The sequence below is a fragment of the Pinus tabuliformis genome, chromosome 1_2, assembly GCF_031772625.1.
Source record: "Pinus tabuliformis cultivar Carrire ecotype Pingquan chromosome 1_2, CPIR1, whole genome shotgun sequence".
NCBI lineage: Eukaryota > Viridiplantae > Streptophyta > Pinopsida > Pinales > Pinaceae > Pinus > Pinus tabuliformis.
In genome coordinates, this window is record NC_142298.1 from 593,368,114 (window position 1) to 593,656,471 (window position 288,358).

Here is a 288,358-nt window from a genome sequence, read left to right on the forward strand (position 1 = left end):
AGGGAGAGGCAGCTGTGGAGCAAGACGGTCCAAGAATTCTTGGTGAGGTGGAAGAATTTGCCGGATGAGGATGCCACTTGGGAGAATGAGAAGATCTTACAGCATCCATCACTTCAGTTGCTTGAGGACAAGCAACATTTTTCTGGGGGAGACTATAATATTCCTAATTAGCCCCAGCTAATTGGAATATTCGATTTTGCCAAATTTTGCCTTCTATAGTTATTTTGTAAATAAATAAAAAAAGTGAGAAAGGGGGACATAACTCACTTTTATAATAAAAGTCACTTCCTAGTAGCACAATGTTGTGACTTAAAGGGAGAGCCCAGGGGGCCAAAAAGGGGGACGCAGAAATGGAGCCCACGCAGACACATGGAGGGACTGCACAGGAGGGGAGGAACACGTGGCAAAAGGGGAATCACATAGGAGAAGGTGAGCATTGGGATTGAGAGAGGCAGAAGCTATAAAAGAGAAAGGAGCCCCCTCATTTTGATCATTGGTTATGTGCATTTGTGATAGTCATTTTGGCTTAGAGCACGTTGGCTGTTTAGTTGGTCTGCAGTACTGTTTAGTGCATTGAGTGTCTCTGTTCGGAGATCTCACCCTCAGCCCCGGGGGACTTCAAGTGCCTGCTCGGGCAAGGTATTTTCGTTGGCATTTCAGCAGCGTATCTTTAGCATTACAGCAGTGGTTTTATCAGTGTTCGGGAGGACTGAGCAACACTGGGAGAGGGACGCGGTTCTTTTTGGGAGCAGTCTGGATTGAGGGTTTGCGGAGGCTTTGAGCCGAGGTATTGAGCAAGAGATCAGCTCTTGCATATTGGAGGAGTTTGGCAGAGTTCTTGGCTGAGTTTTGAAGGGTTCTATTCAGTGGCAGCGCAGAGCAGTGAGGAACTGCACAGAACCCCAAGGGGGTGATTTTCGGGGGTCGGCCATTCCAGGAAAGCTTTCTGGGTTTTTCTGGGTTTCTTGAGTACAGTCCGATTCCAGAGTTTCAGCTTTTTTTGAGGAGGGGAGCAGTCCCAAATCCTCATTTTATTTCTAGCAGCAGCAGTAGCGCAGTAGTTTTCCCAGCAGTTTGGACGCAGATCAGAGAGGGGACATTCCTTTGCTATTCTAAGTGTATTTATTCACTTACCTTTTGAAAGTAGAGGTGCCATCTTCCTAATCACCTCCTATACTCATTTTATTACTCAATATAATAAAATGGCTTGGCATTCTCTTTGCATTTCTTGTGTATCTGTTTATGGTTTATTTGATATATATAGTATCATTGTTGCTTGTATCTCTATGAGCATTCTCGGCTATTATACCACTTGTGTGTTTCTATTATACTCTTAGACAGAGTCTGGAAAGGGCCAGGTAGCCTCCGGATCTCGTCCTCTTTTTAGAGGCGACATATCTGGTAAATGCCCTCCCAGTCCATCTCTGGTTGGAGTTTGCTTGTGTTTGGGGTATATTCCTGATATGGGATATTACATTTAGAGATTTCGACCTAGCTAAAATAGACATGTGTCTTGTCGAAATGTGATCTTTTGTGGAGTATTTGTGTGTGGAGGAATTATCTTGCATTAGAGAAATCAATTTGGAATAATAAAGGATTGGTTCATGCATTTTCTCGTAAGTATTCTATGTTGAAGAATATTGTGTGGCTATTGCATGGAATGGTTATTGTTCGGGTTTCTATGTGCTATCTTTTATTGGATAATTTTCTATGAAATCTTGGCAAAGTATCGTATGCATTACCCTTTAAGATTTGTGTGACAATCCCTTGAGTGATCCATCATGTTAAGCTCTCCTCAATGATTTTATTAGCTCATCAAATGATATCTAGGGTATGAAAACTATGGTTTTTCATTATCGCTTACTCCATTCTAGGGCTTGATTTTCCATAAGTAGATTTTCCTCTAGACTTTATCACCCAAGAACAAGCACTGGCATTTACACATAGGTTATAACGCCATAAAAATCTCCTTAACCCTAATTCTTCTCTCTCTCCTCAAATTTTCAGCCCCTTAAGGTAAGTCGCTAGGCTAGGGTTAGGATCAAATTCAACTAGGGTAAGTGTGTTTTTCCTTTGGAAGGGTTCTACATGTGGTTTGTAACTCATTGCCTCAAAATCACCCCATTTCCATTGTAAAATATTCCATTTTAGGGTTGATGTCATAAGCCCTAAGAAATTTTGCCATAGGTTAACCCTAATCTAGCTTTAGGCTTCAACATAGGGTTTTTTTCCCCAAACTTTGATCATTTTCATCTTGCCAAGCCTTTTCTTGGCCTTGTGCACCTTGGTAAGCCTATTTTCATTTCTTATTAACAAAACCCTAGGTCACTTGTGCCCTAGATAGGCCTTTGGAGGGCACACTTTTCCTTGTATGTGTTAATTTGAGCCTTGTTTCTAATTTGAGTGTCTCCACTTGGCTATCATTGTCACCTCCTAGCCTTAAACTTATAATATCCATTAGGTGACCTACATAGGGAACCCTCCTTTGTGGTGAAATTCCACTAAAGAGCACGAGGTGGTGGTTGTGGTGACATTGGGCCCCACCTCATAGTGTTGTCACTTGGCCCAGTCCTTGTCTTGTGAGGCCTCCCACAATTCCTACTAGATTTTGAGGCAACAAGGCCAATATAATGATAAATAATTTTTTTCCATTAGAAAAAAGTCGTAATTTTATTCATATTGTTAAAATTACATTTTGTAGATGCATGAAGCATATGCAGATGGTTGTTCCTGTAATGACAGGCAGCAACAGAAAAAAACAAAATAGCAGATGGTTGTTCCTGTAATGACAGGAAGCAACAGAAAAAACAAAATAGAAAAAATAAGTTCCAGCAAGCCTAAACTTTTCTGCCCTTCTTCTTCTCCACCCGTCGCCAACCTCCAGTGTCGGGAGTGGGTGTAATAATAGCTAGCTGATTTTCCATTGGGATCAATGGAAGTTCTTTGTCAGATTCCGAGCCCTCTGATCCATGAGTTCGTTTGATGCCGCTTACTTCCATTTGTGGCTCTTGTTGCAGATCTGAAATGTGTGGCCCCAAATGAGTAATTGGGGCATTCTCTTCCTGAGTGTATTTCTGTCTCATTTGAGTATCAGGTTCTGTCTGGTTCTCTGTAGGATCCGCGTTTATGTCTTCTTCTTCCAACGGGTCGGTATGCTGCCACCCTTTGGGCTTTTTTTGTTGTTTCTTGGTTCTCCTGGGGTCCTTTCGAGCAAATGGGCAGTCATATTGAAGGTGCCCTGTTTGCATGCAGCCCCTGCACCGGAACGCTGTGTTCTCGTAGTCGAGCGGTTGTATCCATTGAGAATTATTGAAGTTCAGAGTGATGTGATCAGGTAGCCCCTGACTTAGGTCCACTTCTACACATATTCTGGCAAATGTAAATATTCCCCTGATAGCTCTGTCTTCATCCATTTTTAGGAATTTCCCCAGGGAGTTCCCAATGGCAATTAATACTTTGTGATGCCAAAAATGTAGAGGGAGACCATGTAGCCTTACCCATACAGGCATCGTTGAGACTTTCATTGTATTGGCGTCGAAATCAGAAAACCAGGGGGTGATGAAGAGGCCAGCATTGCCCCAGAACCAAGGCCCCTGATTGATAATGTTGTCTCATTCTTGTTCTGTGTTAAATGTAACTATGAAAAACCCTTTTGGGCATAGGTAAATTTCACAGTTAGATGTCCATGTTGAAAAGATCCATTGGTGCAGAGCATCTGATTTTGGCCAGAAACTGTTAAATCTACAAATAACTGCATTTTTGGATAGGTCCGTGTGTAGACTAGTTACCTCTGGAAAAGATACTTGTAGTGTTGGTGATTCTGGCTTTTGTTCAACAATGTAGGGGCCTGGTAGCTCTCGTGGTGGTGCTACTTTATTTTTCATTTTTTCCTTCCCTTTCACTGCATCCCGAAAGGAACCTGTATTTTTAGAGCTGGTTCCAGTGCTTCCGCCGCGCAGTCGGAGATTTAGAATAATGGTTGAATCTTTGGCGATGTCGTAGTACTGTAGAGTTTGGTTGTCCTGCAGACTGTATCCTGAATATATAAGGTTTTGATGTTGTGTTGGGGTTCCAAGGTGACCCTGGATCTCTTTTTTTAACGCATGGATGCTCATCCCCTTACTGAGCCGCATGCAAAAGTGTTTGCCCCCAATCGATTTGATGAAAATCTGAATCAGATCTGCATCCATGCGGAGTAGATCGGTCTTGTGGAGACCTCGCTTTGTTGGATCTGGCAGTTCCTCTTTGAATCCAGATGCCTCATTTAGCTTTGGATCCTGTCCACTCCTTGGTTTCTCCAGATCTGGCTTATAGAGGTCATTTGTCAGAGATCCACCCGCTCTGTCATGGGCATTTGTATCCAGCAGGAAGATCCAGGCCTCCGGGCTCGTGGCCGCTATGGTTAGGGTCGCTATACCCGACTTCCATTCGATGGCGTATACCCTCGCCTGTTCAGCCGGGTACTGGGGCGTCGCAGCCTGCACAGTCCATAAACTCCTTCGTGTTGTCCAGATCGGCCTTCCTGCCTCGCTTTTGTCCTCTACTACTGGCTGATCTGAACAATTACCCTGGTGCGTGAGTAGAGGGCGCCCAAACGTCGATTTTATGAGTGGGGTTCCTACGTGACCACTGCCTCTGGTGTGCAATACAACGATGGCTTGGCTAGCTGGTACAATAACCCTAGCCCTCCTGTCGTCATAAGCGAAACTGCCTTTGTCATTAAACATGAAAGGGAGCGATCTGTGAGGAATGAGCTCCTCGACTGGAGGATTCAGTTTGGTGAACAGAACTGCCTGTTCCCGTTTGACGCCATTGATACTGCCTTTCAGATCCGCCCAGGAGAGATCAGGGGATCGATTCCCGTAACTCGCCCCTTCTGCGTGCGCCTTGTTCTCCGAAGCCATCCCGGTCTCTTTCTCCTTTATCTACTGCTTATTATTACTTTGTCTATTTCAGCAATAAAATGATAAATAATTATATATTCATAATTTCAATTTAATAAAAATAAATTGATATTTATTCCATCTCAACCTTACACAATTTATTGTCTACAAAGGTTAAATAAAATGGTGAAAAACAAGTTTTTCATCACTAGGAAAGTTTCAACTCCTGTGAAGGCCAGTTACCCTAGAAGCCATGGGGACACCTTGAGGTACTGGTCAAACATGTGGTTGCACCTAGAGAGATTATATTACTAATATTGCGACCCTTACATTCTATAAGGTGGTTTAGGTGCTAAACTCGTGTTAATAGGCAAGAGACACAAAAAAATTCAATCATGTTAAGGGTTGGTATGACCCAATATGGGTGTAATCCACGAGTGATTTTGATGACTTAGATGCCCCTAAGCCATGGTTTCTTAGACCACGGGCTAGTCCCATAAATTAGAAATAGAGTAGAAAACCAAAAAAACATTACACAACTTATTGAAAAAAAATTGTACAGTGAAATGAATTAAAAAATGGTTACTATGTATTTTCTCACATGAACTAACAGGGAATAACTTCATGCTAGTGGGCATTAAGATAATACACAACAATTTAGTTGGTTTTATTGAGGCATTGACTAGCAACAACTCACTAAGGCCAAGATGAAGACTATCTTACATATTTGATGGCCATTATATATATCAGTCAACTAAAATTTTATAGAGTTTTTTAAATTTTTTCATTTTCTCTACTTTGTCAATGTTATGAACATAACTATGTAATAATAATAATAATAATAAGTATAATTCATTATGAAAGGGCATGTCTCAAAAGGACATGACTCTTTATGAATGGGCACTCTAGCTTAGGCATATATATGGGACCCTACCCTCATCATCATATTTTCTAATATCAACTACTTAAATATTATTTATATATTGTTTATATAGATTTATTTATATTTCAAACATTTTGAATATTTTTGTGTGACAATGAACTATATTCATATCATTTGGTATCAGAGCTTTGTTGTCTAATCCAGCCATTGGTCACATAAAAATTTTTGAGTATCCATCTTCTCCAGGTCCTTTACCACATTTAGGCTTTTAGCCTCTCTTATTCATGTAATTAGGAAAAAAAAAAGGTAAAAAGTAAAAGTTCTAAAAAAATCTAAGGTTGTGGAAAAAAAATGCATATGTATATAAAGGTTCAGAATTATTGTTAAAAAAATGCATGTGAAAGTAAAAAGGGAATTTTTCCAAATATCTTTAAAACTACATGTAAAAAAATAAGAGTAGATAAGATAATCTTAATCTTCATTAATTACCATTGGTGGTTTACAAACTTGTCGTTTTGACAACCCATGGTATTTTCAAGGTAAGGAATAACAAAATAAGTACAAATATCTTTTTACGTGAATAAGTTGTATCTTTTTGTGTTGAGGAAATTATCCATAGAGCTAAAGGTGTGTAAGTGGATATATATTTAAAAGGTGAAGGAAACTATATATAAGGGTTGTTTTGAAGTTAAAAAATGTGTTTGAAGTTATTTATATAAAAGTCATAAATCAAATTTTATTAAGAATTGTTTTAAAGTTGTTTAAGTTTCTAAATTACTAAACTATTAAGGAAAAGTACTATGTGTGTTTGTGTTTAAGATGTTTTTTTATCAAAGATCATAATCGACATCATCATCATAACAAATTCGACCATCACTTCATTGAATCGGTACCATATTTTGTTGAACATCGAATGTCAATTAAATCCTTATCGTGAAATTATCAAAAAACTATATTCTGAAATTGGAACTACAAAGCGAGCCAAGCGGGGAAGCGAGCCGAAGTAGTCCAGTAGCCAACCAGCACACCTCAGCTCTTTTTCCATAGCTTCTACCAATCACAGACAGGAGGTTTGCAAATGGACCAATGCATGTTTTCACGATCCCTTTCGCCAGGCTGCTAGCTGCTACTTTCCCATGCATTACTCCCTATCGACGTGCAGGCACCTGTCGGCATCTGTATACAACTTTTTCTGTCAAGGGAGACATGCAACACCCTTCTTTTCGCCATTTAACCAGCTTCATGGCTCTGTTCTAAGTTTCTTGGCTGGCCAGATGCAGAGCTGAAGCTCTCGTTTTTCACTCTTCCCTGGTGTTCCCGTTTTGGCTCCCATCCCACTTGTTTTCTCGCTTATGTTGGCGTTCTTCTTCACGCTTTCCCCTCGGCATGTGTCCGGAAAGAGGTCAGTATTTCTTTCATCCTTGAAAGCTGTTGTTAATTTGCAAATTACAGTTAATAGGAATATAGTTATTATTGCTGCGGATTCATAGAATGGCATGGTCATGGAATGTTGTGATTGCTTCTTAAATTGTTTTCGCAATGCAGTGTTAGTATATAGTGTCTGGTGTAGAACTTGTGTGACAATTTTGGTTTTTGTCTAAGATTATTCATGTATAGAATTGGAAGCTCCTTTCCTGGACAAATGTGAAAGGGACTGTCAATATCAAGCATGTTTTTCTAGCCTTTTTACTCCCTCTGGGTTTCCTCAAAATGTTCTCGGCAATCTTTCAAAAACTGAGGAAGTTTATAGTAATTTACAAGCCCTGCTCAGACATAAGGTTTAGAATTGGAGCTTGGTGGTGCATTGTCGAGGTGTATTGTTGTTGTCTAGTTTGTCATGAATCCCCCTCCTGTTAGCTAATCCTCAGAAGTTTCGGCTTCGAAGTCACTGAAGATCACCCTGTCCAGATCCAGCAGTTCCCACCATTACCGGAAACAAGGTGTTTTTTCGGGACCGGAAATTTTTCACGAGACCTCTGCCATTTTCTGAACGAAATTTCAAAATTTCATTGGGATCGGGGTAGTGTCCTTTAGATGACCTGTCTTGTACGTGAGGGTTATAAATATTTAGGATCATCCCTCTTTAGTCAAATTGCCGGAGCGGTGTCGTCATCCATAGTTATGATATCTGGCCATTTGTAGTTTTTCTAGGTTCGAGCCTGCCTTGAATTCTGGAGTTTTCTTCCCAGTGTCATCTTGGCGCTTTCTCGACTCTTCTAACCACCTGTCCTTGTGTCAGATCGATTCCATCCTTGCTTTTTCCCCTCATCTGGCATTTATATAATCCAGGTATCTCATTCAGAGTTTGGTCAGAGGGTGTTTAAATTCTTGTACTAAACTGGATTTGGAAATCTAATCTTGATAAGAGTCCTGGCTGTTAATCCAAGGAGAAAGATTTTTTGGAGGCGCATGGACAGTGGGTCCGATGCGTCGGCTGTAGAGCCTCTAACTTGTACTTGATTATCCATCATTACCTACAGCTTTTCTTCACTTATCCCTCTCTTTTGCTCTATTTTCCGCCCAGATCATTACATTTGATGTCTCTAAGCATAATTAGTTAACTTTGCTTATGTTTTACTGTTGGTTTAGATTTTTGACATATAAACAGAGTTTCGGCAGCTGTTCAACAATTCCGCAGTCGTTCAGCAATTCCGCAGCTGATCAGAGATTCCGCAGCCTTTTTGTTGTTTGATATGCTCCACGTGTCCTCTCAAGGAACAAGCCACATGGGCATGTTGGGTTGGATGTACACATGGATCGTATGCTGTTGGTTGAGCCAAACCAGTCACGTATGCCCTTGGTCAACGCAGGTATTCCCTCGGTCAAACGGTCAAGTTCTAAACGATGGCACGGGAGCCGTGAGCAGTTGGGACACGGAACTATAGCTGGCACCTCCTCCACGCCACGAAGACAGCTAAAGATAGGATCCAAACATAGATTTGTCTCCCATGATGACCGTTTCCCTCAAAAGTGCACGGAGTTGCCTACGTGTTTGTTGCACAAGTTAATTAGCTTAGACTGCGTGTTGCTGCGTAGTTAATAAGTTAGGCTGTAGTTGCTTAGTTCACGCAGAGAGTAGTTGCCTTTGTGCTTATAAATAAAGCGTGTGCCAACGCTTATAGATTAGCTTTTTGAATATTGTAATTGCTGCGCTGATTCTGTTATAAAAACTCTGTTTTAGAAGGCTGTTCCTACAGCACTTTTCACTGTATTTTGACATGCTGGTTTTATAAAAAGAAGACTGTTCTGTTCACCTTTTCGTAGCTGATCTTTTAAGTTGGTTGCGTGGATGGAGGGCCCCCATCTATGACAGCCCGTGTACATAGTGTTTGATTTCATTTTCATGCTTTCAGCAATTTCTATTTCTTTCATCATGTATAATAGTGTACCATTTGATCTTATGTCATTTCATTTCCAGCCTTTATTTTAAACTGATCAGTATTGTTCTTTTGCAGGTTTTTAACCCGGGATTGTTTTGTCTTTGTGTATTTGCTTTATATCTGATGGTATTTTCAGTTGACAAATTCAAAGTTGCTGCCTTTACTCTATTTTCATAGCTGATTTCTAGTTTAGTTTCTCAAAGTTGTATGTTAACATATTGATGGTCTCTTTATCATAAATTGTTCATCTTTAAGAGATCAGATTACTAATAAATTACAGTTGGCTTTGAGTACTTTTTAGACTAATCTTTAACTACTTTCTAATCGTGCTTCACATAATTCCATATGCTGAAAGCAGAGAGTTAGGAAGAGCTGAACATTATAACTAGTCTTTAAAGTAGATTTTTCTCATTTTTGATCACTTTTTAAACTCATCTCTAACTACTTCCTAATCGTGTTTTACATAGTACCATATGTTGGAAGCAGAGAGTTAGGAAGAGATAAACATTATCATTGGCTTTTAAAGTGGTTTTCTTACCTTTTTATTTGCAGCAGCATGAATAGTGTCTAGTGCCATTAGAAAGTGGTTCTTTGCTTTCAGTTTCATTTCAAGTTATTTCTTTCAAGCTTTTTCTTTGCAAGTTTAGAAGGTAGTTAGAAATCACCTTACACACACACTCACTCATCTGTTTATAAAATCTCCATTCCATCTTAGGAAGATAAATTGACCACAAACAACACCCCCAAACGACAAAAAGATCTAAGAGGTTGCTTAAGTACATATAGTGCACCTTCACTTCATCAGCTTACGAGCCCCGGGTTGACAATTAATGACATCAATTTAGAAACACTAAATTTACTAAACATTTTGGCGTCGTTGCCGGGGAAGTGAAATTAAGTAGCCATATTCTTAGAAAAAAAAACACATAAAGATTTCAAGGAAAGAAGTTGATAACCTATCAAAGTATGCTCTCCTCTTGCACTTCAAGGTGATCTGGAGGATCAGAAAAGAGAAAGTTATTGTATTGGTAGTTTCTTGAGTATGCTCTCTTCTTGCACCTAGAGTGACCTGGAAGATCAGAAAAAGAACTATTAACTTGACTTGAAGAAAAATAATAAAAAAAAAAAATGACATGCATAGAGCTAGAGATTCTAGGGGAAGGTTTTTAGCTAGAGCTCGAAGTTCAATTTTTACAAGTCCATCTGCTTCAAGGGATAGACAAGAGACACCTCCCTTATCTCCAACCGACACTCCTAGTCCTAGAATTCCTGGAATTCAAGAGCAAAGAGTTGATTCTCCTACACCTTCTATTGAATTTGAACCAGGAAGAGACTCTTCTCTTTCTCCTACAGAAAGACCAATTGTAATTGAGGAAGTGGAATCATCTGAAGAAGAAGGAGAAATCTCTTCTCATTCACCTTTTGTAGAGGAACCAGAAGATTTTGAAATCCCTAGGAGAACCATCATGGCAGAGGAAGAAGGAGGTGGTAGAGGTAGAGGTAGAGGTAGAGGAGGAGGAGGAAACAACAACAACAATAATGGAGGTAGAGGTCCCCTTGGAGGAGGAAATAGAGATGGGGATAATTCATTTGGGTTTCCCATTGTTAATGAGGATTCCCGAGCCACTATGAAAAACATATCACCATCTGTCCTCCCAAATTTCCATGGGTTAAGGACTGAGGACCCTGAAACATTTTTATTTGAGTTTGAAGTGGTGTGTCGAACTTATGACTACCTGGATGATTCTCAGAAACTCAAATTGTTCCCTTCAACACTGAAGGATCAAGCCTTGAAATGGTTCATGGGGTTACTCACTCAATCCATTAGGTCTTGGGATGAAATGAAACAGACATTTTTGGATAGGTATTTGGACTATTGTATGCCTACTAATCACAAGGACGAGGTTTTTAAAATGATACAAAGAGAAGATGAGAGCTTAGAAGATTTACTTGAAAGATTTCAATATAACTTGAAAAGAGAAAAAATGAGTAGCTTGGATGAAGAGACCTTAAAAGTCCTCTTATTAAAAGCCATTAGGGATGAATGGATAGATATTTTAAACATGATGGGGAAAGGGGATATTTCTCAACTTTCACTCAATGATATAGCAGAACTTTGTATCCATCTCTCAAGAGGCAAATCAAAAACTCAAAAAGGGCCTAGAGATCCTTCTCTCCTTAGAGCAAATAAATCTGCAACAGGATCAGTAAGTAGGGCTGAAATCGGCAATATGCTTGATGAATTCAAAACTGACATCTTAGGGAGTCTTAGTGAACAACTAGATACCCTTAAGATTCACAATAAACAAAAAGCAGAAGCTGAGGCTTTGGCCATTTTTTGCCCGAAATGTAGAAAGAAACATGCTTTAAGGGAATGTCCCTTGGACACACACGTTGTAGAAACATGTGTAATTTGCTCAGAAACTCATGAGACTAAGGATTGTCCTTCAATACCTGGCCTCAAAGCAGTTTTTCAAGAGGATCCAGATACACTTGAATCTCTCTGTTTTATTGCAAGGAGACCTTGGCAAGGGCAACAGAATCAAGGGTTTAACAACTCTATGAATTCTCAATCCCAACCAAATTGGAATCCTTGGCAACAACCTTGGCCTCAACCTCAAAATGCTTTTCAAGCATGGATGCAAAGCATGCAAAATCCTTATGGGAGATTTGCTCAATTCTATCAATATCCTCCATCATTTCAGAATCAGCAGGCTCCACAACTTCCAAATCAAGGTCAACAACTATCATTGCCATACCCTCAACAACAACAACCTCCTCCACAAAATCAAAATTCTCAACTATCGCTTCAATCCCAGCAGAAATCAAATCAACTTCCCTCTCAGCCATTACCAAATCCAAATAATAGGAACCCTCAAAATGCTTACATGATGGAAGGTCAACCATTCCCTACCTATATGGTTGTTCCTCTCAATGAAGTACAACTCAGATCAGGTAGAATCTTAGATCAACCTTCTACAAGTGTTCAACAACCAGCATTTCTGAGGAAGAATCTCTCAAAGTCAATAAGGGTTCTGAAGTATCACTTCAAAACCAAAATATCCAAAAAGAAAAAGAAAAAGAATCAACCTCTACAACTCCCATAGTTGAGCAACCTACACCTTTAGCTACACCTCCTTTTCCTGAAAGATTACAAATTGACAAAGGAGTGGAAAAGCAAATATGGGTGCCTGACTATAGTTTTCTAGATGAATTGAAGAATGTCTGTATCAAGATCCCCTTGTTACAAGCCATTAAGGAAATTCCCATTCTAGCGAAGACAATAAAGGAGTGGAGTTTGAAGAAAACAGGAAAGAGAACCAGAGATACCAAAAGGATACATCTAGTTGGAAAAATTGCAGACATTATGATGGGTAAGATTACCATGCAAAAGTATGTGGATCCCGGTAGCCCTATTGTCAAAACTCATATTAATGGGGTTGAAATCCCAAATACTTTGATTGACTTAGGAGCCGCTATCAACATCATGAGTAGACAGACCATGGATCAGTTAAAGCTTCCTAACCTTCTCTTTACACCTACTTTACTGCAGCTTGCAGATAGATCAATCATTAAACCTGATGGTGTATTGGAAGACATTCCAGTCTCCCTAGACTCTTGGGAATATCCAGTTGATTTTATGATTTTAACTCCCAAGAACAATCTAGGAGGACATCCTCTTATCTTAGGAAGACCTTGGTTAGCAACAGCTGATGCTTTTATCAGTTGTAGGTCTGGGGACATGTATATATCAGATGGTAATTCCACCAAGAAATTCAACTTGTATCCTCCAGCAAAGGCAATAACAGAAATAGGAGAAGATGAGTGGGTTGATGATGAGGATACTATTCAACCTGTTCTAACCATCTCTGAGATCAGTGAGGATAGTCAAATTCTAAATACATTAGAAAATTTTGAAATACCTTTAGAATATGACTCTACACAGTTTCAGTTAGATGCAGACATTGAATATCTCTCCTCTAGACAGATGTCTCTCTTCTCAATGGAAGAGTTTGGTAGTTCTACAGTTGAAATCCTTCCAGGAAAAACATTGAACATTAACAAAAACTTGGAAAGACCACAACAAGTAGAATTAACCAAACTTTTGCAAACACATTCCACTGCATTTGCATGGGAATACACTGACATGAAAGGAATCGATCCTAAGACTTGTATTCATCACATCTATATTGAAGAAAACAGCAGACCTATTAGGCAACCACAAAGAAGGATGAATCCAAACCTTAGGGAAATCGTGAAAGAAGAACTTCAGAAATTACTCAAGGTAAACTTCATTTACCCCATTTCAGATAGCCAATGGGTTTCTCCCTTGGTTATAGTGCCCAAAAAGAATGGTAAATGGATAGTTTGCATTGATTATCGAGAATTGAACAAGGCAACCTTAAAGGATCATTTCCCTCTACCTTTTATTGATCAGGTACTAGACACTTTAGCAGGTAAAAAGTATTTCTCATTCTTGGATGGTTTTAGTGGGTATAATCAAATTCAGGTAGCACCTGAAGATCAAGACAAAATCACATTTACTTGTCCTTGGGGAACTTTTGCTTACCGAGTACTCCCTTTTGGATCGTGCAATGCACCCGCTACATTTCAAAGGGCTGTACTAGGAATCTTTTCAGATCTGATTCATGATTGTGTAGAGGTATACATGGACGATTTCACCGTTTATGGTAATACATTTGAAGAAGCTTTGGAAAATTTGGAAAAAGTACTGATAAGATGTAAGGAAACAAATCTTTCTTTAAGTCATGAAAAGTGTTTTATGATGTTTACTGAAGGGATTGTTTTAGGACATCATATTTCAGGAGATGGAATTAAGGTTGATAGATCCAAAGTTGAAGTCATCTCTAAGTTACCTGTTCCAAATTGCCAGAAAGATGTTAGAAGTTTTCTTGGGTTTACTGGATATTACAGAAGATTTATTGAAAACTTCACTAAGATAGCATCTCCTCTTTTCAAATTGCTTACCAAAGACTGTGAGTTCAAATGGGATCCTGAGTGTCAATCTGCCTTTGAAGCTTTAAAGACTAGAATATCTGAAGCACCCATCTTAAGGGGGCCAAATTGGAAACTCCCTTTCCACATTTCTACTGATGCTTCAGATACAGCTCTAGGAGCTGTTTTGGGACAAAAGGATTTGATCCCTTATGCCATTTATTACACAAGTAAAAATTTGACTCCCACTGAGTTAAATTATACTGTTACAGAAAAAGAGTTCTTAGCTGTGGTACATGCGATCAATAAGTTTAGACACTACATAACCGGCTATGAAACCTTTGTCCATACTGATCACTCTGCCATAAGATATTTAATGAACAAACCTGTTACTAATGGTAGAGTTACAAGATGGCTTTTACTCTTACAAGAATTCAACATTACTGTGTTAGATAGACCTGGAAAACAAAACACAGTAGCTGATTTCTTGTCTAGAATCCAAAACACTAATGAAGATTCTCCAGTAGAAGATAAGTTTCCAGATGAATACTTGTTTGCAGTAACTACCAAGACTCCTTGGTATGCAAATATGGCTAATTATCTAGTTACAGGGAAGCTACCTCTACACTTATTTCCTAATGAGAAAAGGAAAATCATTCAGGAGAGTTCACATTATTCTTGGATTTCTAATGAATTGTTCAAAACAGGGCCAGATTGTATAATTAGAAGGTGTGTTCGGGAAGATGAAATGCCTGACATCCTTAAGGCATGTCATGATGAACCATGCGGCGGGCACTTTGCTGACAAGAGGACAGCCTATAAAATCCTTTCTTTAGGATATTATTGGCCTTCTCTCTCTAAAGATGCAAAGCAGTATGTTAGAAGGTGTGACAGCTGCCAAAGAGTTGGGAGACCAACTCCTTCAAATGAAATGCCACTACAGCCTCAGGTATGCATCGAACCCTTTGAGAAATGGGCTCTAGATTTCGTTGGACCAATTAATCCACCATCAAAGCAAAAGAAGTATATACTGGTTTGTACTGATTATGTTACTAAGTGGGTAGAAGCCAAAGCATTGCCTTCTGCCACTGAAAATTCAGTTGTTCAATTTCTTTTTGAGGATATTTTCACTCGTTTTGGTGTCCCAAGGGAAATTGTAACAGATCAGGGAAGCCAATTTACATCTAAATTGATGGAGAAGCTGATGGAGGAATATAAGATCAAGCACAGAACATCTACTCCATACCATCCACAATCCAATGGCCAAGTGGAATCTACCAATAAAGTTCTTGAAGGCATTATCACTAAGACTGTTCATCTTCATAGAAGAGATTGGGCGGAAAGGCTTCCTGAAGCCTTATGGGCCTATAGAACTACATGGAGGAACACAACAGGACATTCTCCCTATGAACTTGTTTATGGGAAGGAAGTCCTGTTTCCCATTGAGTTCCAAATCAAGACCTTCAAGATGGCAGTCCAATTGGGGATGAGCCTCACAGAAGCCCAAAGACACAGAATGGACCAGCTAAATGAGCTAGATGAAATAAGACAAGATGCAATTCTAAGGACCGATCTAGTTCAGCACCAAAGATCTAAATGGCATGATCGTCATATCAAAGAAAGAAAGTTTCAGAAAGGAGATTGGGCTCTATTGTTTGATTCAAAGTTTAAGGACTTCAAAGGAAAATTTCAAACTCATTGGCTTGGGCCATATGAGGTTGATGAAGTCTTTAGTAATGGAGCAGTTCGAGTGAAAACTATTGATGAATTTCATACTCCTCTTATTGTGAATGGCCATAGATTGAAAGTCTACCAGAGGCCACTCTCAAAAGAGGAATTTGTCAAGTTTTTTAAAGAAGATTCTGCAATCAGGTTGGTGGAGAAAGATTCTTCTCCTCCATCAGCCTAATCTTTGGTTTTTGAAAAAAAAAAAAAAAAAGAATAAGTGTATAAGCCTGAAAACCAATCTCTGATGGCAGTCTTATGCAGAAAACCTGAGGTGAAAATCAGGGTCACCTGACACCTCATGTTTTCCAAAAAAAAAAAATCTCTCTCTCTTCCATCTCATTTCACCATTTCATCCACTTCATTCACCATCTCATTCATTCAATCACTCTCACTCCACCTCATTTCTTTTCATTCATCCATCCATTCCATCAATAAAGTCATTGTCAGATTTATTTTTACACAGCTAAAGTTGTTTTGTGCAGTCAGAAGGGTATTTCTGCAGTTTCTGCAGCTGAGGAGCAATTCCGCAGCCAATATCCCAATTCCGCAGCCAATACACTTTCTGCACCTGCATAAAAAACACAGTCTGTTTAAAGAAGGAATCTGCAGTCCAAAGGTCATCAGCAAAAATTGAAAGGTCATGTAGCAACAACAAACAATGAAAGGTTAATGTCAGATCAGCAAAAGGAATCAAAACGCGGACACCTAAGGTATGATCTAATTTCTAAACCTATGGTTATAACATTTTGCATAGTTTACGGGTTGTGTTTTTTGCCATTCAATGTAATGATTGCCAATTCTCTCCATTACTCGACCAAAATCCCCGTATCTCTCAGCCTTAACAGCCACCATTCATCACGATTTAAAAGCCCACACACGGCTGCGTTTCCATTTAAATTTTTGTACCTAAGTGACGTAGACAATTGTACTACGACTCTCTGCGTTATGATTCCGCAGCCAAATGTACACTCATGACCGAAGTCTAAGGACTTAACTGTTTCTTCCCATCATTCATAACCCTCCTACGCATGTATTATCTCATTCACGCAGTTGTTTCACTTCCGCATTTTCCTTGCTTTCCACTGCTCTGCCTTATTCACCACTCTGTCATCGTAACCATACTCTGTTTCGTTTATCTCCTCTGCTAAACTTTGACCACTGTTGTGAATGTATTACGGCTGTTGTGTTGAAGCCGTAAGTCTACTGTGTGGAAACCACTGTTGAAGCCGTAAAGCTGTTGAGTTAAAGCCACTGTTGAAACCGTATAACCCTTCCTCAAGAGTATTAAAACAGAGCCGTAAAACAGAGCCAGAGAATCGATGGGTAAACTTCTGAGGGCAGAGCCAGAGGGCTCCAAATTTCTGGAAGGATATCCCCAAGTCAAAGACCCTTTGCAAAAGGCAAATTGGCTCCAGTGCATTCAAAAATTCAAGGGTTATCATAAAGAGGTCACAAAGACTTTTGCACGTTCTTTCAAAGAGAAAGACAACCAAGTGGAGATAGGAGATCTGAAATTCACAGTCACCGAGAGCAGTTTGGCACAGGCCACTTCACTACCACAAACTGGAGAGAGATGGTTCAAAAACCGATCAGTACAAGACCAGCAATGGAAGCAAATTCTGAAGAATCCAGGTATGGACACTAGCATCTTTACAAAAGGAATCCCTGTTAATCTTGTCAAAGAAGAATGGACAGCTCTGCTTCTACTAGTACAAAAATTCTTTACATGTGAGGGAAGGTTTGGAGTTCTATATGTTTATCATGCCAAAATTATGATGCATTTCTTAGGAGAGCATGACATTAACCTTCCATACTTTTTACTCTCAAGCCTTAGAAAAATGTGCTCAATAGTCCAAAGAAACCCAAGAAACATTGAGCCACATTTATACCATCATGGGCTTGTCAAAATACTAGTTGAAGAACAGTTAAAGGCCAAAAGGGATACCTGGGAAAGATTTCTTGTGAGAAACCACTCTGAAGAGGCAGGAGAAGCCTCTGTGCCTAGAAAGAGTAGAAGAAAAAGAGAAGAGGTTACCCCAGAAACTGTTGTCCAAGAAGAAACTGTCCAGGACCTTGATGAAGAAGAAAATGTTGCCCATCATTCTGAACATGAAATTGACCCTGAACCTGCTGTAGACATTGATCAAACAGCCCAAGGAATCATTACAGAAACCCTGCAAGAAATTGTACAAGAAGCTGCTCAAAAGAAAAAGGAGAGTAGGAAGAAACAAAAGAAAGATAAAGGAAAAGCCATAGCCCAAGAATCCTACCTTACTCCTGAGAATTCCAGTGAAGAGGACACTCAGCCATTGGCACATAGGTTGGCCCAACTTCATGAGGCTGCCCTTTCCAAGAAGATGCAAAAACAAAAACAGAAGCAACAAAAAGAAAAACAGAGCATCACCACCGTGAGAAGGAGCAGCAGGTTACAAAGCAAAATGGGGGCCACAAAGAACAAAGAGTCATTCTTTATTGACTTGAGCACACCTAAAAAGGTTGCTACAAGACTTGAGCAGGTTGAGACTAGCCCTCCACGTGAAGAAAGTCCTTTTGAGCATGAGCCTGAATTTGAACATGAACCTGAATTTGAGCATGAGCCTAGTCCAAAGAGGTCACCAGAGATTGACCCAGACCAGCAGAGAGTATATAACTACTTGGAAACATTAGAACAAGCTGTTGCTGGTCCAAGCACTGTTCTACCTCTTGAACAGCAAGTTCAATCACTGAAGCAAGAAGTATTTGAGCTAGAGGTACTAAATCGCCACATCAAACAAGAAAATGAAAAACTGAAGGAACATAGCAAAGTAGACAAGATGGTCCAAGATAATACCATGCTTCATATGGGCCTTTGGCAAAAGGAAAACAAAAAGCTCAAGAAGAAATGCAGGAAGTTAAGCAGAGCTTTGATCAATTTAAAATTCAAATGTTTGATGAAAAGACCAAGAGTCAATGTGGCCACACAGAGGAAGAAGAGAAGATTAGATGTCTTAGCAGAGGCATCTCAGCAGGTGGATTAAACAATGTTTTCGTTGCATGAGGACATGCAACACCCTCGTAGTGGGGGTATGTAGAGCCTCTAACTTGCACTTGATTATCCATCATTACCTACAGCTTTTCTTCACTTATCCCTCTCTTTTGCTCTATTTTCCGCCCAGATCATTACATTTGATGTCTCTAAGCATAATTAGTTAACTTTGCTTATGTTTTACTGTTGGTTTAGATTTTTGACATATAAACAGAGTTTCCGCAGCTGTTCAGCAATTCCACAGTCGTTCAGCAATTCCGCAGCTGATCAGAGATTCCGCAGCCTTTTTGTTGTTTGATATGCTCCACGTGTCCTCTCAAGGAACGAGCCACATGGGCATGTTGGGTTGGATGTACACATGGATCGTATGCTGTTGGTTGAGCCAAACTAGTCACGTATGCCCTTGGTCAACGCAGGTATTCCCTCGGTCAAACGGTCAAGTTCTAAACGGTGGCACGGGAGCCGTGAGCAGTTGGGACACGGAACTATAGCTGGCACCTCCTCCACGCCACGAAGACAGCTAAAGACAGGATCCAAACATAGATTTGTCTCCCATGATGACCGTTTCCCTCAAAAGTGCACGGAGTTGCCTACGTGTTTGTTGCACAAGTTAATTAGCTTAGACTGCGTGTTGCTGCGTAGTTAATAAGTTAGGCTGTAGTTGCTTAGTTCACGCAGAGAGTAGTTGCCTTTGTGCTTATAAATAAAGCGTGTGCCAACGCTTATAGATTAGCTTTTTGAATATTGTAATTGCTGCGCTGATTCTGTTATAAAAACTCTGTTTTAGAAGGCTGTTCCTACAGCACTTTTCACTGTATTTTGACATGCTGGTTTTATAAAAAGAAGACTGTTCTGTTCACCTTTTCGTAGCTGATCTTTTAAGTTGGTTGCGTGGATGGAGGGCCCCCATCTATGACAGCCCGTGTACATAGTGTTTGATTTCATTTTCATGCTTTCAGCAATTTCTATTTCTTTCATCATGTATAATAGTGTACCATTTGATCTTATGTCATTTCATTTCCAGCCTTTATTTTAAACTGATCAGTATTGTTCTTTTGCAGGTTTTTAACCCGGGATTGTTTTGTCTTTGTGTATTTGCTTTATATCTGATGGTATTTTCAGTTGACAGATTCAAAGTTGCTGCCTTTACTCTATTTTCATAGCTGATTTCTAGTTTAGTTTCTCAAAGTTGTATGTTAACATATTGATGGTCTCTTTATCATAAATTGTTCATCTTTAAGAGATCAGATTACTAATAAATTACAGCTGGCTTTGAGTACTTTTTAGACTAATCTTTAACTACTTTCTAATCGTGCTTCACATAATTCCATATGCTGAAAGCAGAGAGTTAGGAAGAGCTGAACATTATAACTAGTCTTTAAAGTAGATTTTTCTCATTTTTGATCACTTTTTAAACTCATCTCTAACTACTTCCTAATCGTGTTTTACATAGTACCATATGTTGGAAGCAGAGAGTTAGGAAGAGATAAACATTATCATTGGTTTTTAAAGTGGTTTTCTTACCTTTTTATTTGCAGCAGCATGAATAGTGTCTAGTGCCATTAGAAAGTGGTTCTTTGCTTTCAGTTTCATTTCAAGTTATTTCTTTCAAGCTTTTTCTTTGCAAGTTTAGAAGGTAGTTAGAAATCACCTTACACACACACTCACTCATCTGTTTATAAAATCTCCATTCCATCTTAGGAAGATAAATTGACCACAAACAACACCCCCAAACGACAAAAAGATCTAAGAGGTTGCTTAAGTACATATAGTACACCTTCACTTCATCAGCTTACGAGCCCCGGGTTGACAATTAATGACATCAATTTAGAAACACTAAATTGACTAAACATCGGCCACGGAGGCTATGATTCGGGCCACTCTGATGGCCGAGAAGGCTTGGGAGAACGCCACACTATCCGGGGGGTGGCAATCAACCCTGGATGACGTGGTCGTCAAACCGTCATTGCATGGTGCTGACAGGGAGAGGGAAGGGCGGTCATCCCGGAGGAGAGACAACTCTCAACAGGAGGATAAGGTTACACACGAGCATATGAACCACTATAATAAATCCCGGAACCCTGTCAAAACCACATCTCCGCCTTCTGCTATCAAGCTGGACAACATTCATCTGACTGAAAGAATTGAAAGTTTACAGGATCTCACCTTGGTCGGTAGGTGGCATTTTCCGGAAATGGACGATGCCGCGATGAGAAAATGGTTAGCAGTCCATTGGAAACCAGTGATCGGATATACTCCCATTATCTCTAACCTCATGAAGGAGTGGTATTGCTTTCACTTCTTGAATGCCAGTGATGTCGAAGCTATCCTCAAGGGTCCTTGGGTTTTTAGAAGGAGTTTCCTCGCTCTTTATAGGTGGTATATTGGGTATGACCCGTTGAAAAACACACCCTCAAATAACCTGATCTGGGTAAAACTCCCAAATCTTCCCCTGGAGATGTGGTCCAAGGAGATCCTCGAGGAGATAGGCAACTCAATTGGTAGATTTGTCTACGTAGATCCATGGTGTCTTGGAGAGAAAGACAAGAGAATAGCGTGGATTCTCATTGAGAAGGCCTATAGGGGGGGTTATCCAGATCACATTGAGATAGCATGGAGAGACTTGAAAATCAAACAAAGACTGGATTTTTGGGGCATCCCATTCAGATGCTCCGCATGCCACAAAACAGGCCACCTCATAAAAAATTGCCCTCGGCATCTGGCTCCAAAAAGCAGGGTTTTTCATCGAAAGTCTAGGATAAATTCTCCTATGCTCTCAGAAAAGGGGCACCCTTCTTCTTCTGCCAACTTATCTGCGACAGAACTGTTGGATGAACAACATCCTATAAATCTGGATCCTAAAGCTTCCCTATCTCCGCAGGTATTGTCTCAGGACATTTCTCATAAACCCGAATCCAGACTTGGTAGCCCGGTTAAGTTTGATTGCCCTATGATGAGCAGGCCTATAGCTATTCAATGCGCGCCCATTCCAGAACCGAGAGATGACAAAGTTGTTCCTTCCCCTGTGCCTTTTCAGCTTAAGGATTTCTCTGTGGGGTCCCTCCCCATTCCTATTTCTTCTTCATCGCCGACGCCTGATAAAAATCTTTTATCATCAAAGAAAGGAAAAGAGCCAATTGCGGCTGTCACTCCTGTTAACTCCCCAGCTTCGTCTCCAACAAATCTGTGTGACAGCGATTTAGACTTTTTACTTAGCAGAAAATCTCTCGAGCTGGAGCCATTAACTATCCATAAACCAAGAAATCTTGCTTCTCCTTTCATTAGCCCGGTCTCTGCAAAGAATATAACTGTGAGAAAGAAGCACAGGGGAGGTAGCAGACATTTTAGGGGGAGGACTACTGTTACAGACAGTGGGGTAAGGAACCTATCCCTGGTCGATGTTCCCATATATGATATGTCAGAGTCTCAGCCTCTTAGAGCAAGCGTGGCTGGAGAATCTTCCAAATGACATTCATTATATCTATGAATATTAGAGGTCTGGGCGCAGACCTAAAATTTTTGGCGCTAAAGGATATTTTCTACTCAGCTCGGCCGAAAATAATTTTAATCCAAGAAACTATGCACAACAACCATGTTTCCATATCTTATTTTAGGAAAATGTTCCCTTCATGGTATCTGGTAGCCTCAGAGGCAAGAGGTTTGTCAGGGGGGCTGGCAGTATTATGGGATCCTGAATGGATCAGAGCCAAAGCTTACAAGTGTTTCGCTGGCATTATTATCTCAGCTTCTATCAGGGGAAAAGGCTTCCCTATAAATATTTTAAACACCTATGCGCCTTATAAGAACAGGACTCCTTTCTGGGAGAAGTTATTTGCCTCAGAAATTTTTGATATTGAATCTCTGGTGATTGCAGGCGACTTAAACGTAACATTAAGCTCTGATGAATGTTGGGGATGTTGCAGAAAAAGGGATCCGCTTGCAGACCGCATAAAGTTTGAACTTCTGAACAAGAACCTTGTGGATATCGCCCCATCGGAAATGATGCCAACGTGGGATAATGGTAGAGCAGAAAAGGCGTATATTGCCAAAAGGATTGATCGGTTTATAGTGCATGTAAGCATTATAGATAAAATGGGCATGCCATTCTCATCAGTTGGGAATGCATTTGTATCTGACCATAGGCCAATTCTTCTCAGCTGGCGGGAAAAAGGATTCAGAAAGGGGTACCCATTTAAATTCAATAGAACATGTTTAGAAGACCCAGCATTCAATGATATCATCACCAAAGCATGGAAGGATTTATCTGCTAGAGCTATGTTCCCCTCGTTTTTTACTTTTAGAGACAAGATGGCTGTTGTGAGAAAGGTGGTAAAAGAATGGCAACTTGAAAAAAGGAAAAGGGACAGGCAGGCGATTCAGGAAACACAACGGGAGCTGGACAGCATTTTAAAGTCTATGGATGCAAACTCTTGTCCTTTTAGCATGAAGTGCCGCATAAGAGAGCTCGAAAGAAAAAAACAAATTTTGCTGAAGCAGGAAGAATCTTCATGGAGGCTCAAAAGCAGGGCAATATGGCTCAAAGAAGGGGACAGAAACACAAAGTTCTTTCATAAATATGCAAACGCCAGACGCGAGAAAAACACCATATGGAAGATAAGTGATGGAAAGGGGGGTTTCTTCGTCTCTCAACAAGACATCTCAAAGGAAGTTGTAAGACATTTTAAGAGTCAATATAGAAGAAGGGATGGCAGTGCTTTTCAGGACATTCTATGGGGTATCGACCTGGTTCCTCAAATGTTTGATGATGAAAAAAATGAGTCCCTGTTTCAGCCAGTAACAGAGAATGAACTTCTTGGAGTGATGAAGGCCTTTAAAAAGGACAAATGCCCAGGCCCGGACGGCTGGACAATAGAATTTTTTACTCATTTTTTTGATATCATTAAGCAAGATTTACTGAGGATGGTTGAAGCATCTAGAATTTCTGGCAGTATTCACCACATCACAACATCCACTCAGATTGCTCTAATTCCTAAAAAGGTGGATGCGGAATCCTTTCATGATTTCAGACCGATCTCATTATGCAATATTACTTTTAAAATCATCACAAAAATTATTGCTGAAAGAATAAAAGCAACTCTGGCCACCTTCCTCACTAAGGATCAACATGCTTTTCTAAAAGGGCGGAATATTTTGGATGTCGTGGCTAATACTCAGGAGTGTCTGTTTTCTATGATATCAAAAAATTTAGATGCGGCCATCTTGAAAATTGACTTGCAAAAGGCCTATGATTATTTAGACTGGGGGTTTATTAGATGTTTATTGGCTAAGATTGGAATGAGATCTAATTCCATCAGGTGGATCATGGCATGCGTAGAAAATGTGAACTACGCGGTCATCATCAATGGAATGCCTTCCTCTTTTTTTCCAGCTGAAAGAGGGCTTCGTCAAGGATGCCCCCTTTCGCCTCTTTTGTTTATCCTGGCAATGAACTCTCTCAGCATCCACATAAACAAAGCGGTTTCCGAAAATAGATGCAGGCCTGTCAAGATATGCAAAAATAACTTCATATCGCACAACCTCTTTGTTGATGATGTGCTCATATTTGCAATGCTTTGCAGGGTTTCGTGGATATGTTTAAATGACATTCTTGATAGATTCCAAAGAGCCACTGGGCTTCAAATTAACAAGGCGAAATCCACCCTCTTTCACAATGATATCAACATGGAATTGGTGAAATGGATCTCTGAGTTGTTTGGTATAGAGACGAGATCGCTCAAGGATGGCCTTAAATATCTAGGTTTTCAGCTCAAAGCTAAGGGATACTCCAAGACTAATTGGCAATGGTTAATAGAAAGGTATTATAAAAAGATTTCGGCATGGGAATATAGGAGTCTATCTTTGGCAGGCAGAATTATTTTATCTCAAGCAGTATTATCGCAGTTGGCTGTTTATTGGGCTCATTTATTCTACCTTCCTGCAAGCATCATACACAAGATGAACAAGGTTTCGGCTAATTTTATCTGGGGCGGTAAGTCAGATCAGAGGAAATTCCATCTCGCCAAAATGGAAAGAATCTCTTTACCCAAGCGCCTTGGAGGCTGGGGATTAATGGATTTAAGGGCTTTTGGTAAAGCGCTCCTATGTAAATCGTTGTGGAGAGGTATTTTCGGGGAAGGGCCATGGAGTATCACTGTTAAAATGAAATACATGAAAGGTAAAAATCTGGAATACTGGTTCAGAACAGGATCGATTGGAACCAAGCATGGATCTGCTATTTGGCTTAGTCTTCGGAAGATTGAGCAATACTTTTTAAAGAATCTGAAGTGGAGGATCCATTCTGGTAGCAGAATATTAATTGGTATCGATCCCATTTTGTGTGGTCACGAAAACATATCCATTCCCGAGAGACTTTTATCCTTCTTTCACAGGAATGGTATCTTTACATGGGACAAGCTCATATCCGCCTGGCACGGCCCTGCCCCTTTATGGAAGGATGCCAACGATCTTCGTTTGCCAGAGACTCTGGTTTTGTCATGGAATTCTGTCAAAGATGCTCTCGGTGGTTGTGGGTTTCAACGCTTTGGGTCGGCTGATCACTTAATCTGGACTGTGCCAAATGCTCAACTGTCGGTCCGGGTAAAAGATATTTACTCTGATATGATCAATTCAAAGGTCTCTCACTCAAGCTCTAAATTTCCTGTGGCCCTCTGGAAGTCGGGATGCCCCCTTAAATTAATCTGCTTCGCGTGGTTGGTGTTCAACAACAAGAATTTGACGTGGGATAATTTAAGGAAAAGGAGCTGGCACGGTCCAAGCAGGTGTTCGATGTGCGAATCAGCTGAGGAGTCCAATTACCACATGTTCTTCCAATGCAAATCCTCTCTGCAAATCTGGTATGATCTGGCAATTCTTTATGGTTTTCCTCACGTTGTTTTTGTTTCTACCCATGCAGCTTTTGAATGGTGGAGTGGGCAAAGAGAGCCATGGAGATTTCTCATTATTATTGTGCTATGGTGCGCATGGAAGTGGAGGAATTGTAAAATCTTCAAAGACTCAAAGGAACCCCTTAATTCTATTCTGCAACACATCATTGCCATCTATGATTCAGTTCCAAAAAGGCAGCCCAAAATGAAGAAAACCATCACGAAAGAAAAAGAATGTTTCCTCAACAGGTTCCCTAGAGCATTCTTTGCCGGAGCTGAACAACAAAATATATGCGGCTGCGGAGTTCTCATTTGTATGGACGAGAAGCTTCAATTTCTAATTTCTTGGAACGGAGGAACAGGCTCTAATAGGATGGCTGAGGCTAGAGCTCTAGCGGGTTTTCTTGCCTTCTGTGTTTTCTTTGATGTACAGGCTATTTCAATCTATGGTGATTCCAAGTCGGTGATCGATCATGTAAATGGTGTTTGCCACATAAGGAGCCCTCACATGGCAGGCTGGATGGACAGGATAATGTTCTTATGGGGGCTCACGAGAGATTGTTCCATTCAACACATTTGTCGTGCTCAGAATCTCCAAGTTGATTGCCTATCTAAGGAAGGTCTGCTCTTAGGCACAGGGTCATGGTCTATGGAAGTAAAAGAGGGAGAGAATTCCTGTTTTGTCCAGGATTTCTTTATCCCTGGTTATTAAATCTTGATGCTCCTTAGTTTTTCTTCTGAAATGTTTTTTGGTTTTATCCTTTTGCTGATGCATTTGACATGCTTTTTGGCTGACCTGTAAAAGATCCTCAGTTCAAATATGTCATGATCTGGCTTGTGATGTTCAGAGGTCTGTCTATTGGTTTCTTTATGGACCTATGATGCTATATATGTCCTCGGTGCTTTTATCGTGGCTGCTCTATGAGCCACCCTTTTATATTTGTCCTCGGTGCTTCTATTGTGGCTGCTCTATGAGCCTCCCTTTTGTATCTTCTGAAGTTTTTTATATTGTCTCAATATACTACAATGATGCTTTTTCTCTCTGAAAAAAAATAGCTTGCTAGTAGACCTCATTGAGAAAATCAAAGTTAACCTATGACGTGTTATTATCTGGAGAAGTTTGAGTACAATAGGCATATGTTCCCGAAATTCCACAAAGAGATTGGTTAATCGGCAGTAAATTATTACCATCGTGGCATTCGCTCACATGGTTACTAATGATTGTTCAGTTTTTTTGTTCATCTCGTAGCTCATTCTCATCGGGATTCTTGTTGGTGGATACGACACCACCATTGCTACCTATTGGTGTGACGTTTTAGGGAGATAATTCGCGATAATTTTATTGTTCCACAAAGGGGTTGAGGATATTTGTTAATTGAAAATATCAAACTTGTGTGTAAACATTAATCCCAAAGAACATCGACCTGAATGTTGCAACCAATAGTTGCGCAGTTAATATGGATTAATTAACTATCATTATATGATGTCATTAACAAACACTTTATTGTAATAACCCATGAAGGATTTAAAAGGGAGATGTTAAGTTTAAATTAAAAGGTGTATTGAAGAAGTAGGTCTTTCACACCATGTACATCCACTCATTACAAAAAGAATACATAAGCTTCATAACCAAAATATCATTTGACGTAAATTATTGACAGGAAACAAAATGGAGTTTACAACTGAGAAGAAAGGAATGTTTTCAAAAACATCATATTGTTATACTTCAGTGCTATTTAAAATTAAGGATATTCTTGCAGCAAAAAAAAAAAAATTACTATTTCTATCACTCTCGCCGAAAATAATAATTATATAAGTCTTGAATTCACTAACTAATTGGTGATTCTTGAGTCAAATATAATTGAAAAATTAGACCACTGGGACACAAAACAATATGACACAATTGATTTACAATTAAACATTGGGGATTCTAGGTGACATTATTATGGGTTCACCCCAGATGGGATCGCTAGGATCTTTCATCTTAAATACGAAAAAAGAAGTTTTCGACATTTCCCTACAAGAAGGAAAAAACAACACTACAAGGTGTTCCATTATAGCCAAATTCAATAACACCAGAACGCGGAGATACCTCAAAAATAATTCTTCAAGAAAGCCAAAAATCAATGAAAATATGCAAAAATAAGTTGAATAAATTATCATAAACAAAAATGAAGAAATTTCTTGCCTCAAGCACCATAGTGAAAAATTATTTACACAAATTAAGAAGCTTAAGAAGGACAAGAAGTCATTGGAAAACAAAGTACAATAATTTATCGAGAAGAAAGTATCAAAATCTTCATATGTGGAAATTCAAGTTGAAGAAAATGGAACAAATATAGATTTTGTTATCCTCCGAGCTTAGACAAATCCAAATTCATTGAAATAAAGACATACTCGGATGTTGCAGTTCAAACGATAGAAATTCCAAGAGAAGAACCAATAATCAAACTAGCAACATTAGTACACAAAGAAGATCATATGCCAAAAATAAATAAATAAATGCTACAACATTAAAGGAATTTCAGGACACAAGAACTCCTTGTCAACACCCAAATCATAAGAGCAAACACCTCAACCTGTCAGCCTATCTAGATCACTCAAGACGAAAACAACTGACATATGTTCCGAAGAGTACTGATGTCAGCGCAATTAAATGTTATGATAACAATTCATTTCCAATATGGAGTAAGTACAAGGTTCCACAAAAGATCAAATTGGGATGGTTAGATCATTCTTTAGTTCAACAATTTTGCTTTACACTCAAAATGTTCATATTGTCTTATATCTTCAAAGATGACAGCTCCAAGAATTAAGAAAGATGTGAATAGATTACAAAACAAAGAAAAAAATACCAAGCCTTTTCATTGATATGTTTTGAGGACAAATAACTATGTAATAATAATAATAACAATAATAATAACTAATGGCTAATAAGTTGAGGACAAATAACTATGTACAAATAATAATAATAACTAATAAGTATAATTAATTATGAGAGGCTATTTCTCAAAAGAACATGATTAGTTATAAATAAGCATTCTCACTTAAATATATATACGGGACCCCAATTGTACTTTTATCGTCATATTTTCTACTATTAGTATCAATTATTATGTCACTGCGCAATGATCAACCACTACTTATTTTATTATTTTAAACAGTACCCAAAAATTTTGAGGCATTTATAATGTTGACATTGGTTTTTCTTGCGTTGATTTTGAGTCCTGGGGACTGCTCATAGTATGGCCGAACATATGGCTAAGTTCATAAATCACGTGCTTACATCAGCTGCACGGCATGGACTGACCATTCTAATGCCTGCTCGGACCTCTACTAATGAGGGAAGTGCAAATGAAGGATGACCGTTAAACTATTTCCACCATATCGAATTGGATTTGGCGTATTAATTGTAAGTCTAACGGAACTACCAAATTTTTGAATTCTTTAGCCCGATTCCACCGGATATGGTAACGATGTAACCAACCTATATTCCATGTCGACGTAAAACCATAAGACTATAAAAATGTATTTCAGTTAACAACCGCATATTTTAGACGACCTGAAAGAGAGTGGGAACCATACATTTGGTTGTACAGTAAGGAGTAAGGATTTATTAAGAGTATTGTGTTTTCTGTGTTATGATTTATCTACAAAGTGAAGTTTATGGAGTGGCTCACACACTCTTTGGACTAGTTTGGTGTATTACATGGTAAACTAATTTTTTAGTTTACCATGTAATTGACGTGCATGATGTAATGGCTGGGGCGGATGGCTTTCGCATCCCCCAGCCATGTTCGATTCCTGCGGAGGCACATATTTGATACCCCTCGCTATGAGATGTTTGAACGATATTTGTAACGGCTATGCCGTAAAAAAATTTGCTGGCTTCGGCCATATAGATTGTAAAAATCTGCGGGCTTCGACTATATGATAATTTCTCTCTGGAAAAAAAAAAAACTAATTTTTTTATTTTTGATTTTCTAGAAAACCAGTTATTAGTATCAATGTAACCATGGACGATAACAAGTATATATAGACTGAACTTTGAGTGTGACGAATGTAAGTGATTTCACCTCGAGCCCGTAGAGATTGAAGATCATTCAAGTTTTGGTTACGTGTTCTAATAGTACATCATTGGTTTCTCCGGCAGCCAAACTCAAAGGAGTGGAGACCATTGATGGCCTCATTACGTGTGTTTTAATAGTAGGTCTCTTATATCACGTGACGCCAAACTCCACTGAGTAGATAGCATTGAAGGCTTCATTACGTGTTTTAAGAGTAGGTTATTTTTAAAAACTATAAAAGATTGTTTTTAAAAAGTGTAATTAAAAAAAAATATTTTATACAGTAATATTTTATTGGTCGTAGTCTAACAATTATGTATTTTTGCTTTGAGTAATGGAATTTCCAGCTATATTTTGAAAAAAATCTGGCAGGGACTTTTGTAAATCCAAGCAAAAGTCGTCAAAATTCATAATTTTAGGTGCTTTACAAGCTTTTGATGGTGCTGAATCCATTTCCACCATCAAAAACATGATTCAAACACTTCTAAAAAAAATGAAATCTTTTTCTGGATTCCAGCCACTTTAAACTGTCGAGGCAATTCTTCCACCTTCCACAAACAATTCGTTTTTTAAATAAATAATAATTTATTAATAAAAAACAACCTTTTATATCAAAATTTTATATTTCAAATATTTATTATATAATTTAAAAATACAATTTTTTATTATAAATAAAGGAAAAATTATTAAATATATGTTCATTGGAGATACCATTAAAAAAAATCAACTCTGAAAAGTTCATTTGCAATCACATTGTAAATATAATTGTTTATAATTGTTTCTACGAAGTAATTATAATATTTAATAAAGATAATTTTTTTAAAAAAAATTAAACAAAGTAAAAATAAGTAAAATAATATATAATGTAAAAATATAAAATAATTATTATATATATAAATTATTTATAATATAAACAAAATTATAATAGTAATATATTTTTAAAACATTGTTTAGTTTTGATATATTGAATATTCAATTATTTAATATGAAAATTAAAAATGGTTAAAATGCGATAATTTTAAAATTATATATATATATATATATGATATCTTTGTTAATTTTTAGTTTATTGTTTATATATATATATATATATATGATATTTTTGTTAATTTTTAGTTTACTGTGAAAAAACAAATTATTAGAAAGAAATAGCAAAAATAGTAACGTTTTCAAAGAATTTATTTTTATGTTAAATAAAAAATATTTTATTTAATATATTTATTTTCTTTATAAATTTGAAAAAATGCAATTTAAATTTTAAATATTTCAATATTTCAATACATTTATTTTATTTTTAAATAAAAATATAATTTAAATTTTAAATGTAAATCTTTAGTTAAAGATATATTTGATTTTATATTTGAGTAGCCAAATTATATTAGTTTAATTAGTGAACTATTTAAATTCATTTTCAAATAACAACATTTCTAACTCAATTATTCTTTAAAAACGTCTTTAAATTTATCAATTCATTTTAATATAAAAATAGAATTGAAATTATAAATATGTAAATTTTTAGTGAGATTTTTTATTTCAAATAATTCCATCACCCAAATAAACTAAAACTAAAAACTATATGTACATGAACAAAACAGTGGCATACTACCAAGTAGTTCTTGTTATATATTATTGATATATTGTCTACATTAATTTCTTTATATTCCAAACCTTTTGAATATTTTGTGTGGAAAAAACTTTATTAGTATCAGTCAAAAATAAAATGATTAATTCAATCTCTCTTGCCAATAGAAAATTCATAAAATTTAACAAATAGTATTGAAAAATAATATTTTCCTTCGCAAACTTTTGGAAATCCTATGTTTGAATTACATTAATCTACATCTAATAGACAAAATGGAAACAACTCTCTTTTGTTGGGGTAGGGACTAACAGACATGCAAATTTAAAATGAAGAGAGATATAAAATGGATTCATGATTACATGTGTGAGACAATGGCTATTACAGAGTCATCGACAAATTTATATGATCAACAAGATTCAAAATAATAATTATAAGTTATTTAATTTTTATTGCATCATTTTGTTGCCAAACAGCGCCTAAAACTTTTATCTCAACGAAAATTTAAATTAGCTTTAAAATTGTGTATCACAATTTTCCAAAGGAATAATCTCACTCCACCCTCACAGACTTAGTGAAGAATGGAACTTTGCCCCTTCTTTGGACCTTTCAGATGGAAAGATAATTGACCACCAATGGCACAAGCAGATAGTAATCACAATGGACCCAATGAGTTTTCATCCTGAGACCTTTATGCACTTAGCACAAAAACATCTATCAATTGAGCTGGCCTTTGAGACTAATTTCATATTGTACTTATCCTATACAAGTATTAACACAAATACTCCAAACCTCCCACTAATAAAACTAGGAATACAATTTTTCCAGATAATTTAATTCCTTAGATGGTGTTCTAATTCTCCAAAATGACACATCAGATGAACAAAAAGTAAGATCCTAGAGTGAGAGACATATACCTATGGGGACATTAAATAGCCTTATTGTGACAATTTAAGGCAATAAAAAAGATAGGGGATTACTGCATAACATCCTCTATAAATAACATACATTTTGGGTTGATTGACAAACACAAAAGAATCCTAGAAGAAACCCTAGTTCTACAAAGTTAATTTCATTTGGGTCTATTATTCTAAGGATGAGTTTTTCAAGTAACTATATTTCTTTGACAAGAAAAACAATCAAGCTCAAGACTCCTTACACATAGACATGAATACTTAACCGAAGGAGAAAACTGGGGCCACAAGGTACTCACTATCACCAATTTTGTCATCATTCCAATAGTTTGCACAAGACTTGCTACAGCAGGGGAACAGAACTTTGAACCTATGACAAGGAAAAAAGAATGGCAAAGCAATCCTATGTACCTCTTGAAAACTACGAATAAAGTGTTGGTGAAAAACTTACCCAAAAACCAAAACCATGATCTATGTTTCGAACTATGGTGGGCACAAAAGAGGGCCTTCCTTTCCCTCCTATCCCTCAATCACTCAAAGCAGAATAATTTCGATATAGGAGTATTAAGGTGGAATGAAATCCCAATATAGGGAAATGCCGAAGTAGTAAGATATCTTGTGACATCACATGATAATATCAAATAGATATAGCAATTGCTTCTAACCATTTATTTGGCCTGAAATTCAGGGCTAACCATACAACGAACTCTCAAAAGCAAGCACTCAAAAGATTATATTCCAACCTAGCATTTCCCCTCTTTCTATTTCTAGTAGCCCACATTGAATAGATGACCATGAGACCACACTTCTGTCGTGATTGTAGAAGGTAGAGATCCCTTAAAGCCTTCCTTTGTGACTATAATCTGATACTGAGAAAACATTTGGAGCCTGTACATCACATAACATCAGTGGAAGAGAAGAATGGCATGAAAGGTGTTCTCTGCATTAAAAAGAGAGAGATACATACACGGTTCCCTTTTTTACTTGTACTAACATTCTGCATAAATTACAATCTCCCAAATTATAGTCATACCAAAAAGAGAAGATTCTAATGAGTTGCAATGCAACTAGTTACAATGTGTATTTGAATACATTAGCTTGTAAGTTGAACCTCAAACTCTGACCTCTCTTCAGTGAACTACAGAATAGATTAAAATATTGTACAAAAATTGCATAAACAAATCCTGTTTTACGGAAGGATTGTACAATAAAAACGGAAACCAAAATCTGCATAGCTGCTGCAAGGTTGGCTGAGAGTGATTTAAATCAAAAATCAAGAACTTAAGATGTCGTCCCCGCCCTGAAAAAATAATTGTTGTCAACTGCAATTCTAGAAGTTCAAGTTTCCACAGCTATCATAGCTTGCAAATAGAACAACTAAATTTTGATCTCGACTTCAAACCAAAAACTGCACTCATCATGCTTTACCTCCTCCAAAGAAAAAGTCAATTTGCTCATATGACATTTTGACTCACTTCTAAATAAAACTATTTCTTTTACTTTGGGAATTAGAGAAAAATAAATACACAATATTTCTGTAGTGACAAAACTATCATCTTTATCCAAACAAGAAAATTGCATTAGGAAGAGAATACGTTAAAGAATGAATATAAAAAACTCAACTTACTCAGATTTATTTTATTTTTCTGGAGTTTTTGCATCTTCCTCTGCTCCCGTGTCTAATTTGGATATGCTACCAAAAGATTCTTTCACACCCGTCATAGCATTTCCAAAGAAATCTTTCACTTTTTCGACCACTGGTTTTAGTTCTTCCTGAGGTGGAATCTGATATTTACAGACAAGCATTCTGTTATATTCACAACCATTTTAATAAAACCCAGTTGGAACAGCATGGACATTTTATTATTGTTTGAAAGACCAAGCAAGCTATTTGTGCAATATCTGGCTCAGATCTCATACACGAGTGAGGAAACTGAGAAATTTTCTATCTGATGAAATGTTAGCCACAATTTTGGGCCAAGTGCAACTGAAATAATAGCACAGAACATCAACTGTTTGACCAAGCACAATAAAAGATTGATATATCCATGAGAATCATAAAATGATGGAACAAAACAAACAATGAACTTGAATTATAAAATGAGATCACTATAAGTGGGGTTAGGCCAAAGTTATACAAAGTTTGAGCTAGAGTTTGAACCAGCCAGTATCAGTCGAATCAAGCTCTACAAAGATCCACCGAGAAAAGACAGTTGTAACAAATATAAAAAGAGGTTGTATGAGGCATCCAACATGATCATTGGAGGAAACAAACCAATCAGTAATAAAGTAACGTACATTTTACAATAAAATGACATGTTGTCAATCATATACTGAGTTGACTTTTAGAAAGAAAGTGAATCGACTTATGTATTAGAAATATACTTTCATAATTAGTTGGATGTTGTGAACAGTTGTAACCACTTGTAGACAAAAAATACGGGTAAATTGTATAAGAAATTCTTCATAATTCATTTTCTTGGGAGTTGAGAATTATTTTTTCAAAGAGTTGCGAGAGGCTTCAGTGTATTGTTTATCATATAATAAACAAAGAGATTGTAAGGCCAACAATGAATCGTATAATGTACATGTGGAATATGCACAGAATGGATGGGCACGGTATAATCTTTGTTGAACAACCTACAAACTTAAATATAAGAACTTTTGATGATAATATATGCAGATAAGTTGCAGGAAACTCCCACACCCCGAATTCTCTCCCCCAACCCCCTTGAAATGAACAAAGTTCAATTGGTGTACAGTAGAAATATCCAACATAAAGGGGATAACAAACAGAATCCCTAAACAAAATGTATAAAATAAGGAATAGGATATGATGAATGATATGACATAGAGTGGCCTTCTAGACCGTATCTATACACATTGACGGGTTACAAAGTGAAAGAATATGTTGAAGGCTTGTGACCCTAAGAACATATTATATTATTAATATTAGTAATAGTAATTTGTATTTGTATTTGCTATTTTATTTTATATACTTTAAGTTTATTACATTGACCATCTTTTCAAAGATGCTTTGTCTTCAAAGAATTTTACAGAAAATCTTTGCCTTTGTTCTGGTTTGTGATGCCTTCATGAATCTTTGTCCTTGAAGTTATGGTGGTTGACAATACAAGACAATTTAAGCAGAATCCTTGAAGTGTAAGAGGATCTAACAATCCTAATTCAATCCTTTGTAGAACATTGCACTTACAGGATTCTCAAGATGAACTTTTATTATTAGACTCAACAATGTTGTTGTCGATATTCTTCAGGATGTAGGTAAATTGTCTTTGTTCAAAGCTAAGTCACATGACACGAGGACACGAGACACGGAGGACACGTAAATACGAGTATTCAATACGAAATGCAGCGACCTGGAAACAGGACACGGGGGACACGTTTTATATATATTTAATAATATATATATATATATATATATATATATATATATATACCAAAATATAGTGTTTTATCCATATTAAATTGCAGGTTGCATCTTATCTAATCAAATTAAAATATAATTACTTCTCAAAGTTCATAGTTCACTTTAAAAAAATAAATAGAATCAAAATTTACTATTTAGAAATTAGAATGTGATATGCTTGGTCTTGATTGTTGAATATTCAATGTTCATTGTTCATGTACAACTTACAAGCACATAAGAAAATAACTAAAGTCTAATCCTATTGATTTCCTCTGCCTCTCTTGCGAGAAAATGCCACAGCTTTCCCTTTCCCTCAAGATGTATATGCTGGTGCTGGTGGTGTTGGCAGTGGAGTTTGCTATGCTCTAGAAGCTGAAGAACTAGAAGTAGGAGCTATAGGAGGTAGACCACGTCCTCTACTGGTGGCAGGGGTAGCCCGGGCAGGTGGTGTCACCTGAAAACATTACAATCTCCTAATCCTGAAATCCTGAAGAACTGATAAGTGCGCTGCATTTGAATGAAATCTAAAATTCTATTTTCTCCATATGAAATCCAATGAGGCCGGAACCACTCTCAAACATCCTGAGTCATTTCATGGTAATGTTAAAAATTTAAGTAAAAGGATGAAAATGAAGATTAAGGAGAATGTCACTTTTACTTTAAGAATTTAACATTACAATGAATAGCATATCAATACTAGGGCCTAGACTTGATCATTCCGCTGCCCCACTCAAAAATTATTTGTTTCTTTCAAAAAAAATTGCAGCTTATGCAGGCAACATTTTCTATCAACAGAATACGCGTTTTCCAGATGCATGACATGACGAAAACCAGCGAATACGTTTTACATTTTACAGGACACGATGAAAAACGTTTTCGACACGTTTTAGGGCTGTTTTCGTGTCCGACACGTAAAATACGGGACACGGGACCTTGGTCGACGTGTCCTGTGACTTAGGTTCAAAGCAATGTTGGTGTACTAATTGGTTAAGGTATTGGCTCTTGTGATTAGGATGTCAATAAGGTATCCTTGTAATATGAACTTTACTTACCATATTTGTACTGTTTCTTGTTTCACTTTTGGTAATATGCCTTCTTGGCACACTTGTGTCACTCTATTGATCCCTAAAAGTTTATTGGTAGAGATTCTCGGATTTTCCATTGTCTGTACCACAACATTTGAAGATATCTTCACTTAAACTGGATTTGCATCTTTCTGAGTTATGATGTTGATTGAATTTGCATTGGTTCATTTCTCCATGACTTGGATTTTCATCTAAGAACTTCTCTAGTTCACTAGGATCGGTCATTGTTTCTCTACTAATCAATTTCTCCTTGTTGGTAAATGTGCTCACTCATCTTGTGGCGAACATTTATCATTTTTAAGCTTCTTGATTTGTGTAACCCAACTTTGATTCAGACCTTTTCAATGACAATTTTCGTCATCCTTTCCAAAGACAACCTTGTCATATTTTTTCTTTAGATCTTGATTTTCTTGTAATTTTTTACTGAATTGTTTCTAATTTTTAGTTCCCTAATTTGTGAACAACCCTTGAATATGATTTTTAGGAGATCATTTTCTCTGTCTTTCATCTCTTCTCGAGTTTTATCCTGAGGTTTTGATTCTCCACTTGTAAGTTTTGATTACATTGGGTTGTGATGCATCATAGGAGTGATGCTTGATGCTTGATGCTTGAATTGCAAGTCAGATTTTGTCTGCTTCAACTCCAAGGCTGAATGTTCCTCCTTGTTTTCTCCTAAATTCTTCTATTGAGTGATTGAATCCATTATTGAGTTTTGTTTGAAGTCAACCAAATTCTTCCCATATTTCCCTACCATGATCAGTGTAAAATTACTTCATTAGTATCTTTAATATTAAGTGGGTACGCGATTTACTAAGATCCTACAATTAATATGCTTCAATGAATCCTCTTTATATATTGTTGCAAGAAAATATAAAAGGGTATAATAAAGAGGATTCGTTGAAGCATATTAACTGTAGGATCTTAGTAAGTTGCATACCCACTTATATTTTCTTGTAACTATAGTTTTATATATATATATAGTCTCTTTGTGGGATGATGAGGTGGTTGTTTCACTGGGATGTTATCCCTCCACCTGGTTTCAAATTGTTGGCATTATGATACAAGTGTTGTCATTGATGGCAACTCACACAGATGACAGATCATAGTGTAGCAGGTCAGTAGCAAAGAATTGATGATCAGAGTACAAAGAATGAAGAAAGAAAAATATATACGCAGGTTCACTATATACCAAGTCGTGTACACACACAGGTTCACTATATACCAAGTCGCGTATATACGCAGGTTTGCTATATACCAAGTAGTGTATACACGCAAGTTATACACGCAGGTTCACTATATACAAAGGCGCATATACACGCGGGATTGCTAATCAAAAGTCGCGTATGCGTATGCACGCACTTTCATGCACGGAAAAGCACGTACATGTGACAAAACTTATTTTTGGGTCCATGGTATTTAGACCTATGGTTTTGGATCTTGGTATTGCGTCCGAAGTGTTGAACCTAGGTATTGGATCCCTAATATTAGTTCTAAATGGTTTTGGACCATGGTATTGAGTAAGGCCTAAGACTATAAAAGGAAAAGAAGGTCATTAGGCAAAAGCAACGAAGAAAGTCTTGAATATCTGATGAAGTATGAGATCTAGTATGCAGGTTATGGGTTCATGATGCTTTGCTTGATCTAAGCTAAGGAGGAATCTCAGCGGTTGATGGAGAACAAGATCTAAGGATAGATCGGGATCTAATGGCGTGGAATGAATCATCTCTATACGGTTTGATCATGTTTATTCTAGATCTGTATACTGACGCATGTAATGTTCTGATCTGGGTATAACTTAAGTTTGAAATAGCTGCAACTCATGAATGAATATTTACAGATGTATACGCTGGTTGACTTTGACAAAAGCGCGTACATACGCAGGTTATATACATCTAAGTAGCGTATACCATATACACTATGATATTTGAAGTTACAGGTGGTTCTGGTAGTTGATGCAAAGTCTGAGTTCTGGTGACTGTTTACTGGTGTCAGTATTCTGCATATTCAGATTGGTTGATTATGTTTAGCTTCAGTGTGGATGGATGACATCTATAATGGATCAGGATCATAATGACTTATCTTTATGTGATCTGATGGACTAGATCTGGTTGCTAACATACATATTATCCTTGTATATGTAATGATCTGGTTATGTCTGAAGTCAGGAAGTGCAGCGAAGACATAAGTAAGTAATTAATGACATATACGCTGGTTCACTTTGGTGAAGTTGCGTATACATGCTAGTTCGGCTCTTCCAAGTAGCGTATGCACTCTGATGCATGATTTTTTATGATACAGTTAGATCTGAACGTTGTTGTAGAGTTCTGTGTTCTGCTCTGTGTTTTGGTGATTGCAGTTTGTTGACTGGGTTTCAGTGATTCAGTATTGGGTGATTCAGAGATTGATGATGTTAGTGTTGATTGATTGTGTGCTTCAATGATATTGATGGGTCCAGTATGAAAATTGGATGAAACGTGGCCTTCAGATTACGATGATGTGTTCCATGAGTATCCAATCTGAAAATTTATGAAACGTGGTACCTGGAGGAAGAAAGAGAAGGTTGTAGCCTTCTGTAGGTCGGCACCTACGTACTAGTAAAAGGATCGGCTAGTACAAGAGCAAAGGGGGTTGCAGCTCCCTTCCAGGAGAAGCTGGAGAATGAGAGAAGGTTGTAGCCTTCTGCAAGTAGAAACCTGTGTACTGGTATAAGACTGCACCAATACAGAAATATTGTAAAAAGAAGTTTCTTATTAAAAGAAGATAGAGACAAATTGCAGCAGGTGGTTTCCACCTTACATCTCAGTGTTCATGTGTGTTGATTATGTGTGATGATCTGTTATGTTTTACTGCTCCTGATTACTACTCATATCGTTAATAATGTTCTGATGCATTCATTAAGGATCAACTAACTGAATCATAAGTTTACTAGATATACGCTTGTTGCATTACACATAGTTGCGTATACACGCAGTTTGACTTAACTGAAGTGGCGTATATGAATCTTAATATGGAAATGAAAAAGTTATATTGATTTGATAATACTGATTCACCCCCCCCCCCTCTCAGTATTATTTCCAACACAAATTCCATGGGGAAACACTATGACCTGTCATAGCAAGGCTAGAAAAAATTAAAACAGGCGTCCCATTTGAATCTGGGATCATGGCTCTAGTTTTTGGTGGTTTTCGAACATCTCGATCCTCGGCTGAACTATGAGTTTTTGGTATATCTGGCTTGCGGGCTATTGGATACTCTTGGTGTTATAGTGGCAGCTACGAGATTTCCTTGGGCCTTGCCCACATTACTCCAACAAGTTACCAATTCACCATGGTATATATATATATATATCACCTTATAAAAAAATCTCAAAGGAAAGTAATAATAATTTTTCTTTAACACTTCAACTTCTTTTACTTTTTTTTACTAAAATCACCATTAGCAATATATAAGAATAATAATTATAATGTTCCCTGGAAGGTTAAGTACTATGAAGGTAATGAAACTTTTATTATTATTATTAGTAATCTTTCCTTTAACCTTCGAATCAACACGACTTTATAACCCTCACTTTTACTCTTTGGTTAGGCATTAACTTTATAACCCTCACTTTACTTCTTAAACTCTTTTTGGGCTTTTAGTGATTCTCTACGGTTGTGAATTGTGGGCCAGCAGTACATCCAACATACAGTGGAAACAAATTGAGAAAATTCAGAAGCGCTTGATTACAAACAAATTCAAAATTAAAAGTGCAGTTCCTTATGCTATCTTGTTAAGTGAAATGGGGGTTTCTCCCATTAAAGCAATTGCTATGATGCGAGACATAAGATATTTAAAAAAAATTGAGCAAATGGAAGAGGGCAGATGGCCTAAGGTTGTCTTTAATGACATATTGTGCAAAAGAAAGAAGACTTGGATGCGACAAAATAACAAATGGTTTAGTAAATGGGGTATTTGCTTGAACATGTGTCCCACAAACAATAAAGAGATAAAAGCTTTTGTTATGGATAAGTTCCACAAGCATACTTGGGATAAGGAGCTAGGGAGAAAGAAAAAGTACTATATTGAAGAGTTTAATCCCACTCATAATCATCAACAAAAAGCGTACATAGGGGCCAATATTTCTTAGAGAGACAAAATTCTTATTGCTCAGTTAAGGACTAATTCTCATCAACTTCGTTGTGAAACAGGGCACTGGAAAAGGCCAAAAGAAGTGTGGGAAGAAAGAGTGTGTATTTTTTGCTCTTCTGGAAAAGTGGAAATGGAAAAGCATTTCATTTTAGTATGCAAGGCCTTCAAGACAACATGGAAAGTTATGCAGATATTCTGGCAGTTAGATCTTGGGATAATTTATTCAGTGAGAGGTTTGTCGAGAATTTGGAAGCGTTTATTGTGAGGCTTCACAAGAAAAGGGTCGAATACAGGCATCAGATGGTGAAGCAATTTGTCCCATAGGCTATCTTTAGCCTTGTGGACGTTAAAATAATTTCTTTCTTCTTTCTTTCTTTCTTTCTTTCTTGAGCATTACTTTTTTTTCCATGCCATAAATATTTCATCTGCCTTACCTACAACAGTAAATACAATGCATTGTTATGAATTTGACCACAATTCAGCTACGCGATCAACTTCTAATTAATCAATCCCAGATTTGATTAGTCGTTGACACACTAGATCACGACTTTTGATAATTGGTGCATCCCTACATGGGTAAATATGGTGGTGGCTAATAACTCGAATTTCTCACGAATTCCAAAGAGGGATGTAGGGTTGAATGTCTCTCATAAACAGTATGACGATTAACAACAAAGGAATTATATTTTCATATTTTGGCCATCTATTACAACAACTCTCAATAACCCATGATATTGTATAGCGGTGGTAGCAAGTGGTCCTAAACCTAGCTTCCTTGAGTTTATTTTCAGACGGTAACCATATTTTTTTTCCTTTCCATTAGGGAAATTTGAGGTCTAAAATGACACGCCTAAGGAAAATTTTAAAATAAGAGTTGTGAATTCTTAAAGGAGAATATTACTAAAAAAAATAAAAAAAATCACATTTTCTACTTGAAAAGAAACACATTTTTCATGTATTTCTAGTCCATCTCACTGTGGATCTATTAAAAGTATGCAGAATCAATGCTCATTGGAGGCGGAATTCGATTTTGCATCCAATGAGTACTTACACTTGAAATTGAGTAAACATGTAAAGAGATAAGTCAATAATAGATTAAAAATAGTAGTTTTCTTCCTTTCCCTCCCAATATATGTACCCTTACGGTTGACACCATCATCATGAATCATATCGGTTCTTTTAAAGTTGATTTTTCTAGTCTATTTGTTGTTTTGAAGCCCATTTGTTACCTCAAAATTCCTTTAATACTTAGCCAGTTGTCAAGTTATAGTCCAAGACCAAGATTAGAGAAAGTTTGAAAAAGGTGGGGTAGACAAACGCTAAATCAAATGAAATCTAAAAAGAACATGACCAAAGATCGATATCAAAATGTGCTCTAATACCAATGAAATGAGCAATGTTTATTCACTCTAGAAATATCCAACGTAAAAAGAATAATAGATAGAAATCTATATAGTACAAAATATATTAAATATTGAATAAGGTATGGTGAATGAAGTTATATACCTTCGTGACAGTATATATACACAATGATGAGTCACAAGGAGAAAGAATATGTTGAAAGGTTATGACCCCTAGAAAATATATTATTATTAGTAGTAGTATTTGCATTTGATATTTTATTTATTTTATGTTAAATACTCACCCCACCCTCAAAGAACACTTTGGAAATTGAAATGCCTCAAAAACTTCAAGAATGCTTCCTAGTCATTTCCTTTTCACGTCCTACTTTAGAAATATCTTTAAGTCATTTCTTGGCTATCTATGGCCTAGAGGGGGCATTTTTAGCCTCTTAACACTTGACTGGGACCTGTGAGACCTGTATGGCCCCTACAAATTTAAAACACACACAAACACATTGCCTGTAGAAAGAAAGAAAACAATTTTTTTATCGAAGAAGAAATAAAAAAGCTCGACAAATTATGTATTTCCTACATTTTTTGCATCTTTCTTTCATTTTGTACATTGCAAATACTACAACCTACATAACTAACACCATGGTCAACATATAAGGGCAACCAACTACATATTTTGGCAGAAATTAATCCCAAGGGTAGCAACGTCAATTAAGGTGGATGGTTTGGACTAGAAAGATTTTATGGGCATGTCTAGTAGATTTAAACCATAAGTTAAAGGAAACTCCTAATGATTATAACTTGAAGTTTATTATCTTCAATTTTTGAGAGCTAAGTGAATTTTGTATAGCTCATTTTAAATGTTGGCATAAATAGCCTAATCTATAATGCTAATTGGACATTGCATAATGTAATACTATACAGTATTTAGTATGTAGATGGCATTTTTATTAATTTGTTGACTTCATTTATTGTTTCAGGTTTCTCTTATAATTTGCTATTAAAAAATATTATTTTTTACTTTTTTATATTTTTCAAATGTGGTATTTTCTCATTTCTGAATATTTTAGGTGGTCATGTTTCTATGACATCTCTATTTCAAAAACCATATTGTCAAGCCAGGAGTAACTTCAAATCAAATTGTGTTTTTCATTAAGAGAGAATATGAATATATACAAGGAGATGGAGGCAATTGGATTTTATCTCCCAATGTCTCTTCATCTTCCAGCTTCTTTTATTTTTCTATTTACAATATTTACATAGCTTTTCCTAATCACAAAGTTTAGGTGTCAACATTCCCCCCCTTAATCTAAAGGATGTTGGTGAATCCAAGCATCATCCTGAATCTTTCAAACTTTTCCCTCCCAAGCGCTTTGGTGAAGATGTCTGCAATCTGTGCATTTGTGGAACAATGTCATAGGTGGATTGCCTTGGCCTCAACATGATGTCGAATCAGATGGTATTTTGTATTGATGTGCTTCGTTCGATCATGGAATTTTGAGTTCTTGGCCAACTTTATTGCAAAAGTGTTATCAATCAAAAGAGGAGTTGAATGCACTTGTTTCTCCCGCAAATGTTCTAGAATTTTCCTGAGCCACAAAATTTCCTTTGTTGCTTCAGCTACTGCCACATATTTTGCCTCAATTGTGGAATACGTTGGCACTGATTGTTTGTGTGACCTTCAGGAGACAGCTTCTGATCCAAGACTCATAACATAACCTAAAGTAGATACTCCAGTTTCTTTATCTCCATCGAAATCTGAATTAGGTATCCAATCAAGCTGAAGTCACCCACCTGTGTATACTTGAGTCCAAAGTCTAGAGTGCCCTTCAAGTACTTTAGAACTCTTTTTGTAGCAGACCAATGACCCTCACAAGGCTTTTGCATAAACCTGGAGAGGATTCCAACAGCAAATGAAATGTCTAGTCTAGTAGTAGTCAGGTATTTGAGACTTCCTACGAGTTGTATGTACTTTGTTGCATCCTCAAACTCTTTTCCTTCAGTGGATGTGAGCTTTAAATTATGTTCCATTGGAGTAGTCAACGGATTGCACTCAGTTGTGCAAAACTTGTTCAACAGATCTCCAATGTACTTTTGAGAGAGAAATATAAACTTTGGATGTTGGGTTACTTCAATACCAAGATAGTAGTGAACATAGCCCAAATTTGTCATTTCAAAACCTTTCCTCAGTTCTTTCTTTATGGATGCAATGTAGTTCTCATTATTCCCTGTCATCAAAAGATCATCTACATACACCACAAGATATATTATTGTTTTGACAACTTTCTTGACAAACAAAGTTGCATCATAAAGATCATAATGTTTGAAATTGAGTTCAGAAGATGCTCAGTTAATTTCTCATACTAGGCTCATGGTGTTTGCTTGAAGCCATACAAGGATTTTACAAGCTTGCATACTTTGTGTTCTTGAACCTTCACAACAAATCCTTCTGGTTGGGACATAAAACATTCTCTTTCAAATCTCCATTCAAGAAATCGGTTTTTACATCCATTTGATGGACTTTCCAACCATTCTGATTTGCCAAGGCAAAGAGTGTCCGGACGGTAGCCCATTTTGCTATGGGGGAAAAAGTCTCCTCATAATCAACTCCTTCCTTCTTTGCAAAACCTTTTGCCACAAGCTTGGCTTTGTGCTTGTCAAGTGAGCCATCTGATTTATACTTGTTCTGGAAGACCCACTTGCATCCTATTGGCTTGGTTCACAATGGAGGATTAACCAGCTTCCTGGTGCCATTCTTTATCAAAGTATCATAGTCTTTATGCATTGCTTCTTTCCATTCATCGGGAGAAGCGGCTTCTTTGAAAGAAGTTGGTTCGAAATTTGTAGACAAATCCAATTCACAATCATATGAAACATCCATATCAACAAGTGAATCAGGATCGTCTACATCACCTCCATTTTGTCTAAAAGAGCTTCTTATTCTTGTCTTTACAACCTCATAAGGACGAACACTTTCAAGTGTCTTTGTCATCCAATTTGGAGGACATTTCTGAGATGGCCCAGGCTGCTCATTTCACTGAGATGGGGCTGAATCAAGATTTAGCCTCCCAATTTTGTCAATCACATCACTCAAAGTGTCATCAGTGGATGGAGCTTCATGCAGGGGAGAAAGTGCTTCAAAAGGAGATTCCATAGATTGATCCAGTAAAGGGATCCCCCCTTCAAGATGTGGAATCTCATTATCAAACCCTTGAAAATACTTTGCATGTTTGAATCTATCCAAGCGATCAAATTGTCGCTCAACAACATTGTCAGTCTCAGAATACTCAAGAAAGATCACATCTCTAGATATTATAAACTTCTTATTAACTTCATCATAGAGACGGTATGCTTTAGAGGTATCTAAGTACCCCAAGAAGATACATTTTTGACTCCTTGCACCGAGTTTGTTTCTTTGTTCCTTAGGTATCAAGGCATAACAGGTGGAACCAAAAACCCTAAGATGTTTTACCGAAGGAATGTGGCCATACCACATTTCATAGGGAGTCTTGTTTTTTATAGCATGAGATGGACACCTATTCTTTATATACATAGCACATAGAATTGCATCAGCCCAAAACATCAGCTTAACATTCTTGAAAAACATCATCGAACATACCATATTTAAGATTGTCATGTTCATTCTTTCAGCTACTCTGTTCTGTTGGGGATTATAAGGCACAGTTGTTTGATGTTTGATCCCATGCTGGCGAAGATAGTTTTCAAATTCATTTGAAGTATATTATTTTCCATTATCAGTACAAATAGAGCCAATATGAGATTGTGCATCATTTTCAATCCATGCATGAAAGTTCTTGAATGTTTCAAAAGCTTCAGATTTGTTCTTCAATAAATAAACCCAACACATTCTGGTGTAGTCATCAATAAATGTCATCATATATTTATTACCATTTGCAGAAGGAACAGGCATTGGGCCACATAAATCAGAATGAATGAGTTCAAGTTTTCTATGTGCTCTGGAACAATGTTGTGAACATCGGCATCGGGATAAAATCGGCAAGGGTCTGGAAAACCAAAAAATACTAAAAACCGGGAAAATGTCTGTAAAAATTGGCAAACATTGGCTAGGACAAAACATCGTGATTTCGAGATAAAATCGGGATGTTATCGAGATGTTTGCAACACTGCTCTAGAATGAGAATCATGAAAATACTATTTGTTGTGCTTTCCTATGATATAAGCATCAAATTGCTTAAGTTTCCTAGGAATAGTTGGCAAACCAGTGACACCATTTTTCTTCAACAAACGAAGGTTGTCATAGTTCAACTGTCCAAACATAGCATGCCATAAAAGACTTGATGGAAGCAGTGTTCCACGGGGACGCATCCCCCAGGGTGGGGGACACGCTTCCTCGCTCCCCCACACTCCCAGGACGGGGAAACTCTTGGGGGAATGTTTCCCCACGTCCCCTTTTTTGGGAAACTCTGAGGGGACTTTTTTCTGGTGATGAAAAGCGTCCCCCCAAATTTTTTTGCTAATAACAATTAAAAACATAAAAAATTACAAATTTTAATATAATTAAAAAAATGAAATAAAAACTAAAGGATAAATTAAAACTTTAAAACATAATCATTCACATTTCTCATTCGTTTCTCATTAACCCTACGATTTTACCTTGTTGCCTGACATTTTCCTTCTACTGTTGCTCGACATTTTACCTTGCCACCCGAGATTTTCTTGTTGTCGCGCTTGACATTTTCCATCTACAATTTGTTGTGATTCAGATTTACCATTGACCAGGGGCCTGAGACATTTGGAGCTGCAATTTTCATTTTGTGACTTGGAGCTGTCGAATTGGAGCTATGATTTTCATTTGTGACTTGGAGCCACCAAATTGGAGCTACGATTTATTATTTGATACTTCTTGAGAAATTTACTAGTATTTCACTTCTTTCTATGTTTACTTTTAGTTTAGTATTCTATGGCTATTTTAGACTTCAACATAATGTCATTGTCATATGATGAATTTACTTTCGATGTGCATTGTGTAATTTCAATTGTCAAATGATTAATTTAATTTAGATGTACCTTGCATAATATTAATGCCCATTGCCAAATGATGAATTTAGATGGAACATTGCATATGTCAAATGATGGATTCAATTTAGTAATTTACTTTTAGATTTACAATTTTACATTGATGATTGCAGAAATGTCAAATGATAATTATGATTCATAATAGTCTAATACGAAATGATGATCATATTTAGATGTACATTTCATAATTATTAAGATTTACTATTTACTAACTTAGTTATTGACATATTGTTGGGATTTTATTTTTTATTTTTATATATTAAATTTTTAATAATGTTATAAATTTTACGACTCTGATGTCCCCCCATTTCCCCAAATTTCCTTAAATTTTGAGGTTGCTTATATTCGTCCCCCTTGTGTGTATCCCCACTCTCGCGTTTCCACGAGCAGAGGTTCCTTGCAGTGTCTGTAGTCTTTCTTCTTCTATCCCAGTCATAACAAGTGAGTGATCTGATGCTTTTTTGACCTCAAACTTGCCATCAAATATATGAATGGAGTGCCCTTGGTAGCAGATATGGACCAAATATAGCAAGTTTCTCCTCAATTTCGGGAGGTATAGAACATCATGTAGAAGAAAGTATGGAAGACCAGGCAGTTTGAGCCTGATGCTGCCAAGCCCTAATGGCTAGAATTTTGACTTGTCTGCAAAGTATATTGCTCCATCAACATTATCAATGAATTCTTCAGAGAAATCTCTTCTGAAATTCATGTGGCAAGTTGCTCGTGAATCAAACAACCACGCATTTTTCCATGAAGCAAGTGAAGCATTGAATAAGTCTTCAGTTACTCCAATGTTGCAAAGTGCCACAACATAATGAGCAGACTCGGGTGCTTTTCCCTTCCCTTACCAGGTGTTTTACCCTTTTCTTCATTTCTTTCCTGCTCGATTTTGTCCCAAGGCAGCTTACATGTGGAAGCATCACGTCCATTTTTGTTACACGGTATTGTTATTTTTTGTACCATCAGAGGTATTCTAGTCTCCAAACCTTGTGCAGAGGCTTAAACACATGAGATCTCCAAAATCCAGAAATTGTTTCTGGAAATTCCACCTAGAGATGGTTCAATTAGATTATTAGCCAATTTTTAGATATTTCCTAAGTCTAAACTTAGGGAATATGGTTAATTAATCAGTATTAATTGAAATAAGGTGAGCATTCTCTAGAAACAAACACGAATCGATAGGGAATTAATCTAGGCCCTTGATTAAGTTCTAATCTTGGTCGTTGGTGCTCCAACAGAGGATTATAAGAAGAAGTCGATGGATAGATGGAGAATACACTTGAGACACTGGAGAGAGCCACAGAGAGTTCGATTTCCTTGGAGGGTTCAATTTTTAGAGAGCCAACAGTGCTGGAAGAATTCGAGCTTCAGTAGGGAAGCAGACATTGAGGGGCAAAGACAGTGAAGCCAAAGGAAGATTTTCCGATCCGGCAAGTGCATTTGCAGAGAGGCCAAAATTTCTTCAGTATGTTGCGCAGTCCCAACGCAAAAGCTTCAGTGGGCAATTCGATTTGTTGAGGAAGGAAGACATTTTCAGTTCCAGAGGCTGGGCAAAGGTTCCAGAGTGTCAAAGAAGTGTTTTCCTAGTCAACAGCAGGCGGGACAGCTTGATTAGCAAACGATCTGGGTAGCACGTGTTGCAGTTAGCCTCAGGTTAATGCAGAGCCTATGCAAGCCCAATTGGATGGCTTGCTTTTCAGTAGCAATCGAGTGTCGCGAATCGAGATTGCTCAGAGTGAGGGTAATTTCCCTCAAAATATTTTTGCTAGTATTTTTCTCTGCAGGATTGCTAGTTTTAACATCCAGATTGTACTCAAGTAATTTCACTATTGAATAATAATAAAAACTCTCAGTTGTTGCATCGGTTTTCCCAGGTCGGATTTTTCAAGGGACATTTGTCCAAAAATAATTGTGTTAATTATTGTGTGTGTGTGCGCTAGTATTCTCTCAGTTTCTAGCGTTATTTTCTTCCGCGGTTTATTGGTAAAAATAACAGTGTGAATTATTTGATATTTGTCATAGCAGATAAATTGTTAAATAAATTAATATAATTTCCAGTTGTTGTGTTAGATGAAATTTTCATATGGTATCAGAGCGTGAGTGATCAGTTGGGAAGCTTAGAAGTAGAAGAAGGAAAATTTTGTTGTTCAGAGGGAGCAGTAGGCCGAAATTTCCTGGTGTTGCACAATACTCAGACAGGCAGAACAAATTGTTAGGGCAAGGGTTCAAATTTCAGTTGCGGGTTAGCAAAAAAATCGATTTGCCCAGAATAGTGAATCTAGCAATTAGAGGGAGCAACCACAGCTCATATTTTTCGCTGAGCAGATTTTTGGTTGGACACAGAGGGTTTTGCAGCAACAAAATCAACGTCAAGTGGAAGAGAAAAACACACAACAGAGGGAAAATTTCTCTAGGGGACATTGAATTTCAGAAGTTCGATTTTTCTAGGCAGATTGGTAGTAACTGAGTGCAAATTTCCTCACTTCAGAAGGGAGTGCGTATTGCAGATCCAACAGCCAAGAAGAGGGAAAGAGGGAGTTTTCAACAATTTTAGAGATGGCCACAGCAGGGCTCAAAGATCAGGACAGATTGGAGGGAGACTCCAACTATGTCATCTAGAAAGCTAGGATGTCCTTTCTTCTAGATGAATACGACCTAAAGACCTATGCAGAAAATGTGGTAGCAGTTCCCCAGGACCCCGATCAGCTGAAGGAGTATAAGAAGGAAATGGCAAAGGCAAAGAGGATGATTTTGGATGGAGGATGGAGTTCGAGATCATCTAGTCTCACATGTGGCAGAAAAGGGAACGACCAAGGAGATGTGGGATGCTCTGTCTGAGCTATTTCAGAGTTCTTCCGAGCAGCGGAAGATGTTTCTCCAGGAAAAGCTGAGGAGTACCAGAATGCAGAAGGGCGAGAGCATAGATGCCTTTCTCACTCAAATTCAGGAGGTCTGAGATCAGTTGTCAGCCATTGGGGAGGCACCCCAACCCACAGAGCTTGTACAATTGGCATTGAATAATGTCTCAGAGGACTTGCAAGTATTTGTCTAGAGTATCTTGGCCAGAGATACCTTGCCGAAGCGGGATAGGATGTGGTCTGATCTAGGACAGGCGTAGTTGAGGAGGGCTCTATTGAAGAGTACCATCAACAGCGACAGCAACAAGGGACCGAAGAGTGAGGAGGAGAATGTGGCCCTAACATCTAAGGGTCCCAGTCAGGGGCAGGGGGAGCAGAAGACGAAGAAGGAGGACTTGTCAAAGGTCAAGTGCTTCAGATGTGGTGAGTTCGGTCACTACAACACGCAGTGTCCTCTCAGAAATAAGGACAAAACAAAGAAGCAGGACTAGGCACCAGTGTCCGCAGAGGTTGACAAGCTGTCCTCCAGGCTTAGGAAGAGTTTGCCATGTTTGCAGCCATCACTCCAGAAGAGAGGTGGGGTAACTTGGAGTTGTAGTCCCAGAGTTTGCATAAATTGCGCAGGGTCCATTAAGGAGTCCACCTCGTGGATCATTACCTGGCTATGGGGGGCCCACAGTATTTAGTAGCAGGATGGATCAGTGTCAAAGATGCAGTCAGATTCCAAAGTGACAGTTGCAGACTAGTAGCAGTCAGGGGCTACGGAGCACAGTGCAGAGTTGGCAGCAGTGCAGAGTGGCACAGTGCAGACTCAGCAGCAGTGCAGATTCCTTAGTGGACAGTGCAGTGGCTAGTAGTAGTTAGATGCTCAGGAGACAAATGCATCATATTGAACACAAATGATTCAATATTTTGGATGTTTCTCAGTTGCAATTGTTGTAGTTGTTGCAGTTGCAGCAGCAACAAATGAGAGGGAGTTGCAGTGCAGATGCAGAGTTGGCATCAATATGGCAGCGTCAACAGTAGCACAAATGCAGCATCAGAGTTGCATAGTGGTTGGTGGGCAGTGGCCAGACATCAGCAACGTAACAGAGGGGTGATACAGAGAGAGGGTGTTATAGCAGCAGTGGTGCAGCACTAGAACACCTTCCTCGCTAAGAGGGAGTGTTAGTTTTTGTAGCATCGGAGGTGTTCTAGTCTCGAAACCTTGTGGAGAGGCTAAACACATGAAATATCCAAAACCCAGAATCGTTTCTGGAAATTCCACCTAGAAATGGCTCAATTAGATTATTAGCCGATTTTTAAATTTTTCCTAACTCTAAACTTAGGGAATATGGTTAATTAATTAGTATTAATTGAGATAAGGTGAGAATTCTCTACAAACTCACACAGATCGACAAAGATTTAATCTAGGCCCTTGATTAAGTTCTAATCTTGGTCGTTGGTGATCCAACAAAGGATTATAAGAAGATTTTGATGGGTAGAAGGAGAATACACTTGAGACACTTGTGAGAACCACAGAGAATTCGATTTCCTTAGAGGGTTCAATTTTCAGAGAGCCAGCAGTGCTGGAATAATTTGAGCTTCAATAAGGAAGCAGAGACAATGAGGGGCAGAGATAGTAAAGCCGGAGGAATATTTCTAGATTCAGCAAGTGCATTTGCAGAGAGACTGAGATTTCTCCAAGAGGTTGCGCAGTCCCAGCACAGAAGCTTCAGTGGGCAATTCGATTGTTGATGAAGGAAGACGTTTTCAATTCCAGAGGTCGGGCAAAGGTTCCAGAGTTTCAGAGAAGCATTTTCCCAGTCAACAGCAAGCAAGACGACTTGATTAGCAAATGATCCAGGCAGCACATGTGGCAGGCAGCCTCAGGTTGACGCAGAGCCTACATGGGCCCAATTGGATGGCTTGCTTTTCAATAGCAGTTCAATGTCGGGATTACTCAGAGTGAGGGTAATTTCCCTCAAGATATTTTCGCTAGTATTTTTCTCTGTAGGATTACCAGTTTCGGCATCCAGATTATACTCAGATAATTTCATTGTTGCATAATAATAAAAACCCTCAGTTGTTGCACCGGTTTTCCCAAGTTGGTTTTTTCCGAGGACATTTATCTAAAAATAAATGTGTTAATTATTGTGTGTGTGTGCTAGTATTTTCTCAATTTCCAGTGCTATTTTCTTTCGCAGTTTATTGATGAAAATTACAGTGTGAATTATTTGATATTTGTCATAGCAGATAAATTGTTAAATAAATTAACAATTAGGAAAATAATTTTCAGTGGTTGTGTTAGATGAAATTTTCACACAAATGCAATGAAGATCAGATATTTCTCCTTGGAAATGTCTGCCCCCCTGCCTCTAAAATTATTCCTTCCTCTTCCTCTTCGACCACCTCTTCCTCTAGAAGAATCTTGTGCATGATTCTTCTCTTTTTGTGCAAGGCACACAGCTTCTTCAGAAGACTGAGGAGTTGCCTTCTTCTCAAACGCCTTCTCTCTTTCAGCAAACTTCTTCTCAAGGGAGTCAAAAGAAATCTCCTTAAGTTTTCCACTTGCTTGCAATGACTCAAGGTAATGTGAATAAGTGGGATATAGTGCCTTGACATAAGCTGTGAGAGGAACATCTATTTCTACACCAGTGGCTTTTATGTCATGCATAATGGATCTTATTTCTGATGCTAAGGCAAGAGAGTCATCATTTTTTAACTCAAGATTGAACAACTTGATCATCAATTGAACAACTTCAAGTTCAGGGTGTCAGTCATATAATTCCTTCAACTTCTTTAAGCCTTCAAAGGCATTTGAAAATGGCAAAATATGATGACACACCTCTTCATTTATTGATGTTGCAATCAAGGCATAGGCCTTACTGTTCTTCTTTTCCAAATGACAAGCTCCTTGTCTGATGTGGGCTTTTCGGGACGTGTTTTATCTTCCTGGACCACTCATGGTAGTTCTCTTTGCCAGTGGGCACTACTCCCACTATGAGATGAGTAGATGCATCATACAATCTAATCTGGCCTCAAAATAACTGCAATGGTTGCAACAAAAGGTTGATGTATTTGTAATCAAACTGAGTGGCTATGTCTTCAAAAATTCATTAATATACCTCCATCATATATATAATTCATATGGCATACCATACATACCATCATACTTTCATACCATCACATACCATATGGCTTTCAAAAAGGAACTCAACGTATTTCAACCCACTTTCATATGACATACCAACCATTCATGCCCACGGCCTTAAAAAATATATATGCTCCTCATATATTATATACCACGGCCTCAACATATAAAAAAGGATTTAGAATGCATAAACTTCAAATTATGCATGAACCACCATATGATCTTCAAATTAATGTTATATACCAAGCTTAATTTAATATATGGCCTTCAAAAAGGAGCATAACCAATGCATTTTATATGTCATACATAGTTTTCAAAGTATATTTGACACAATCACACGCCTTCAACAAAAAAGCGCATACCATTTTCAACACACAGCTAACATGGTTAACGCAAACTTCAATTAGTCAAATGCACAGGCAACGCTCCTCCAAATGCATGACGGGCTCGACAGGGGCCGAGGGCACAGTCTCACAGTCAGCACAGCGCTATTCAACCAATGTTTCAATGCAGCAGTTAAGTCACGGTTTCGACCAGCGAGAGTGAGGAATACGACCCCTTCATAAGTTGTCAGTTCAAAAATCAAACAACATTCATTTTTATCAACGATGCATACCATCCAATTTAATGCAAGGTCCAACCTTCAACACAACATTTCGACCTCTCCACACATCACACAATAAGAGATTTGAGATTCAAAAGGAATATGAAACTAAATTTCTGCAGATAGAGGACAAAGCATTCAGTGCACAGAGCAGGGAATCTAGCAGTGTATAGGAGTTATAGGAGCAAAGAAACTAATTTTGGGAGTTGGCTATGATACCGTGTCAAGCCAAGAGTAACTCTGAATCAAATTGTGTTTTTCATTAAGAGAGAATATGAATATATACAAGGAGAGGGAGACTATTGGGTTTCATCTCCCAATGTCTCTTCATCTTCCCACTTCCTTTATTTTGCTATTTACAATATTTACATAGGTTTTCCTAATCCCAAAGATTAGTTGCCAACACATAACCATTTTCATGTTTTGAGCAGTTTAGTATCACAAGGGACTATCATGAACCAATCTCTCCCAAAGATTAGGTGTCAACATGTACCCATTATCATGTTTTGAGCAGCTTAGTATCACAAGGGAATATCACGAACCAATCTGGTTCACAAATTGAATATTCAAAATATTTGGAATAGTTAAATAAATCCATTTGGATTAAAATAATATATTGAATAAAATGTATGAGAGATTGATAAAGTAAATTTACAATAAAGACCCGATTAAATACCTAAGTGGGTGCCTTTTTCCTAAGAATCATGACATTTAATTTAGGCATGTCTTTTCATAATGAAATGTGCTTTCGTTATTAATTATTATTTTAAAAAATTTATAGTTATATTTATACGTATATGTTTATTACATTTTCTTCCCCTTTCAGAAATGTTTTGTCCTTGAAGCATATTTATAGAAATGTTTTACATGTTTACTCTAGCTTGTAATGTCTTCATATGATTCTCTGCTTTAGATGTTATCATGGTTGATGATACAAAACAATATGAACTTCTAAGTGCCGAGTAGAATTGTCGAAATGTAAAAGGATCTAACCATCCTAATTCAATTCTTTGTGGAACAATGCATTTATGGATTATCAAGATGAGTTGTTATTATGGGACTCCATGCTACTAGTATTAATATTCTTCGGAAGAAAGGTCAATTGTTTCCGTTCTGAGCAATGTTGATACACTAATTGGTGATACACTAAGATACTTGCTCAATGCTCTTGTGATTAGGATTTTGATAAGGTGTCATTGTAGCATGACTTCTCCTTACTGTATTTGTAGTTTTTCTCGATTTACATTTTGTTGAACTGTGTAACTAAGTTCGGTCTTCATAATATCTTATGTACTCTTGATTTTATATATTTGATGTAAAAAAGAGAGAAAATTGTTGCCTTAGACATAAAACATAAAATTTCTCAATGACCAGAAAATGTAAATTAACTCATTTAGCCCACTTAGTGATGATGTATTTAGTGATATTTCAGATCTGATTGTTAGTTTACAGCAGTAAACAACCACAGATCAGCGAGCTAAAAATGTCAAAAATAGATGGTCAGTATGCCCAAAAATAGTAAAAATGCACTCGAACTCAAAATTTTCAATGCTTAGGGCTTTTAGGATGTGTGATTCAGAGATTTCAGAACTGATAAATTTATTACAGCAGTAAATTAGTGACAGATCAGCAAGCTAAAAACACTGAAGATGATGCCCAAAATGTATAAAAATAGTAAGTTTTACCAAAAACTGAAGATTCAAATTTATTTATTTTTATTAAGAATATGCTTCAGAAATATTTCAGACTCGAATTTCACAGTTATGAAATAAATTCCAGCAAGCTAGAGTGTTAGATCTAAGTCAAATTAGAGATGCCCAAGTTGTCAAAATTTGTGAAAATTTAGATTTTGCAATTTTAATCAATTTTGACCAATTAAAATGTGATTTTAGGGCTTAGATATTGGTGATTTGACTGTTGTATTATAATTCAATCAAAACAAGGGTTTAAAGGTCAAACCCTAGGCCCAAGGCCTTGAAGATCCCACAGTTGAAATTCGTTGAAATTTTGGGATCACGTTGCCGCTTGAAAAATATGAATTTTGAGACCTTAAACCTGCAAAACTACCAAGTATTTAGCCTTAAAACTTCAGATTAGGGTTTCAGGTCAATTTAGGGCAAAAGAAGCTAAGAAAATGGAGAACAATGCTAAGGGAGGTGAATTTGCGGGGATAAAAGGGCTCAAATGATAGATTGGAGCCCAAGGATGAAGAATAAGGCCTCAAAGAGGCAATGCTATGCCCAATGAGGCTAGCGTTACGGGTATGGAGGGTTCAGCGGCCTATGGCTAATGGCCTATGGCCTAAAGGCCAAGGAAAGGGAGCCGCAAGCCCTTAGAGGGTTGCGGCCTAGGGATAGAGGGAGAAGAGGGCCAAGGAGGGAGGCTGAGGGAGGAGGGTCAAGAGGGAAGGAAGCCGAGAGGAAAAGAGGATCCTACAAGGCTGTTTGGGCCCACAGTTAGGGTAAAGGAGGGAAGTCGTAGCCCCTAAGGGTCACGGCTAGCCCTGGGAGGGCTAGAAACCAAGACGCTAGAGGAAGAAATGGTGACATTGAGGCCTAGGAAGGCAAAGCCGTGGCTAGGAGCCTTGAAAAACTTGAAACCCTTGCTCCAAAAAATTTTATGCTTCAGCCCTTTGATTTTCTAAGAAATTCTTTCGTGGAATCCCTGCAAAAATTTCCAAGAGACTAGATCTTACCCTCAAGGGCCTAGATCTAGCTCTTCTTCCACTTGACTCCTTGATCTAACCTGCAAAAATAAAATTTACAACACCCAAACCCCAAATATATACAAAATGAATCTAAAAACCCCAACCCAAGTTAGAAAAATAATTTACAATTTAAATTACAAAATATACATGGGTTTTTAAAATAGATTTTGAGAAAATAATTTTTATTATATTTTTTCCTTGAAAGAATGGCTAAAATGCTTCAGAAAAATTTAATGCTCACTATAGCCCAAGCAAAGATTCAATCCACCATATAAAAACTAGAGATCCAAGCAAAGTAACCCTTGCCCATAGTCTGTGAACTTGGAGACCAAGGATTGAGTACCTGCACACACTATGTATTATCTCAAAATAATAATATAAAGCACCACATATGAAGCCCGTAATTAATATATACCATAGATCAGAGACAAGAACACCTAGAGTTGCACCCCGAAGTCTTCTATTATAGTAGAAAAATAGTTCCCAGCAGGACAATAGTTTACAAAATGCTTCAAAAGCAATTCTAGCCAGAGATCAAGATGATTAGAGACTCAATTAACTCTCTAATTTATAAATAAATCCTCCAAATGGAAAAATAACGGCTAGTTTCTTTGATCCTTGTCAAAATAATCTTGGTTGTTGATAAACACTTCAAGATCTTTTAATCTTAGCCCTTGATTTTTTATTTTTGAGGAATTTTCGAATTTATCATTTAATTCCATTTTAATTAGTTCAAAATTAATTATTTTGAGCTAATTTCCTCAAAAATTTGACTTTGACTTAACCACCAAAGTCTAAGGGTCCAAATTTTCTTGAAAAATACAATATTCCCTTGGTGGAGGACCTTTAAAAATTGACTCTTTTAAGACCCACGAATTTTTCCATTTGAAGAATTTATTTTCCTAAGACAATTTAACTTGACTCTAATTAATTAATTTTCTGGCTTAGGATTTAATTTTATTTTGCTAGAAAAATTAATTAATTTACACATGAGGGGATTTAATTATTTTTCCAACCCTCTAATACATATAATTTTTCATTTACAAGACTCAAAGAGAGAATACACATTTGTCTTAGACCCTCAAGACACATAATCCATCTGTGACTCAATATGATCTAGTAAACCAAGTGATTTGTAATAAAATAATTAAGCCAATTAACTTAAATTATTCCCAAACCACTTTTACATCAGACTTGACTAAAACACTAGGACTCACCTAATAATTCAACAAAAATTTCACCTTAGCTTTGGGGGTTTAAGCTGAAGGGAAAAAACTCTTTTGATTATCCATGTCAAAAAACACAGGTAATCAGTGAGGCTAAAAAACCTCCTAGGATGGAATTCGTCATCAAATTATAGGCTTACCTAGATTGTTACATAGACTCAAGGTTTACTAAGATCATTTACAATATATAACTTGTAGAATGGGATGACCATAACACATGGATTGCTGATATGTGATCTAATCCTTGTTGAAAAAGTTGGTACTTTTGCTTCCCTGAAACTTTGACAAATTGAGTGCAACAAGGTTGCCACTACATGGAAAATCCTGATTTTGGTTGTGTGGTCCCTCTTCCCGACTCCATGTACATCCCCACCCCCTTCCACTCATTTTAACCCCATTCATCATTTTTCCCATCCGGGTCCACATAGGGTTAGCCTCCCCTTTGTTGGAAAATCAAAGATATTATTAGGGTTTGATCCTCCTTTCTTGATAATTACTTGTGAGTGTGTTGGCTTCTTTTACTTCTTTATTATCGTATCTTTCATCAAACAATTATACATATATGAAGATCACAAAAACAAGAGACACAAGATATAGGCACATGCAGGGCAAAACCCCCCTCTAAGGGAAAACCCAGTGAAGGTAATTCAACCATTCAATAGTATTCTTTGAGACTCTTTACCCTAGACCAAAACCAGACTTTCCCTCCACACCATGTCAGCCTCCAAGACCTTTGACCCCTTCCAGCAACTTCAACTAGGCAGCAGCTTCCAGCAATAGCGAAATCTTAGGAGACTTCGATCTCCCAACCCAGACCACGAAACAGAGAGAGAGGCACCAAAAGCTCGATTTTCTTCTTCTCTAGAGACTCCCCCAAACTTGCACTTCTTTCGTCCTCCCGGCAACAGACTTCGCACTTCTCCAGCTCTTCTTGAGATATCGAACTTCCTTGAGAGTGAGTGATCCAAATGACTTCGACCTCCTTCAATATATAGGCTTCTAGTGGGTCGAATGGGGGTCCTTAGGCCGACTTGATCTTCCTTAGGCCGACATGATGTGGAGGACACATAATTCATATTTGACTTGATACAAAACCTTTTTACATGATTCGAAAGCCCAAGAAGGGTCTCTTCGAATATACAATGACTCTATAAACTCAATATTAATCCTAGGAGTCCACAATGGGGACTTTGACTAATATAATGATGACCCAAGCATGAAACCCATGCTTTAATAAGTCATTGTTACAATAATAATAATAAAAATCTTTATTCTTTTGACTAGTACATTACATAATGACTCAAGTACATTATTGAAGACCGAACATAGTTACATTTTCTAAAACTCCCTCTTAACTAGGGAGGTATTCATAATGTACATATGCAATGGAAGATCTCAAACTATATGAAAAACATGAAGAACTTTTAGGCACCGCAATGCCATGCACTAGATTCCTAACAAGGGCAATCTATCCAACCAGTCACTCAACAAGTTAAGCATTGCAATGCCATGGACTAGATTCCTGACTAGGGCAATCTATCCAAGTGGGACTAAGGTGGACTCAAGCTTTCAGCCCCTCTAGATACCATCAGGCTTACTTGCTAACCACCAACCCAAACATACAGATGTGTATCCAAAACAGAGCTCAAAAAACAACACCACCTTTTCAATTCTGGGATTCCAGACATCAACACAAAGTGTCGGCCTGATGTCTCCCCAGGCAATGCTTCACTCGCAAAACCTCAACCAATCTCTTCCATTTCCTTACCATCAACACAATCACCAATATCTACCAAACCTAGCAAGTTCCTTAGATATTCGAACTTCTTATTAGGAAGATCCTTTGTCAGTATGTCTATTACTTGTTCGTCTGTCGGAACATACTCTAACTTCACGATCCAATCCTGCACCAAGTTCCTAATAAAGTGGAACTTGTTATTGATATGTTTCGTACTCGAATGAAACACGGGATCTCCAAACATCTTGATGCAACTTTGGTTGTCACAATTAATCACAGTAGGACCCAGAGACTTCTCGAACAAATCTGTCAGAAGCTTCCTTAACCAAACAACCTCTTTTCCTACTTCACATGCAACCACATATTCTGCCTCGGCACTACTCAATGCAACGAGATCTTGCTTCCTACTCATCCATGAGATCATAGCAGCTCCCAGACTAAAGCATCCTCCAGTAGTGCTCCTTCCATTGGTCTCACTGCCAACCCAATCAAAGTCTATGAAGCCAATTAGCTTGACTTCCTTACTATCATACTTTAGGCAGTGATGTATAGTACCACGAAGATACCTCAATATATGTTTGGCAGCTATCCAGTGATCATGACGAGGCTCCAACTGAAACTGACTAAGAATGTTCACTGCAAAACATATATCTAGCCTAGTATTTACCAAATACATCAGGGAACCCACCAACTAACAATATGAGGTAGGATCCACGAGACTAGAGTTGGATCTCCTCAACTTCTTGAGGTTGGTGATCATAGGAGTAACCATCGGCTTGGAGTCCATCATCCCAAATTTCTGCAATAACTTGATGATGTACTTTCCTTGCCCCAAATATATCTCCCCAGGTCTCTGCCATACTTCTAGACCTAGGTAGTAATGCATCAGTCCTAGATCCTTCATCTCAAATTCAATTGCCAACATCTTCTTGCATTCTTGAATCCTTCGTTCTACACCAGTGATGAATAGATCATCCACATATATTAGAATAATAACGGGCTCATTATTCACGACCTTGATATATACATTCGGATCAGCAATACTCTTCATGAACCCAATCCTGAGAAGATATGCATCCATTCTTGCATACCATGCCCTCGGTGCTTGCTTCAAGCCATATAGGGCCTTCTTAAGTCTGCAAACATGAGAGTCCCTGCTATTCACTTCAAATCCTTTAGGTTGTTCGATGTACACTTCCTCATCAATGGTCCCATTTAGAAATGCGGTCTTAACATCCATTTGATGGATATTCCACCCCATTGTAGTAGCCAATGAAACCAACGATCTAATGGTAGTGTACCTTGCAGTAGGTGCAAATGTTTCTTCATAGTCAATGCCTTCCTTTTGAGAGAAACCCCTTGCGACGAACCTTGCTTTGTACTTGTCTATACTTCCATCAACAACATGTTTGATCTTATAGATCCACTTCGATGTGACAACCGATTTGTCACTAGGTCTAGGAATGATTTCCCAAAACCTATTCTACATGATGGATTGATATTCTTCTTGCATAGCTTTCTTCCAAACCTCTTCATGCTCAGCTTCCTGGAATGTAGATGGTTCAGCTTCAATCAACTTTGTTATATATGCAGCATAACCAGAATACCTTTTCGGTTTCTTACTTTCCCTGGAGGACCCTTTCGCAGCTTCATGTCCTTCAACATCTTCTAATGTAGCTTTCAACCAATTTTGCCTCTTCCTTGTGGTTGGGATAACCACTGATTGAATAGGCTCACTTGGTCCTTCTCATTTGCAGTAGAGTTCTCATGTTGAACTTCATCTTCTTCAAATACGGAAACAACTTCATCATCAAAATCAATAGGAATATCCTTTGAATTCTTGTAAGCTTGATTCTCATCAAGTATGACATCCTTGCTTACTTCAATGTATCCTCCCTCCTTTATGTAAATTCTATATGCTTTTGAGGAAAGACTATAACCAACAAATATTCCCTTGATGCTTGTCAAGTCCAACTTCTTTCACTTGTCTTTCAGAACATGGATATATGTTGGACTTCCAAAGATTCGGAGGTGATTCACACTCGGCTTCTTTCCTATGAATACTTCTTCGGGTGTAGTATTATCAAGACTCTTATGAGGACTTCTATTTTGAACGTACACGGCAATCATCGTTGCTTCACCCCATAAGAACTTCGGTAGATCTTGATCAAGGAGCATAGTTCGAATGCCTTCTTCAATTGACCTATTCTTCCTTTCAACCAATCCATTTTGTTTGGGATAGTAGGGAACAATGAGCTCCCTCTTAATACCTACATCCTTACAATATGCAATTAATTCTTTAGAGGTGTATTCCCCACCATTGTCAAACCTTAGAGTCTTTATCTTTCTTTCGGTTAGGGTTTCCACCTCAGCCCTGAACTCCTTGAATTTATCAAATACTTCATCTTTAGTTTTGAGTAGGTAGAGCCATGTCTTCCTTGAATGGTCATCAATGAATGTTACATAATAGAGATGTCTTTGTAATATTCCTAATTAGCCATGGCTAATTGGAATATTCAATTTTGCTCAATTTTTCCTTCTATAGTTATTTATAAATAAAAAGGTGAGGAAAGGGGGACATAACTCACTTTTTGAATAAAGCCACTCCCTAGTAGCACAACGTTGTAACTTACAAGGGGAGCCAAGGGGGCCCACATAGACACTTGGAGGGACTGCGCAGATGGAGAAGGAGCATGTGGCAAGAGAGAGGCTACGTTAGAGGAGGTGGACCTTAGGGTTTTGAGAGAGGCCAACGCTATAAAGGAGAGAGGAGCCTCCTCATTTGGGCATTCGATTATGTTGCATTTGATCTAATCACTTCAACTTACAGCACGCTAGCTATTTAGCCTGTCTGCAGCACTGTTTAGCGCATCGAGTGTCTCCGTTCGGAGATCTCACCATTAGCCCCGGGGGACTCGAGTGCCTGCTCGAGCAAGGTAGTTTCATCAGTATTTTGCAGGAGGAGCGATCTCTGGAGTTAAGGAGGAATTAACCATTTTGATGACTGCGCAGTCTTAAGAGGGGAGGACGCAGTCCCTTTTGGTAAGAGCTCCGGATTGGGTTTATGTGGAGGATTTGAGCTTGGAGATTGAGCAAGGGATCAACCCTTGCATATTGGAGGATTTTGGCAAAGTCTCGGGTAGAGTTTTGGAGGATTCTCTTCAGGGGCAGCGAAGAGCCTTGAGAGATAGCGCAGATCCTCAAGGGGGTGATTTTCGGGGGTCAGCTATTTTAGGAAATCTTTCTGGGCTTTTCTAGGTTTATTGAGCAAAGGTTGATTCCAGAGTTTCAGCATTTTCTGAGGAGGGGAACAGCCCCAAATCCTCACTTTATTCCAGCAGTAGCAGCAGCACAGCAATTCCTCGACAGCTTGGACACAGTTCAGAGAGAGGCCATTTCCTTACCATTCTGAGTGTATTTCTTCACTTGCCTTGTGCAAGTCGAGGTGCTATCTTTCTGATCACCTCTTGTACTCTTTCCATTACTCAGTATAATAAAATGGCTTAGCATTTCTCTCTGCATTTCTCGAGTATCTGCTTATATTCCATGTATACATTATTCAATGTTGCACTACTGTTATTTTTATCTCTTTGAGCTTCCCGGCTACTATACCACTTGTGTGTTTTTCTCCTATACTCTTAGACAGAGTCTGGAAAGGGCCAGGTAGCCTCCAGATCTCGTCCTCTTTTCAGAGGAGACATATCTGGTATACGCCCTCCCAGTCCATCTCTGGTTGGAGTTTGCTTGTGTTTGAGGGATACCCCTGAGAAGGGATATGACAGTGGTATCAAAGCATAGATCTGGCTCATCCTGTGGAGCTAGAAGCCTATGAGACCGAGGGAGAAGCCCTACATCTGTTACAGAGATAGGAAATACAGAGATATTGAGCGTAGGTTGGAGAACACCTACGAAGAGGGAGACTGTGTTCGGGTGGTGGACATAGAACAAGAGGAGCCTGTGGTGAACACAGAACAGAAGGAGCCTATGGTGGACGCAGAGCAGGAGGATCCGATGGCAGATGAGGACAGGAAGAGATTTGGGGACATGCTCCTCAAATCGGTGCAGGATCTGTCGAGGCAGATCGAGGTGATGGGGCAGAGATTCACGGCGGTGGATGTTAGACAGCGTGAGAACCCACGGGTTTTCCAGGTTGGTGAGGGATCGAATACATCCCACCATTTGTCAGAGCAGGGTGCCACTCAGAGTGATACTACTCAGCAAATGGCCTCACATGCCCCTACACACTTTACCATGCCCACTTTCCTAGGAGCAGACACGGGGGGCGGAGCCCAACAGGAGGCAGAGCCCAGTCATATGGGCGATTATTTTGCAGAGTACCAGGCCTATGGGCAAGAGTTCAGGGATGCTCTCTCATTCAGAGACTTTGTTCAGCTCCAGCAAGATAGTAGACCCCGCGACCATCACAGAAGATACCGGCATTATCATCATGGAGCCACCCACCGCACAACTAATAGATTCCACTTGCCTACATTTGATGGCTCATCAAACAGTTCAGCAAAGTCTTGGGTGGAGAAGTTGGACATCTATTTCCAGCTTAACCAGATGTCGGAGACAGAGGCCATCAAGGTGGCGACATTACATTTGGATGGTGAGGCCCAGGACTGGTGGTTCCATGGGATGGTTACACTTGAACACTCCACAGTGACGACATATGCCGAGTTCACCAGGAGATTGATAGAGAGGTTTGACCAGGGGGATCCAAAATAGCACTTTGTTGAGCTGACGAGGCTCAAACAGACCGGGAACCCAGAGACCTACATTGCAGACTTCTTGAGGGTTTCAGTGATGGTGCCAGATCTATCCACGGCACGGAGGATCTACATGTTTGTTGAGGGGTTAGCAGAGCCACTTCGGGGTCTAGTCAGATCCACTAGACTAGCCACACTCCAGGATGCTATTAGCAGGACCCGGGACTTATAGGATGCCTTACCCGGGACCCAAACAATCTCACCCCCAGAGACAGGCTTTCCAGCCTAAGGGGAAGGATGTGAGGATTCCGCGTCCAAAGGGGAACCCAGGACGAGCACAAATTGATGATGATGCTAGGAGGGAAATGAAGAAGAAGCGGTTGTGCTTTACCTGTCAGGAGCCGTGGGCACCGGGACATAGATGCGCTGCTGGCAAAGCACATTTTATTGAGGTCTTCTCCGACAGCAGCGAGGAAGAGGATGAGGAGGATGTTGTGGAGGCAAGAGATAGTCATGCCGCGCAGGATCCTTTGCCACCTCCACCACCACCAACAGGTGGTGCAGCTTTTGCACCTACCAGAGGGGCCCTTGCAGCCTTGCTAGGAGTTCCCAAGTATTTGACGTTGCGCATATGGGGGACAGTACGTGGCCAGTGAGTATCAATTTTGGTTGACAGTGAGGCAACCCACAACTTCATCGATGCACAGATGGTTGAGCGGAGAGGTATACAGACAGAGAGCTTCGATGGCTTTTCAGTTTTGGTCCTAGGAGATTAGACCATGGTGTGTGCTCGTTATGTCCCAGAGTTATCAATGACGATGGGCAACTACACACTGACTGACCACTTTTTCGTGGTCAATATTCCGGACACCAACATGATACTGGGTGTTCAGTGGCTTATTACTCCAGGGAAGGTCACAACAGATTGGAAGGCCCTAAAGATGGAGTGGGATGATGAGAAGACAAGGAGGCATGAGAAGATACGGGGACAGCACACATATCCGCCTCAAACTGTTTCAGCTCATCGGATGGAGGCAGTGTTTCGGAAGGGAGACGTAGAGTGGGCAGTGGAGCTGCGTGCATCAGAGGCAGGGACTACAGTGCAGACGGTGCACCCAGAGATACAGTGCATCCTTGACCAGTATGCCACAGTGTTTGGGGAGATTCCACCGGGACAGCCACCAGACCGGGGGTTTGAGCACACCATTGAGCTTGACCAGGGCATACAGGCAGTGATTACTACCCCCCTATAGGCACCCCAAGGCCTATCGAGATGAGATTGAGCGGGCCATTCAGGAGTTGCTGGCTCTTGGCCACATTCAGCCGAGCACGAGTCCTTTTGCTTCTTCCATGGTGTTGGTGAAGAAGAAGGACAGCACATTGAGGATGTGCATTGACTACAGGGCCTTGAACAAGAAGACCCTGAAGAACAGGTACCCCATACCCAGGATCGATGAGTTGATGGATGAGTTGAGAGGAGCACGGTTCTTCTCAAAGATTGATTTGAGATCTGGGTTCCATCAGATTCACGTGAGGGAGCAGGACATTCCCAAGACCGCTTTCAGGTGTCACTATGGGCACTTGGAGTTTTTGGTGATGCCCTTCGGGCTAACCAACACCCCAGCTACATTCCAGTCCTGCATGAATCACATCTTCCGTAGCCACTTAAGGAAGTTTGTGTTGGTGCTCTTTGATGATATTCTCATTTACAGCAGGACTTGGGAGGAGCATCTCCAGCACATTGAGACAGTGTTGCGCATCTTGGAGGAGCAACAGTTCTATGCCAAGCTCTCCAAGTGTGAGTTTGGGTTGACGGAGATGTTGTACTTGGGACACATCATAGGGGTGGACAGAGTGAGAGTCCACGAGGAGAAGATCAGTCGAGGAACGTGACTGAACTTCGGGGATTCATTGGCATTTGTACTTACTACCGGAAGTTCGTCAAGAGTTTCTCACAGCTTGTTGCACCCCTAACAGATCTGACGAGGAAGGGGGCATTCAATTGGTCGGATACAACGCAACAAGCCTTTGACAAGCTCAAGGAAGTTATGAGTAGCTGCCCAGTGCTTGCATTGCCAGATTTTTCGCAGCCATTTGTTTTGGAGTGTGATGCATCGGGAGAGGGGACCGGCGCAGTGTTGATGCAGGGAGGTCACCCTATAGCCTTTGAGAGCCAGAAGCTCCTCCCACATGAAAGGTTGTATTCTATATACAACAAGGAGATGCTGGCCATTATGCATGCATTGGCCAAATTCCGACAGTATCTAGTGGGTAACAGGTTCAGGGTGAGGACTGATCACAACAGCCTCAAGTTCTTTTTGGAGCAGAAACAGCTACAGGAGAGGCAGCAGAAGTGGATTAGTGATATCCAAGCGTATGACTTTGACATTGAGTATGTCAAGGGTAAGAACAACGTGGTAGCAGATGCCCTTTCACGTAGACCAGCCACGTTGTCGCTTATGAGCTTGGACATAGACTAGAGGGCTCAACTCTTGGTAGAGTACTCCAAGGACATATTTACATGTGAGGTTCTGGATGGGCTGGTGGTGGATGACAGGTACAGGGTAATCGATGAGATCATCTACTATAGGGACCGGATCTTCTTGACTAAGGGATCTCAGCTCAAGAAGAAGATACTTCAGGCATCACATGATTCACCATTGGCCGGCCATCAGGGGTTTACCAAAACCTACAGGGCCATTAGAGAGAGGTTCTCATGGAAGGGCCTCAAGGAGGACGTACTTTAGCATATCCGAGAGTGCGATATTTGCCAGAGGAACAAGGAGGAGATGAGCCATCCGGCAAGATTATTACAGCCTCTTCCCATTCAGGAGGGGAAATGGGAGAGTATTTCGATGGACTTCATCACAGGGTTGCCCATGGTACAGGGCAAGGATTGTATCTTTGTCGTCGTTGATCAACTGACAAAGTGCGCACACTTTTTCGCCATATCCGTACACTACACAGCAGCACAAGTGGCCGCGCTATTCTTCAGAGAGGTCTTCAAGCTACATGGTCTTCCTAAGACCATCATCAGTGACAGGGATAGCCGTTTCATGAGCGGGTTTTGGCAGGAGCTTTTCCGGTTGGTAGGGACGGAGTTGACACCGAGTACCAGTTATCACCCACAGATGGACGGGCAGACGGAGATAGTTAACAAGTGGCTGGAGGACTACTTGCGTAACTATGTCAGTGGGTAGCAGTGAGCATGGCTGAAGTGGCTGCATCTGGGGGAGTACTGCTACAACACTACACATTACATGTCCATTGGTATGTCACCATTCTATGCTTTGTATGGATATCATCCTTTATCTTTTGCTAACGTGATGTTTGGTGCTAGCAAGGCTCCGAGAGCCAAGATTTGGATCCACGAGAGTCAGGATATCCTCCGAGCTGTCAAGGATAATATGGCTACAGCGCAGAACTAGCAGAAGTTGTATGCTGACAGGGGTCGGGTGGAGAGGCAGTTTGAGGTAGGGACTTGGTCTACCTACGATTACAGCCATACCGACAGTCGTCACTGAAGCAGAAGGGAGCTGAGAAGCTCAAGCCCTGCTTTTATGGGCCATACAGGGTGATACGCAGGATTGGACAGGTTGCGTATGAATTGGAGTTGCCCCAAGGCAGCAAGATTCATAACGTTTTTCATGTATCATGCCTGAAAAAGGCATTGGGGCAGCAGGTGACAGCGACAGATGAGCTACCACCCACGAATGATGAGGGGCATTTGGTGTTGCAGCCAAGGCTATTATTGATACCAGGGAGAGGCAGCTGTGGAGCAGGACGGTCCGAGAATTCTTGGTGAGCTGGAAGAATTTACCAGATGAGGATGCCACTTGGGAGAGAGAAAATTTTGCAGCATCCATCACTTCAGTTGCTTGAGGACAAGCAACATTTTGCCGGGGGAGACTGTAATATTCCTAATTAGCCATGGCTAATTGGAATACTCGATTTTGCTTAGTTTTGCCTTCTATAGTTATTTATAAATAAAAAGGTGAGGAAAGGGGGACATAACTCACTTTTTGAATAAAGCCACTCCCTAGTAGCACAACGTTGTAACTTAAAAGGGGAGCCAAGGGGGCCAAAGGACCACGTAGAGAAGGGGGCCCACGTAGACACTTGGAGGGACTGCGCAAATGGAGAAGGAGCATGTGGCAAGAGAGAGGCTATGTTGGAGGAGGTGGACCTTAGGGTTTTGAGAGAGGCCAACGCTATAAAGGAGAGAGGAGCCTCCTCATTTGGGCATTCGATTATGTTGCATTTGAGCTAGTCACTTCGACTTAGATCACGTTGGTTGTTTAGCCTGTCTACAGCACTGTTTAGTGCATCGAGTGTCTCCATTCGGAGATCTCACCCTTAGCCCCAGGGGACTTCGAGTGCCTGCTCGGGCAAGGTAGTTTCATCAGTATTTTGCAGGAGGAGCGATCTCTGGAGTTGAGGAGGAGTTGAGCATTCTGATGACTGCGCAGTCTTGAGAGGGGAGGATGCAATGACTTTGGGTAGGAGCTCCAGATTGGGGTTTTGTGGAGGATTTGAGCCTGGAGATTGAGCAAGGGATCAGCCCTTGCATATTGGAGGATTTTGGCAGAGTTTCGGATAGAGTTTTGGAGGATTCTCTTCAGGAGCAACGCAGAGCCTTGAGGGATTGCATAGATCCCCAAGGGGGTGATTTTTGGGGGTCAGCTATTTTAGAAAATCTTTCTGGGCTTTTCTGGGTTTATTGAGCAGAGGTTGATTCCAGAGTTTCAAAGTTTTCTGAGGAGGGGAATAGCCCCAAATCCTCACTTGATTCCAACAGTAGCAGCATCACAACAGTTCTCCAGCAGCTTGGACGCAGTTCAGAGAGAGGCCATTTCCTTACCATTCTGAGTGTATTTCTTCACTTGCCTTGTGCAAGTCGAGGTGCTATCTTTCTGATCACCTCTTGTACTCTTTCCATTACTCAGTATAATAAAATGGCTTAGCATTTCTCTCTGCATTTCTCAAGTATCTGCTTATATTCCATGTATACATTATTGTATGTTGCACTACTGTTATTTTTATCTCTTTGAGCTTCCCGGCTACTATACCACTTGTGTGTTTTTCTCCTATACTCTTAGATAGAGTCTGGAAAGGGCCAGGTAGCCTCCAGATCTCGTCCTCTTTTCAGAGGCAACATATCTGGTAAACGCCCTCCCAGTCCATCTCTGGTTGGAGTTTGCTTGTGTTTGAGGGATACCCCTGATAAGGGATATTACAGTCTTCCAAGTGTTTTGTTAGACATGTGCCTGCATACATCGGAATGCATGAGATCTAATATTTCTTTAAATCTAGATTCACTATGATGAAATGGCTTTCTTGTATGCATCCCCAAAGAGCATACCTTGCACACACCTTCATGATCTAACTTCATATCAAGAATACCATGAACCAAGTGACTAAGAGTAGGGATGCCCCTATAATGAATATGACTATACCTTTGATGCCATAGTTCAATGGGACTTATTTCCATATGAACCAAAGCTTGAGGAGATGGAGTGATAACCCAGTAAAGACTTCCTTCACGAACTCCAATAACCCTAGCTTTGTCAATACTAGAGTTCTTTGCCCAAACCAATACTTTTCCATTAACAAAAGCAATCCTTTCCCCTTTATCTTCTAAACAAAAAATAGAAGGTAAATTCTTTTTCAAACTTGGAACACAGAGAATGTTGTTGAGATGCAGCTTCGATCCATTATCCAGCTTCAATGATGTAGATCTCAGGCCTCTAACAACATAGCTTTTGTTGTCACCCAATTCCACTGCATGAGAGGATGACTCCTTTGATAGTGTGTGAAGTTGCTTGCTTTCACCTGTCATGTGTCTCGATGCTCCACTATCAATGATCCATGCATTGTCAACAGTAAGAGAACCTATAAGGGTAGTCAAGAATCCTTGACTCTTGACTTTGATGAATAAGTAATAGATGATCTTCTTGACATCTTCCAGCAGAGTTGAAACTCAATCTTATGTAGTTCACCATAGAGGGAGAATCCATGCCAACAATGTGATCTTCGACTTATCTTGACCTTAGACCTGATACCATGTTGGAAAATCAAAGATATTATTAGGGTTTGATTCTCCTTTCTTAATAATTACTTGCGAGTGTGTTGGTTTCTTTTACTTTATTATCTTATCTTTCATCAAACAATTATACATATATGAAGATCACAAAAACAAGAGACACAAGATATAGGCACATGTCAGGGAAAACCCCTCAAGGTAATTCTTCCTTTCAATAGTATTCTTTGAGACTCTTTACCCTAGACCATGACCAGACTTTCCCTCCACACCATGTCAGCCTCCAAGACCTTCGACCCCTTCTAGCAACTTCTACTAGGCAACAGCTTTCGGCAATAGTGAAACCTTAGGAAACTTTGATCTCCCAACCCAGACCACGAAACAGAGAGAGAAAGGCACCAAAAGCTCGATTTTCTTCTTCTCTAGAGACTCCCCCAAACTCACACTTCTTCCGTCCTCCTGACAACAAACTTCGCACTTTTCTAGCTCTTCTTGAGATATCAAACTTCCTTGAGAGTGAGTGATCCAAATGACTTCGACCTCCTTCAATATATAGGCTTCTAGTGGGTTGAATGGGGTTCCTTAGGCCGATTTGATCTTCCTTAGGCCGACATGATGTGGAGGACACATAATTCATATTTGACTTGATACAAAACCTTTTTACATGATTCTAAAACCCAAGAAGGGTCTCTTTGAATATACAATGACTCTATAAACTCAATATTAATCCTAGGAATCCATAATGAGGACTTTGACTAATATAATGATGACCCAAGCATGAAACCCATGCTTTAATAAGCCATTGTTACAATAATAAAAATTCTTTTCTTTATCCTTTTGACAAGTACATTACATAATGACTCAAGTACATTATTGAAGACCGAACATAGTTACATTTTCTAACACCCTTCCCCTTGCCCACACCTTGGGTCGAGTCTAGAACGATGCCTCGAAGTTTGACGCAGCTAAAAAGAAAAGAAAAGCATAATTTGGCCACTCTCAACAATAAATGTACCACAAAATGCAAAAGATGGTTCGGACATACAAATTTAGCATGTGGGCAAAAGCCAAACATGAGCTCTACCCCTTATCCATGGCCATTACCCTGGTTCCTATGGACCCTAGAAGAGCCCCCTCCATCATTAAGGAACCCATGATTGTCCCAACCCCTGGTTGGCAATGAACTGCCCCACCTTAATGGGGTATCCAGTGTTATATATTACACATCATGCTCTCATCCCTTGGAGCCCCAAGCAGTTATGAAGAAAAATCAATCAAAGGCAAGAAGCATATAAAGAAGGGTGGAAAAACAAAGGTCAAGGTAACTCATATACTACGATTTGCTCCCTCCTATACTCATATACCCAGGTGTGGGCATCCCCTATTATAGCTACCCTTGTGCCATGGCATGTTGTCTGGATGTTTCCCTTGATCCCCACTCTGTTCCATTACTATTTCATTTGCCACCTGCCAATTGAGGGATGTACCATGGACATGATGTCCCCTTTAAAGGTTGAAACCACCTAATAGGGTCCTTGCTTAACCTTTTATTGAGCTTGGAAACTGATCTGAAATGGGGCACTGAAGGCTTCTATATATTCCCATGATCTATGCTTATGATTGATAATTGCGGAATTAAAAGTGCTTGAAAGAGGTGTATGCTTATGTTTGTTTTTAGATTGTTTATGTGTTTTGTGTTCTTTGCTTATTTTGATATTTAAATACATGCAACAGTAAATAATGTAGCAAATAAGCAAACACAAAAGACAACAATGTAATATGGAGTTCACCCTAATATCTTGGGCTATGTCTCCTTGAGCTCTAATCAACTCGATTAGATTCTTTGGGATTATGGCTGAATTCTTTTACAAGTTCCACACTCAACTCCAATAGGTTTCGACTGAACCATTGGGCTTAGAATACCATTTTTATCACTGGCCGTTTGGCTCTCTGGATCTCGGCTCTTGGCTCTGGCTCTCTGCTCTGGCTTTGGCTCTGGCTCTCGGCTCTCGCTCTCGCTCTGGCTCTCGGCTCTGGCTCTAGCTCTTGGCTTTGGCTCTCATGAGCTTCTGGTTTCGCTTGACCTCCAAGCCACCCTCTGCTTCTAAGTCACCCCAACTTCGCAGACTGCCTCCTCTGGGCTTACACTCAGCATTCAAGCATCTCTGAGCCTCTTGGGCTTCTCTGTGCTTCTCCTGAGCATAACTCTGCCTCTCTGTGTTATCAGTGGTTTGCTCGAACTCCAAGCGAATCTCAGCAACCTTCAGCAGCCCTATCAATTGAGCTCCCTGTGCTTTTTGTAATACATCAATTACAGTCGCCTCCATCATTGAAGACCAACTGTTTCATTACAAGAATCCGTTTACAAATGGAAAGGAACCGACGGGCATGGCCACCCGATCGCTTTGCCTTCCTCTGGCCGAAATAGCCAAATAATGGAAATACACAAGAAAACGCACGCAAAACACATCATGGACCTTAAGCTCGGACTTCAAATAATATGAAATGATGTTATAATCCTTATCGGGTCCGTGCCTCGATCGCATATTGTAATCGCACGTCGCATGGTGCATTGGCCCCTTTGTATCATCGCGATCCGATTTACCGACCTCCGATCACTCCGATCGGCACCTCATCGGCTATCGGCATTATCGCTATATCACTTATTGGCGTATCGCAAATCACATTGCATATGGCTAAACCCGAACAAAACCCAAATAATGGAATACACGGGAAATACAAAGAAATCCAATGAAAATCCGCAAAGTTGGATTTCAAATGGAATTCAATCGCCCCTTTAATCCTATCGGGTCCGTCCTCTGATCACTTATCGCAATCGCAACATGCAGGAGCCCCTTTGTATTGTTGCGATCCCGATCCCCGATCTCTTATCGCTCCGATCGGCGCTATCGACTCATCGCTATATCGTTGTTTCGGCATATCGACGGTCGCTGCTTCCATGGTCCGCAGCCCTTAAGCTTTCCCAATCAGCGATCTCTGATCAGATCCTGACCGTTGATCCGCGATCTCTAATCCAACGGCTGACAGTCATTTCGGGTGCACAACTTGCACAGGGATTAACCGCCCGAAAAGTAGTTTCCTCTCTCCTCCTCGCTGCTACGTGTCCGCCAATGTATGGAATCGGGTTCAACCCTTCCAATACCATTTACCGCCTGGAGCCTGCCCGAAATACCATTTACTGCCTTCCTTCTGGAACTCAAAAGGTTTTATAGCATGATTTATATAAATTCTTTGAATCCGCCTAGCCGAGACTGCCCACGTGCTTTTCAATGTAAAACGCACTTTATAAGGGTTTAGCGCTTAACAAAGGCTTTTAGTGCATAAGGCTAATATTAACCCTTAGGCCAAATTTAATAAGAAATGCCTCCTTTTCTAAGGACATTGGGCAAATCTTCTTTTTACAAGAACTCCTTCGTCCGAAGTCCGTTTTGGCCCGTTCAAATTGCATTGGATTCAAAATAAAACAATCTATGAAATGAGACTATTTTCAAAATCATTCAATGACTTTCATTTTTCCTCGGTGAGGAAAATTCATAGACTTAGAAGTCTATGTTAGATCCATTTTGGAGTACGCCTTCCCACTAAAAAGCTTTTGGACTCCAAAACACTGATATATTGATCTGAACAGTAACTGACAGTACATCACCCTCTTCTTTCAGCATCCATACACTTGCCTTGCATAGTGCCTCTGAACCAAAGCCTTTGAATACTTCCTTCCTAGATGTGCTTGTCCTCCTGGGAAGAACTGTCTTCCTCCTCGACTTCCTGCAGAGCTCCTACTGAGAAGGTCACAGAAGGTAGTTTGAACTTCTCTGCCTTGATCATTGATCCAAGGTGACTCAAACCAATGTGAAGTTACATCTGCTTCACAAAAATTTCATTTGTACCTGTTTGACATACTATCAACAACAACAGGATTACAGACAACAACTGGATGACCTAAATTCCTGCTTCAACAAAACAAACAAATTTCACATCTTGTGAACACCTCCATGTTGTTACATCTGCATACAAATGATTGACTAGATAACAAGCCAATAAAACATTCCTTTAAAACAATTGACCCTTCAAGTCAAGCATGTAGAAAAAGAATTCTACAGTTCTTTTTTGAAACACTTCATCATCATCTCCATCTTGGAGACCAAATCAACTTTTCTCAAGTCAATATTGCATTACATGCATGTTTACAACAAAGTAATCAACCCTTCAAGTTAATCACACATACATGTTTAATACAAGGAAACCATCAGCATCCCTGTGTTCATGCACATCATGCTTATGCATGCATTTCACCTTTCAACTTTCGCTTAAGCACACTGTACTTTCGAAGCTTAAATGAATATAATGTTGCAACAATAAAGTGAGTCTCCTACTCAACTTTTCCATTCACCTTCTTGGTAAAACCCTACAACTTGCATTCCATTAACAAAGAAATGCAAATAGATGCATTATATCAATAGACATGCAATCTTAATTGGATAAGAACTCTAACCATTTCTTACCAATCCATTTCAAAGGTGCTACCTGTTGTCGCGCGGATTGACACGACAACGCTCAGACCGGGGGCTGTCACTCTGATCCCCGATCCCTCCGTTTAAGCCTGTCTCCCGCGGCTAAGGGGGTAGTCCCTGTGAGATGATGAGACCAACTGTCGACCAGTTGGTTGGGAGACACGAGATACGCTATAAAAAGGACGCGATGGATTTGATTAATTGAGCAGACCAGTGCCTTAAGAGATTGATGTAGAAACGATTACTTGTTAAATGATATAGGAACATGGACCATGGACAGCAACCATCTATCATCAGCTAAATCACATGACCAAAAAGATATCCAGCGATTAAAAAACTTCGAAAAGATGAATGTGCTAAAATGAAACCAAAAAAAAACCCTAAACCCTAATAAAAAACTGCATAAAGAAAAAATTAAAACCCTAGATCAGCTAATTAATTTACAGATTTGGCCCCTTAATAGCCAGATTCAGCAATAAGCACGGAAAACATTTTAAAGAACAGAAATTTTAGATCGTCACTATGAAGAACTTCAGAAAATCTCTCATGCAAACTTAGAAAAATAAACCGAATGATAGACCCAGGATCAAGTCCAACTGGGCTCAGCAAAAAAATGCTTGCGGGAGTTGGCTGGTTCAGCCGAGAACTTCCCCGAACGCCCACAAATTTCCTTCAGAAAATGTTTTCTGCACAGCTCAAAACAACCGTCAACAAAGAGGGCAAAAATGTTGCTAGATCTCAAACAGTAATGGAGATACCTGCCATTACTTCAGAAACCCTAACAGCACCCAAACCCCAACAAGTGAACAAGATACCTGTGCTCACAATACTCTACGAAAAGCTATTATTAATGGCTGAAAATAACATATGCAGAAAATGAAATGATCTCACAGCATTCCAAGAGAGTAACACCAGCAAGATATGGACCCCAAAGTCTTCCTTTATTAACCAGAAACAGATTTACAAGAGAGCTTCTTCAGTATCTGACTCACAGATCGAATCAATCTGAAGTGACCAGCTAAGACCCTATATAAAGGAAATGATCCCAACGGCTAGTTCGAATGATCCATGTAGAAATGATCTCGACCGTTGATGAAGATCAAGACATCTCTTGATCTCATCCGTCGATTTATTCAATTAATTTTTTATTATTATTTTTTAAATTTTTAAAATTTCTTATTATTTATTATTTTATTATTATTTTTTAATTTTTTAAATTTTTAAATTTTTTTATATTATTTTTTATTTATTTCATTTTTTTAAATTTTTAAATTTTTTAAATTTTTTTATTATTTATTATTTTTTAAATTTTTAAATTTTTTTAAATTTTTTTTTATTATTTTTTATTTATTTCATTTTTAAAATTTTTAAATTTTTAAATTTTTTATTATTTTTTATTAAATTTTTAAATTTTTTATTATTTATTATTTTATTTTATTTTTTAAATTTTTAAATTTTTTAAATTTTTTATTATTTATTATTTTATTTTATTTTTTTAATTTTTTATTTATTTTATTATTTTATTTCATTTTTTGAATGGATCATCGAACTAAGCCTTTGGAAACATCACCTAGGACCTAGGACTTACGACTCACGAGGGGATTTCAAACATTTTCAACCCTCAAGACACATTTCATGATGACTTTTTACAATTTACATCTCAAGGGGACAAACCCACTTAATACAGACCCTCATAAATCACCCAGTTCTGCGACACAACTATAATCTAGCAGATTAACACACTAGGATTCTCCTAAAGTTCTAATGACAAAATCCATCCCGGCTTTGGGGTCAGGTTTGAAAGAAAACTCTGCCGATCCATGGATCGGTGAGACGAAAAACCTTCCGGGACATAGATTATCATAGAAAGTTAGGTCCACCTAGGCAATTTTACATACATGACTCTGATCTGCTTAGATTATTTACAATTCATACATGCAGACTGGGTTTACAATTAGATTGATCACGCTGCTGATGACTGCTGGATGGCACGGACACGTAGATCAGGTGCTGCCCCTTTCTGCCAAGAAAATGGGGGGTACTGCATGGGTAGTTGACCAGTAGAGGTCAACATCTGGCTCTACTTGGGGACACGTTGCTGCTTGCAGGAATGTGAGAATCCAGAATCTGCATCCATACAACACAAAAATAAGTAGCGTCCATCCAAAATCATCATATACATTAAGCATAGGAAAGATAAAAGCTCTTCATTTGTTGACTATCTAAAGCAGAAAAAAATGCGGAAAAAACAAGGAGTAGGATTAGAAATACGATACAAAGGATGCCCCATGGCATCAGATGTGTTCAATATAGTGTATACTGAGCATTTGTCTGCTTTCAGGCAAATCTGTCGGCTGCTTGTCGGATGTACCATGTCCAATTTTGCATATGGTAGGACTCTTTCCTATCCGAAAATCAAGCTGCTCACGGCCGTCTGATGCATCAAATCTTCTTCTTATTTTCTCTCTTACGTTTTTTCTTTCTGGTAGGCTGAATTACTGAAGACCTGGAACTTTCTGTTTCAAAACTATCAGATGAAGTATGCGTGATATGTCTTTCTTTAGCCCGCATCTGATCTTTATCATTCTTAAGTCTATCCGGATCACCTTCAATTAACCATCTTTCAATCGAATCAATAACCTCCTCATAATAAGATGGAGCTTGTTGCAGCAAATGAAAAGACTCCTGATCTGTTGATGTTACCTGGTTTCTTTCATCTTCCAATTGCTGAAACCTTTGAACCTGTATTCTAATGGCATCCATCTGTCTAGAGTGTTCAACCTTTATAGCGCTGATTTGTTTGGCATGGTGTTCTTGCATATCTTTTATTACTTTAACATTTCCTTCCTTTATGTTCATCAAGCAACGCTGTATGGAATTTATTTCTTCTCTGTGTTTCGCTTGCATGTCAGCCAACTGATTATTATGATTGAATGTCATGATAGTCATTTCCTCATCCATAGTGAATAACTTATTTTGCATAGAGTCAATTTCCCTATCATGATCAGCTTTCATGGTCACCACATTTTCCTCTAAGACTGACAACCTGATTTGCATGATTCTAATTTCTGTTTCATAATTAGTTTTTATGCCCTCAATTTCTTTAGCATGGTGATTTTGCGTGACCTCAATCTCCCTATTACGTTTTTCCAGATGGGTGCATAAAGTTTTCACATCATTGACATAATTAGTTTGATTGATTTCCATATTTCTCACCAGCATCATTAGGTCTCGTATAATTTGCTTTTGCTCTTCTTTTTCATTGTCATTTGTCCCTGATTTTTCACTATCATGAACTTGATCTGCAATATTTCTAGTGGATGACACATTTTGACATGATGAATCGTCTTGAGATTTTTCAGCTGGACCGCTTATCGAATTACTTTCATTCTGTTGCACAATTTTAGAGGCAGAAGGCAAGCTGTTTGGACTATCATATCTATCTTTAAAAGCATTGAGAATGTCTTGTAAAGAAGTGAAAAAATCATTAGGAAAATTATTAAACCAATTCAAGGCATCACCCTCTAAAGAATGGACAAATAGACGCATCTTGAAATATTCATGATTATATTGAGGAAATCTACAATATAAGATCATTACACAAGTAAACCTGTTTAAATGCTGTCCAACAGTGACCGAATCACCACCCGAGAACTTAAATAATTTACCAACGGCCTCTTTCGGAAGATCATGGAGACGTTCAGTAAAACGACATGGCTTAAATGAATAATCCATGATGAATGATAAGGGATTAGATGAATGATAGAACTAGATCTCTGCTCAAGAAAATCAAGAGATGAAAGAAGTGGAGTCGCCACTTGAACAATAAATCTGATTCTAAGGTCCAAGAAGTAATCACAAGCAGATATGAGGAAGGCTTCTTGTCTGGGAAAAATGAAAAAGTGGAGTCGCCACCCAAACAATAAACAAACCCAAGAGATGTTGCTGATATGGGATGAAAAAATAAGGCAATAAAAGATCCAAATGATAACCCCAAAGGTCGAATCTGCCAGCTTAAATGAGAGATGAGAAAGATGAGAAGATGAATGTCGATGAAACTCCAGGAACAGAAAAACTCTATCCCCGGCAACGGCGCCAAAAAATGTTGGCGTTGCCGGCTCAAACGAATGATAGAAAGATGAACGATGAATGATGAAAAGTCGTTGAAATGCCGAGAAAACAAAGTCCCCGGCAACGGCGCCAAAAAATGTTGGCGTTGCCGGGCCAGATGAAAAGATAAAAATGAGAAGGAAGATTGTCGTTGAAACGCCGAGAAAACAATTTCCCCGGCAACGGCGCCAAAAAATGTTGTCGCGCGGATTGACACGACAACGCTCAGACCGGGGGCTGTCACTCTGATCCCCGATCCCTCCGTTTAAGCCTGTCTCCCGCGGCTAAGGGGGGTAGTCCCTGTGAGATGATGAGACCAACTGTCGACCAGTTGGTTGGGAGACACGAGATACGCTATAAAAAGGACGCGATGGATTTGATTAATTGAGCAGACCAGTGCCTTAAGAGATTGATGTAGAAACGATTACTTGTTAAATGATATAGGAACATGGACCATGGACAGCAACCATCTATCATCAGCTAAATCACATGACCAAAACGATATCCAGCGATTAAAAAACTTCGAAAAGATGAATGTGCTAAAATGAAACCAAAAAAAAACCCTAAACCCTAATAAAAAACTGCATAAAGCAAAAATTAAAACCCTAGATCAGCTAATTAATTTACAGATTTGGCCCCTTAACAGCCAGATTCAGCAATAAGCACGGAAAACATTTTAAAGAACAGAAATTTTAGATCGTCACTATGAAGAACTTCAGAAAATCTCTCATGCAAACTTAGAAAAATAAACCGAATGATAGACCCAGGATCAAGTCCAACTGGGCTCAGCAAAAAAATGCTTGCGGGAGTTGGCTGGTTCAGCCGAGAACTTCCCCGAACGCCCACAAATTTCCTTCAGAAAATGTTTTCTGCACAGCTCAAAACAACCGTCAACAAAGAGGGCAAAAATGCTGCTAGATCTCAAACAGTAATGGAGATACCTATCATTACTTCAGAAACCCTAACAGCACCCAAACCCCAGCAAGTGAACAAGATACCTGTGCTCACAATACTCTACGAAAAGCTATTATTAATGGCTGAAAATAACATATGCAGAAAATGAAATGATCTCACAACATTCCAAGAGAGTAACACCAGCAAGATATGGACCCCAAAGTCTTCCTTTATTAACCAAAAACAGATTTACAAGAGAGCTTCTTCAGTATCTGACTCACAGATCGAATCAATCTGAAGTGACCAGCTAAGACCCTATATAAAGGAAATGATCCCAACGGCTAGTTCGAATGATCCATGTAGAAATGATCTCGACCGTTGATGAAGATCAAGACATCTCTTGATCTCATCCGTCGATTTATTCAATTAATTTTTTATTATTATTTTTTAAATTTTTAAAATTTCTTATTATTTATTATTTTATTATTATTTTTTAATTTTTTAAATTTTTAAATTTTTTTATATTATTTTTTATTTATTTCATTTTTTTTAAATTTTTAAATTTTTTAAATTTTTTATTATTTATTATTTTATTATTATTTTTTAAATTTTTAAATTTTTTTAAATTTTTTTTATTATTTTTTATTTATTTCATTTTTAAAATTTTTAAATTTTTAAATTTTTTATTATTTTTTATTAAATTTTTAAATTTTTTATTATTTTTTATTAAATTTTTAAATTTTTTATTATTTATTATTTTATTTTATTTTTTAAATTTTTAAATTTTTTAAATTTTTTATTATTTATTATTTTATTTTATTTTTAAAATTTTTAAACTTTTTAAATTTTTTATTTATTTTATTATTTTATTTCATTTTTTAAATGGATCATCGAACTAAGCCTTTGGAAACATCACCTAGGACCTAGGACTTACGACTCACGAGGGGATTTCAAACATTTTCAACCCTCAAGACACATTTCATGATGACTTTTTAGTATTTACAATTTACATCTCAAGGGGACAAACCCACTTAATACAGACCCTCATAAATCACCCAGTTCTGCGACACAACTATAATCTAGCAGATTAACACACTAGGATTCTCCTAAAGTTCTAATGACAAAATCCATCCCGGCTTTGGGGTCAGGTTTGAAGGAAAACTCTGCCGATCCATGGATCGGTGAGACGAAAAACCTTCCGGGCCATAGATTATCATAGAAAGTTAGGTCCACCTAGGCAATTTTACATACATGACTCTGATCTGCTTAGATTATTTACAATTCATACATGCAGACTGGGTTTACAATTAGATTGATCAAGCTGCTGATGATTGCTGGATGGCACAGACACGTAGATCAGGTGCTGCCCCTTTCTGCCAAGAAAAGGGGGGGTACTGCATGGGTAGTTGACCAGTAGAGGTCAACACTACCTTTGTCTGCACATCAACATCAACATGCGAATCATCTTGAAACACATCATTCATGGAATCTTTCTTTCCATTCCTACCATTTTCTCTTTCCACCTTCTTCAAGTTTCGTGGAAGCATTGTTGGATTCAGAGTCCCAACATTTTGCAGCAATATGTCCTTTGCTTATGGCAGTAAGTGCAACAAAAGTGCATCCTCTTGACAACATGATTTGCCTTGTCCAGTGGACCTTTGGCTTCTTGCTTCTTTTCCTTCAAAAGTTCCCTGTATGTGGCCATTCTCTTCCAACATCTAGAAACACTATGGCTATCCAAACCACAAAAGGAACATGCAATTATTTTCCAATGCTTATATGGAAATTTATCATGCTTAACATAATCAAAAGGAATATGATTAGAACCAGATTTATACCATTCTTTTTCACCTTTATTACCTTCATGAGGAGGTGAATCAAATGAAGAAGTGGCTCCCTTAGAAACACCATCAATCTCTTCAAGGCTTTCAGAGTTTCCACAACTCTCTGATTCAAGTGTATGCTTATGAACACCTTCCTGCAAATGATGTTTCAAGCTATTGCATTCCCCATGAATACAATCATTACACTCTTGAGGTAGAAGACCTGCAATGAAACTCCTTCTTGGAACTGTTTCAATTGTCTTCATTGCAGCTTTGAAACTTTCTCCATAAGATTGTTCATAGCCAAGACCCAAATACTTAGGCCTTTCCTCAACTATTATTGGTTCAACTATACCCTGTGCATGTTTGCCTAAGCCTTTTCCTTCATAGCCCATCTTGGACATTAACTTGGACCCTATGCCTCTGGTATGTTTTTCAAAAGAACCAACATAAATATTCTTAGAGGATTTTGAAGACAAACTGGAATTGCTTACCTCTTCTTCAAGCTGATACTTGACTAAGGCTTCTTTGGTAACAAGGAGCTATGTCTCCAACTCAAGCACCCTTTCCAGGTTCATATTTGCAATATGAAGTTGTTTCTCCATTTCCTGCAATTTGTTAGAAAGCAACTGCTTCTCTTCCTTCATAGAATTCAACTGCTCTAGAAGTCCAACACTCATTTCTCTCACCATATCCATCATGATGAACAAGTCTTGCTTCATGTCTTCATTAAAGAATCTTGTGATGAAGGAAGGATTTGAGGACTCACTTGTAGAAGTAGTCATTATCAAAATGAACAAAAGAACTTCAACAAGATTAACAAAGAGCTTATTCAAGCAACCTTTTGCAACAAACCTCTTGTGCTTCAAGGATTACTTTGAGGTCCTTTGGGATAAGAAGAATGCCTTCAGCCCTTCTTCTTTCTTGTTCTCTCCTGGACTTAGCTATCATAGCTTTCCCTGAACCTTTGCAACTCAAACAACATGCAATTTACAAACAATCAAACAGAAGAATTTGACTATTTGAACACCTTTCAAGTCAAACAAGCATATAGATTGCTCTGTTAATCAAGCATCCTGATCTGGTACCACTTGTATCATGATACCATCTGCTCTGGTATAACCAATTCTAATATAACCTTCTTTGAAGGTGGGGTTAATCAACCTGATGCTCTGATATAACCGGCTCTAATACCACCTTATCTGAAATGGGGCACTAAAGGCTTCTTGTCTGCTTACAAGAACCTCTCCCACTCCAAAGCTTATATATTCCCATGATCTATGCTTATGATTGATAATTGTGGAATTAAAAGTGCTTGAAAGAGGTGTATGCTTATGTTTGTTTTTAGACTATTTATGTGCTTTGTGTTCTTTGCTTATGCTAATATTTAAATACATGCAACAGTAAATAATGCAGCAAATAAGAAAACACAAAAGACAACAATGTAATATGGAGTTCACCCTGATATCTTGGGCTACGTCTCCTTGAGCTCTAATCAACTCGATTAGACTCTTTGGAATTATGGTTGAATTCTTTTACAAGTTCCACACTCAACTCCAATAGGTTTCGACTGAACCATTGGGCTTAGAATACCATTTTTATCCCTGGCTATTTGGCTCTCTGGCTCTCGGCTCTTGGCTCTGGCTCTCGGCTCTGGCTCTCGCTCTCGCTCTAGTTCTGGCTCTCGGCTCTCGCTCTCGCTCTGGCTCTGGCTCTCGGCTCTAGCTCTCTGGCTCTCACGAGCTTCTGGTTTTGCTTGACCTCCAAGCGACCCTCTACTTCTGAGTCACCCCGACTCCGCAGACTGCCTCCTCTGGGCTTACACTCAGCATTCAAGCATCTCTGAGCCTCTTGGGCTTCTCTGCGCTTCTCCTGAGCATAAATCTGTTGCTCTGTGTTATCAGTGGTTCGCTCGACCTCCAAGCAAATCTCAACAACCTTCAGCAGCCCTGTCAATTGAGCTCCCTGTGCTTTTTGTAATACATCAGTTACAGTCGCCTCCATCATTGAAGACCGACTGTTTCATTACAAGAATCCGTTTACAAATGGAAAGGAATCGATGGGCATGGCCACCCGATCGCTTTGCCTTCCTCTGGCCGAAATAGCCAAATAACGGAAATACACAGGAAAATGCACACAAAACACATCATGGGCCTTAAGCCCAGACTTCAAATAATATGAAATCGTGTTTATAATCCTTATCGGGTCCGTGCCTCGATCACATATCGTAATCGCACGTCACATGGTGCATTGGCCCCTTTGTATCATCGCAATCTGATTTACCGACCTCCGATCACTCCGATCGGCGCCTCATCAGCTATCGGCATTATCGCTATATCGCTTATCGGCGTATCGCAAATCACATTGCGTATGGCTAAACCCGAACAAAAACCAAATAATGGAATACACGAGAAATACAAAGAAACCCAATGAAAATCCGCAAAGCCGGATTTCAAACGGAATTCAATCGCCCCTTTAATCCTATCGGGTCCGTCCTCTGATCGCTTATCGCAATCGCAACAGGCAGGAGACCCTTTGTATTGCTGCGATCCCGATCTCCGATCTCCGATCGCTCCAATCGGCACTATCAACTCATCGCTATATCGTTGTTTCGGCATATCGGCAGTTGCTACTTCCATGGTCCGCAGCCCTTAAACTTTCCCGATCAGCGATCTCCGATCAGATCCTGACCGTTGATCCGCGATCTCTAATACAACAGCTGACAATCATTTCGAGTGCACAACTTGCATGGGGATTAACTACCTGAAAAGCAGTTTCCTCTCTCCTCCTCGCTGTTACGTGTCCGCCAGTGTATGGAATCGGGTTCAACCCTTCCAATACCATTTACCGCCTGGAGCCTGCCCAAAATACCGTTTACTACCTTCCTTCCGGAACTCAAAAGGTTTTAGCTCGATTTATATAAATTCTTCAGATCCACCTGGCCGAGACTGCTCACGTGCTTTTCAATGTAAAACGCGCTTTATAAGGGTTTAGCGCTTAACAAAGTTTTTTAGCGCATAAGGCTAATATTAACCCTTAGGCCAAATTTAATAAGAAAAGCCTCCTTTTCTAAGGACATTGGGCAAATCTTCTTTTTACAAGAACTCTTTCGTCTGGAGTCCGTTTTGGCCCGTTCAAATTGCGTTGGATTCAAAATGAAACAATCTACAAAATGAGACTATTTTCAAAATCATCCAATGACTTTCATTTTTCCTCTGTGAGGAAAATTCATAGACTTAGAAGTCTATGTTAGATCCATTTTGGATCACGCCTTCCCACTAAAAAGCTTTTGGACTCCAAAAGACTGATATACTAATCTGAACAGTAACTGAAAGTACGTCACCCTCTTCTTTCAGCCTCCATACACTTGCTTTGCATAGTGCCTCTAAACCAAAGCCTTTGAACACTCCCTTCCTGGATGTGTTTGTCCTCCTGGGAAGAACTGTCTTCCTCCTTGACTTCCTGCAAAACTCCTACTAGGAAGGTCACAAAAGGTAGTTTGAACTTTTTTGCCTTGATCATTGATCCAAGGTGGCTCAAACAAATGTGAAGTTACATCTACTTCACAAAAATTTCATTTGTACCTGTTTGACATACTGTCAACAATAACTGTTAACAACAACAAGATTACAAACAACAATTGGATGGCCTAAACTCCTGCCTCAACAAAAGAAACAGATTTCACATCTTGTGAACACCTCCATGTCTTTACATCTGCATACAAATGATTGACTAGATAACAAGCCAATAAAACATGCCTTTAAAACAATTGACCCTTCAAGTCAAGTATGTAGAAAAAGAATTCTACAGTTCTTTTTCAAAGATGAAACACTTCATCATCATCTCCATCTTGGAGACCAAATCAACTTTTCTCAAGTCAATATTGCATTACATGCATGTTTACAAAAAAATAATCAACCCTTCAAGTTAATCACAAATACATGTTTAAATACAAGGAAATCATCAGCATCCCTGTGTTCATGCACATCATGCTTATGCATGCATTTCACCTTTCAACTTTCGCTTAAGCACACTGTACTTTCGAAGCTGAAATGAATATAATGTTGCATCAATAAAGTGAGTCTCCTACTCAACTTTTCCATTCACCTTCTTGGTAAAACCCTACAACTTGCATTCCATTAACAAAGAAATGCAAATAGATGCATTATATCAATAGACATGCAATCTTAATTGGATAAGAACTCTAACCATTTCTTACCAATCCATTTCAAAGGTGCTACCTTTGTCTGCACATCAGCATCAACATGTGAATCATCTTAAAACACATCATTCATGGAATCTTTCTTTCCATTCCTACCATTTTCTCTTTCCACCTTCTTCAAGTTTCGTGGAAGCATTGTTGGATTCAGAGTCCAACATTTTGCAGTAATATGTCCCTGCTTATGGCAGTAAGTGCAACACATGTGCATCCTCTTGACAGCATGATTTGCCTTGTCCAGTGGACCTTTGGCTTCTTGCTTCTTTTCCTTCAAAATTTTCACGTATGTGGCCATTCTCTTCCAACGTCTAGAAACACTATGGTTATCCAAACCACAAAAGGAACATGCAATTCTTTTCCAATGCTTATATGGAAATTTACCATGCTTAACATAATCAAAAGGAATATGATTAGAACTAGATTTATACCTTTCTTTTTCACCTTTATGACCTTCATGAGGAGGTGAATCAAATGAAGAAGTGGCTTCCTTTGGAACACCATCAATCTCTTCAAGGCTTTCAGAGTTTCCACAACTCTCTGGTTCAAGTGTATGCTTATGAACACCTTCTTCCTACAAATGATGTTTCAAGCTATTGCATTCCCCATAAATACAATCTTTACACTCTTGAGCTACAAGACCTGCAATGAAACTCCTTCTTGGAACTGTTTCAATTGTCTTCATAGTATCTTTGGAACTTTCTCCATAAGAATGTTCATAGCCAAGACCCAAATACTTAGGCCTTTCCTCAACTATTATTGGTTCAACTATACCCTGTGCATGTTTGCCCAAGCCCTTTCCTTCATAGCCCATCTTAGACATTAACTTGGACCCTATGCCTCTGGTATGTTTTTCAAAAGAACCAACATAAATATTCTTAGAGGATTTTGAAGACAAACCGGAATTGCTTACCTCTTCTTCAAGCTGATACTTGATTAAGTCTTCTTTGGTAACAAGGCGTTGTGTCTCCAATTCATGCACCCTTTCCAGGTTCATATTTCCAATATGAAGTTGTTTCTCCATTTCCTGCAATTTGTTAGAAAGAAACTGCTTCTCTTCCTTCATGGAATTCAACTGCTCTCGAAGTCCAACACTCGTTTCTCTCACCATATCCATCATGATGAACAAGTCTTGCTTCATGTCTTCATTAAAGAATCTTGTTATGAAGGAAGGATTTAAGGACTCACTTGTAGAAGCAGTCATTATCAAAATGAACAAAAGAACTTCAACAAGATTAACAAAGAGCTTATTCAAGCAACCTTATGATTGCTTTGAGGTCCTTTGGGATAAGAAGAATGCCTTCAGCCCTTCTTTTTCCTTGTCCTCTCCTGGACTTAGCTATCAATAGCTTTCCCTGAACCTTTTCAACTCAAACAACAGTGAGTTTACAAACAATCAAACAAAAGAATTTGACTATTTGAACACCTTTCAAGTCAAACAAGCATTTAGATTGCTCTATCAATCAAGCATCCTGATCTGGTACCACTTGTATCGTAATACCATCTGCTCTGGTATAACCAGTTCTGATATAACCTTCTTTGAAGGTGGGGTTAATCAACCTGATGCTCTGATATAACCAGCTCTGATACCACCTTATCTGAAATGGGGCACTAAAGGCTTTTTGTCTACTTACAAGAACCTCTCCCACTCCAAAGCTTATATATTCCCATGATCTATGCTTATGATTGATAATTGTGAAATTAAAAGTGTTTCAAAGAGGTGTATGCTTATGTTTGTTTTTAGACTGTTTATGTGCTTTGTGTTCTTTGCTTATGCTGATATTAAATACATGCAACAGTAAATAATGCAGCAAATAAGAAAACACAAAAGACAACAATGTAATATGGAGTTCACCCTGATATCTTGGGCTACGTCTCCTTGAGCTCTAATCAACTCTATTAGACTCTTTGGAACTACGGCTGAATTCTTTTACAAGTTCCACACTCAACTCCAATAGGTTTCGACTGAACCATTGGGCTTAGAATACCATTTTTATCCCTGGTCGTTTGGTTCTCTAGCTATCGACTCTTGGCTCTGGCTCTCGCTCTGGCTCTGGCTCTAGCTCTTAGCTCTGGCTCTGGCTCTGGCTCTGGCTCTTGGCTCTGGCTCTGGCTCTGGCTCTAAGCTCTCGCTCTCGCTCTGGCTCTCGACTGTAGCTCTGGCTCTCGGCTCTAGCTCTCAGGAGCATCTGGTTTCTCTTGACCTCCAAGCGACCCTCTACTTCTGAGTCACCCCGACTCCGCAAACTGCCTCCTTTGGGCTTACACTCAGCATTCAAGCATCTCTGAGCCTCTTGGGCTTCTCTGTGCTTCTCCTGAGCATAACTCTACCTCTCTGTGTTATCAGTGGTTCGCTCGACCTCCAAGCGAATCTCAGCAACCTTCAGCAGCCCTGTCAATTGAGCTCCCTGTGCTTTTTGTAATACATCAGTTACAGTCGCCTCCATCATTGAAGACCAACTGTTTCATTACAAGAATCCGTTTACAAATGGAAAGGAACTGGTGGGCATGGCCACCCGATCGCTTTGCCTTCCTCTGGCCGAAATAGCCAAATAACGGAAATACACAGGAAAATGCACACAAAACACATCATGGGCCTTAAGCCTAGACTTCAAATAATATGAAATCGTGTTTATAATCCTTATCGGGTCCGTGCCTCGATCGCATATCACAATCGCACGTCGCATGGTGCATTGGCCCCTTTGTATCATCGTGATCCGATTTACCGACCTTCGATCACTCCGATCGACGCCTCATTGCCTATCGGCATTATCGCTGTTAGAGTCGGTCTAGTAGCCCTCCATCAGCGATCAAAGCTCTTTGCATTTGCATAAGTAGGTGTCTCATCAGTATTATCTTATTGCATTCCATTAGGCATGCCATAACCCTGATGGAGGAGCTTGTGTCATTTATTCCCCTCTTGGCATTGCTGGATCAAGTTTGTTTCAGTCAATAAATTCCTTATAGGGTCATTGGTCTTGTCTTGAAATCAAGGTCCTAGGTCTAGGGTTTAGTCCAATTTTGTCTTTTGAGGTCATGTCTTTTGAGGTCAATAAATGCCCAGCAGGCCAGAGGGATGTTCATCAAAGCATCATTTCAAAGGATTTCATATTGTATAGCTAATTTCTACCTTGAGTTCAAAAACCCTGTTTTTGAAGGCAAGGTCATTTTCTCATTTCTGTAAAAATTTGTAAAAAATTCAAATTCTTCAGAAGTCGGCATGCGACCTTGGTCTCCTTTGCCAAGACTCCTCAGAAGCTATTCCTGCAAAAATTTTCAAGAAAAAGCATCATTTCAACCAATTTCATGACAAAAGGAAACCACAAGTCAGCAGCAATTAGTTTTAAAATGTGTCATTGCATAAACATTATAAAGTGGGTTTGAGGGGAAATAAATTTAAATCAAGCTTATAAAAGCCCCTCTCCCATCATTTTGTAATTCTTTTGCCTCCAAGACTCCAAGAGCAAGTGTGAAAGGCGATTTAGTGTGAAACTGGGCGAATTTGGTGACTGCACCTGCGCGCTACGCATCAGGGCCTGCGCGCTACGCGTTGGGCGCGCGCTACGCGTCAGGGTAGTCTCTGCAGTGCAAAAATTGGTCGGGCACTACGCGTTGGGTGCGCGCTACGCTCCAGAGCCCGCGCGCTACGCGTTGGGTTTCCACCTTCAGAAATTTGCCAGTGAGCCACAAATCGACTTCTTCCTCCTCAATTTCTTCAGCATTCAAACAGTCAAAACAACAGGTCATTTGTGCAGAAGCAGCAATACATTTCAGCCATTTTGCTCTTGAAACCATGTCAGAAACGGAAACAGATTATGAGCAAAGTGATGACCGTGAGTCAACACCAGAGGTTGAGGTGCCAAGAAGGCCTCACAGGGGTGGTAAGGGTGGTCAGCATGTGAGAGAGGAGCCCACCTCTTTGGCCTATTTGCAAGCTTGTCCACTTGCAGTCACATGTTTCCATCATCAATCATGCTATGGATATTGCGAGAGAATTTCCCAAATTCAACACCACAGGGAATTGGCCCGCTTGTTTGTTTTGCATTTGCACAACGGGCATGTGAATCTTGCAGGGGTGGATTTTACATTATCACCTGAGGTTGTTGCTCAAGCAACAGGGATACCCAATGTTGGAGAAGAGTAGAACAAGCGCTAGCTGTTGGACAGATTCCAGTATGAGCCCTACATTAAACCTGTATATATGAGGCACTAACTGGTGTGTTTCCTTTCAGATTCTTGAGGGATGAGTATGCGCCCTTGATGAGGCTCATCATTCGCTATTTCACCTGTGAGGGCAGATTTTCACGTTTGTATTCGTACCATATCCGCTTGTTGATGCATTTCACACGGGTACGGATGATGAACATTCCTTTCTTCATGTGCCGGAATATTGAGAGGATGGTGCCCTTGGTGCAGAGAAAGAGCCAGCACAGCAACACAGGAGCATCTACCATTATGCTTTGATCAAGATTGTGGTCATGCATCAGTTGGCCCAGCAAGGTATTCCATGGGAGGATTTCATCTCTCGAGATTTCTTCACAGCGCCACCACCACCCCCTGAGGTTGTTCATGAGGAGGGAGGACCTTCACAGCAGTATGACATCCCTGAGCCCAGACATGTCAGCTCCCCTTCATTGATCACATATCAGAGAGGCCACAGGGCCTTATTTGCATCAGCTCGGCGAGTATTTTCTCCACATCAGGTGGAAGGGGTCTCGCCTTCTTCATCAGCACCGCGAGTGTTATCTCCACACCAGGTGGAAGGGGCCTCGTTTCCAACAGCAGCACAGGTATCAGAGAGGGGCAAGCAGCCCATGATTGAGGAGGGATTGTCAGGTGATCCAGATATTGACATCATTGATCTTGACACCCATTCTCCTAGCTCGGAGCTTAAGAAGATCATTCAGCAACGGGAGGCTGAAAATGACTTGTTGCAACAAAAATTGGAGATGGCAAATTGGACAATCACATATTTAGAGCAGCGCAACAAGCAATTAGAGGATGAGCACACTCTCGATGAGTTGCGGAGGATCCATGAAGACCGCAACTTGGCTCGCAAGAGACCCGGTGATTTGGTACCCATTGAGCGAGAGGCTATGCTTCTCCGGGTCAATGCTCATTTGGAGAGGTTGTTGGCCAAGGCTAACAAAGATAAGGACATGCTCCGGAACATGAAGAATCATTATTGGGCTCGGATGCACGTATGTAAAGCAAAAATGAAGGTGCTCAAAGGACGGTTGGCCAAGGCACTAAAACGAAGAAAAAGGCCCGATCCCCTCCACATCTTGGCTGAGGCTTCCTTGAAGGAGCATGGTGCTAAATGACTTACCTCCAGCACAAATTTCAAAAAAATTTGAGCATTTTTGGTCATTTGTGATTTTTTTTGGGCAAAAAACAAGTTTTCCTCCCCAACGCGTAACGCGTTGCGCGCTACCCTGAAGATGGGCAATTCCATTTCATGAAAACTCAGCATTTTTGGATTTGTCATGCAAAAATACACTTGCTCAGCAATTTCCAAGAGATTCCATCAAGTTTTGAGCCTCCAGAAGGTCAAAAAACAAGCAAAAAATGACTTTCTGCCACCTTTTTGACACACAGGAAGCAGTCTTGGGAGATTGCAATTTTGGAGGGGCAAATGGTCACCAAATTCAGAAATTCCACTTGGGTTGGAAAGTAGACATCCAGACCTTTCCAACAAGCCCACTTTTGCCTCATTTGGACTCCGGGAAGTGCCTCAAAAGCAGGCCCAAAGGCACGCTACGTGTTGAGATTCAGGGCGCTACGCATCAGGGTATTTTCACAGAAATGCACCTACAGCTCAGCAAAACGCAGTTTTGACTAGGTTTGACTTTTTGGAGTGGATTTTGATCCTCCTTGATGTAAATGATGTAATTTTATGATACTTTGACACTTATTTATCTCTTCTAGAAGATTCATTCATAAAATAGCAAACATTTAATGAATGAATTGGTTTCCTAGCTTATAGAGGCAAGTTGTTTTGACTGCCTAGATTGTAGTGCTTTGTTTAGAATTGGTTGAAACAGCTCCTAGGATGATGAGCTCGACCCCTAGAGGCAAGGAAAGGCGTTAGCTTGCCTATATTATGTATTTTCTTAGTCATTTTCAGGGGTTGGAGAGGTTGGACTCTTGAGGGAGAAAGCTTTCTATTGTATTACTCATTGTATCTCTGCAATTTTGGCAAAGGAAGAAAGACCAGGGTTTTGCAGTCCTTTTTTGGGATTCCTGTGGTTACATGTATTGATGGTGTGTTTCTCTGTGTACTTGTAAGTTTGTTATGTGTATCATCTTCTTACTTTTCCTTCTGCAAATTAGGCAAATGAAGTGTTAAAGTAGAATTCATAATTACCATGCTCTGCTTTTAAGTTTGCTTAATATCAATGTTTTCATCTGTTTAAGGGGAATTCAAGGTGATTGCTTGCTCTCCTTAGCTCCTCACCAGTCATTCTCATCCATCCAACTCTTTCAAAGACATCAATACAGTCTCCTATCTTGCCCCAAAGAGCCCCCTGCAAAAACTGTGTTCAATCCCGCACCCAAAATTGCCTTTCCCCGATTTTCCACCAAAATCCTAAAAATCTCAAATCAAACCTTTTATCAGTTTACTAGCCTAAAATCAGTGTTCTTTATTGGTTATCTCCGCCCTTTGAAGATCTTTGCCGAGATATAACGGAGAGAGCCCTCTCCTGCCCCGTAGGGCTAGCTCGAGGCTAAGTGGTTTGATGTTGCCTTGGAGTTTGCCTTTCTCAGCCTGAGGTGAAATTTCAAGCGCTAACATATTGGCGACCATACTAGGAAGAACATTCGACTTGTTGATTGTCTTGTCCCAGTACATGAAATCAAATTGCAGATCTAATGCTGATGGTGGACAGCAGTCAGACACATATGCAGGCTGAACCATTCACCAGGCGACTCCAATTCGATCCAGACATTCCATTGCTTGTTGATTCACTCATGCAATGGTAGGGTATGTGGCAAACCTTACCCTGTGTGAAGCTGTAGAAGAAATAAGAAAGGAGTTAGCAGATACTGAATTTGATGAAGATGTTTTCAGTGCCTTGCTTCATTGGTTGAAATATCTGTAGTGACCTTGCTAAATAAAGAGCCATTATTGATTTGAAGAAGTACTTACCTGGCCTGCTACTGCTGTTGCGTTGAGGACGCTGCAAAACTGCTCCCGCTTTCTCATTACTGAATAACCAAAACCACCCAGCCAAGTCGAGTATACCTAGATACTCGACCCAGTATGCTTCTCAACCAATGCATACCGTTCCCCCGTGCCCAGAAACTTCAAAACAAGTAAGGCTCACAAACAGTATTTGTAATTTTCCTCTCCTTCCTCCTCCAACAGCACCTTCCTCCTCCTATGGCACCCGCATCAGTTTCCTTTCTACTCACAGCAAATACCCTCACAGTGAATACACTCACAGGGCAAGAACCTCCTTTCTCTGCCCTCGACCTCTCCTTATGTACCCTTTAATGACGGTGGTTGCTCCCTCCACCTATGAGCCCACCGCTTCTTTCTTAATGACACCTCTTAACATGCAAAATCGAATTTCATCTTCAAGATATTTTAACATGTGCCTTTTCACTTTGATTATAATTTTTTATATGTTTAATTAAAGTCTTAAGTCATATGCTTAATTATTTGTCCTATGCTTTATTTTGATTTAGATTATCCCTTTAATAATATATACTTTATTTTAAAATTTCTTAAATAGATAATTATATAACCTGATTTCTTTTTTAGGCTTTACATAATTCCTTACATTTATTTTCTTTATAACCCTTTTCCTTTACTTTATACTTTTAAACTTAATATCATTGATAATCGCTCATTAATCATGAAGTATTAAGAATTATGCGCTGCTGGTTGAATGCGACTTTTCTATATGAAGGAGTGTCAGGATATTTAATATTTTAGGTAATTTAGAATATAGTTAATAGTGCAGTGCATGCGATACATGCATATGTAGCTATCATATGCATGCATCGTATGCATGCTAATATTCTTGTGCTCTCGACATTAATGATGGGTCATTACAATATCCAAAGTTCCCTTGGTTCAAAACTAAATTTTGTGAGTTAATTGTTGAAAGAATCGAAAAGGAGATTCAATGCTTAGATGAGCAGATCTAGTCATATGATTTCCAAGACCCTAAAAAATTCTTGGAAATCCTTCCTCCTTCGCAACAAGAAATCATAGAATTGCCTACAGATGTTTACATTGACAGTGTGCAGCTGGAAGTATGTATTGCAGAGTTGGGGCAGCCAACAAAGTCCGGCTTCCGCGATCCAATGGCAACTTACATGGAAATGTTTTTCAGTTTGATTGATAGATCAGGCTGTCTGGTACTTGACCAGGCTCATTATGTGCATGAAGGGCTGCCAGCAATAACATCTCTGTCCTGGTTTACTTGAATGGTTGATCTGGCATTTTAGTATTACCTGATCTATTGTTTTTACAGCAAAGTAGGGTAGATGTTGTAAATAAATAAGCAGCCAAAAGGCAGCATTTTGTTCCAGTTTCATTACAGTTTAGTTTGAAGTTTGCCGAATTAGTCTTTCAAACAATTCAGTTCCAGTTAATAAGTTGAGTCTTCAGTTGTGTTGATTTGTTGAAATAATGGACTCCATTGCCCAATGGATGGAGGCACTGTCTGCTCTCCCAAAGTTCTGTGGTTCTTGGCACCTCCACGAAGCGGGAGCTACCATCCACATTGGAGCCAATGTTAGAGTCAGTCTAGTAGCCCTCCATCAGCGATCAAAGCTCTTTGCATTTGCATAAGTAGGTGTCTCATCAGTATCATCTTATTGCATTCCATTAGGCATGCCATAACCCTGATGGAGGAGCTTGTGTCATTTATTCCCCTCTTGGCATTGCTGGATCAAGTTTGTTTCAGTCAATAAATTCCTTACAGGGTCATTGGTCTTGTCTTGAAATCAAGGTCCTAGGTCTAAGGTTTAGTCCAATTTTGTCTTTTGAGGTCATGTCTTTTGAGGTCAATAAATGCCCAGCAGGCCAGAGGGATGTTCATCAAAGCATCATTTCAAAGGATTTCATATTGTATAGCTAAATTCTACCTTGAGTTCAAAAACCCTGTTTTTGAAGGCAAGGTCATTTTCTCATTTCTGTAAAAATTTGTAAAAAATTCAAATTCTTCAAAAGTCGGCATGCGGCCTTGATCTCCTTTGCCAAGACTCCTCAGAAGCTATTCCTGCAAAAAATTTCAAGAAAAAGCATCATTTCAACCAATTTCATGACAAAAGGAAACCACAAGTCAGCAGCGATTAGTTTTAAAAAGTGTCATTGCATAAACATTATAAAGTGGGTTTGAGGGGAAATAAATTTAAATCAAGCTTATAAAAGCCCCTCTCCCCTCATTTTGTAATTCTTTTGCCTCCAAGACTCCAAGAGCAAGTGTGAAAGGCGATTTAGTGTGAAACTAGGCGAATTTGGTGATTGCACCTGCGCGCTACGCATCAGGGCCTGCGCGCTACGCGTTCGGCGCGCGCTACGCGTCAGGGCAGTCTCTACAGTGCAAAAATTGGTCGGGCGCTACGCGTTGGGTGCGCGCTACGTTCCAGAGCCCGTGCGCTACGCGTTGGGTTTCCACCTTCAGAAATTTGCCAGTGAGCCACAAATCGACTTCTTCCTCCTCAATTTCTTCAGCATTCAAACAGTCAAAACAGCAGGTCATTTGTGCAGAAGCAGCAGTACATTTCAGCCATTTTGCTCTTGAAACCATGTCAGAAACGGAAACAGATTATGAGCAAAGTGATGACCGTGAGTCAACACCGGAGGTTGAGGTGCCAAAAAGGCCTCACAGGGGTGGTAAGGGTGGTCAGCATGTGAGAGAGGAGCCCACCTCTTTGGCCTATTTGCAAGCTTGTCCACTTGCAGTCACATGTTTCCGTCATCAATCATGCTATGGATATTGCGAGAGAATTTCCCAAATTCAACACCACAGGGAATTGGCTCGCTTGTTTGTTTTGCATTTGCACAACGGGCATGTGAATCTTGCAGGGGTGGATTTTACATTGTCACCTGAGGTTGTTGCTCAAGCAACAGGGATACCCAATGTTGGAGAAGAGTGGAACAAGCGCCAGCTGTTGGACAGATTCCAGTATGAGCCCTACATTAAACCTGTATATATGAGGCACCTAACTGGTGTGTTTCCTTTCAGATTCTTGAGGGATGAGTATGCGCCCTTGATGAGGCTCATCATTCGCTATTTCACCTGTGAGGGCAGATTTTCACGTTTGTATTCGTATCATATCCGCTTGTTGATGCATTTCACACGGGTACGGATGATGAACATTCCTTTCTTCATGTGCCAGAATATTGAGAGGATGGTGCCCTTGGTGCAGAGAAAGAGCCCAGCACAGCAACACAGGAGCATCTACCATTATGCTTTGATCAAGATTGTGGTCATGCATCAGTTGGCCCAACAAGGTATTCCATGGGAGGATTTCATCTCTCGAGATTTCTTCACAGCGCCACCACCACCCCCTGAGGTTGTTCATGAGGAGGGAGGACCTTTACAGCAGTATGACATCCCTGAGCCCAGACATGTCAGCTCCCCTTCATTGATCACATATCAGAGAGGCCACAGGGCCTTATTTGCATCAACTCGACGAGTATTTCTCCACATCAGGTGGAAGGGGTCTCGCCTTCTTCATCAGCACCGCGAGTGTTATCTCCACACCAGGTGGAAGGGGTCTCGTTTCCAATAGCAGCACAGGTATCAGAGAGGGGTAAGCAGCCCATGATTGAGGAGGGATTGTCAGGTGATCCAGATATTGACATCATTGATCTTGACACCCATTCTCCTAGCTCGGAGCTTAAGAAGATCATTCAGCAACGGGAGGCTGAAAATGACTTGTTGCAGCAAAAATTGGAGATGGCAAATTGGACAATCACATATTTAGAGCAGCGCAACAAGCAATTAGAGGATGAGCACACTCTCGATGAGTTGCAGAGGATCCATGAAGATCGCAACTTGGCTCGCAAGAGACCCGGTGATTTGGTACCCATTGAGCGAGAGGCTATGCTTCTCCGGGTCAATGCTCATTTGGAGAGGTTGTTGGCCAAGGCTAACAAAGATAAGGACATGCTCCGGAACATGAAGAATCATTATTGGGCTCGGATGCACGTATGTAAAGCAAAAATGAATGTGCTCAAAGGACGGTTGGCCAAGGCACTAAAACGAAGAAAAAAGCCCGATCCCCTCGACATCTTGGCTGAGGCTTCCTTGAAGGAGCATGGTGCTAAATGACTTACCTCCAGCACAAATTTCAAAAAAATCTGAGCATTTTTGGTCATTTGTGATTTTTTTTGGGCAAAAAACAGGTTTTCCTCCCCAACGCGTAGCGCGCTGCGCGCTACCCTGAAGATGGGCAACTCCATTTCATGAAAACTCAGCATTTTTGGATTTGTCATGCAAAAATACACTTGCTCAGCAATTGCCAAGAGATTCCATCAAGTTTTCAGCCTCCAGAAGGTCAAAAAACAAGCAAAAAATGACTTTCTGCCACCTTTTGACACACAGGAAGCAGTCCTGAGAGATTGCAATTTTGGAGGGGCAAATGGTCACCAAATTCAGAAATTCCACTTGGGTTGGAAAGTAGACATCCAGACCTTTCCAACAAGCCCACTTTTGCCTCATTTGGACTCCGGGAAGTACCTCAAAAGCAGGCCCAAAGGCGCGCTACGCGTTGAGATTCAGGGCGCTACGCATCAGGCTATTTTCACAGAAATGCACCTACAGCTCAACAAAACGCAGTTTTGACTAGGTTTGACATTTTGGAGTGGATTTTGATCCTCCTTGATGTAAATGATGTAATTTTATGATACTTTGACACTTATTTATCTCTTCTAGAAGATTCATTCATAAAATAGCAAACATTTAATGAATGAATTGGTTTCCTAGCTTATAGAGGCAAGTTGTTTTGACTGCCTAGATTGTAGTGCTTTGTTTAGAATTGGTTGAAACAGCTCCTAGGATGATGAGCTCGACCCCTAGAGGCAAGGATAGGTGTTAGCTTGCCTATATTATGTATTTTCTTAGTCATTTTCAGGGGTTGGAGAGGTTGGACTCTTGAAGGAGAAAGCTTTCTATTGTATTACTCATTGTATCTCTGCAATTTTGGCAAAGGAAGAAAGACCAGGGTTTTGCAGTCCTTTTTTGGGATTCCTGTGGTTACATGTATTGATGGTGTGTTTCTCTTTGTACTTGTAAGTTTGTTATGTGAATCATCTTCTTACTTTTCCTTCTGCAAATTAGGCAAATGAAGTGTTAAAGTAGAATTCATGATTACCATGCTCTGCTTTTAAGTTTGCTTAATATCAATGTTTTCATCTGTTTAAGGGGAATTCAAGGTGATTGCTTGCTCTCCTTAGCTCCTCACCAGTCATTCTCATCCATCCAACTCTTTCAAAGGCATCAATACAGTCTCCTATCTTGCCCCAAAGAGCCCCCTGCGAAAACTGTGTCCAATCCGCGCACCCAAAATTGCCTTTCCCCGATTTTCCACCAAAATCCTAAAAATCTCAAATCAAACCTTTTATCAGATTACTAGCCTAAAATCAGTGTTCTTTATTGGTTATCTCCGCCCTTTGAAGATCTTTGTCGAGATATACCGGAGATAGCCCTCTCTTGCCCCGTAGGGCTAGCTACGAGGCTAAGTGGTTTGATGTTGCCTTGGAGTTTGCCTTTCTCAGCCTGAGGTGAAATTTCAAGCGCTAACAATCGCTATATCAATTATCGACGTATCGCAGATCACATTGCATATGGCTAAACCCGAACAAAACCCAAATAATGGAATACACGGAAAATACAAAGAAATCCAATGAAAATCCGCAAAGCCGGATTTCAAACAGAATTCAATCGCCCCTTTAATCCTATCAAGTCCGTCCTCTGATTGCTTATCGCAATCGCAATAGGCAGGAGCCCCTTTGTATTGCTACGATCTCGATCCCTGATCTCCGATCGCTCCAATCGGCTCATCGTTATATCGTTGTTTCGGCATATCGGCAGTCACTACTTCCATGGTCCGCAGCGCTTAAGCTTTCCCAATCAACGATCTCTGATCAGATCCTGACCGTTGATCCGCGATCTCTAATCCAACGGTTGACAGTTATTTCGGGTGCACAACTTGCATGGGGATTAACCGCCCGAAAAAGTGGTTTCCTCTCACCTCCTCGCTGAATCGGGTTCAACCCTTCCAATACCATTTACCACCTGGAGCCTGCCCAAAATACCGTTTACTGCGTTCCTTTCGGAACTCAAAAGGTTTTAGCTCGATTTATATAAATTCTTCGGATCCCCCTGGCCGACACTGGCCACGTGCTTTTCAATGTAAAACGCGCTTTATAAGGGTTTAGCGCTTAACAAAGGTTTTTAGCGCATAAGGATAATATTAACCCTTAGGCCAAATTTAATAAGAAATGCCTCCTTTTCTAAGGACATTGGGCAAATCTTTTTTTTACAATAACTCCTTCATCCGGAGTCCATTTTGGCCCGTTCAAATTGCGTTGGATTCAGAATGAAACAATCTACGAAATGAGACTATTTTCAAAATCATCCAATGACTTTCATTTTTCCTCTGTGAGGAAAATTCATAGACTTAGAAGTCTATGTTAGATCCATTTTGGATCAGAAACACTTGTATATGCCAAAGCCCACTATGGAAGGGCATGCCACCATGAAGTGCCCCATTGATTCCATGACTTGTAAGCGCTTTTACTTGATTATTCTAATGGTTTGTTGTATTAAAAGGCAAGGGGACGCATTGGATCTTATGCAAAATTGTAGGCGGGTCTCCATTAGGGGTTTGGTCTCCCTATACGGGGTCCTAGCCCTCCAAAGGGCCACATTGGCACTTGTAGGGTGAGTGTGGAGCCATGGGACTCCACCATAGCAGAGTGTACTTCATGGATCCTCAGCACCACTCATTGATTGCTTGTGTTCCACCTATTGGATGAGGATGATGCATCTAGTTCACCGTGCCCAGTTGGCTCTACATATTTACCATACATTTGGCAGGTGTTTCAGGGCTTACAAGATGTCTCCCGCTGCAGAGTTGTAATATTCCTAATTAGCCATGGCTAATTGGAATATTCGATTTTGCTCAATTTTGCCTTCTATAGTTATTTATAAATAAAAAGGTGAGAAAAGGGGAACAGAACTCACTTTATGAATAAAGTCACTCCCTAGTAGCACAACGTTGTAACTTAAAACGGGAGCCAAGGGGGCCCAAGGACAACATAGAGAAGGGGCCCACATAGACACTTGGAGGGACTGCACAGATAGAAAAGGAACACGTGGCGAGAGAGAGGCTACGTTGGAGGAGGTGGGCCTTAAGGTTTTGAGAGAGGCCAACGCTATAAAGGAGAGAGGAGCCTCCTCATTTTGATCATTCGATTATGTTGCAATTGAGCTAGTCATTTCGACTTAGAGCACAATGGTTGTTTAGCCTGTCTACAACACTGTTTAGTGCATCGAGTGTCTCCGTTCGGAGATCTCACCCTTAGCCTCGGGGGATTTTGAGTGCCTGCGCGGGCAAGGTAGTTTCAACATCATTTTTCAGGAGGAGCGATTTCTAGAGTTGAGGAGGAGCTGAGCATTCTAATGACTGCGCAGTCTTGAGAGGGGAGGACGCAATTACTTTGGGTAGGAGCTCCAGATTGGGGTTTTGTGGAGGATTTGAGCCTGGAGATTGAGCGAGGGATCAGCCCTTGCATATTGGAGGATTTTGGCAGAGTTTCGAATAGAGTTTTGGAGGATTCTCTTCAGGAGCAGCGCAGAGCCTTGAGGGATTGCGTAGATCCCCAAGGGGGTGATTTTCAGGGGTCAGCTATTTTAGAAAAGCTTTCTGGGCTTTTCTGGGTTTATTGAGCAGAGGTTGATTCTAGAGTTTCAGCATTTTCTGAGGAGGGGAACAACCCCAAATCCTCATTTGATTCCAGTAGTAGCAGCAGCACAACAGTTCTCTGGCAGTTTGGACACAGTTCAGAGAGAGGCCATTTCCTTACCATTCTGAGTGTATTTCTTCACTTGCCTTGTGCAAGTCGAGGTGCTACCTGTCTGACCACCTCTTGTACTCTTTCCATTACTTAGTATAATAAAATGGCTTAGCATTTCTCTCTGCATTTCTCGAGTACTTGCTTATATTCCATGTATATATTATTGTATGTTGCACTACTGTTATTTTTGTTTTATCTTTTTGATCACCCCGGCTACTATATTGCTTGTGTTTGAGGGATACCCCTGATAGGGGATACTACAGTGGTATCAGAGCATAGATCTGGCTTAGCCTATGGAGCTAGCAGTCTATGACACCGAGGGAGAAGCCCTACATCTATTACAGAGGTAGGAAATACAGAGATATTGAGCGTAGGTTGGAGAACACCTATGGAGAGCGAAACTGTGTTCCAGTGGTGGACACAGAACAGGAGGAGCCTATGGTGGACGTAGAGTAGGAGGATCTGATGGCAGATGATGACGGGAAGAAATTTGCGGACATGCTCCTCAAATCAGTGCAAGATCTGTCGAGGCAGATCGAGGTGATGGGGCAGAGATTCATGGCGGTGGAGGCTAGACAGCGTGAGAGCCCACGGGTTTTCCAAGTTGGAGAGGGATCGGGTGCATCTCACCATTTGCCAGAGCAGGGTGCCACTCAGCATGATACTACTCAGCAGGTGGCCTCACATGCCCCTATACACTCTACCATGCCCACTTTCCTAGGAGCAGACACGGGGGCCGGAGCACAGCAGGAGGCAGAGCCTGGTCATATGGGCGATTATTTTGCGGAGTACCAGGCCTATGGGCAAGAGTTCAAGGATGCTCTCTCATTCAGAGACTTTGTTCAGCTCCAGCGGGATAGTAGACCCCGCGACCATCACAGAGGATACCGGCATTATCATGATGGAGACACCCACCGCACAGCTAGTAGATTTCACTTGCCTACGTTTGATGGCTCATCAAACAGTTCGGCAAAGTCTTGGGTGGAGAAGTTGGACATTTATTTCCAGCTTAACCAGATGTTGGAGACAGAGGCCATCAAGGTGGCGACATTACATCTGCATGGTGAGGCCCAGGACTAGTGGTTCCATGGGTTAGTTACACTAGGACACTCCCCAGTGACGACATATGTCGAGTTCACCAGGAGACTGATGAAGAGGTTTGACTAGAGGGATCCGGAACAGCACTTTGTTGAGCTGACAAGGCTCAAACAGACCGGGAAGCCAGAGACTTACATTGCAAACTTCTTGAGAATTTCAGTGATGGTGCCAGATATATCCACGGCAGGGAGGATCTACACGTTTGTTGAGGGGTTAGCAGAGCCACTTCGGGGTCTAGTCAGATCCACTAGACCAGCCACACTCCAGGATGCTATTAGCAGGATTGGGACTTAGAGGATGCCTTACCCAGGACACGGACACCTTACCCCTAGAGACAGGCTTTCCAACCTAAGGGGAAGGATGTGAGGATTCTGCCTCCAAAGGGGAATCTAGGACGAGCACAGATTGATGATGATGCCAGGGGGGAGTTGAAGAAGAAGCAGTTGTGGTTTACCTGTCAGGAGCCGTGGGCACCGGGACATAGATGTGCTGCTGGAAAAGCACATTTTATTGAGGTCTTCTCCAAGAGCAGTGGGGAAGAGGATGAGAAGGATGATATGGAGGTAGGAGATAATCATGTCGTGCAGGATCCTTTGCCACCTCCACCGCCAGCAGCAGGTGGTGTAGCCTTTGCACCTACCAGAGGGGCCCTTGCAGCATTGCGAGGAGTTCCCAAGAATTCGACGCTGCACGTACGGGGGACAGAATGTGGCCAGTGAGTATCAGTTTTGGTTGACAGTGGGGCAACCCACAATTCATCGATGCACAGATGGTTTAGCAGAGAGGTATACGGACAGAGAGCTTCGATGGCTTTTCAGTTTTGGTCCTAGGAGATCAGACCATGGTGTGTGCTCGTTATGTTCCAGAGTTATCAGGGACGATTGGCACCTACACACTGACTGACCACTTTTTCGAGGTCGATATTCCGAACACCGACATGATAATGGGCGTTCAGTGGCTTATCACTCTAGGGAAGGTCACAATAGATTGGAAGGCCCTAGAGATGGAGTGGGATGATGAGAAGACAGGGAGGCATGAGAAGATACAAGGACAGTACACATATTAGCCTCAGACTGTTTCAGCTCATCGTATGGAGGCAGTCTTCCGAAAAGGAGACGTAGAGTGGGCAGTGGAGCTGCGTGCATTAGAGGTAGGGACTACAGGGCAGACGGTGCACCCAGAGATACAGTCCATCCTTGACCAGTATGCCACAGTGTTTCGGGAGATTCTGCCGGGACAGCCACCAGACCGGGGGTTTGAGCACACCATTGAGCTTGACCAGGGCATACAGGCAGTGATTACTACCCGCTATAGGCATCCCAAGGCCTATCAGGACGAGATTGAGCGGGCCATTCAGGAGTTGTTGGCTCTTGGCCACATTAGGCCGAGCACGAGTCCTTTTGCTTCTTCCGTGGTGTTGGTGAAGAAGAAGGACGGCACATTGAGGATGTGCATTAACTACAGGGCCCTAAACAAGAAGACCCTGAAGAACAGGTACCCCATACCCGGGATCGATGAGTTGATGGATGAGTTGAGAGGAGCACGGTTCTTCTCAAAGATTGATTTGAGATCTAGGTACCATCAGATTCGTGTGAGGGAGCAGGACATTCCCAAGACCGCTTTCAGGTGTCACTATGGGCGCATTGAGTTTTTGGTGATGCCCTTCGGGCTAACCAACGCCCCAGCTACATTCCAGTCTTGCATGAATCACATCTTCCGCAGTCACTTAAGGAAGTTTGTGTTGGTGTTCTTTGATGACATTCTCATTTACAGCAGGACTTGGGAGGAGCATCTCCAGCACATTGAGACAGTGTTGCGCATCTTGGAGGAGCAGCAGTTCTATGCCAAGCTCTCCAAGTGTGAGTTTGGGTTGACGAAGATGTTGTACTTGGGACACATCATAGGGGTGGACGGAGTGAGAGTCCACGAGGAGAAGATCAGGGCCATCAGAGATTGGTCGGAGCCGAGGAATGTGACAGAACTTCGGGGATTCATTGGCATTTGTACTTACTACCGGAAGTTCATCAAGAGTTTCTCACAGCTTGTTGCACCCCTGACAGATTTGACAAGGAAAGGGGCATTCAATTGGTCGGATACAGCGCAACGAGCCTTTGATAGGCTCAAGGAGGTTATGAGTAGCTACCTAGTGCTTGTATTGTCGGATTTTTCGCAGCCATTTGTTTTGGAGTGTGATGTGTCGGGAGAGGGGGTCGGCACAGTGTTGATGCAGGGAGGTCACCCTATAGCCTTTGAGAGCCAGAAGCTCCTTCCGCATGACAGGTTGCATTCTATATACGACAAGGAGATGCTGGCCATTATGCATGCATTGGCCAAATTCCGACAGTATTTACTAGGTAACAGGTTCAGGGTGAGGACTGATCACAACAGCCTCGGGTTCTTTTTGGAGCAGAAACAGCTACAGGAGAGGCAGCAGAAGTGGATCAGTAAGATCCAAGCGTATGACTTTGACATTGAGTATGTCAAGGGTAAGAACAATGTGGTAGCAAATGCCCTTTCACGTAGACCAACCACGTTGTCTCTTATGAGCTTGGACACAAACTGGAGGGCTCAACTCTTAGTAGAGTACTCCAAAGACAGATTTGCATGTGAGATTCTGGATGGGCAGGTGGCGGATGACAGGTACAGGGTGATCGATGAGATCATCTACTATAGAGACCGGATCTTCTTAACTGAGGGATCTCAGCTCAAGAAGAAGATACTTCAGGCATCACATGATTCACCATTGGCCGACCATCAGGGGTTTACCAAAACCTACAAGGCCATTAGAGAGAGGTTCTCATGGAAGGGCCTCAAGGAGGACGTACTCTAGCATATCTGGGAGTGCGATGTTTGCTAGAGGAACAAGGGGGAGATGAGCCATCTCGCAGGATTATTGCAGCCTCTTCCCATTCCAGAGGGGAAATGGGAGAGTATTTCGATGGACTTCATCACAGGGTTTCCCATGGTGCACGGCAAGGATTGTATCTTTGTCATCGTTGATCGACTGACAAAGTACGCACATTTTTTCGCCATATTCGCACACTACACAGCAGCACAGGTGGCTAAGTTGTTCTTCAGATAGGTCTTCAAGCTACATGGTCTTCCTAAGACCATCATCAATGACAGGGACAGCCATTTCATGGGCGGGTTTTGGCAGGAGCTTTTCCAATTGGTGGGGACGGAGTTGACACAGAATACCAGTTATCACCCACAGACGGACGGGCAGACAGAGATAGTTAACAAGTGGCTGGAGGGCTACTTGCGTAACTATGTCAGTGGGCAGCAGCGAGCATGGCTGAAGTGGCTGCATCTGGGGGAGTACTGCTACAACACTACACATCACATGTCCATTGGTATGTCACCATTCTATGCTTTGTATGGATATCATCCTTTATCTTTTGCTGACGTGATGTTTGGTGCTAGCAAGGCTCTGAGAGCCAAGATTTGGATCCAAGAGAGTCAGGATATCCTCCGAGCTCTCAAGGATAATATGGCTACAGCGCAGAACCAGCAGAAGCTGTATCCTGATAGGGGTCGAGTGGAGACACAGTTTGAGGTAGGGGACTTGGTCTACCTACGATTACAGCCATATCGGCAATCGTCACTGAAGCAGAAGGGAGCTGATAAGCTCAAGCCCCGCTTTTATGGGCCATACAGGGTGATACGCAAAATTGGACAGATTGCATATGAATTGGAGTTGCCCCAAGGCAGCAAGATTCATAACGTTTTTCATGTATCATGCCTGAAGAAGGCATTGGGGCAGCAGGTGACAGTGACGGATGAGCTACCACCCACGGATGATGAGGGGCATTTGGTGTTGCAACCAGAGGCTATTATTGGTACCAGGGAGAGGCAGCTACGGAGCAAGACGGTCCGGGAATTTTTGGTGAGGTGGAAGAATTTACCGAATGAGGATGCCACTTGGGAGAGTGAGGAAATTTTGCAGCATCCATCACTTCAGTTGCTTGAGGACAAGCAACATTTTGTCGGGGGAGACTGTAATATTCCTAATTAGCAATGGCTAATTGGAGTATTCGATTTTGCTCAATTTTGCATTCTATAGTTATTTATAGATAAAAAGGTGAGGAAAGGGGAACATAACTCACTTTATGAATAACGTCACTCCCTAGTAGCACAACATTGTAACTTAAAAGGGGAGCCAAGGGGGCCCAAGGAAAACGTAGAGAAGGGGCCCACGTAGACACTTGGAGGGACTGCACAGATGGAGAAGGAACACGTGGCAAGAGAGAGGCTACGTTGGAGGAGGTGGGCCTTAGGGTTTTGAGAGAGGCCAACGCTATAAAGGAGAGAGGAGCCTCCTCATTTGGGCATTCGATTATGTTGCATTTGAGCTAGTCACTTCGACTTAGAGCACACTGGCTGTTTAGCCTGTCTGCAGCACTATTTACTGCATCGAGTGTCTCCGTTCGGAGATCTCACCCTTGGCCCTAAGGGACTTCGAGTACCTTCTCGGGCAAGGTAGTTTCAGCAGCATTTTTCAGGAGGAGCGATTTCTAGAGTTGAGGAGGAGCTAAGCATTCTTATGACTGCGCAGTCTTGAGAAGGGAGGACGCAGTTACTTTAGGTAGGAGCTCTAGATTGGGGTTTTGTGGAGGATTTGAGCCTGGAGATTGAGCAAGGGATCAACCCTTGCATATTGGAGGATTTTGGCAGAGTTTCGAATAGAGTTTTGGAGGATTCTCTTCAGGAGTAGCATAGAGCCTTGAGGGATTGTGTAGATCCCCAAGGGGGTGATTTTCGGGGGGTCAACTATTTTAGAAAAACTTTCTAGGTTTTCTGGGTTTATTGAGCAGAGGTTGATTCCAGAGTTTCAGCATTTTATGAGGAGGGGAACAACCCCAAATCCTCATTTGATTCCAGCAGTAGCAGCAGCGCAACAGTTCTCTAGCAGTTTGGACGCAGTTCAGAGAGAGGCCATTTCCTTACCATTCTAAGTGTATTTCTTCACTTGCCTTGTGCAAGTCGAGGTGCTACCTGTCTGAACACCTCTTGTACTTTTTCCATTTCTCAGTATAATAAAATGGCTTAGCATTTCTCTCTGCATTTCTCGAGTACTTGCTTATATTCCATGTATACATTATTGTATGTTGCACTAGTGTTATTTTTGTTTTATCTCTTTGAGCACCCCAGCTACTATATTGCTTGTGTTTGAGGGATACCCCTAATAGGGGATACTACAAGAGGGAGGGCTCATGTCATCATCTTATCCCTTACAGATCATCTACAAGCATTTTCGATCTACTTGGAGACCCATGAGGATGTCTTTGTGCCTCCACACCCACTTGGGAGCACCATAGGTTCTTGCTTGGAAAACAAAGGGCCAACCCCTTGTTTGTTATGTTTGGAGTCTATTTCTTCATCATGGCACCCCTTAGACTTCATTAGGCCTCCTCAAAGGCCCAATGACTCACTATGTTGATCATTTTGCCTTCCTGAGAGGCTTATCTTTACATTATTGAGCTATTTGGTGGGCTTGTCATCAAAAGTATTGTTATTATGCACATTATTTTATTTTATGGACTCAATTAGGCCAATTTAGCTAAATTGAATTCCATTACAGAAGTGTATATTATAGAAGTGAGATGATTCATTTTCATCACCATCACTTGGATTGGGTTATTATCTCTTGTGAGATTTTCGCTATACCTTTTAGAGGACGAGTTTGATGATATGGATGAATTTTGATGTTTAGATATCTCTCTCTTGCCTTAAAGCTTCTCTATTGGCATAATTTGATGATTGGATATACTCTTTCATACATGTAAGTGTTAATTTCATGCTTATTCTTGTTAGTTACTTTTGTCGCATGAATGTTGCTGGGATTTTCGATATACAAGTCTGAAATTTACTGCTTTTCTCTATGAATTGGTGGAAATTGTGATCTTTATAGCGTTGCATCATGTCATGGGCCATGTATGAACAGCTGAATGTTCCTAGAGATATTTTATGTTAAATACATCTCGAAAAGTCATCATTTATTGCAAATTGAAGTATAAGGACTTTGAAGCAGCTGCGCTCATGCCCTAACACCATGCAAAGTTGTTTGAAGGCCTCCTTGATTGGGTGAACTCTTTCCAAACCAGAATTCTCCTTGACTCCATCTCTCCCAAAAGAAAAGGTACCAATCCTCCATAGGTGATCACTTTCAAAGCTTATTTCTCTCACCTTCCACTCTTTTTCTAAGCCTAGCCTCCATAGGTCACCTAGAGCATCACTTTTCTCACGATTTAGCCATAAAAAGAATTTGACCTCTTGCCCACAACTGCGTTGGTGTGTCCTCTAGAAGCCCTCCAAATTTCACGAAATTTCGATGATGGGATCTTGAGATATTTCAAGCCCTAGCTCGAAGATCAATAGCATTGGGATCATAACATTAAATTATCAAAGGAAGATTATTTCTTTGCTCCTCTTCCCTTCCCTAATTAGGTCAATTACATCCTTAATTGATCAACTCCATATCCTTGACCTAATCTTAGGTCCACTTGACCTTTTGTGGTCCCACAACTTGCTAATTCCAATTTCACAAAGATCACATAAAAGCCAAGTCTCCATAAAGACCTCCAGGTTTAGGAACCATATTGACAAAGCACACTCTCAAAACCTAGCCCTAAAAGTCCTCTTGGCCCTTCCTAGAGAGCCCGTCACCTTGCTTCCAAAGCAAGAAACTCATTTAATTGAGTCTCTATTTTGAACAAGCCTAGGAATCACTCCTCATCCTCTTATTGACCTATTCATCTTGCGGTTCCCCTTTATACCGGGTCTCCTCCCATCGGTGAAAGTCTGTAAAGAGCAGGGAGCCTTAGCTAAGGTGACAATGAGCTATCGCTCCATTGTTGCCCTTGACCTAGTAGTTGCCCTATAGAATCCCCTCCTAGGACCCCTACTAGTTTGAGCGGTAACAAACCCTAAGTGGTGTGCCTTCTTTTTTTAGGGTTTTTCATAGAGTGATTTGCTTCCTTGAAGCCTTGTACCTTTATTGAGTCTCTCTTTCAAATGGGCTCTAGCTTGATCACTTTGTTCCCTATACCTAGCATATCTATTCCAAGTGATCTCTTTCCTACTGGGACTCCTCCCATTGGTGAAAGTCTGTAAAGAGCAGGGGGTTTTGGCTGAGGTGACATTGAGCCTCTACCCCGTGGTTAACACTTTATCTAGCTTTTGTCTTGTAGGGTTTCCCTCTGCAAGACCTGTTATATTTTGTGGAAATAGGGACTCTGACATCAAGAAAAATACGAACTCATCCTCCCAATATCACTCCAAATATGGCATGTAAAAAGATATTATAGAATATCAAATAATATAAAATAAAATCAACTGATAACACCTTGTATTCACCTCCTCTCTTCCATTGTCTTCTTCTACTTCAAAAACATTTTAGCCCAATTACGAAAACTAAGTGATATCATTCCCACACTAGCTAGGGTGTATAGTTTCAACACTGAAACCAACAACCAGAATGAGGGTTTCCAAAAACCCTAGACTCTTCCTCAAGAGTTCTCCAAAAAACAAAAAATCTCAAGTGATCAAATGCAAGAATGAGGAGAGACTCCTCATTTTCCCTTTTTATAACTCATTCGCCACTTTTGCCACATTTTTACCCTTTTATTTTAATAAAGTCACTTTAGTGGGTTTTCTCACTTTATAATTTAAAAGTGACTTTTCATTAGCCTAGGACCCATGTCCCCCTTTTCACCACTTTAGCTTTTGTAATGTTTTCTCCTAGGTGAATTGTGTTCCCTTGATTAATTTTTCCCATCCTAACCTACGGGAACCTTATTAGGCTAGCAGATCCCCTTCCTTATGTCTCCTAAGCAGATGGGGGCATTACAGCCTTGTCCTTAGGAAGAGTTGTCCCATGTAAGCCTCTCTTGTCACATTATTCCTTGGACTTAGCATATCTCTCATAGGTAACCTACTAAAGGGAAGCCTCCCTTGTGGTGAATATCTACAAAAGAGCAAGAGGTAGTGGTTGTGGTGACAGTGGGCCACACCTCATTGTTGTCCCTTGGTCTAGTTTTTGCCTTGTGAGTTTTCCCCTTACAAGACCTGCTAGATTTTGAGGCAACAATGGGTAATGTCCTTTAAATAAAATGTGCCCATTTCATTTCTTATTAATTATCAATTATCATTGCTTTTTCCATGAGAAATATCTTTATATTCGATATGAAGAATATACATGTTTCATTCCTTGAGGGACTGCACAGATAAACAAGGTTCGAAACCATTACAACAAAGCTCATCATATCACTTGTGGGAATTGAACTTGGGTGGGGAGGATAACAATCATTCCTCCCAACCACCCAAGACAAACCATATTGACAAATTATTGTTATCATTATTTTATTGATGTTTTATATATTTATGTTTATATTCATTAGAAATGCTAAGCAACACCCTCAAACACAGCATGTGCTTGATGCAAGCCTCCACATAAGATATGATGATGCTAACCAAAAAGACAATGCACGTCATCTATCCATGATATAATAAGATAGATCATCAAAAATAACCCCAACAAGGTGATGTGCTCTAAGGAGGGAAATCAAACAAGTGTACTTAGCAACATACTCTCCTCTAGATACTGCACATTGACCGTTGCTAGTGGTTGAACATGCCATAAGGGAAATGCCAAGAAGAATACACATATTCATGACAATGCCCTTGAATACATCAACAATGATACACTAAAAATATGCCATGACACATCACACACCACCATTATCCAACACTTTGAAGGGTTAGAAGCATCTTAAATGAGCAAAAAGTATAACTCATATACCAAAGCCAACACCATAATCTTATGAAGTAGCAAGGAAGCATCATCACCAAATATATGCAAAGGCATGCAATGAACTATGACAATCCATCATGGAAGAGTGAGTTTCTTCTAATCAAAAACATTAAAACCATTCAAATAATATGAAGGTGCATGTACCCAATCCATCCATACTCTACAGGCACCATACTGAAACACATCCACTGTGATGAAAATCATGAATGTAACCCTCACACAATATGAGGTGGAACAGATAGTATAGCTACTTTTGTAGCACCAGGCTGTAGGAGTCTTCCTATATTGGCCTGGATTGCAAGATCACTTGGATGTTCCATATTGGCTCTGCAATGTCAGCTTGCTAATTACGTAAACAGTTCTCATATTCTACTCTCATATGTGCATTGTGTCCATTGTTTCATGCTGTATTCTAAGACTCAAAGAAGGTGTTCAACATCATATCCAGTATTTGTAGATCCATACTCCATAGGCACCATACTGCAACACATCCATTGTTCTGAAAATCATGAGTGTAACCCTCACACAATATGATGGGGAACAGATAGTATAGCTGCTTTTGTAGCACCTGGTTGTAGTAGTCTTCCTATATTGGCCCCGATTGCAAGATCACTTGGATCTTCCTATATTGGCTCTGCAATGTCAGCTTGCTAATTAAGTGAAAAGTTATCATATTCTACTCTCTTATCTGTCATTGTTTCATGCTGTATTCTAAGACTCAAAGGTGTTCAACATCGTATCCACTATTCTTAATCTGCAAACAAGTTTTGAAGGCAACGGAACTTTATAATCATTTTTTTAAGGGAAGGTATGAGAGCAGTTAATCCTCAAAACTCATGCAGGAAATGGTTAGAATGAATTTTACTTTTGTACACCTTATAGCAACTGATGCAGCATCAAGTTTTCAGAGTCTACCATATTGGCACAGATTATATAATCATGTGGCTGGTTACTAAAAGGGTATATACATGTTTCAGTTTATTGTGGATATTTTTGGTGAGAATTTATGCTCTATGTGCTTATGTTTATTGTGGTTTCACCTGCTCGACAGTCAGTGAAATATCCTGAACTTGACTGAAGGATGTCTAGAAGATATGATGCAATAGCTCATAAGATAGCAGAAAACTAAGGGGGACTCATTTGGGTTGCTTCTTGTGGAAGCTGGTAAACTAGATTCAAATGTCTAAATAGGAGAACCTAATTGTCAACCAACAATGTCAAAAGTACATTGTAAAATAATAACAAAGATTCAAGGGAAACAACATAGAATCTCACCTTGATTATATCTGAAGAATAAAGTGCAGAGTTTGGATTCTTTGGGTCCTGGATGTTGCAAATAAAAAAAATTAGAAAATGTTAATGGAATAGCTTATAGCCAACTGTATACCTACCATATTATTTTGTATCTGAAATTTGATTAAATTAAAATAGAAATTATCAACATACTATGAGTTTGTAGCCATATTGCAACTCAGACGCCGCTTTCAGTACAGGATATTGTTTCAATGCAATCTTTCGTATTTCTTTTTCATCCTGTTCAAGTCACATGAGCCTGATTAAACTCAGTCATGGATGTCAATTCAAATATTTTTATGAACATAAAATAGGAAATAAAAAACAATGAAGAGGGATTGAATAAATTCCACACAAAAACACATTAATTCACCTTTATGTTGAGAATCTCATATCTACCATTAACGTATAGTTACACCAGCAGACTATAACACCTATTTTCAAGCATGGACTACAAACAGATGATGAAGGCTCAGGCAACTGGTTGCAAAACATACTTCACAAGCTAAAAGATTCAATTATAACTAGACATTAAGGCCAAACAACCCAGCAATCTAAATTGCATTTACTGATCCAGAATGTGAACTGTTACCCCGCACATTAGCAGGGGTACAAAAAAACTTTTGGAGCATTTTTCATCACCACTGTAAGCCCAGGGTCACAAGTCAAAGCATTGTAACAACCATATGAGATTTTGTATTAGGTATCCCATCCATGTGTCTCATTCATCAATCAATATCTTGTTATCTTGGTTGGACCATAGCTGCTCCCTTGTAGTTCACTTCGGGTGTCTCTCATCTTGTATAGGATCAGAAAGCCTTAGGTGATCCTACTTGAGGACTCATAGTCTTATGGGAGCTTGCTTTTGTAGAGGTGATTACCGCTGTATGGGCCAATCCAGCCCACGTCAAGGTGCACCTATGTCTTGACCGCATGGTTATGGTCTATAGAGTCTGTAGATGGCCTTCACTTTGGTGCAGTATCCCCCATACAGCTCTCATGCATAGTTTTTAGAACTTTCAAATTTCCTAGGCAATACATGATTCCCAATGCAAAGTGTCCCCAGTGGTCAAAAAGTCAACTTGGTCTCAGATTGTTCAAATTGATGAGGGTCCATGCCATGTTCTATTTTCCAATTAGAAGTGTCGGTGGCTAATTACAGCTTGGTCAAACTTGGTCAACAGGTCAAACACAGTTCCGGGTGGCAGAACAAAGGCAGTGTTGGGCAGATTCATACATGAATTACATCAAAAATGATCAGCAGAGTGAGAGGAACAAAACGCAGGTATCAGATTTCAAAGATCCATCAAAGTGTTAAAGAAAAAGAACAGGGAGCTGATGACACGGCAACGTAGGTGATGATGTGGCAATGCCATGCAGGATATGAAGATTCTAAGAGAGACCCAGTTAAGATCTAGGCTGGTTTAGCCATACCTAGGTTCTAGAAAAAGTCAAAGTTTCAAGGGCATTGTAGATCCAGATTCCAGGTGGCCAAGTCAAATTACTAAAGGGAAAAAGTCAAGTTGAACTAGCCATTGAAGAGGTCAACTACTCGTTGGATGAGTCAACTAGTCGTTAGAAGGGTAATGGACCAGGAAGTTAAGTGTTGGACCAAGAAAGTAATTGTTAGAAGATGAATTCAACCTCCAAATGACCAAGTTGACTTCCTCTCTCTTAAGTCAAACTAACTCATGGACCAAGTCAAATTTCTTCAAGGGCATCTAGTGGAACATTGAGCTACTATGGTTTACCATTCTTCACTTTTTACCGTACCAAGCCATTAGCAAAGGAAAACGTGTACCAAATTGGGAAATTTAGTGAAGTCGACCCCTTGGAGTGCAATTAAAAAATTGCAATGGAATTGCTACCCACCAAATTGGGTAACCCCATAGGAGGAATTTTTTCTCCTACATTTGACAGCCAGTCAATCAGCAAACAGCCCCTGTCAACCACCATTAGACGATGATATGCCATGTGCCTCCGCCATTTGCATCAACCATGTTATTTTTTGTAGCATCATATGTGTTCTAGCCACGAAGTTTGGTGGAGAGGCTAGAATACATGAGATCTCCAAAACCCAAAAATCGTTTCTAGAAATTCCGCCTAGAAATGACTTAATTATATTATTAACCAGTTTGTAAATATTTGCGAAGTCTAAACTTAGGAAATATGGTTAATTAATCAGTATTAATTAAGTCAAGGCGAGAATCATCTAGAAACTCACACGGATTGATCCAGAGATGATCCTAACCATTGATTAAGTTTTAATCTTTGTCGTTGATGCTCCAATAGAGGATTATAAGAGGAGATCGATGTGGTGATGCAGAGATCTAAGTCACCAGGTTCGTGTTCGAGTTCGAGTTCGGCGACCATGAAATTCGAATAAAGTTCGGCAACTAAAATTTTGTCGATAAAGTTCGACATAAAATTCGACATATAGAAATTCGAAAAAAAATGTATATATATATACATATAAAATCAATTTAAAGTCAAATTCAAATAATTTTTTGGCTTAACAAGAGAACAGAGGCTAAATTTTCAAAAAATGAAACGCAATTTATTACTCTTTCAACAGTGAAAACTTGAAAATCTATTCCTATTATCTATTAGATTGTGTATTGAAAAAAATATTTCAAACTATTAAATTTTTAATCCTTCATAGTTTTAAAATATATACACCACACTTATAACTTAAATGATAAATTTAAACATTTATTTATGAAAAAAACTTAAATGATAAATTTAAACATTTATTTATGAAAAAATGTATTAATAGATTTAAATGAAAAATGTCAAAAACGTGTTCAAACTAAAACGAATATCTATGGATGTCGTCACTCTACCAACTTCGTCTTCATCTGATCTGACAGTTTTCATTATTTAATGAGAGTTTCTTTCCTAACCTCTTATGTCATATTAACCTTAGACACGAGGACATCAGAATTGTTATGCGGAAGCACAAAGTTATTTAGGATTTTATGTTAGAAGCCTAGCTAGCAACAGCTATATAAAGAATCAAAACAGCGTGGTAGGGTAAGGATGAATCTGCAGACTCATCATCAACTAAAATATGAAAAATTGCACGCAAGCGTTTACTTGGATAACGGCCAACAGATTTAAGGAGAATAGACAATTACGTAACTACAATGAAATATTTTTATTTTTACATCAAAATAGAAACATAGATGCAACTGTGTTGAAATCATTCGGATTCAGACCGACTATGCTTAAAATCATTCTGATTCTCAAAGCAATACGACAAGACTCTACATGTTTGAAAACACGACCAAATATAAAAAAAGAGCATGGTTAGAGAAGGAGAAGCCTGTTGACTGGTAGGTCTTAATTTGCACAGAAACCCTAATTTATTTCACCTTTTATTACTTATCGTACACGACTGCAATTAGTTATCGTGTTACAAGATTTTAACTATGTGCTACGGGCAGAGTGTTTGTGAAACCTGCAAGGCTGCAATTAGTTGTATAGCTACAAGTTTTTAACTATGTGCCACCTGCAGAGTACTATATAAGGCAATCCATTTACAATTGTGTACATGCAACTGAAGAAACATAGATTTGCATACTGTCAAGAAAGAAATTATTAGTGTTAGAGTTGGCCATAAAATCTGAAAATGAATCCTCAAGGAGCTCTTGGGGGACCAGGAAGCAGGAGTGGTCTTAATCCTCGTTTAAGTTTTAACCCGACGAACAATGAAACTTGCAGACTGCAGGTAATTTGCTAAAACACGCGAAAAAAACGAACTTAAACAAACTTTTTGGAACCCGAAACGAATTTCATCGAACCCTAAACGAATTTGTTCGGCAAAAAATTCGAATTCGTGATGAAATTCGAGTTCGCCATAAAATTCGGCGAACTCTAACGAATAAATTCGTTTTCGATTAAAATTCGTCGAATTTCGAACTTGTTCGTTGAAATTCGCCGAATTTGGTGACTAAGGCAGAGATCATCCAAGAACACTTGAGAACGCCAGAAGTTCGATTTCCTTGGTAGATCAATTTCCAAAGTCGCAGCAGTCAACTGCCGGAAAGCCAGAGATCGAAGAAGTGAGTGAGGGGCAGGAATAGTGAGTCCGGAGGAGAATTTCTAGATCCGAAGAGTCAGCCACAGGAGGGCCAAGTTTCCTTAGTGAGGTTGCGCAAAGGCAACGCAGAAGCTTCAGAGGCAACAATTCGATTTAGCTAGATAGAGGGTTGATTCAATTGTTGGAGGCCGGGAATATTTCCGAAAGGGACCAGCGAGTCATTCTCAGAGGTTGGATTGGGCAAACAGCTTGATCAGTTGCAGTTCCAGGAAGAGCGAACGAGTGTTTGCATAGGCTTGGCGCAGAGCCTGACGCAAGGGTTTCGTGGAGCCCATTCAGAGCCAATTTTGGAGTTGGATCAATGCCGGGTGAGAAAAAAAAAATTCTCACTGATTTTTGTGGTCAGTTTCTCCTATAGTAGATTGCCAGTTTGTGCATCCAGATTGTACTCAGATTTTCCCTGCTGCATAATAAAATAAAACCCTCATCTGCTGCACAGGTTTTCCCGAATTGGATTTTTCCCAGGACTTTAGTCCAAAAATAATTGTGTTAACTTTATGTGTGTGCACTAGCATTTCTCAGTTTCCAACGCATTATTTTTCTGCAATATTTTATTTGTGAAGGTTGCAGTGTGTTTATGTCGATAATTGTGTAGCAGCAAAATTGTTAAATTAATTAACAATTAGGAGAAATAATACCAGTTGTTGCAATAGGATTCCAATTTGGAATTTTCACAAACCATATCCTTCTCACCATCCAGCGTTGACACTTAGATGAAGGTGAGTTGCTATTCATCAGGTACTTTGATCATTTTGCAATCGGGTGCTTATACTAGTTTGTTTTGGCTATTTAATATGATAACGGGGTGATCTAGAAGATTAACATACCTTAACTACATTTGTTTTCTCTCACCTTACCAGGGGGGTTAACCTTTGACCCTAGTCAAGTGGGACCTCCCTTAAGGCCCTTTGGATTATAGGAGGGGCAATACTTGGAAAGCCATGATTGAGATAGCATCTTCCATCTTCCCCTATACCATACTTACCACTTTCCATGCCACATTACAATTCATATATCTCACCTCCATTCTTTGGGTGCAACTTGTCATTGGTTCTTGGGGATTTGGCACTCATATGTTTGCATACCTCAAGTAGGGCTCAAAAATTTTGCCCTGGGAAGGTTGATATAGCTAAAAGAAAAGAAAAAGCATATCATGGCCACAATAAAACAAAGAAATAAAATCAAATGCAAAAGATGGCTAGGGGCATAAAGATTAGCGCATGGGAAAAAACCTAGCATGAGCTCTATCTTCCTCATATGGCGATCACCCGATTCCTCAGCGCATGATGCTCTATTACATAAAAGAAGGAACCCTTGCATATCCCAATCTTGATTAGTGATAATTGTTGAAAATTATAACTAGGTTCGGTCTTCATAATTGTTGAAAATTATAACTAGGTTCAGTCTTCATAATGACCTAATTGTAATCATGACATTGTATATTCTTTATAAAGAAAGAAAAAGAAATTATATTTTTATTTTGGAGTATGGGTTTCATACTCAAGTTTGAGTCAAAAGCATGTTCTTCGTGCTTTTAGGTTTTCTAGGTATTTCTAGGATAAAGAATAATATTGGTCATGTGTCATAGTCCCATTTGGACTCATTGTAATAAAGAAAGATATTTATTTTATCAAGAAAAAGCCATTTTGTATCCCAAGACCAAGTCGGCCCAAGAGCAGATCAAGTCAACCTAAGGGAGGGCTATTCGACCCCTCAAGGAGGCTATAAATACAAGGAGCTCGACCTCATTTGAGACACTCATCCAAGTCAAGTTCGATCTGCAATAGTGAAGGAGAAGAAGAGATAGAAATACAAGAAAAGGAAGGAATAATCGAGGTTTCTTGGGCCGAATCTCTTTCTTTGTCCACACATGTGAAGTTAGGGTTTCTATGGAGCTGCACTTGCAAGAGGCCGAAATTGCAGGACCGAAATTCTGAGGGGCAGTTGCAAGGCCCAATTTCTGGGACAAAGTTGCAATAGGCCGAAGTTTGGAAGTTGCCTTAGAGAAGATCTTGTTGGGGGGTGACATGGTGCTTCGTAAGGTTGTTGGCCTTGGTCTTTGGGTCTTGGAAGTCTCTTTGTAAGCATATTCTATATAAGAAGAGAAGCATTTTTTTGGGTTTTCCCCTTGGAGGGGTTTTTCCCTGCCTTGAATCCTATATCTTATGTACTTTGTCTTCTTGTGATCTTCATTGTTTTGATAATTGTTTGATGAACAAGATCTAATAAAGTATTAAAAGGCCAACACACATCACAAGCAATAATCAAGTAAAGGAAAATCTCTATAACATCTAAGTCTCATGATTTTCCAACATGGTATTGGAGCTAAGGTGCAAGGAGGAGACTGAAGATCACATCTTAGTTGGCTCTATGGTAAGGGTTATAAGGAAGGGCTTCAAGTTTCTTGAGAATCTCGCTACATCTATTAAGGATTGCATATTGAAGATCATCTCCAAGATTGCAAAGGAAGTAATAGATAGAAGTTTATTATCCACTTTATCAGGGACTTTCAAGGATGAGAATGTATGGGTTATTGACAGTGGTGCCTCCAGACATATGATGGGAGAACGCAGTGAACTTCAAACACTATCAAAAGGAAACTCCTCTCACTCAATCGAACTTGGAGATAAGAAGAGTTATCCAATGAAAAGCATTGGATCTACTTTGTTGGAGCTCGAGTCTAGTAAAAGCATTCACCTCAACAATATTTTATATGTTCCAGGTTTGAAGAAAAACTTTCTATTTCTTGTCTAGAGGATAAGGGTGATAAAGTTATTTTTGTTGATGGAAAGGTTTTGGTTTGGGGTAATGGCTCTAGTATTGATGATGCTAAGGTGATTGGGATCCGTGAAGGGGCATTATATAGACTTTTTACACTTCTATCTCATGCCCTACTCCACTAGGATGTGAGTCCTTCCAAACTATGGAATAAAAGGTATGGACACCTTCATTATAAGATTTTGCCATCTCTAAGTCAAATGGTCAATGACATCCCCAAATTAAAGGAAGAACATGAAGGGACCTGTAAGGGATGTGCTATAGGCAAGAACGTGAAGAAGCTATTTGCAAGAAGTGATATCAAATCTAAGGAATTTTTAGATATCATACACTCAGATGTATGTGGACCTATGACAATTAAGTCTCTTGGTGGGCATCAATATTATGTAACCTTCATTGATCATTTCTCAAGGAAGGCTTGGCCCTACCTTCTCAAAAACAAGGATGAGGTATTCAAAAAGTTTCAGGAGTTCAAGAATGAAGTGGAGAACCTAACCGAGAGAAAGATCAAGACTTTGAGGTCAAACAATGGTGGAGAATTGTTAATATTTATGGTATGTTCTATGCTTGCAACAATTACTTCAATGTCTTATTAGCCCAGTAACAATTCCACTTCAGATTCCAATAGCAATTACATTAAACTTTAGTAGCAATCACTTAGCATTAACTTATTGACAGTAATTGTAGATAGAACATCAACAATGCAGAAGAAGACAAGTGAAGGCAATGAACACAAAGATTTAGGTTAATGCCAGGGCAAAACCCCACAAGGGGTATAACCCAACCAATCCTTCTTATTAATAAATATCAAATGTTCAGCAGAGAGAGAAGATCCAATTTAGTACAATGATGATGAGGTCAAAGTCAAGACTTGGACTATTCAAAGAAAGATGACCAACCAATATCCAATGCCTAAACAAGAAGCCCAATTTAATCCTGTCAAAGTCTGCAATTTTGAATTTGTCAACAGCAGTCAGTGTGCCCTAACTAATCAAGTCAACCTTGGTCAAAGTCCTATCAAACTACCTCCAAAACACTTGATCAAAGCAGCAAGAAACTCAACCTCAAGAGTTCGTCAAAGACAACGCAAAACGATGAAGAAAAACTAGTCAAACTTAGTCAACGTTTTGTGGCCAAAGTCAACAATCCTGCCTGCGGTCAACGTTGGCCAACATGCTCAAGTAATCTCGATCTGTGTGACAATGAATGCAACCTGCCCAAACAAAATCTCTCCAAGTCAAATCACAATCAAACAGTCCCAAAAAGTCATTGATCAACACTAGTCAAAGTTGGCCGAAATAGGAAGTCAACGCAGAAGATAAAGCAGGCCAGAGAAACCCTTCACACGTATGGAGAAGGCGTTGCCTCAGATGTGTATGAACCAATTAGAAGAGAGATATGTTGTGTGATGATGAGATGCCTAAATGAGGTGACCATATGGTGTATTTATAGTGGTCAATGTGGGTCAAGGGACATGTCTTTTCACCAATATGCCGACTTGAAGATGAGGCCGACTTGAAAAAATGCCAATTGTAGGTGTGCAAAAATTTTGATTTTTAAGAAGGGAGATACCATCAAGGGTGATCCAAATGTGTCATGAGTCATCAAAGGAGGGGTTTCCAAGTGGGGGAATTAGTCCCTAGTTGAAATCTTTAACAAGAATACACCTCCAAAGAACTAATATCTTTCTGTAAGGAAGCAAGGATCAAGAGGGAGCTTATCGTTCCTTATAATCCTGAACAAAATGGCGTGTCTGAAACGAAGAATAGAACTATTGAAGAATGTGTCAGGGCCATGCTACATGATCAAGATCTCCCTCAATTCCTATGGGGAGAGGCATGTATGACAGTTGTTTACTTGCAAAACCGAAGTCCTCACAATATTCTCAATAACATGACTCTAGAAGAAGTATTTACAGGAAAGAAGCCAAGTGTGGATCATCTTCGAATATTTAGGTGTCCTATGTATATTTATATACCCAAGGACAAGAGAAAGAAGTTGGATCCTACCAGTCTAAAGGGCATCTTTGTTGGGTATAGTGCTTCATCAAAGGCGTATAGAATCTATATTAAGGAGGATTGTCGAATTGAAGTGAGCAGGGATGTCATCTTTGATGAAAATATAGCTTATAAGAAATCAAAGGATGTTTCAGTTGACTCTGATGAAGAAGAGATACCTATCTTTGAGGATATCTCAAGGGACAATGATGGTCAAGGTCAAACATCTACTCAACAAGATGTTGAAGGTCCTAGTGAGCCTACAAAAAATGATTGTTCCAAAAAATCGAAAGAGGCCTACTTGGTTGAGAACTACTCGACAAGAAGCAGAAGGACAAACAGCATCGAGGACCTTCAGGGAAACTAAAAGACCGAAGAGGTATTATGGGTATGTTGCATATTTGACAAATCTTATTGAAACAGAAGCAGAACCTTCCTCCTGTGAAGATGCAGCTAAGCATCAAGAGTGGAGGAATGCTAATATAGGAAGAATACCAGTCCATAATGAAGAATCTTGTGAAGATGCAGCTAAGCATCAAGAGTGGAGGAATGCTAATATAGGAAGAATACCAGTCCATAATGAAGAATGATGTTTTAGAGATTGTCCCTAGGCCAAGTGACAAATCTATAGTCACTTCAAAATGGATTTACAAGATAAAGCACGCTACAGATGGGAGTGTTGTCGTTCAAACTAGTAGGGGCCCTAGGAGGGGATCTTATATAGTAACTACTAGGTCAAGTGGCAACAATGTAGCAATAGCCCATTGTCACCTCAGCTAAAGATCCCTACTCTTTAAGAATTTTCACCGATGGGAGGAGTTCCAATATCAAAGGAATCACGACGATAGATAGATCAATGATAGGATGTGGTGTGATTCCTAAAGCCTATTCACAAGAGAGGCTCATATAATTGGTTTACTTGCTTTGAAAGCAAGGTGATTGGCTCTCTAAGAAGGGTTGGGGAATACCTAGACCTAGGTTTGGAGAATATCCCTTAACAAGAGGTATCCTAGACCTAAGAATCCCAAAGGAGAAATGGATTTTATGTAATCATTGAGGAATTTGAGTCACAAAGTTACAGGACCACAAAGAAACCCTAATGGGCCCAAATGAGGTCAATGTGTCAAAATGAAGCTTCAAACAATGGACCCTGACCAAGTAAGGGAGAATAAAATGATCAAAGAGATGGGGTTTGACATTAATGTTTAATGCAATGATCCTTAATGAAGCCACTAACCAAAGGCAAACTAGGGAAATGGTTTCTGAGCTAAGGCTCGGGATATCTCAAGGTTCCACCGTCAGAATAGCCTCAAATTTGGACGACCTCTAGAGGACACACCAGCGCAGCTCTAGATCAATTTTCATTGATTTTTTATTGCTACAATAGAATTCGTGTGATGCTATAGATTGCCTTCTAGGTTAGAGATTAGAAAAGAAGGAACAACATGAAAAGAATTTTCTTTTTGTGATCACCTTTGGACTAGACTAGTGCCTAACCAATTGGGAGTGTTACCGCTCAAACTAGCAAGGTTCCTAGGAGGGGATCCTATAGAGAAACTACTAGGTCATGGGCAACAATGGAGCGATAGCCCACTGTCACCTCAACTAAGGCTCCTGGCTCTTTACGGACTTTCACCGACAGGGGGAGACCGGTATAAGAGGAATCACAAGGAAGGATGAATCTACGAAAGGATAATAGGTGATTCCCAAGGCCTATTCACAGGAGAGGCTCAATTAGATAGCTTGCCTGCTTCAAAAGCAAGGTGGTGGAATCTCTAGAAAGGGCTAGAGGGATTCTGAAGTGTTGATTTGGGGTAGCATCGGATGTGCTCTAGCCACGAAATTTGGTGGAGAGGTTGGGGCACATGAGATCTCTAATACCCAGAAAGGGTTTGGGCAGATTCTAAACAGATCAGAAGATATTAAAATAATTAATATTTTTAATGGAGTCCCTAAGTCTAAACTTAGGGAAAATAAAATATTAATGTGTATTAATATGAATCTGTGTTAGAGTGGTCCAAAAGACATGGATCAAGCCAGATCTAATCTTAGCTTAATCTCGGCCGTTGAGATGTCAACAAGAAAAGTATAAGAGGCTTGAGGGTCACTTGGAGGACACACTAGAGTGATCAGTTATTCTATTCTCTAGAGCGGGCTTTGCTAAGAAAGATAGAATCAGTGATCGGGAGAGCAGCTGAGGGGTATTGAGTACAGAGAAACAGAGAGGCAGAGAGTGTGTCGGGTTAGCAGCAGAGCAGAAAGAGAGAGAGACGCAGGAGCAGCCAGTGCTCACACAGAGGCAGCTAAGTGCTACGCAGAGCACCAGAGGGGCCAGCCGCCAGCATAACTGATGCAGAGGCTCAAAGAGCTGACGCAAGGCCTTCTAGAGCTAACGCAGGGCCTCCTGGAGTTGATGCAGGCCAAGATAGGCTGACACAGGGCCAACGCTGGGCTAGGAGAGGCTGACGCAGTCCAGATTGGGCAAACGCTAGGGTTTCTGGGGCGAATTGGTGTTGAGTAGCTGCCGGAAGGATTATCTGAGATTTTAGCGAGTAGAATTGTCAGAAACTGAGAGGTATTACTGCTAAGGAAATTCTCTATTGGGTAGCCTAGTTTCAGCACCTAGATTATACTCTGATATTACTTAATAAGAAAACCCTCACATAGTTGCATCAGTTTTCCCACATTGGGTTTTTTCGGGGACATTAGTCCAAAAATAATGGTGTCATGTGGTGTGTTTGTTCTTGTTTCTTTTAGTTGCTGATCTGTAATATGTTGAACATGCACTAGTGTTTATTTTTAGTATTTACATTGTAAATAACTTGTTAAGGAAAATAACAAGTAGGTAGGAATAAATCAGATAAAGTGCATGGAGGGTTTCTAACTAAGTAAACTTAGAAACTTCAACATGGTGTCAGAGTGTGATTGCAGATCACAGGAGGACTAAAAGACATCAGCCGAGCAGAGCAATAGCAGCAGAAAACAGTTGTCTCGAGGTGACAGAAGTTGTTTCTAGCAACACAGAAGCCAAGGAGTGTGACGCAAAGCCAGCCAGGGCCACGCAGAGGAAGCCGGAAGCTGCGCAGAGCCCCAAAAATCCCAGTGTTACTGACGCAAAGGGCCAAAGGGCTGACACAGGGCATCCCAGGGCAGATGCAGACCCATCTGGGGTGACACAAAGCCAGTATGAGGCAGAGAGGGGCTGATGTAGTTCACAGAGAGGTAGTTGCTGGGGTCTAGAAGGTTGCATGAATATTGCAGAGTGGAGCTGGTGAGGTACTATAGTTAGAACAGTACCTGACAGAGCAGGGCCAGAGGAGTTGTTACTGAGGGTTTCTAGCCGAGGAACCCGGATCAGCAGTACAGTTGCACAAGATGATCAGAGTAGGGGGCATCTCGACAAGCGACAGAAGGATTTCCAAGAGGAGGCGATGGCGTGCATTATCCTTGACGGGGTCAAGGATCATGTGGTACCACATATAGCCGAGAAGGAAACGGCATTTGAGATGTGGGAGGCTCTCAAGAAGTTGTATCAGCATACTTCTGTGCAGAGAAGAATGTTGCTCGAGAATTAGATGAGGTCATATCAGATGAAGAAGGGACAATCGATTGACACCTTCCTTGGAGGACTGAATGAGATCCGAGACGAGTTGACTGCTATAGGAGCGACACCGAATCAAGAGCTGATGGTGATGACGGCCCTGAATGTTGTCTCAGAAGACTGGGAAGTATTTGTCCATAGTATACTGGGCAGAGGAGCACTTCCACCTTGGGACGAGATGTGGGTAGCTCTTTGCCAAGAAGAGATCAGACGGCAGTCGAAGACAGGCAGCAACAGTAATGGGATCAAAGTCAAGCAGGAGGAGGAAGATGTGGCCCTAGCATCTGAGGGAAAGCAGGAAAAGCAGAAGAAGAAAGATCTCTCCAAGATCAAGTGCTTCCACTGTGGGGAGCTGGGTCATTATGCGACTCAGTGTCTAAGGAAGAAGAGTAAGGGAGAGTCTTCCGAGACTAAGGCAGCGCCAACACGGGCAGAGAAGGAAGTTTTGACAGACGATGATTGTGCCATGAGTGCACACGCACCACTTGAGCGGAAGTGGGGAGACATTGAGCTGTAGTCAGGAGGACTACAGGCGATGAGGGGCAGGATCCTCGAGGTACCCAACCTCTTGGATTAGACCTTGCTACGGGAGCCCCGTCGAGGAGTAGCAGGACTGGCTGAGTGGGTAGAGATGGATGCGGATGGAGCAGCAGAGAGAGCTACAGTGCAGGAGTCCCAAGACAGCGCAGAGCTAGCAGGCTGCAGCAGTGCGAGAGGCACAGGAGTGTTGCACCAGTGCAGGAAGGCACAAAGAGGTGTGCAACAGTGTGAGATGCAGGGAGTTGTTGCAGCAGCACAGAGGTCAGAGAGGGAGCACTTGTCAGTGGCAGAGGGAGCTTCAGCATCAGTGGGTGTTTCTAGGCCAACAGGGAGGTCAGTTGGGAGATCAGTTACTTACTTCTCAGTAACTGAGTTACGGTGCAGCAATGAGCAGCACGATGCAGCATGATGAGAAGAGGTGTAGTGCGGATGCAGTGCTAGGAGAAAGGACTAGCAGCAGCAGGGATGCAGAGGGAGCTATCGTACAGCTGCAGCAATGGCAATGGCAGAACCATGGGCCGCAGTACAGGAGGTAGCAGTGCAGAGGATGTTGGGCAGGAAGGCCTAGCATCAGCACAGGTACTAATGCCGAATGATCAGAGTAATACTCAGTGAGGATTATTGCTAGAGCACATTCCTCGCTAAGAGGGAGTGTTGATTTGAAGTAGCATCGGATGTGCTCTAGCCACAAAATTTGGTGGAGAGGCTGGGACACATGAGATCTCCAACACCCAGAAAGGGTTTGGGCAGATTCTAAACAGATCAGGAGATATTAAAATAATTAATATTTTTAATGGAGTCTCTGAGTCTAAACTTAGGGAAAATAAAATATTAATGTGTATTAATATGAATCTGTGTTAGAGTGGTCCAAAAGACATGGATGGGGCCAGATCTAATCTTAGTCGTTGTTTAGGGACTTAATCTCGGCCATTGAGATGTCAACACGAAAAGTATAAGAGGAGGCTAAAGAGTCACTTGGAGGACACACCAAAGTGATCAGTCATTCTATTCTCTAAAGCAGGGTTCGCTAAGAGAGATAGAATCAATGATTGGGAGAGCACCTGAGGGGCATTGAGGACAGAGAGGCAGAGATAGTGTCAAGTTAGCAGCAAAGCAGCCAGTGCTCACGCAGGGCCAGGCAAAGGCAACTAAGTGTTGCACAGAGCACCAAAGGGCCAACATAGCTAACGCAAAGGCTCATAGAGCTGACGTAGGGCCAGCGCTGGGCTAGGAGAGGCTGACGTAATCCAGATTGGGTAGACGCTAGGGTTTTTGGGGCAGATTGGTGCTGAGTAGCTGCCGGAAGGATTATCCTTGGTTTCAGCCAGTAGATTTGTCAGAAACTGAGAGGTATTACTGCTAAGAAAATTCTCTGTTGGGTAGGCCAGTTTCGGCACCCAAAATGTACTCTGATATTGCTTAATAAAAAAACCCTCAGATAGTTGCACCGATTTTCCCACATTGGGTTTTTCCGGTGACAATAGTCCAAAAATAATGGTGTCATGTGGTGTGTTTGTTCTTGTTTCTTTTAGTTGTTGATATGTAATATGTTGAGCATGCACTAGTGTTTATTTTCAATATTTACATTGTAAATAACTTGTTAAGGAAAATAACAAATAGGTAGGAATAAATCAGATAAAGTGCATGGAGGGTTTCTAACTAAGTAAACTTAGAAACTTCAATATCAAGGCTAAGGTTTGGGAATATATTTTTCAAGATAATTCCTAGACTGGAGAATCCTTGTGGAGAATTGGCCTTTATGTGATCTTTGTGAAATTAGAGTTATAAAGTTGCGGGACCACAAAGGACCAAGTGGACCCAAAATTAGGTCGAGAGTAATGGGTTGATCAACCAAGGAGGTGCTTGACCTAATTAGGGAAGACAAAAGGATCAAAGGACAAATTTTCTTTTGAGATTTGGATGCAATGATCCTAATGAGTTCACTAACCCAAAATCAACCTAGGGCAAGAAATGGTCTTGTGGCTAGGGCTTGCTATATCTCGGGATTCCACTGTCAGAATTGCTTGAAATTTGGAGGACCTCTTGAGCAAACTATAGCGCAGTAGTGGACCAATTTTCAAGGGTTTTGGATGGCTACAAATGATTTCATGTGATTCCCTAGGAGATCTTATGGGGTTAAGCCTAGAATTGGAAGAAATGAAGAAAAGAAATGTTATTTTGACCACCAAAGGGATACGAGGATCAATGCCTTATTGTTTGGGCTTAATGGAGTCAAGATACACATAGATCATGAAATTTCATGAGCTAAAAAGCCCTAATTTATCTTTGCTAGCCTCTCCAAGGGCATCAACTAGATCAACAGAGATTTATACTTCAAATTTGCGAAGGAGACAGTTTTGAGGTCTTTAACCAAAGAGGTACCTCTAGGAACGTTTGCCCAATCCCTCAAAGGTCAACGCATGCATTTAATCACTTATTTTAGGTTCCAAAAGAATTTTTCATTACATTTAACCCATACAAGAATAAAGATAACAACATACATGCAGATAACCAGTAAGATAACAAGAATAGCATCAAAATTTCGACTTACATGAGAGAGAGAGTATATCCATTTATCAACTTCGCATTAGAGAAGCTCCAAAGACAATAGTGAAATCCAAACATCATAGTGCATCAAAAAAAGCTCCCAAAATTCATCCCAGTGAAAAGTGCGAAAATCTCGTAAGAGATACTAATCCAATCCAAGTGATGAAGATCAAAATGAATCATCTCACTTCTATTTATACAATCACTATAGAGCTCAATTTGCCTAATTTGGCCTAACTGAGCCACAAATAATAAAATAATGTGCAATAATAACATCCCTTGGTGACAAACCCACCAAGATAGCTCAATAACATAATAATAAGCCTCTCAAGAAGGTCGAATGGTCAATAAAGTGAGTCGTTGGGCCTTTGAGGAGGCCTAATGAAGTCCTAAGTGTGCCATGATACAAGAATGGACCTTGTTGCACCCACTTTTTCACAATTCCAAGGAAATAGTTGTGACAATTTTTTTCAAAAGATTTGGATCATCGACCAGCAATTTTTTGAGTCATTATAAACCCATTTTGCAAATTTGTAATGTAAATGATGCTAGTAATACCGTGTATGTATGTAACAACCTAGGTAAGCTTATTATTTTGGCAATGAATTTCATCCGAGGAGGTTTTTCGTTTCACTAATTATCTATTTTTTTAAACACGGATGATCGGCAAAGTTTTTCCCTCCAACCTCACCCCAAAGCTAGAGTGGAATTTATCGTCGAAATCTTAGGTGAGTCCTATTGCTTTAGTCGAGTCATTTGTAAAAGTGATTTGAGAATAATTTAAGTTATTTGACTAAATTAATTTTATTACAAATCACTTGGTTTACTAGATCATATTATGCCGAAGAATTGTGTATGTATTTTGAGGGTATATAACGAACGGGTATTTCCCCTTTGAGGGTTGAATTTGAAAAATCTTATGTAAAAAATATTTTAGTGCATGGTCCCTCATACTTAGACACCATGTCTAAAATATTTGAGGGTAGAAAAATAATAAATCGCCTCATGTCAATAAAATAATTTTTCTGACAAAAATAAAATTAAATCCTAAGCCCAAAAATTAATTAATTTGAGTCAAAAAATTAAAATGTTAAAGAAATTAAATTCTCCAAGTGGAAAAAATCGTGGGTCTGAAAAAAATTAATTTTTGGAGGTCCCCCACCGGACCCTTGGACCTTGGTGGTTAAGTCAAAGTCAATTTTTTTAGGAAATTAGTCCAAAATAATTATTTTGAGCTAATAAAAAATGGTTTCGCAAATTCCTCAAAAATAAATATTTTCGATGGCAGAGATTAAAAGATGATCAAAGATTTATCGACGGTCGAGATTATTTTGACGGGAATCAAGCCAACTAGCCGTTATTTTCCACTTGGAGGAATTTCTCTATAAATAGAAGGCATTTTGCTTCTATTTTTATCTAGATCTTGGGCTCTGCTCTGATGTAACTTTGTAAAAGTTGGTGTGAAGCCATTCTCCTGCAGGGAACATTTTGGTAATCATAATAAAAGACTTTGGGGTGCAGTTCATGGTGTCTTTGTCTCGCTGATTTGTGGTATGTGCTAGGTGTTGTCGCTTAGATTGTACAAGCACTGCAACAATGACTCGGGTCAGGAGCTGTCACTCTGATCCCCGACCTCTCCATTCTAGCTATCTCCCAACAGCAGGCTATGGGGGGTAGTCCCTATGGAATTGTGAAGGCGAAGGACAAGTTGGTATCCAACAAGTCCGGGAGACACAGTTTAGTGGCCTAGCTACTTGGTTAAACTTAGCAAGATCTTGGGGATTAGATTAAATTCAAATATGAGACCAGTGCCTTCTGGAGTCAAAAACCCTTGCTTATTAATAAAATTAAGAACAAATGAGAACGTCTTGATGAACCACATTGACGCTTGAAGTGTACTTAATGAACTTAGTTGCATGATCAGCTGTTGCAGATGGATCACCATCAAACTGTGGTAAACTTTTTAAATAGTTACAATTGAGTTTATTAGGATGTCGACGGACCCATGCAATGTCCAAAGCCGGGTATGATTTTTCCCAATCCCGTGGGGCCATTGCTTTGAGACTTTCATATCAACCATGAGAGGAGTCGCCAAGGTGAATTTAAAATGCCTTAAGAGATGCTTGCTTCACACTACAAACATTGAAATTGGACTTCAAGGAAGAACAAGGGCTTCATTCTTCCAATCGAGATGCCATATAAGGATTTATCTTGTCGTTAGAAAAAATACCTCTCGAAATGGGGCGAAGCTAACATGTTTCAATCTAGGAGAAAGTAGACTCGCTTCCTCCCCAACAACGGCGCCAAAAATGTTGCCGCAAAATCTAGCAAGCTTTGGAGAGGGAAACCCTACAAGCATAAACTAGACCAAGAGACAATAATGGGGTAGTGGCCCACTATCACCATAGCCAAAACCCCATACTCTTTACAGACTTTCACTGATGGGAGGAGTCCCAATGGGAAAGAGGTCAATTATGTCAAGTATTCTAAGGTTAATATGTAAGGTGACCTCACTAGGAGCTCTTCAAGAAAGAGCTAAAGTTGAAGCAAGGCAAAACTAGGGTTTCCCTTCTAGGCAAACAATTAGGGAAAGAAAATTTATGGATGAAATTGAAGTGGATGCCCAACAAAAGGATAGATTTTGTGGAAACTACTATCCCGTTGATGTTTAGGCGCTCCAACTACCAAAACTCTACTTGCCTAGGGATTCGCACCAAGCCCTAGTTTCCTAGCTTGGCCTTGAAAGGGTTGACTTAGGAGAGAGAAAATATGGATAAAAATAGAGTATGATCACCAACCAATTGGAATAGTCCGTTGTCCCTTAGGAGAATGGACTCTAGGACAAAACACATTAGCCAAAAATGATTCTAAGGAGGCCGAAATTTGATACCCTAGCAATGAAATTTCAAGCATTTACCTATGCAATGGAAAAAAGGATTTTTATGGGGGAGCTTCTAAGAGTTCACTACTAAGACAATTCATTACATGTTATGTATGAGTAATGCATAGAATATTCATCTAGATAGCAATTCAATTAATCTTAAACAAATTAGGGCACCATTTAGCATAACCTAGAATCATTAATTCCATACATTAGACATTAAAAAATAAATATTCAACAATTAAGTGCACTTACAAGATAACATGCAATATTTCCATCCATTATACTAAAGAATATCCAAGATCAGCTCCAACTATCAAATTGCATCCAAGATATCCAATTCATCCATAAGAACAAGTTTGAATTCCTCTAATGAGGCAGAAAATCCAAGGGGTGTGATGATGGAGTCACGATTTTCGTTACACCAACACCATCTCAGCAACCTCTGATGGAGTCACAATTTCCGTTACACCAAAACCTGCAGGTGTTAGTTAATGATCGCATTGCCGGAGATAAGGATCCACGAGAGGTAGATAGTCCATGTCATTAAACACACGGGGAGTGTTGGTCTATCCAATGTCCAACAATCTCCCCCCCAACGTGAGTCGAGTGTTGTATCGAACTCGTGACCTACGCTCTGATACCACTTGTTGGAGTCACGATTTCCGTTACACCAAAACCCGCAGGTGTTAGTCAATGATCACATCGCCAGAGATAAGGATACACGAGAGGGTGTTAGTCCATGTTGTGAAACACAGGGAGCTTTGGTTTATCCAATGTCCAACAACCTCCATCACTAAGATATATCCATATATGTGGGCACCAGATAGCTCCACCCATGACCTGCTCCATGCTCAAATCTCGTCTAACTCTTTAAGAAAATCATGTGTTAGATCCCCTTGTGATGGTGATTAGTTGGGTAGCTAATCCAACCGTAACATCGCCTCCACAAGAACGCATGCCTCCCACATCATCATGACTGTCTTCGCATCCCGTTGTCAATCGTGTCCATCTCGCCCCAAATGCCTGCTCATCAAGTCGTAGAGAGGACTCACTGTCATGAGCAGAAGACAATGAGCCTCATCCCCATATCAGTCTAGAAAGAGGGAGGGGATGGGAAAGTTGAAGGCTATCCATCCTCATTCTCTAATAGCTCAATCCATCTATCCGGATCTTTCGTATCCAATCTCTGCATGTTGCTTCCCATATATCCGGATCTTTATGGACTTTCATCGATAGGAAGAGACCCGGTATAAGAGGAATCACAAGGAAGGATGAATCTATGAAAGGATAAGAGGCGATTCCCAAGGCCTATTCACAAGAGAGGCTCAATTAGATAGCTTGCTTGCTTCAAAAGCAAGGTGGTGGGCTCTCTAGGAAGGGCTCGAGGGATTCTCAAGGCTAGGGTTTGGGAATATATTTGTCAAGATGATTCCTAGACTGGAGAATCCTTGTGGAGAATTGGCCTTTATTATATCTTTGTGAAATTAGAGTTATAAAGTTGTGGGACCACAAAGGACCAAGTGGACCCAAAATTAGGTCAAGAGTATGGAGTTGATCAAACAAGGAGGGGCTTGACCTAATTAGGGAAGAGAAGAGGATCAAAGGATAAATTTTCTTTTGAGATTTGGATGCAATGATCCTAATGAGGTCACTAACCCAAAATCAACCTAGGGCAAGAAATGGTCTTGTGGCTAGGGCTTGCTATATCTCGGGATTCCAGCGTCGAAATTGCTTGAAATTTGGAGAACCTATTGAGCAAACTACAACGCTATAGTGGACCAATTTTCAAGGGTTTTGGATGGCTGCAAATGATTTCATGTGATGCCATAGGAGACCTTATGGGGTTAGGCCTAGAATGTTGGAATTTCTAAGTCTAACCTGTTAGAAACCTTTCATGTACTTTCTGATTTATTCCTACCTACTTGTTCTGTTAATTAACAAGTTATTTATCATGTAAATACTGGAAATAAATACAAGTGAATGCTCAACACATTACAGATCATCAACTGAAGGAAATAGAAACAAGCACACAAGTGACATTGTTGTTTTTGGACTAATGTCCCCAGAAAAACCCAATGCGGGAAAATCGGTGCAGCTATCTGAGGGTTTGATTAATTAAGCAGTTTTAGAATACAATCTGGGTGCCAAATCCGACTCATCCAACAGAGAAAAATCTCGGCAATAGTACCTCTCTACTCAGAAGCAGAGATTCCGGCTAAAACCCCAGATAAACACTCTGGCAACTCCACAGCTCCAATTTGCCCCACGAAACCCCAGCATCAACCTCTAGGGACTGCGTCAGCCTCTCTCTGGCCCAACGTTAGCCCAGCGTCACTCTGGCTTGGCCTACGTCAGCCTCTGGAGGAACTGCATCAATGCCCTGGCCTTCTACGTCACCCACGCTGGCCCTCTAAGGCACTGCGCAGCTCCTGGCTGGCTCTACATGAACCCTTGGCTGCTTCTGCATCTCTCTCTCCAGCTACTGCGTTGATCCTCCTGGTGCTATCTCTACCTCTTTGCTTTTGTATTCACTGCCCCTCAGCTGCAACTCTGATCATTCTTTCAACTTTCTCAGCAAACCCAGGCCTAGAAAGTCAAAATCTTGATCTCTTGGTGTGTTCTCCAAGTGACCCTCAAACCTCTTATACTTTTCTCGTTGACAAATCAACGGTCGAGATTAAGTCCCTAATCAATGGCTAAGATTAACTATGGCTTGATCCATGACTTTTGGACCCTTCTAACACAGTTTTATATTAATTCACATTAATATTTTATTTTCCCTAAGTTTAGACTTAGGGACTTCATTAAAAATATTAAATATTTTAATATCTCCCAAACTGTTTAGAATATGCCCAAACCATTTTTGGGTATTGGAGATCTCATGTGTTTTAGCCTCTCCACCAATTTTCGTTGCTAGAGCACATTTGATGCTACCCCAAATCAACACTCCCTCTTAGCGAAGATTGTGCTCTAGTAATACTCCTCATTGAGCATCACCCTGATCATCCGGCATCAGTCCATGTGTTGATGCTAGGCCTGTTGCCTGACATCCTTTGCACTGCTGCATCATGTACTGCTACCCATGAACCTACCACTGCCACTGCTGCATTTATACAACAGCGTCCTCTGCATCCGTGTTGCTGCCCATGGCCTTGCCACTGCCACCGCTGCATCTGGACTGCAACCCCTTTCATCGTGCAGCATCATGCTACTGCCAACTGCTACTGCACTATAACTCAGTTACTGAGAAGTAAGTAACTGATCCATCCAACTACTAACATCCTTGTCAGGCTAGAGACACTCCCGATGCTGAAGCCCCCTCTGCCACTATCAAGTGCTCCCTCTACTGACCTCTACGTTGCTGCAACAACTCCCTGCATCTCGCACCGCTGCAAGCCTCTTTGTGCTATCTTGCACTGTTGCAACACTCTCCACGCCTCTCGCACTGTTGCAGCGTGCTAGCATCGCGCTGTCCCAGGAATCCTGCACTGTTGCAACACTCTCCACGCCTCTCGCACTGTTGCAGCGTGCTAGCGTCGCGCTGTCCCAAGAATCCTGCACTGTAGCTCCCTCTGTCGCTCCATCTACATTCATCTCTACTGACATCCACCAATACTGCTACTCCTCTTTGGGACTCCCGTAGCAAGGTTTAATCCAAGAGGTTCGGTACCTGGAAGATCCTGCCCCTCACGCCTGTAGTCCGTCTAACTACAACTCGATGTCTCCCCACTTCCACTCAAGTGTTGTGTGTGCACTCATGGCACAATCATCGTCTGTCTCCACTTCCTTCTCTGCCCTTGCTGGCGCAGCCTTGGTCTCGAAGGCCTCTCCCTTGCTCTTCTTCCTTGGACACTGGGCCGCATAATGACCCAGCTCCCCATAGTGGAAGCATTTGACCTTGGAGAGGTCCTTCTTCTTTCGTTTCTCCTGCTTTCCTTCAGATGCTAAGGCAGCATCCACCTCCTCCTCCTCCTTGATTCTGATCCCCTTACCGCTACTTCCCGCCTTGCTCAACCTTTTGATCTCTTCTTGGCAAAGAGCAACCCACATTCCTCCCAATCTGGAATGGTCGCCCTACCCACTATTCTTTGGACAAACACCTCCCAGTCTTCAGAGACTGAGTTCAGTGATGTTCTCACCTTCAATTCTTGATCCGGCGTGGCCCCTATGGAAGTCAGCTGATCCCGAATCTCCTTCAATCGATCGAGGAAGGGGTCGATCTGTTCTCCCTTCTGCATCTGGTATGATTGCAGCTAATTTTCTAGTAACATCCTTCTCTACACAGAAGTATGCTGGTACAATTTCTTTAGGGCCTCCCACATCTCATTTGTCGTGTCCTTTTCGGCAATATATGGTACCACATGGTCCTTGACCCCGTCAAGAATGATGCTCTTGACCCTCACCATTGCCTCCTCGTACTTGTCGTTATTAGTTGGGTCAACTGGGATAGCTATCGTCCTCAAGGCGAAGTGCTTGACACAATTCCTATCTAGAACGGATAAGATTTTGGCCTTCCAAACTATGAAGTTTGAGGCTCCATCCAGTCTGTCCTGGTCTCTTACCCCGTTCACTGCCATCTCGCTGCTCCTCTACTTCCCTCCTAGAAATTCTTGGTGTGACTCGCTCTTAGCCTCAATTTCCCTCCTGGAAACCCTTCTGCCAATGTCGAAATGCCCCCACTCTGATCGCTAGTGCAGCTGCACCACTGATCCAGATTTCTCGACTAGAAATCCTCGTTAGCAACTCCCTCCTCCTTGGCCTTGCCCTGTTAGGTACTGTTCTAAATACAGTACCCCACCAACTCCACTCTGCAACTTACCCACAACTTCCTAAACCCCAGCAAACTGAAGGTTAGAGCTCCTAGGTTCTGCGCAATCCCAGCACCGACAAATCAACCTCCTCAGCCAACTGCATCGGCCCTCTACGTGGCTCTGCGTGAGTCTGTCTTTACCTCCTTTAGCCTTTGTGTTGCCATTTCTTGGCTCGAACTTGATGACACAAGCACTGCATCACCCCTTCCTTGCTGTTTCTCTACTAGGAATAGCCTCTGTCACTCGGGACAACTGTTGTCTGCTGTTGCTGCTCTGCTCGGCTAATGTCCTCATTTCTCCTATGATCTGCAACCACGCTCTGATACTATGTTGGAATTTCTAAGTCTAACCTGTTAGAAACCCTTCATGTACTTTCTGATTTATTCCTACCTACTTGTTCTGTTAACTAACAAGTTATTTACCATGTAAATACTGGAAATAAATACAAGTGCATGCTCAACACATTACAGATCATCAACTGAAGGAAACAGAAACAAGCACACAAGTGACACTGTTGTTTTTGGACTAATGTCCTCGAAAAAACCCAATGCGGGAAAACCAGTGCAGCTATCTGAGGGTTTGATTTATTACGTAGTTTCAGAATACAATCTGGGTGCCAAATCCAACTCACCCAACAGAGAAAAATCTTGGCAATAGTACCTCTCTACTCGGAAGTAGATATTCCGGCTGAAACCCCGAATAAACACTCCAGCCGCTCCACAGCTCCAATCTGCCCCACGAAACCCCAGCGTCAGCCTCTCTTTGTCCCAGCGTTATCCCAGCGTCACTCTGGCTCGGCCTGTGTCAGCCTCTGGAGGTACTGCATCAGTCCTCTAGCCCTCTACGTCACCCACGCTAGCCCTTTGAGGCACTGCGCAACTCTTGGCTGCCTCTGCGTGAACCCTGATTGGCTCTACATGAACCCTTGTCTACTTCTGCGTCCCTCTCTCCAGCTACTGCGCTGATCCTCCCAGTGCTATCTCTGCCCCTCTGCTTCTGTATTCACTGCCCCTCAGCTGCAACTCTGATCACTCTCGCAACTTTCTCAGCAAACCCAGCCCCAGAGAGTCGAAATCTTGATCTCTTGGTGTGTTCTCCAAGTGACCCTCAAGTCTCCTCTTATACTTTTCTCGTTAACAAATCAACGGCCGAGATTAAGTCCTTAATCAACGGCTAAGATTAACGCTGGCTTGATCCATGACTTTTGGACCCTTCTAACACAGTTTTATATTAATTCACATTAATATTTTGTTTTCCCTAAGTTTAGGGACTCCATTAAAAATATTCATTATTTTAATATCTCCCAAACTGTTTAGAATCTACCCAAACCATTTATGGGCATTGGAGATCTCATGTGCTTTAGCCTCTCCACCAATTTTTGTGTTTAGAATCAACATAGAATTGGAAGAACTGATGAAAAGAAATGTTATTTTAACCACCAAAGGGATACGAGGATCAGTTCTTTATTGTTTGGAATTAATGGAGTCAAGATACACATAGATCATGAAATTTCATGAGCTAAGGAGCCCTAATTTATCTTTGCTAGCCTCTCCAAGGGTAGCAACTTTATCAATAGAGATTTATACTTCAAATTTGCGAAGGAGATATAGTTTCGAGGTCTTTAACCAAAGAGGTGCCTCTAGGAACATTTGCCCAATCCTTCAAAGGTCAATGTGATATTTATGATTGGGAATTACTGAAAGGGGGGGTGAATTAGTAATTCAAATTCTTTAATTTTGCTCAACTTAATCTTCTTCTTATGCAGTTAATGATTTATGTTTGTGCTCAATTATTATTGAATTCCTTTTGCAGATTTCAATGAAAGAAGTTTGCAGATTTCAAGGAAAGAAGTTTGCAGATTTATTTATCAAGGATTCAAAACATTCACACAACACGCAAGAATAAACACATGAAGACCCCAGATATAAGTGGTAACCCCGAAGAGAGAAAACTGCAAATTTTACGCTGAAAGTGATGTGAAGGCAAGCTACTACTCCTTATTACATCAAATTTTTTAAGGCTCCAACCTACAAGAGGCTCCTACCTCGAAGGAAGCTCCAACTCCCACAATTTTCTACAAGCTACAACCCACAAGAGGCTCCTACCTCAATAGGCTACAATCTATTCCTTTTCAAGCTATAACGTAGAAGGGGACAGAGATCTCTCAATCACAACATCATATTACAAATGTTGGTTACCTCATTTATAGTTCTGCTATCAAGTCTACTGCTACATTGCTTCTCCTTTTCATTTTGCATCTCTTTCCTTGCTGCTCATCCACTTTCTTATGCAGATTGTTTTTCTTCAAAAAGTTCCATTTCCATTCCACATTGTATGTTTTATAAGCAAGCCATATGGGTTGTTTGTATTCTTTGCAGGAATATGAAATGAAGCATTGTCTCTTGGACTTCCAAAACTGCTCATACACTTGTCCCTTCATTTTCAGTTCTGAAAGAAATTTTGTAATATAAAATAGAGCTGAAATAAAACAGCTCAACTAGTAATGATTACAAGAGACAAATCATATTTGTATCATACATTTTTCTATTAATAAAAGCATATATTTTTCCAGCTTGTGTTTCAATATTTTGTGTTCCATTTGACAATGTTCAACCTTCACATTGATTATCATATCCTTTGCACTTCACATCACTTTCAGCCTTCTTCAGTTCAAGCCATCTAGCATTCAACATAAATCAGCCTTTGAGCAACATTCTCGCTCATCATATGCATACAGCAACATAAGCCAACACTCTGATTCAACATCCCAAACTCAACATTTTGATTCACATAGTTGTTCCTTTGCCATCAATAACAACAATGCCAACACAACGAATGCATTTAATCACTTATTCTAGGTTCCAGAAGAATTCCGCATTACATTTAACCCATACAAGAATAAAGATAACAACATACATGCAATTAACCAGTAAGATAACAAGAATAACATCAAAATTTCGACTTACATGAGAGAGAGAGTATATCCATTTATCAATTTCACATTAGAGAATCTCCAAAAAACAATAGTGAAATCCAAACATCATAGTGCATCAAGAAAAGCTCCAAAAAATCATCCCAACGAAAAGTGCGAAAATCTGATAAGAGATACTAATCCAATCCAAGTGATAATGATCAAAATGAATCATCTCACTTCTATTTATACAATCACTAATGAGTTCGATTTGCCTAATTTGGCCTAATTGAACCCCAAATAATAAAATAATGTGCGATAATAACATCCCTTGGTGACAAGCCCACCAAGATAGCTCAATAACATAACAATAAGCCTCTCAGGAGGATTGAATGATCAATAAAGTGAGTCGTTGGGTCTTTGAGGAGGCCTAATGAAGTCTTGAGTGTGCCATGATGCAAGAATAGACCTTGTTGCACCCATTTTTTACAATCCCAAGGAAGCAGTTGTGAAATTTTTTTTCAAAAGATCTAGATCATCAACCAGCAATTCTTTGAATCATTGTAAACCCATTCTAAAAAATTGTAATGTAAATGATGCTAGTAAGACCGTGTATGTATGTAACAACCTAGGTACGCCTATTATATGGGCAATGAATTTCATTCTAGGAGGTTTTCGTCTCACTGATTATCTGTGTTTCTAAACACGGATGATCGGCAAAGTTTTTCTCTCCATCTTCGCCCCAAAGCTAAGGTGGAATTTATTGTCGAAGTCTTAGGTGAGTCCCACTGTTTTAGTCGAAACTTTTGTAAAAGTGATTTGGGAATAATTTAAGTTATTTGGCTAAATTATTTTATTACAGATCACTTGGTTTACTAGATCATATTGTCACAGAATTGGGTATGTATTTTGAGAGTCGATAACGAACGCGTACCCCCCTTTACAGGTTGAATTTGTAAAATCTTATGTAAAAAATATTTTAGTGCATGGTCCCTCATACTTAAACACCATGTCTAAAATATTTGAGGGTTGAAAAATAATTAATTGCCTCATCTGTCAATTAATTAATTTTTTTGGCAAAATTAAAATTAAATCCTAAGCCAGAAAATTAATTAATTTGAGTCAAAAAATTAAAATGTTAAAGAAATTAAATTCTCCAAGTGGAAAAACTCGTGGGTCCAAAAGAAATTAATTTTTGGAGTTCCCCCACCAAGGGAATATTGAATGTTTTAAGAAAAATTGGACCCTTAAACCTTGGTGGTTAAGTCAAAGTCAATTTTTTGAAGAAATTAGCCCAAAATAATTATTTTAAGCTAATAAAAAATGGTTTTAATGAGAAAATCGAAAATTCCTCAAAAATAAATATTTTCGACGGCAAAGATTAAAAGATCATCAAAGATTTATCGACAGTCAAAATTATTTTAACGGGGATCAAGCCAACTAACCATTATTTTCTACTTGGAGGAATTTCTCTATAAATAAAAGGCATTTTGTTTCTATTTTTATCTAGATCTTGGGCTCTGCTCTGATGTAACTTTGTAAAAGCTGGTGTAAAGTCGTTCCTGTTGGGAACGTTTTGATAATCATAATAAAATACTTTGGGGTGGAGTTCATGGTGTTTTTGTCTGTGAAAATTCTATTACTGCAACATCTGATTTACTTTTCCTACTTATTCTTCAATAAGTTATTTATGAAATTCCTTCAATAAACATTAAAATAAATTATGCTGCAGATATCACACCGTAATACAGAAACAAACACATGAACAAGAATCAACACATTGACACAAATATTTTGGACAATAGTCCCCGGAAAAACCCAATGTGGGAAAACCGGTGCAACAAGGGAGGATTTTATTATTCAACAATTCTTCAGTACAACAGGGTGCCAAACTGGCTTACCCACAGAGAGAAAAATTCTCCAACATTTTTCCTAGTCCCAACGTCAGCTTGGCTGACCTCTGTGTGGCTCTAAAACACTCTGCCTCAGCCCTAGGCCTCTCTGCGTCACCCACGCAGGCCCTCTAGTGACTGCGCAGTCTCCTGCTGCCTCTGCGTCTGCCTCAAATGCCCTGCAACTGCCTCTCCTGCCTCAGTGCTAGTCTCCAGTGGTTGATCCCTTCTTTCTATTCCGTACTCGCTGCCTCTTGACTGCTCACCAGACCACTAGTTCAAATTTCTTAGCTAACCCCACTCCAAAAATTGAACTGACTGGTCTCCCTCAGTGCGTCCTCCAAGTGTCCCTCAAGCCTCCTCTTATACTTTTCTCGTTGACAAATCAACAGCCAAGATTAAGGCCCTAATCAACGGCTAAGATTAACTCTGGCTTGATCCATGAATTTTGGACCCCTTCTAACCCAACTTTATATTAATTCACATTAATATTTTATTTTGACTTCATTAATAATATTAGTTATTTTAATATCTCCCAAACTGTTTAGAATCTACCCAAACCATTTCTGGGTATTGGAGATCTCAAGTGCTTTAGTCTCTCCACAAATTTTCATGGCTAGATCACATCCGATGCTACCCCAAATCAACACTCCCTCTTAACGAGTATTGTGCTCTAGTAATACTCCTCACTGAGTATCACCCTGATCATTCGACATCGGTCCCTATGCTGATGCTAAGCCTCCCTGCCCAACATCCTATACACTGTTGCATCCTGTATTTTTGCCCATGGCTCTGCTACTGCCACTGTTGCATCTGTGCGACAACTCCCTCTGCATCCGTGCTGCTACTGGGCCTTTTTCCCAACACTGCATCCACACTACAAATCCCTCTGCATCTGTGTTGTTATCACTCCCATTCATGCTACTGAAACGAGTTCTTTACCATCCCCATCTTTTCCCTGAAGTAGTCCAACTTTGTCCCTCCAAGGGCCTTAGTGGGGATGCCCACCACCTGTTCTCCTGTAGGAGTGTAGCTCAACTATACAGCTCCTCGTTGGACACAGTCCTTGACAAAGTGACACTGAATATCAATATGCTTCGACCTATCATGAAACACTGGATTCTCAGAGAGCTTGATGCAACTCTAATTATCGCACATGATCCTGGTCGCCTCCATATTCCTTTTGAATAGGTTCACAAGCAGTTTTCTAAGCCATATGGCCTCACACGAAGCTGTGCTTGCCACCATATATTCTGCCTCAGATGAGCTCAAAGCCATGGACTTTTGTTTCCTACTGCACCAGGAGGTCATTCCTAATCCAACGTTGAAACAGTACCCAGAGGTACTTTTCCGATCCACTGAACTTTTTGCCCAATCTGCATCAGTAAATCCACTCAATCTGATATCCTTACTCCTGGTGTACAAGAGTCCATAATCATTTGTTCCTTGTAAATACCTGAGAACATGTTTGGCTACTGCCCTCACCCTCTTTGGTTCCACCATGAACTGACTGAGGTTGTTGACAGCTAGCAAATGTCTGGCCCGGTACTGACCAGATACATCAGGGACCCTAAGAGTTGCCTGTATAAGGTGGGATCAACATCCTTGCCTTCTGATGCATCAATCTTCTTCCAGTTGGTGATCATTGGAGTAGCCACGGGTCTACAGTCCTCCATCCTGAATCTCTTCAGGATTTTTGTAGCATATCTCCCTTGCCCAAGGAAGATCTCTCCCTTTTGCTGCCAAACTTCCAACCCTGGGAAATAATGCATTCGTCCCAAATCTTTCATATCGAATTTTGTGGCTAGATTCTTCTTGCAGTCCCCGATGAGCCTGGATGATCCTGTCAAAAAGAGATCATCTACATACAATACTAAGATTAGCGGCTCATTCTCTACAACCAGATAGTAGAGATTTGGATCTGCGTCACTCTTGACAAATCCCACCTTCTGCAAGTAGCCATCGATTCGACCGTACCATGCTCTAGGTGCTTGTTTCAGCCCATATAAGGCTTTCTTCAACCTGCATAATGAGACTTCTTCTCATGTGTCTCAAAGCCCTCTAATTGTTCAGTGTATATCTCTTCTTCTATTACCCCGTTCAGAAAATCCGTTTTGACATCCATCTGATGAATCTCCCATCCCATCTGAGCTGCAAGAGATATCACGGTCCTAATAGACGTATACCTAGCTACCGGGGCGAAGGTCTCCTCGTAGTCAATTCCTTCCTTTTGAGCATACCCCTTAGCCACAAACCTGGCCTTGTATTTCTCAACACTGTCGTCTGCAACGTATTTGATCTTGTAGATCCATCTCAAACCTACCACTGATCTGTCTTGAGGCCTTGGCACTACCTCCCAGACATCGTTCACCATTATGGAGTTGTACTCCTCTACCATCACGTCTAGCCAAACCTGATGTTGAGTTGCCTCCTTGAAACTGGCAAGCTCCCCATCCTGAGCTACTAATGCCTGATATCTATCTCGCTGTTTTCGCTCCCTCTTATTGTTTCTTGGCACACCGATGAAGTCCTCTGCATCTCGCAGAATCTGACGAAGTTCCCTGCTAGTTCTTCCTCTGCCAGTAGGTGCTTCTGTTAGCTCCTCCTCCTCATCCTGAGAATCTTCCTGACCTAAGGAAGAATTTTTTACTTCCGTTGGTTGAAGAGGTTTAACCAGCAGCTCCTCTTTTGACTGCTCCTCGGAAGGCATCTCACGAGATTTTCTGAAAGCCCTATCCTCCATGAACTTTACATCTTGTCGAACTACTACCTTCCTGCTCCCTGGAAGATAGATTCTATATGCCTTAGCGTTATTGCTATATCCCACCAGATATCCCTTTTCCGCAGTTTGATCCAGCTTCTTCCTCTTTTCCTCTGGTATGTAGCAATATGTTAAACTCCCAAATATCCTGAAATGACTGACTTCAGGTGTCTTCCCTGTAAAAACTTTCTCTAGAGTAATCTTGCCCAATGCCCGATGAGGAGTCCTGTTCTGAACATAGACTATTGTGTTGCATGCTTCCGCCCACAGGAATTTCGACATATCCTGATCATACATCATGGCCCTAGCTGCTTCTACAATAGTCCTGTTCTTTCTTTCTGCTACTCCATTCTGCTCCGGATTGTAGGGAGTTGTCCACTCTCTTCTGATGCCCTCCTTAGCACAAAAATCAGTGAAGTCCTTATCGACATACTCTCCACCATTATCTGAGCGCAAAACTTTTATTTTCTTCCCAATCAAATTCTCCACCAGAGCCTTGACCTCTTTGAATCAACAAAAAACCTCGTCCTTGGTTTTCAGAAAATAAATCCAAGTTTTCCTTGAGTGGCCATCAATGAAGGTAAAGAAATACTCGACACCACTGAGAGCTTTGACGAACATAGGTCCGCAGATATCTTAGTGTATCAATCCTAGTACACTCTTGGCCCCGTGTTTGCTCCTAGGAAATGTTGCTTTGGCATACTTTCCTAGAGCACATCCGCTACATGCATCCTCTCGTTCCGTACTCAGATCCGAAACTTCTATTACAGTGCTCCTGAGAATTCTCAGAGCTCCATGGTGCAAATGACCCATTCTTTTGTGCCATAGTTCATTCAAGTCCTTGTCTCCATGAATGTCTATTAGTGCCATTGGTGATTCTAGTTGTAATCTATACAACTTGTTACTTTTGATCTCGATCTACACTTTCTTTTTCCAACTCGGGTGTTTGACATATACCTTCTCCTTGATGAAGTAGACGTCATAGCCCTTGCCTTGAAGTTGCGACATGGAAAGTAAGTTCATCCCCAATCTTGGTACATGCAGCACATTTGTAGCACGGAACCGTTCTCCCGATTCTATTTGAAAAACTATGGTACCCTTCCCTACTGGAGTACACTTTGCCTTGTTCCCCATGGTGATCTGAAAGTTCATCTTCTCTTCTCGATATTCTGAGAAACATTCCCTGATTCCCGTCATATGCCACGAGGCTCCACTGTCTATATACCACACTTCTGATGATGCAAAACTAGTCATACAAGCCACTTCTTCTTCCAGCCTGGAAGCCAACATAGAGAAATCGAAGTCTCTTTCTCTTGTGCAATATTTTGAAAATCTGTGCTGAGTCCCCTGACATGGATGTCTCTGCATCGTGGTCTCAACCCATAACTGATTTTCCCTTCCTGTCTCTAATTACTCCCTCTGATACCATGTGAAAATTCTATCATTGCAACATCTGATTTACTTTTCCTACTTATTCTTCAATAAGTTATTTATGAAATTCCTTCAATAAACATTAAAATAAATTCTACTACAGATATCACACCGTAATACAGAAACAAACACATGAACAAGAATCAACACATTGACACAAATATTTTGGAAAATAGTCCTTGGAAAAACCCAATGAGGGAAAACCGGTGCAGCAAGGGAGGATTTATTATTCAGCGATTCTTCAGTACAACAAGGTGCCAAACTAGCTTACCCACATAGAGAAAAATTCTCCAGCACTTCTTCTAGTCCCAACGTCAACTTGGCTGACCTCTACATGGCTCTCAGACACTCTGCGCTAGCCCCTGCTTGACTATGTCAGCCCTGGGCCTCTCTATGTCACCCACGCAGGCCCTCTAGTGACTGCGCAGTCTCCTGCTGCCTATACGTCTGCCTGAAATGCCCTGCGTTTGCCTCTCCTGCCTCAACGCTGGTCTCCAGTGGCTGATCCCTTCTCTTTGTTCTGTACTTGCTGCCTCCTAATTTCTCACCAGACCACTAGTTTGAATTTCTTAGCTAACCCCGCTCCATAAATTGATCTAACTAGTCTCCCTCAGTGTGTCCTCCAAGTGTCTCTCAAGCCTCCTCTTATACTTTTCTCGTTGACAAATCAATGGTCGAGATTAAGTCCCTAATCAACGGCTAAGATTAACTCTGGCTTGATCGATGACTTTTGGACCCTTCTAACACAGTTTTATATTAATTCACATTAATATTTTATTTTCCCTAAGTTTAGACTTAGGGACTTCATTAAAAATATTAATTATTTTAATATCTCCCAAACTGTTTAGAATCTGCCTAAACCATTTCTGGGTATTGGAGATCTCAAGTGCTTAAGCCTCTCCACCAATTTTTGTGGCTAGAGCACATCCGATGCTACCCCAAATCAACATTGTCTCACTGATTTGTGGTATGTGCTAGGTGTTGTCGCTTAGATTGTACAAGCACTGCGACAACGACTCAGGTCGGGGGCTGTCGCTCTGATCCCCGACCTCTCCGTACTAGCTATCTCCAAATAACAGGCTATGGGGGGTAGTCCCTATGGAAATGTGAAGGCGAAGGACAAGTTGGTATCCAACAAGTCCGGGAGACAGTTTAGTGGCCTAGCTACTTGATTAAATTTAGCAAGATCTTAGGGATTAGATTAGATTCAAATATGAGACCAGAGCCTTCTGGAGTCAAAAACCCTTGCTTATTAATAAAATTAAGACCAAATGAGAACGTCTTGATGAACCACGTTGACGCTTGAAGTGTACTTCATGAACTTAGCTGCATGATCAGCTGCTGCAGATGGATAACCATCAAATTGTGGTAAACCTTTCAAATAATTACAATCGAGTTTATTAAGATATACAGGAACCCATGCAATGTCCAAAGTCGGGTATGATTTTTCCTAATCCCATGGGGCCATTGCTTTGAGTCTTGCATATCAACCATGAGAGGAGTCGCCAAGGTGAATTTAAAATGCGTTAAGAGATGCTTGCTTCACCCTCAAACATTGAAATTGGAGTTCAATGAAGAACAAGGGCTTCGTTCTTCCAATCGAGTCGCCATATAAGGATTTATCTTGTCGTTAGAAAAAATACCTCTCAAAATGGGGAGAAGTTAAGATGCTTCAATCTAGGAGAAGGTAGACTCGCTTCCTCCCCAGCAACCGCACCAAAAATGTTGCCGCAAAATATAGCAAGCCTTGGAGAGGGAAACCCTACAAGCATAAACTAGACCAAGAGTCACCATAGCCAAAACCCCCTACTCTTTACGGACTTTCACCAATGGGAGGAGTCCCAGTAGGAAAGAGATCACTTCTGTCAGGTATTCTAAGGTTAATATGTAAGGTGACCTCGTTAGGAGCTCTTCAAGAAAGCGCTTAAGTTGAAGCAAGGCAAAACTAGGGTTTCCTTCCTAGGCAAACAACAAGGGAAAGAAAGTTTATGGATGAAATTAAAGTGGATGCCCACCAAAAGGATAGATTTTGTGGAAAATACTATCCCCTTGATGTTTAGGCTCTTCAACTACCAAAACTCTACTTGCCTAGGGATTCACACCAAGCCCTAGTTTCCTAGCTTGGCCTTGAAAGGGCCAAATTAGGAAAGAGAAATATGGATAAAAATAGAGTATGATCACCAACTAATTGGACTAGTCCCTTGTCCCTTAGGAGAACTGACTCTAGGACTAAATACATTAGCCAAAAATGATTCTAAGGAGGCCGAAATTTGATGCCCTAGCAATTAATTTTCAAGCATTTACCTATGCAATGGAAAAATGGATTTTCGTGGGAGAGCTTCTAGGAGTTCACTACTAAGACAATTCATTACATGTTATGTATGAGTAATGCATACAATATTCATCTAGATAGAAATTCAATTAATCTTCAACAAATTAGGGCACCATTTAGCATAACCTAGAACCATTAATTCCATACATTAGACATTAAAAATAAATATTCAACAATTAAGTGCACTTACAAGACAACATGCAAGATTTCCATCCATTGTACCAAAGAATATCCAAGATTAGTTCCAAATATCAAAATGCATCCAAGATATCCAATTCATCCACAAGAGAACAAGTTTGAATTCCTCTAATGAGGCAAAAAATCCAAGAGGTGTGATGATGATAAGTAACAATGACATGTTTCTCTACTTATGTGAGACATACAAATGCCTAATTAGCCTACAAGCCCCTAAAAATCATAAAGTAATGTGTGCCAACATGTAAGGTCACAAGCCGACCTTATAGCTTTTGACAATAAAATTAAATCTCCACATGTCCAAGCCGAAATGTTGGCATCATGCTAGCGTATGCTTCTTTAGGGCTCCAAGTGCCATGATGAGTGTAGAGGCCCTCTGAAATCATGTTGTAGGGGTTGATCCCCTAGATCTCTTCTATGGACCCCAGTTTTGGGCTTAGGGCACAAAAATGGGTCTCATGTTTCGGTGGTCACTATGCATGTCTCTGCTCCAACGTTGAGGGCTCTATAGATGGTGTTAGCCCTCCCATGTCTCACTATATGAGACAAACCTCATCTAGGCCCTGGATCAACTACATGACCTTGTAGTACTACTAAGCCGGGTGGGGGCATGTTGGTCTAGCTGCATCATCCCATAAATGACATAGGGTAAAGTGCAGGAAATCTGTGGGTGTTGAAGGTGCCCATGGATACAGATGATGCTCTACAACTGCCCGGTGTCTCATGGCTCTTAACGCATCACCTGTGGATGTCAATATGTCCCTCTAGAGGACCTAGACCCCAATTAAGTTGCCCAGACCTATAAATGGAACCACATGTCAATTACATGCAATATCCAGTGTTGCAACTTTCACCATTAGGTACACTAATCATTATTGCATCTAAGTGAACCAAGCTTGAAAGAAATGATAAAATTAACACTTCATATAAGGTTTCTCCTCCAAAATTGGGGCCTTAGTCACGTAATGGTGTTACCTCCCTAAGTAGGAGTAGTTAACAGATGATCCTATTAGGTGTTCTCAACCTTCAAGGGGAAGTGACATGTCCTTGGTCCACCCCTCAATCAATAGGTTCCATGTGAATAATGATGGAATGGAGGAAAAAAGGCTTCATGGCCAAGTTCCATGGTCATAGGGATTGGCTTTGATGGAGTACCTCATCTTGGGTGTATAGATGAGAGGAGGGAGCAATCGTGGATGCATGAGTTACCTAGGCCTTTTTTTTCCACCACTATAAATGCCTTTTACTTTTTCTCGATTCTTCTTTGTATTATTACTCACAACTCAAGGAATGAGAGCTTGCTTTGTATGATGTATAGCAATTATTACTCCCTTTAGGATGGGAAAGTTCCTAACCCATCAAGGGTTGGGACATGCAAGGGTCCCTTGTCTTCTATGAGATAGGACAATATTGGCCCAGGAACTGGGTGATGGCCATATGAGTGAGGTAGAGCTCATGCTCGGCTTTTGCCCACGTGCTAATTTGTAAGTCTCAGCCATCTTTTGCATTTTTATTTTCCTTTGTTTATCTTGTGGCCATAATATGTTCTTTTTGTTTCTTCTAGTTGCATCAACCTCCTAGGGTGCATTTCCAAGCCCTACCCAGGTATGAGGATGTGTGGGTGCCAAGTCCCAGAGAACCAATGGTCAATTGAACCCAAAGAATGGAGGTGGAATAATGGATTTTAATGTAAGATGGAAAGTGGTAAGTATGGAATAAGGAAATATGCGATTACGTTATCTCAATCATGGCTTCCCAAGTAGTGCCCCTTCTATACCCATTGGGCCATTAGGGGAGGTCCCACTGGACTAGAATTTAAATTAACTCCCCATTTAAGGAAAAGGAACAAGATCACGACCAAGACCCTTCTTTCTTCCAAGTTACCCCATAATCCATGCCAAAATGCCCAAATACAAACAAGCATAAGCACCCGATTGCAAAATTAATAAAGTACCTTCTGATCAGAAGCCCACCTTCCAACATGTGCTCTTGGCAAATGGGTGAGGAAACATTTAACTGATATAGGTGGCGGAGATATGGATGGCACATCACATCAGCTACTCAATGGCTATCAGGGGTTTTTGGTTGTTGGTTGTCGGTTGGAAGAGATGAATTGGAGAAAAAAATTTCCTAGTGGTCACCCACTTTTGGTGGGTAACAAGGAAGCATTCACTGGTGTGTGAAGCCAAAGGTGATCCACTTACATATTTTTGGTTGTCTAGTGTACATACATATACCAGAAGAGAAGAGGACCAAGATGGAGTCCTCTAGCATAAAGGGTGTGTTTGTGGGATACAACGAAGCTTTGAAGGCTTATAAGAATTTTGTTCCGACACAACAAATGACTCTAGCGAGTCGGGATGAGAATTTCAAGGAGGGCCTTGCATTCAGGAAGTCACATGAGACCCTACTAGTGACAGAGTACGAGGAGTAGGAAGCCTCGAAGGTTGAGTCTAGATCAGCAGCTTCTACTTCAAGAAGTCAACCTTCAGATGAGGAGGAGGAGAGATCAACTCCTAGTTCTGTTAAGAGACCTCTACGGTTCATGCAAACACTAAGAGATGTCCAAGAGCATGTAGAGGATCCTAGGAGTGCAGTCAAGGAGAGCAAACCTCCGAAGAAGTTTTTGAACTACATGTCACTAATAAGTAGCGTCATTGAAGAAGCAGCAGACCAATAGGTTTGAAGGAATTCCATGGTGGAGGATGATGTGTGGAACATTGTGCCAAGACTAAAGGGAAAGCCAGTTTCAAGTGGCTCTTCAAGAAGTTCCTTCCTTGCTAAGAGGGAGTGTTGATGTTTGTAACATCAAATAGAAACTTTCACACAAGTCTACCGTCGGACGTGTGGAAGTCATCCATTAGGGGAATTTTGAGGTCAAAAATGGGCCTCAAAAATGAAAAATGCACTAACAAAATCAACTTTAAAAGAACCAATAGGATTTAAGATGATGATATCATCCCCGAGGATAAATATTTTTGGAGAGAAAAAAAGAACAGTGTTTTTTAATCATATTTTTTATTTGTCTCCATATGGGTTTACTCAAAATTTCAAGTGTTTACCCACTACATACTTTTGAGTAGAACCATACTGAAAAATAAAAAATAAAAAAATAAAAGATAAAATTGAAAATACATTTAAAAAAATAGGTGAGAAACATGTTTTTTCATGTATTTTGTTTTTTCCTCGGTGTGGGTCTACTCAAAAGTATGTAAAATGAGTACTCATTGAATGCATAATCTAATTTCGCATCCAATGAATGGCCACACTTGAAATTTAAGTAAACCTATTAGTAGATAACTCAAAAATACAATTATAAAATTAGTTTTATGTTTTTCCTTAAAAAATTCATAGCTCTTACTTTATTATTTTTACTATTATTTTATTATTTTTCTTAAGAGGCCTAATTAGACCTCAAAATTCCCCTAATGCAAAAAGGTCTTTTCTATTTTGTGATTCACTTTAATTAAAGTTAATTATTAAATTGAAGAGTATTTTATTAATGAGTTGATTAATGTCTACTAAAATATAAAGTATTTACATTAGTGATTTAGATATAATCTCCACTGTCAATGGAATTAATATCAACTGTGAATCTCATTGAGAGATTGGAGATATGGAGACTTGGTCATCAACTCAATGTTATAAAAGAAAGACAAAGTGAAGGGAAAGACACAAAGAGTGTGATTCACAGAGAGTGTTAGAAAAACACAAGTGAGAGAGTGATAGAGGATTTTCACAAGGAGGAAATAGTATGGGTAGCAAAAGAAGATTAACCCTGCTGTCAGAAATTGAAGGGGCCATACATAGTAGGTGTAGAAGCAACTTTAGGAGGCCATACAACCCAGCAAAAGAGAAGGGCAGATGTACAAATTTCTAGGACTGATTTCAACAGCAGGAGGGTTTTTGCAGCAGGTTTTGGCAGTGTCGTACAGGTTATACGGGGCACCAAAACAGCCAGGTTTTGCTATGATTTCTTCTTGTTTTCTCAATGGGCTATTTTCCTAGTTTGGGAGTCCTTGTAAGTTTGGAGTAATTTTAATGAGAAGCTGATATTTGAAGGGAAGAAATTTCTATGTATTTTGGAGATTGGTTTCTTGTAGCTTCTGCTGATTTTTTATTCTAGCTAAATTTCCAACAAGTGTATTCTATTATATAAGCTTAATAAATTTTTCAATAAATAAATCATAAGGTATTTATTTACTTGGATTGTTGGAGTAAAGATTTTAAGAAAAACAAGTGTTGTGTTATAAATCCATATTCCCAAGGAATATGAAATCACCAATTTGAAAGCAAAATGAGATTAAACTAGCTCTCAAAAATTTAAGGGGGCGTTCATAGTAGGTGCAAAGGCAACTTTAGGATGTCGTATAACCCAGCAAAAGTGAAGGACCGCTGTAAAAAATTCTGGGACAGATTTCAACAGCAGCGGAAGGGTTTTTACAGCAAGTTTTGGCAAGGTCATACAAGCTAGCTGCATGGTGCATCAGAACAACCAAGATTTGCTGTAATTTTTTCTTGTTTTCTCAGTGGGCTATTTTCCCATTTCCATTGCAAATTTATGTTTAATCAATCACAAAAGGGCTATAAATAATGCAATACCCATTACAACTGCAAATTTACTAGTCCACAATTGCAATTATTTTGAAAGAAAGAAACAAGTTTCGGGCAACAATTTTCTAAGAAAAAGAAGGAATTTGGTCACAGTCTTGTCAAAGTAAATACAGTTTGGCAGAGTTCTGAATCGTGATTTTATTGCACCTCATGTGAGTTCCAGAAGACAATTTTCCTGTGTATAACGTCTACAAAGTAAATTCCCAACAGTCATGTCAAACACTTCTGGTTCATATTCTTTCAAACATATATATATTCCATAAATGTATTTAGAAACTTTTTGAACTGCAACACATTACTCATAAATATGATACTGGCCCTAGCCCAATGGGTTAGCTCAGCCAGTTGTTGCCAATGCTGCTGGGCTTTTGGTTAGTTCCGTGCCAGTAGGTGCCCAGTTCAAATCCATTTGTGTACTCAGACAGGTTTACTAGGGATGCCATAAAAACAAATATGATACTAGACAACTCATCTAAACCTGGGTTTGATATCCAACCAACTTGAGACATCAGCCATCTGTATGAACTCAGATATGCATAATCACTTCGTAACCTTGAGATGCATATTGAACCCGGGTTTAAATGGGTCTGCTCTAGTGTCCATATTGAAGGCAACCAATGAACCATCTAGATTCAAGGAGTCACTATACTGGCATGCGAATAGTTGATGAATCACGCCCCTCCTCGCCCCAACAACAGCAAGGCTGTGCGCCAAGTTTTCCACGTTATGTTTGATGTTTCATCAGACTTACAGGAAACTTCATGAATCACAGGAAGGAGAAAAAAAGTGCGTGATAGAACATGTTGGTGCTTGAAAATTAGCTACTAAGCAATAAAGCCTTATTGGATGCATTTTGAGGCATGCAATAATAAATGAGCAAAAGCCTTTTACCTTGTATACCACTGCAGCTATATTTCTAGTGAGAGCGCCCTCGTACAAGAATTTTCCAACGGGAGTATCCTTGCCTGCAACCATGATCTTGGCTGTGGTGCCCCCACTTATAATGTTGAGGGGATACCATCTGGGAACCTGCCCAAATTCAAAATTTCAAACATGAATCTCCATATCTTCCCAAACCAAACAACCCACAAACTTGTTTGGCAGTGGAAGTGATGAATTGGGACACAGGACTCACATTCTTTGTTCTGATGAAGACCACGAACCTCGGATTGTCATCTTCGGCCTTGGGCAAAGAGGGTGGAGGCCGCTGCTTGTACAGTTTCTCTTGCATGTTCTTCTTTCCCTTTGCCTCCACAATCACCAAGCCTCCTCTCCTTATGTTTTTCCTTGACCACAAAGCATTTGTTCTTCTGCTGGGCATTAGCGGTAAACGAGTGAGGAATTTGGTATAACTTGCTGAAGTTTGAACTTTAGAGAACCCACCTAAGGCGGTCAGAGCAATTCCAGACTCCATTTCTATGAATCGTAGAGACAGCTTGATTCAAATTTTTGTAATATCAGTGCTGTATTTTGTACCGAGAATCCGGGTGTTCGGGAACGATATGTCCACGTATGTACTTTGTTTGGATAATGCAGGGGTTGTATAATATGGGCCAGTCATCTCGGTTTACAGTCACAAATTTAGAAAGAATGAATTATAGTGTGAGAGATATGTATTATTCTGAATTAAAATATTATTACTATAATTTTCTTAAAAGGAAAAATTTTATCAGGGCAAGTTAACGAAAATGTGTATTTGTTTTATTTCTTATCAATAAAAGTGGGTTATTGTTTTTTGTTTTATATAAATCTGTATTATTGTTTTTATTCTTTTATATAAATATGTAGTTGGTAATTAAAAGGAACAAAAATATTATTGGATTGCTTTTTTAAATGGGCAAGTATGTGAAAAATGTGTATATTCTTTATTTCCTGTTAATAAAAGTAGATTGTTGGTTTTATTTTTTTAAAGTATTAAAATTGCAGATTTAATATTATATGAGGCATGAAAAACCAGTAACGAGATTTTTTATATGGTGGATACCTATAATGTGTGATTTATTATTTATTTTTTATTACTCAACACCTATTAGGAGAAGATGTAGTCAATTTCACATAAATAATCAATTTATTATTTTTTAATTAATTTTTTCCATAAAACAATTTATTTTCTAATGATTTATCTCAATTAATTATTTTAAATAAGGTGATTTATTTATTGTTCACACAGTTTGGAATAGACAATATTGTGGTGTATTATTACGGTGATGTGAAGGTTGTCTGTTCAAAACTTCATTGTCAAAAATCGAGCAACTTAGATATCCTTGGGTTGCAGTTTCTCAAGCCAAAAGTTAAGTGTGCAGTTATTTCAAGACTCACAAAAACTTAGCATTAGAGTAAATTTTATTCTTACATTAATTTTTAACGGAAGTTAAATTCTCATGGGGCCTAGGAAAGAAATTCAACAACCAAGCAGAGATGTATGGACTCTCCAAGCATAGATGTATGGACTCTCGCAAGGTCTATGCATTGTTGAAGACAAAGATGTGGAAGATATTATTGTTTTATGAGATTCATTGCTTACGATTCAGAATGTCAATAGTGAGAACAGTCTAAAAGATAACTCCCTTACATTGGTGCTCCAAAGAATTAGAAGATCGATTGCATTTTTTCACTCCAAGGGGTTCTATCATATTTTCAGAGTCAACAACAAGGAAGTTGATCTACAAGCTAATATGGCCTCCTCCTTGGAAGAGGCCATGTTAGAAATTAATGACTTTAATAGACTTTGTCCAATCCCCTAATTGCAATATGGTCCAAAGCGTTTGGTTGTCCCCTAGGACCTCTCCTTATTTGAATAGGGTTTCCCTCATAATCATTCTTAATCCCTATCCCCTCCCTCATATTCCCTCCTCCCTACATCGCATTTTCCCTTACAATCTTTGTAATCATTTTAAAAACTATATCGTTTGGCTTTATGTAAATAGGTTCTTCTCACATGATATGTCATATATTGTGAACCGTTGCCATGCATTGGCAATGTTCTTCACCTCGCATGTTTGTTTACTACATTTATCTGCCCCAACCTTGGAATTGCCCTCCTCTCAGAATAATGATGGTTCTCTTTGAAAGAAGTACTTGGAAATTTAATGATATTATGATGAGAATCGTGTGGATTGACGGGGAAGTAATGTTAAAGTTGGATTGTACCTTTCTCTAGCTACATTCATGCATGTATGCGTGTATTCATTTGTTCCATCTCCGCAGGGGTCTGTGAACTTGGTTTTGGTTCGGTCTCTGGTTTCAATTGTGGCATTAAGGCGGCCAAATTTTCTGCCAGTTTTGCAAAGAGCTTTGCTTCAGGTTTCAGGTGCTCTTTCTCGGCAGGGTGAGTTCATGTGTTCGGCACTTTAGTTCATGGGAGTTTTGGAAGTCGAGGCTCATTAATTCAAAAGCCAACTCGGCATCGCCTAAGTTCCCTTTCCCTGTCGACCTCAATCTGGCTCGAGCTCTAATTCAGGAAGGTATCTCTTTGTTTCACGTTTTTAATTCGATTCTCGGCAATCAACTCGACTTGGATGGTAATTCTAGAATCAATTAAGAAAAATTAAGGTTTTTCTAGTCATCACCCCAGTAGCTCAGTGGTCTTATTTCCTTTGAGCTCTGTGCATGTCTTCAGTTGAAAGGTGGTGTTGCAATTTCATGTTCTCTACGCCTCAGCCGATTCTAGTCTCCTCTAAAGAGATGTCAGGAAATTCACATGTTCCCTGCAATCACATTTGGGTTTGGGTCTCATTTAAGTTAAGATCTAGGAAGATTGAATTGAAGTCCCCCTCTTCTCAATTTCTTTTTCCTAGCCTTGAAGTCTTCGTGGGGAATCTTGGGTCACTCCCTTTTGTTATCTGTCTACGACGAAGCCTTGATCAACGTTCTCTTATGAATTCAAATTCTAATTTCAAGGATTCCTTAGCAGCAAGCCCTTGCGCTCATTGTTTGTTTTCCCATGAAGCCCTCCATAGGGAAAACTATGATCTGCAAGTGAAATTTTGTCAAAATTCTCATACTTAGGTGGAACACAATGATAAGGTATTGACACTCCAGTCTCAGATCTTTCACCTGACAGATGAAGTAGATGCACTCTGGAATATAATCATGGATCTAAAACTAAGAAGTGATGCACTTACAGGTCCATAGCAGCACTGCAAGGAGCCAGACAAGTAGGATATTGATCTCAACAAGCTAGTGACAGAGAATGGGTAAACTGCATGATTGTTGCTACATGTGGCTTTATTCCCTTTTTGTAATTTTGAAAATTGGACATGATCAGGTCTATTGTTAGTCTTTTGGGGTCTTACTATGTAATGGGTTTGTGATATTTCTGATCTCTAATTAGTTCTAAAATTTTTATTGTAACCCTTGTGACTCGGGGCAGACTTAATAACAAAATACTCGTGTAAAAAAAAAGTTTTGTAAAAATATTGTTAAACATTTTTATGATTTCCATTTTAAAATTTAAGATTTATCAAAGTTTCTACACTTATAACTATGTGTCCTTAAAATTTTCCCTTATTAATGACACGTGTTGCTTAGTTGCTAATTAAACAATGTTTCTTAACTATAACTTACAAATCATCTAATGGTCACTTTCCGGAAGCCCCCATCATCTCATTGGTTAACAACATTGTTATGATTGTTTAGATAATCTTCGACAAAATCACATAACCAATCGTCGACAAAAGATTGGTTATGTGATTTTGCCGAAGCGTTGACAAAAGATTGGTTATGTGATTTTGCCGAAGATTATCTAAACAATGTTATGGATCACAGAAGTCTAAATTCCTTAACATTGTTATGAGTTTATTACTATTCAAATTTATAGCATATATCAAAATCTCAAACTAATGAAATCACCCTTAGTTTTAATTTTGAATCAGACCATGACTAAGCCATGTCAAAATTATCATTATCTTATGATCTCGATTAGATCACTATATAATTTTTCATCCATATCAATACTTTCAAAGTGGAAAAATTGAAGGAATCAACGTACTAGAGTAGTTGTATTGATAGGACCCATTTTGGAGAATTGGGCTATAAAACCTTCTAAAACCAATTTGAGGCTTTAAATGACATTTTTGGGGGTAAAACTTCCCCGCTTAAGCACTAGGCCATGTGACACTATTCTACACTCATAGACCTTTCCAACGATGCAAGAAATACGTCAATCGGAGTTCAAATGCAAAAGTTATGTCTCTCAAAAGTTGACCTATCATGATTTACCACTATAATTTGAAAGGATTCCATGTTAGCCCCCGTTATTCATGGAAAAAGGGTTAGCCACGTGATGACTATGAAGAAGAATCTAGAAGGGTCAAATTCATGAATCTAGTTGAGAGTTGAAGGACTTAAACATAACCCTAGTCGGTTATTGTGCTATGTTATAATTAGGCTACTAAGAGGAAAAGTAGTTTCATTCATTTTGATTGTATCCAACTCCACAATAGAACAGACAAACTTGAGAGTGCGCGTGAGAGAACATAATAGAAAAGGATTGTGTTTTGTAGCAACCCATAGACCACAAGTCTCAAGTAGCTCCATAGAGAGTACATTCTCCTTTGTACTTGCATTATTTTCATTCCAAACAAAAGAGAGTACAGTAGCCTCACCATCCAACTAGGTTTTCTCTCGAAAGGGTTTCCCTGAGCATATCTTGGTTCTCCTTGTGATTGATGTGTGTTAATATTTTGTTGTTCTCTATTTTCTGCATTTTATCTATTGCATGCATAAATAACAAAATCAATAATAACAAATGTAGAATATAAAGGAATTAACCCTTCACAGTATAGATTATGGTTCATTTTAATAGATCTTTTATAACAAACTATCCAGTGGAATATCCATGATAGTATATGGTTCCACGGGACAACAAAACAACTTGAGAGTGGGATAGAGAGAGCATAACAGAGGAGGCTTGTGTCTTGTGGTAACCCACAAGCCACATGTCTAAGGTAACTCCATAAAGAGTGCCTTCTCCTTTGTACTTGCATTATTTGCATTCCAAACAAATGAGATCATAGCAGTCTAGCCTTCCAACTAAGTTTTCTCCCGAAAAGGTTTCCCATGGCACATCTCAATGTTCTTTGTGATTGGTGTATGTTTATATTTCATTGTTTTCCATTTTTTGCATTTTATATATTACATGGATAAACAAGAAAATCAGTAATAATATATCTAGAGTCTAATGGAATTAACCCTTCATAGTATAGATTTCAATTTACTTTGTCTGCAGGAACGTAGCACAATTGAAAAAAAACATGTTGGAAAGCCCTTTTGATTCTAAGTGATCGGAAGTTCAATCCCCCCGGATATGTCTCACCAACTGAACCTACAAAAAAAATAGATTTCAATTTACTTTAATAGATCTATTATGATGAAATGTCTAGTGGAATATTCATGGCAATATCTGGTTCCACAATAAATCAGAACAACTTGAGAGTGGGTGTGAGAGAGCATAACAAATGGGGTTTATGTCTTGTAGTATCCCACAGGCCACAAGTCTTGGGTAGCTCTATAGAGAGTGCATTTTCCTTTGTACTTGCATTTTTCCCATTCCAAACAAAAGATATCAGAGCACCCTCACCTTCCAGCTGGGTTCTCTCGTGAAATTGTTTTATAGAGAATATTTTGGTGTTATTTGTGATTGATGTGTGTTTATATTTCATTTTTCTATATTTTTTTCATCTTATCTATTGCATGCTTAACAACAAATCAGTGATAACATATCTAAAATCTAAAAGAATTAACCTTTCATAGTATAGATTTTGATTTGCTTTAATAGATTTGTTGTGATAAACTATCTAATAAAATATCCACAACAAATAACATATCAATATCAATCTCATGTAACCAGCGAAAGAAGAAGAAGAAGAAGAAGAAGAAGAAAAGAGAAGAGAAAAGACATTTACAAATCTACTAGAAAATAAAAGAACGAAAAAAAGAAAAAAAGAAAAGAGAAAAGACATTTACAAATCTACTAGAAAATTTATGGAAAAAAATATAATCCATCTCAGAAAAAAAAATGAAAAAATATTGATAGCAATCAAAACCCATGAAAAAAAATACAAACATTTAGTTTACCTTGCAACCACTAAAATTGCATCTAAAACACTAAAACTGAAAGGAATAATTAAAAAAAATGCAACAATATTAGAAGATCCCAACAACATACTAATCCTACATACAACAATTTCATAAAGAAGTTAAACATTTTTGTATATGCAACAAAGGATGTTAGAATTACATAATTAATGGATAAGAATTCGAAGAATTAGGAACCTATAATGAAATTTATGTCTAAATACAAAATTTGGAACTCCAAATTGGATTTTACACTCTCAATGGATATAGTATTACGCATTAATATTTCATTCAACTAGGATTTCAAATACAACGATATCGAAGAATGGTTCATGGAATTTAATTAGTAAGTATAAGATTATAAACAATACAGTTTTCAAAGTTCATATTCCGAGTAAAGTGTTTAACCATTAATAAAAAAAGGAAAAGAAATACAAGAAAACATGTGACAAGGACATTGAAAAATTAATTCAAAACTTCTAAATTTAATAGAGGAAGAAAGTATTACCTAAATAAGCTTCAGGTTTTCACATTAACCAACCGTATCGAACTTCAAAGTATGATGTACATATGAAAAAGGAATTTTGTCAACATTTAATATAAAAATAGGAACTTGGTCAAACCCTTATAACCAATAGTTTTAAAGAGTACATCTTCATATGAAAAAGGAACTTTGTCAACATTTAATATAAAAATAGGAACTTGGTCCAACCCTTATAACCAATTAGTCTTAAAGAATACATCGATGGTAGCAAAATCTTATTACTTATACTTTGAAAACTAAGAATCATTAAAGATGGAGGCAATGTAATATATTTCAACTTCAAATTTATCATGTCTAAAGAGGAATTAATGTCTAAAGAGGAATTAATTAGTGAATTTTTTTAGATTGAAAAATTTTGAGGAAAAGTTTTTACTTAGAAGGATTTGATGCTTTCGGCACATGGTAAGTTTAAAGTTAAGATGAATCTATATTGGTTTAAAATCCATGTTGAGTATATAAGGAATTACACATTTATCTCATACTTCGTTATAGAAAGCTCCTTTTGTTGCAATAAAAATTAGTTTACTTTCAATTGTTTTATCATATGCCAACTCCATATTAAATATTAAAAGAATTACAACTTTCCGTCATATTAAGAAATTAAAAAATTAAAGTATTTTAACCACAAGAACTCTCTCTCTCAGTGTTGGATATGAAAACATTTTTCTTACATTGTACATTGAAATATTTTATTTTGTATTGCATTCAAATATTTTTTTAGTGTTAGAATATTTTTAAATGTCATTTGTCAACTCCATGTTCAGTGTTCAAGGAACTACACATCTCTTTCATACAAGAAAATATTTTATCTGAAATAGACATTAAAATATTTTATTTATGTAATTCTTTTTATTATTAATTTCTTTTAGATGTTATATAACAATTCTATATTGAAAATGGAAGAAATCACATATCTTCTTTATACTAAATTGTAAAAAGATTTTTTCAGCACAATTATACTACTACTTAATAATAACAATTACCAAATAATATATCATTTCACTTTTACAATTGATTAATATTTTATTTAGCTTAGCACCAAAGAGATGTTTTAATGTCTTCTCTTGTTATATAATGTAAATATTTTGACTCACTCAACTTCCATAAAAATAAAAAGAAAATTATCAATTATAATTATTAAGTAAAACATTATGACTTAGTCAAATTACATAAAAATAAAATAATTATAATTATACTTAATTAATAATTAAACCAGTTGAGATTCATATTAACTTTGGATTTACCAAGCATCGAAATAGATCAAATTTCTTTTCACTCTAAAAAAGGTTTGCACCTCATAAAATTTGACCCCTCTTGGCGCTTAGTAAATCCGAAGTTAATATAAATCTAAACTAATATATATATACCCATCATTATTTAATCATATATATCTTTATTTATTTCATATTTATTACATGAAATTGTTTTATTTTTTTCCAAGAATAATGAACTGGTCTTAGGAAGGTGGATAATGATATTTGGTCTAAATCATTAAAATTATTTAAAGGCACCGACTTGGATTCCTCCTTCCCACTTTTCAGATGAACTCATGGTATCAGAGAAATTATAAACTCATGATATGAGAAAAATTATAACAAAATGGGTATAGTACTAGTTTTTGAATATTTGATTTAGTTAGTATTCCAAATACATTGAAATTGAAGAATGTTTTATGAAATTTAATGGATAAGGATAAGATTATAAATTATACAAGTTTTAACATTTTCTTGATGGGGTGATTGGTATGGAATAGATGGGGGCATGATGTCATTGTTGTTATCAAGAGGAAGGAGAAGTGGTATCGCTACTCCCCATGATTTTTAAATAACACATCCCATGAACCTTGCTTTTAATGGATATTTACTTTGTCTTTATATGAATAATTGTGTCTCTCTAGTCTGCTATAATGCTAGATCTCTCTTGGCATTTACAAGGATTTCAGTTAGTGAAGTCCTCTTGTACTCAGTTATTCGATGTTGTAGTTGAGCCAGGTTTCACACTACACATCGGTTGTGTTTGGAGGTGGGAAATCATCATGGCATGTAGAGTCATTACCAAGCGCACGAGGATGGAGGATTATGGTATGCGTGAGGAATTTTATTGTATGTCCCAGTTTATTGTGATATGGATTGGCTCGATACCATCGACTTGGCTCCATGTATTTCTATGGGGTGAGTGTGGGTATTTAGTTGTTTCCAACTTTTTACTTAGTTATGCCTTTCCCTCTCTAATGAGGGGTTTGAAATTCCTCGCTAGTTCAGTTGCGATAAGCACGTTTCACTGGATTATCTGCACCTCTCCCATTCCCTCGACTCCAACCTCTTCTAGTTTTTTTACTTGCCTCTTCCTACCAGCTCCTCCTGATCTCAATCCTTCACTGCTCCACTAGTGTGTCATCTCTCCCCACATTATGGCCTACTCACTCCTTTTATCTTGTATCACTCTCCCCATAGCCCTTTCCTTGATGGTCGTTAGCTATATGTTGCCCTTTCTCCCTGGCCATGCAAAGACTCCCATTCTAGTGACCACCATGTTGAGGCAATAGGCATGAGTGCATCAAGGTGCAACTTACTATCACGATCACAAAATTTCTTGTGCCCAACAATGAGTAGAGCACTCCATTTCTCTATTCAGGTAATTCATTCCATAAGGATCCATGAGGAAATTGATCAAGTGGAGCAAGACATCGTAGATGAGAGGTATTACCTAACAAAATTTAAGGTGCTCGTTGAGGTAGCAAACTACCTACCAGAGACATGTTACTCCTAAGATCATCATAATCACTACATGCACACAATAGATATTTATTGGCTTCTAAAATTGTTGCTATGTTGAGAATTGGTTAATAGGAACACAACCAAATAGGTATTCTCCTTAAATTGAACAAATTACAGGGGCTTGTATGCTCAATGGACCACAAAATCGAGAAAAATGAAGCCCACCTCGACCTAACCCTTTATCTAGGTTACTTTCTAGGAGCTAACGGGGATCCCATCCCTATTGAAGCCTCAAAATCTGATAAATCTTGAATGATTTATATGTCATTTGGTTTTTCAATTTTTTGTCCTATATTTTTGGTTTTCCAATTTAAGGATACCCCTAGAGACCATGTACTTTAAACAAACTTGCTAGAGTTTTGGCTTACTCACAATAAAAAATTTATCTGGTTTTTGGTAAAATTGAAATTATGTGTCTGATTTGGTTTCCCCATTGGAAAGCCAAGACAAATTTCAATGCATTTTGATGTACAATTGTGATTTGAAGGAATATAACTTTTACTTCACAAAAAAATAATTATACAAGTTTCAAATTATATTTTATAAGTAAAGTATTTAATGATTAATTTATAAATAAAAAATAAAAGAAAATACGACGCAAGACCAATAACATTGAAAAGTCATTCTAGAATTTTTAACCTTAGTGAATGAAGAAAGCTTTATCTTAAATAAGTATCAAGTTTTCACATTAAAGAACTTCAAAATATGATACACACATGACAAAGAAACTTTGCCAACATTCAATATCAAAATAGAAATCGGGTCCAATACTTCTAGCTAAATAACCTCTACAAATACATCATCAATTGTAGCAAAACTTTGTTAACAATATTTTAAGGAAAGCATCATTAAAGATGGAGGCAATGTAACAACCATAAAAATATGTATAAACCCTGGTAAATCTATCCTAAATAAATTCAAAGAGATTTGATCTCTCTAAGTGTATGATAAATCTAAAATTAAGTTAGATCTACATTGATTTTATTTAAGGTGGACATTTAAATATTTTATATATGGCCAACATTAAAATTATTATTATTATTATTAGTAGTAGTAGTACTAAGATGTATTTACATGTCACTTGTCAACTCCTTGTTGAATATGGAAAATTACAGCTCCGTCATACTTCACTAGAGAAAGCCCCTTTTGGTGCAATAAGAAATATGTTAGTTTTAATTGTTGAATCACATGTTAACTCCATATTGAATATATAATTAATTGCCTCATATTGAGCAACACATCCTTGAAATGTCTTAATTATAAGAATTTTTGTGCCCAAAGACACTCTAAAGCCCAATCTGGGGAGGATGTAGTAGTGCCTTTAAAATAAAATGTTAAATCAAATAATAATAATAATAAAACATAATTTAATTCAATTTGTTATATATTGTAATTTTTTTATTAATAAAATTACAAACATTTTTTCTATTAAAAATCAATATGCATATCATACTAAAATAAATTTAAATAATAATGATTACTCTCTTAATAACCATGCCCGTGTTGAAATTGTAACTAGGTTTGATCTTCATAATGCAAATTTTATCATTATGATTTTATAAAGAGTAAAAAAGAATTTATTTGAGCCAAAAGAAATCATTTTATCGGGTCCTATTTGGACATTTAAAAGAAAGAAATTTTGAATTTTTAAAAGTATGCTTTTGTGTCTCCAAGTTGACCAAGTTGGCCCTCTAGAAGTCAAGTTGGCTTAGCCTTTAGAGACATATTTTCGGATGAGGAAACAACTATATATTAGCATCATTACTCCACCATTTCGTAACCAATTCACACTTCATCCATGGTGAGGAAATTCAGATGTCTGAGGCACATTCTTCTATGGTTATACAAGCCTCTTGAGGCACAATTTTTTGTGTTGTTGCTTGGTGGAGGGCTGAATTGGCACTTGGTTAATTGGTCTACAAGTCAGGTTAGATGTGACTTGGATTTCTCTTGTTGACAATGATTCTATAAGGAAAGGATTGTTGGGTTTTCCCCTTTGTAGCTTTTTCCCTAGTCAATGACCTAAAATTTTGGTGTCTCTTTGTGCATTGTGATCTCTATTTTCTTTATACTTGCATAATTGAATGTATAATTTCTTGATGACATAACTGAATGAAATGAATGCTAAAAAGAAAACATATATAGCAGTCACAAGCAATTATCATGATTAGAATTTCTAGTTTCCACTTGAATTTTGAATATGGTATCAGAGCTAGATTGAAGGAAGTTGAAGAGAAATTCGATCCAAGGAAGAACAAATCTGAGGTGCAGCAAAATAAGAGGAGTCGAGTTAGAAGAGTTTCATGTTCTATCTAAGCCGAGTTTGAAGAGGTTATGACTGAGTTCTTAAGGAGAAGTTATAGGCTAGTTTATTGTGGTGAATATTATGATTAGGTTGAGGTAATCACATGCCTAGTAAAGAGGATTGAGACCCTATGAAGACTATAAATGCAGGATGAGTCTAGGATGAGAATTCTTGGAGGGCAGTGAGGTGTTTACAAAGAAAAATAAGGGGTATAACCATAAAAATTGAAGTTTGTATACTAGTTTGAGCCATTCCAAAGTCTGTAATTAATCTGAGTTCTACACTGTGAAGTCTTCAGCTTAGTGATTATGTGAAATCTTCTTGGTAATATGAAATTATGAAGCTATAGAACTTGAATAAGCCTGACTGGAGGATTGATGTGACATTTTATTATTGCTAGACATTTGACTATGTCTACGATATAAGCCCATCCCTATGGTCTGAATTATCTTTGTGATCAAGTTGAAAGGATCAGTAAACCAAATTGATATATAAGCCTATGTGATCAAGTTTTAACCTATTGTATTTATGGAACAATATGAAATACATCACTGTGGTATTATTTTATTTATTGTGGAATTTCTCAAGTACTCAATGATGATCCAAACTCCTTGATCGAAGCCTCCTACCTCTTATGGATACATTTGTGACAAATACGACCTCACTTGCTCTGAAGAAAGTGACCTAGTTTAAGACCATCAATATTTATAAGAAGCCCTAATCAATATATGGAAACCTCAATAATATGAGTATCTAAGTGACAGATGTGACAAATCTAAGTGAAGTTTGAAGTATATCTTCAGTGTGAAGATAGATCAGAAGTTTGCATTTAGTTGATTACAATAGTGACAAGTTTGAAACATGACATGGTTAATATATTTTTGTGGAAGAAGGTTAATACAAACCTACTTATATATGGCTATGAGGTCTAAAAAAAATACAGTGCAAGGAGATGACCTATATCTCTTTGAAGTATCTCATAGAACTTTTAAAATTGGCAATCGAAGGAAGAATTGGAGGACAGGTGAGGTTGGAACATTAATCATTGCACTCTTCAAACAAAGGATTCTCAAATCAAAAGTTTGTTGTTAGAAAAATAACAAAACACATAAATTTTGGGTTGTGTTATATTCTTTCCACGACTAGCTGATGCATAACGGGGGGCAGGGGGTCATAGGGGGGGTGGTAGCCCCCTTATATGGGGGGTTTGAGGGGGGCGGTAGCTCCCCTCTACGGGATGTGAGGCAACGCCTCGGGAATTTTTTTTTTTTGGACCCTATATTAGGTGGGCAAACCTACCTATGGTTTTGTGCATGGTTTTCGCACATGGTTTTGGGCGCGATGGTTTTCGCTCCATGGTAATTTGTAGATCCGGTCAAGGGAACTATGGTTATGTTCTAATCTAGGGTAAGTGGATTGGGGTTTATGGATGCTTTGGCATGTATATATATGTATTGTAACATTGAAAGGAACATAATGAAAAATCAATCTGGTAGTCCTAGTTTTGGGATCTAGGGGAAAATCTCTGTGTATATTTGTTTTATGTATTATGCTCTCGCCATTGTTTATTTTCTATTTTTTTAGAATTCGTATGCAAGTAATTTTTGTACGGGGTTAAAACCTACAATAAGATACTTGGATAACTTGCAAATCTGAAATATGGTAGGTCTTAAAGACTTTAGTTATTGAAGCATCTAGGATGTGTAAACCCTAGCAAAATTTTGAACTAAGAAAACACTATGTACAAAACCCTAAGATTGTTTAGTTTTGTTGAAAGAATAAGTCTTAGCTCCTGGGAATGACATAAATGACATCATGCTGATGTGAGAACAAGGATGGTGAAAATTACGTAAGGTACAAGATTAAGAAGGAGTTGAATTTCTCAAAAGATAAGTATTTTATAACTTTTCTCTTTGATTAAAGCTATTGTTATTCATTTTTATTTAGTCTTTTGTCTATATATCCTTTGCTTGGTTGTAATCACTATTTCATGTCCTCTTAGAGAGGATTGTAGGACAATGGCTAGGGCTTCCCAAATATGTATTGTAACATTGAAAGGAGCATAATGAAAGATCAATCTTGTAGTCCCGGTTTTGGGATCCAGGGGAAAATCTCTGTGTATATTTGTTTTATGTGTTATGCTCTTGCCATTGTTTATTTTTTGTTTTTTTTTTAGAATTCGTATGCACTTAATTTCCATATGGGGTTAAAACCTACAATAAGATACTTGGAGAACTTGCAAATCTGAAAGATGGAAGGTCTTAAAGACTTTAGATATTGAAGCATCTAGGATGTGTAAACCCTAGCAAAATTTTGAACTAAGAAAACACTATGTACAAAACCCTAGGAATATTTAATTTTGTTGAAAGAATAAGTCTTAGCTCCTAGGAATGACATAAATGACATCATGTTGATGTGAGAACAAGGATGGTGGAAATTACGTAAGGTACAAGATTAAGAAGGAGCTGAATTTCTCAAAAGAAGTATTTTATAACTTTGCTCTTTGATTAAAGCTATTGTTATTCATTTTTACTTAGTCCCTTGTCTATATATCCTTTGCTTGGTTGTAATAAATATTTCATGTCCTCTTAGAGAGGATTGTAGGACAATGGCTAGGGCTTCCCAAATATGTATTGTAACATTGAAAGGAACATAATGAAAAATCAATCTGGTAGTCCCGGTTTTGGGATCTAGGGGAAAATCTTTGTGTATATTTGTTTTATGTGTTATGCTCTCGCCATTGTTTATTTTCTGTTTTTTTAGAATCCGTATGCAGGTAATTTTTGTACGGGGTTAAAACCTAAAATAAGATACTTGGAGAACTTGCAAATCTAAAAGATGACAAGTCTTAAATAATTTAGATTTTGAAGCATCTAGGATGTGTAAACCCTAGCAAAATTTTGAACTAAGAAAACACTATGTACAAAACCCTAGGACTGTTTAGTTTTGTTTAAGGAATAAGTCTTAGCTCCTAGGAATCACATAAATGACATCATGCTGATGTGAGAACAAGGATGGTGAAAATTACATAAGGTACAAGATTAAGAAGGAGTTGAATTTCTCAAAAGATAAGTATTTTATAATTTTGCTCTTTGATTAAAGCTATTGTTATTGATTTTTACTTAGTCTCTTTTCTATATATCCTTTGCTCGGTTATAAACAATATTTCATGTCCTCTTAGAGAGGATTGTAGGACAATGGCTAGGGCTTCCCAAATATGTATTTTAAAATTGAAAGGAACATAATGTAAAATCAATTTGGTAGTCCCGGTTTTGGGATCCAAGGGAAAATCTCTGTGTATATTTGTTTTATGTGTTATGCTCTCGCCATTATTTATTTTATGTTTTTTTAGAATTCGTATGCGGGTAATTTTTTTACAGGGTTAAAACCTACAATAAGTTACTTGGAGAACTTGAAAATCTGAAAGATGGCAGGTCTTAAAGACTTTAGATATTGAAGCATCTAGGATGTGTAAACCCTGGCAAAATTTTGAACTAAGAAAACGTTATGTACAAAACCCTAGGATTGTTTAGTTTTGTTGAAAGAATAAGTTTGAGCTCGTGGGAATGACATAAATGACATCATGCTGATGTGAGAACAAGGATGGTGAAAAATACATAAGGTACAAGATTAAGAAGGAGTTGAATTTCTCAAAAGATAAGTATTTTATAACTTTTCTCTTTGATTAAAGCTATTGTTATTCATTTTTAGTTAGTCTCTTGTCTATATATCCTTTTCTTGGTTGTAATCAATATTTCATGTCCTCTTAGAGAGGATTGTAGGACAATGGCTAGGGCTTCCCAAACATTAGCAACAGATGGAAGAACTAGAAGAATCAAGCAAAGCATAGGGGATTTTCTAAGGTGTACTAGAAGAATAACTGAGTTCAGAGGGAGCGAGCAATTTAGAGTATGTCTTGATTATTTGTTCCTAAGAGAAGTCAAGATATAGTATGCAGAATATGGAAGTATAGAAGCAAGAAGATTTTCCCAATGAAAGGAAGAGGTTCATGATAAGACATTTGCCTCAGTTGGAAGAGTTACCCCATAATTTGATGGAGATGAAAAGGAGTCTCATGATTGAGATGATCTCATACTTTGATATTACTTGATTAGAGCAAGAATGATCACAATCATTTGTTTCTAATGAAATAGGGACTCAAGAATCAAAGGAAAAGGTATTTCCGTCAGAGGGAGTTGGAAGCACAGTTTGACATGAAGGATCTTGGATTGATACACTACTACTTGGGACTTGAGGAAGAATGTGATTAATATTCTCATGGAGTTTGGATGATGATTTGTAAACTCTTGTCAAACCAATTTGAAGAAGTTGAGGAATTTTGATTCAAATATTGTTGATACATCGTTGTACCTATAGTTGATTGGTTCTTTGATGTATTTGATTCAATGACTAGGTTGGAAATGCTAATGATGAGAAAAAGTAATAGTAGTGGTTGTTTCTGCTTGGGATTTGTTATGGTTCCTTGGAAGAGCAGGAAGCAAGATTTTGTTTCACTATGCATTACTGAGGTAGAATATATGGCAGCTTGTTTAGTTAGTTGTGAAACAATTTGGCTTTGTAAAACATTTGATGGATCATTCGATGACATGAAAGACTTGACCGTGATACTTTGTAATAAGTTGTATGAAGATTATCAGAAAACCCATTTTTTCATGGAAGGTCGAACCACATTATGATTAAGTACCCCTATTCAATATATGGACCTGATGGGTGTCGAGAAGCTACATTTAGATCTCCACAAATGAACAGGTAGCTGATGAGACAATCTTTGGGCTTATGGATAACTCCTCCTATATTGAGAGGGAGTAAGGATGGGCACCTAGTTTCTCATTGTATCATGTATTGTGATTGATTAAGATTACCACCCTAAGTCAAGTACATAGACTCGGATAGGAGAATGGTAAATTGGATAAGCATCATGGAATGACATTCTCATGTCATGTACTATGAACGATCATGATTAACACCCTAAGTCAAGTATATTGACCTAGTTTAGGAATGGTTTGGTGGACCAACATTTCCTTGTGTCAAGTACTATGACTGATTAGGAATGGCACCCCAAAGTCAAGTACCGTGACACTAAATTAGATAATGATCCCATGGAGGACATACTCAGAGGAACCTAGGTGGAGTATGTGCCTCAGAGAGGTGATTGTGTGGTGTCATGTTGAATGTCTTCGAGCAATGTGCTATGAACTAGTGAAGAGAGAGTTTACTTGACAAGGTCTTGGTAATTTGATAATGTTGGTTATGATGATGCTTATCAATTTGAATCCTTTCTTATAGAATATTTCAACTTGAGAATATCTTGATGAGTCATTATGAATACCTCCCTAGTTAAGAGGGAGTGTTGAAATTGTAACTAGGTTCAGTCTTCATAATGCATATTTTATCATCGTGGTTTTATAAAGAGTCAAAAAGAATTTATTTGAGTCAAAATAAAATTATTTTATCATGTCCCATTTGGACATTTAAAAGAAAGAAAATTTGAATTTGTGTCTCCAAGTTGACCAAGTTGGCCCTCCAAAAGTCAAGTTGGATAATACTTTATAGGCACATTTTTTAATGAAGAAATAATTATATATTGGCATCATTACTCCACCATTTGGTGGCCAATTCGAATTTCATATGTGGTGAGGAAATTTAGATATCTAAGGCACTTTCTTTTGTGGTTATACGAGCTTCCTAAGGCACAATTTCATGTGTTGTTGCTCACTGGAGGGTTGCTTTGGCACTTGGTTAATTGGTGTGCGGGCTAGCTTAGATGTGACTTGGATTTCTCTTGTTAACAATGATTCTACAGGGAAAGGATTGTTGGGTTTTCCCCTTTGTGGGGTTTTCCCTAGTTATTGACCTAAAATTTTGGTGTCTCTTTGTGAATTATAATTTCTTTTTTCTTTATACTTGCATAATAGAATGTATAATTGCTTGATGACATAACTGAATGAAGTGAATGATAAAAATAAAACATATATATCAATCACAAGTAATTATCATGATTATAAATTCTAGTTTGCACTCGAATTTCAACATTGTGGATCCGCGTGACCGCACAACAAATGAGGAGGGGTAGTTGTCACATGCTAGATCTACATGAAAACTTAATGGGAATGGTTGGGTGATGGTCATTCCCTGCATTCACCATAGGTCCCATTCATTACATCTAGGTGATGGAGGTTCATATAAAGAAAGAGTAATTAAGCTTCAAGAAAGTTATGAATTCTACCATCATTGTGGATTCCGACATTCATTCTCTCGGACTCTCTGCTTTGCGATTCGATGGTCATTGGGGGTTGGGAGAGGTAGCGAGTCTCAGGTGGTTTCAAGTCAGAGGAAATTATTACACAAGTATGTTTATTATGGTGAGGGAAAGGGGTTAATCCAAATGAGGTGGCAGATGTCATGGCTGCCAACCTATCCTTGCTTGGAATGGTTAGGGTGAAGAACAATTTGATGAGGACATGCCAATGTATATCCATCATCTAATTGCTTCCATGGAGGCTCAGGAGAGAAGAAACACAGGAAATGGCCATTGGTTATCTGGAATTGGCTTGGAAGACAACTATGGGAGTAGGAACAAGCGAGGGAAAGAGTCGAAGACAGAATTTCTAGACTCAATACCTTCCTAGTTCATAGTGCATGGCTTTAAGAAATCTGTCAAGAGCGATGGGAATCCCATTTTCCCCTCCTTTCCTTCTTCTGGCATCCTCCAATTTGAATACAGGGACTAAAGGAGCAGAATCCTCACATCATGGGCAAAGATAGTCCAATCTGACTCACTCAGAACCTCAAGCCAAGAAACAAAAAGGTGGTTAACAGTCACAACTCTCATGAACCAGTAGGGTAGATGATGAACTTAGCCATCCAAGCTGGCATTGAGGGCCTAACCAAGGGAGAACCCTCACGGAGACAGGAAAATTCCTATATTAGTAAAGTGTTCATTGAATGAGAGAGTGCCCCTTGGTTTCTTAAAAGATACGATGACCCCTTCCTCTACCCAGAGTAGTAGGAATAGGCTACAATGGAAAAGGCTCTACAAGGAAAGGTTCAAAGGGAACACGTGTATCTCACCTAGAACAAGGTTACCGAGGATAAGGAACAACCCAAACAGACATGGTAAATTCCCAAGGCAGTCATTCTTGAGTCTCAGTTTAATATGTATTTATTTGCTCTTGTTTACTTAGTTTTAGTCATGTCTACTTTGTTTTGGTGTCATTCTGTCACCATTATGGTTCAGTGCTATTTGGGAGACCATCTAGTTTCCCTCTCATGGGAAAATGGTCTCTTCAATTCTCTCCTCAAAACACACATGTTTTTATGTTTGCAAACAACTTCAAGATACATACAATTCCAAACCTTCATGATTGTACTTTATGTAAATTTTTGAAATTATAAATATTTTGGCTTGCTTACAAAAAAAAATGTATCTTAATAACCATGATGTTACAAAAAAATTAACTAATAAACATATAAAAACTTAATAAATTTATTTAATAAACATATAATTGGAAATAAAAATATTTTAAATATAGAGATGTGAAATGTACATAAAATATAAAAAGGAGCTATAAATTAAGATCCATTTTACCATATAAATTAAAATAATGCTTCAGGTTCATAACTATTATATTTCTAACTTAATTATAAAAACTATAATATTTTTTTCCCACAGAAAAATCACGTACTTGTTATTTCATTGAAATCAATGTATACATAATATTGTTCAATTACAATCTCTTAGACATGTCTATCAAGAGCTATGGAATTCTACCAAACCATAATATAAAATATTAAAAGTCCCAACGATTACAACAACTTCAATTTTAGAAAATGTTTTTGGCATTCACCCTAAGGGCATCAACGACTCTTTCCATAATCACTAAATGTCCTACAAGCTAGAGTAATGCTTCCTTTGATATTCTTTCTGCACCAATGTTATGTTCCCTGTGGATATGTGATACCTCGAGTGCCTCAAAAAATTATTGTTGGTGAATTTTTTGTTGCTAAAGAATTAGGGCCAAGCTGTGAAATGTACCAATCCCCAAGAAACAATTAATAACCACTCCAAAATCACCAAATATTTGTAAGCACTTCACCTACTCGGACATTGCAAAGTCAAGGACGAGCCAAAGCCCAATTAATTCTTCTTTATTATTAGCTTTAGAACCTAGCCCTAGGCTAAGAAGGAACGTGTGATGGTTGTTTAGGTAAAATGTTGTTCTTTCTTTGTATATATCCCTGAAATGACTTTTAGCTCCATCAAAAAGGCCCAAGACTTCAAAGTATCTATCCTAGGCCCAATTGGAATTATGTATTTTTCTTTAAACCTTATTTGATGAGTTCCTTTATTATTATTTTAATTTATGCACCACATGTCGTATATTTGGGACTTGATTATCAAACATGGTTCTATACCGGTGTAACCACATATGCTAAAGGACCAATCCTGGAAGGCTGGAAAAATTCTCCAAGGCTAGTATTTTTGTCCCCTAATGATCTACCTGACCACATCTCCATGTAGGCCTCCTAAAAAAGATCGTTCTCCACGCTGCCTGCAAAAAAACACAACCCACAAACATCTGTGTCAGTAAATCTTGATTATCACTGCATAATAGGCATCTTGTAGGCCCTTCCCATCCTCGTCTCTAAAGATTATCTTGCATGAGGATCCTGTTATTTAGTGCCAACCATAGAAAGAGGTGTATCTTTAAAGGACAATGCCACTTCCAAAAAACTTTATACCACTGAAAAGGGTCTGAATCTACTTCTTGTGTCACCATCACTTCATAAGCTAGTTTCATTGTCACCGTCCCACACTCTTTGTTCATTTTCCACATGAGTTTGTACAAGTATATGCCCAGTCTAATTCCATTTTATGTGAGTGACAAGACAATTTGTTTCCATTCCCATGCTAGATTACATAAGAGGCCTAGAGTATCAACTTTTTCCAAGGTCTCAGAGACATCTCATTCGCTCCACAATTGACTACTTCAAAAAGTGAAGAAATGTCTCTACACTTTAACGCCATTTCCAGATTCAAGGAAAATTTTTTGAGGCCATCACCTCCTATCCATGGATCCTTGAATAATTTATTTTGCTTCCATCTCCTACCTTCCAAATAAGACCTTTTTTAATTATTTAAAATGTTGAAACCAACGCCTTCCAAATATTTGACTCTCCCTACCATGAATTTGTTTCTTATCGAACCCTTTCTTCGAATTTTTTATTCTTCCAATACTTGTCTCACATCAGAGTTCCCCATAGACCAACATCAAACATACTCCTCCAAAGCCTTCAAATACTTTTGGCAACTAGCGCCTTTGCAAAAATGAAAATGTTTTTGAGCCTCCATCTTGACAATTTCTTTGGTCTGACAATATATTTCCATCTTGATAAATGCATCCCTTTTTATATTTTGCCTTTCTAAAGAAAATGGAAACACAAATTTCTAATTATGTTCATAATTGTCCTCGGTATGCTAGTTAGGGCAAACCAATATACCCGAATTACTTCCAAAACAGATTCTACCAAGATCAATCAGCCTCCCAAAGAGAGCCATCAATTGCACCAATGATTAATCTGGAATTCCACTTTCTTTACCATCTAAAGCCAATCAGCTCCTCTATAATTGTTAACCTTTAAATTATAACAAAGATATTTTATTCCCTCATCTAAAGGAAAATATTAGAAAGAATCAAAGTTTTTAAATTTAAAATTTGTTTATTAGGAACTCCATTAGTTAAAAAATTGACTTGGAAGGACTAACTTCCATGCATGTAGCTTCGCAATACAACCCAGTTATGTTCCTAATGTTTTTCCATTCTTCAATTGAGCCATGTCCAAATAAGAGAACATCATTAATAAATAATAGTTGTATGACTTTGACCAGAGTGGATATTTGTATACTTTTGGTTCTTCCTTCCCTTGTTGCGTGATTGAGAAGAAGCGTTAAGCCTTCGGCCATTAGCAAGAACGAAAAAGGTGAAAGTGCACATCCTTGTCAAATTCCTATAGAGGCTTTAAAAAACTAAGTTGGTATGTCGTTGACTAATACTCCATTTTTTTTCCGAAGTGACACATCCCATTATCCAATCTGTAATATCAAGAAGCAGGCCAATTTGTAGTAAAACTAGTCTAAAGAAGGCCCAATTAGAGGAGACTTGAAGCACTTTTCTTGGAGAGCTAATGGGAAGCAAGTTTGGAAAAATATCATTGATGGATTTATTGGAATTAATGTTAGCTTCTTGTCAAGCCTCTAGAGTGGCTAGGAGTTGCTTTATGTAATACCTCATTGGGCCATATTTTTTGGTTAAGTTTTGTTAATGATGATGGATTTCGTAGCTAGGTTTTGTATGCATCATAGAGTCTGGAATTGTGATAAGATTGAAGGAAAAACTTGGAACAACTTGATATGGATTGGATCATTATATTTTTTTCATCCCTAACGATAATTTTACGGTGGAAAAATCAAAAAAATCAACTTATAAGAGTAGTTTTAGCGGTAGGAGCCAATTTGGAGAATTGGGGTCAAAAACCTTGAAGGCTAGTTTGAGGCCTTAAATGGCATTTTTTTAGGGATAAAACATTTTTGGGGGTAAGCCTCATGAAATTATTGTACACTCAAATACCTTCCCAATAGTGCCATAATTGTGACAATGGAAGTTCATACGCAAAATTTATGCCTCTTGAAAGTTGGCTTATCGTGATTGACCACCATAATATTAGAGGATGTGATGTTGGCCCATGGTAGTCATGGAAAAAGGACTAGATACATGGGGACGATGAAGAATACACTAGAAGAGTCGGATTGTAACTCATGTTGAGGGCTTAATGGGTCAAATTTAACTCCTAATTGGCTATCGGGTTGTGTTATAATAGGGTCGCTTGGAGGAAAAGGAGTTCAATTCTATTCAAATGTATTTTGTTCCATAGTAATGCAAAGTAATTAAGAGTGGATAGAGAGAGAATGGAATAGAGGGGTTTTGTTTTTTGTAGCAACCCAATGGGCTAAAAGTATTAGGTAACTCCATATAGAGAGTGTCTTCTCCTTTGTATTTGCATCATTTCCATTCAGACAAAAAGATAGCAAAGAGACATCACATTCTAGCTTGTTTTATCCCAAAAGGGTTTCCTAGATAATTTTTTGCATTTTATTGTGATTGGTGTGTTTTTATTTCATTATTATCTATTTTTTGCATTTTATCCATTGCATGAATAAGCAACAAAACAATAACTAATAAATCCAAAAATCTAATGAAAGTTAACCGTCATAGTATAAATTTCAAATTTCATTCTATTTTTTTCAGATTTGTTGGGACGAATTGTCCAATGGAATATCCACAATAGTTTACAGATCACAACTTGTGATAAACTATAAGTATGCACTTATAATTTAATTTGTTGTATAAATAAACTATGTTTGTTGTCTAAACTTGGTGTACTTGCAAATCTAATTTTCAAAGCTCATCTTCTCATATTGATTGAATAGTATAACATTGAACAAATTTTTTTGAATAAATTCACAAGAAATTTGAAGCTAAGATATTTGTAACTGTGACAAACCTATTGTGTATCCATTGTTTTCAAATCTATGATATGTTGGAGATTGTTCCCTCAAGGTTGGAAATCTAGCTCCCTTGATGTACATTGTTTTGGTGTTTATTCTCTTACATTGTCTTATGTATTTGGTTGGACATAACTGGAATATATGAAGTTGTAGTTTATATTTTTTATTTTCCATGAGGTTGAAAACTCATGAGGAATGTTAAACACGCACTTATATTGAGAAGGAAGGAAGGGGTGAATCAACATAAAACAATCTTTTACTCATTTAAATTCAATCACCACAATAAAGAAATTACAATATGATCTATCAACTACAGAACATTGAACACAAGATTTACATGGAAATTCAAAAGAAAAACACAAAAATATAATTATCTTTATAACTCTCCATAGGAAACCTAATATTACAAAAATATTTGCAGGAACCAACATATTGTTACAAATATTTGTAGGCACCAACCTACTGGAGACACCAATCCCCACTGATACAAATCCTTTTAGGTGTTGAAATTGTAACTAGGTTCGGTCTTCATAATGTATAATGTTGTAAAGAGTCAAAAAGAATTTATTTAAGTCAAAAGAAAAAAAAAATTGTCTTGTCACATTTGGACATTTGAAAAGAAAAAGAAAAATCAAATTTTTATGTGCCTTTTTGTCAAATCCCAACTATCAAATCGGCCCTCCATATGCCAAGTTGGCTCAACCTTTAGAGGCACCTTTTTGGACATGGAAACAACTATATATTGGCATATATTCTCCACCATTTGGAAATAATTCGGTGTTCTTCTGTGGACAATAATTTTGGATATCTGAGACAGCTTGTGCAACATCATATGCAATTCTGAGACAGTTTGTGTACAACATCTAGGGCAATTTTGAGGCACTTCACATGGCATATATGAGGTAGAACAAAGGGAATTCTAAAGCAATATTAAGGACAGGTATGTGGCAAAGGTATAATTGACATGTGAAAACTTATGGATAAAACTTCATGAAGACTGATGGTGAAGGGATGACTTGGCACTTGGGAAGTCCTACTAGTCAGTTTGTATATGACTTGGATTTCTATTTTTTACAAGGATTATATAAGGAAAGGATTGTTGGGTTTTTCCCTTATGGGTTTTGCCCTAGCCTATGGCCTAATCTTTGGTGCCTTTTGTATTTTGTGCATTGTGATATTTATTTTTTTATACTTGAATGGTTAAATTGATAACTACTTGATGAATAATAAAGAAAAACTAAGAAGGAACAATAAATATATTCACAAGTAATTATCAAGATAAAAAATCCAATCTTGAAATCGAATTTCAACATGGTATCAAAGCTAGTTTTTAAGTAGTTTGAATTATCCCTGTGAAGAGATTTTAATTTCATCTAAGATAATGGGTTGAGTTTCCAAATATATATCCCTAAGAATTAGTAATAAGACTAAGGTCAGTAGAGGTCAGTGTAAGAAGGAGATGTAAAGAAGTCATCTAAGATACATATCTGTGATGAGGTCTGAGTTACCTCAAAATGAATCCATCTTTGATTCGAAGATCCTCCCTGTGGATATCACTGTGATGAAGTCCAAACTTCCATGAACAATAATTTTATCAAGCCAAATGATCTATATACTATGGATATGATCCATATGTAAAAAGGTTTGAGTCCTTGTGGTAAACCAAAAAACTAATGATATCTATGTGGTTCAATACCAAGCCACCTCCTTTCTAAAACAGGTCCTAATCTATGCAATAAAATTTTGAACTTGTAGAAGGTGATATAGACTAAACAATCTAAATCCATGAAGCACACCAAAGTCAAAATCTCATCTCTAGTTTAAATGGAATCCTATTTTGAGTCCAAGGTTCAAAATGAAGGATGGTACACAACAATATTGAGTTTGTACTCTTATAAAATGAATCTTTGTGGCATACAAATCTCTATGGCATATGAACCTTTGTAGCATACAATTATGAAGTATTATCCCTATGGAATACTGTCTCTGAAGTCTCAAGTATGGTCTCTGTGGAATGATATCTTAGATAGATCTGAAATTGATCTGATTAGGGTGATGATAAGGACCTACAGTGACAATCTGAGCCTAAGAGCTATTCAAGAAGGAGTTGATATTTCTAGTTACAATTTCAGACATCTTGTGGTTGAGAGTATATTGATTAGAATACAATCTAATGATAGGATTCTACCCTTAAATAAAAGAGGAGATGAGACCTAATCAAAATACTATATAGCCGGCCTAATATCCTTACGAAATTGGAAAAGAAATGACCTGGTACATATATTTTCCTAATCCAAATAACTTTCAAGGTACGTATAACTTTCAAGAATTAACTTGGTACATGTCTTTGTCTGAATCTTGACACTCAAGGTATGTATTTGTTTATTTTTAAAGATTTTTCAACAAAATCTAGTCTAGGTCAAGTCACAAAGTTGTTCTTTTTTAATCTAATGACTCCTAATCCAATGAAGCAAGATGATCTCAACATGATCATAAAGGTATGTGAAAAATAGTGGTTCCCTTTAAGTTAGAAGATTGATTCAATATCTTGGTAGTATTTACAAGTATGAATGTGTTTACAATACTAAGTGACCTTGTTTTCATGTGAATAGTGACCAAAAGAGTACTTGGACCTAGAAGCTAGAAATATGGATTGCAACAAAGTATGCAAGGTATATACCATTAGGTCACATTCAGAAATTTTGGTTGAAGGACCAGGTATGAGTCTAATTCAAAGAGATTCGTAGTTAGACTTGTGGTTCTCATTGAAACTAATAATAACACTACATCTGAGTGTATCATGGATTAATCTAGAGACTATAAAGTATACTCAGAGAAACCTTCAAGATTCCCCTCATTCACAAGGAGTCTCGATCATATGATATATATCCTTGAAGACAATGTCATATGATACAATCATAATATGTGCAAGACAAGTCAAATATTTGTAATTGACGTGTTTGTTTACTTGAAAAATATCACATTATGTTTAGAAGTAGGTCATTAAAGATGCATTGTATGTGACAAGACATATGTGCTTAGACCCTTCCTTGCACATGTAGACTAATTTTTTGTGGTACAATTAGAGTTAGACAATCAGTGAACAAAATATCAATGAGCTCCATCCCAAGTATAGAAGGCATGTAAATGACAATTCTAGGGTTTGTAGCTAACACTTGTAGAACTTGCAAATCTAAAAGATGCCAGGCCTTGTAGATTTTGGATATTGAAGCATCTAGGGTTTGTAAACCCTAGAAAAAAGTTTGACTAAGAAAACCACATGGACAAAACCCTAGGACTAATCATTTTTGCTGACGGAAGAAGCCCTATCTCTTGCGAATGATAGTAGTAACATCATGACGATGTGAAGACAAGAATGGTGAAAATTACAAAAGGACCAAGATTAAGAGGGGGCTATTTTTTTTCAAAAGTTAAGTACTCTACATATTCTTTCTTTGATTATTGTTGTTGTTGTTTTCTTAACCTTCGGATAGTCTCTTGTTTAATTGTATTTTTTCTTCCTCCTAGTGAGGATTGCAGGTTGATGACAAGGGCCACCTAGGTCTTGGAAGCAAATGAAAGAAATGGAAGAACATATCAAAGAAAGAGAACTTTCCAGAGTTATGGAATACTGGAATGTAGGAGGAGCAGGTAGTTTGAAGAATCCCTTGATTGTATCTAAAATAAGTCAATATCTAGCATGTAAATAGAAGCATGGAAGAAATATTATTCTCCCATGTAAGAGGGAGAGAATCGTGATAAGACATTTGTCTCAGTTGGAAAAATTCCTCAGATTTTTGAAGAAGCATAACTAAAGAAGACCTTGATTGGATCAAGGATGATCTCATATTATTTTGTATCTGACAGAAGGTAGTAGTTGTAGAAGAGGGAATATGTTAATATGTTGCAAAATGTGACTCAGATGCAAGGTTACATTGACTCTATTTGGATGATAGTGATGATGATGGAAAAAGTACTACTAGTGGTTGTTTCTGCTCGAGGTCTAGTATGGGTTCTTGGAAGATATATATATCCTTGATTTTGAGGTGTACATTTTTGTTTTGAGGCCCATTTTTTACCTCAAAATTTCTAATGAAGTAGGATTTTGTTGCATTAAGCACAGAGGAGGAAGAAGATATGGAATTTGGTGTAGTTAAGAAATTTTTGGTGTAGTTAAGAAATTTGGCTCTAACATATTTGATGGACTTTTCAATGGCATATTAGATTTGACCGTGATACTTTGTTGTATAAAAATTGTCAGAGAACCTGGTTTTTCATGGAAGGCCGAAGCACATTATGATTTAATATGTGATGCATATTTGAGCCAAGAAGCTACAACATAGGTCCACGAATGAACAAGTAGTTGATGTAATGGAAGTATGAGTACTTCTAAGACAAGCTTGGGCTTGTGGATTACTCCTCCTAGGTTGAGACGGAGTGAGTTTGGACACATAGTTCTCCTTCTGTCATGTATTGTGGCTAGGACTAACAACCATAAGTCAAGTACATGAACACTGATAGGGAGAATGGTGGATTGGATAATCATATTGGACAAACATTCTTAAGTCATGTACAGTGGTCGATTAGGATTAACAACCTAAGTCAAGTACATGGCCTTGGTTAAAGAATGGTCCAGTGCACTGACATTTCCTTGTGACAAGTAGGAAATGGTTCTATGGAGGACATACTTTGGTAAACCTAGGTGGAGTATGTGCCTCAAAGAGGAAATATGGTGTCCTATTAAATGCCTCCCAGCATTATGCTCTAATCCAGTCGAGAAATAGAACTTACTTGTCAATGCCTTGGGAATTTGACAATTCTGGTTATGATGATGTTATCATCAATGATGCTTATCAATCTGGATCGTTTATTATATAAGTCTTCAACATGAAAAATCCCAATGAGTCATTATGAATACCTCCCTAGGTAAGAGGGACTCTTGAAATTGTAACTAGGTTTGGTCTTCATAGTATGATGTTTTAAAGAGTCAAAAATAATTTATTTAAGTCAAAAGAAAATTTATTTTTGTCATGTCCCATTTGGACATTTGAAAAGAAAAAGAAAAAAGAAAAAAATTATAGACCTTTTGGTCAAATCCCAACTGCCAAGTCAACTCAGCCTTTAGGGGCACCTTTTCGAACATGGAAATAGTTACTATATATTGGCATTTATTATCCACCATTTAGCAAGAAATTAGATTTTCTTCTGTGGAGAAGAAATTTGGGTGTGCAAGGCAACTCATGTGGAACATTAGAGGAAATTCTGAGACAATTTGTGTACAACATCTGAGGTCATTCTGAGGCACTTCTTATGGCATATCTGGGGCAAAACAAACGGAATTTCTAAGGCGGTGTTAAGGACAAGCATGTAACAAAGGTATGACAAACATGTGACAAATTATGGACAAAACTTCATGAACACTGATGGTGAAGGGCTGACTTGGCACTTGGGAAGTCATATTGGTCAGTTTGTATATGACTTAGATTTCTCTCTTTGAGAAAGATTAAATAAGGAAAGGATTGATGGGTTTTCCCCTTGTGGGTCTTTCCCCATTGATAATTTATTGATGAATAATAAAGAAAATCTAAGGAACAATAAATATCTTCACAATTATCATGATCATAAATTCAATCTTGTAATCAAATTTCCACAGTAAGCACCAACCTACTAGAGACATTGATCCCTACTACTAAGCACCAACCTACTAGATACGTTCATCCCTACTACTAAGCACCAACTTAAGAGGCACCAATATCTTCTTTTGAGAAACACCAACCCTTAATTAAAATTCTTTCTTTCTTGAATATGATCTCTTCAAATAATCATTTGTGTTTCCTTCACAATTATGCTAACCCCTCCTTCACATTTTTATTTCTTCTTGAAAGGTTCCTCTTTATATAGGATTATATTGCTCTTTGGCTCAGACTCTTTTCCCTTCAATTCTTTCTTTTTATACATCATTGTGACCCTTCACGAAGAGGTGTGTTGATTTGAAAAGACAAGTCAACTGAAAGTTAAATAATTATTTGCTTTTTATTTCACCTTTGCAAATACCATGTGAAAACACCATCGGCTTGAAACCACCAAACGTATAACCAATTTATAAAATATTTATGATTTCTTTACGTGCACTTTTAGTCAAATTCATTTTCTACCTTTTCACATGAAGGCATTTCTTATGTGTGTGTGTGTGATTTTACTTTTTTTTGTTTTACTTCTTATTTTTCTCTTTTTACTTGAATGGAACATCTTTGAATATATATAAAAATATATATTACTTACAACTATCATATATCTTCTTTGACATCAATGATAATATGTTCATAGAGAATTAGATCTGAAAAACCTCAAATAAATGAGATGAAATTTCTAAATTTATTTTAAACATGAATTCTAAATTTCCAAATGGAGACATTAATTCTCATAGTACACATGCCCATGTACTATTGTAAGGAGGGAATTATTCATGTAATATGCATTCTTTCTTTAACAACATCCAACTACAAATAAATTGATATAGAGCAGTATCTACAATCAATATATCTTGAGAAGCATTAAACATACTCTCAAATATCACACATCCATATAATGATTAATGGCATCTTGAGAAGCATTCTACTTGCCCTTAAGTTTTTCGCACATCCCTCTTTGGGGGTTCTAGTCGGCATGTTGGCTAGGATGGTTTGGGGTCCCCTTCCTCAACATCTCTAAAGGGCATGTTGGAGACTTCAGGACATGTATAAGGTATCAGGTAACATGCACTACCTTGGGTGTGTTGGGATATAAGTTGATCTCTAGTTGAATTTATCTACTATCAATTCCATCACCATCGAAGATGTTTTGCATTTGAAAATAACCTTTTTTCTAAACATGGCTTCTTTTTTGAATGGGAAAGCTTAATAAATATTTTTTAACATATGAAAGAAAACAATGTTGAATTTTGTTGTCAATGATGCCAACACCAGTCTGATGCTTTTAATATGTCAGTGGATTACACTAATTAGAAGCTCAAAAGGACAAGAAACTCTCGAAGGAAGCCCAAAAGTTTAGATGCCCCTATGGTGTGGTCAGGGTGCCTCGCATTTGATGAGAAAAATGAATGGGAATATTAGTGAATTGGAAAGCAAGACCATCATAGGATGATCGTACTCGTCATTCCATTTCTAACGGTAGGTGGCTCACCTCATAACCCCTCTTGGATAAGGAGATATGCTCCTTCAAAGTTGAAGCGTCAGAGCTTGGTCAAGGTGCCCCTAATGAATTGAAAAATAAGCTATGTGATTGGTTTAGTTTGGAATTTAAAAATCATGGAAATTTATGTGGGTCTTGATTGACCAAGTCAACCATTCATAAGTGAAAAAATAATTATGAAATCAGCCTCAAATGGAGAAAACATTCTTTTAGAAATAATTTCAAAAGGGGTGTTGGGTTGGCTCAATAAGGATGTAAATTTGAAAATTCAAATTTTGATTTTGGGTCTGGTCTGCTCCAGGTTTGAAGGGCATGTCGGCCCCCCTGTTGACCCCCTCCTTCAAATATAAATATGAGTCTTGTTTGACCTCCAACATCATGAATTTAAATCTTATTATTCTTTGAAATTCCAAGGCCAGGGCAACACATAGATTTGTAGAGGGCATGTTTCTTAAGTTCCTTTTGGGTTTATTATTTATCCTTTTTGAATGGTGTTTTCACCGAGGCAGAGCAATGTTTCTAAGACTAATTTTCTGCTTGTCTGAGGTTCTTTCTGAGCATTGTTTCAGCATTGTTCTAGGGCTTTCTGAGTTCAGAGATGAGACGATAGGCGAAGGTTCAAAATATGACTGCGAAGGTTGAATTCTGGTTTTATGATTAGCCTAGTTACACATAAGCCCAACGCTTGTTTCGTTTCGGTTATGGTTTACTAGGGAGTTTTTGTTTTGGTTATAATTGGGGCTCGATGCACCAAATTTGCTTTCCATTATGTGATTAGAACCTGACCACAAATAGCAATGGTCAAGAGCATGTAGTGGAGGCATTGTTTTGGTTCTAATATACACTATTTGCATATAATATAGTGCAAGTTTCCAACGCACGACAACCATTTCCAAAACTATTAATACATTGCATTATCATTGGACATGTTGTAGTTGCCAAAATCTGGTGTTGTATGCAAACATAGATTGACACAATAAGCATAATCGATCGGATGTGGACTATTCACAGATTGAACTGTGTTATCGCTCTTTTCGATTCAACTCTTATATGGCTACGTGGATCAATCTCTCATGCAGCAATTGAATATTGAATGGATTGGCAGGTTGTAAATAACCCCCATATCATGGCTATGTAAGCAGAGGTATGATGTGATTTTAGTGATTGGTTGTTATGTGAGAAAAACTATAAGGCATAAATTGAACATTGACTCGACATCCAAATTGGACCTCGTGTCCCTTTGAATTTAGCACTACCATAATAAAAATTGTTTGTAAGGATAGTTATGCCCAACGTGTTGACCTGGTGATTATTTTATTGTTGAAAGAATTGTTTTCTCTAGATCCCTGCATTAACAATTTGTTGAATCTATCAAAAGTCAGGTTGACAGTACGTATGTTGCAAAAAGTGCATTGATGACCAGAGAGGCTTGTAATTTTTCATTCAAGTTTATATGTTAGTTGCTGCTATTCTTGACAGTGAATGCACATCCTTGTTTACTGAACTTAACGAATAAAGAGTGAATGTGTTGTTGAAGATGGTTAGTAACAAGGATTGGTCATTATGAGTTGTTGACAGAGGTTATTTAGCTGAGAGTGAAGTTTGTTTGTTACTAGGGTTTATGTACCATTATCTAACAATGCAATGGTTGACAATATCTTGTATCCCTGAGCAAAACTAAGTTCATGGTTATGCTAGGGTTGGGACAAATTTGTTGAGATCAGGGCTTGATGTGTTGCAGAGTATAGATACTTATTGTCTTGCTGACTTGATCTTATCAGAGACCTGCAACAAAATGGTCATTGATTATTCTTCTATGCTTATAGGGTTTGCTATTAATGAGCAAAAACATATTTGTTTTGTATTATAGAGTTTGTTGTTTTGTTTTAGAAGTGGATTTATATCAGATTGATTATTGATGTATGCGGCTAGGATTTTTCATTGGATGAACATGTTGAACTGAGGTTGATTTGATCATTACAGAGAAAATTTTTGTTTTCAATTGTGCAAAAAAGGAAATATTGGGTCCAGTCTAAAAATTGTGAAACATGGTCCACTATGGTGAATTGAAGGTTGGAGCATTCAAGGGAAGTGGTGGCTTGCAAAGTAGGGTGGTGCAAGGCAAAGTTTGGAATCTACTTTAGGTTGGAGCTCGAGAACACTTCAAGGTGGCAAGGTAGTACTAGGGCAAGTTGGAGTTTGCATGGTATTGGAGCATCCTTTCAGTGGGAGTTGATAAAACCAGGGTATTGAGCATCCTTTCAATTGGAGTTGATAAAACCAAGGTGTTGGCGCATCTTTCAATTGGAGATGATAAATCGGGGAGTTAGAGCCTCTTTTCAGTTGTTGTTGGAGAATATTGGAAGTTGGATATTCATGATGTAATCTTTAAGACTTATATTAAAAGTGTTCGGTGGTTTTTCCCCCAAACAGGTGTCCACCTAAAATCTCATGTGTTGTATTTGGTGTTGTGCATTGTTGAATGGCGTTATTTATTGTTTAATGTTTACAATTACATGATATAATTAAAAACGTTCAAAAGTGTCCAATACTGATTCACACCTCTCTCCCCCTCCCCCCCTCTTTCTCAGTATTGGTGAATATTCCAACAAATAAGTCTTAAAAATATTCTATTTTTTACACTCTAAAATCATTTAATGAAATATATTCTGCAAAGTTTAGAGTTGATCATTAAATATTTTTAACATTTGCATTGTGAACAAATTTTGTACAAGATGACTTAGATATTAAAGCACTTATTTATTTCAGTTTAGATCCATCTTATAATTGTTGCAAAATATTCACCAATTACTGATAGCAATTCTCAGATTTCATCATCTTAGATAGAAAAGGGCATTACCCATCTACTATAACTTTGTTGTTAGAAATGAATTCTTCTATAATCATCTAATATGGCACATGACTGAAATTGGCTGATTTAGAATTCATAGTTAGGATCACATTTTATAAAAATAAAAAATAAAAATCCTCTTTTCCTCTTTTCAAAAGAAGACAGAAAATGGTCCAATAAAAGCCTATTCCCAATTTCCCAATTTCGGGTTGGAGCATAGGAATGATCCAATGAAAAATTCATTTTTTCTCTTGTTTCAAAAAGCTAGAGCAGACAAAATGATCCAATGGAAATTTTCCATTATCTTCCCAAATATTCAAGGGCCAGGGCACATAAAATTATCCAATGAAAACTACAAATGTTATAAGTAATAACATGAAAATATATAATTATTAGTTTCTTTATTAAAGGATATATTAAATATTAAGTTGTTAGTGATTAGTCAATTATGAGTGTTGAAATATGGAAACAAGAATATTCCAATTTAATTTGTCCTTGAATTAAAGTATGAATTAAAATAGAATATGCCATCCTATCAACTGACAACATTCAGAAGAAAGGGAAGATTCGAATCCCCTGTAGACTATGTGAAGGCAATCATCCCCTTCACCTTTGTCCGCTCATGGATAAAGCTTCCGCTGTTTTGGAAAGTCTTACAACTTCTTCACCCCAACTTCTTGTTGGTTATCAGAGGCTCTCTTCTGACCCCCTCCTTGTGGACAAAGAGATCGACTTAGATTCTTCTCTTTTCTATCCTCCTCCTTCCGAACCTGGCTGTGTCAAGCCTGCTCCAGACCAACCATCTGTCGGAGAGAGTGTTGACTTGGGTTCACCACCTGTTTTTCACTCTGTTTCGGACGAGCATCATGCTCATGTTCTTCTTGTCTCCTCAGATTCTCCTGAGCCCGAAAATAACTCTCCTATCCCAGCTGCTCCAGAGAGTCCTTCTTCGGTTCTTATAGAGCATGGGGGCAATCATACGATTCCCCCACCAAGTAGTTTGGCCCTCTCCTTCGACTGGAGTCACCTGACCGCTTTCCGCCTTTCATCCCATGTGCCTTTCCAGATTACAATACATGCCTATGATAAGGCAATACCTGGCACTGTCTTGGATGAGGATGCGTCAGTTAGTCTCATGCCTTTCACTACTTGGCAAGCTTTAGGTTCCCCGCAGCTTGGGCCGGTCGCACAGAATCTGTTAGCATTTGACGGGGGAACCAGTCGACCTCTAGGGGTTCTCCCAAAATTTCCTATTACTTTGGGAGGCAAAACCGTCTATATGGACGTGTTGGTTGTCCAAGGTGCTTTAGATTTCAGTCTTCTCCTTGGCCGTGACTATGTTTATGCCATGGGGACCCTTGTCTCTTCGCTTTTCCGTGTGGTTTGCTTTCCACACAACGGAAGAATCGTGACTATAGATCAATTATCATTCTTTAGTCCCTCGGTGCCTCCTGCGCAGCTGCCACCCCCTCCTTGTTTTTATCCACCGGTTGTGTCTGCCCCACCGCAGGTCAACTACGTGGCTACCTACCCCGTGCCTATATCCCATGATGATGCCGTCATGCATAATGTCCTGGGGGCATTTGGGTCCTGACTTCCAAGATGTTTTCCTTCCACTGGGAGTGTCATTCTTGGAAGCAACGACTTCCTATTCATTATGATGAAGTTCGTTCGGAGCATAGTTCGCTTTCCTATGTCAAGCTCCTTAAAAAATGAAATTGGGTCTGGTCGAGCATAGTTCCTGATCTTGTGTCAAGCTTGTTAAAAAATGAAACAAGGGTTACAAGGATGGTTTTGATCTTATGTTGACCTCGTTAAAAAATGACATAAGGGTTATGAGAATAGTTATTTTAATGTCTCAACCTCATAAAAAATGAAACAACTCCCTTTCCCGATCGAGTCTTTTGATTAAGATCTCGTAAAATACCAGTCGAGTCTTTCCAAGATCTCGAAAGTGAACCTTCATTCCATCCACTTTGTTGAATGTAATGAAGCTTGGGGGGCATGTACCTCGTTTTGCGTCATTATGCTGGGGGCATGCAAACTCATAACAAGCATGGTTTTTTGTTTCAAGCTTGTGTAAACATGAAATCGAATCCAAGCAAAGTTCTTTATGGTTCAAGCTTGTGTAAAATGAACCCATACTCGATTTACATCTCGTGATTGCTGTTTATCCGCTAAATTCTACTAGATGAGCCTTGCTCGTTTCATTCCATTGCCACCATCTTTTTGGCCGATCATATGCTTTCACTTGGTTGTTTTACCTTTCCCGAGGGACCCCAGTTATGAGTGGTTTTGTTAGCCAGCCTCTTGACCATTACATGTTTTGAGCAGTTCCACCACTGTCGGAACCAGTTGCTACCCTTTCTACCACTCGTTCCTCTAAGATGAGTCACCTTTAAGCTCTCTTCTGACTCGTAAAATATGAAAAGATTGCCAAGTATTTTCCCTTTTTGACTCGTTAAAGAGAATAAAAATGGAGGTCTGCTTTCAGCTCTTTTCCGACCGTCTAAATATGAAAAGATTGCCGAGTTATTCCTCTTGACTCGTTAAACGTAAATAAGAGGCGGTCGTCTTTAAACTCTTTTCTGACCGTGTAAAGATGAAAAGATTGTCGGGCCCTTGTCATTTCAGGCTCGTTAACGGTTATGAAACGACGTGATTTCGGTCACTTTTTTACTTTTTCAGGTCGAAGTCACTAATCATGAAAAGTACTCCTCGATCGTAATGGTCGGGCGGTTCTTTCGAGCATTGTTTTATACTTTTTTGGGCTCGAGAGACACAACTTTACGAAAAAGGACACCCCTGGAGTTTCCTTTTTTGCTGTCTTTTCAAACTCTCTAAACATGAAAAGACGTCGAGTTCTTCCTTTGTCAGACTCGTTAAAACTTAATGACATCGGATTCTGTCGAAATGACACCTTTCAAGCATATGCTATCCCCGTCAAGCTTGTCATAAAAAAAATAACCGGGGTACTCGCCAGAAATGATGGGGAAAATGGAATCACAATTATTGTTGTGTCGGCAGTATGTCGCTCTTGAACATGGTACTTGTCTGCATTCGTGTCTGGGTGGGGATATCTCATCTTGTTTTTACACTTGCCTTCGCGGGTTTGGGTTATCCTGTTTGACCTCTCATCTGCTCATTACCTTGTCACCATGACCCCCGATCATTTGATGTCAAATACTGCCAAGTCCACTGTCATGCCGCCAATATGTTCAAGAGAAGTTGACCTTTGCAGAATACTCAACCTCCCTCTGATACCTCACACAAAACATCTTATCCTTCTCTGTCTCGTGTCGATGATGTGGGAAACACTATGGCCCACCTTCAATCAAGGTCACTTCCTGTCGACTTCAGCTCATTATCCAAGAAGTTGACCTAGAGACTGCCTTCAGGTGCCTTGGAGGCTGCATGCCTCAATGGTAGGTTCTTCGTGTTCGAAGCGAGGTTTTCATCATTGGCCTCCGATCAAATGATTCTATGGGTGTTCGACGATGGCTCACTGATTCACACGCCGTAGACTGTACCTATAGTACCTTGAGGACCATTGTCATTATTGGTGGTACCTCTCGCGTCTGTTAACAATTTTCATCATTGAATGGTAATCAGACGATGTTCTTGCATGTTCGACTTCGACTCCTATATTCGCATGCTTGAACTTGTACTTTGTTCGGGTCGAGATGGAGCGCAAGACCCTGGATTTTGTCTGTTGAGATCCAGGTTGCGATTTTGTGGATTATTATGATCATTACATGACTCATTCACCGGATGGATGCGACCATGCCTGAGTCTACTTATCGATCCTTACTGGATGGATGCGCCCATACCACATACATCATGTACTTGAGATATCAGTGGTACTTCTTCATGCAGGTTCTCCGGCGGTAGTGTTTTCAGTGGGCCAGGTTCTTGTAAAGCATTTCACCCCTCTCTCTCTCTCGAGCTTCATGCTTTAGGGGGCATCTGTTACACAGTAATTTGTCACCGTCCCTATTACCCCTTCTCCCGCACATTGGACGACTTATTCTGGGACCTGTGAGAAGTGACATAACCTGAAAACACTTGCATTGTATCCCCTTGAGTATGTACTTCATATCCCCTGAAGACACCTTCTGCAAAATACCCATAAAAATAGCCCTTTTTCCATTGGTGCAGTTCCACTGTGTATCACTCATGCCAATGGGGGAAATCCTCCAAAGAGGGTGTGCCAGCTGGCGCTCTGTCTCAGAGTCGCACTCGCGCCAGGCAAGTTGGGTAAAGTTTTTAACAAACAAACTTACGAAGGTTCTTCCTAACCCACTCATGAACTGAATCTATATTGAGTTGGGTCAGTCTGGCTTCGAATCTCCATATAAGGGAAGTAGTTCTCCACCTCTCATGGAAGCTTCTTAGTGATAAAGCCAATCCCATGAATCTTGTGGATGACCCTAACTCCTTCTCCTCTATCTATAAAAGCTTGTCCTTTTGCCTTTGACAAGTTAGAGTCTCCAAGTCCCAATGTCTGAGAATTGCTAAGCTCGTGCTACAAAAAGCTTTCTTCATTCCCATGAGGCTAAATCTAAAGTGAGGACATTCTTGTCCAAGTAACCAAGGAGAGAGAGGCTTGTTCCCCATTCCCAACAAGCTTTGCAAGGCATGTGTTGTTGATCACCCAGCCAAAGGAGGATTTGACGTCAGAACTATGGTTGTATTCTTCTTTGTTGTTTATCAATAATAGACAACTATCATTATGGTTCCACTCTTATTGTCTTTGTAACGATGATTGAGTTATATCCTTTCTGACAGATATATAGTTGCATCTATTGGATTTTATGCTTGTGTTTGTGTCGTTCTTTGGATGTGCAGGTGTCCGTTCATGAGGATATTGGGGATTGTGACCAACCAGAGCAAAGGAATAGGAGCGAAGACTCTTCTACAAGTACTAGCGTTGGAATCCAGGTAGGCCCTCATCATCGGTCTTTCATTTGCAATAAGGAACTTGCGTGTTAGCATTGTTTTATTGTTGCTAGACCCCATTTGGGCTAGTAGGGATCACCTCTGTCCGCAGAGGGGATTTACCTCCACAACAATTAGTGTGTGTGTTTCCTTCATCAAACTTCTAGCAAAACAAAGAGGCAAGAACACAATATGTTTGCCTTTCTGCCAGGGACAAAACCTCTCCCTCTTGAAGAGGAAAACCCACACAAAATTATTCTTATATAGATTCCAATTGATGAATACCAAGACCTTGAACCTTGACATACTATGTCACTCCAAGACCAAGACACCAATCATCTTTGAAGTCACTGCTAAGATTAATATCATAGTTGTACCAAAATTGTTTCTTCATCTAAATCACTACTACACCATGAGTGCTCCTTCATCTAGATCATTGTTGCACTTACTGAGAACATCAATGCTACATTTCCACAGAGATCTTCACTCTATCTACAAGGTCATCATATCATTCTTCATTATGACCTTATCTTCGTAGGGTTTATGATCATGACTATGTAAAATATGTTGATAGAGTATTGCACTGAGATAATTTCTATTCTGAGATAGTGTATGTCTTTGTGAGAGCTGTTCATAAGGGTTGCCAAGATTATGATTGTATTCTGAAATAGAGATCCAAGACCTTATTCCTTTCACCCATGCTAGGACTTATACTTTTATGGTATACATCTGTAATTGCTTCACTGTTTGTCATCCTAACTATTAGGATCCCACCCTATAAACATCCAACAGTCATGGTGAATTCGAGTCTCTATCCTTATCCGATCTTGTAGATGAGTGTGAATTGATACCTTCCTGTAATGTGGATTATAGTCCTTGTTCTTCACTGAATCATCTTAGAAAAATGTGAGTTATGTTCTTCCTACACAACTGTAGCCATCCAAAATTCAGTCATGCACCCATCCGAAATTATAGTCATACACCACATACGAAATTTCAGAGATGTCCAAAATTCCGTTGTGTATTTTTGCAGATACCTTAGCTCAGTATTTATAGTAGTTCGTCCTACATAGTTGAGCCAGCTCGAACAAGTGAAGCATTGTGTCATTTATATGAGGTGACATGTCATCTTTTAGTTGTTTAATTCATTTTTGCAGATCGACATGATGCTCTCTTCATTTTTTTTCTTGTAATCTTATTTGTTGAAGAATGGTGCTTGTCTTGAAGGGCTTCATGACACTAGGTTGACCCATGTGCATTGAATAAATTCTCATAAAGAGATATTTAACATAATATTGACTCTTTGACTTTCCTAGACTATGAAATGAGCAAGAAATTTATTGATATAATTTTATAAAAATAATATTTATTTTTCTTGATAAGTAAAATGATTAAAATTAGATTGACATATACCAAAGATAGTTATTCTTTTCTTTAATGGAGTGAAGGGAGGGAGGGATAGAGAGATAGAAAAGTGGTAGAGAGAGCGAGAGGGTAGAAAATGAGAGAACGAGAGAGGAGAAGTGAGCAAGAGAGAGGAGGAGAAAGGGGGTGACAAAGAGATGTACATAAATCTAGAGGGGGATAGAGAGGGGAAGATGAGAGAGAGAGTGAGAGAGATGGGGGAGAGAGAGTGAATGAGGGAGTGAGAGGTACATATAGAATAAGAGAGAGAGTGAGATAAAGGAAAATATGGAGGTGGGAGTTAGAGGATGAGAGAGAGGGGAGAAGAGAGAGAGGCACATACATGAAAATACAAAGGGTCAGCAGTAAAGATGGAGAGAGAGGAAGGACAAAAGAGAAAAATGAAGAGGAATAAGAGAGATATATAGAGAGAGATAATGAATTGTTGGGGAAGATATATATATATATATATATATATATATAGAGAGAGAGAGAGAGAGAGAGAGAGAGAGAGAGAGAGAGAGAGAGAGGAGGGGGATGTGTGACAACCCCAGGTTAAAAGTTCATGTAATAAAGTTAATAAAGGAAAAATAAGACCACGGTCATGGGACATGTATTCCAAGTTGAATGCTGGGAAAAGTGTCCTAGTCAGAATCACTTGTTGTTCTATAAGAATAATTTTGTGGGAACCCGCACAAAATTATTCTTATAGAGATTCCAATTGACGAATACCAAGACATTGACCCTTGATGTACTATGTCACTCCAAGACCAAGACACTGATCATCTTTGAAGTCAATGCCGAGGTTAATATCATAGTTGTACCAAAATTGCTTCTTCATCTAAATCGTTGCTACACCATGAGTGCTCCTTCATCTAGATCAATGTTGCACTTACTGAGAACATCACTACTTCATTTCCACAGAGATCTTCACTCTATCTACAAGTTCATCATATCATTCTTCATTATGACCTTATCTTTGTAGGGCTTATGATCATGACTATGTAAAATATGTTGATAGAGTATTGCACTGAGATAATTTGTATGCTGAGATAATGTACGTCTTTGTGAGAGTTGTTCATAAGGGTTGCCAAGATTATGGTTGTATTATGAAATAGAGATCTGAGACCTTATTCCTTTCACCCATGCAAGGACTTATGCTTTTGTGGTATACATCTGTAATTGCCTCACTCTTTCTCATCCTAACTGTTAGGATCCCATCGTATAAATGTCCAACAGTCATGGTGAATTTGAGTCTTTGTCCTTATCTGATCTTGAAGATGAGTTTGAAATGATACATTCTTGTAATGCGGATTGTAGTCCTTGTTCTACACTGAATCATCTCAGAACAATGCGAGTTATGTTCTCCTGTCACAACTTTAGCCATCCGAAATTCAGTGATGCACCAGTCAAAAATTATAGTCGTGCACCACATAAGAAGTTTCAAAGATGTCCAAAATTTTGTTCTGTAGTTTTGCAGATACCTTAGCTCAGTATTTGAGCCAACTTGAACAAGTGAAGCATTTTGTCATTTATATGAGGCGACATGTCACCTTTTAGTTGTTTAATTCATTTTTGTAAATCGGCATGATGCTCTCTTCATTGTTTTTCTTGTAATCTTCTTTGTTGAAGAATAGTGCTTGTCTTGAAGGGCTTCTTGACACTAGGTTGACCCATGCGCATTGAATAAATGCTCATAAAGAGATATTTAACATAATATTGACTCTTTGACTTTCCTAGACCTATGAAATGAGCAAGAAATTTATTCATATAATTTTATAAAAATAATATTTATTTTTCCTGACAAGTAAAATGATCAAAATTATATTGACAAATACCGAACATAGGTACACTTTTCTTTAATGTAGTGAAGGCAGGGAGGGATAGAGAAATAAAAAAAGTGGTAGAGAGAGAGAGAGAGGGTAGAAAATGAGAGAATGAGAGAGGAGAAGTGAGCAGGAGAGAGAGAAGGAGAAAGGGGGTGACAAAGAGATATACATAAATCTAGAGGGGGAGAGAGAGGGGAGAAGAGAGAGAGTCACATACATGAAAATATAGAGGGTCAGCGGTAAAGATGGAGAGAGAGGAAGGACGAAAGAGACAAATGAAGAGGAATAAGAGAGATATAATGAATGGTTGGGGAAGATATATATATATATATATATATATATATATATATAGAGAGAGAGAGAGAGAGAGAGAGAGAGAGAGAGAGAGAGAGAGAGAGAGGAGGGGGGATGTGTGACAAGCCCAGGCTAAAAGTTAATGTAATAAAGTTAATAAAGGAAAAATAAGACCAAGGTCATGGGACATGTATTCCAAGTTGAATGTTGGGAAAAGTATCCTAGTGGGAATATTGAATCTTTGACTTTCCTAGACCTATGGAATGAGCAGGAAACTCATTCATATAATTTTATAAAAATAATATTTCTTTTTCTTGACATGTACAAAGGTCAAAATTAAATTGACAAATATTGAACCTAGTTACACTTTTATTTACACTCCCTCTTAAAAAGGGAAGTCTTTATAATGGTACTTGGTTATTCTCAATCTAAAGAATTTCTCATAAGAAGAAACACATTGGTAATCCCATCTATATAGAATCATATCAATCAACATTGTCATAGTGCAAGTCCTTCACTAGCAACTCCATCTCTCCATGGGACCATGATTGTTATAGACATTTTTGTGCCTTACAGCTCTAAGCATGAAATGTCCATAAACCAAGGGATCCTAAGTCCCTAAAAGTGTTGTTCCTGCCCCTAAAGGAACAAGGTCAACAAACTATAGCTTCTCCCAGAAGTTCTCCACCAGAAACTGCTCAGAAACAGTCAAATCAGGATCATTTCAGCTGGTCCACTAGCTAGCTGCGTTGCATAGCACCCCAGTACACTAGCTAGGTGCGTTGCAACGCACTTAAATGCACTACCAGGGTGCGCTGAGCGGGAAATGACAAATGGCAGTGTCATTCCGCGAGGTGGACAGACAATGGAAGCTTCCAGAATCTTCCCCAATGACACTTGCCTCACTGAGTTCGACCAGAGATGAGTAAGAGGCTCTTAGTCTCTAAGTGGAAGCAAGAACTGACAGAGAGAGGCCACAAGTCAAATCATAAGCTGACTCATCCTCTTTGCATACATCTATATATGGATCCCTCATCCCAGAGATCTGGGGGCTGGAATTTTGTACTTTGCAGAGAATTGCTGTTGGTTTTGAGATAGAGATCAGTGCATTGGGTGATTTATGCTTTGTTGGAGGTGAAGAGGGGATTCCTTTGCTGGGGGGTTGATGCTGGATCAGGAATCACCGGTTGTAACTCCTCCTGGACCTTCTTGTTATATCAATAAAACTATTTGAGTTTCTCCTACATGCTTGTGTATCAATGATGTTTTGTTATATTTGCATGTTTAGCTTAAATCTGATCCTAAGCTATTTATGAATGTAAATCCATGTCTTTGTGTAGTTTTCCTCTTCTGTGATCTTGCAGGAACTTGGTGAAGTTGGGCAAGTGAAGGAGCAGGTAGCTGGAATCTGTCAAAGGGGAGAGAGATTGGATAAAAGGACTAGCGCAAGACACAGGTTAGTTCATCCTATTCCTCTTCATTTACAGTTCATAAAGAAGAATACGAAAGTAGTTTTTCCTCGTTTGTTGCTAAGGCACTGTCACACCTTAGTGGGATAGGGGCGTTCTGAGTAGATACTTTTCCCATCAACAAAATGGCGACTCCGCTGGGGAGCGTGTCTAGTTAGTTTGTTTGTGTTTCTCTTGTTGTTTGTTTCATAAACACAGAAGTAGCAATCGAACTGCATTTACCATTATCAAATGCAAAGTACACACCTGCTACTTCAATCCATTCACTGGATTTGTTTATGATTTGAACAGCTGATTCACAAATGATCTGATTACCCTTTGCGATAGCTCTTAGACCTCCTTTAAATCCACCCTCTAATTGTGCATTACTGATTGCTTTTACTCGGCCAAAATCCATAGATTAAACTGCAAACCGTGACCCAGAACCCGGATAGAAGTCTCGTTTCTGCCCCAGCGCAGGCACTGTGAAGAGACTCTGCATTTCAACGCAGTTCCCGAGAGGGCTACTTGCGCTGCAATTCAGTTTCTCTGTGTAACAGGTGCGCTGATCAGCCTAGCCCTGTGCAACTGAGGTTCTTTACTTCATTTTTTCAGTTTTGTCTCTGATTTTGCAGCCTGTGATCAGTGTGTGTACCTGTTTGAAAACTCCTTTTATTTGCCTTAATTCCGCCTCCTTTGTACAAAAAGACTGTAGATGTTCTTTGTGTGTTTGTTACATCATTTACAGTTTTCCATTGAAAAATTAGAATAGTCATATTGACGTCCTTGGATTTAGATCTGTCGTAAGTGTCAATTTTGATCTTAGGAGAAAGTTTATTTGCTGTTGACAGTCGATTATGCTTTTACTTTTACATTTGGTTTGAATTTGTCACTTTCTAGTGTCGAAACGAGTGTTTATTTCAAAATCATAAAGTGTCGTAATCTTCTCTACCTTTTTGATTTCGAAAAGAAGCTTGTTTGTGTTTGTCACTTGAAAGCAAATTCAGATTTGTACATCAACTTTCTTTTTAGGCATCAATATTAAGAAAGTGAAAACAAATACATGCATATGTGCATTTGCATATTGATAGTTTGTATGGCTTGATTTAGGAAAAGTGCATTTACAGTGTGCTCTTTGCTCTTTGAGAAAAGATTGTGTCTTTCTTTTCCCCTTGTAGCTAAGATTTTCATTGTTGAAAAGAGATAAAAGATTTGCTTATCATCTTTAGATTGCATTTAGGAATTACATCTACATCTCATGGTGAACCCAAAAGGCAAACTTCATAAGAAAGATCAACTTAAAATAAATTGAATGAATCTAACAACGCTTTGGAACTTAATGCACAACATAGAGGTCTAGGCTAGAGACGTATTCCGGCGTCGTAAAGCCTGGTAAATGTTGTCCTCACTGATGGTTGGGTGATTCCTCCACTGTGAGACGATAAGTGCCAGTACAGACTTGTGCTCCCATGTACCGTCGAGTATATATTGGGAGACCCCTATAGGCTTAAAGCCTTTTATCCATAGGAAGCCATGTCGGCCGCCCTACTGATCGCAATGCACCGAACACAACATTCGGGAAGATTGACTGTCGTACCGTAAAACGTATTCTGCAGTTTTGTGATTGGTTTGGTACTCCCTCTACCTAGATCTCCAAAGCAGTCCCTTTCGTTCCTTTTTAGACTCCTTAACGGAAAAGGTCCATCTGAGCACTTGTCACTTCAGGCTCATTAAAAATCGAAGGAGACTAGAGTCATCTTTTGTTTTTTCTCGACTCTTAAAAACTGAAAAAACAAGTTGTGTCTAAAGCGTCTAAAAATTTATTTTAAACGTAATATTCATTACCCCTTTCCTACGTTGATCTTGGGTTGAGAAAATGGAGTCTACCAACCAAGGAATTCCCCTTGGTGGAAATCCTAGTCCCTTCTCCTCTTGGGGAGATGTTGGTGCACCCCATATGGCCACCTTGTCGCTTCCAGGACTAACAATTGGCTTGCCAGTATGGCTCTTCTCAACCAATGTTGTTCAGAACACCACTATTCCTGAACAATCGAATCAGCAGTTAGACCAGTCCAGAGTTACCCACCAACCTTCTACTTCCTCTAATTCTTCCTCTCCTTCTTCCTCTTCGCTTGATGAGGCTGGCAAAGCCAAAATTCAAGTTCCTAAGGAGAAGAAGGAAAAGAAGAAGAAAGAGAAGAAGAAGAAGGAGCCAAAAGCGAATGGGGGCAAACGAGTGTCGTCTAACGAAAATCCACACACTGCACCGACCAGGCCTAAATCGCCATGTGTCATTTGCAAGGGAGACCACTTTCACAGAGATTGTCCGTGCATCCCTCGGATACTAAGGGACTGGTCTCCCCGTTTTCACAATCCGGTGTCGTCAACCTCTGATGGCCATGTTGACAGCACACCGTCAACTAGTGAAAGTGAAGCCACATGACAAAAAGGGAAAGCTAGATTTCCCTGTAAATTGTGCAAAGGCGATCATGCCGTCCACCGTTGTCCCTTCTTAGACGAGGCTAAAAGAGTTTTGGAAGATCGTCCGGTTTCACCGTTGCGACTTCCTCCTAGATATAAAAAAACTCTTGCCGAGTCCGTCACCAGTTGAAAACCTGGCTGCCCCACTCAGGTGGTCAGCCGAAGCACCTATCATTGAAGATAAACCATCTGAATCCATACCAGATGAAATTCAAAAGGTCGAGACGGCAGTTGACCCGGTCTTGCCTTCAGAGGTTTTATCCTCAGATGATACCGTCACGGGAGAGAACAAGGATGACACCGTCCAAATTCTCTTCATAAACACAGACTCCGACGAACATGGGGGCAATTTACCCATTCCTTTACCGCAGGAAGGAAGCTCGTCAGAGCCATACCCGGCCGTCTACTCGGTCCCACCTCCAAGCAACCTAGTTGTCTCCTTCGACTGGAATCAACTAGGCAGACCTCGCCTACCAGCAAGTGTACCATTCCGAATTATCATCCAAAAATATAGAATGGTCATGGCTGGTACAATCATAGATGAGGGGGCTTCTGTGAGTATCCTTTCCTCTATTGCTTGGAAAGCGCTTGGTTCGCCACCGCTTTCGCCTGAGATGAGAAATCTGACAGGCTTTGATAAAGGAACCAGTCGGCCTTTAGGGATCCTTCCCAATGTGCCCATAACATTGAGAGGGAAGACAGTTCAAATGAACGTAATGGTAGTCCAAGGACCCTTAGATTACAATCTACTCCTTGGGCGAGACTATATTTATTGCATGGGAGCCATCGTCTCCTCACTCTTTAGAGTAATGTGTTTTCCGCACGAAGGAAGAGTGGTCAAGCTCGTAGACCAGCTTTCATTTCCCGGATCACGCATAGCAAATAGTCATGTACCATCCCTAAATGGTCTCTTCACGCAAGAAATGTCTCAACCCCCAGTCCGTCCTCCCGATGAGCGCGAGTAATTCGGAGGGATATGACTGAAACCCAGGGGGCATGCGTCCTGGTCTGCTTCGGCAGGAAAACTTCGGGTATAGGGTAGGTTTCCGCGGGAGAATATGACTAGTCTGTACCCCGTCCGTCAGTGGAAGAGGGGTTATTCTAGAAAAAGATTCTCTTGTCAAAGTTATGTGAGTGGCGCTCGTTGTTGCTCACCTTTGTTTATCTCGGTAGACATCGCCGAGGAAATGTTTTATTTGCACCGCGAATAGAGCAATCTTTGGTAACCTGTAAGAGGTAGGCCTTTCCTGATAGAACAAATGTTTTGTCTGCAAATTGAGGGGTAACCTTGAAACCATATTTTATACCTGGAGGCATGCAAACCTTTTGGAGTGAGAGCAAGGGGAGGCTATTTATTTTTTAAATTTTTAGGTCCTCCCTTTAAACCCGTAGGCTAACCATTTAAACTCGTAGGATTAGTCGTTTCCTAACTTGCATAAAGAAAGGATGTGGGGCAAAATCTAAATGTTGCCGTTTTATATGAGACATTCTTATCATATGACTGGATTATCGAGCAGTTTTAGCACATAGTTCAAGCTCGTTAAAAAATAAACATAAGACTGAGCAAGTGTTTCAATCCGCGTTTAAGCTCGTTAAAAAATGAACTATCCTTCGGTAAATAAACACCGTGAATGTAGCATTATCAGCCATTAAAGCCTTGGTCGTGTTTGCACCGTCACCTCCACTTTTCATTGGCCAATCATTCACCTCCATTTCATTGTTTACCCATTTTGAGGAACAGCTACGAAGAGTGATTTCACTAGCCATCCTTGTAACACTGTCGTGATTGGAAAATTCCAAACCTTACCTGGAATCAGCTGCTGCCCATTTTATCACTCGTTCCTCAAAAGACGAGTCTTCTTTAAGCTCTTTTCATCTGACTCGTAAAATATGAAAAGATTGCCGAGTTTTGGCCTTCCAGCTCGTTAAAACCACCGGAAGTGCTATCCCTCCTCTAGATTTTAATCTTTTTGGACCTGAGGGATTATTGCACAAAAAGATCGAGCGCTTGTGTTGTTCGGCTCGTTAAAACTATCGAAAATTCATCCCTTCTGTATTGTTTTATACTTTTTCAGACTTAAGGGATTAGATGACGAAAAAGGAATTCCGGAGTTAACTTTACGTACCTTTTCAGACTCTCTAAAAATTAAAAGGACTGAGTTATCTTTGTCGTTAAACTCGTTAAAAAGATTAATAGCGACAAACTTGTCTTTAGGCGAGAACGAGTTTCACTATCGCTAGGCTCGTTAAAACATAGCGATGGGTTTGCCCGAAGGGCAAATTATAGAACAAGCATATGTTATCCTCCAAAATAAAGAGGTACTGGTCAGCAATGACTGGGGAAAAATTGGGAAGAAACTCAAAGAATCTTTATTGGTAGCAAGTCGCTCTTGAACATGACACTTCCACTCCGTGCCTGAGTCGAGTTGGGTTGTTTCATTCACCGGTCGCATCACCATGGTCACGCCATACCATCCACATTTGGGTTAAATGCTACCAATCCATCACATAAGTGTCGCCAACATGTTCAAGAGAAGTCATCTAGAGAAGTCACCCGTGTTCCATCCACTACCATACATTATACTTCATTCCTTCATGACCGCCATCATGAACCATATATCATCAGATCGTTTTCACCTCCATCAAAATCATTTGCTCCGTTCCATGTCATTGATGTGGGATTCATTAAGGCCCTCCTTTGACGGGTCGCTTCTTGTCGACACCAGCTCATTATCCAAGAAGTTGATCTAGGAACACCCCATTCAGTACTTTGAAGCTTGCATGCCTCAATGGCAAGTTTCTCACTTCCGGCGGCAGGTATACATCAATGACCTTCGATCGAAAGATTTTGCGTGGTGTTCGACGCCAAGTCCTTTATTCACACCACGTGAATTGTACTGGAGTACCTTGGGGGTCATCATCATTATCGGTGATTCCTCTCGCACTTGTTAACAGTTTACATCATCGACTGGTAATCAAGCGATGTCTTTCCATGTTCGACTTCAAAACACTTCTCACATGGATCGACTTGTACTACGAGTGAAGATCGGACGAGATTGAAGACCTCGGATCTAGTTTCATCCATCCGGGCTGCGATATATATTCAGGAAAAATAAAGACATTGACATGTATAGCATTGCAGCACAGATAATCATCCTACCAAAAGGATGATGACTTCATCAAAATCATCAGTCTACCATCAGACGATTGTCTGTCCTATGTACATAAAAAATAAATTTATAAAGTTGAGCATGGGAATGCCCACCTCAGCTAGATCATCAAAGCAGTATGAAGATAATGTATTGTATTGTATCTTATTACAGGTCTCCTCCCAGCATTGAAAGAACTTCGGATCCTCCTAATAAATCATTTCACCCGATAAACGGCCTCATACTTTAGGGGGCAACTGTTATAGACATTTTTGTGCCTTACAGCTCTAAGCATGAAATGTCCATAAACCAAGGGATCATAAGTCCCTAAAAGTGTTGTTCCTGCCCCTAAAGGAACAAGGTCAACAAACTACAGCTTCTCCCAGAAGTTCTCCACCAGAAACTGCTCAGAAACAGTCAAATCAGGATCATTTCAGCTGCTCCACTAGCTAGCTGCGTTGCATAGCACCCTAGTACACTAGCTAGGTGCGTTGCAACACACCTAAATGCACTACCAGGGTGCGCTGAGCAGGAAATGACAAATGGCAGTGTCATTCCGCGAGGTGGACAGACAATGGAAGCTTCCAGAAACTTCCCCAATGACACTTGCCTCACTGAGTTCGACCAGAGATGAGTAAGAGGCTCTCAGTATCCAAGTGGAAGCAAGAACTGACAGAGAGAGGCCACAAGTCAAATCATAAGCTGACTCATCCTCTTTGCATACATCTATATATGGATCCCTCATCCCAGAGATCTGGGGGCTGGAATTTTGTACTTTGCAGAGAATTGCTGTTGGTTTTCAGATAGAGATCAGTGCATTGGGTGATTTATGCTTTGTTGGAGGTGAAGAGGGGATTCCTTTGCTGGGGGGTTGATGCTGGATCAGGAATCATCGGTTGTAACTCCTCCTGGACCTTCTTGTTATATCAATAAAAATATTTGAGTTTCTCCTACATGCTTGTGTATCAATGATGTTTTGTTATATTTGCATGTTTAGCTTAAATCTGATCCTAAGCTATTTATGAATGTAAATCCATGTCTTTGTGTAGTTTTCCTCTTCTATGATCTTGCAGGAACTTGGTGAAGCTGGGCAAGTGAAGGAGCAGGTAGCTGGAAGCTGTCAAAGGGGAGAGAGATTGGATCAAAGGACTAGCGCAAGACACAGGTTAGTTCATCCTATTCCTCTTCATTTACAGTTCATAAAGAAGAATACGAAAGTAGTTTTTCCTCGTTTGTTGCTAAGGCACTATCACACCTTAGTGGGATAGGGGCGTTATGAGTAGACACTTTTCCCATCAACAATGATCTACAATTTTGGCGAGACCAATGATTTACAGACACCTTCATCATTGTCTCTCAAGGTGCATACCCAACCGGGTGTTCACTGAGTATGACCTTATAGGACTACTCTTATCTTTGGTTCCCTGCCCTCAAAGAATATCGATCCTCTTGCCTACTCTTATCTTGGATGCCTTACACATCCTCAAAGAGTACAGATGCTAGATGATTACCAACTCCACCCATTCTTTCTTCCCAAGTGAAGACAAGAATTTTGTGCCTAAAAGTTGTGCAAAAAGCTTTCTTTGTAGGCATTTATACTAAGAAAGTGGAAAACAAACACTTGCATTGTGCATTTTGCATTTGATAGTTTGCATGATGGATTTAGGGAAAGTGCATTAGAGTGTTCTGATTGCTCTTTGAGAAAAGATAGTGTTATTCTTTTCCCTTAGTAGCTAGGATTTTCAAAGTTGAAAGATAATAAAGCTTGCTTATCATCTTAGACTGCATTTAGGAAGTTGTATCATACATCTCGTGGTGAACCTTGAAAGGCAAACTTTAAAAAAGATCAACCTAAAATAAACTGAATGAACCTAACAACGCTTTGTAACATAACGCACAACATAGAGTTCTAGGCTAGAGACGTGTTCCGGCGTCGTTAAGCCTAGTGACTGTCGATCTCGAAGAAGGTGGGTGATTCCTCCGGAGAGACGGTAGCGCTAGTACGGATTGTGCTCCCACGTACCGTCGCGTATATATTGGGAGACCCCTATAGGCATATATCTTTTATCCTTAGGAAGCCGCGTCGGCCACCCTACTGATCGTAATGCAGTGAACACAGCATTCACGAAGATCGACCACCCGTACCGTAAAAAGTAATCTGTGGTTTTGCGAAAAGTTTGGCACACCCTCTGCCTAGAACTCCAGAGCAGTTTCTTTTGGCCTTTTTCAAACTCTATAACAGAAAAAGTCCATCCGAGCATTTGTCACTTCGGGCTCGTTAAAACATCGAAGGAGACTAGAGTCATCTTTAGCTTTTTCTCGACTCTTTAAAACTGAAAAAGCAAGTTGTGTCTAAAAGCGTCGTTAACAATTTATTTTATACGGAACAATCACCCTTTAATCCTGCGTTGATCTTTAGGTTGAAAAGATGGAGCACACCAACCAAGGAGTTCCCTTGGGTGGAAATCCTAGTCCCTTCTCCTCTTGGGGAGATGTTGGTGCGCCCCACCTGGCCACATTGTCGCTTCCAGGACTGACAATTGGCCTACCAGTTTGGCTCTTTTCAACCAATGTCGTTCAGAATACCACCATTCCTGAACAGTCGAGTCAACAGTTAGATAAGACAAGAGTTGCCTCCCAGCCTTCAACTTCATCTCCCTCCCCTCCTTCCTCTTCGCTTGAAGGGACTGGTCGAATTAAAAACCAGGTTCCTAAGGAGAAGAAGGAGAAGAAGAAGAAAGAGAAGAAGAAGAAGGAGCCTAAGGCGACTGGGGGCAAACAAATGTCATCTAACAAAAATCCACACACCGCACTCGTAAGGCCTAAATCGCCATGAGAGGAAGGACGAAAGAGACAAATGAAGAGGAATAAGAGAGATATATATAGAGAGAGATAATGAATGATTGGGGAAGATATATATATATATATATATGTGTGTGTGTGTGTGTGTGTGTGTGTGTGTGTGTCTATATATATATATATATATAGAGAGAGAGAGAGAGAGAGAGGAGGGGGGATGTGTGACAACCCCAGGTTAAAAGTTCATGTAATAAAGTTAATAAAGGAAAAATAAGACCAAGGTCATGGGACATGTATTCCAAGTTGATTAATGTTGGGAAAAGTATCCTAGTGGGAATCACTTGTTTAATATGGCTAAGGGGAAATTAGTAAAGGCATTGTCAAAAGGAATTATAGGAATTTTCTTTATAAATAAATAATGGAAGTTAGGAGAAAAGCGAGGTGAAAGGTCACAGGTTTCATGTGAGGATAAAATTGAAGGAAAATGTAGGAAAAATAAAGAAATTAGAGGCAACAATAATAATACAACATGAAAGCATTAATTTGGGGTATTTTTGAGAGTTGACTCTTGGACTTTGTTTCAAGGGAGTAAAAGAGAACCAAGAGGTGAAAGAAAGAAAGCAAGAAAAAAGGGACAAGAAGAGGAAAGGAAGGACAAGAAAGAAAAGGAAAGCAAGGATTAAATAATGGAAAGTTGGATCAAGCAGCTTCAATGGGAATACTTGCAGGTATCAGGTTACATATATGATTTTCTAGTTGGATTTTGCATGCATGGTACATGCATGTGTTTATTTAGTTCACTTGCTATCATTAGCATGTGGTTTTCTTAGTTGGACAATGGTTTCAGCCTTTCATTTCCATTACTAGATAGTCATGGTGTGAAGAGATTTAGTCTTGGTTGAGATTTCGATTTCTGAAAGGTTTTGGATACGGGTGTAGTGGTCTCAGGAAAATCCCAAGGGTTGTGGGTGGAGATGGTTTTCTCTGCGAAGCCCACAACAAGTGGGTGGAGACAGGAAAATTCCTTAAGGGATGGTGAAGGAATTCTAAGGCATCCAAGTTTGGTTTGGTTTTGTGATCTCGAGACAGGTTTAGGTGAGATCACGGTAGGGTGAGGGTGGAGGTGATTTAATTTCTAGATTCCGTTGGTTTTTTATGGATTGGTTTATCCCATGAGATCCCACATTCGTGCATAGAATATGGCACAAGGATGATTTGCTGAATGAGAGATTTGGTTCAACCCAATCTATGATTAGGTGGTACATGCATGTCCGTGACATGCTTGCCTTCTCCATATGTTAATAAGAGTTTCCTCTTGTATTTTATGAGTAAATGTAATTGTTATTATGTGGCTTTAATGGTTGTTCTATCATTGTTAATTATTTGGTTAATTTTTTTTTATATGCATGGTTTTATGAAACATTATAATCATGTATATTATCATATTTGTTTGGAAAACGAATGCTTATTGAATGCATGACATAATATATGTTATGAAAACTATTCTGGGAGGTAACTAGACCTTGTTTATGATTCTATGATAATTTTAAGATATTTATGTTCAAATATGCATTCATGACCTATAGATTTCATGTTCACCATGTATTTGACAGGATGAGTTTCATGGCTAGACCATGTTAGGTCAAGTATGTGTGTAATTTTTGTGTTAAAGTATTTGTCATTGTGTCATTTATTATTCTGGAAATTTCTATCAAGTTATAAGCAGAGGTATGGATCCTAGCCCTAAACAAGTGGTTGAGATCTCAGAGTCACACATATATAACTATGTAGTTTAGACTGCAGTTGCTTGGAGGGAGGTTCATCCATGTGACTAGAGGCTTATAGTCACTCACTTTCATTTTTGTTCAAGTGATCGGGTATCCAACTCACTCAACATTCAAGTTGGCTAAGGGTTTTGGCACTTGGAGTGGTGGGTTAGCTCTTAAGTGTGTTGTAGCTCCTAAGGAAGGTCAGCAAAGTTTTGGTATGTCGATTCTACTTCCTGAATTGTACTTAGGGAGTTGATTCATGTCATAGAAGCCCTCTTCTAATGTCTACCCCGACAGGGTAGTGAAAGTGGGTAAATGTGGGAGGTGGCATTACAGAGTGGTATCAAAGCAACATTTAATACTTGGACCAGAAGGGCAAGATGTATGTGTTTATGCATGCATTATCAAGGTTATGGTTGTCTTTCATGAGGTTATGGTATGTAATTGGTATTTTCATGCATGATGTTGGAATATTAATATGATCATGATTATATATGTATTGTGTTAATATGGACTAAATTTTCAAATGAGATAAGCCTCCCGTGAACATCATTGGGGTATGATTTTGATTATGGTATCCATTTGGTTTATCTGACATGGCATTATTACAGGAAGAAAAGATTCAATGATAACAAGAAAAATGGTGGAATAAAATTCACGTGAATCTCCCTAAAGATCAGTAGGTTAGCAAGGAGATGAGTATTCTCTTCATATAGTAGAAACATTGAGGAGTTCTAGGGTAGAGATAAAAAATTGCAAGGAAGATAATGAGAGGTTGGTTGAGCCTTAGGAAATACTAGCAATGGCTTAAGAAAAGAAATCAGATGTTAATGCAATGATCCTTTATATTTTTTCATACATGCAAAGACAGGGACAATTAAGGATTAGCCAAGAATAGGAAGAGAAGACTAATGGGGAATCTGGTAGCAAGTCTCGATCAGGATACAGGTCAGATAGAGGGGACACAGTCAAAGGTGGAAAATACTTGGATACGCCTAACAAGAGGAATGATATGTATAGTTTTCATTCTAGTTCCTCATCTTGGAGACATCATCACCATCATCCTTATAGGTGAAGTGAGTACTTTCCTGAGGAGTTCAAGAAATTCAAGCCCCCTACATTTGATGGAGAGATGAAGAAGTCAGAAGATGCAGAGGTGTGGTTTCTTGGGATGAATAAATTCTTCAGATTGCATAACTATTCAAAGAACATGAAAGCCAAGATAGCTACTTTCAGTCTTAAAGGGAAATCATATATATGGTGGGAATATGTGAAGAATGTCAAAGGAATTTGAGAAGAAGAGTTGATTTGGGATGAGTTTGAGAGACTCTTCAAGAAGAAGTACCTATCTGAAAGGTATTATGATGACAGAGCTAAGGCGATTTATGAGTTGCAGATGGGTTCTATGAAAGATGATGAGTATAATAACAAGTTTCTAGGGTTGTTGAGGTATGTGCCTTAGCTCACAAATGAGAAATCAAATATTCAAAGGTTCATCAGTGGGTTTTCAGTAGCATATAGAGAGCAGATTGAGTTTAGAGAGCCTCGGTCACTGGAGGAAGCCATCAGGAAACTTAAGCATTGTTACGAGCAATAAAATCCTAAAAAGGAGCCTAAGCATGATTTGAAGTGTAATGAGAAATTTAAAGGGAAGTGGCACCAAAGAGGGGAAGGCCTCAAGATGCATGTGAGAAAGATAATGTTGTTCCTTAAAGTAAGTTTAATGCAATTGAGAAGAGACATGCGCCGCATCTTGGAGAGCAACAAAATAGAGGTGATGGTAGAGGACTGTTGTAGTGTTGGATTTGTGGAAGAGATCATTGCAAGAATTAATTTCCATTGTACCAGGGTGGAAAGCCTCACATAAGTATCCCTAAGGAGGCATAGACAATTGGGGATCATGGTGATAGGACTCCTTGGATTTATGTATTTGTGGAAAACAAGCATGAGAATCACTAGGCATCTATTATTGAGATGGAAGGTAAGCTTTGTGATTCAGTTGTTTCTATTTTGATTGACCTTGGGTCAAATTATAGTTATGTTAATCCTGAATTGGTGGATAAGTGTGGTTTTAGAAAATAAGTGCATGCAAAATCTTGATCGGTGTAGTTGACTACAGGTACTAAGAAGAGAGTTCACCATTGGGTAAGAGCTTGTCCATTTGAGTTAAATAGTATGCCTACATAGGCACATGTAAATGTGCTTCCATTGGGATCATATAGCATGTTTTTGGGTATGGATTGGTTTTATTTCCATATGACCAATGTATATTGTTATGACAAGGCTATTGAATTACAAGATGATAATAGGCAAAAGAGAATCTTGCAAGGAAACAAGAAGCCTACATCAGTTAGGATAGTTACAACTATGTAGACTAAATGCAACTACAGGAAGGGTTGTGTACTAGCCTATAGAAAAATAACACACACACACACACACACAGATATATATATATATATATATATATACATATACTCAGAAAATGATGTTTTCATGTATTTGTAGCCCAATCCACCACGATTTTTTATCTCAAACATATATCCCAAGTAACCAAATCATCATGCATGTAAGTTGCACACCAAAAAAATCATATGCGCATTCCTAACACTAAAAATTGTTCCTCATAGTAGGAACCTACAACTAGAGACTTTGACACATGAAATTGTGGACTCATAGGTTAGGCGAGAAAGGGGTACATAGATAAGCCAAGGGGGATAATGTGAGAGAGAATGGGAGAGAAAGAAAAAGTAGGGAGTGAGGAAGAATGATTGGTGAGTCAGGGGCAAAGAGGGGAAGAGAGAGTGCGATTTGAAATTTTTAGAGTGATAGGGAAAGAGGGTGGGGATGGGAGAGTGACAAAGATTGTTCTAGGAGACACATGAAGGAGGAGAGAGAAAAATTTGGAGGGGTTGGTTTTGTGTAGGAGGAATTGAGGGGAGAGAGGAAGATAGAGGGAGCGGGAGGAGAGATGGAGAAGAGATTTTGTGTCCGAGTGAGTAATAGTTAGGGAGGTAGGGGAAGAGAATGAGAGATGAGGAAAGAGTGAAAGAGAGACAGAGATAGAGAAGAATAGTAGGAGGTATATAAGGAAAAAGTATTAGCCCAAAGAGAGGGAGAGAAAGATATTTGGACGGAATTATTGTGAAACAAGGACTAATGTGTTGAAGAATCTAGGGCGTTTAGTATTAGTAGGGTTCTTCTAGACTTGATAACAATTTGTGAAGTGATTTTACAATTTATCTTAACCTGATCTTATTCTCATTATTAGTGTGTGTGTTTCCTTCATCAAACTTCTACCAAAACAAAGAGAAAAGAACACAAGATTAGCTTTCTTCCAAGGACAAAACCTCTCCCTCTTGGAGAGGACAACCCACGAAAAAATCTTCTTATAAAGATTCCAATTGATGAATACCAAGACCTTGACCCTTGACATACTATTCCACTCCAAGACCATGACACAAATCCTCTTGGAAGCCACTACTAAGATAATCATCATAGTTGTACCAAAACTGCTTCTTCATCTAGATCATTACTGCACCATTAGTGCTACTTCATCTAGATCACTGTTGCACTTACCGAGAACGTCACTGCTGCATTTCCATAGAGATATTCATTGTATCCACGAGGTCAACATATTATTCCATAATGACCTTATCTTCGAAGGGTTTATGATCATGACTATATACAATATGTTGATAGAGTATTTCACCGAGATAATTTGTATGTTGAGATAGTGTTTGTCGTTGTGAGAGTTGTTCATAACGGATGTAGAGATTATGATTCTATTTTGAAATAGAGATCTGATACCTTCTTCCTTTCACCCATGCCCTTAAATTCTATGGTATACATATGTAATCTCTTCACTGTTTTTCATCCTAACTGTGAGGATCACATCCTATAAACGTCCAATAGTCATGGTGAATTCGAGTATTTGTCCTTTTCCAAGCTTGTAGATGAGTTTGAATTGATACCCTCCTGTAATGTGGATTACAATCCTTTTTCTTCACCGAATCATCTTAGAAAAATGTGATTTATATTATTCTTGCACCGATGTACCTATCCAATATTTTGTCATGCACCCCTTCGAAATTACAGTCGTGCACCACATACGAAATTTCAGAGATGTTCGAAATTTTGCTGTGTAGTTTTACGGATACCCTAGCTGGGTATTTATAGTAGTTTGTCCTCCATAATTGAGTTGACTTGAACAAGTGAAGTGTTGTGTCATTTATATGAGTCGACATGTCATATTTCAGTTGTTTAATTCATTTTTACAAGCTGACATGATCTTCTCTTCATGATTTTGCTTGTATTCTTCTTTTTTGAAGAATGGTGCTTGTCTTGGATGAATTCATGACACTAGGTTGACACATGTACATTCCATAAATGGCCATAAAGACCTCTTTAGCATAATATCGACTCTTTGACTTTCCTAGATCTATGGAATGAGTAGGAAACTCATTCATATAATTTTATAAAAATAATATTTCTTTTTCTTGACAAGTACAAAGGTCAAAATTACATTGGCAAATATTGAACCTAGTTACACTTTTATTCAACACTCCCTCTTAACTAGGGATGTATTTACAATGGTACTTGGTTATTCTCAATCTAAAGAATTTATCATAAGAAGAAACACATTGGTAATCCCATCTATATAGAATCATATCAATCAACATTTTTGTTATAGACGTTTTTGTGCCTTACAACATTGAGCATGAAATGTCCATAAACTAAGGGATCCAAAGTCCCTAAACATGTTGTTCCTACCCCTAGAGGAACAAGGCAAACTAACCACAGCAATTCACAGAAGTTCTCCACCTGAAAACACTCAAAAACAAGCCAATTCTAGATCATGTCAACTGCTCCACTGAGCATCTGCGCTGAATGTCAACTGCTACACTGGCTACCTGCGTTGAATGTCAACTCCAACACTAGCTACCTGCGCTGAGCGAGTTTGGACATGTGGCAGAGTCATTCCTCAAGGTGTCAATGCCCAGGAAGCTTCCAAAATGACACTTGCATCAAGGAATTCGACTGGTGATGAGTAAGAGGTTCCAAATCTCCAAGTGGAAGCAAGAACTTCAAAGTGGACTCAAGAACTGAGAGAGGGAGAGGACACTAGTCAGATCTCAAGCTGACTCATCCTCTCTCCAAAACATCTATATATAGATCTCTCCTCCATGAGATCTGGAGGCTGGAATTTGGTGATTGCAAAGAATTGTTGTTGGTTTGTGGCTGGAAACATTGGGTGCTTAATGCTTTGAAGGGAGCTGAAGAAGGAATTCCATTCTGCTGGGAAGGAGATGCTGGATTGGAGCCCTATGGGTTGTATCTCTTCCTGAACCCTGTTACTTATTAATAAAGCTATCTTGATTCTTTCCTATATGCTGGTGTATTTTGTATGATTGCATTAGTGTATTTGATTTGCTTCTAATCCTGAATCATTTATGAATATGTATATTTGCCTTTGTATTGTGTTCTTCTCTTGTCGCAAGTAGCTGTTCTCTTGTCACAGGTAGCTGTTCTCTTGTGATCTCGTGGGATTCAAGTAGCTGTTCTCTTGAGCAAGCGAGGAGACAAGTAGCTGTGGACACACAAAGAGAAGAGGATCTAGATCGAGGGACAACCGGAAGACAACGGTAAGTCTACCAATCTCCCCTCTTTCACATTTCATAAAGGAAGAAATCATGATAGCTGTATTCGTTTGTTGCTAAGGCGCTGTCACACCTTAGGTGGATAGGATCGTCCTGCATAGGCATTTTTCCCCACAACAAATTGGCGACTCCGCTGGGGAGAACTTGTTTATTCATTTCATTTGTGTTTCCGTCATTTGTTTACTTCATAGACTTGACAACAACTATTGAACTGCATCTTTCACGGATGCAAAGTAGAAAGTTGCTGCTTTGATCCAGTTGTTGGACTTGTCTATGATCTAAACTAGATCCACAAATGATTTGATGATCCTTGTGATAGTCTTTAGTACCCTATCAAAGTATCCCTCTGTTTATACCTTGCTTGTGTTTCTGATTTGGCCTGAAACAGTTGATTTTTGAGCATTTTGTGACCCAGAAACCAAGGGAAACGAGAGTTTCTCTTTCAGCGCAACTGCTGTGAAGGCAGTCTGCATTTCAACGCAGGTCCCGAAGGGGCTACCTGCGCTGAATGTCAAACTGACAATGTTAGACTTGAGCTGAACCAGTTTGGCCTTGTGCAGCTGGGGTTCTTTGTCCTCTGTTGCCCTGTTTTGATCTCTGTTTTTGCAGCCTTTAACCATCATAGGTACCAGTGTGATAAACCTTTTCTTTGCTTAGATTCCGCCTCTTTTTTGTACAAAAAGATTGTGAATGTTTTTATGTGTTTGTGACGTCATTTACAATCTTCCTTTGCATGAGTAAAGTAGTCATTCTGTAGCCTTTGATTCAGATCTGATTGATAGTGATCTTAGAAGAGAGTTCATTGGCTGTTCTTCAGATTGATTATAGTTTTACTTTTGCTTATTGGTTTGAATTTGTCTCTTCCAAAGTGTCAAAACAAGTCTTTATTTCGAAAATCGAAAAGTGATTGTAATATCTTCTACCCTTGTTGATTTCGAAGAAAGTGAACTTGTCTGTATTGATCTTTTTAAAAGCAAATTCAAAGTTGTGCAAAAAGCTTTCTTTGTAGGCATTTATACTAAGAAAGTGGAAAACAAACACTTGCATTGTGCATTTTGCATTTGATAGTTTGCATGATGGATTTAGGGAAAGTGCATTAGAGTGTGCTGATTGCTCTTTGAGAAAAGATAGTGTTATTCTTTTCCCTTAGTAGCTAGGATTTTCAAAGTTGAAAGATAATAAAGCTTGCTTATCATCTTAGACTGCATTTAGGAAGTTGTATCATACATCTCGTGGTGAACCTTGAAAGGCAAACTTTAAAAAAGATCAACCTAAAATAAACTGAATGAACCTAACAACGCTTTGTAACATAACGCACAACATAGAGTTCTAGGCTAGAGACGTGTTCCGGCGTCGTTAAGCCTAGTGACTGTCGATCTCGAAGAAGGTGGGTGATTCCTCCGGAGAGACGGTAGCGCTAGTACGGATTGTGCTCCCACGTACCGTCGTGTATATATTGGGAGACCCCTATAGGCATATATCTTTTATCCTTAGGAAGCCGCGTCGGCCGCCCTACTGATCGTAATGCAGTGAACACAGCATTCACGAAGATCGACCACCCGTACCGTAAAAAGTATTCTGTGGTTTTGTGAAAAGTTTGGCACACCCTCTGCCTAGAACTCCAGAGCAGTTTCTTTCGGCCTTTTTCAGACTCTATAACAGAAAAAGTCCATCCGAGCATTTGTCACTTCGGGCTCGTTAAAATATCGAAGGAGACTAGAGTCATCTTTAGCTTTTTCTCGACTCTTTAAAACTGAAAAAGCAAGTTGTGTCTAAAAGCGTCGTTAACAATTTATTTTATACGGAACAATCACCCTTTAATCCTGCGTTGATCTTTAGGTTGAAAAGATGGAGCACACCAACCAAGGAGTTCCCTTGGGTGGAAATCCTAGTCCCTTCTCCTCTTGGGGAGATGTTGGTGCGCCCCACCTGGCCACATTGTCGCTTCCAGGACTGACAATTGGCCTACCAGTTTGGCTCTTTTCAACCAATGTCGTTCAGAATACCACCATTCCTGAACAGTCGAGTCAACAGTTAGATAAGACAAGAGTTGCCTCCCAGCCTTCAACTTCATCTCCCTCCCCTCCTTCCTCTTCGCTTGAAGGGACTGGTCGAATTAAAAACCAGGTTCCTAAGGAGAAGAAGGAGAAGAAGAAGAAAGAGAAGAAGAAGAAGGAGCCTAAGGCGACTGGGGGCAAACAAATGTCATCTAACAAAAATCCACACACCGCACTCGTAAGGCCTAAATCGCCATGAGAGGAAGGACGAAAGAGACAAATGAAGAGGAATAAGAGAGATATATATAGAGAGAGATAATGAATGATTGGGGAAGATATATATATATATATATGTGTGTGTGTGTGTGTGTGTGTGTGTGTGTGTGTCTATATATATATATATAGAGAGAGAGAGAGAGAGAGAGAGAGGAGGGGGGATTTGTGACAACCCCAGGTTAAAAGTTCATGTAATAAAGTTAATAAAGGAAAAATAATACCAAGGTCATGGGACATGTATTCCAAGTTGAATGTTGGGAAAATTATCCTAGTGGGAATCACTTGTTTAATATGGCTAAGGGGAAATCAGTAAAGGCATTGTCAAAGGAATTATAGGAATTTTATTTATAAAGAAATAAAGGAAATTAGGAGAAAAGGGAGGTGAAAGGTCACAAGTTTCATGTGAGGAGAAAATTGAAGGAAAATGGAGGAAAAACAAAGAAATTAGAGGCAACAATAATAATACAACATGAAATCATAAATTTGGGGTATTTTTGAGAGTTGAGTCTTGGAATTTGTTTCAAGAGAGGAAAAGAGAACCAAGAGGAGAAAGAAAGAAAGCAAGAAAAAAGGGAGAAGAGGAGGAAAGGAAGGACAAGAAAGAAATGGAAAGCAAGGATTAAGCAATGGAAAGTTGGATCAAGTTGCTTCAATGGGAATACTTGCAGGTAACATGTTACATATATGATTTCCTAGTTGGCTTTGGCATGCATGGTACATGCATGTGTGTATTTAGTTCATTTCCTATCATTGGCATGGGCTTTTCTTAGTTGGACAATGGTTTCAGCCTTTCATTTCCATTACTAGATAGTCATGGTGTCAAGGGATTTAGTCTTGGTTGAGCTTTGGATTTCTGAAAGGTTTTGGATACGGGTGAAGTGGTCTCAGGAAAATCCCAAGGGTTGTGGGTGGAGATGGTTTTCTCTGGGAAGCCCACAACAAGTGGGTGGAGACAGGAAAATTCCTTAAGGGATGGTGAAGGAATTCTAAGGCATCCAAGTTTGGTTTGGTTTTGTGATCTCGAGATAGGTTTAGGTGAGATCACGGTAGGGTGAGGGTGGAGGTGATTTAATTTCTAGATTCCGTTGGTTTTTTATGGATTGGTTTATCCCATGAGATCCCACATTCGTGCATAGAATATGGCACAAGGATGATTTGCTGAATGAGAGATTTGGTTCAACCCAATCTATGATTAGGTGGTACATGCATGTCCGTGACATGCTTGCCTTCTCCATATGTTAATAAGAGTTTCCTCTTGTATTTTATGAGTAAATGTAATTGTTATTATGTGGCTTTAATGGTTGTTCTATCATTGTTAATTATTTGGTTAGTTTTTTTTTATATGCATGGTTTTATGACACATTATAATCATGGATATTATCATATTTGTTTGGAAAACGAATGCTTATTGAATGCATGACATAATATATGTTATGAAAACTATTCTGGGAGGTAACTAGACCTTGTTTATGATTCTATGATAATTTTAAGATATTTATGTTCAAATATGCATTCATGACCTATAGATTTCATGTTCACCATGTATTTGACAGGATGAGTGTCATGGCTAGACCATGTTAGGTCAAGTATGTGTCTAATTTTTGTGTTAAAATCTTTGTCATTGTGTCATTTATTATTCTGGAAATTTCTATCAAGTTATGGGCAGAGGTATGGATCCTAGCCCTAAACAAGTGGTTGAGATCTCAGAGTCACACATATATAACTATGTAATTTAGACTGCAATTGCTTGGAGGCAGGTTCATCCATGTTACTAGAGGCTTATAGTCACTCACTTTCCTTTTTGTGCAAGTGATTGGGTATCCAACTCACTCAAAATTCAAGTTGGCTTAGGGTTTTGGCACTTGGAGTGGTGGGTTAGCTCATAGGTGTCCTGTAGCTCCTAAGGAAGGTCAGCAAAGTTTTGGTTCGTCGATTCTACTTCCTTAATTGTACTTAGGGAGTTGATTCATGTCATAGTAGCCCTCCTCTAATGTTTACCCCGACAGGATAGTGAAAGTGGGTAAATGTGGGAGGTGGCATTACAGAGTGGTATCAAAGCAACATTTAATACTTGGACCAGAAGGGCAAGATGTATGTGTTTATGCATGCATTATCAAGGTTATGGTTGTCTTTCATGAGGTTATGGTATGTAATTGGTATTTTCATGCATGATGTTGGAATATTAATATGATCATGATTATATATGTATTGTGTTAATATGGACTAAATTTTCAAATGAGATAAGCCTCCCGTGAACATCATTGGGGTATGATTTTGATTATGGTATCCATTTGGTTTATCTGACATGGCATTATTACAGGAAGAAAAGATTCAATGATAACAAGAAAAATGGTGGAATAAAATTCACGTGAATCTCCCTAAAGATCAGTAGGTTAGCAAGGAGATGAGTATTCTCTTCATATAGTAGAAACATTGAGGAGTTCTAGGGTAGAGATAAAAAATTGCAAGGAAGATAATGAGAGGTTGGTTGAGCCTTAGGAAATACTAGCAATGGCTTAAGAAAAGAAATCAGATGTTAATGCAATGATCCTTTATATTTTTTCATACATGCAAAGACAAGGACAGCTAAGGATTAGCCAAGAATAGGAAGAGAAGACTAATGGGGCACCTGGTAGCAAGTATCGATCAGGATACAGGTCAAGTAGAGGGGACACAATCAGAGGTGGAAAATACTTGGATACGCCTAATAGGATGGCTAATATGTATAGTTTCCATTTTAGTTCATCATCTTGGAGACATCATCACCATCATCCTTATAGGTGAAGTGAGTACTTTCCTGAGGAGTTCAAGAAATTCAAGATCCCTACATTCTATGGAGAGATGAAAAAGTCAGAAGATGTAGAGGTGTGGTTGCTTGGGATGAATAAATTCTTCAGATTGCATAACTATTCAAAGAACATGAAAGCCAAGATAGTTACTTTCAGTCTTAAAGGGAAATCATATATCTTGTGGGAAGATGTGAATAATGTCAAAGGAATTTGAGAAGAAGAGTTGATTTGGGATGATTTTGAGAGAATATTCAAGAAGAAGTACCTATTTGAAAGGTATTATGATGACAAAACTAAGGCGATTTATGAGTTGCAAATGGGTTTTATGAAATATGATGAGTATAATAACAAGTTTCTAGGGTTGTTGAGGTATGTTCCTTAGCTCACAAATGAGAAATCAAAGATTCAAAGGTTCATCAGTGGGTTTTCAGTAGCATATAGAGAGCAGATTGAGTTTAGAGAGCCTCGGTCACTGGAGGAAGCCATCAGGAAACTTAAGCATTGTTACGAGCAATAAAATCCTAAAAAGGAGCCTAAGCATGATTTGAAGTGTAATGAGAAATTTAAAGGGAAGTGGCACCAAAGAGGGGAAGGCCTCAAGATGCATGTGAGAAAGATAATGTTGTTCCTTAAAGTAAGTTTAATGCAATTGAGAAGAGACATGCGCCGCATCTTGGAGAGCAACAAAATAGAGGTGATGGTAGAGGACTGTTGTAGTGTTGGATTTGTGGAAGAGATCATTGCAAGAATTAATTTCCATTGTACCAGGGTGGAAAGCCTCACATATGTAGCCCTAAGGAGGCATAGACAATTGGGGATCATGGTGATAGGACTCCTTGGATTTATGTAGTTGTGGAAAACAAGCATGAGAATCACTAGGCATCTATTATTGAGATGGAAGGTAAGCTTTGTGATTCAGTTGTTTCTATTTTGATTGATCTTGGGTCAAATTATAGTTATGTTAATCCTGAATTGGTGGATAAGTGTGGTTTTAGAAAATAAGTGCATGCAAAATCTTGATCGGTGTAGTTGACTACAGGTACTAAGAAGAGAGTTCACCATTGGGTAAGAGCTTGTCCATTTGAGTTGAATAGTATGCCTACATAGGCACATGTAAATGTGCTTCCATTGGGATCATATAGCATGTTTTTGGGTATGGATTGGTTTTATCTCCATATGACCAATGTATATTGTTATGACAAGGCTATTGAATTACAAGATGATAATAGGCAAAAGAGAATCTTGCAAGGAAACAAGAAGCCTACATCAGTTAGGATAGTTACAACTATGTAGACTAAATGCAACTACAGGAAGGGTTGTGTACTAGCCTATAGAAAAATAACACACACACACACACACACACACAGATATCTATATATATATATATATATATATATATATATATATATATATATATATATATATATATATATATATATATATATATATATATATATATATATATATACATACATATACTCAGAAAATGATGTTTTCATGTATTCGTAGCCCAATCCACCACGATTATATATATATATATATATATATATATATATATATATATATATATATATATATATATATATATATATATATATATATATGAAAATGATGTTTTCATGTATTCGTAGCCCAATCCACCACGATTTTATATATATATATATATATATATATATATATATATATACATATACTCAGAAAATGATGTTTTCATGTATTCGTAGCCCAATCCACCACGATTTTTTATCTCAAACATATATCCCAAGTAACCAAATCATCATGCATGTAAGTTGCACACCAAAAAAATCATATGCGCATTCCTAACACTAAAAATTGTTCCTCATAGTAGGAACCTACAACTAGAGACTTTGACACATGAAATTGTGGACTCATAGGTTAGGCGAGAAAGGGGTACATAGATAAGCCAAGGGGGATAATGTGAGAGAGAATGGGAGAGAAAGAAAAAGTATGGAGTGAGGAAGAATGATTGGTGAGTCAGGGGCAAAGAGGGGAAGAGAGAGTGCGATTTGAAATTTTTAGAGTGATAGGGAAAGAGGGTGGGGATGGGAGAGTGACAAAGATTGTTCTAGGAGACACATGAAGGAGGAGAGAGAAAAATTTGGAGGGGTTGGTTTTGTGTAGGAGGAATTGAGGGGAGAGAGGAAGATAGAGGGAGCGGGAGGAGAGATGGAGAAGAGATTTTGTGTCCGAGTGAGTAATAGTTAGGGAGGTAGGGGAAGAGAATGAGAGATGAGGAAAGAGTGAAAGAGAGACAGAGATAGAGAAGAATAGTAGGAGGTATATAAGGAAAAAGTATTAGCCCAAAGAGAGGGAGAGAAAGATATTTGGACGGAATTATTGTGAAACAAGGACTAATGTGTTGAAGAATCTAGGGCGTTTAGTATTAGTAGGGTTCTTCTAGACTTGATAACAATTTGTGAAGTGATTTTACAATTTATCTTAACCTGATCTTATTCTCATTATTAGTGTGTGTGTTTCCTTCATCAAACTTCTACCAAAACAAAGAGAAAAGAACACAAGATTAGCTTTCTTCCAAGGACAAAACCTCTCCCTCTTGGAGAGGACAACCCACGAAAAAATCTTCTTATAAAGATTCCAATTGATGAATACCAAGACCTTGACCCTTGACATACTATTCCACTCCAAGACCATGACACAGATCCTCTTGGAAGCCACTACTAAGATAATCATCATAGTTGTACCAAAACTGCTTCTTCATCTAGATCATTACTGCACCATTAGTGCTATTTCATCTAGATCACTGTTGCACTTACCGAGAACGTCACTGCTGCATTTCCATAGAGATATTCATTGTATCCACGAGGTCAACATATTATTCCATAATGACCTTATCTTCGAAGGGTTTATGATCATGACTATATACAATATGTTGATAGAGTATTTCACCGAGATAATTTGTATGTTGAGATAGTGTTTGTCGTTGTGAGAGTTGTCCATAACGGATGTAGAGATTATGATTCTATTTTGAAATAGAGATCTGATACCTTCTTCCTTTCACCCATGCCCTTAAATTCTATGGTATACATATGTAATCTCTTCACTGTTTTTCATCCTAACTGCGAGGATCACATCCTATAAACGTCCAATAGTCATGGTGAATTCGAGTATTTGTCCTTTTCCAAGCTTGTAGATGAGTTTGAATTGATACCCTCCTGTAATGTGGATTACAATCCTTTTTCTTCACCGAATCATCTTAGAAAAATGTGATTTATATTATTCTTGCACCGATGTACCTATCCAATATTTAGTCATGCACCCCTTCGAAATTACAGTCGTGCACCACATACGAAATTTCAGAGATGTTCGAAATTTTGCTGTGTAGTTTTGCGGATACCCTAGCTGGGTTTTATAGTAGTTTGTCCTCCATAATTGAGTTGACTTGAACAAGTGAAGTGTTGTGTCATTTATATGAGTCGACATGTCATATTTCAGTTGTTTAATTCATTTTTACAAGCTGACATGATCTTCTCTTCATGATTTTGCTTGTATTCTTCTTTTTTGAAGAATGGTGCTTGTCTTGGATGAATTCATGACACTAGGTTGACACATGTACATTCCATAAATGGCCATAAAGACCTCTTTAGCATAATATCGACTCTTTGACTTTCCTAGATCTATGGAATGAGTAGGAAACTCATTCATATAATTTTATAAAAATAATATTTCTTTTTCTTGACAAGTACAAAGGTCAAAATTACATTGACAAATATTGAACCTAGTTACACTTTTATTCAACACTCCCTCTTAACTAGGGAGGTATTTACAATGGTACTTGGTTATTCTCAATCTAAAGAATTTATCATAAGAAGAAACACATTGGTAATCCCATCTATATAGAATCATATCAATCAACATTTTTGTTATAGACATTTTTGTGCCTTACAACATTGAGCATGAAATGTCCATAAACTAAGGGATCCAAAGTCCCTAAACATGTTGTTCCTACCCCTAGAGGAACAAGGCAAACTAACCACAGCAATTCACAGAAGTTCTCCACCTGAAAACACTCAAAAACAAGCCAATTCTGGATCATGTCAACTGCTCCACTGAGCATCTGCGCTGAATGTCAACTGCTACACTGGCTACCTGCGTTGAATGTCAACTCCAACACTAGCTACCTGCGCTGAGCGAGTTTGGACATGTGGCAGAGTCATTCCTCAAGGTGTCAATGCCCAGGAAGCTTCCAAAATGACACTTGCATCAAGGAATTCGACTGGTGATGAGTAAGAGGTTCCAAATCTCCAAGTGGAAGCAAGAACCTCAAAGTGGACTCAAGAACTGAGAGAGGGAGAGGACACTAGTTAGATCTCAAGCTGACTCATCCTCTCTCCAAAACATCTATATATAGATCTCTCCTCCATGAGATCTGGAGGCTGGAATTTGGTGATTGCAAAGAATTGTTGTTGGTTTGTGGCTGGAAACATTGGGTGCTTAATGCTTTGAAGGGAGCTGAAGAAGGAATTCCATTCTGCTGGGAAGGAGATGCTGGATTGGAGCCCTATGGGTTGTATCTCTTCCTGAACCCTGTTACTTATTAATAAAGCTATCTTGATTCTTTCCTATATGCTGGTGTATTTTGTATGATTGCATTAGTGTATTTGATTTGCTTCTAATCCTGAATCATTTATGAATATGTATATTTGCCTTTGTATTGTGTTCTTCTCTTGTCGCAAGTAGCTGTTCTCTTGTCACAGGTAGCTGTTCTCTTGTGGTCTCGTGGGATTCAAGTAGCTGTTCTCTTGAGCAAGCGAGGAGACAAGTAGCTGTGGACACACAAAGAGAAGAGGACCTAGATCGAGGGACAACCGGAAGACAACGGTAAGTCTACCAATCTCCCCTCTTTCACATTTCATAAAGGAAGAAATCATGATAGCTGTATTCGTTTGTTGCTAAGGCGCTGTCACACCTTAGGTGGATAGGATCGTCCTGCATAGGCATTTTTCCCCACAACAAATTGGCGACTCCGCTGGGGAGAACTTGTTTATTCATTTCATTTGTGTTTCCGTCATTTGTTTACTTCATAGACTTGACAACAACTATTGAACTGCATCTTTCCCGGATGCAAAGTAGAAAGTTGCTGCTTTGATCCAGTTGTTGGACTTGTCTATGATCTAAACTAGATCCACAAATGATTTGATGATCCTTGTGATAGTCTTTAGTACCCTATCAAAGTATCCCTCTGTTTATACCTTGCTTGTGTTTCTGATTTGGCCTGAAACAGTTGATTTTTGAGCATTTTGTGACCCAGAAACCAAGGGAAACGAGAGTTTCTCTTTCAGCGCAACTGCTGTGAAGGCAGTCTGCATTTCAACACAGGTCCCGAAGGGGCTACCTGCGCTGAATGTCAAACTGACAGTGTTAGACTTGCGCTGAACCAGTTTGGCCTTGTGCAGCTGGGGTTCTTTGTCCTCTGTTGCCCTGTTTTGATCTCTGTTTTTGCAGCCTTTAACCATCATAGGTACCAGTCTGATAAACCTTTTCTTTGCTTAGATTCCGCCTCTTTTTTGTACAAAAAGATTGTGAATGTTTTTATGTGTTTGTGACGTCATTTACAATCTTCCTTTGCATGAGTAAAGTAGTCATTCTGTAGCCTTTGATTCAGATCTGATTGATAGTGATCTTAGAAGAGAGTTCATTGGCTGTTCTTCAGATTGATTATAGTTTTACTTTTGCTTATTGGTTTGAATTTGTCTCTTCCAAAGTGTCAAAACAAGTCTTTATTTCGAAAATCGCAAAGTGATTGTAATATCTTCTACCCTTGTTGATTTCGAAGAAAGTGAACTTGTCTGTATTGATCTTTTTAAAAGCAAATTCAAAGTTGTGCAAAAAGCTTTCTTTGTAGGCATTTATACTAAGAAAGTGGAAAACAAACACTTGCATTGTGCATTTTGCATTTGATAGTTTGCATGATGGATTTAGGGAAAGTGCATTAGAGTGTGCTGATTGCTCTTTGAGAAAAGATAGTGTTATTCTTTTCCCTTAGTAGCTAGGATTTTCAAAGTTGAAAGATAATAAAGCTTGCTTATCATCTTAGACTGCATTTAGGAAGTTGTATCATACATCTCGTGGTGAACCTTGAAAGGCAAACTTTAAAAAAGATCAACCTAAAATAAACTGAATGAACCTAACAACGCTTTGTAACATAACGCACAACATAGAGTTCTAGGCTAGAGACGTGTTCCGGCGTCGTTAAGCCTAGTGACTGTCGATCTCGAAGAAGGTGGGTGATTCCTCCGGAGAGACGGTAGCGCTAGTACGGATTGTGCTCCCACGTACCATCGCGTATATATTGGGAGACCCCTATAGGCATATATCTTTTATCCTTAGGAAGCCGCGTCGGCCGCCCTACTGATCGTAATGCAGTGAACACAGCATTCACGAAGATCGACCACCCGTACCGTAAAAAGTATTCTGTGGTTTTGCGAAAAGTTTGGCACACCCTCTGCCTAGAACTCCAGAGCAGTTTCTTTCGGCCTTTTTCAGACTCTATAACAGAAAAAGTCCATCCGAGCATTTGTCACTTCGGGCTCGTTAAAATATCGAAGGAGACTAGAGTCATCTTTAGCTTTTTCTCGACTCTTTAAAACTGAAAAAGCAAGTTGTGTCTAAAAGCGTCGTTAACAATTTATTTTATACGGAACAATCACCCTTTAATCCTGCGTTGATCTTTAGGTTGAAAAGATGGAGCACACCAACCAAGGAGTTCCCTTGGGTGGAAATCCTAGTCCCTTCTCCTCTTGGGGAGATGTTGGTGCGCCCCACCTGGCCACATTGTCGCTTCCAGGACTGACAATTGGCCTACCAGTTTGGCTCTTTTCAACCAATGTCATTCAGAATACCACCATTCCTGAACAGTCGAGTCAACAGTTAGATAAGACAAGAGTTGCCTCCCAGCCTTCAACTTCATCTCCCTCCCCTCCTTCCTCTTCGCTTGAAGGGACTGGTCGAATTAAAAACCAGGTTCCTAAGGAGAAGAAGGAGAAGAAGAAGAAAGAGAAGAAGAAGAAGGAGCCTAAGGCGACTGGGGGCAAACAAATGTCATCTAACAAAAATCCACACACCGCACTCGTAAGGCCTAAATCGCCATGAGAGGAAGGACGAAAGAGACAAACGAAGAGGAATAAGAGAGATATATATAGAGAGAGATAATGAATGATTGGGGAAGATATATATATATATATATATGTGTGTGTGTGTGTGTGTGTGTGTGTGTGTGTGTGTCTATATATATATATATATATAGAGAGAGAGAGAGAGAGAGAGGAGGGGGGATGTGTGACAACCCCAGGTTAAAAGTTCATGTAATAAAGTTTATAAAGGAAAAATAAGACCAAGGTCATGGGACATGTATTCCAAGTTGAATGTTGGGAAAAGTATCCTAGTGGGAATCACTTGTTTAATATGGCTAAGGGGAAATTAGTAAAGGCATTGTCAAAAGGAATTATAGGAATTTTCTTTATAAAGAAATAAAGGAAATTAGGAGAAAAGGGAGGTGAAAGGTCACAGGTTTCATGTGAGGAGAAAATTGAAGGAAAATGTAGGAAAAATAAAGAAATTAGAGGCAACAATAATAATACAACATGAAAGCATCAATTTGGGGTATTTTTGAGAGTTGAGTCTTGGAATTTGTTTCAAGGGAGTAAAAGAGAACAAGAGGAGAAAGAAAGAAAGCAAGATAAAAGGGACAAGAAGAGGAAAGGAAGGACAAGAAAGAAAAGGAAAGCAAGGATCAAGCAATGGAAAGTTGGATCAAGCAGCTTCAATGGGAATACTTGCAGGTATCAGGTTACATATATGATTTTCTAGTTGGCTTTGGCATGCATGGTACATGCATGTGTTTATTTAGTTCATTTGCTATCATTGGCATGTGTTTTTCTTAGTTGGACAATGGTTTCAGCCTTGCATTTCCATTACTAGATAGTCATGGTGTGATGAGATTTAGTCTTGGTTGAGCTTTCGATTTCTGAAAGGTTTTGGATACGGGTGTAGTGGTCTCAGGAAAATCCCAAGGGTTGTGGGTGGAGATGGTTTTCTCTGGGAAGCCCTCAACAAGTGGGTGGAGACAGGAAAATTCCTTAAGGGATGGTGAAGGAATTCTAAGGCATCCAAGTTTGGTTTGGTTTTGTGATCTCGAGACAGGTTTAGGTGAGATCACGGTAGGGTGAGGGTGGAGGTGATTTAACCTCTAGATTCCCTTGGTTTTTTATGGATTGGTTTATCCCATGAGATCCCACATTCATGCTTAGAATATGGCACAAGGATGATTTGTTGAATGAGAGATTTGGTTCAACCCAATCTATGGTTAGGTGGTACATGCATGTCCGTGACATGGTTGCCTTTTCCATATGTTAATAAGAGTTTCCTCTTGTATTTTATGAGTAAATGTAATTGTTATTATGTGGCTTTAATGGTTGTTCTATCATTGTTATTTATTTGGTTAATTTTTTTTTATATGCATGGTTTTATGACAGATTATAATCATGGATATTATCATATTTGTTTGGAAAACGAATGGTTATTGAATGCATGACATAATAGATGTTATGAAAACTATTGTGGGAGGTAACTAGACCTTGCTTATGATTCTATGATAATTTTAAGATATTTATGTTCAAATATGCATTCATGACCTATAGATTTCATGTTCACCATGTATTTGACAGGATGAGTGTCATGGCTAGACCATGTTAGGTCAAGTATGTGTCTAATTTTTGTGTTAAAGTCTTTGTCATTGTGTCATTTATTATTCTGGAAATTTCTATCAAGTTATGGGCAGAGGTATGGATCCTAGCCCTCAACAAGTGGTTGAGATCTCAGAGTCACACATATAACTATGTAGTTGAGACTGCAGTTGCTTGGAGGCAGGTTCATCCATGTGACTAGAGGCTTATAGTCACTCACTTTCATTTTTGTTCAAGTGATTGGGTGTCCAACTCACTCAACATTCAAGTTGGCTTAGGGTTTTGGCACTTGGAGTGGTGGGTTAGCTCATAGGGGTCTTGTAGCTCCTAAGGAAGGTCAGCAAAATTTTGGTCTGTCGATTCCACTTCCTAAATTGTACTTAGGGAGTTGATTCATGTCATAGTAGCCCTCTTCTAATGTCTACCCCGACAGGCTAGTGAAAGTGGGTAAATGTGGGAGGTGGCATTACAGAGTGGTATCAAAGCAATATTTAATACATGGACCAGATGGGCTGGATGTATGTGTTTATGCATACATTATCAAGGTTATGGTTGTCTTTCATGAGGTTATGGTATGTAATTGGTATTTTCATGCATGATGTTGGAATATTAATATGATCATGATTATATATGTATTGTGTTAATATGGACTAAATTTTCAAATGAGATAAGCCTCCCGTGAACATCATTGGGGTATGATTTTGATTATGGTATCCATTTGGTTTATCTGACATGGCATTATTACAGGAAGAAAAGATTCAATGATAACAAGAAAAATGGTGGAATAAAATTCACGTGAATCTCCCTAAAGATCAGTAGGTTAGCAAGGAGATGAGTATTCTCTTCATATAGTAGAAACATTGAGGAGTTCTAGGGTAGAGATAAAAAATTGCAAGGAAGATAATGAGAGGTTGGTTGAGCCTTAGGAAATACTAGCAATGGCTTAAGAAAAGAAATCAGATGTTAATGCAATGATCCTTTATATTTGTTCATACATGCAAAGACAGGGACAACTAAGGATTCACCAAGAATAGGAAAAGAATACTAATGGGGAATTTGGTAGAAAGTCTCGATCAGGATACATGTCAAATAGAGGGGACACAGTCACAGGTGGAAAATACTTGGAGATGCCTAATAGGATGGCTAATATGTATAGTTTTCATTCTAGTTCCTTATATTGGAGACATCAACGCCATAATCCTTATAGGTGAAGTGAGCAGTTTCTTGAGGAGTTCAAGAAATTCAAGCCCCCTACATTTGACGGAGAGATGAAGAAGTCATAAGATGAAGAGGTGTGGTTTCCTGGGATGAAGAAATTCTTTAGATTACATAACTATTCAAAGAAAATGAAAGCCAAGATAGCTACTTTGAGTCTTAAAGTGAAATCATATATATTGTGGGAATATGTGAAGAATGTCAAAGGAATTTGAGAAGAAGAGTTGATTTGGGATGAGTTTGAGAGACTCTTCAAGAAAAAGTACCTATCTGAAAGGTGTTATGATGATAGAACTAAGGTGATTTATGAGTTGCAGATGGGTTCTATTAGAGATGATGAGTATAATAGCAAGTTTGTATGGTTTCTGAGGTATGTGCCTTAGCTCACAGATGATAAAGAAAAGATTCAAAGGTTCATCAGTGGGTTTTTAGTAGCATATAAAGACCATATTGAGTTTAGAGAGCCTCGGTCATTGGAGGAAGCCATCAGGAAACTTAAGCATTGTTACGAGCAATAAAATCCTAAAAAGGAGCCTAAGCATGATTTGAAGTGTAATGAGAAATTTAAAGGGAAGTGGCACCAAAGAGGGGAAGGCCTCAAGATGCATGTGAGAAAGATAATGTTGTTCCTTAAAGTAAGTTTAATGCAATTGAGAAGAGACATGCGCCGCATCTTGGAGAGCAACAAAATAGAGGTGATGGTAGAGGACTGTTGTAGTGTTGGATTTGTGGAAGAGATCATTGCAAGAATTAATTTCCATTGTACCAGGGTGGAAAGCCTCACATATGTAGCCCTAAGGAGGCATAGACAATTGGGGATCATGGTGATAGGACTCCTTGGATTTATGTAGTTGTGGAAAACAAGCATGAGAATCACTAGGCATCTATTATTGAGATGGAAGGTAAGCTTTGTGATTCAGTTGTTTCTATTTTGATTGACCTTGGGTCAAATTATAGTTATGTTAATCCTGAATTGGTGGATAAGTGTGGTTTTAGAAAATAAGTGCATGCAAAATCTTGATCGGTGTAGTTGACTACAGGTACTAAGAAGAGAGTTCACCATTGGGTAAGAGCTTGTCCATTTGAGTTGAATAATATGCCTACATAGGCACATGTAAATGTGCTTCCATTGGGATCATATAGCATGTTTTTGGGTATGGATTGGTTTTATCTCCATATGACCAATGTATATTGTTATGACAAGGCTATTGAATTACAAGATGATAATAGGCAAAAGAGAATCTTGCAAGGAAACAAGAAGCCTACATCAGTTAGGATAGTTACAACTATGTAGACTAAATGCAACTACATGAAGGGTTGTGTACTAGCCTATAGAAAAATAACACACACACACACACACACACACACACACACACACACAGATATATATATATATATATATATATATATATATATATATATATACTCAGAAAATGATGTTTTCATGTATTCGTAGCCCAATCCACCACGATTTTATATATATATATATATATGAAAATGATGTTTTCATGTATTCGTAGCCCAATCCACCACGATTATATATATATATATATATATATATATATATATATATATATATATATATATATATATAATATATATATATATATATATATATATATATATATATATATATATATATATATATACATATACTCAGAAAATGATATTTTCATGTATTCGTAGCCAAATCCACCACGATTTTTTATCTCAAACATATATCCCAAGTAACCAAATCATCATGCATGTAAGTTGCACACCAAAAAAATCATATGCGCATTCCTAACACTAAAAATTGTTCCTCATAGTAGGAACCTACAACAAGAGACTTTGACACATGAAATTGTGGACTCATAGGTTAGGCGAGAAAGGGGTACATAGATAAGCCAAGGGGGATAATGTGAGAGAGAATGGGAGAGAAAGAAAAAGTAGGGAGTGAGGAAGAATGATTGGTGAGTCAGGGGCAAAGAGGGGAAGAGAGAGTGCGATTTGAAATTTTTAGAGTGATAGGGAAAGAGGGTGGGGAAGGGAGAGTGACAAAGATTGTTCTAGGAGACACATGAAGGAGGAGAGAGAAAAATTTGGAGGGGTTGTTTTTGTGTAGGAGGAATTGAGGGGAGAGAGGAAGATAGAGGGAGAGGGAGGAGAGATGGAGAAGACATTTTGTGTCTGAGTGAGTAAGAGTTAGGGAGGCAGGGGAAGAGAATGAGAGATGATGAAAGAGTGAAAGAGAGAGAGAGATAGAGAAGAATAGTAGGAGGTATATAAGGAAAAAGTATTAGCCCAAAGAGAGGGAGAGAAAGATATTTGGACGGAATTATTGTGAAACAAGGACTAATGTGTTGAAGAATCTAGGGCGTTTAGTATTAGTAGGGTTCTTCTAGACTTGATAACAATTTGTGAAGTGATTTTACAATTTATCTTAACCTGATCTTATTCTCATTATTAGTGTGTGTGTTTCCTTCATCAAACTTCTACCAAAACAAAGAGAAAAGAACACAAGATTAGCTTTCTTCCAAGGACAAAACCTCTCCCTCTTGGAGAGGACAACCCACGAAAAAATCTTCTTATAAAGATTCCAATTGATGAATACCAAGACCTTGACCCTTGACATACTATTCCACTCCAAGACCATGACACAGATCCTCTTGGAAGCCACTACTAAGATAATCATCATAGTTGTACCAAAACTGCTTCTTCATCTAGATCATTACTGCACCATTAGTGCTACTTCATCTAGATCACTGTTGCACTTACCGAGAACGTCACTGCTGCATTTCCATAGAGATATTCATTGTATCCACGAGGTCAACATATTATTCCATAATGACCTTATCTTCGAAGGGTTTATGATCATGACTATATAAAATATGTTGATAGAGTATTGCACCGAGATAATTTGTATGTTGAGATAGTGTCTGTCTTTGTGAGAGTTGTTCATAACGGATCTCGAGATTATGATTCTATTATGAAATAGAGATCTGATACCTTCTTCCTTTCACCCATGCCAGGACTTATAATTCTATGGTATACATATGTAATCACTTCACTGTTTTTCATCCTAACTGTGAGGATCACATCCTATAAACGTCCAACAGTCATGGTGAATTCGAGTATTTGTCCTTTTCCAAGCTTGTAGATGAGTCTGAATTGATACCCTCCTGTAATGTGGATTACAATCCTTTTTCTTCACCGAATCATCTTAGAAAAATGTGATTTCTATTATTCTTGCACCGATGTACCCATCCAATATTTAGTCATGCACCCCTTCGAAATTACAGTCGTGCACCACATACGAAATTTCAGAGATGTTCGAAATTTTGTTGTGTAGTTTTGCGGATACCCTAGCTGGGTATTTATAGTAGTTTGTCCTCCATAATTGAGTCGACTTGAACAAGTGAAGCGTTGTGTCATTTATATGAGTCGACATGTCATATTTTAGTTGTTTAATTCATTTTTACAGGCTGATATGATCTTCTCTTCATCATTTTGTTTTTAGTCTTCTTTGTTGAAGAATGGTGCTTGTCTTGGAGGACTTCTTGACACTAGGTTGACACATGTACATTCCATAAATGGCCATAAAGACCTCTTTAGCATAATATCGACTCTTTGACTTTCCTAGATCTATGGAATGAGTAAGAAACTCATTCATATAATTTTATAAAAATAATATTTCTTTTTCTTGACAAGTACAAAGGTCAAAATTACATTGGCAAATATTGAACCTAGTTACACTTTTATTCAACACTCCCTCTTAACTAGGGATGTATTTACAATGGTACTTGGTTATTCTCAATCTAAAGAATTTATCATAAGAAGAAACACATTGGTAATCCCATCTATATAGAATCATATCAATCAACATTTTTGTTATAGACATTTTTGTGCCTTACAACATTGAGCATGAAATGTCCATAAACTAAGGGATCCAAAGTCCCTAAACATGTTGTTCCTACCCCTAGAGGAACAAGGCAAACTAACCATAGCAATTCACAGAAGTTCTCCACCTGAAAACACTCAAAAACAAGCCAATTCTGGATCATGTCAACTGCTCCACTGAGCATCTGCGCTGAATGTCAACTGCTACACTGGCTACCTGCGTTGAATGTCAACTCCAACACTAGCTACCTGCGCTGAGCGAGTTTGGACATGTGGCAGAGTCATTCCTCAAGGTGTCAATGCCCAGGAAGCTTCCAAAATGACACTTGCATCAAGGAATTCGACTGGTGATGAGTAAGAGGTTCCAAATCTCCAAGTGGAAGCAAGAACCTCCAAGTGGACTCAAGAACTGAGAGAGGGAGAGGACACTAGTCAGATCTCAAGCTGACTCATCCTCTCTCCAAAACATCTATATATAGATCTCTCCTCCATGAGATCTGGAGGCTGGAATTTGGTGATTGCAAAGAATTGTTGTTGGTTTGTGGCTGGAAACATTGGGTGCTTAATGCTTTGAAGGGAGCTGAAGAAGGAATTCCATTCTGCTGGGAAGGAGATGCTGGATTGGAGCCCTATGGGTTGTATCTCTTCCTGAACCCTGTTACTTATTAATAAAGCTATCTTGATTCTTTCCTATATGCTGGTGTATTTTGTATGATTGCATTAGTGTATTTGATTTGCTTCTAATCCTGAATCATTTATGAATATGTATATTTGCCTTTGTATTGTGTTCTTCTCTTGTCACAAGTAGCTGTTCTCTTGTCACAGGTAGCTGTTCTCTTGTGATCTCGTGGGATTCAAGTAGCTGTTCTCTTGAGCAAGCGAGGAGACAAGTAGCTGTGGACACACAAAGAGAAGAGGATCTAGATCGAGGGACAACCGGAAGACAACGGTAAGTATACCAATCTCCCCTCTTTCACATTTCATAAAGGAAGAAATCATGATAGCTGTATTCGTTTGTTGCTAAGGCGCTGTCACACCTTAGGTGGATATGATCGTCCTGCATAGGCATTTTTCCCCACAACAAATTGGCGACTCCGCTGGGGAGAACTTGTTTATTCATTTCATTTGTGTTTCCGTCATTTGTTTACTTCATAGACTTGACAACAACTATTGAACTGCATCTTTCACGGATGCAAAGTAGAAAGTTGCTGCTTTGATCCAGTTGTTGGACTTGTCTATGATCTAAACTAGATCCACAAATGATTTGATGATCCTTGTGATAGTCTTTAGTACCCTATCAAAGTATCCCTCTGTTTATACCTTGCTTGTGTTTCTGATTTGGCCTGAAACAGTTGATTTTTGAGCATTTTGTGACCCAGAAACCAAGGGAAACGAGAGTTTCTCTTTCAGCGCAACTGCTGTGAAGGCAGTCTGCATTTCAACGCAGGTCCCGAAGGGGCTACCTGCGCTGAATGTCAAACTGACAGTGTTAGACTTGCGCTGAACCAGTTTGGCCTTGTGCAGCTGGGGTTCTTTGTCCTCTGTTGCCCTGTTTTGATCTCTGTTTTTGCAGCCTTTAACCAGCATAGGTACCAGTCTGATAAACCTTTTCTTTGCTTAGATTCCGCCTCTTTTTTGTACAAAAAGATTGTGAATGTTTTTATGTGTTTGTGGCGTCATTTACAGTCTTCCTTTGCATGAGTAAAGTAGTCATTCTGTAGCCTTTGATTCAGATCTGATTGATAGTGATCTTAGAAGAGAGTTCATTGGCTGTTCTTCAGATTGATTATAGTTTTACTTTTGCTTATTGGTTTGAATTTGTCTCTTTCAAAGTGTCAAAACAAGTCTTTATTTCGAAAATCGCAAAGTGATTGTAATATCTTCTACCCTTGTTGATTTCGAAGAAAGTGAACTTGTTTGTATTGATCTTTTTAAAAGCAAATTCAAAGTTGTGCAAAAAGCTTTCTTTGTAGGCATTTATACTAAGAAAGTGGAAAACAAACACTTGCATTGTGCATTTTGCATTTGATAGTTTGCATGATGGATTTAGGGAAAGTGCATTAGAGTGTGCTGATTTCTCTTTGAGAAAAGATAGTGTTATTCTTTTCCCTTAGTAGCTAGGATTTTCAAAGTTGAAAGATAATAAAGCTTGCTTATCATCTTAGACTGCATTTAGGAAGTTGTATCATACATCTCGTGGTGAACCTTGAAAGGCAAACTTTAAAAAAGATCAACCTAAAATAAACTGAATGAACCTAACAACGCTTTGTAACATAACACACAACATAGAGGTCTAGGCTAGAGACGTGTTCCGGCGTCGTTAAGCCTAGTGACTGTCGATCTCGAAGAAGGTGGGTGATTCCTCCGGAGAGATGGTAGCACTAGTACGGATTGTGCTCCCACGTACCGTCGCGTATATATTGGGAGACCCCTATAGGCATATATCTTTTATCCTTAGGAAGCCGCGTCGGCCGCCCTACTGATCGTAATGCAGTGAACACAGCATTCACGAAGATCGACCACCCGTACCGTAAAAAGTATTCTGTGGTTTTGCGAAAAGTTTGGCACACCCTCTGCCTAGAACTCTAGAGCAGTTTCTTTTGGCCTTTTTCAGACTCTATAACAGAAAAAGTCCATCCGAGCATTTGTCACTTCGGGCTCGTTAAAACATCGAAGGAGACTAGAGTCATCTTTAGCTTTTTCTCGACTCTTTAAAACTGAAAAAGCAAGTTGTGTCTAAAAGCGTCGTTAACAATATATTTTATACGGAACAATCACCCTTTAATCCTGCGTTGATATTTAGGTTGAAAAGATGGAGCACACCAACCAAGGAGTTCCCTTGGGTGGAAATCCTAGTCCCTTCTCCTCTTGGGGAGATGTTGGTGCGCCCCACCTGGCCACATTGTCGCTTCCAGGACTGACAATTGGCCTACCAGTTTGGCTCTTTTCAACCAATGTCGTTCATAATACCACCATTCCTGAACAGTCGAGTCAACAGTTAGATAAGACAAGAGTTGCCTCCCAGCCTTCAATTTCATCTCCCTCCCCTCCTTCCTCTTCGCTTGAAGGGACTGGTCGAATTAAAAACCAGGTTCCTAAGGAGAAGAAGGAGAAGAAGAAGAAAGAGAAGAAGAAGAAGGAGCCTAAGGCGACTGGGGGCAAACAAATGTCATCTAACAAAAATCCACACACCGCACTCGTAAGGTCTAAATCGCCATGCGTCATATGCAGGGGAGACCACTTCCATAGAGATTGTCCCTGTATCCCGCGGATACTAAGAGACTGGTCCCCCCGTTTGCACAATTCGGTAGCATCGACCTCTGATAGCCGTGTCGACTGCTCACCGTCAACTAGTGGGAGTGAAGCTCCAGGACAGAGCGGTAGAGCTAAATTTCCCTGTAGACTGTGTGAAGGCGATCACGCCATCCACCGTTGTCCCTTCTTAGACGAGGCAAAAAGTGTTCTGGAAGATCACCCAATTTTACGAGCGAATCTCCCTCTTGGATATCAAAGACTCCTGCCAAGTCCCTCACTAGTTGAGAATCCGGCCGAGCCACTTAAGTGGTCAGCCGAAGCACCTATCATTGAAGAAGAACCGTCTGGATCCATGCCTGACGAAAGTCAAAAGGTTGATACGGCAGTTGACCCGGTTTTGCCTTCAGAGGCTCCATCTTCGAATGACACCATCACAGAGGAGAATAAAGACGACACCGTCCAGATTCTCTTCATCAGCACTGACTCTGATGATCAAGGGGGAAATTACACCATTCCTTTATCGCAGGAAGGAAGTTCATCGGAGCGATATCCGGCCGTATATTCGGTCCCACCACCAAGCAACCTGGTTGTGTCCTTTGATTGGAACCAACTAGGCAGACCCCGGTTGCCAGCCAGTATACCATTCAGAATTATTTGTCAAATATACAGATTGGTAATGGTTGGCACTATCATTGATGAAGGGGCATCTGTGAGTATCCTTTCCTCTATTGCTTGGAAAGCGCTTGGTTCGCCAACACTTTTACCTGAGATGAGAAATCTATCAGGTTTTGATAAAGGAACCAGTCGACCTTTAGGGATCCTCCCCAATGTGCCTATAACATTGAAAGGGAAGACCGTTCAAATGAACGTGATGGTCGTTCAAGGACCCTTGGATTATAACCTACTCCTTGGACGAGACTATATATATTGCATGGGAGCTGTAGTCTCCTCACTCTTTAGAGTAATGTGTTTCCCGCATGAAGGAAGAATGGTCAAGCTCGTGGACCAACTTTCGTTTCCCAGATCACACATCGCAAATAGTCATGCACCATCCCTAAATGGTCTATTAATGCAAGAAGTGTCTCAACCCACGGTCCGTCCTCCTGATGAGCGCGAGTAATCCGGGAGGATATGACTGGAACCCAGGGGGCATGCGTCCTGGCCTGCTTCGGCAGGAAAACTTTGGGTATAAGGTAGGTTTCCGCGGGAGAATATGACTAGTCCGTACCCCATCCATGGATGGAAGAGGGGTTGTTCTAGAATATGATTCTTTTTTCAAAGTTACGTGTTTGGCGCCAGAGTCATTCACCATTGTCTATTTCGGTAGACATTGCCGAGGAAGTGTTTTGTTTGAAAGAGTAACAAGACAATCTTTGGGTAACCTGAAAGAGGTAAGCCTCTCTCGATTAAAACAAATGTTTTGGCGGAGGGTAAGTAGAGGTAACCTTGAAACTCTGTTTTATACCTGGGGGCATGCAAACCTTTTGGAGTGAAAGCAAGGGGCGGCTATTTATTTTTTAAATTTTTAGGACCTCTAACCCTTTAAACTCGTAGGATTAGTCGTTTCCAAACTTGTATAAAGAAAGGATCAGGAGCAAATCTTAATGAGATGAAGCTCCATAAAAAATAGAATCTTGATGAGACACTCTTATCAAATGATTGGGTAATCGAGCAGTTTTAGCATAGAGTTCATGCTCGTTAAAAAATAAACGCAAGATCGAGCAATTTTAACGCGGAATTTATGCTCGTTAAAAAATAGAAAAGCGATTGTGAGCAAGAGTTTCCTCCAGAGTTCAAGCTCATTAAAAAATGAACCTATCCTTGGTAAATAACCACCGTGATCGTAAATTTATCAACCGTTAAAGCCTTGGTCGTGTTTGCACCTGCCACCTCCACTTTTCGTTTGGCCGATCGTTCACCTCCATATGATTGTTTACCCATTTTGAGGAACAGCTGCGAAAAGTGATTTCACCTAGCCATCCTTGTGACACTGCCGTGATTGGAAAATTCCAACCTGTACCTGGAATCTGCTGCTATCCCTGTTTATCACTCATTCCTCAAAAGACGAGTCTTCTTTAAGCTCTTTTCAATTGACTCGTAAAATATGAAAAGATTACCGAGTTTTGGCCTTCCAGCTCGTTAAAGGACAGGAAGAGCTATCCCTCCTCTAGATTTTAATCTTTTTGGACCTGAGGGATTATTGCACAAAAAGGTCGAGCGCTTGTTTTATTCGGCTCGTTAAAATTATCGAAAACTCATCCCTTCTGTATTGTTTTATAATTTTTCGGACTTAAGGGATTAGATGACGAAAAAGGAATTTTGGAGTTAACTTTACGTACCTTTTCAGACTCTCTAAAAATGAAAAGGACCGAGTTATCCTTGTCGTTAGACTCGTTAAAATTATTAAATAGCGACAAACTTGTCTTTAGACGAGAACGAGTTTCACTATCGCTAAGCTCGTTAAAACATAGCGATGGGCTTGCCCGAAGGGCAGGTTATAGAACAAGCATATGTTATCCTCCTCAAGCTTGACAAAAATAAAGAGGTACTGGTCAGCAATGACTGGGGAAAAATTGGGAAAAATCAAGAAAACTTTAATGGTAGCAGGTCGCTCTTGAACATGACACTTTTCCTCCGTACCACATTCAGGTTGGGTTGTTTCATTCACCGGTCACATCACCATGGTCTCGCCATACCATCCATATTTGGGGTAATGCTACCAATCCATCGCATCAGTGTCGCCATATGTTCAAGAGAAGTCGTTCAGAAAGAGTCAACCGGGTCCCATCCACTGCCATACATTATCCTTCATCCATTCATGACCGCCACCCTGAATCATATGTCACAGATCGTTTTCACCTCCATTAAAATCATTAGCTCCATTTCGTGTCACTGATGTGGGATTCATTAAGGCCCTCCTGTGACGGATCGCTTCTTGTCGACATCAACTCATTATCCAAGAAGTTGATCTAGGAACAACCCCTTCAGTACTTTGAAGCTTGCATGCCTCAATGGCAAGTTTCTCACTTCCGGTGACAGGTATACGTCAATGACCTTCGACCAGAAGATTTTGCGTGGTGTTCGACGCCAAGTCCTTTATTCACACCACGTGAATTGTACTGCAGTACCTTGAGGGTCATTATCATTATCGGTGATTCCTCTCGCGCTTGTTAACGGTTTACATCATTGACCGGTAATCAAGCGATGTCTTTCCATGTTCGACTTCAGCGCAATTCTCACATGGATCGACTTGTACTTAGAGTGAAGATCGAACGAGTTTGAAGACCCCGGATCTAGTTTCATCCATCCGGGCTGCGATATATATATTCAGGAAAGATAAAGACATTTGACATGTACATTATTGCAGCAGATGATCATCCTACTCAAAGGATGATAATTTCGCCAAAATTATCAGTCTACCATCAGACGATCGTCTGTTCTATGTACAAAAATGAATTTATAAAGCTGAGCATGGGAATGCCCGCATCAGCTAGATCATGAAAGCAGTATGAATCATAATATATTGTATTGTATTTTATTACAGGTCTCCTCCCAGCAGATGGATGAACTTCGAACCCTCCTGGATAAAGCATTTCACCCGATAAACGGCCTCATACTTTAGGGGGCAACTGTTATAGACATTTTTGTGCCTTACAGCATTGAGCATGAAATGTCCATAAACTAAGGGATCCAAAGTCCCTAAACATGTTGTTCCTACCTCTAGAGGAACAAGGCAAACTAACTACAACAATTCACAGAAGTTCTCCACCTGAAAACACTCAAAAACAAGCCAATTCTGGATCATGTCAACTGCTCCACTGAGCATCTGCGCTGAATGTCAACTGCTACACTGGCTACCTGTGTTGAATGTCAACTCCAACACTAGCTACCTGCGCTGAGCGAGTTTGGACATGTGGCAGAGTCATTCCTCAAGGTGTCAATGCCCAGGAAGCTTCCAAAATGACACTTTCATCAAGGAATTCGACTGGTGATGAGTAAGAGGTTCCAAATATCCAAGTGGAAGCAAGAACCTCCAAGTGGAGTCAAGAACTGAGAGAGGGAGAGGACACTAGTCAGATCTCAAGCTGACTCATCCTCTCTCCAAAACATCTATATATAGATCTCTCCTCCATGAGATCTAGAGGTTGGAATTTGGTGATTGCAAAGAATTGCTGTTGGTTTGTGGCTGGAAACATTGGGTGCTTAATGCTTTGAAGGGAGCTGAAGAAGGAATTCCATTCTGCTGGGAAGGAGATGCTGGATTGGAGCCCTATGGGTTGTATCTCTTCCTGAACCCTGTTACTTATTGATAAAGCTATCTTGATTCTTTCCTATATGCTGGTGTATTTTGTATGATTGCATTAGTGTATTTGATTTGCTTCTAATCCTGAATCATTTATGAATATGTATATTTGCCTTTGTATTGTGTTCTTCTCTTGTCGCAAGTAGCTGTTCTCTTGTCACAGGTAGCTGTTCTCTTGTGATCTCGTGGGATTCAAGTAGCTGTTCTCTTGAGCAAGCGAGGAGACAAGTAGCTGTGGACACACAAAGAGAAGAGGATCTAGATCGAGGGACAACCGGAAGACAACGGTAAGTCTACCAATCTCCCCTCTTTCACATTTCATAAAGGAAGAAATCATGATAGCTGTATTCGTTTGTTGCTAAGGCGCTGTCACACCTTAGGTGGATAGGATCGTCCTGCATAGGCATTTTTCCCCACAACAATTTTCATAGTGCAAGTCCTTGATTAACAATTCCATCTCTCCATGAGACCAATGATTTATAGACACCTTCATCATTGTCTCTCAAGGTGCATACCCACTCGGGTGTTCACTGATTATGACCTTATAGTACTACTCCTATCTTTGGTTCCTTGCCCTCAAAGAATATCGATCCTCTTGCCTACTATTATCTTGGATGCATTACACATCCTCAAAGAGTACAGATGCCAGCTGATTACCCAATCCACCCATTCTTTCTTCCCATGTGAAGACAAGAATGTTGTGTCTATCATGTGTCTACATTTCCATTCATGACCTTCATCTAGACTTACGGTTGTTAGTCCTGGTCTAGTGCATGACACATGACATGGGAAAACACAATTGTCACTCCTTTGTAATTAGGGGTGATTTGAATTCAATCTCCCTCCTCATGAGGGACCTGTCAGAGCTCCCTTATAGCTAGGGACTCTTCTATATAATAGAAACTTTTTCTTTGTGGGTCCTTCAGTTGCTTGATCAACTTCTCTCCTTGATATCATGAATTTTTGGTGAGCTTATTCCTTGTAGGGCAACAATCATCGATCACTTTCCTTCTTTTTCTGTCAACTCATTCCTTTCTTCATGGAAAGTGGCCTTCTTGGTACATATATGGAACCTTTTTCATATGGCTACTTATTTTCTCTTAATGCTTCTTTTAGGGGTTTCCATCTAGCACATGAATGTCGGCTCCACTTGTACTTACAAGTCTTGTTCTAGTAGCCCTACATGAACTCATCTAGGTATTATTAAAGAAATTAAAACATTATATTAAATTAAATCATACCTTACAAGATGGATCTTCATCATCACATCTTCTTGTAGGTATCATCATCCTGCACACATATTTTCACATATCCCAAAGATATCCATTATCAAGGGTCTTAATTCTTTTCAGAATTTCATTAGAGTTTTCCTAGTCAAATCTTCTTAGTGTTTTATATGTTGATTTCCTTCATCATGGTTACATATCCCACAATATATTCCTTCCTCACACATTCCATAACTTTCAATTAGAGTTTCTTTACTGTAGTCAATCACCTCATACTTCATATGAGGATATATTATGTTGATTTCATATAGTGTGACTTATTCCTTCTTGCATATTTTCAGAGGAAGAGATCCTTTTTCTCTTGATCATGCTTCTTAAGATAGAAGAAAAAATCCATATTACCTACAACCATACAACATGACACTATACTATTAAACACAAGCATACATACCTTACTTTACCTTCAGTTCATCGAGGCTTTTTCTAGCAGCTTCCTTGATTGAAGAGATCTTCAATTCCTTGATCTTCTTTATGTCATCACATCATTATCTCATGGATTCCATAGGTTCGAATTCTTGTTGAAATTCCTACATCCTCTCTATATTAGGGAACCCTTCGATGACAAATCCATTAGAGAATTTTGAGGATCTTGAATATGTTGGCATTATGATACAAGTGTTGTCCTTGATGGCAACTTACTCAGAGGTTGATACAGGTGATGGCAACTCAATCAGAGGACAGATCTTAGTACAGCAGGTCAAGAAAGATATATATGCAGGTTCATTATGACAAATCAGTGTATACACGCGGGTTGGATGTGCCGAAGACGTGTATGCGTATACACGCACTTTCACGCAAGGAAAAGCGCGTACATGTGGGAAAACTTATGTCTTGGTCCGTGGTAGTTAGTCCTCGGTACTTGAACCTATGGTTTTGGACCATGGTGTCTCGTCAAAAGTATTGATCCCAAGTATTGGGCCCATGGTATTGATTTATTATGGTTTTGGACTGTGGTATTGAAAGAAGCCTAACCTATATAAGGAGAAGATCATTAGGCAAAGGAAAGGTGCAAGGAATGGACGTCTAACGAAGTGGGAAGATCTAGTATTGCTGGTTATCTGTTTGTGATGCTTGGCTATGGTTGGATATGACAGCGAAGGTATAAGTAATTATCTTTAGATCTGTACGTGGGTTGTCTCTGGTAAAAGCGCGTATACACGCGGTTTTGATATAGTCAAGTAGCGTATGCATTATGAGATTTGGTGTTTCAGGTTGCTGTTGATTCTAGTGATTGTTGCAGAGTTCTGGGCTCTGGTTTGTGTTCTGAGTTTTTGATGACAGGGTTTCAGTGATTCAGTATTGGGTGATTTAGAGATTTATGATGCAAGAATAAGTTGATGATCGTATTGCAGCAATGATTGTTTTGTACTCATGGATCCAGTCTGAAAATTTATGAAACGTGGTCCCTGAAGAAAAGAAGGTTGTAGCCTTCTGTAGGTCAGCACCTACGTACTAGTATATTAGCTAGTACAAGAGCTGAGGGGTTTGTAGCTCCCTTCTAGAAGTAGCTGAAAACGATAGAGGGTTGTAGCACCTCTGCAGGTTGAAGCCTGCGTGATGGTAAAGGACTGCACCAGTACATTGTAAAAGAAGTTTCTTATTAAAGGAAGAAAGAGACAAATTGCAGCAGGTGGTTTTCACCCACATTGGGTTTCCACCTTATATCTTGGTGTTCATGTGTGCTTCTTATGTGTGATGATCTGTTCTATTTTACAGCACCTGATTACTGTTATTATGGTTAATAATGTTCTGATGAATTTACTGAAGATAAGCTAACTGAATCAGAAGATTACTGCATGTACGCTAGTTGCATTTAACACAGTCGCATATATACGCTGATATACTGAACTGAAGCCGCGTATATGAATCTGAGTATGAAATTGAAAAAGTATTTGATTTGATAATACTGATTCACCCCCCCCCCCCTCAGTATTATTTCCAACAATTGGTATCAGAGCAGGTCCTTCAGAGGTAGCTTGATCGCTTGAAGAAAAGGATCCATCAGAATGACTAATCCAGAAAGAGAGGCACACATCAGGCCACCAATCTTTGACGGGAACAATTTTACCCACTGGAAGATAAGAACCACTGCATATCTACAATATCTTGGAGCAGAAGTTTGGGGAATCGTAGAAGGAGAATACAAATTCCCATCAGCAACTCCTACAGATGCAGCAGAGAGAAAGCAATATGAGCTTAATGCCAAAGCTGTTACTGTCTTATTGGGAAGTTTGACACAATCAGAATTTATGAAGGTCATGCATTTCAAATCAGCTAAGGAAATATGGGACAAAATCATTCTGAGCTACGAAGGAGATGATCAGGTAAAAAGAGCAAAGCTTCAAACTCTCAGAATCCGGTATGAAAATCTTAAGATGCATAGTAATGAAAGCATAGCTAATTATTTACTGCGTATGAATGAAATTGTAAATTGTATGAGGGATCTGGGTGAAGAATTTAAGGAAGTTGTCTTAGTTGAAAAGGTTTTGAGATCTCTGTCTGCTAAATTTGATTCCAAAGTGTCTGCCATAGAAGAAAGGGAGAATCTGCAGAAAATCACCATGTCACAGCTTCACGGAATCTTAACTGCCTTTGAAATGCGAAAAGAGGGACCATCAGAAGCCACATTCAAAGCGTTAGGATACATGTCAGAGGAAGAAGATGAGGTAAATTTTGTCAAGAATCTTGAACGGGGAACTGGACGGTTCAAAGGTAAGCTACCTTTCAAATGTTTTTCATGTGGTAGAGTTGGTCACTATGCTGCTAGATGCCCTCATAACAAAGGAAAGATGTCTGAAGAAGGTAATAGAAGCTATTATACCCATGTTAAAAGTAATGACTTATTCAATGGTAGTGAAGACATTAGGAGTCTCATGGCATATGAAAAGAAGAATGCAGAAACTGAGGAAGTTACCAAATTAAACGAACAATTGGAGACAGTAACCAGGGTAAGGGAGAAATTACAGGATATAGTAAATGATCAGAGCATAACAATTCAGAGACTTGAATTAGAGATCCTCTCTCTAAAAGAAGAACTTGAAAAATCAAGAGAGCAGAACAGAGAAGCTCTTGAAGATCAAGAACATGACGTGATCAAATTAAAGCAACAAGTGGAAGAAGGAAGAAAAGCTGAAGAATACCTAAGGAATCAGTATCTGGAAAAGGAAGAACAACATCAGGTTGAGGTAAATATCCTAAAAGGTAAATTATAAGAAAAGGATAAATTGTTGCGATTTCAAGATAGTACTAAGATTTTGGATGACATTCTTGGTAGTCAAAGATCCCCTATTATCAAAACTGGTCTTGGTTTTTATGAATCCGTTGAAGGTGAATCTAGCTCACAAGGTGAGGCAAGAAACTCTAATAAGAAATCTGAAATGCTCAACAAGGAACAACCAAGGAAAGAAATTCCTCAAGGAAAATCCTTTACTCCTAACTATGGAAGTGATAGACGATTATTTCCTCCACTAAATAATGTTGAATGTTATGTATGTCATAATCTTGGGCATGTTGCAGCCAGATGTAGAAGTAGAATGGTTCAAGACCATCACAAAAGATCATCACATCCCAGGTATTTCAGAGGATATTGCTTTGCCTGCAATGCATATGGACACAAAGCAATTGATTGCAATAGAAGGAACATGAAATATGTAAGATGTTATACATGCCACAAACTTGGACATAAAGCAAGGGAATGTAGAAGCAAATTTCAAAATTCAAAACAAGAGGACCATACATCATCACAGTTCCAAGAATTGAAGAAGACAGAATTAGAGACAGAAAGGTGTGACATAACTCAGTTAGCTGACATAACTGACACAGGGGAATCTGAAAGTGAAGAAATTCAGTATTCCATCTTGCATACGCTGATATAATGAAGATAAGTTGCGTATATATGCGAGTTACAGGCTGCAGAGTCGCGTATATGGAGATTAGAAGAAAGGGCAACAGAACAGACCCAGGAAATGGTTCGGTCATGGTTGGCTTAGGCTCAGGGGGAGCATATACTTCAAATAATGCATTGTTGGCATTATGGTTAGAAGTTGTTGATAAAGCTAAATGATACAATTTGCTGTTTGATCAAAGGAATGGTATTGCAGTTTTGGATGCTGATGCTTATGGTGCAGATCATATATGAAGGATGATAGCCATGGTCTTGAATGAATTGCTGGTCTTAGAACTTGCATCTGCTCAGGGGGAGCATGGATGGATTGATACAACTTGGCATATACAAAGGGGAGCTCAATCAGAAACTTCAGCATGTACTCAGGAGGAGTATGGACAACAAAAGGTATGCCAAGGAAGAGAATATCTTGGTCCACCCTTTGCCCTTGATGTCAAAGGGGGAGAGTGACTTGGTGTGGTGGTTTCCATCAAGTCCAAAGGGGGAGATTGTTGGCATTATGATACAAGTGTTGTCCTTGATGGAAACTCACTCAGAGGTTGATACAGGTGATGGTAACTCAATCAGAGGACAGATCTTAATACAGCAGGTCAAGAAAGATATATACGCAGGTTCATTATGACAAATCAGCGTATACACGCGGGTTGGACGTGCCGAAGACGCGTATGCATATACACACACTTTCACTCAAGGAAAAGCGCATACATGTGGGAAAACTTATGTCTTGGTCCGTGGTAGTTAGTCCTCGGTACTTGAACCTATGGTTTTGGACCATGGTGTCTCGTCAGAAGTATTGATCCCAAGTATTGGGCCCATGGTATTGATTTATTATGGTTTTGGACCATGGTATTGAAAGAAGCCTAACCTATATAAGGAGAAGATCATTAGGCAAAGGAAAGGTGCAAGGAATGGACGTCTGACGAAGTGGGAAGATCTAGTATTGTTGGTTATCTGTTTGTGATGCTTGGCTATGGTTGGATATGACAGCGAAGGTATAAGTAATTATCTTTAGATCTGTACGTGGGTTGTCTCTGGTGAAAGCGCGTATACACGTGGTTTTGATATAGTCAAGTAGCGTATGCATTATGAGATTTGGTGTTTCAGGTTGCTGTTGATTCTAGTGATTGTTGCAGAGTTCTGGGCTCTGGTTTGTGTTCTGAGTTTTTGATGACAGGGTTTCAGTGATTCAGTATTGGGTGATTTAGAGATTTATGATGCAAGAATAAGTTGATGATTGTATTGCAGCAATGATTGTTTTGTACTCATGGATCCAGTCTGAAAATTTATGAAACGTGGTCCCTGAAGAAAAGAAGGTTGTAGCCTTCTATAGGTCAGCACCTACGTACTAGTATATTAGCTAGTACAAGAGCTGAGGGGGTTGTAGCTCCCTTCTAGAAGTAGCTGAAAACGAGAGAGGGTTGTAGCCCTCTGCAGGTTGAAGCCTGCGTGCTGGTAAAGGACTGCACCAGTACATTGTAAAAGAAGTTTCTTATTAAAGGAAGAAAGAGACGAATTGTAGCAGGTGGTTTTCACCCACATTGGGTTTCCACCTTATATCTTGGTGTTCATGTGTGCTTCTTATGTGTGATGATCTGTTCTGTTTTACTGCACCTGATTACTGTTATTATGGTTAATAATGTTCTGATGAATTTACTGAAGATAAGCTAACTGAATCAGAAGATTACTGCATGTATGCTAGTTGCATTTAACACAGTCGCGTATATACGCTGATATACTGAACTGAAGCCGCGTATATGAATCTGAGTATGAAATTGAAAAAGTATATGATTTGATAATACTGATTCACCCCCCCCCCCCTTAGTATTATTTCCAATAGAATATCCCCAATTCGCAGATGTTTCTTTTTTGACTTGATGTATGATGAGCCTTACATGACTCCTTTGTTTTCTCAAATGTACACTGCGGTTCCCAAGAGCTATATACCCTATGTGTTTGTCTTCCATGGATTTTTTCCTTTATTATTCTCATTGTGATGTCATAATCTCTTGTTTCTAATACTTCCATGATTCCATGATTCATCTTATTATAACTGTCATATCTTATAACACAATATTTAGGAGCTTATTATAGGACCCTTTTGTGAGGGATATTATCTTACTCATAGGAGAGATTTGTTACTCCCTCTTTCACTGGCCCTTTTCTTCATCTTCCTCCATCTTTCAGTGATATGAGCTTCCAAAATCTTTTTATAACATTGAATCTTAGCTATACTTATTCTATCTTCTTTGAGGACCAACCTTTCCTTTCCTTTGTACACATGTTTGAGTTCTTTTAACCTTCAATATTTTTGTCATCAACTTGTCTTTCTCTATATAGCATAGAGACCGTAAGTTGTTGAATTAGGTAATTCAGGGACATTTGTTACCTTTCCTATCAATTAGAACAATGATGATTATTTTCCTTCCTAGGTCTTGTAAATGGGATCTTATCAAGATATCCAACATCCATTTTTACTCTCAAGAAGAATAGACTCCATGTGACATTCTTCATTGCATCTTTAGAGAATGTGTTTATCACCTACATCACTTTTATGTCTCCAATATTGCTATGTGAGGGGATATTTCATGAGCATCCCTTTCCATAAATTCAGAGGAGACTTATTGATATGTTTAATGACTTCAGCTACTTAGAGTATTATGTCTATCCTCTTTCCTCATGCAATGAATCTTGTTGACCCATCCAACCTATAGATGTCCTTGCAATCATGAAGTCATTTAACCAAATATATAAATTGAAAAGATACTTACTTGTCATGTGAAGATGAAATATTCACCTTGATTTCTTTAATGGTGGTTGAAGAAGATCCATTGATGCTTCCTTCAGATGAGATCCTCTATGAAATGGTATGAAGCTTGCCTTCTTGTCTTAAAATTTCTTTTCCTTCTACATCTAATTCTTATGATTAACAAAATGTTGATGAACTTGAGATGGCATTGTCTTGCTATCACATAAGTGGATTATGGAATCTTGAATCATTATGTAGAACCATAGGGTCTTGATGTTGCTTTCCATGGCGATCATTATATAGTGGAGACCTATCACTGAACACCTTCATTCTATATTGATATCCCTATGGTATAGACTAGGATTGTGAAAGGCATCGAAAATTGTTGTCATGAACTCGAGTTTTAAGTACTTGTGATCAAAACTTCATTCTTTGACTGAGGTTTCCTAATCCTACTGTGGCACCGAGATCTCAATAGTATAGTACCGAGACTGTGAGTATTATAGATTGTTGAAGGTTGTATAGGAAAAAGTTCTTTGTTGCTGTAGACTAATTTTTGTTGACTTGATCCTTGAACCCTTAAACCTTGCTTTGATGTCTCTTTTTACTACACTTCCTTTGACTTCCCCACATTACCTCTGATACTATGTTGAAGAATCTATGGAATTTAGTATCAGTAGGATCCTTCTTGATCACGATTTAAAAAGGAACACAAAAAATTACAGAGATAACTGTAAACAGAGAGATGCAGTGGAAATAATACTTCATTTCATTAATGTAAAATACTGAAATATGCTTACAAACAGGAATGGAAATAAACGAGCTAGGGCGATGCTAGCTTATCTCTGAGAAGAGATGTGGTGGGTACATGCCTCTGAAATGTCTTACAATGAGGCTCAAGGGCCTTTTTATTATTTAACAATAAGAGAAAACCCTAAGCAACCAAAACCCTAACCCGAGGAGATGTAACAACAAGAGTTTATGGGCCCCATTTGGGTGAGTTGGACAACCAACTTCCTGGGGTCATGAGTTGGTCATATTATCTCCATTTGATGCGCATGATAGCCCATTGGAAAGATACTGAGGACTATGATGGAAAAATTGATTTTGGAAAAAAAATCGCTGGCGGTAGATTTCCCAAAAAACGTCGTTTATGGCCTCAAAACGACTCGAGAAGTTTAGGACCCGGAAAACTGCTAAAAATACTAAATTGTGCTATAATTAAGGAAACTGAAAAACTCGAAGAAGCAATGGTGGGGGTCCAAGTGCAATTTACCGGTGGTCACCAATATCCACTTGGATCATTCCCCTCCCCTTAGGAAGCAATGGTCCCCATTACGTTGAGTTCCTCCATGAGATGAGGGAACTTCTGCTGAACTTGGTCCCTGGTGAGCCACTTGCCCTGGTGAAGGAGTTGGCCGTCTTTGAAAACTCGATACAGTTGGATATTCTGCTGGCGAGTCTGCTTGATCTGTGATTACATGATCCAATCAGTTACAGCTTGTTCCATACAATCTGGATTTAACTTTGTGGGTGTGAGCTGTTCTGCAATGTCGGATGTGTCTAGTAATGGTCGAAAGTATGGCCGAAGGTGATCCACATTGAACACTTGGTGCAGGCCAAGGAATGGGGGAATGCTGAGCTAAAATGCATTGTCTCCCATAGCCTTGGTAATGGTGTAAGGACCATATCGGAGTGGTTTGAGTTTTCGATAGGCTCCGGTAAGGCGTTCCTTTTGCAAATGCAACCAGACTTTGTTGCCCACTTGAAACTTGTGTGGCACCCGATGTTGATCATGTTGTTGCTTGTACTTGGCATTTGATTTCTCCAGAATGTCATGGACCTACTGGTGAATATGTTGGATGTGCTCAATGAAGTTGTTTGCCTTATCTGTTTCGGACTGGACATGAGTCGAATCTGCGTGAGTAGCTGCAAATGGCATGGCTACATCAATGGGACAGTTTGGCTAGAATCCCAACCCCACCTAAAAAGGGCTATGGCCAGTCGAGCTGTGGAGAGCCCGGTTGTAACTGTGCTAAACATAGGGCAGGCTCTCATCCCATGTGTGTGGATGCTTTGAGTTGTACATGCGCAGAATGTGTATGATGATCCTGTTGACAACCTCTATCTGACCATCAGTTTGAGGATGCAAGGCTGTGGACATAGTGAGTTTTGTGTCTAGCATCGACCAAAGACTAGACCAAATGTATTGAGGAACCTACTGTCCCAATCTGAGATGATGGACTGTGGGATCCCAAAGTGTACCCACACTCGTTCAAAGAAGAGTTTAGCAGTGGCTTCTGTTGTGATATTCTTTTTGCATGCCACCATAATGGCCATCTTTGAGAACCTGTCGACGACCACAAAAACACAATCATTTCCATGCTTAGTGGAAGGAAGGCCTAACATGTAATGCATGGAGATGGATTCCCAAGGTCGACTAGGGGTAGGCAGCGGGGTATAGAGGCCTTGCTTCTTGATGGTCGGTTTGACAATGGCGTAGGCAGTGCATGATCTTATGTACTTCCCAACATCCTGTCGAAGATTCGACCAATAGAAATACTTTTGTAGTACTGCCACCATTTTTTCGACCCCGAAATGCCCAGTAGCCCGACTATAGTGTGCTTCACAAATCATCTTGGCAAGCTCACTTGAAGGAACACATAGGTGACCTAAGTGGCATAACAGGGCATCTTGAAGGTGAAAATCTGGAACATGCTGACCCTCCAAGTGTGTCTGGTAAGTGTGGCTGAATTCCAGGTCGCTTTTGTAGAGAAGTGGCCAATCAGAAGTCTCGTGCCCACAAGAGTTGAGAACGATGGTTAACTCCATGATCGGTGGTCAACTGAGGCAATCTGCAACATTATTGGTGCTACCCTTCTTATACTTGATATTCAAATGGAACTGTTGTAGGTATGTGGACCACTTCTAATGGTGATCATTCTACAATTTCCCTTGGGTCTGTATGAATTGCAAGGGTCGGTGGTCTATGTGGATGACCATTTCCTTCCCCAAAATGTAATGCTTCCATTGTCAGCAGGCCTGCACAATGGAATACATCTCTTTGTCATAAGTGGGATACTTCCGGACTGTGTCTGAAAGTGTCTCACTGTGATATGCCACTGGATGCCCGTGTTGAGTAAGGACTGCCCCAATAGCATAGTCATAGGCATTTGTCTCGACCTCAAATGGTTGTTGCAAGTCTGGTAATGCAAGAACTGGTGCCGAGAAGAGGTGATCTTTCAACTCAGTGAATGCCTTCTGTTGAGATTTGGACCAAAATAATTTTGCTTTTTCTCCTACCTTGGTGACTTGACTCAAGGGCCAAGTGATATGAGAAAATCCCAACACCAACCTATGGTAGAAGTTGGCAAGGCCTAGAAAGCTATGAAGCTTTGTCATAGTGGTTGGAGATGGCCAATCCTGAATCACTTGGATCTTAGCTGGATCCACATGCACCCCCTATTCATCAATAATGTATCCCAGGTACTGAACCTCCATCATGCCAAAAGTGCATTTCTCCAAATTGGCACATAACTTGTGTTGCTGCAATGTTTGGAGAACCTCTCGGATGTGGTGGAGGTGCTCTTCCCAACTCTGGCTGAAGATCAGGATGTCATCCAAGTATACCACTACAAATGAGTTGGTGAATGGAAATAAGATGTCATCCATTAGCCTCATGAAGGTTGTAGGATCATTCGTCAATCTAAAAGGCATAACCAACCATTCGAAAAGGCGCTCCTTGGCTTTGAAGGTAGTCTTCCACACATCGGAGGGTTTGATTGGTACCTGGTGATATCCTGACTTCAAATTGATCTTGCTGAAATATTTTGCCCCCTTCAGTTGGTCCAGGAGGTCATCAATCCATGGGTTTGGGTACATATTACAGACAGTGATCTTGTTCAGTGCCCAATAGTCAATACAGAGTCTCCAAGTCCCATCCTTCTTCTGTACCAACATGATCGAGCTCCCATAGGGCGATGAACTCGGACGTATGTGACCTTTTTGCATCAGCTCCTGAATCTACCTCTTGATTTCATTGTTCTCCGGAATGCAGCGCCGATAAATTGGTTCATTAGGCAGCGACGCACCTAGGGTCAGATCAATGGAGTGCTTGACCTGACAGTGTAGAGGAACCCCTGCGGGGGAGGTGAAGATGTCCTCGTACTTCTCCATGACCTTGTCCATCTGTAGTTGACGTGTGGAGGGGCCCTGTCTAGAGGTCGTGGCCACTATATTGTTCTTTCCTTGAGGGCGTATCATCAAGAAAAAAATTCCCAGTTTTGGAAATGAGCTTACTACATTGTTTTGCAGTAACCAAAGAGATGGTGGTAGGCGGTGCTACCTCTGGTATCTTGTACAACTTATTTCCCAAAGTAACAATAATAGCACGGGGCCTTGATTCATACACAACATGTCGCTTCCACAAGTATGGTTGTCCTAATAATACATCACAAACTTCAAGGGGATCAATGTCACACAATACCTCATCCATGAAGGGCTTGATGTTGTATGGAAGGCGACACTATTGGCTCACACATAGATCCCGTCCTTGGTCAAGCCACCCGATGGTGTACGATTGTAGATTTGTTGTGGTCGTTAAGCTGAGCCGCTTCACGACCTCTGCCGAAATGAGGTTCTTTTGGCTCCCGCTATCGACAATGAACTATAGTGGGGAGCCCTTTACCCACATCTGGGAGTGGAAGAGATGCTCCTCCTCCTCTGGATCTTCGGGTTCCTCCTTCTAGATATTCTTGGTGGCAATGTTGGCATTGGGTTCTGCATCGATAATCTGGTTCCCTTTGTCATTACCCTTATCGGGTTCTTACTCAGAGTCGGAACCTGCATCTAATTCTGAAATGTTTAGCTCAGCCACCAGTGACTGCTAGGCCCGACACTCACTTGTGTTGTGAGTGGAACTTTTATGGAACTCACACCACTTTCCTGTGTCCTTTTTCGGCTTCGTGGTGATGTTCTTTGCTTGTAGCTTTGGCGGGTTGTCTTGGGCTGCCTTGCCTTGGCTTTGTCCTTTGTTCTACGGTTTGGGGGAACCTTTCCCTTGTTTCAGATTCGCAGATCCAAAGTCTCGCTTCTTCTGTTTAAACTTTTTCTCGACCTTGACAGCATACTGGTATGCCATGCCGAGCAAGGAGATGTTCAGGAATTCTATTTCTTCCTGGATTTACTTGTGTAGGTAGCCACAGTATTTCAGTACCAAATACTGCTTTGTATCCTTGATACCCAAATTTTTACGAAGGGTATGGAAAATATTGGTAAACTTCGGGACGTCTTGGTCCCTTCCCTGCCGCAGCGTGGTCCACTTTATGTATTCATCCTCATAGCTTCCAACAGGGTAGTACTGCTCCTTGATGGCATCTCGGAATGAATTCCAAGTGGATGCAACCGAAAAAAGTGAGCCTATACTTTCATCCTTCTTCTCACAGTAGGTTTCTCACCAATCCTTGATGTGGGGGGCTGCTTTGAGAAGATAGAAAATAATATTTTCTCGACTAGAAAAATCATGAACAAAAAAATAACCCTCTAGCACATTTAACCATTTATCAACGACATCTGCATCTATCTAACCCTCGAATATGGGGATTTCAAAATTAACTTGTACCTTAAATAGTGTGGCATTTCCAGAGTTGCTATTGGGAGCCGATGTGTCGCCCCTGGGTAGCCGCTGAGGGATCTGGGCAAAGTTGTCCATCATCGCATTCCTCTGTCGCTCGAGGGCTTCTTCGAGCAATATTTTGATAGGATCTCCTACCCCCTCGTCTTTCTTTTCATCTGCCACGGGAGGTCATCGGGATTTACGAGGCCGGTCTTGCAAAGGTTCGACCAGTTCAAGCCCTAACTCCTTATATCCTGACCTTGTTGGGGACATGCAAAGAAAAACAAAGAAGAAAAGTAGACCACTCTGATACCACTGATTTGTATTTAAACAGGAATGCAACAAATTACAGAGATAACCATAAACACAGAGATGCAGCAAAAATAATACTTCATTTCATTAATGTAAAATACTGAAATATGCTTACAAACAAGAATGGAAATAAACCAGCTAGGCCGATGGTAGCTTATCTCTAAGAAGAGATGTGGCGGCTACATGCCTCTGAACTGTCTTACAATAAAGCTCAAGGGACTTTTTATTATTGAACAATAAGAGAAAACCCTAAACAAACAAAACCCTAACCCGAGGAGATGTAACATTAAGAGTTTATGGGCCCCGTTGGGGTGAGTTGGACAACCAACTTCCCGGGGTCGCGACTTGGTCATATTATCTCTGTTTGACACGCATGATAGCCCGTTAGAAAGATCTCTCCAAGGACTATGAAAAAAATTATGATTTTAGACAAAAAGTCTTTGGCAATAGATTTCCCAAAAAATGTCGTTTAGGACATCAAAATGGCTCCGGATGTTTAGGACCCGAAAAACTGCTAAAAATAGTAAACTGTGCTATAATTAAGGAAAATGAAAAACTGGAAGAAGAAATGGTGGGGGTACAAGTGGAATTGATGGGTGGCCAGCAATATCCACCTGGATCACTTGTAGACTTGATAACAATTTGTGAAGTTCTTTTACAATTTATCTTAGCTTGATCTTCTTCTTATTATTAGCATGTGTGTTTCCTTCATCAAACTTCTACCAAAACAAAGAGACAAGAACACAAGATGTTTGGCTTTATACCAGGGACAAAACCTCTCCCTCTTAAAGAGGAAGACCCGCACAAAATTATTCTTATAGAGATTCCAATTGACGAATACCAAGACCTTGACCCTTGACATACTATGTCACCCCAAGACCAAGACACCGATCATCTTTGAAGTCAATGCTGACATTAATATCATAGTTGTACCAAAATTGCTTCTTCATCTAAATCGCTGCGACACCATGAGTGCTCCTTCATCTAGATCATTGTTGCACTTACTAAGAACATCACTACTTCATTTCCACAGAGATCTTCACTCTATCTACAAGGTCATCATATCATTCTTCATTATGACCTTATCTTCGTAGGGTTTATGATCATGACTATGTAAAATATGTTGATAGAGTATTTCACTGAGATAATTTGTACATTGAGATAGTGTACGTCTTTGTGAGAGTTGTTCATAAGGGTTGGCAAGTTTATGATTATATTCTGAAATAGAGATCTAAGACCTTATTCCTTTCACCCATGCAAGGACTTATGCTTTTGTGGTATGCATCTGTAATTGCTTCACTCTTTCTCATCCTAATTGTTAGGATCCCATCCTATAAATGTCCAACAGTCATGGTTAATTTGAGTCTTTTTCCTTATCTGATCTTGTAGATGAGTGTGAATTGATACATTCTTGTAATGCAGATTGTAGTCCTTGTTCTTCACTGAATCATGTAAGAACAATGCGAGTTATATTCTCCCTATACAAATTTAGCCATCCGAAATTCAGTCATGCACCCATCAGAAATTATAGTCGTGCACCACATAAGAAATTTCAAAGATGTCAAAAATTCTGTTGTGTAGTTTTGCAGATACCTTAGCTCAGTATTTATAGTATTTCATCCTCCATAGCTGAGCCAACTTGAACAATTGAAGCATTGTGTCATTTATATGAGGCGACATGTCACCTTTTAGTTGTTTAATTCATTTTTGCAGACCGGCATGATGCTCTCTTCATTGTTTTTCTTGTAATCATCATTGTTGAAGAATAATGCTTGTCTTGAAGGGCTTATTGACACTAGGTTGACCCATGAGCATTGAATAAATGCTCATAAAGAAATATTTAACATAATATTGACTCTTTGACTTTCCTAGACCTATGAAATGAGCAAGAAATTTTTTCATATAATTTTATAAAAATAATATTTATTTTTCTTGACAAATACTGAACAAAGTTACACTTTTTTTTAATGTAGTGAAGGGATGGAGGGATAGAGATATAGAAAAGTGGTAGAGAGAGAGAGAGGGTAGAAAATGAGAGAACGAGAGAGAAGAAGTGAGCAGGAAAGAGAGAAGGAGAAAGGGGGTGACAAAGAGATATACATAAATCTAGAGGGGGAGAGAGAGGGGAAGATGAGAGAGAGAGTGAGAGAGATGGAGGAGAGAGAGCGAATGAGGGAGAGATAGGTACATATAGAATAAGAGAGAGAGGGAGATGGAGGAAAATATGGAGGTGGGAGTTAGAGGATGAGAGAGAGGGGAGAAGAGATAGAGGCACATACATGAAAATACAGAGGGTCAACGATAAAGATGGAGAGAGAGGAAGGAAGAAAGAGACAAACGAAGAGGAATAAGAGAGATATATAGAGAGAGATAATGAATGGTTGGGGAAGATATATATATATATATATATATATATAGAGAGAGAGAGAGAGAGAGAGAGAGAGAGAGAGAGAGAGAGAGAGGAGGGGGGATGTGTGACAACCCCAGGTTAAAAGTTCATGTAATAAAGTTAATAAAGGAAAAATAAGACCAAGTTCATGCGACATGTATTCCAAGTTGAATGTTGGGAAAAGTATCCTAGTGGGAATCCTAGTGGGAATATTAACTCTTTTACTTTCCTAGACCTATGGAATGAGAAGCAAACTCATTCATATAATTTTATAAAAATAATATTTCTTTTTCTTGATAAGTACAAAGGTCAAAATTACATTGACTAATATTCAACCTAGTTACACTTTTATTCAACACTCCCTCTTAACTAGGGATATATTTACAATGGTACTTGGTTATTCTCAATCTAAAGAATTTCTCATAAGAAGAAACACATTGGTAATCCCATCTATATAGAATCATATCAATCAACATTGTCGTAGTGCAATTCCTTGACTAACAACTCCATGTCTCCATGAGACCATGATCTAAAATGTTGGAGAGACCAATGATTTACAGACACCTTCATCATTGTCTCTCAAGGTGCATACCCACCTGATTGTTCACTGAGTACGACCTTATAGGACTACTCTGATTGGGTAATCCTCTTGCCTAATCTTATCTTGGATGCCTTACACATCCTCAAAGAGTACAGATGTCAGATGATTACCCAATCCACACATTCTTTCTTCCTAAGTGAAGACAAGAATGTTGTGCCTATCATGTGTCTACATTTCCATTCACGGCCTTCATCTAGACTTACGGTTGTTAGTCCTGGTCTAGTGCATGACACATGACATGTAAAAACATAATTGTCAATCCTTTGTAATTAGGGGTGATTTGAATTCAATCTCCCTCTTCATCAAGGACCTTTCAGAGCTCCCTCGTAGCTAGGGACTCTTGTATATAATAGAAACTTTTTCTTTGTGAGTCCTTCAGTTGCTTGATCAACTTCTCTCCTTGATATCATGAAATTTTGCTAAGCTTCTTCCTTGTAGGGCAACAATCATCGATCACTTTCCTTCTTATCCTGTCATGTCATTGCTTTCTTCATGGAAAGTGGCCTTCTTGGTACATATATGGAACCTTTTTCATATTTCTACTTTTTTTCTCTTAATGCTTCTTTTAGGGGTTTCCATCTAGCGCATGAATGTTGGTTCCACTTGTACTTACAAGTCTTGTTCTAGTAGCCCTACATGAACTCATCTAGGTATTATTCAAGAAATTAAAACATTATATTAAATTAAATCATACCTTACGAGATGGATCTTCATCATCACATCTTCTTATAGGTATCATCGTTTTGTACACATATTGTCAGATATCCCAAAGATATCCATTATCAAGGGTCTTCATTCTTTTTAGAATTTCATTAGAGACTTCCTACTCAGATCTTCTTGGTGTTTTGGATGTTGATTTCTTTCATCATGGTTACATATCTCACAATATATTCCTTCCTCACACATTCCATAGCTTTCAATACGAGTTTCTTTATTGTAGTCAATCACCTCATACTTCATATGAGGAGATATTGTGTTGATTTCATCTAGTGTGACTTATGCCTTCCTACATATTTTCAGAGGAAGAGATCCTTTTTCTCTTGATCATGCTTCTTAAGATAGAAGAAAAGATCCATATTGCCTGCAACCATACAACATGAAACTATAATATTAACACTGGCACACATACCTTACTTTACCTTCAGTTCATCGAGGCTTCTTCTAGCAGCTTCCTTGATTGAAGAGATCTTCAATCCCTTGATCTTCTTTATGTCATCACATCATTATCTCATGGATTCCATAGGTTCGAATTCTTGTTGAAATTCCTACTTCCTCTCTATATTAGAGAACCCTTCGATGACGATTCCATTAGAGAATTTTGAGGATCTTGTATATCCCCAATTTGTAGATGTTTCCTTTTTGACTTGATGTATGATGAGCCTTACATGACTCCTTTCTTTTCTCCAATGTTCACTGTGGTTCCCAAGAGCTATATACCCTACATGTTTGTCTTCCATGGATTTTTTCCTTTATTATTCTCATTGTGATGTCACAATATCTTGTTTCTAATGCTTCCATGATTCCATGATGCATCTTATTATCATTGTCATATCTTATAACACAAGATTTAGGAGCTTATGATAGGACCCTTTTGTGAGGGATATTATCTTACTCATAGGAGAGATTTGTTACTCCCTCTTTCCTTGGCCCTTTTCTTCATCTTCCTCCATCTTTCAGTGATATGAGCTTCCAAAATATTTTTATAGCATTGAATCTTAGTTATACTTATTCTATCTTCTTTGAGGACCAACCTTCCCTTTCATTTGTACACATGTTTGAGTTCTTTTAACCTTCAATATTTTTGTCATCAACTTGTCTTTCTCTATATAGCATAGAGACCGCAAGTTGTTGAATTAGGTAACCTTCTTATTCATGGACATTTGTTACCTTTCCTATCAATTAGAACGGTGATGATTATTTTCCTTCCTAGGTCGTGTAAATGGGATCTTATGAAGATATCCAACATCCATTTTTTTGGAAAACGAATGGTTATTGAATGCATGGCATAATAGATTTTATGAAAACTATTCTCGGCGATAACTAGACCTTGTTTATGATTCTATGATAATTTTAAGATATTTATGTTCAAATATGCATTCATGACCTATAGATTTCATGTTCACCATGTATTTGACAGGATGATTGTCATGGCTAGACCATGTTAGGTCAAGTCTGTGTCTAATTTTTGTGTTAAAATCTTTGTCCTTGTGTCATTTATTATTCTGGAAATTTCTATCAAGTTATGGGTAGAGGTATGGATCCTAGCCCTAAGCAAGTGGTTGAGATCTCAGAGTCACACATATATAACTATATAATTTAGACTACAGTTGCTTGGAGGGAGGTTCATCCATGCGACTAGAGGCTTATAGTCACTCACTTTCATTTTCGTTCAAGTGACTGGGTGTCCAACTCACTCAACATTCAAGTTGGCTTAGGGTTTTGGCACTTGGAGTGGTGGGTTAGCTCATAGGGGTCCTGTAGCTCCTAAGGAAGGTCAGCAAAATTTTGGTCTGTCGATTCCACTTCCTAAATTGTACTTAGGGAGTTGATTCATGTCATAGTATCCCTCTTCTAATGTCTACCCCGACAGGCTAGTGAAAGTGGGTAAATGTGGGAGGTGGCATTACAGAGTGGTATCAAAGCAAGGTTTAATACTTGGACTAGATGGGCTAGATGTATGTGTTTATGCATGCATTATCAAGGTTATGGAGGTATTTCATGAGGTTATGGTATGTAGTTGGTATTGTCATGCATGACGTTGGAATATTAATATGATCATGATTATATATGTATTGTGTTAATATGGAATGAATTTTCAAATGAGATAAGGCTCCCCTGAACGTCATTGGGGTATGATTTTGATTATGGTATCCATTTGGTTTATTTGACATGGCATTGTTGCAAGAAGAAAAGAATCAAGGATAACGAGAAAAATTGTGGAATAAAATTCACGTGAATCTCCCTAAAGATCAGTAGGGTAGCAAGGAGATGAGTATTCTCTTCATATAGCAGAAACATTGAGGAGTTCTACGGTAGAGATAAAAAATTGCAAGGAAGATAATGAGAGGTTGGTTGAGCCTCAAGAAATACTAGCAATGGGTTAAGAAAAGAAATCAGATGTTAATGCAATGATCCTTTATATTTTTTCATACATGCAAAGACAAGGACAACTAAGGATTAGCCAAGAATAGGAAGAGAAGACTAATGGGGCATTTGGTAGCAAGTCTTGATCAGGATACAAGTCACATAGAGGGGACACAATCAGAGGTGGAAAATACTTGGATATGCCTAACAGGATGGCCGATATGTATAGTTTTCATTTTAGTTCATCATCGTGTAGACATCATCACCATCATCCTTATAGGTGAAGTGAGTACTTTCATGAGGAGTTCAAGAAATTCAAGACCCCTACATTTTATGGAGAGATGAAGAAGTCAGAAGATGTAGAGGTGTGGTTTCTTGGGATGAATAAATTCTTCAGATTGCATAACTATTGAAAGAACATGAAAGCCAAGATAGTTACTTTTAGTCTTAAAGGGAAATCATATATCTTGTGGGAAGATGTGAATAATGTCAAAGGAATTCGAGAAGAAGAGTTGATTTGGGATGAGCATGAGAGAATATTCAAGAAGAAGTACCTATTTGAAAGGTATTATGATGACAAAGCTAAGGCGATTTATGAGTTTCCGATGGGTTTTATGAAATATTATGAGTATAATAACAAGTTTCTAGGGTTTTTGAGGTATGTTCCTTAGCTCACGGATGAGAAATCAAAGATTCAAAGGTTCATCAGTGGGTTTCCAGCAGCATATAGAGACTAGATTTAGTTTAGTGAGCCTCGGTCACTCGAGGAAGCCATCAGGAAACTTAAGCATTGTTATGACCAATAAAACCGTAAAAAGGAGCCTAAGCGTGATTTGAAGGGTAATGAGAAATTTAAAGGGAATTGGCACCAAAGAGGGGAAGACCTCAAGATGCATGTGAGAAAGAGAACGTTATTCCTTAAAGTAAGTTTAATGCAATTGAGAAGAGACATGGGCCGCATCCTGGAGAGAAAAAAAATTGAGGTGATGGTAGAGGACTGTTGTAGTATTGGATTTGTGGAAGAGATCATTGAAAGAATTATTTTCCATTGTACCAGGGTGGAAAGCCTCACATATATAGCCCTAAGGAGGCATAGACAGTTGGGGATCATGGTGATAGGACTCCTCGGATTTGTAGTTGTGGACAACAAGTAGGAGAATCACTATGCATCTATTATTGAGATGGAAGGTAAGCTTTATGATTCAGTTGTTTCTATTTTGATTGACCTTGGGTCAAATTATAGTTATGTTAATCCTGAATTGGTGGATAAGTGTGGTTTTAGAAAATAAGTTTATGCAAAATCTTGATCGGTGTAGTTGCCTATAGGTACTAAGAAGAGAGTTCACCATTGGGTAAGAGCTTGTCCATTTGAGTTGAATGGTATGCCTACATAGGCACATGTAAATGTGCTTCCATTGGGATCATATAGCATGTTTTTGGGTATGGATTGGTTTTATCTCCATAGGACCAAAGTAGATTGTTATGACAAGGCTAGTGAATGCCAAGATGATAATAGGCAAAAGAGAATCTTACAAGGAAACAAGAAGCCTACATCAATGAGGATAGTTACAGCTATGCAGACTAAATACAGCTGCAGGAAGGGTTGTGTACTATTTGCAGTCCATATTTCTAGTGACAAGGGTAAGGATGTTAAGGATGTGGAAATCCTTAAGAGGTACGTTGTATTACAAAAATTTGAGGATATGTTTCTAGTAGATATTTCAGAGTGTCCTCCCCATAGGGAAGTGGAATTTTCTATTGAGTTGGTACCAAGAGTAGCACCAGCATCAAAGGAAACTTACAGGATGAGTACTCCATAGTTAGTTGAACTGAAGTTACAGTTGAAGGAAATTCTTGATAAGGGATATATTAAGCCAAGTGTATTGCCTTGGGGTGCATCGATAATTTTCATTAAGAAGGATGGTACTCTCAGGTTATGTCTTGATTATAAGAAATTGAACGAGGTGATGATCAAGAACATATATACATTTATTTGTTGGGTGACAGTGTACCAGTGCTAAAAAATGGGAAAAACTAAGAGGATAAGATTCACAGATGTGTGAAGATTTTTTGAAAGATTCATAAATAAAAAAGGAAAAAGAAAGCCTTCACTTTGAAATGCATAAAAGAATTTGTAGATGACAACATTGTACCACTCATCACAAATGCAATGTCAACCACACAAATGCAATGTCAGCCAAGCTTGGCTTTGGATACCCTTGAGAGGTTTTTCATTCTAAGGACGAGTAATATAGTCAAAGGTAAAGAGTTTGGTGAATCTCAGTGTACTCAACGACAAGTGTACGATGAATGTAAAGAATTTGCAGAATAAGCATAGAAAGAACACACAGATGCTCATGAATCCCACTATGCTCAGCTACAAGTGGATGATGAATATAAAGAGTATGCAGAAGAAGAAAAGAAGGAGCACATAGATGCTCGTGAACCCCATTGTGCACATCCACTAATGGATGAAGATTTGATGAATGGAGAAATAAAGGTTGTTGATGACAATGAACTGCCATTGGAGCAGCAAATGTTATGGTGAATCCAATAGTTCAATTTGTTGATGTTCGGTTTGATGAAATCATGTTTCCTAATGATGAATGGTTGCAAATGAAGCAACATAAACATGATATTGAAATGATGCTATCGGGTGAGAGAACCTCACTTGAGACTGAAAACCAAGTGGAAGAAAATCTCTTTGAAGCACGAAGTGACAAAAGAAGAGAATAAAGAACATAACTATCATGGTTCTGCACATTGATTTCCAACATGCAGTTAAGCAAGAATATTATGAAGAATACTAAGAAATACTAATAAGATTATAGTGATTTAAGAATATATATTTATTGTTTTATAGATATAAAAATAAAACATAACATTTTTCCAAATATTTATATATATGAATCAGTAAAATGTTAGAAAAAACTAAAACATGTGTATAAATTGATTAATAAAATGTTGAAAAAATGAAAAAATAATATTTTCTGAATTGTGAAATAACCAATTTAATTATATAAATTTGGTTTTTTGAAAAATATATATATATGAATAGAGATAAATAATATATCAATTTAATTTTGTGATGAACATTGTGCTCCCTGAAATTAACCTTATTGGATCTCTGAAACCTAAGGATTAAAACAATGAATTAACATTTCAGAAAGCATTTGTCTGCATTTTAAATAAAAGAATCTTGTTTTGGCATACAATATTTATTTAAGAAAAGATGCTTACGGGGACTGGAGATGCAAATTCCATCATGAACCCGCATATACCCTAGCTGGCACTAAATGTAATGGTGTTATGGACCTGACATCACAATAAATGAACCTTACAACAACAATATCCATAAGTACAGCTACCGTAAATCTATTTTGTAATCTGATATACATGTTAGGGCTATTAAATGTAAAAGTACTAATATTTTTCATACAGAAACTTTTAGGTGTGCGTGCCATTGGTATCCTACAACTATCACTGCAAATATATCACTTCATGTAATTGCCCTATGTCTGCTCAGATGCATTGACATTGTGGTTAAACTCTTGCAGCAACAACTTAACGCATGAATCATACTCATCCACCATATTGCTTCCAAGAAAATCGCCAACAACTCGTACAACATCGTCTCTTCCTTGAGAGCCTTCTTCCTTGAGAAGTGCAACCATAATATTTATACCAAAATGCAAATGAGACGATCCCATGCTTTTGAAACCGGCAAGGACAAGTTCTATCATTCGGACAATTTGTGTTACTATATCTGATTCTTGCAGCGTCTTCTTCAACTCCGAGAAAAACTCATTTTCTCCTTCTTCATGAGACGTGGATGTGAGTATAGAATTAATTAACCAGAGCCCTCCTTCAAGTGCTACACTAATTAGATCAACAGTCTTCGCTTCATCATCCTCATTCTTATTCTTCACCATTCTTGACCTACATTTATCAGTTATTGCTGCTTGGTGCAGGTAATGCAAACGCGAGATGCAAAGAATTACTGAATCAACTAGAACGCCGACATATTTAGACTCTGAGTTGCTGCAACTCATTCGATATTTCATCCAGGCAGCCTTTAGGATTGCCATTCCGTTGTAGAGGTCTTCATTAGCTATATCGCTGAAATTCTCACGCCCTAACGTACGGAGAGTGACGTGGACTGTCAAGGAGCAGAAAAGATCGAGCCTAGACGTAGATAGAATTTCAATGTTCAAGTCGTAAAACATCCCACGACAAATTCTTAAAACCATGCCCTGTATTTTCACTTGATCGCATCGCGTTACAAGTGAACACAGAGCGGTAGCAATCGCGAGGAAAAGCTGTGGAGGAAAATTGGTATCCTTCAAACCAATGACATCCACGATCTTGCACAATTCTTTCAAAATATCACCTGAAGAGAAGTGGTGAGAGCATAAAAGAGAAAACCGTCCATTTAACACCTGCAACAAGTATTCGTATCCTCCTATTGAACAAAACACAACCCTGTTTTCCCTCCGGTATTGGCAATAAAGACGGAGCAGATTGAATTTCTGCCACAACACTTTCCAACAATGTTTAAATTTCTGCCCCAAAACTTTCCAATAATGCTCAGCCCGCAAGTCTTTCTTTCCTTTCTGCCACAAGTCTTTCCGACAATGCTCTGCCTCCACGCCTCTCTTTTCCTCCTCAACATTTACAAGGCGTTCATAATCGGAAACCAATCCCTTCATGAAAATTGTCATCTCTGCTTCGCTTAAGGCTTGAGTATAGTCCGAAATGACATCTAGCCTTAGGGTTAGGCTTGAGTTGTTTACTATGTATCGTTGCATTTCTTGTCTCAGCTCAGCTTGGGGAATGACATTGCTAATGTCTAAGGGCCGGCGGGTAAATGGATCAACTGCCTCGTGCTTGGCATCCCAAATAGTCTCCAATGTCGTCCGGTTGTATAGAACCTGAGCTGGGTCTTCTCTGAGCGGTAGTCGAACCGGATCATACGCAAATTCTTGAAGCAACATATCCAGATATTTTTCAGGAATGTCAATCATCTCAGAATCCATTTTCGGCCTTAATGATCAAGACAATTTGTTTTTATCTTACAAAATGGTTGTTGTGGTTATGTAATATAAGATACTATATATATCTTAATATGAGATAATATATATATTTCAATCTAAAATGTTTAGGTAGAAATTATATAATAGAAATTTTTGGCCGATGTTTTTCGAAACACAAGTGTGGTTCATCTGATCATGAACCACACTTGTTGGTTTGTTGTGATTTCTACCGAAAATCTTTATTTAATTCATTATGATCACAAAAGCTTGAATACAGAAAATAATATATATCTCTTAAAATGTGATTAACATCTAATGATGTACTTCGGTTTGTTTTAATATTTTATAAAATATTATATTTATTTTCTTTCTAATAAGAATAAATTGGGTGTGGTTTATAGTACGTTGATTATGTTTGGTTACTTATTATTTATGGTTGATTATCTTTAAATTTTGGTTAAATTATTTTGAATATGTTTGACTTTCTTTAATTTTTTTTATTTACTTATTAGGGGACATTCACCATAATAATAGAAAACTTATTAAGGTTGATGATGAATGTTTATAGTTGGTGTTTGAGATACGTTTGTCTATGTTTTTTTTATAGTTAATTGGGTTTAATATGATTAAATATAATAGATTATGTTTCACTATAGTTAAAAATGTTTGATCATATTTTATTACACTTTATTGTATTTGACCATAATTGATATTGGTGGATAATGGTTGACAACAAAATTTAAATTTCATTACCATAATATTAGACATATATACATTTAATGTTCTTTAATTAAATCTCTTTGAAATTTGTTGTGATGGTGTGACTTGTTTATATAGAATTTTCTCGAACCTTCCCCAAATTCCATAAAATCTTCATATTTCTATAAATAATAAAATATGTGCACAGTAATTGGTATGTAATCAAATCCTTATGAAATTGTGAGCCCATTTGATTCAAATGTTTTATACACATTTTTTTCTTTATTCATGAATATGGTGGAATTGTACTTAAAAATTATATTTATGAGTAATTTTGGTCATTCCATAACCAAAAGGGGTCATACTCATCAATTTGGTTTTTGGCTTAGCCATGACCTTATTCTTATTCTTATATTTATTTACGATGTAACTTTCATGAGTAGATATTGCATTGAGTGATAAAATACTTATTTGAGAGTGATGTTACTTGTTTCAAATGTAGTAATCAAACCCCTTTTCTTCAATGTTTTTTCTTCCTAGGTTTTTATCCTTATTTCTTTCCATCCGTTCACAATTTATTCATGTATTTGAGATGAGATTTCAATACATAGGGGTGGGTACAAACTCATGATGGTCTCTCATGAAAATGTAATGGAAATGGAAGCCCGCAAAAAAAGAATCTATTAACTTGTAGGAAGGATTAGAGATACAAACATAAAAATGTAGATAAATGAATTATGATTTCAAATATGTAATTTTTCTTCATATAAATCATGTCTAATTATGTGAAATTTGAGTTTTCCTATCATTAATATGCTATTTTTCATGCAAAATATAATGCATATATTTTTGTTAGTGCAACCTTTGATTATCTAAATGATGGAATCCTAATACAAAAAATTGTAGGGTTATAGAAAACATAGTGTGTGCATATCTATTTTTTTAAAATATATAATCTTTCTTTTATATTTATTTAAAAATTGGAAATTTGTTATAGCCTAGAGATTACAAGGCTGCTGATGTAGCCTAAAAGAGCGTTAACATTATTAAATAATCATTTTTTTAAGATTTTGGGTCTTAATGTCCTTTAATCTACCATATAGTTTGTTTTTAAATGCTTATGAGCAAAAAAACATTATAACTGGAATAAACCAGAGATATATTTGAATATTTTGATACATGGCAACATAAAAAAGTATCAAACTTAGTAAACGTTATTACTTTTTTTAAAATTATATATTTAGAAGGTACATGTATTATTCTATATATGCTTGTGGTTTCATGGAAAATGAATTTGTCTAGCCTATAGAAAAATAACACACACACACACATACACACAGATATATATATATATATATATATATATATATATATATATATATATATATATATATATATATATATATATATCTATATATATATATCTATATATATATAGATATATATACTAAAAAAATGATGTTTTCATGTTTTCGTAGCCCAATCCACCATGCTTTTTTATCTCAAACATATATTCCAAGTAACCAAATCATCATGCATGTAAGTTGCCCACCAAAACAATATATTTAAATGAAAAAAGTCATATGCACATTCCTAACACTAAAAATTGTTCCTCGTAGCAGGAACCTACAACTAGGGACTTTAACACATGAAATTGTGGACTCATAGGTTAGGGGAGAAAGGGGTGCATAGATAAGCCAAGGGGGATAATGTGAGAATGAATGGGAGAGAAAGAAAAAGTAGGGAGTGAGGAAGAATGATTGGGTGATTAGGGGGCAAAGAGGGGAAGAGAGAGTGCGATTTGAAATTTTTAGAGTGATAAGGAAAGAGGGTGGGGAAGGGAGACTGACAAAGATTGTTATGGGAGACACATGAAGGAGGAGAGAGAATAATTTGGAGGGGTTTTTTTTTGTGTAGGAGGAATTGAGGGGAGAGAGCAAGATAGAGGGAGAGGGAGGAGAGATGGAGAAGAGATTTTGTGTCTGAGTGAGTAAGAGTTAGGGAGGTGGGGGAAGAGAATGAGAGATGAGGAAAGAGTGAAAGATAGAGAGAGATAGAGAAGAATAGTGGGAGGTATATAAGGACAAAGTATTAATCCAAAGAGAGGGAGAGAAAGATATTTGGACGGTGTTATTGTGAAACAAGGACTAATGTGTTGAAGAATCTAGGGCATTTAGTATTAGTAGGGTTCTTCTAGACTTGATAACAATTTTTGAAGTGATTTTACAATTTATCTTAACCTCATCTTATTCTTATTATTAGTGTGTGTGTTTCCTTCATCAAACTTCTACCAAAATAAAGAGAAAAGAACACAAGATTAGCTTTCTTCCAGGGCCAAAACCTTTCCCTCCTGGAGAGGAAAACCCACAAAAATTCTTCTTATAGAGATTCCAATTGACGAATACCAAGAACGTGACCCTTGACATACTATTCCACTCCAAGACCAAGACACAAATCCTCTTTGAAGCCACTACTAAGATAATCATCATAGTTGTACCAAAACTGCTTCTTCATCTAGATCATTATTGCACCATTAGTGCTCCTTCATCTAGATCACTGTTGCACTTACCGAGAATGCCACTTCTGCATTTCCATAGAGATATTCATTGTATCTACAAGGTCATCATATAATTCTTCATAATGACCTTATCTTTGGAGGGTTTATGATCATGACTATATAAAATATGTTGATAGAGTATTGCACCGAGATAATTTGTATGCTGAGATAGTGTTTGTCTTTGTGAGAGTTGTTCATAATGGATGTAGAGATTATGATTCTATTTCGAAACGGATATTTGATACCTTGTTCCTTTCACCCATCCCAGGAATTATAATTCTATGGTATACATATGTAATCTCTTCACTGTTTTTCATCCTAACTATGAGGATCACATCCTATAAACATCCAACAATCATGGTGAATTCAAGCATTTGTCCTTTTCCAAGCTTGTAGATGAGTCTGAATTGATACCCTATCGTAATGTGGATTACAATCCTTTTTCTTCACCGAATCATCTTAGAAAAATGTGATTTATATTATTCTTGCACCGATGTACCTATCCGAGATTTATTCATGTACGCCTCCGAAATTACAGTCGTGCACCACATACGAAATTTCAGAGATGTCCGAAATTTTGTTGTGTAGTTTTATGGATACCCTAGCTGGGTATTTATAGTAGTTTGTCCTCCATAATTGAGTTAACTTGAACAAGTGAAGCGTTGTGTCATTTATATGAGTCGACATGTCATCTTTTAGTTGTTTAATTCATTTTTATAGGCTGACATGATGTTCTCTTCATGATTTTGCTTGTAGTATTCTTTGTTGAAGAATGGTGCTTGTCTTGGACGACTTCATGACACTAGGTTGACACATGTACATTACATAAATGGCCATCAAGACCTATTTAACATAATATTGACTCTTTGACTTTCCTAGACCTATGGAATGAGCAGGAAACTCATTCATATAATTTTATAAAAATAATATTTCTTTTTCTTGACAAGTACAAAGGTCAAAATTACATTGACAAATATTGAACCTAGTTACACTTTTATTCAACACTCCCTCTTAACTAGGGAGGTATTTACAATGGTACTTGGTTATTCTCAATCTAAAGAATTTCTCATAAGAAGAAACACATTGGTAATCCCATCTATATAGAATCATATCAATCAACATTGTCATAGTGCAAGTCCTTGACTAACAACTCCATCTCTCCATGAGACCATGATCTACAATGTTGGCGAGACCAATGATTTACACACACCTTCATCATTGTCTCTCAAGGTGCATACCCACCCGGGTGTTCACTAAGTATGACCTTATAGGACTACTCTTATCTTTGGTTCCCTGCCCTCAAAGAATATCGATCCTCTTGCCTACTCTTATCTTGGATGCCTTACACATCCTCAAAGAGTACAGATGCCAAATGATTACCCAATCCACCCATTCTTTCTTCCCAAGTGAAGACAAGAATGTTGTGTCTATCATGTGTCTACATTTCCATTCATGGCCTTCATCTAGACTTACGGTTGTTAGTCCTGGTCTAGTGCATGACACATGACATGGAAAAACACAATTGTCACTCCTTTGTAATTAAGGGTGATTTTAATTCAATCTCCCTCTTCATCAGGGACCTATGAGAGCTCCCTCATAGCTAGGGACTCTTCTATATAACAGAAACTTTTTCTTTGTGGGTCCTTTAGTTGCTTGATCAACTTCTCTCCTTGATATCATGAAATTTTTTTGAGCTTCTTCCTTGTAGGGCAACAACCATCGATCACTTTCCTTCTTATTCCGTCATGTCATTCCTTTCTTCATGGAAAGTGGCCTTCTTGGTACATATATGGAACCTTTTTCATGTGGCTACTTTTTTTCTCTTAATGCTTCTTTTAGGGCTTTCCATCTAGCGCATGAATGTTCATTCCACTTGTATTTACAAGTCTTGTTCTAGTAGCCCTGCATGAACTCATCTAGGTATTATTCAAGAAATTAAAACATTATATTAAATTAAATCATGCCTTACGAGATGGCTCTTCATCATCACATCTCCTTGTAGGTATCATCATCTTGCACACATATTGTCACATGTCCCAAAGATATCCATTATCAAGGGTCATCATTCTTTTCAGAATTTCATTAGAGATTTCCTAGTCAAATCTTCTTGGTGTTTTGGATGTTGATTTCCTTCATCACGGTTACATATCTCACAATATATTCCTTCCTCACACATTCCATAGCTTTCAATAAAAGTTTCTTTACTGTAGTCAATCACCTCATACTTCATATGAAGAGATATTGTGTTGATTTCATCTAGTGTGACTTATGCCCTTCTCCATATTTTCATAGCAAGAGATCCATTTTCTCTTAATCATGCTTCTTAAGTTAGAGGAAAAAATCCATATTACCTGCAACCATACAACATGACACTATAATATTAAACACAAGCATACATACCTTACTTTACCTTTAGTTCATCGAGGCTTCTTCTAGCAGCTTCCTTAATTGAAGAGATCTTCAATTCCTTGATCTTGTTTATGTCATCACATCATTATCTCATGGATTCCATAGGTTTGAATTCTTGCTGAAATTCCTACTTCCTCTCTATATTAGAGAACCCTTCGATGAAGATTCCATTAGAGAATTTTGAGGATCTTGTATATCCCCAATTCACAGATGTTTCCTTTTTGACCTGATGCATGATGAGCCTTACATGACTCCTTTCTTTTCTCCAATGTTCACTGTGGTTCCCAAGAGCTATATACCCTACATGTTTGTCTTCCATGGATTTTTTCCTTTATTATTCTCATTGTGATGTCACAATCTCTTGTTTCTAATGCTTCCATGATTCCATGATGCATCTTATTATCATTGTCATATCTTATAACACAAGATTTAGGAGCTTATGATAGGACCCTTTTGTGAGGGATATTATCTTACTCATAGGAGAGATTTGTTACTCCCTCTTTCCTTGGCCCTTTTCTTCATCTTCCTCCATATTTCAGTGATATGAGCTTCCAAAATCTTTTTATAGCATTGAATCTTAGCTATACTTATTCTATCTTCTTTGAGGACCAACCTTCCCTTTCCTTTGTACACATGGTTGAGTTCTTTTAACCTTCAATATTTTTGTCATCAACTTGTCTTTCTCTATCTAGCATAGAGACCACAAGTTGTTGAATTAGGTAACCTTCTTGTTCATGGACATTTGTTACCTTGCCTATCAATTAGAACAATGATGATTATTTTCCTTCCTAGGTCTTGTAAATGGGATCTTATGAAGATATCCAACATCCAGTTTTACTCTCAAGAAGAATAGACTCCATGTGACATTCTTCATTGTATATTTAGAGAATGAGTTTATCACCTACATCACTTTTATGTCTCCAATATTGCTATGTGACGGGATCTTTCATGAGCATCACTTTCCATAAATTCAGAGGATACATATTGATATGTTTAATGACTTTAGCTACTCCTCTTTCCTCATGCAATGAATCTTGTTGACCCATCCAACCTATAGATGTCCTTGCAATCATGAAGTCATTTAACCAAATATATAAATTGAAAAGATACTTACTTGTCATGTGAAGATGAAATATTCACCTTGATTTCTTTAATGGTGGTTGAAGAAGATGCATTAATGCTTCCTTCAGATGAGATCCTCTATGAAATGGTATGAAGCTTGCCTTCTTGTCTTAAAATTTCTTCGCCTTCTACATCTAATTCTTACGATTAACAAAATGTTGATGAACTTGAGATGGCATTGTCTTGCTATCACATAAGTGGATTATGGAATCTTGAATCATTATGTAGAACCATAGGGTCTTGATGTTGCTTTCCATGATGATCATTTTATAGTGGAGACCCATCACCGAACACCTTCATTCTATATTGATATCCCTGTGGTATAGACTAAGACTATGAAAGGCATTGAAAATTGTTGTCATGAACTCGAGTTTTAAGTACTTGTGATCAAAACTTTATTCTTTGACTGAGGTTTCCTAATCCTACTGTGGCACTGAGATCTAAATAGTATAGTACCGAGACTGTGAGTATTATAGATTTTTGAAGGCTGTATAGGAAAAAATTCTTTGTTGTTGTAGACTGCTTTTTGTAGACTTGATTCTTGAACCCTTAAACCTTGCTTTGATGTCTCTTTTTACTACCCTTCCTTTGACTTCAACACCTTAGCTCTGATACTATGTTGAAGAATCTATGGAATTTAGTATTAGTAGGATCCTTGTAGACTTGATAACAATTTGTGAAATTCTTTTACAATTTATCTTAGCTTGATCTTCTTCTTATTATTAGTGTGTGTGTTTCCTTCATCAAACTTCTACCAAAACAAAGAGACAAGAACACAAGATGTTTGGCTTTCTGCTAGGGACAAAACCTCTCCCTCTTGAAGAGGAAAACCCGCACAAAATTATTCTTATAGAGATTCCAATTGATGAATACCAAGACCTTGATCCTTGACATACTATGTCACTCCAAGACCAAGACACTGATCATCTTTGAAGTCAATGCTGAGATTAATATCATAGTTGTACCAAAATTGCTTCTTCATCTAAATCGCTGCTACACCATGAGTGCTCCTTCATCTAGATCATTGTTGCACTTACTAAGAACATCACTGCTTCATTTCCACAGAGATCTTCACTCTATCTACAAGGTCATCATATCATTCTTCATTATGAGCTTATCTTCGTAGGGTTTATGATCATGACTATGTAAAATATGTTGATAGAGTATTGCACTGAGATAATTTGTATGCTGAGATAGTGTACATCTTTGTGAGAGATGTTCATAAGGGATGCCAAGATTATGATTGTATTCTGAAACAGAGATCTGAGACCTTATTCCTTTCACCCATGCTAGGATTTATACTTTTGTGGTATACATCTGTAATTGCTTCACTCTTTTTCATCCTAACTATTAGGATCCCATCCTATAAATGTCCAACAGTCATGGTGAATTTGAGTCTTTGTCCTTATCTGATCTTGTAGATGAGTGTGAATTGATACATTCTTGTAATGCGGATTGTAGTCATTATTCTTCACTGAATCATCTCAGAACAACGCGAGTTATGTTCTCCCTACACAGCTTTAGCCATCAGAAATTCAGTCATGCACCCATCAGAAATTATAGTCGTGCACCACATAAGAAATTTCGGAGATGTCCAAAATTCTGATGTGTAGTTTTGTAGATACCTTAGCTCGGTATTTATAGTAGTTCATCCTCCATAGTTGAGCCAACTTGAACAAGTGAAGCATTGTGTCATTTATATGAGGTGACATGTCGCATTTTAGTTGTTTAATTTCTTATTGCAGACCGGCATGATGCTCTCTTCATTGTTTTTCTTGTAATCTTCTTTGTTGAGGAATAATGCTTGTCTTGAAGGGCTTCTTGACACTAGGTTGACCCATGTGCATTGAATAAATGGTCATAAAGAGATATTTAACATAATATATACCCGTTGACATTCCTAGACCTATGAAATGAGCAAGAAATTTATTCATATAATTTTATAAAAATAATATTTATTTTTCTTGACAAGTAAAATGATCAAAATTAGATTGACAAATACTAAACATAGTTACACTTTTCTTTAACGTAATGAAGGGAGGGAGGGATAGAGAGATAGAAAAGTGGTATAGAGAGAGAGAGGAGGTAGAAAATGAGAGAATGAGAGAGGAGAAGTGAGCAGGAGAGAGAGAAGGAGAAAGGGGGTGACAAAGAGATATACATAAATCTAGAGGGGGAGAGAGAGGGGAAGATGAGAGAGAGAGTGAGAGAGATGGGGGAGAAGAGAGAGAGGCACATACATGAAAATATAGAGGGTCAATGGTAAAGATGGAGAGAGAGGAAGGACAAAAGAGACAAATGAAGAGGAATAAGAGAGATAATTAATGGTTGGGGAAGATATATATATATATATATATATATATATAGAGAGAGAGAGAGAGAGAGAGAGAGAGAGGAGGAGGAGGAGGAGGGGGGATGTGTGACAACCCGAGGTTAAAAGTTCATGTAATAAAGTTAATAAAGGAAAAATAAGACCAAGGTCATGGGGCATGTATTCCATGTTGAATGTTGGGAAAAGTATCTTAGTGGGAATCACTTGTTGTTTAATATGGCTAAGGGGAAATTAGTAAATGCATTGTCAAAGGAATTATAGGAATTTTATTTATAAAGAAATAAAGGAAATTAGGAGAAAAGGGAGGTGAAAGGTCACAGGTTTCATGTGAGGAGAAAATTGAAGGAAAATGTAGGAAAAATAAAGAAATTAGAGGCAACAATAATAATACAACATGAAAGCATCAATTTGGGGTATTTTTGAGAGTTGAGTCTTGGAATTTGTTTCAATGGAGTAAGAGAGAACAAGAGGAGAAAGAAAGAAATAAAGGAAAAGGGGACAAGAAGAGGAAATGAAGGACAAGAAAGAAAAGGAAAGCAAGGATTAAGCAATGGAAAGTTGGATCAAGTAGCTTCAATGGGAATACTTGCAGGTATCAGGTTACATATATGATTTTCTAGTTGGCTTTGGCATGCATGGTACATGCATGTGTGTATTTAGTTCATTTGCTATCATTGGCATGTGTTTTTCTTAGTTGGACAATGGTTTTAGCCTTGCATTTCCATTACTAGATAGTCATGGTGTGATGAGATTTAGTCTTGGTTGAGATTTCAATTTTTGAAAGGTTTTGGATACGGGTGTAGTGGTCTTAGGAAAATCCCAAGGGTTGTGGGTGGAGATGGTTTTCTCTGGGAAGCCCTCAACAAGTGGGTGGAGACAGGAAAATTCCTCAAGGGATGGTGAAGGAATTCCAAGGCATCCAAGTTTGGTTTGGTTTTGTGATCTTGAGACAGGTTTAGGTGAGATCACGATAGGGTGAGGGTGGAGGTGATTTAACCTCTAGATTCCCTTGGTTTTTTATGGATTGGTTTATCCCATGAGATCCCACATTCATGCTTAGAATATGGCACAAGGATGATTCGCTGAATGAGAGATTTGGTTCAACCCAATCTATGGTCAGGTGGTACATGCATGTCCTTGACATGGTTGCCTTTTCCATATGTTAATAAGAGTTTCCTCTTGTATTTTATGAGTAAATGTAATTGTTATGATGTGGCTTTAATGGTTGTTCTATCATTGTTATTTATTTGGTTAAATGTTTTTTATAAGCATGGTTTTATGACATATTATAATCATGGATCTTATCAACTTTGTTTGGAAAACAAATGGTTATTGAATGTGTGACATAATAGATGTTATGAAAACTATTATGAGAGATAATTAGACCTTCTTTATGATTCTATGATAATCTTAAGATATTTATGTTCAAATATGCATGCATGACCTATAGATTTCATGTTCACCATGTATTTTTCAGGATGATTGTCATGGCTAGGTCATGTTAGGTCAAGTCTGTGTCTAATTTTTGTGTTAAAATCTTTGTCATTGTGTCATTTATTATTCTGGAAATTTCTATCAAGTTATGGGTAGAGGTATGGATCCTAGCCCTAAACAAGTGGCTGAGATCTCCGAGTCACACATAGATAAATAGGTAATTTAGACTACAGTTGCTTGGAGGTAGGTTCATCCATGCGACTAGAGGCCTATTGTCACTCACTTTCATTTTCATTCAAGTGATTGGGTGTCCAACTCACTCAAAATTCAAGTTGGCTTAGGGTTTTGGCACTTGGAGTGGTGGGTTAGCTCCTAGGGGTCCTGTAGCTCCTAAGGAAGGTCAACACAGTTTTGGTTCGTCAATTCTACTTCCTTAATTGTACTTAGGGAGTTGATTCATGTCATAGTAGCCCTCCTCTAATGTTTACCCCGACAGGCTAGTGAAAGTGGGTAAATGTGGGAGGTGGCATTACAGAGTGGTATCAAAGCAAGGTTCAATACTTGGACCAGATGGGCTAGATGTATGTGTTTATGCATGCATTATCAAGGTTATGGTTGTCTTTCATGAGGTTATGGTATGTAGTTGGTATTGTCATGCATGATGTTGGAATATTAATATGATCATGATTATATATGTATTGTGTTAATATGGACTGAATTTTCAAATGAGATAAGCCTCCCCTGAACGTCATTGGGGTATGATTTTGATTATGGTATCTATTTGGTTTATCTGACATGGCATGGTTGCAGGAAGAAAAGAATCAAGGATGACGAGAAAAATGGTGGAATAAAATTCACGTGAATCTCCCTAAAGATCAGTAGGGTAGCAAGGAGATGAGTATTCTCTTCATATAGCAGAAACATTGAGGAGTTCTAGGGTAGAGATCAAAAATTGCAAGGAAGATAATGACAGGTTGGTTGAGCCTCAAGAAATACTAGCAATGGCTTAAGAAAAGAAATCAGATGTTAATGCAATGATCCTTTATATTTTTTCATACATGCAAAGACAAGGACAACTAAGGATTAGCCAAGAATAGGAAGAGAAGACTAATGGGGCATTTGGTAGCAAGTCTCGATCAGGATACAAGTCAGATAGAGGGGACACAATCAGAGGTGGAAAATACTTGGATATGCCTAACAGGATGACTGATATGTATAGTTTTCATTTTAGTTCATCATCCTGGAGACATCATCACCATCATCCTTATAGGTGAAGTGAGTACTTTCCTGAGGAGTTCAAGAAATTCAAGCCCCCTACATTTGATGGAGAGATGAAGAAGTCAGAAGATGCAGAGGTGTGGTTTCTTGGGATGAATAAATTCTTCAGATTGCATAACTATTCAAAGAACATGAAAGCCAAGATAGCTACTTTCAGTCTTAAAGGGAAATCATATATCTTGTGGGAATATGTGAAGAATGTCAAAGGAATTTGAGAAGAAGAGTTGATTTGGGATGAGTTTGAGAGACTCTTCAAGAAGAAGTACCTATTTGAAAGGTATTATGATGACAAAGCTAAGGCGATTTATGAGTTGCCGATGGGTTTTATGAAATATTATGAGTATAATAACAAGTTTCTAGGGTTGTTGAGGTATGTTCCTTAGCTCACGGATGAGAAATCAAAGATTCAAAGGTTCATCAGTGGGTTTCCAGCAGCATATAGAGACTAGATTTAGTTTAGTGAGCCTCGGTCACTCGAGGAAGCCATCAGGAAACTTAAGCATTGTTATGAGCAATAAAACCGTAAAAAGGAGCCTAAGCGTGGTTTGAAGGGTAATGAGAAATTTAAAGGGAAGTGGCACCAAAGAGGGGAAGACCTCAAGATGCATGTGAGAAAGAGAATGTTGTTCCTTAAAATAAGTTTAATGCAATTGAGAAGAGACATGGGCCGCATCCTGGAGAGCAACAAAATTGAGGTGATGGTAGAGGACTGTTGTAGTATTGGATTTGTGGAAGAGATCATTGTAAGAATTATTTTCCATTGTACCAGGGTGGAAAGCCTCACATATATAGCCCTAAGGAGGCATAGACAGTTGGGGATCATGGTGATAGGACTCCTCGGATTTATGTAGTTGTGGACAACAAGTAGGAGAATCACTATGCATCTATTATTGAGATGGAAGGTAAGCTTTATGATTCAGTTGTTTCTATTTTGATTGACCTTGGGTCAAATTATAGTTATGTTAATCCTGAATTGGTGGATAAGTGTGGTTTTAGAAAATAAGTTTATGCAAAATCTTGATCGGTGTAGTTACCTATAGGTACTAACAAGAGAGTTCACCATTGGGTAAGAGCTTGTCCATTTGAGTTGAATGGTATGCCTACATAGGCACATGTAAATGTGCTTCCATTGGGATCATATAGCATGTTTTTGGGTATGGATTGGTTTTATCTCCATAGGACCAAAGTAGATTGTTATGACAAGGCTATTGAATGCCAAGATGATAAAAGGCAAAATAGAATCTTACAAGGAAACAAGAAGCCTACATCAGTGAGGATAGTTACAGCTATGCAGACTAAATACAGCTGCAGGAAGGGTTGTGTACTATTTGCAGTCCATATTTCTAGTGACAAGGGTAAGGATGTTAAGGATGTGGAAATCCTTAAGAGGTACGTTGTATTACAACAATTTGAGGATATGTTTCTAGTAGATATTTCAGAGTGTCCTCCCCATAGGGAAGTGGAATTTTCTATTGAGTTGGTACCAAGAGTAGCACTAGCATCAAAGGAAACTTACAGGATGAGTTCTCCATAGTTAGTTGAACTGAAGTTACAGTTGAAGGAAATTCTTGATAAGGGATATATTAAGCCAAGTGTATTGCCTTGGGGTGCATCGATAATTTTCATTAAGAAGGATGGTACTCTCAGGTTATGTCTTGATTATAAGAAATTGAACGAGGTGATGATCAAGAACATATATACATTTATTTGTTGGGTGATAGTGTACCAGTGCTAAAAAATGGGAAAAACTAAGAGGATAAGATTCACAGATGTGTGAAGATTTTTTGAAAGATTCATAAATAAAAAAGGAAAAAGAATGCCTTGACTTTGAAATGCATAAAAGAATTTGTAGATGACAACATTGTACCACTGATCACAAATGCAATGTCAGCCACACAAATGCAATGTCAGCCAAGCTTGGCTTTGGATACCCTTGAGAGGTTTTTCAGTCTAAGGATGAGTAATATAGTCGAAGGTAAAGAGTTTGGTGAATCTCAGTGTACTCAACGACAAGTGTACGATGAATGTGAAGAATTTGTAGAAGAAGCATAGAAAGAGCACACAGATGCTCATGAATCCCACTGTGCTCAGCCACAAATGGATGATGAATATAAAGAGTTTGTAGAAGAAGAAAAGAAGGAGCACATAGATGCTCGTGAACCCCATTGTGCACAACCACAAGTGAATGAAGATTTGATGAATCCAACAACAAAGGTTGTTGATGACAATGAATTGCCATTGGAGTAGCAAATGTTATGGTGAATCCAACAATTCAATTTGTTGATGTTCTATTTGATGAAATCATGTTTCCTAATGATGAATAGTTGCAAATGGTGCAACAAAAACATGATATGGAAATGATGCTATTTGGTGAGAGAACCTCACTTGAGACTGAAAACCAATTGGAAGAAAACCTCTTTGAAGCACCTGAAGTGACAAAAGAAGAGAATAAAGAACATAACTATCATGGTTCTGCAAATATTTTTAATCCTAACATTAATTTCCAACATGCAGTTAAGCAAGAATATTATGAAGAAGAGTTAAAGTTCCTTGAAGCAAGGCTTGCAAAGCGGTGCATTGATAAACTATATATAGAAGATGCAGAAACAAAGGTGGAAGACAACATGCATGATGAAAACATCAATGATATTTTCATGAAGTGGAGTCGTGAAGAGATAATTTTTTATTATAGTGTTATATTGCAGCAAAATATTGATGATGAAAGGCATAAAACATAATATTACATGTGGCACCAGTGCATATACAAGCCAATTTTTGAAGAAATCCAAGACATGCTTAGACAACCTATAACAATAAAAGACCTGCACCAACAAATGAAGAAAGTGAGATTTGAGGTGTAGCTAATTTTTAGTTTTAAGATTTTTAGAAAATATGTCAATATGAATATAAATATAAAAATAATTTTTGATATTACTAAAAAATACTAATAAAATTATAGTGATTTAAGAATATATATTTATTGTTTTATAGATATAAAAATAAAACATAACATTTTTCCAAATATTTATATATATGAATCAGTAAAATGTTAGAAAAAACTAAAACATGTGTATAAATTGATTAATAAAATGTTGAAAAAATGAAAAATAATGTTTTCTGAATTGTGAAATAACCAATTTAATTATATAAATTTGGTTTTTTGAAAATATATATATATATATATATATGAATAGAAGAGATAAATAATATATCAATTTAATTTTGTGATGAACATTGTCCTCCCTGAAATTAACCTTATTGGATGTCCGAAACCTAAGGATTAAAACAATGAATTAACATTTCAGAAAGCATTTGTATGCATTTTAAATAAAAGAATCTTGTTTTGGCATACAATATTTATTTAAGAAAAGATGCTTACGGGGACTGGAGATGCAAATTTCATCATGAACCCGCGTATACCCTAGCTGGCACTAAATGTAATGGTGTTATGGACCTGACCTCACAATAAATGAACCTTACAACAACAATTCAAGGACAAATTAAATTGGAATATTCTTGTTGCCATATTTCAACACTCATAGGATGAGCGGACAAAGGTGAAGGGGATGATTGCCTTCACATAGTCTACAGGGGATTCGAATCTTCCCTTTCTTCTGAATGTTGTCAGTTGATAGGATGGCATATTCGATTTTAATTCATACTTTAATTCAAGGACAAATTAAATTGGAATATTCTTGTTGCCATATTTCAACACTCATAATTGACTAATCACTAACAACTTAATATTTAATATATCCTTTAATAAAGAAACTAATAATTATATATTTTCATGTTATTACCTGTAACATTTGTAGTTTTCATTGGATAATTTTCTGTGCCCTGGCCCTTGAATATTTGGGAAGATAATGGAAAATTTCCATTGGATCATTTTGTCTGCTCTAGCTTTTTGAAACAAGAGAAAAAATGAATTTTTCATTGGATCATTCCTATGCTCCAACCCGAAATTGGGAAATTGGGAATATGCTTTTATTGGACCATTTTCTGTCTTCTTTTGAAAAGAGGAAAAGAGGATTTTTATTTTTTATTTTTATAAAATGTAATCCTAACTATGAATTCTAAATCAGCCAATTTCAGTCCTGTGCCATATTAGATGATTATAGAAGAATTCATTTCTAACAACAAAGTTATAGTAGATGGATAATGCCCTTTTCTATCTAAGATGATGAAATCTGAGAATTGCTATCAGTAATTGGTGAATATTTTGCAACAATTATAAGATGGATCTAAACTGAAATAAATAAGTGCTTTAATATCTAAGTCATCTTGTACAAAATTTGTTCACAATGCAAATGTTAAAAATATTTAATGATCAACTCTAAACTTTGCAGAATATATTTCATTAAATGATTTTAGAATGTAAAAAATAGAATATTTTTAGACTTATTTGTTGGAATATTCACCAATACTGAGAAAGAGGGGGGGAGGGGGAGAGAGGTGTGAATCAGTATTGGACACTTTTGAACGTTTTTAATTATATCATGTAATTGTAAACATTAAACAATGAATAACGCCATTCAACAATGCACAACACCAAATACAACACATGAGATTTTAGGTGGACACCTGTTTGGGGGAAAAACCACCGAACACTTTTAATATAAGTCTTAAAGATTACATCATGAATATCCAACTTCCAAGATTCTCCAACAACAACTGAAAAGAGGCTCTAACCCCCTGATTTATCATCTCCAATTGAAAGATGCGCCAACACCTTGGTTTTATCAACTCCAATTGAAAGGATGCTCAATACCCTGGTTTTATCAACTCCCACTGAAAGGATGCTCCAACACCATGCAAACTCCAACTTGCCCTAGTACTACCTTGCCACCTTGAAGTGTTCTCGAGCTCCAACCTAAAGTAGATTCCAAACTTTGCCTTGCACCACCCTACTTTGCAAGCCACCACTTCCCTTGAATGCTCCAACCTTCAATTCACCATAGTGGACCATGTTTCACAATTTTTAGATTGGACCCAATATTTCCTTTTTTGCACAATTGAAAACAAAAATTTTCTCTGTAATGATCAAATCAACCTCAGTTCAACATGTTCATCCAATGAAAAATCCTAGCCGCATACATCAATAATCAATATGATATAAATCCACTTCTAAAACAAAACAACAAACTCTATAATACAAAACAAATATGTTTTTGCTCATTAATAGCAAACCCTATAAGCATAGAAGAATAATCAATGACCATTTTGTTGCAGGTCTCTGATAAGATCAAGTCAGCAAGACAATAAGTATCTATACTCTGCAACACATCAAGCCCTGATCTCAACAAATTTGTCCCAACCCTAGCATAACCATAAACTTAGTTTTGCTCAGGGATACAAGATATTGTCAACCATTGCATTGTTAGATAATGGTACATAAACCCTAGTAACAAACAAACTTCACTCTCAGCTAAATAACCTCTGTCAACAACTCATAATGACCAATCCTTGTTACTAACCATCTTCAACAACACATTCACTCTTTATTCATTAAGTTCAGTAAACAAGGATGTGCATTCACTGTCAAGAATAGTAGCAACTAACATATAAACTTGAATGAAAAATTACAAGCCTCTCTGGTCATCAATGCACTTTTTGCAACATACGTACTGTCAACCTGACTTTTGATAGATTCAACAAATTGTTAATGCAGGGATCTAGAGAAAACAATTATTTCAACAATGAAATAATCACCAGGTCAACACGTTGGGCATAAGCTATCCTTACAAACAATTTTTATTATGGTAGTGCTAAATTCAAAGGGACACGAGGTCCAATTTGGATGTCGAGTCAATGTTCAATTTATGCCTTATAGTTTTTCTCACATAACAACCAATCACTAAAATCACATCATACCTCTGCTTACATAGCCATGATATGGGGGTTATTTACAACCTGACAATCCATTCAATATTCAATTGCTGCATGAGAGATTGATCCACGTAGCCATATAAGAGTTGAATCGAAAAGAGCGATAACACAGTTCAATCTGTGCTTAGTCCACATCCGATCGATTATGCTTATTGCGTCAATCTATGTTTGCATACAACACCAGATTTTGGCAACTACAACATGTCCAATGATAATGCAATGTATTAATAGTTTTGGAAACGGTTGTCGTGCGTTGGAAACTTGCACTATATCATATGCAAATAGTATATATTAGAACCAAAACAATGCCTCCACTACATGCTCTTGACCATTGCTATTTGTGGTCAGGTTCTAATCACATAATGGAAAGCAAATTTGGTGCATCGAGCCCCAATTATAACCAAAACAAAAACTCCCTAGTAAACCATAACCGAAACGAAACAAGCGTTGGGCTTATGTGTAACTAGGCTAATCATAAAACCAGAATTCAACCTTCGCAGTCATATTTTGAACCTTCGCCTATCATCTCATCTATGAACTCGGAAAGCCCTAGAACAATGCTGAAACAATGCTCAGAAAGAACCTCAGACAAGCCGAAAATTAGTCTTAGAAACATTGCTCTGCCCCGGTGAAAACACCATTCAAAAAGGATAAACAATAAACCCAAAAGGAACTTAAGAAACACGCCCTCTACAAATCTATGTGTTGCCCTGGCCTTGGAATTTCAAAGAATAATAAGATTTAAATTCATGATCTTGGAGGTCAAACAAGACTCATATTTATATTTGAAGGAGGGGGTCAACAGGGGGGCCGACATGCCCTTCAAACCTGGAGCAGACCAGACCCAAAATCAAAATTTGAATTTTCAAATTTACATCCTTATTGAGCCAACCCAACACCCCTTTTGAAATTATTTCTAAATGAATGTTTTCTCCTTTTGAGGCCGATTTCATAATAATTTTTTCACTTATGAATGGTTGACTTGGTCAATCAAGACCCACATAAATTTCCATGATTTTTAAATTCCAAACTAAACCAATCACAGAGCTTATTTTTCAATTCATTAGGGGCACCTTGACCAAGCTCTGACGCTTCAACTTTGAAGGAGCATATCTCCTTATCCGAGAGGGGTTATGAGGTGAGCCACCTACCATTAGAAATGGAATGACGAGTACGATCATCCTATGATGGTCTTGCTTTCCAATTCACTAATATTCCCATTCATTTTTCTCATCAAATGCGAGGCACCCTGACCACACCATAGGGGCATCTAAAATTTTGGGCTTCCTTCGAGAGTTTCTTGTCCTTTTGAGCTTCTAATTAGTGTAATCCACTGACATATTAAAAGCATCAGACTGGTGTTGGCATCATTGACAACAAAATTCAACATTGTTTTCTTTCATATGTTAAAAAATATTTATTAAGCTTTCCCATTCAAAAAAGAAGCCAGGTTTAGAAAAAAGGTTATTTTCAAATGCAAAACATCTTCGATGGTGATGGAATTGATAGTAGATAAATTCAACTAGAGATCAACTTATATCCCAACACACCCAAGGTAGTGCATGTTACCTGATACCTTATACATGTCCTGAAGTCTCCAACATGCCCTTTAGAGATGTTGAGGAAGGGGACCCCAAAACATCCTAGCCAACATGCCGACTAGAACCCCCAAAGAGGGATGTGCGAAACACTTAAGGGCAAGTAGAATGCTTCTCAAGATGCCATTAATCATTATATGGATGTGTGATATTTGAGAGTATGTTTAATGCTTCTCAAGATATATTGATTGTAGATACTGCTCTATATCAATTTATTTGTAGTTGGATGTTGTTAAAGAAAGAATGCATATTACATGAATAATTCCCTCCTTACAATAGTACATGGGCATGTGTACTATGAGAATTAATGTCTCCATTTGGAAATTTAGAATTCATGTTTAAAATAAATTTAGAAATTTCATCTCATTTATTTGAGGTTTTTCAGATCTAATTCTCTATGAACATATATTGATGTCAAAGAAGATATATGATAGTTGTAAGTAATATATATTTTTATATATATTCAAAGATGTTCCATTCAAGTAAAAAGAGAAAAATAAGAAGTAAAACAAAAAAAATAAAATCACACACACAAGCGCGCACACACACACACACACACAAGAAATGCCTGCATGTGAAAAGGTAGAAAATGAATTTGACTAAAAGTGCACGTAAAGAAATCATAAATATTTTATAAATTGGTTATACGTTTGGTGGTTTCAAGCCGATGGTATTTTCACATGGTATTTGCAAAGGTGAAATAAAAAGCAATTAATTATTTAACTTTCAGTTGACTCGTCTTTTCAAATCAACACACCTCTTCGTGAAGGGTCACAATGATGTATAAAAAGAAAGAATTGAAGGGAAAAGAGTTTGAGCCAAAGAGCAATATAATCCTATATAAAGAGGAACCTTTTAAGAAGAAATAACAATGTGAAGGAGGGGAGGGGTTAGCATAATTGTGAAGGAAACACAAATGATTATTTGAAGAGATCATATTCAAGAAAGAAAGAATTTTAATTAAGGGTTGGTGTTTCTCAAAAGAAGATATTGGTGCCTCTTAAGTTGGTGCTTAGTAGTAGGGATGAATGTATCTAGTAGGTTGGTGCTTAGTAGTAGGGATCAATGTCTCTAGTAGGTTGGTGCTTATAAATATTTGTAAGAGTAGGTTGGTGCTTACTGTGGAAATTTGATTACAAGATTGAATTTATGATCATGATAATTGTGAAGATATTTATTGTTCCTTAGATTTTCTTTATTATTCATCAATAAATTATCAATGGGGAAAGACCCACAAGGGCAAAACCCATCAATCCTTTCCTTATTTAATCTTTCTCAAAGAGAGAAATCTAAGTCATATACAAACTGACCAATATGACTTCCCAAGTGCCAAGTCAGCCCTTCACCATCAGTGTTCATGAAGTTTTGTCCATAATTTGTCACATGTTTGTCATACCTTTGTCACATGCTTGTCCTTAACACCGCCTTAGAAACTCCGTTTGTTTTGCCCCAGATATGCCATAAGAAGTGCCTCAGAATGACCTCAGATGTTGTACACAAATTGTCTCAGAATTTCCTCTAATGTTCCACATGAGTTGCCTTGCATACCCAAATTTCTTCTCCACAGAAGAAAATCTAATTTCTTGCTAAATGGTGGATAATAAATGCCAATATATAGTAACTATTTCCATGTTCGAAAAGGTGCCTCTAAAGGCTGAGTTGACTTGGCAGTTGGGATTTGACAAAAAGGTCCATAATTTTTTTCTTTTTTCTTTTTCTTTTCAAATGTCCAAATGGGACATGACAAAAATAAATTTTCTTTTGACTTAAATAAATTATTTTTGACTCTTTAAAACATCATACTATGAAGACCAAACCTAGTTACAATTTCAAGAGTCCCTCTTACCTAGGGAGGTATTCATAATGACTCATTGGGATTTCTCATGTTGAAGACTTATATAATAAACGATCCAGATTAATAAGCATCATTGATGATAACATCATCATAACCAGAATTGTCAAATTTCCAAGGCATTGACAAGTAAGTTCTATTTCTCGACTGGATTAGAGCATAATGCTGGGAGGCATTTAATAGGACACCATATTTCCTCTTTGAGGCACATACTCCACCTAGGTTTACCAAAGTATGTCCTCCATAGAACCATTTCCTACTTGTTACAAGGAAATGTCAGTGCACTGGACCATTCTTTAACCAAGGCCATGTACTTGACTTAGGTTGTTAATCCTAATCGACCACAGTACATGACTTAAGAATGTTTGTCCAATATGATTATCCAATCCACCATTCTCCCTATCCGTGTTCATGTACTTGACTTATGGTTGTTAGTCCTAGCCACAATACATGACACAAGGAGAACTATGTGTCCAAACTCACTCCGTCTCAACCTAGGAGGAGTAATCCACAAGCCCAAGCTTGTCTTAGAAGTACTCATACTTCCCTTACATCAACTACTTGTTCATTCGTGGACCTATGTTGTAGCTTCTTGGCTCAAATATGCATCACATATTAAATCATAATGTGCTTCGACCTTCCATGAAAAACCAGGTTCTCTGACAATTTTTATACAACAAAGTATCACGGTCAAATCTAATATGTCATTGAAAAGTCCATCAAATATGTTAGAGCCAAATTGCTTAACTACACCAAATTCCATATCTTCTTCCTCCTTAGTGCTTAGTGCAACAAAATCCTACTTCATTAGAGAAATTTTGAGGTAAAAAATGGGCCTCAAAACAAAAATGTACACCTCAAATCAAGGATATATATATCTTCCAAGAAACAATACTATACCTTGAGCTGAAACAACCACTAGTAGTACTTTTTCCATCATCATCACTATCATCCAAATAGAGTCAATGTAACCTTGCATCTGAATCACATTTTGCAACATATTAACATATTCCCTCTTCTACAACAACTACCTTCCGTCAGATACAAAATAATATGAGATCATCCTTGATCCAATCAAGGTCTTCTTTAGTTATGCTTCTTCAAAAATCTGAGGTAAATTTTTCCAACTGAGACAAATGTCTTATCACGATTCTCTCCCTCTTACATGGGAGAATAATATTTCTTCCATGCTTCTATTTACATGCTAGATATTGACTTATTTTAGATACAATCAAGGGATTCTTCAAACTACATGCTCCTCCTACATTCCAGTATTCCATAACTCTGGAAAGTTCTCTTTCTTTGATATGTTCTTCCATTTCTTTCATTTGCTTCCAAGACCTAGGTGGCCCTTGTCATCAACCTGCAATCCTCACTAGGAGGAAGAAAAAATACAATTAAACAAGAGACTATCCGAAGGTTAAGAAAACAACAACAACAATAATCAAAGAAAGAAGATGTAGAGTACTTATCTTTTGAAAAAAAATAGCCCCCTCTTAATCTTGGTCCTTTTGTAATTTTCACCATTCTTGTCTTCACATCGTCATGATGTTACTACTATCATTCGCAAGAGATAGGACTTCTTCCGTCAGCAAAAATGATTAGTCCTAGGGTTTTGTCCATGTGGTTTTCTTAGTCAAACTTTTTTTTAGGGTTTACAAACCCTAGATGCTTCAATATCCAAAATCTACAAGGCCTGGCATCTTTTAGATTTGCAAGTTCTACAAGTGTTAGCTACAAACCCTAGAATTGTCATTTACATGCCTTCTATACTTGGGATGGAGCTCATTGATATTTTTTTCACTGATTGTCTAACTCTAATTGTACCACAAAAAATTAGTCTACATGTGCAAGGAAGGGTCTAAGCACATATGTCTTGTCACATATAATGCATCTTTAATGACCTACTTCTAAACATAATGTGATATTTTTCAAGTAAACAAACACGTCAATTACAAATATTTGACTTGTCTTGCACATATTATGATTGTATCATATGACATTGTCTTCAAGGATATATATCATATGATCGAGACTCCTTGTGAATGAGGGGAATCTTGAAGGTTTCTCTGAGTATACTTTATAGTCTCTAGATTAATCCATGATACACTCAGATGTAGTGTTATTATTAGTTTCAATGAGAACCACAAGTCTAACTACGAATCTCTTTGAATTAGACTCATACCTGGTCCTTCAACCAAAATTTCTGAATGTGACCTAATGGTATATACCTTGCATACTTTGTTGCAATCCATATTTCTAGCTTCTAGGTCCAAGTACTCTTTTGGTCACTATTCACATGAAAACAAGGTCACTTAGTATTGTAAACACATTCATACTTGTAAATAATACCAAGATATTGAATCAATCTTCTAACTTAAAGGGAACCACTATTTTTCACATACCTTTATGATCATGTTGAGATCATCTTGCTTCATTGGATTAGGAGTCATTAGATTAAAAAAGAACAACTTTGTGACTTGACCTAGACTAGATTTTGTTGAAAAATCTTTAAAAATAAACAAATACATACCTTGAGTGTCAAGATTCAGACAAAGACATGTACCAAGTTAATTCTTGAAAGTTATACATACCTTGAAAGTTATTTGGATTACGAAAATATATGTACCAAGTCATTTCTTTTCCAATTTCGTAAGGATATTAGGCCGGCTATATTCGGCCATTAGCAAGAACGAAAAAGGTGAAAGTGCACATCCTTGTCAAATTCCTATAGAGGCTTTAAAAAACTAAGTTGGTATGTCGTTGACTAATACTCCATTTTTTTTCCGAAGTGACACATCCCATTATCCAATCTGTAATATCAAGAAGCAGGCCAATTTGTAGTAAAACTAGTCTAAAGAAGGCCCAATTAACTCTAAGGAAAGGATTGTTGGGTTTTCCCCTTTGTAGCTTTTGCCCTAGTCAATGACCTAAAATTTTGGTGTCTCTTTGTGCATTGTGATCTCTATTTTCTTTATACTTGTATAATTGAATGTATAATTTCTTGATGACATAACTGAATGAAATGAATGCTAAAAAGAAAACATATATAGCAGTCACAAGCAATTATCATGATTAGAATTTCTAGTTTCCACTTGAATTTTGAATATGGTATCAGAGCTAGATTGAAGGAAGTTGAAGAGAAATTCGATCCAAGGAAGAACAAATCTGAGGTGCAGCAAAATAAGAGGAGTCGAGTTAGAAGAGTTTCATGTTCTATCTAAGCCGAGTTTGAAGAGGTTATGACTGAGTTCTTAAGGAGAAGTTATAGGCTAGTTTATTGTGGTGAATATTATGATTAGGTTGAGGTAATCACATGCCTAGTAGAGAGGATTGAGACCCTTATGAAGACTATAAATGTAGGATGAGTCTAGGATGAGAATTCTTGGAGGGCAGTGAGGTGTTTACAAAGAAAAATAAGGGGTATAACCATAAAAATTGAAGTTTGTATACTAGTTTGAGCCATTCCAAAGTCTGTAATTAATCTGAGTTCTACACTGTGAAGTCTTCAGCTTAGTGATTATGTGAAATCTTCTTGGTAATATGAAATTATGAAGCTATAGAACTTGAATAAGCCTGACTGGAGGATTGATGTGACATTTTATTATTGCTAGACATTTGACTATGTCTACGATATAAGCCCATCCCTATGGTCTGAATTATCTTTGTGATCAAGTTGAAAGGATCAGTAAACCAAATTGATATATAAGCCTATGTGATCAAGTTTTAACCTATTGTATTTATGGAACAATATGAAATACATCACTGTGGTATTATTTTATTTATTGTGGCATTTCTCAAGTACTCAATGATGATCCAAACTCCTTGATCGAAGCCTCCTACCTCTTATGGATACATTTGTGACAAATACGACCTCACTTGCTCTGAAGAAAGTGACCTAGTTTAAGACCATCAATATTTATAAGAAGCCCTAATCAATATATGGAAACCTCAATAATATGAGTATCTAAGTGACAGATGTGACAAATCTAAGTGAAGTTTGAAGTATATCTTCAATGTGAAGATAGATCAGAAGTTTGCATTTAGTTGATTACAATAGTGACAAGTTTGAAACATGACATAGTTAATATATTT

General features: G+C 38.7%; 1 protein-coding gene across 1 annotated transcript; it reads right to left on the reverse strand.

Annotated features, from left to right (window-relative positions):
* Positions 1-33,221: 33,221 nt before the first annotated feature.
* LOC149207044 (protein HHL1, chloroplastic-like) lies at positions 33,222-153,146 on the reverse strand. Its single transcript, XM_089395655.1, has 6 exons — positions 152,723-153,146; positions 152,479-152,616; positions 112,345-112,431; positions 112,174-112,221; positions 33,927-34,084; positions 33,222-33,599 (listed from the first exon to the last, which is right to left on the reverse strand). Exons 1-5 carry the CDS (start codon positions 152,999-153,001, stop codon positions 33,938-33,940), a joined length of 699 nt encoding a protein of 232 aa, XP_089251781.1. The 5' UTR covers positions 153,002-153,146; the 3' UTR covers positions 33,222-33,599; positions 33,927-33,937.
* Positions 153,147-288,358: the final 135,212 nt, after the last annotated feature.

What these genes read in the sequence shown, in the direction of transcription:
- LOC149207044 (XM_089395655.1), bottom strand. Translation starts at nt 153,001, where the DNA reads ATGGAGTCTGGAATTGCTCTGACCGCCTTAGGTGGGTTCTCTAAAGTT. An exon ending in TAGCTGCAGTGGTATACAAG is followed by an intron (nt 112,432 to 152,478) that starts GTAAAAGGCTTT and finishes TGACTTGAACAG; the next exon opens with GATGAAAAAGAAATACGAAA. An exon ending in ATTCTTCAGATATAATCAAG is followed by an intron (nt 34,085 to 112,173) that starts GTGAGATTCTAT and finishes TGTAAATATCAG; the next exon opens with ATTCCACCTCAGGAAGAACT.